This window comes from Podarcis raffonei, chromosome 6 (genome assembly GCF_027172205.1).
Source record: "Podarcis raffonei isolate rPodRaf1 chromosome 6, rPodRaf1.pri, whole genome shotgun sequence".
Classification (NCBI taxonomy): Eukaryota; Metazoa; Chordata; class Lepidosauria; order Squamata; family Lacertidae; genus Podarcis; species Podarcis raffonei.
Window position 1 is genome coordinate 8760808 of NC_070607.1, and position 287166 is coordinate 9047973.

General features: G+C 45.9%; 6 protein-coding genes and 1 non-coding gene across 12 annotated transcripts; 3 read left to right on the forward strand and 4 right to left on the reverse strand.

Moving 5' to 3' along the window:
• Positions 1 to 70691: 70691 nt before the first annotated feature.
• On the reverse strand, positions 70692 to 94724 carry TEDC1 (tubulin epsilon and delta complex 1). Of its 3 annotated transcripts, none has more exons than XM_053391345.1 (8): positions 94546 to 94722; positions 93161 to 93239; positions 92360 to 92562; positions 89684 to 89851; positions 89223 to 89321; positions 79020 to 79106; positions 71568 to 71771; positions 70692 to 71306 (listed from the first exon to the last, which is right to left on the reverse strand). In XM_053391345.1, the coding sequence occupies exons 1-8, from the start codon at positions 94669 to 94671 to the stop codon at positions 70914 to 70916; spliced, it is 1359 nt and encodes a 452-aa protein (XP_053247320.1). In that variant the 5' UTR covers positions 94672 to 94722; the 3' UTR covers positions 70692 to 70913. The 3 variants fall into 3 exon arrangements, with proteins under 3 accessions (XP_053247320.1, XP_053247321.1, XP_053247322.1); XM_053391347.1 differs by having other exon boundaries at positions 71035 to 71346; positions 94546 to 94723; XM_053391346.1 differs by lacking the exon at positions 89223 to 89321 and having other exon boundaries at positions 94546 to 94724.
• Positions 94725 to 99659: 4935 nt separating this feature from the next.
• Positions 99660 to 111295, reverse strand: MGST3 (microsomal glutathione S-transferase 3). 3 transcript variants are annotated; one of them, XM_053391351.1, is made up of 6 exons: positions 111208 to 111295; positions 107670 to 107786; positions 104783 to 104856; positions 103295 to 103352; positions 102000 to 102072; positions 99660 to 99873 (listed from the first exon to the last, which is right to left on the reverse strand). In XM_053391351.1, the coding sequence occupies exons 2-6, from the start codon at positions 107784 to 107786 to the stop codon at positions 99764 to 99766; spliced, it is 432 nt and encodes a 143-aa protein (XP_053247326.1). In that variant the 5' UTR covers positions 111208 to 111295; the 3' UTR covers positions 99660 to 99763. The 3 variants fall into 3 exon arrangements, with proteins under 3 accessions (XP_053247326.1, XP_053247324.1, XP_053247327.1); XM_053391349.1 differs by lacking the exon at positions 111208 to 111295 and adding an exon at positions 109565 to 109704 and having other exon boundaries at positions 107670 to 107793; XM_053391352.1 differs by lacking the exons at positions 104783 to 104856; positions 111208 to 111295 and adding an exon at positions 109565 to 109709 and having other exon boundaries at positions 107670 to 107793.
• TRNAL-GAG (transfer RNA leucine (anticodon GAG)) lies at positions 110741 to 110819 on the forward strand. The gene has a single exon. It is a non-coding gene; the product is annotated as a tRNA-Leu (tRNA).
• A 6452-nt stretch (positions 111296 to 117747) lies between the features above and the next one.
• LOC128415093 (leucine-rich repeat-containing protein 52-like) lies at positions 117748 to 121995 on the reverse strand. The gene is made up of 2 exons (XM_053390963.1): positions 121335 to 121995; positions 117748 to 118001 (listed from the first exon to the last, which is right to left on the reverse strand). The coding sequence occupies exons 1-2, from the start codon at positions 121993 to 121995 to the stop codon at positions 117748 to 117750; spliced, it is 915 nt and encodes a 304-aa protein (XP_053246938.1).
• A 3705-nt stretch (positions 121996 to 125700) lies between these two features.
• LOC128415304 (leucine-rich repeat-containing protein 52-like) lies at positions 125701 to 129111 on the reverse strand. The gene is made up of 2 exons (XM_053391348.1): positions 128395 to 129111; positions 125701 to 125958 (listed from the first exon to the last, which is right to left on the reverse strand). Exons 1-2 carry the CDS (start codon positions 129032 to 129034, stop codon positions 125702 to 125704), a joined length of 897 nt encoding a protein of 298 aa, XP_053247323.1. The 5' UTR covers positions 129035 to 129111; the 3' UTR covers position 125701.
• A 3672-nt stretch (positions 129112 to 132783) lies between these two features.
• ADCY10 (adenylate cyclase 10) lies at positions 132784 to 203143 on the forward strand. 2 transcript variants are annotated; one of them, XM_053391342.1, is made up of 35 exons: positions 132784 to 133023; positions 134044 to 134148; positions 137432 to 137470; positions 138412 to 138555; positions 142702 to 142907; positions 145323 to 145419; positions 147980 to 148068; positions 151029 to 151220; positions 153968 to 154089; positions 156328 to 156404; positions 159404 to 159593; positions 159773 to 159828; positions 161187 to 161340; positions 161651 to 161843; positions 162749 to 162835; positions 165648 to 165931; positions 167072 to 167208; positions 168440 to 168556; positions 168913 to 169194; positions 172663 to 173019; positions 175368 to 175448; positions 178359 to 178415; positions 178520 to 178579; positions 178793 to 178832; positions 183059 to 183290; positions 185114 to 185221; positions 187989 to 188164; positions 191205 to 191364; positions 193853 to 194057; positions 194136 to 194232; positions 194822 to 194937; positions 198316 to 198433; positions 200766 to 200961; positions 201688 to 201876; positions 202758 to 203143. In XM_053391342.1, the coding sequence occupies exons 1-35, from the start codon at positions 132873 to 132875 to the stop codon at positions 202950 to 202952; spliced, it is 5109 nt and encodes a 1702-aa protein (XP_053247317.1). In that variant the 5' UTR covers positions 132784 to 132872; the 3' UTR covers positions 202953 to 203143. The 2 variants fall into 2 exon arrangements, with proteins under 2 accessions (XP_053247317.1, XP_053247318.1); XM_053391343.1 differs by lacking the exons at positions 198316 to 198433; positions 201688 to 201876; positions 202758 to 203143 and having other exon boundaries at positions 200766 to 200923.
• Positions 203144 to 205896: 2753 nt separating this feature from the next.
• Positions 205897 to 230943, forward strand: NUF2 (NUF2 component of NDC80 kinetochore complex). The gene is made up of 14 exons (XM_053391344.1): positions 205897 to 205960; positions 207284 to 207424; positions 208456 to 208530; positions 210131 to 210207; positions 210998 to 211059; positions 213265 to 213362; positions 216840 to 216913; positions 218901 to 218997; positions 219761 to 219823; positions 221271 to 221408; positions 221885 to 222025; positions 224456 to 224631; positions 228706 to 228841; positions 230625 to 230943. Exons 2-14 carry the CDS (start codon positions 207302 to 207304, stop codon positions 230742 to 230744), a joined length of 1380 nt encoding a protein of 459 aa, XP_053247319.1. The 5' UTR covers positions 205897 to 205960; positions 207284 to 207301; the 3' UTR covers positions 230745 to 230943.
• The last annotated feature ends 56223 nt before the right edge of the window (positions 230944 to 287166 follow it).

Here is a 287166-nt window from a genome sequence, read left to right on the forward strand (position 1 = left end):
AATCCTAGGGGTTCGTATAGTTTTCTCATGGTCTGCTTCCGCTTTGTTTCCTATCTGGTGTAACAGAAACTTTCCCCCATTTTTTAAAAAGTTGCCTATGGGGGGGTAAAGCCGCCACCGGCTGCCACCACAGCAAACACCTGCAACCCATAAACCAAGAAGTCATGCCAGACTAAACTTATCTCCCTTTTTGATAGCTCTACTAGCCTGATAGATCGGGGGATTTTTGTGGATTTAGTATACCTTCATTTTAGCAAGGCTTTCAACAAGGTGTGCCGTGATGTTATTGTCAGAATGTGGGCTAGACAATGCTGATAGGGGGACAATGCTTGCTGGACCAAACCGTGCTCATCCATAGCTCCTTGTCATTCTGAGAAGAAGTGACAAGCAAAGGGCCAAAGGGCTCTGTCCCGGGTGCAGAGCTGTTCCACACATTTATAAATGACGTGGCAAAAGGAATAGCAGGGATGCTCATCAAATTCTCAGATGACACAAGATGTGAGGGATAGCCAATGCCTTAGGAGACAGAAACAGGATCCAAGAGAATAGGATGGACCCAAACAAACAACATGCATGTCAACAGATAAATATAAAGCTCTTTCTACAGGTAGGGAAAATTGGATCCACAAACAAAGGATGGATAACGTGTGATAAATACCTAGGTGACAAGCTAAAAAAGGGCTAATACAATTCTAAGCTGGATAAAGAAAAGTAGGGAGTTCAGATCATTAGAAATAATGGTACTGTTCTAGTCTGCTTTGATCGGACCTCATGAGGAATACTGTGCCTATTTCTCGGAACCTCAGCAGAAGAAGGTAGAACAAGTTCAGAGGAGGGTGACAAAGATGATGAAGGGCCTGGAAACCCAACTCCTACGAAGGTTGAAAGAGTTAGGGTATGTTTGGTCTGGAAGCAAGACCATTGATAGGTGAGAGGAGAGCCATCATCAAAGATATGAAAGGCTGTCACACAACCAGATTTGTTTTCCGTTCCCCCTACGGATGCAATAGATTCACATTACAAGAAAACAGGTTTAGACTAAACATTAGGAACCTCTTCCTGATTATAAGAGCTGTTGTTGGCCATGGAACAGGTTGCCTCAGAAGGTGGTAGACTCTCTTTAGCTAATGAATTGTAAGTGTTGACCATGTAAAGGTAAAAAAAGAAAAGAAAAGAAAGGTAAAGGACCCCTGAGTGGTTAAGTCCAGTCAAAGGCAACTATGGGCTTGCAGCATTCATCTCGCTTTCAGGCTGAGGGAGCTGTCGTTTGTCCACAGACAGCTTTCCGGGTCATGTAGCCAGCAGGACTAAACCGCTTCTGGTGCAACGGGTAACCATGACAAAAACCAGAGCACACGGAAACGCCATTTACCTTCCCACCACAGCGGTATCTATTTATCTACTTGCACTAGCGTGCTTTTGAACTGCTAGGTTGGCAGGAGCTGGGACAGAGCAACAGGAGTTCACCCCGTCATGAGGATTCAAACCACCAACCTTCTGATCAGCAGGCCCAAGAGGCTCAGTGGTTTAGACGACAGTGCCACCCGTATCTCAAGGATGCTGCAGTATTGGGTTGTCTGGGAGTTGGGCTAGATGACATAGCCCAACTCCACCTTTGTGGCAGTGTGGTCACTCTGTGCTTCCTTGCACAGAAGCTCTTTTGCCCGTTTTGCTCCTCATCTCCTAGTTTGGAGAGATCTTTGTAGAGCTCTTCATAGTATGCATTGGTTTTCATCACCGAGATTTACCATTCTGAGTTCTCTTGTTAACATGCTAGGCATAAGAATGTTATTTTGATGTATTTATATTGATTCGGTTTTTCATGCTTTACCACAAATCACCTTGAGTGTAATGTCCCTGGCAAAGCACTATAAAAGGGAGGCAACCAGATCTCCTCACCATCTTGATCACACTCAGACTTTTCAGACTGAATGTATACTTGCTATATTGAGAATGTCAGTGTGCTGCACGCTTGGAACTGTGGGAAAGCCCCTGTGTATGTTTCTATCTCGGGTTCTATAAACTGTGATCAAGTTCAATTTGTGCAGGACTTGGAAGATAACCTACTTGTCTACAGCTTCCTATAACATCTATCCAACCATTTCATACTGAACATGCGTTATAATTCTGCTTGTCTTGCAACTGTTGGAGAGCCAAAATCGTATCGAGGAAGCTCTGATATACGTACAATTTGATATACAGATGTTGTTTTGCTTTCAGAATAGTTGGTGTTGTCTTGTAATAATAATAATAATAATAATAATAATAATAATAATAATAATAATAATTTATTTATACCCCACCCATCTGGCTGAGTTTCCCCAGCCACTCTGGCCGGCTCCCAATCAAGTGTTAAAAACAGTACAGCTGAAATATACTCAGAGTCGTGAAGTGATTTCATGCTCTTTATTCAGCTCATAGTGGTGAGGAGGAATGAATGAAAGTCCCCTCAAAGTATCTGCTTTATATACATTATTTACACAATGGGCTGCACATGATTGGCTAATTCCGGAATTCTACTGTAAGCCAATCAGGTTGTGGATTCACTTCTATCTGGAGCATGATTGGGTAGTTCCTGCCAACCAATCATGCTGCTGCATTGTTCTAGGACCAATCAGACTGCTGCATTCTGAATCCTATTGTTCTAGGACCAATCAGACTGCTGCCTTTTGGATCCTATTGTTCTAGGACCAATCAGACTGCTGCAGTTTGGATCCTATTCAACTCAGTACATAACACCCCTCCCCTCTAAGTTCCAGTCCTGCCCGGGAGGTCGCATTCATAGTCCTCGAGGTACGCTGGCGGCCTACGTGTGCGTTGCGGCCTGGGGTGTTCCCTGGTCCGGGGTCCAGGTTCTGGCTCGTGTTCCAAGGATGCTGGCTGTGATGGGGCTATTTGGTCTGGCGCAACCGGCTCGCTCAGTCGTGGTTCTGGTTCCGGTGTCCTTTCGGCCTCGCAGGTCCTCTCTGTATTTACTGATTCTGCCTCTCCTGCTGGCCCCTCGTGCTCTATGGGCCTCACTGCCCCTCTGTTCCCTTGGGACTCCTCTGACCTTTCCTCCTCCTGGTTTTCTCCCGGGAATCGTCGCCGTATCTGGTCGCAGTGGCGGCGCCAGCATTGCCCCCCATCTGTTAGCACCTCATACGACACGGGGCCAGTGACCCTGGTGACTGTGGCGGGTACCCATGCTGGGCCTGCCCCAAAATTCTTTGCGTACACTGGGTCCTGGGCCTCGAAGGTCCGGGGGTTCCTGCCTTCCCCCACCACTACCTCATCCTGAGCTCTATCGGGGTGAATGCGGTCCAATCTGATTGCAAGGCGCCGACCCATTAGTAGTTCAGCGGGGCTCCGGCCAGTCGTTGAGCTGGGGGTGCTGTGCTGTGCTAGAAGGAATGTGGCAAGGCGGTACTCCCAATCCCCTTGCGTCATGCGGCGAAGGGTGTCCTTGGTGGTCCGCACCATGCGTTCTGCTTGGCCATTGGTGGCAGGATGGAATGGCGCCGAACGGATGTGGCGGATGGCGTTCTGCGCTGTGAAGGTTTGGAATTCTCCTGACGTAAATGCAGTCCCGTTGTCTGAGACGAGAGTGTCAGGGAGCCCGTGGGTTGCAAACAGCCTGCGTAGTACCCGGATGGCTGCGGACGTAGAAGTGGACGGTACCAGTGCGACTTCCAGCCATTTGGTGTAGGAGTCCACCACTATGAAGAATGTTTTCCCCTGAAAGGGGCCAGCGAAGTCCACATGCAGGCGTGACCATGGTGCTCGGGCGGACTCCCAGGACTGGACTGGGGCCCTTGGGGGATCTGGGCGGGATTCTTGGCAGGCCTGGCAGTGTTTGACCCAGGCCTCTATCTCTCCGTCGATCCCCGGCCACCACACATAACTCCTGGCAAGGGCCTTCATTCTTACTACCCCTGGGTGTGTCTCGTGTAGGGCTGTGAGGACCCTTTTGCGGAGGGGCTGGGGAACAATGACCCTGCTTCCCCATAACAGGCACCCCTTGTGGGCCGACAGTTCATGTTTGCGGGTTGTGTAGCCGGCGAATTCTGGCCCGGGGCTGCTGCTGGGCCATCCCCTCCACACCCAGTCCAGGACCCGGGAGATGACCCTATCTTTCTTGGAATGGTGTGCAACTTCTTGTGCCTGAATGGGGCGGTCGGGAAGCAGCTCCAGGCTCATAACCTCTTGTGCAGGTGCTGGGTCGGGGCCTGTTTCCGGTAGTGGTAGCCTGCTGAGGGCATCCGCATGGCCCATCGCCTTCCCCGGACGGTGAATCAGTGCATACTGGTAGCTGGCAAGGAAAATTGACCACCTGAGGACGCGAGGAGACAGCACTTGGGGGGTCTGCTTTTCAGGGGCAAATAAGCCAAGCAACGGCTTGTGGTCAGTCACCACGGTGAAGGGCCGCCCGTACAAGAAATCATGGAATTTTTTTACTCCCTTCACGATTGCCAGACCCTCCTTGTCGATTTGCGAGTAGTTCCGCTCGGTTGCGTTGAGTGTCTGGGAAAAGTATGCCACCGGTACCTCTCTTCCATCTGGGAGTTGGTGTCCCAGGACAGCGCCAATTCCATAGGGCGAGGCATCGCATGCTAGCACCACCGGCAGCCTCTCGTCGAAGTGTGCCAAGACCGAGTTTGAGACAAGCAAGTCCTTGACTGCCTGGAATGCGGCCTCCTGGCGCTGGCCCCACACCCAAGGGGCCCGCTTGTCCAGGAGTCTGTGTAGGGGCTCTGCTACCGCCGCCTTGTGGGGAAGGAAGGAATGGTAAAAGTTCAATAGTCCCAAGAAGGCCTGAAGTTCAGTCTTGTTCTTGGGCGCTGGGGCATCACAAATGGCCCGTACCTTGTCCCCAGTCGGGTGGACCCCTTCTGCGTCCACCATAAATCCCAGAAAGTCCACCTGAGGCACTCCTAGTAGACATTTTTCCCGCTTCACCTTGAGACCCGCCGTCTGGAAACGGTGCAGAACGGTGCGGAGGCGGTCCTCAAACTCCTCTGGTGTGGGCCCGGCAATCAACACATCATCGAAGAAGGGGGTGACGCCAGGAATCCCTTTAAGTAGAGAGTCCATTAGATTCTGGAATATGCCTGGTGCCACGCTGACACCGAATTGCAGCCGCTTTACCCTGAATGCTCCTCTGTGCGTCACAATCGTCTGTGCCTCTGCTGTGGCCTCATCTACTGGCAGCTGTTGATATGCTTGGGCCAAGTCCAGCTTGCCAAAAATTTTCGACCCAGCCAGGGTGGCAAGAACATGGCTGACCACTGGCACTGGGTATGCATGGGCCGTGAGGGCCTTGTTTATGGTACATTTGTAGTCTGCGCAGATGCGGACTGAACCATTAGGCTTGACGGGCGTGACGATTGGGGTTTCCCAGGGGGCATTAGGCACCGGCTCCAGCACTCCTTGCTCCACGAGCCGGTCCAATTCCTCGTCTATACGGGGTTTCAGGGCGAACGGGACCCGGCGGGCCTTGAGCCTGACCGGTCGTACTGCGGGGTCAAGCTGTAGAGCAATGGGGGGGCCCGTATACTGTCCCAATTTCCCATCGAAAACCCCCGGAAATTCCTTGCATATTGCGTCCACGTCCACTTGTAAGCTAGTGTGGTTCACCCCGGTGACGGCTAGCCCCAGTGGTCCAAACCATGCCAATCCCAGTAAGCTAATGTAGGGGCCCTTGACCACAAGCAAGTCCAGTTGCCGCGTCCGCCCTCGGTATTGTACCCTGAAGGTCCCCACCCCCATTGTGGGGACCTTACGTTTTTGGAAGTCCCGGAGGGTGAATGGGGCCGGCCTGAGTTTGGGACCCCCAGTAGGACACAGTTTCCTTAAGGTCCTTGCCGAGATTATGGATAGAGTTGAACCCGTGTCAAGCTCCATGCGGCATGGGGCCCCCTCTATCTGTACGTCAACATAAATTTTCTCTACGTTGGGGTGGGGCAACTGGTATACCTGGAATTCCGTGAGCTCTGTCGAGTTGCCTTGGTGCGTTGGGCCCCGGGACCTGGGGCTCTTGGATTGGTCATCTGATGCCTGGCGTCGGGTGGGCCGAGCCCGACACACCCGGGCGATGTGTCCCAATTTTCTGCACTGCCTGCACTCTGCGTTGCGGAAACGGCAGGTCCTCCTCTCGTGACTTTCTCCACAGCTTGCGCAGCTCCCTCCTTCTCGTCGAGGCAGCTGTGGTATGTGGGCTGCTTGAGTGCGCTGCTGTACTCGGTGCACCTCCTCCCTGTCGGATCCTGAGTCGTCGGTGAGGTCTTCGTGGTGGACCCTCGGTTGGGACAGCTGGCTCGGCCGTGCCTCTTGCGTCGACCTCTCGGCAGCTTCCGTTGCCAGGGCCTCCTCCAGAGCGACCTGGAACGTTAGGTCCTTCTTAGCGTAGAGGCGTCGTTGCAGCTTCTCATCCTTCAGGCCACCGACGAGGCGGTCACGAAGCATGTTCTCCAGCTCTGAGAAGTTGCAGAACCGGGCGGCTTGGCGGAGAGAGGTCACAAACCCAGTTATGGTTTCCCCAGGGGCTTGCCGCTTTGCGTAGAAGGCATTTCGACGAGCCACCACTGAGGGCTGCGGCGAAAAGTGCCCCTTCAGCTGTTCCATTATTGTTTTGTATGGAACAGTAGCGACGTCTTCAGGCGCAAGGAGAGCCCGGGCGATTTCAAACGTCTCCTCTCCGCAGACGCTGAAGAATATCGCCCTCTTCTTGGCGTCTTCTTCGTCGGTGACCCCTTTGGCTTCTAGGAGGAAGGTGAAACGGGAGGCGTACGCTTCCCAGTCTCCAGATGCTGGGTTGAATGGCGAGAAGCTGTTGTCGGTTGCCATTCTGAGTTCCTTGTGTCCCGGAGCTGAAGCCTGGATACACGGTGCGAGGCAGCGGTGCGGCAGGTGGCGGTGCTGCGGTGCTGTGTGTGGCAGTCAGCTCAGCGGGATCCCACCTTCGTCGCCAGTGAAATATACTCAGAGTCGTGAAGTGATTTCATGCTCTTTATTCAGCTCATAGTGGTGAGGAGGAATGAATGAAAGTCCCCTCAAAGTATCTGCTTTATATACATTATTTACACAATGGGCTGCACATGATTGGCTAATTCCGGAATTCTACTGTAAGCCAATCAGGTTGTGGATTCACTTCTATCTGGAGCATGATTGGGTAGTTCCTGCCAACCAATCATGCTGCTGCATTGTTCTAGGACCAATCAGACTGCTGCATTCTGAATCCTATTGTTCTAGGACCAATCAGACTGCTGCCTTTTGGATCCTATTGTTCTAGGACCAATCAGACTGCTGCAGTTTGGATCCTATTCAACTCAGTACATAACAACAGCATTACATATTAAAAACTTCCCTGAATAGGGCTGCCTTAAGATGTCTTCTGAATGTCAGGTAGTTGTTTATCTCTTTGACATCTGATGGGAGGGCGTTCCACAGGGTGGGTGCCACTACCAAGAAGGCCCTCTGTCTGGTTCCCTGTAGCCTCACTTCTCGCAATGAGGGAACCGCCAGAAGGCCCTCGGCGCTGGATCTCAGTGTCCGGGCAGAACAATGGAGGTGGAGACACTCCTTCAGGTATACAGGACCGAGGCCATTTAGGGCTTTAAAGGTCAGCACCAACAGTTTGAATCGTGCTTGGAAACGTACTGGGAGCCAATGCAGATCTCTCCGGACCGGTGTTATGTGGTCCCGGCGACCACTCCCAGTCACCAGTCTAGCTGCCGCATTCTGGATTAATTGCAGTTTCCGGGTCATCTTCAAAGGTAGCCCCATGTAGAGCGCGTTGTAGTAGTCCAAGCGGGAGATAACTAGAGCATGCACCACTCAGGCGAGACAGTCCGTGGGCAGGTAGGGTCTCAGCCTGTGTACCAGGTGGAGCTGGGAGACAGCTGCCCTGGACAAAGAATTAACCTGTGCCTCCATGGACAGCTGTGAATCCAAAATGACTCCCAGGCTACGCACCTGGTCCTTCAGGGGCACAGTTACCCCATTCAGGACCAGGGAATTCCCCACACCCGCCCGCCCCCTGCCCCCCAAAACAGTACTTCTGTCTTGTCATCTCACTTTGTATGTTCAACAGCTTCCCTGCTATCTTCATGGCTCACACAGCCTGCGAGGAAGTTCATCTCCAGCCTCATGAAGCTCACTCACAATAAATGTAGCGATATCTCATTTGGGACCTGGTGTTACGAAGGAGGGTGGTGCCTTCGGCCGGCAGGAGTTGTGTGCAAGGCAGAATAGGACCATTTACAAAGCAAATATCAAACCCTCCAATTGTCCAACAAATGAAATGATACAAGACGTAAGAGATGTGGCCCTGACCTTTACTGGTGCATCTGAGAAAACATTCCACTATGCATTTGAGAAACACAGGATTCTCTGTTGTTTCTGCCATGACAGACCAATATTGAAACGGTTCTGGAAGAGTGCTGATGTATGAGGATTCTTAGGAGATACAAGATGTTGATTCTATAAAGTCACTTGAGCAAAGGGCTGTTCTTTTTGCAACACTGAGCCTATTGGAGCTAAAGTAATAATAATACTGTAATTTATTATTTATACCTTGCCCATCTGGCTGGGTTTCCCCAGCCACTCTGGGCGGATCCGAACACAATTTTAAAAACATGATAAAACATCAAGCATTGAAAACTTCCCTAAACAGGGTTTCCTTCAGATGTCTTCTAAAAGTCAGATAGTTTATTTCCTTGACATCTGACGGGAGGGCGTTCCACAAGGCGGGCGCCACTACTGAGAAGGCCCTCTGCCTGGTTCCCTGTAACCTCACTTCTCGCAGGGAGGGAACCTCCAGAAGGCCCTCAGAGCTGGACTTCATGGGGGTGGAGATGCTCCTTCAGGTATACTGGGCTGAGGCTGTTTAGGGCTTTAAAGGTCAGCACCAACACTCTGCCAAGTTACATGTAACCCTATTTCAGCTGCCTAGTGATTATGTACATGGATCATGTACATAGTGATTATATACATGTGCAGGCGAACTAATGCCAGTCTACTGGAAGAAGCAAAGATCCCCAGTGTTGAAGCAATGATTCTTCAACATCAACTTCGTTTGAATGGTCAAATTGTGCGGATGCCTGATTATCATCTTCCAAAGCAACTACTCTATTCGGAACTTAAAAATGGAAAGTGTAATGCTGGTAATCAACAAAAGAGGTTCAAAGACTCTCTCAAGGCAAATCTTTAAAAATGTAGTATAAACACCGACAACTGGGAAACACTGGCCTGCGAGTGCTCCAGTTGGAGAACAGCCTTTAGTAAAGGTGTCATGGGCTTTGAAGACACTCGAACTCAGGACAAAAGGGAGAAACGTGCTAAGAGAAAGGCATACTTGGCAAACTCTGTGATCAGCTCCCACCCGGAAACCTATGTCCTCACTGTGGAAGGATGTGTGGATCCAGAATTAGCCTTCACAGTCACTTACGGACTCACTGTTAAAACCGTGTTCATGGAAGACCATCTTTAATCGGCTACGAGGGATCGCCAAAGAAGAAGAAGATTATGTACATGGAAATTTGCTCCATACATGTATGGCCTCTAGAGTAGGGCTGCCATACATCCGGATTTTCCTGGACACATAAGGAATACCACATTTGTCAGTGGCGTCTGGGCAGAAATAGGCTAAATGTCCAGAAAAATCCAGACATATGGCAGCCCATGTTGGCAGTGCCGATTTCCCCTTGAAATAGCTTGAAATAGTTTGAAACGTGGCAACCCTACTGTAGACAATTTAAAGCAGATCAACAGCATACAATATATCATAGAATTTTAGGGCTGGAAGGAACCATAGGATTCAACTCCCTGCAATGCAGGAATCTTTTGCCCAACCGTGGGCTTGAACCCATGGTCCTGCAATTAAGAGCCTCATGCTCTCAAGAGCAAAGCATAATGTACCATGGCTTAACTACAGAAGCCAACCGCAACAGAATCGCCTCTGCAAGCACAGATACACAAATCTACATCAGATTAAACAGCCCCAATAAACAATATTAAAAGGATGGTTGATAAAAGATGCAAAGATTGTTAAAAATGGCTGCAAACCACTGATAGTCCTGGAGGAAAAGAAAGGTATTTTCTTGCCACAGAAAAGATTATCTCAAGCGGGTACCAGGGAAGCCGTTCTCGAAAGAGGTGTTGCCAAAATTCTTGCCAACTGGAAGTACATGCACACGAGAGTTTTTAACCCTGTTTTTGAGAGTCAGAAGGGGGAAACAGAGAGGAGCCTTTTCAGCAGGGTTAAAAACTCTCGTATGCATTTACTTGTACGCTTCATTTCATGTCTGGTGGATTTTTGTAATAATAGCATGTGTTTCTTTATAAGTAATACTTACTCTGTGCTAAAATTCTTGCTAACTGTAAGTCGTAATAGCACTATCTGGAAGGAGCAAGTTCCAGAGACAAGGGGCCACTAAAAAATGTGCCCTGGGCCATGTCACAAGTCGACTAGCATCCGGTACATTAGATGGCAATACATTATGTCCTCACCTTGAAGTAGTTTTATTTATTTTAAAATTCATATTTAAACAAACCAATATACAGTGGTACCTCGGGTTACAGACACTTCAGGTTACATACGCTTCAGACTCTGCTAACCCAGAAATAGTACCTCAGGTTAAGAACTTTGCTTCAGGATGAGAACAGAAATTGTGCTCTGGCGGCGCGGCAGCAGCAGGAGGCCCCATTAGCTAAAGTGGTGCTTCAGGTTAAGAACAGTTTCAGGTTAAGAACAGACCTCTGGAACGAATTAAGTACTTAACCCGAGGTACCACTGTACCTATGCACACTGTTTGTTTGTTTTTAAAGTAGTAAACATATGAGGGGGTTTCTTTCCAGTATTTTCTTCGTTAAAATATTTGTCACACAAGGCAGCAAGAGAATGCTGACTGGCCGGCTGGGTATTAGAATGACACCTCCCACCCGCCCAAAAATGCTAGGAAAATTGAATGCAGTCTCCGGGAAAAGTGCACAGCTGACTGGCTGTAACAGAGCACGCCACGTGGCAACCTTTTCTTGCAGGTCCCATTTATCTTCAAAAAATGTCAAAATAGCCAAAGAGGTTTCAGATTTGATGGTTTCTTAAGCCCTCTTTGGGCGTTCAGTTTGAACTTGGAAAGGGATGAGCAGGAGAGCTCAGGGAGACCCCAGCCCCTTTCTTTAATGCTGTATTGTTTTTAACACTCGATTGGGAGCCGCCCAGAGGGGCTGGGGAAACTCAGCCAGATGGGTGGGGTATAAATAAATAAATAAATAAATAAATAAATAAATAAATAAATAATTTCTTGAGTCTGCATGCAGATTCCCAGCATGTTTGCACTCCTGTCTCGGCGATGCCTATGCTGCCTTGGTCATATCCACAGAACAGAAGATGGCAGGAAGAAGAGGAAGAAGAGAAGAGTTTGGATTTGATATCCCGCTTTATCACTACCCGAAGGGGTCTCAAAGCGGCTAACATTCTCCTTTCCCTTCCTCCCCCACAACAAACACTCTGTGAGGTGAGTGGGGCTGAGAGACTTCAGAGAAGCATGACTGGCCCAAGGTCACCCAGCAGCTGCATGTGGAGGAGTGGGGAAGCGAACCCGGTTCCCCAGATTACAAGTCTACTGCTCTTAACCACTACACCACACTGGCTCTCCACACTGGAACCCCAAGGAGCTGCGGGGAGCTGGCTTCTGGCACCAGGCCTGTTGGCAGGCCCACTCTGCATCGTGAAGATATCTGCAAACAAGTCATGAAGGCTGGCAACATCAGCCCTGCTGTGTGGGAATCCCTTGCAAATGGTGGCAGTGCCAGGAGACTGTCAAGTCATGTGTCCCTAGCAGCGACCGGAAGAGGAATGACCGCGAGGAGGAGCTCAAGGAGAAGAAATGCAGTGGTGCATCTGCAGCAGCACAACTGGATGCCTTCATCTGCCCCGGCTGCAACAAAACATGTCTCTCCTGCACTGGTCTCTGCAGCCACAGCAAGCACCGTAACCTTCCAACAGGTTGACCTCACCCCCAAAGGCACATTCCTCCGTTGCCTCCTGAGATGGACAGGTGCCAACAACAACTCCCCAGCCAAGAGAGGGTCAGTGCCAGCCTGAAGGGGACTGTCTGACTTGTGAAGGGAGCTTGCCAGACAGAGATGGCCACCGTGATCGACCTGCGCTGCTGCCCCCATGCAGGGGCCTCGCAAGGAGTGGGGTGGGTGTAGCCCCTCCCGAGTGTCATGCCTGGGGGGGGGTGACAACCCCCCTCGGGCAGATCGGTGTGGCAGCGCTCACACCCTCAGAGGGCAGATTTTCGTGATTGGCGCAATCTCTGCCGCGAAAATCTGCCCACTGATTGTGCAAATGTGTGGTGCTGGCTGCCAGGGATGCACCCCTGCACGGGCAGCGTTCGCACCCTCCCAGCGGGCAGCGTCACATGCTGGGCATATTTGCGTGATCGGCAGGTTGCGCCGGCACCCCCAGGAGGAGCGATGCACCCCCATGGACAGATCGCCCCGCCCCCGGGTGCACATCATGTTTTCCCCTCCGCCACTGCCTCCATGTTGGAAACCCTGCTCCCCTTAAGACTCCTGCGCAGCCGGCATGCATTGGTGGGTTGGGGGGTGTCTGGAGGATGCTGAGCTGTTGAGAGGGTGAGGCCCACCCCTGGGTGGCTGCTTGCCTCTTTGCACACTCAAGCCGAATGCCTAAAGAGGGCACCAGTCCGGTATGATGTCAGAAGAAGGTAAAGATAAAGGGACCCCTGAATTTTAGGTCCAGTCGTGACCGACTCTGGGGTTGCGACGCTCTTCTTGCTTTATTGGCCGAGGGAGCCGGCATACAGCTTCTGGGTCATGTGGCCAGCATGACAAAGCCGCTTCTGGCAAACCAGAGCAGCACACGGAAACACTGTTTTACCTTCCCGCCAGAGCGGTACCTATTTATCTACTTGCACTTTGATGTGCTTTCGAGCTGCTAGGTTGGCAGGAGCAGGGACCGAGCAACGGGAGCTCACCCCATTGCGGGGATTCGAACCGCCGACCTTCTGATTGGCAAGTCCTAGGCTCTGTGGTTTAACCCACAGCGCCACCCGCGTCCCTTGATGTCAGAATACCATACTGAATAAATTGTTCCAGTTGTTTATGACTTTTGTATTTTGACTTGAATTTACTGATTCCTTTTCCTTGAAAAATGCATCGAAAAGTACTGGGAATAAAGAAGAACAATTCCTAGTCGTGCCCTTGCTTTGAAATTCTTTCGCCACAAATTGGGGCCGATTTCCTTTCAGGGTCAAGTCAAATCCATTTTATTAGCCTAGCACTTTTTTAGATATGTTAACGTTAACTATGTTTTATTGTGAAATATTGCCAGCTTCACTGTCTTATTTTTTGGTATTATTTTACAGTATCGATTTTGTTTATTGAGAATCATTGCGCGCGTTGCTTTGGGCTGCAATCCTGTGCACACTTATCTGGAAGTGAGCCGACTGAATGCAGTGGGACCCGGGCCAGATTATAATGGTGCAATTGGAGCAATTGCACCAGGATCCATGCATACAAGGGCCTCAGGTTCTAAGCTTTCATTTTTTAAAAGGGCAGAATTCAGTGTTGCACAAAGGAGACTGTCCTCCTCTCTCCTTCTCCCGCTCCTCCAAAGCAGATCTGGGGAAGATTTAGTGGGGAGGAGAGGAAAGAAAGCTGTGTTACACTAGCAGCCATCCTTGTGCTGGCTTCTGATAGCAGAAGAGGGGGGTGAGGACTGAATCTGTCCCAAAGTTTTTATCCCTCCTGGAAGCAAAGTTCTAGACCAAAACATGAAGGCAACTTTCTAAATGATTTTTATGAGATGAGCTGCTCATACTTTTCAGTGTTCTTACCAAATGATGGAAGTCATATCTGTGATTTGCAGGCGAATCCCCTGTCTTGTGGGACATCTTCGGGAGAATTACAGGCTCAGGAGTCAACCCTACACAAATCGAAAGTGGAGTTCCTAAGGCAGTTGGAGGGCACTTTGCACGCCTCCTTCTAGAAACCCTTGCAGCCAAGCTGGTGCCCAATTTGTGTATGAATAGGGTGAGCCTGTGACCTGGATTCAGGAACTAAAGTATTAACCATCACCAAAGAATGGCCAGGCTGCCCAGGTATTGTGATCAGTGACCATTATCAGGTATCTTGGCAGACAGGATTTCTGCTGTAGACCCGCCTTCTATGCTGTATGTACGATGATTTTGGGGTGGTCTTTGGCTAAGGGGGTTGGGCAATGTCCAAAGTCTTTAAAGGTTCCTGCACACTTTTGTTCGGGGTCTCTCCCTCCTTGCAAGGAGGGGAGGGAACTCTGTTGCAACAGAACAAATAAATATCTGCCTTGCTTTCTACTGGATCCTGCCTCCATCCATTTTTCTCTGACACATCATAGACTTAGGGGGCTCAGCTGGGCAGCCAAAGCCAAACCCCATTTTTTTACATCAGCACCCAAACCTGAGAGTAGTGGACTCTCCATCTAAAACATGTAATAATCAGGCCAGGTTAAGATTGGTTTGCAGCCTTGGAGCTGTTCTAATTTGCGGGGGTAACATACCCAGAGAAATTGGAACCTTTCCATACAAAAACACATCACCTGGTTAAAGCAATCCAAACTTGATATCTCTGAAAAAAGCACTCATCCCCCTTTTGCAGCAATTCTCTATATTCATTAGAGTTGTGTGAGGTCGCTTAGGTTCAGAATAGGTGATAGGCCTAAGACAGGAAGTCAGCAAAGGCAAGGACGAATTAACTGAACTTAAAATGTTCAGAGTATTTTCTTTATGATTATCAAGGTTCCCGAAATGTTTTTGATGTTGTGAAACACCACACGTTCAGTGAATTTTTTTCAGTTCCCAAGGACTTGTGCCATGGTAAATTTCTTAAGTCTTTAAGGTACCACCATAAGGCTTAACTTAGCGCAATAACTGTCCCATGTGTTCCTTTTGCAGAGTGGGAAGCAACCCCTATTTGGGGACTGCAACAGGACCCCCAACCACCTTGAGTGGCACTTAAAAAGGTAAAGGCGCCCCTGACCATTAGGTCCAGTCGTGACTGACTCTGGGGTTGCGGCGCTCATCTCACTTTATGGCTGAGGGAGCCGGCGTACAGCATCCGGGTCATGTGGCCAGCATGACTAAGCCGCTTCTGGTGGGTGAACCAGAGCAGCACACAGAAACGCCGTTTACGTTCCCACCAGAGTGGTACCTATTTATCTACTTGCAATTGACGTGCTTTCGAACTGCTAGGTGGGCAGGAGCTGGGACTGAACAACGGAAACTCACCCCGCTGCAGGGAGTCGAACCGCCAACCTTCTGATCGGCAAGCCCTAGGCTCTGTGGTTTAGACCACAGCGCCACCCGCGTCCCTGAGTGGCACGTAAAGGGTAAAGGGACCCCTGACCGTTAAGTCCAGTCGCGGATGACTCTGGGGTTGCAGCGCTCATCTCGCTTTACTGGCCAAGGGAGCCGGCGTACAGCTTCCGGGTCATGTGGCCAGCATGACTAAGCCGCTTCTGGAGAACCAGAGCAGCGCATGGAAACGGCGTTTACCCTCCCGCCAGAGTGGTACCTATTTATCTACTTGCACTGACGTGCTTTTGAGCAAATAGGTTGGCAGGAGCGGGGACCAAGCAATGGGAGCTCACCGTGTGGCGGGGATTCGAACCACCGACCTTCTGATCGGCAAGTCCTAGGCTCTGTGGTTTAACCCACAGCCTGAGTAAATAAAATATGTATCTTGTGCTGTTCCTATCCAAACCTAAAGATGGGGAACCTGTGGCGGCCCAACTTCCCTCACCCTTGAAGTGGGGTGTAGCATGGGGAGGGCCAGGAGGCTGAATCCTGGGCACATGATTCTGAGGGGGTACAAGCCAGGCGCCCCATCCAGGGATCCCTGCCCTGCCTGCCGCAGGGTTCTCTGGGCCCCAGAGCCTGGCCTGGCCTTGCCTCCGGTCCTCGCTGAATGTCCGCCTGGCCAGTGTTGGTGTGGATGCACCTGCCAAGGGTCACATCAGCCAGCCTACGTGCCCCATACATGCCTAGTGGTGGTAGTGAGGGTTGGGCTGGTGTGGGTTTTGTTTACCCTCCACACTCAGCCCTTAGTCCTGCTTGGTGTGCATGCCCCGGGCACCAGCAAAGGACGCAACGCCTCTGTCCCTGACCATTGGCCAACAACTTGATAGCCCTATGAACAAATGAAACTACACAGCTGCTTCTTTCTATGTTGCAAGAGTGGAAAGGAAAAGACGCAAGGAAAAGATACACAGATTTCATATCAGCGCTAATTTGTAGTAATCAAGCATCTTCTCCTAGAAATGTGTTAAAAAGCATGCTGTAGCGCAGGCAAGAATCAGCTTGAATTGTGGATTAAGCAGCAGCCTATAGCTCCATGGCAGATCTCCTGCTTTGCATGGGAAAGCTCCCAGTTTCAGTCTCTGGCATGACTGGAAAAGACCCCTGCCTGAATGCCCAAAGAGGTGCTGCCTGGACAATACTGGGCTAGAGGGACTCCCTTGGTTTGAGGTAGCTTGCTATGTTCACCTGGAGTCCGCCAGAGCAGCCCTACGGTCTCTAAAAATGTACAGGCCACTTAGGATACCTCGCTTGGCAGATGAATGTAATATTCATTTCACCACTGCCTCATTTAATGCACTCACAGATGCCAGCACTTAAATACTGGATAAGCAAACAAGCTTAATGTTTCCACAGGCTATCTCAATGCTATAGTATGAAAAGGAAATTGACGTTTTAGCAAGGTGTAACGGTGCTGCTCTACTCTACTTTGTCAGCTCAGTTCTGATGTTCAGTTCTGAGCACTGCAGTTTAAGAAGGAAGCTGTCGAACTAGAAAATGCCCACAGAAGGTTGACAAAAGCAGTGAGGGCCATTGACCAAGTCCTGGGAGGAAAGGTTGAAGGAGAAGCATAGCCTAGAGGCAAGATGAGAGCCATCTTCACATATCTGAAGGGCTATCATAGAGATGATGGAACAGATTCATCTTGCTATTTCAGAGGGAAGGACCTGTAGCCATGGGTTCAAATTGCAAGAAAAAGGGTGTAGAACTAATATGACAGAAAACATGTTGACTGCATGAGCTGTTTGACAGCAAAACAGACCGGGGACTCTCCTAACCAGAGGCCGGGTGGCCAACTATCAGGGATGCTGTCGTGATGGATTTCCTGCATTGGCCATGAGTTGGACAGGATGACCTTTGGATCCCTTCCAGTTCTGTGCTTCTATAGCACATCTGTTTCAGATTAGCGGCATTAGAAACCTCCAAGTCAGTCGATGTCCTAGCAATGTTTGATCCAAAGAGAGGCAATGCACAGAGTGCTCATAAGCACATAGAAAAAGCTCCAGCAGGAACACACAGAGAAAGACACTGGATGGATGGATGGATTGATGGATACATAGATGATAGATAGATAGACAGGAGTTTCTGGGGCTGGTTTACATGGACAAACCTTCACACCCCACCCAGTACATTTCTCAAATGAGTACTGCTGCAGCCTTCTGGAGGCCAGTCCTTTCCCTAAAGGTTCACCCCAACCCTCTCATTCACAGGTTCTTTTTTTGGGGGGGGTGTAAACTGGTTATTCAGTGAGCATATTGACCAGCTTACCAGCAAAGCCCCAGCCTTTTCAAAGGAGAATGAAAATCCATTTGCGGCTAACAAGACCCTACCACGTCTCAATCTAGAAGCATTCAGAAAAGCAACGTTCTCCACACTCGGAACGGCAGCAGCAAAATATCCTGCTGACACCGTCTGCATGCACAACGGCGAGGATGAAATGTATGGAAAAGAAGCTCCCTTTCCTCTCATGACCGGCCGAGTCTCAGCCATCTTAGCCAAGGGATCTTGGGAGCAGGCTGGTCCTGGGAACCAGAGGGTTCTTCTGTTCCAGGGCCTCCCTGACCCAGGCACCATGGAGAGCGACTGGAGAGCATTTGTACTGCCTTTGGCTGCTGGGGCTGGGATTCTCACTTGAATGCTACAAGTAGTGGAGCATTTGGAGAACAGCTCCCGATTCTTAGGATAGCCATAATCCCTCCCCACCCCTGCCCAAAATCCACATCCGCCCAGCAACACCAGCCTGGCGAGCCCTACTTTGTCAAGATGAAGTGGGACTTTGTCCAAGAGTTGGTAAGATGCAAAATTCGCGAGGATGCGAGCCTTGTCTCTGCATCTGGGAGTAGCAGCAGGGGAAATGCGCTCCCTTTGCATGCACACTGTTCCTCTCCGTCTCCACCTCCTCGGAGCAGCTGAGAGCCAAGAGTCGCCTGGAGAAGCTTTGCAAGCCCTGGTCCCATAGCCCCCCACACCCCTGGCTCACCTGCGCTTGCCCTCCGAGCCGTGGGGCTGGCGGAGGGCCTGGCGTGTGTGCTCAAGCCCCCCCTCCAGGGCCGGCTGCCCCCCTTCCCTCTTATCGGGGGCGGCCCAGCAGAGAGGGCCCCCACCCCAAATCCGCCCCCCACCCGTAGGGCCCTGGGGAGGAGAGAGGGACGATTCCGGGGCGCTCGGTCGGAAGAGCATCCAGCTGCGGCCGCCTGGCCCACCTTGCGCGCTCCCCGACGGGCTGCGGGACTGCGGATGGGGCCCGGCAGGCCCGGAGGAAGAGGGCATCGCCGAGGGGGAGGGCGAGGGGCGACCCCTACCCGCCACCAACAACCCCCTGGCGTGCACGCGCCCTGGCATCCTCGACTTCCTGGGCGGGGTGGGGGGCGCCGAGATGCCCTCCTCCCCCGGGGCACCTGGCCCCGATCCCGGCCCACGAGGCACGAAGGGCCTTCTGGCTGGAGCCCCTTTGGCTCCGGGATGGGGGGCGCCCGGCCGGCTCTGCGCTCTCCTTACCTGGCAGCGGCCGAGCGGGCTCCGACGGCCGCTTCCAGCCCCCATCGTGGCCGGGCGCGTCCCCGGCCGCCGACCCGCCTCTCGGCGCGGGCGCCGGGCTGGCCGAGGCGAGCTTGGCCGGCGGGGCTGCTGCGCGACGGGGCGAGCGGAGCGGCGGCGGCGGGAGCGCGCGCGGGCGCGCCGCTTGCGATGACGCGGCCGGGGGCGCGGCTCCGCGGATCGGCCTGCCCCCCCCCCGGCGCAGGAGGACCCCCGTCCCCGCCGCCAGCCAGCCAGCTGCCTCCGATGGGGCGCGCGCGCACGCGGGGATGCCCGGCCTCGGCGCCCCGGAGGAGCCTCGCCGGAATCCCCCGAGGGGCGCCTCGCCGCCTCTGCGCCAGGCGCCCATCTGGCAGGAGGCTGCAGATATGGGGGCGCCCTACTTTCTCCAGGGATGGACGCGCCATAGGATGCCCCGGGTGGCGGAGCCAAGCGCAGGTGCCCATCTGGCAGGAGGAAGCAGCACAGCTGGACGGGGCGCCCGCGGGCGCAGATATGGGGCGCCCAAGGGACCCCGAGCGCCTGCCTGCCGCTGCACGATGCCCTCATTTCCCCGGGGATGGATGCGCTATATTATGCCCCAGGTGGAGGAGCCACATGCGTCCCACCCCCCCTTGGCGTTTCCCTTTTTAAGAAAAAAATATTTTCAGGTTGATACATTTCACTAATTATGCAATCATTTTAACATTTCTAAGCTTGACTTCCTTCCCCCTCTTTCTGCGGTTTCTTAAATTTATTTTTAAAATCTTCTGCATATCCAAATTAACTTAATTTGCTCATTTATTCATCTACTTTAAATATATACTCTTGTAAAACTGCAGGTTATTACAATAATCCTGCCCATGTTCTTATCTGCTTACAGTTTATTTGCAAATATTCAAGGAACCATTTCCATTCTTTTATATAAAGCTTGTTATCTTTATTTCTTATTCTTCCGGTAAGTTTTGCTTCTTCATATCCCGTAAGTTTTTGTATCCATTCTTCCTTTGCTGGGACTTCTTCTTTCCATTTTGCAGCAAGTAACATCCTTGCCACTTTAGTAGCATACATGAATAAGTTTCTATACAATTTAGGTAGTTCTGTACCTATAATTCCCAAAAGAAAAGCTTCTGGGTTTGGTTGTTGTTGTTTTTTAACAAACATTATTTTACACATCCTTTTCGATTCATTATATATCATCCCCCAGTAAGCTTGGTGTTTCTGTTATCCACAAGCGAATGCTGGCAGGTTGCTTCCCCAACGTGCCGCCCCCGCCTCACTTACCTTCAGGGCTTGGGAGGAACTGGGCGCACCACACAAACAGGCCCGTGCGCATTGAGACGGCTGTGCAAATGGAGATGGTGGCTGTCTGACGTCTTCCCATGCTTTGCAATGTGGCCCACAGCTCCTTCAGCAAAGGTGTGTGTGTGTGTGTGTGTGGATTCAAGCCCTGGTTCAAAAGATCTTAGATCCCTGAAACAATGTCCCTAACTCAGAGCTCCTCCCACCGACTAGTTCATTTCACTTTTAATTTGCATACGGCCTTTCTGTTTTCTAAGATCACCCAGGACAGTCCCATCCAGCTCTCCCCACGAAAGCCCACCCTAGCCCCACAGTCACTATGTGGAGCCTTTGTACGGGGGGCGGGGGGCGTATATCTCTGAATACAGCAGGGAGCCTGGAATACATAATTCTCTTTTTTAAATACAGTGGTACCTCGGGTTACATACGCTTCAGGTTACATACGCTTCAGGTTACAGACTCCGCTAACCCAGAAATAGTACCTCGGGTTAAGAACTTTGCTTCAGGATGAGAACAGAAATTGTGTTCCGGTGGCGCAGCGGCAGCAGGAGGCCCCATTAGCTAAAGTGGTGCTTCAGGTTAAGAACAGTTTCAGGTTAAGAATGGACCTCCGGAACGAATTAAGTACTTAACCCGAGGTACCAGTGTACAGTGGACGCTCGGGTTACGAACATGATCCATGCGGGATGCACATTTGCAGCCTGCAGCGTCCGCAACCCACAGCGGTGTGTCTGTGTCTGTGGGTTGCAATTCAGCACTTCTGCGCATGCGCAACCACCGAAACCCAGAAGTAACCCATCCCGGTACTTCTGGGTTTCAGTGGTCCGTAACCTGAAAAAACACAACCTGAAGCATCTGTAACCCGAGTTAATTTTTATTAATTTTTCTATTTTACAATTTAAAGTACTCATATTTCCATCCTTAAAATATCAACAACTTCCCTTCTTCTCTTTCCATGGTTCATTTTACATATCATAAAACCCTGCATATTTTGCAGAAACTAAACCATTCACTATTCCATTATTATATCCATCATAATTTATTTACACTGTTGAATTTATCTTAATGCAGCCAGCGTTTTCAGCTGTATGGAATACATAATTCACCGGAACGCCTGTCCTGAGTCTTATGTATGGGCTCAGGCGTCCCAAAGGATTTCTTTTCGCCAGCGATCCTTCAGGGACAGAATTCCCTTCTCAGTTCCCTGTGGCCACAGTCAGTGGAATGAAGCTTCCCAGCAACACACATGCCTCATGAGTAAACAAAAGGGACTCATTTAAGGTTGAGTCCTAATGGCTAGGGATGCGGGTGGCGCTGTGGGTTAAACCACAGAGCCTAGGACTTGCTAATCAGAAGGTTGGCGGTTCGAATCCCCGTGATGGGGTGAGCTCCCGTTGCTCGGTCCCTGCTCCTGCCAACCTAGCAGTTTGAAAGCGCAACAAAGTGCAAGTAGGTAAATAGGTACCGCTCCGGCAGGAAGGTAAACGGTGTTTCCGTGCGCTGCTCTGGTTCGCCAGAAGCGGCTTAGTCATGCTGGCCACATGACCCGGAAGCTGTACGCCGGCTCCCTCGGCCAATAAAGCGAGATGAGCGCAGCAACCTCAGTCGGTCACGACTGGACCTAATGGTCAGGGGTCCCTTTACCTTTACCTAATGGCTAGCAAGACTGGTTTGCTGGCAGGATTAAGCCTCTCTCTCCCCCCCCCCCAAAGAAAACATGCACCCCCTGACTAAGCCAAATCAGATGCAAAAGCCAAAAATAATGGCACAGCATCCCAGTTTCAAATGCAGTAACAAAAACCCATTTCCACACACAGTTATGTATAAAAATGTTACTTAAATACAAAGTACTAATTTATATAGATCAATAACAATTCATTTTCCTTCGGAACCCCACCCCCCACCCAAACAGACCTTTCCGGGTTGAAACTCTGCTTGCTTTTTCATCCTGCCTGACACTCTAAATTTGGTGAGGCTTATTTCAGAACAAACAGACCTAGGTTTGGATTGTGTAATCCTCCGCTTCTGATAAACCGAACGGCGAGCTCTCTGTTCTGCACTGTTTGTCAAGCATGGAGAGGAAAGATGAAGTATTTCTGCAGACACCCGGGAACTATGTGGCGGAGCATAAAAAAATCAAAAAAAAATCAGTGGAGATCATGAGAGATGGAAGCATCTTGACAGTGGCAGCAGCACTGGAACAGAGGGAAAAAATAAGGAGGTCACCTCAGTGGCGTAGCGTGGGGGGTGCAGGGGGGGCCCGCCGCACCGGGCGCAACATCTGGGATTAGGGCAAATCCACGGGTTAGGGGGCGCAAATTACTTGCCTTGCCCCGGGTGCTGACAACCCACGCTACGCCACTGGGTCACCTAGTGACTGTGCCCTAGGAGAGAGCTCCTGAGAGAGAGCACAAATGTGAGAATTTTGCCCATCCTTAAGGTTCTCCTGTGGAAAAACGAGAAGCTCCCCTGTTAATTAATCATTTTAAAGAGGCTCTAATTAACCACCATATGCTCAGCCTCACTGAGTAGGGAGCATAACACATGATGCTATCACTAATCATGCTCCTCATCATTGAAGGAACGGGTAGGTAGCCGTGTTGGTCTGCCGTGGTTGAAACAAAATAATTTTCTTCTTCTTCCAGTAGCACCTTAGAGATCAACTGAATTGGCCTCTAAGGTGCTACTGGAAGAATTTTTTTAAAATCATTGAAGGAAACGCCTTTACAGAAACATTGGAAAGTGTGGCCGTGCGACAGGAGAGGAACAATACAGTGGTACCTCAGGTTAAGAACTTAATTCGTTCTGGAGGTCCATTCTTAACCTGAAACTGTTCTTAACCTGAGGTACCACTTTAGCTAATGGGGCCTCCTGCTGCTGCCACCCCCCCCCACCGCTGTGTGATTTCTGTTCTCATCCTGAACCAAAGTTCTTAACCTGAGGTACTATTTCTGGGTTAGCGGAGTTTCAGGTTAAGAACGGACCTCCAGAACAAATTAAATTCTTAATCCAAGGTACCACTGTATTTCACTTGCCCTTGATCATCGTTTAGGCAGATTATGCTCATGTCCAATTAATTCCATTGCCAATCGCTTGTAGAGTTTATTTTTCTACAGTTGTTCAGAATAGCCAGGACAGAGCCCCCGAGATGACTATGGCCACATTGCAATAATGCAGGAAGACCAAGTGCCTTCCAAGTCCCAGGAAAATTTGTTGTTGTTGTTTAGTCGTTTAGTCGTGTCCGACTCTTTGTGACCCCATGGACCAGAGCACGCCAGGCACTCCTGTCTTCCACTGCCTCCTGCAGTTTGGCCAAACTCATGTTGGTAACTTCGAGAACACTGTCCCACCATCTCGTCCTCTGTCGTCCCCTTCTCCTTGTGCCCTCCATCTTTCCCAGCATCAGGGTCTTTTCCAGGGAGTCTTCTCTTCTCATGAGCAAAATAAGCAAGTATGGGAGGGGGATGAAAGCCCCCACTCTCCTCACCTTACTCTCTTTGGGTAGCTTAAGGCCCTTCCTCAAGACTAGTTCAGATACCAGAAATGGGCTTATCAACGCATCTTTGCCCCAATTGTGCTGGCTCCCACTAGTGCAGTGGTGGCGAACCTATGGCACGCGTGCCAGAGGGGGCACTCAGAGCCCTCTCTGTGGGCGCATGCGCCGCCGCCCCAGCAGGGCCGTAGTTCCGTGCCGGGGGTGGGGGAGAAAGAGGAGGAGGGCTCGCGCCGTCCAAAGCCTGCGGCACCAGGGCCTGGCGAGCGAGCGAGGGGCTGAGCGGGCATTGACTTTTGATGCTCCAGGGGCTTCCGCCTTGAGTTCAGCAGGGCTTAACTCCCAGGTCAGTAAGCATACAAAGATGGCAACCTAAGAAGGGGCTGCTGGGTTTACATGTTCGCTGGGCTTTCCTGTGGAAGCCAACAGAGAAGTTCATTCCGTGGAGGCTGTGATCTGACGGCAGCCGAAGAAATGGCAAAATATAATAATATATTTATTATTAACCCACCTGACTGGGTTTATTTATTTATTTATATTCATCTGTATGTGCGCATGCAGACAATCATTATTATCTCATATTAAAAACTGGAAGCCCTCCAGAGTACACTATTGGCCAAAATTGTGGACCTTTCTGGGAAAAATGTATTTCCGAGGTTTGATGGCTCATAACAGCACTTTGTTTTGGAGTATTACCAGTGCTTTTTTTCCTGTGGGGACGCAGGGGGACGCATACCCCTAAACATTTTGTGAATTTAACGAGAGAAGAAATTCAATGTATTTTTCCTGATTTGAACTGTATTTATTTTTCCCTGGTGGTGATTTTCTTTCATCAAAATGAGAGTACCCCAAACATTTTTATTTATTTTTTTTAGAAAAAAAGCATTGAGTTATACCATAAAATTATATAACAATGGAAAGATAATTTAATGAAGAATGTAATGCAATAACTTTTACGAAGCATTCTTTATTACAACAGCAGTTGTAAAGAAGAAATGTGAAACACACAGAAAAAATGAGATACAGTGGTACCTCTGGATGCGAACGTGATCCGTTCCGGAGCCCCGTTCGCATCCTGAGTAGAACGTAACACGTGTCTGTGGGTCATGTTTCGCCACTTCTGCACATGCATGTGATGTCATTTTGAGTATCTGCGCATGCGCGAGCAGTGAAACCCAGAAGTAACATCTGCCGTTACTTCCGGGTTGCCGTGGAGCGTAACCTGAAAACGCTCTACCTGAAGCATATTTAACCCGAGGTATGACTGTATACGCTTGGGACCCGGGTGGCGCTGTGGGTTAAACCACGGAGCCTAGGACTTGCCAGTCAGAAGGTTGGCGGTTCGAATCCTTGCGACGGGGTGAGCCTCCGTTGCTCGGTCCCTGCTCCTGCCAGCCTAGCAGTTCGAAAGCACATCAAAGTGCAAGTAGATAAATAGGTACCGCTCCGGCGGGAAGGTAAACGGCATTTCCGTGCGCTGCTCTGGTTCGCCAGAAGCGGCTTAGTCATGCTGGCCACATGACCCGGGAAGCTGTACGCCGGCTCCCTCAGCCAATAAAGCGAGATGAGCGCCACAACCCCAGAGTCGGCCACGACTGGACCTAATGGTCAGGGATCCCTTTACCTTTTTATGATTGTATACAGGTTAAATTGCTGTGTTGGCACTTTGCGATGAATAAGTGGTTTTTGGGTTGCGGTTTGGGCACTCGGTCTCTAAAAGGTTTACCATCACTGCACTGGTGCAACTGTTCAGTTCAAAAAGGCCCAAATTTTTGCTTTCTCTGCTGTGCTTGCACAAATCCTTGCAGAGGGAACCTGAAGACGCCCAAGGGTGTGCTTGGAGTGCCAGCCAGATTGTGCACCCTCATGCCCCGAAAAACACAGCACAACTGACAATCGCCATAAAGAGCTCAGTTGGCGATGCGACCTTTCCGTTACAAAGGGCGTCTTTTTCCTCTTTTTTTATAATGCTTATAGCTGAAAATGTATCGCCTCGCAGGCTCTTTTGGTTCCCCGAGTCATGTGCTATGCTCATGTCACCGCTTATTTGCATGTTAATTAAAATTGCCTAGTTGCCTTTCATGATGCTTGGCTACAAGGGGAGAAAAAAAAAACCCTAACAGATTGGCACCGCTGAGTGTTTTGCGCTTGGCCAATCAGTGTCTGGTTCGCAAGTATCACTTTCCTTAATTAGCGAGCTCTTCGGAGACTTCATCTCGTCCATCTGAGAAGCAGTCGAGTTTGTCGCTGGACCAGGGCTGTGCCATTTCAAGCTGCGCATAAGTGCGCCTGGCCAGGCAGAGATGCGATGGTTAAGAGCTCTGCTCCACTGGCCTTTTCCTCAGCAATAAACTCCTTTCTGCAGTTAATTAAGGACTGCATGCCAGTTCCCCAGAGCAGCTGTAGCCACACTTCAGTTTAGCATTGGCCTGGATGACCACTCCAGGGCTTATTTTCACTCGGTAATTGCTCCTTTTGTTTTCCTGTGCTAGATGTGAAGTTGTGGCCAGGAGGGAGAAGTCTTATTCCAAGTGCCTAATTTCATTTCATTACATTTTATTTATGCTTTTCAGGTTTATACATTTCACTAATTTTACCATCCTTTTAACATTTCAAAACTTGACTTCCTTCCCCCTCTTTCTGTGGTTCCTCAAACTTATTTTTAATATCTTCTGCATATCCTAATTAACTTAATTTGCTCATTTATTCATCTACTTTAAATATATACTCTTACAAAACTGCACGTTATTACAATAATAATCCTGCCAATGTTCTTATCTGTTTACAATTTATCTGTAAATCTTCAGTAAATCATTTCCATTCTTTTATAAAAAGTTTGTTATCTTGATTTCCTATTCTCCCAGTAAGTTTCGCCATTTCTACATATTCCTTAAGTTTTTGCATCCATTCTTCCTTCTGCTTCTGGGACTTCTGCTTCTTTCCATTTTGGGGCAAGTAACATTCTTGCCACTATAATTGGCATACATGAATAAATTTCTATACAATTTTTGGTAGTTCTGTCCCTATAATTCCCAAAAGAAAAGCTTCTGGGTTTGTTTGTTTTTTTGTTTGTTTTTACTCAAGACATTGATTCCATAAAACATATTTTGTTGCACTATGCAAAATATGAGCAAGCCAGGGCTGAACTGATACTGTCCTTGCTGGTACCTTTCCCGGGAAAATCAAAGGCTCACTATGTCAGGTTCCTATTGGAAGACCGGACAAATGCTAGAACATTAACAGTGTCAAAGTTTTTATCGGTGGTTGCAAGAACCAATGATCCCTATATTCTGAACAAAATGCTTGTTTAACCTGGAGGTAGGCTGTATGAATTGTGTATTGCTTTGTAACAATTTGTTGGGTCTCTGGGCTGTAATAAAGATTGTTGCTGTTGTTGCTGTTGTTTTTTACAAAGGTTATTTTGAACATCCTTTCCATTTCATTATATATCATTTCCCAGTAAGCTTTAACCTTACTACAAGACCGCCACATATGATAAAAAGACCTCTCTTTCTCTTTACATTTCCAACACTTATTTGATTTAGATTTATACATTTTTGCCAGTTTACTCGGTGTTAGGTACAATCGATATATCATTTCTGTATACGTACAGTCATACCATGGAAGTTGAACGGAATCCGTTCCGGAAGTCCGTTCAACTTCCAAAACATTAGAAAACCAAATTGTTGTTTTTTTAATGATATTTATTAGAAATTTAAAAATTACAAAAAAAGGAGAAAAGAAAACAACAAAAAATTCAACACGACATACATTACAATACATAAAAAAATAAAAAATAAAAACCAATACAACAATACAACAGTAAAAACACACACCCAATATTCCATTTCTTTATCTTTCATTTGCTTGTTTCATCGACCTCCTCACACCTCCCTTTTTGTATTCTAGTTTAGTTAATTATTTCAGCAAATTCTTTCCATCTTTCTCAATTTTTGTTTAATTTATCTTAACGATCTAACATATTAATTCACTCAGCAAATCCTGCTATCTTTCACTATGTTCTGTCATTCAATTTACCTTAATCTATTTTAACCTTATCTTACCATAAAATACCTTAAAGCTTAAAACTTAATACTTATTTATACATAACTCCTTATATCGTTTCTACTAAAGCCAAATAGTTTCATTCCAACATTTTCCTAATACTCATTAATTTTACACTAATTCTCAAAATAAATTTTTTTTTATAAAAAACTTTCTTCCAATCTTCATCCAACGTCTCTTCTTCCTGGTCTCGGGTTATGTCAGTCCTTACTGTCCATTCCATCTAGTCCATCAACCTGGTGCTCTTGTGTCCGAGGCTCTTAAGTCTCTTCCATGTCCCTTCTGCAGATCTTCTTCTTTCTCACTGAGGAATAGGTCTCGGGGAGACTCCAACCCAAACATATCTCCATCTCCCCTCAGCAGATCAGCCCATTCCCCACAGTCCCATTCCCCACAGTCAACACTATAGTCCAGAAAGTATTTAAATGCATGTTTCAAAGACCCTCCAAAATTAAAAGCCCCCACAACTCCAGACCCCCCCCCTGGCCCACTCCAGATTCAGTCTTCAAGAACAGCGGCTTATGCTCCTGCAGGGCCTCGGGTCTCTCCATTTGTATTACTTGAGGTTCAGCAGCAACCTCCTCCATTATCTTCTGCACTTGCACTTGCCCTGTCAAAACAGGTTCCTGAGTTGGTTCCTGAATGGTTTCTATATGAGTATTCGCCATTTGTCCAAAGTTTTTAACTGCAACAGTCAACAAATCCATCTTCTCATGCATCTGCTCCAACAAAGCGCTTGTCTTGCAAAGAGCAAGGACCAAAACTTCTTCTAAACACATTTTTATACAAGGTCAGAGTCTTCTCACGATCTTAATCTCGCAGCTGTGAAATCCCCAGATCAGTTTCAGCAACAATTTAACAAGCTCCCTCTAGAGGAGACAATTTCTATCTGTATCCATCTTTTGTAAGCTGGTCCAACAACAACAACAAAAAGTTACTTTCGTTTTTCAAATATTTTGTATCTTTTGAGTGCAAAAGGCAACATTGGAATCAATTTGTTTCTCTTTTTAATTATCTGTCAAAAGACGTTCCATTCACAGTTAATGAACTTCCCCAAAGATTTCTGTCTCTGACACCCCGTTCCCAGGTTTGAGACGGTGGAAATTTATCTTTCTTTACTCTCTCTCCTGTAGGCTTGAACAATCAAAATCCCCCCCCCCTTTTTCTCCTGCTTCCAAGAGGGGTTTTGATGGTTATAACTGAAGGAAATTTAGTCCTTTATATACAACTTTCCAGACTTTAGCTTGCAAATTTTTGCTTCATTCTATTTACAAAAACGGGAGGCGGACTTCCTGTTTAGAGCCTTCCCGCTTCAGTGTCAAATTAAAATGTTTCTTAATCCAATTTTCCGTTTTACTCACGGGTACTTGTTTAGAGTCCAATTGTCCACAGGAAAAAGTCAGCGCTCTCCGGCAACGGCTGTGCGGCTTCACTCCGTAAAAGTAGCAGTCGATTCAAAACACCGCGCCGCTCACCCCACGTCGCTTCGGATCCCCGAAAAAGGGTTTCCCCGTGAGTAGGGGAGGCGCTCCTGGTGTCAGCTGAATCCCACGTTCCCAGGCTTCCTCCGCCTGGGATTTTTGAAGGGTCTCCGCCTTCGCCGCGGCGGCAAGACCCGATTTTCACGGAGCGGGTTCCTCCCGGTCAGAGGAACTTGGCCATTGCCGATGGCACTAACCCGGAAGTCTATTAGAAAACCAAATTGCGGCTTCTGATTGGCTGCAGGAACTTCCTGCAGCCAATCAGAATACGCGGAAGCCCCATCAGATGTTTGGCTTCCAAAAGTAGTTCGCAAACTGGAACAGTCACTTCCGGGTTTGCGACGTTCGGGAGCCAAAAAGTCCGGGAACTAAGCTGTTCGAAAACCAAGGTCTGACAGTAATTTTGTCTTAAACCATAGCAAACTGTGAATTTTATATCCCTATTCCACAATTGTTCCCATGCTTCCATGTCTATATTATGACCAATATCTTTTGCCCAATGTATCATTGAGGATTTTACTTGCTCATCCTTTGTCTCCCTTTCCAATAATATTTTATACATTTTAGACAGCACTTTTACATTATATTCCAACAGGTCCCTCTCCAGTTGTGTCACCGTCATGATTTAGCCCCTCCACATTCAATCCAGACTAAGGCAAAAAGCCACTGAGAACTGGACGAAGTCCCAAAACCAATGGCGGAAGGGCGATTGGCCTATTGTGGACTCAGACTTGTTATGATAAAGTTCCTTATGATGTCATAGTTATTACATCTCATGTTCATATTTATTTCACTAAATTATATATTAGGTGCCCTTAGAAAATCTGTTTATAAAAAGCTAGAATTGCATTCCCCAGAGCTGGTTTATTCCATGGAAATAACACCGGTGAGTCTTTACACAATGAAGGGGGTCCTTTCGCGTTCCTTTTCATCACCTGAGCATAAGAAAATAAGGAGCACATCTAAATGTTGAATGTTGGCTTCCCTTAATCTCCCTAAAGGGCCTGAAGCATCTGAAATGCGTTGGGTCAATAAATATCTCCTTGGCCTACCCTTGTCGCTTTTTGCTCTTACTTCCAGTTCCTTCTGAAGGTTCCTCCTTTTGTTTCATTTAATCACCGAAAAGCCCTAGAATTGCAGAGTTGGAGGAGGCAGTCCAGTCGAACCTGCAGCTCAGTGCAGGATCAGCAGGGCAAAATCAGCTACTACGGCGTCTCTGGCAGCTGCCTGCCTGGCCTCTGCTTAAATGCTTACAGTGATGGAGAGCTCCCACCTCCCAGGGCAGTCTATCTGTCCCACTGGCTTACAAAGTCAGGCCTGTGAATTGGGCAGGGGCAGCTGGGCACACATGAGACGCGGGTGGCGCTGTGGGTTAAACCACAGAGCCTAGGACTTGGCGATCAGAAGGTCGGCAGTTCGAATGCCCACGACGGGGTGAGCTCCCGTTTGCTCGGTCCCTGCTCCTGCCAACCTAGCAGTTCGAAAGCAGTCAAAGTGCAAGTAGATCAATAGGTACCGCTCCGGCAGGAAGGTAAACGGCGTTTCCGTGCGCTGCTCTGGATCGCCAGAAGCGGCTTAGTCATGCTGGCCACATGACCCAGAAGCTGTACGCCGGCTCCCTTGGCCAATAAAGCAAGATGAGCGCCGCAACCCCAGAGTCGGTCACAACTGGACCTAATGGTCAGGGGTCCCTTTACCTTTAGCTGGGCACACTTGCCCCAGGTCAGGGGTCAGCAACCTTTTCCAGCCATGGGCCAGTCCACCGTTCATCAGACCACGTGGTGGGCCGGACTATATTTTTTTTGGGGGGGAGGAATGAACGAATTCCTATCCCCCACAAATAACCAAGAGATGCATTTTAAATAAAAGGACGCATTCTACTCATGTAAAAACACGCTGATTCCCGGACCGTCCGCGGCCAGACTGAGAAGGCAATTTAGGTTACCTACCCCTGGATTAACCCCTACATTGCTCCATGGGACAGCTCAACCAGACATGCCATGGGATAGCTGTGTTCAGGATCTTGTGTGTGTGTGTGTGTGTGTGCATGCTTGTTTTTAAAAACTAGCCCCACGAGGCTGCTTCTTTGAGCTGGATAAAGACAATCCTCCCCCAAGCTGCTATTTTCCCTCCTCACCCTCCCCAAAGCTGCTATTTTTCCTACAGAGGAAAGCATATAATACAGTGGACGCTTGGGTTGCGAACGTGATCCGTGCGGGGTGCACATTCGCAACCCGCAGCGGCGCGGATCTGCACACACGCAGGTTGCGATTCGGCGTTTCTGCGCATGTGCAAAGCGCGATTTAGAGCTTCTGCGCATGCGTGACAGCTGAAACCCGGAAGTAACCTGTTCCAGTACTTCCAGGTTTCAGTGGTCCGTAACCCAAAAAAACACAACCTGAAGCATCTGTAACCCGAGGTATGACTATACAGTGGTACCTCGGGTTACATACGCTTCAGGTTACATGCACTTCAGGTTACAGACTCCGCTAACCCAGAAATATTACCTCAGGTTAAGAACAGAAATCGTGCTCCGGCGGCGCAGCAGCAGCAGGAGGCCCCCATTAGCTAAAGTGGTGCTTCACGTTAAGAACAGTTTCAGGTTAAGAACAGACCTCCGGAACGAATTAAGTACTTAACCTGAGGTACCACTGTAATTCAATGGCTGCTGTCTGTTTTCCCAAGCAGAGAACATATATTTAATTTGTAAGGGAAAGAACAGCCCACTCCCTAAGTGTAGCATCACAGGTCAAATTAACAGATTTATGCAGCTGCTTGAAAATGGGTAATCTGGACCACTGGTCAGCCCGTGACATCTAGTCTGTCCCTAGGATGCAGCATCAAATGTTTTTCCAGGATATGTTCTGCGGAGTGATGCTTGGAGGCTGCAGCCTGCCAGGAGGTTGGCAGGAATCTCCATGGGCTCTGTAATTTGTCTACCTCTTCCGTGGTTCCGCAGCTGGGCTGCTCTCCTTTGTGCCTGTCATCTGGCAGGCCTCAGACACACCCAGACCGCATTATTACAAAGGAAATTAGAGGCCTGCTCACAGCTGACTTGTGCCTGCTTTATTCTGAGCCTCATTTTCAGCTGTAAGTAAAGGTTTGCAGCAGTTGTAATCACTAGGTTTTCATTTATTGTCTTTAGTTTCCAAAGCAGAGGGTGGGAAGGGAGTGGGGTTTTGTTGTTGCTTTTAAAGGTTATGGGGAGCAAATATATATATTTGTGTGTACTGTATGTGTGTTTAAAACAAAAAAATTTTTCCCTTCCAGTAGCACCTTAAAGACCAACTAAGTTAGTTCTTGGTATGAGCTTTCGTGTGCATGCACACTTCTTCAGATACCAGTATGTGTGTATGTATGTATATATACATACATATACATATATATATATGTGTGTATGTATGTATATATATACATAATACCAGTATGTATTCTTCTTCAGTATGTGTGTTTGTGTGTGTGTGTGTGTGTGTGTAAGTAAATTACTGTCTTGCATTCTATACTTTCAGCAAATTCCAAGGGGCTGCTCCTCCATATATATATATATATATATATATATATATATATATATATGAGACATTTATATTTATTTTCTATTTTATAATATACGTTCACATCAAACACTCCACTTTACATCCCTGGACTCTAGGGTTGTGCGCTCATCTCACTCTAGAGGCCAGGAGCCAGCGCTGTCCGCAGACACTTCCGGGTCACGTGGCCAGCGTGACAAGCTGCATCTGGTGAGCCAGCGCAGCACACGGAACGCCGTTTACCTTCCCGCTATAAAGCGGTGCCTATTTATCTACTTGCACTTAGGGGTGCTTTCGATCTGCTAGGTTGGCAGGCGCTGGGACCAAACGACGGGAGTGCACCCCGCCGCAGGGATTCGAACTGCCGACCTTCTGATCGGCAAGCCCTAGGCGCTGAGGTTTTACCCACAGCGCCACCCGCGTTGGCAAGTTTAGCTGGTGTTAAATACCATCTATACATCATTTTCATAACATTTTCTTTAAGGGCACTGCATGCAGTAAAATTAATACCTTCCTCCCATAACCTTTCCCATGATTCTAATTGAATATTATATCCAAAATCTTTAGTTCAGTGTATTGGGGCTGCTGCTCCCTCATCCCTTCTCAAATTTATCTCAAACCTCTCTCTCTTCACCCCTTGCCTGCCTGCCTGCTTTAGAGCAACACATTGCTCTTACATTTGCTAACGGGAGTAGGACAATTTCTGTGCTCAAGGCAGCATGAGCACAATCTCTGCTTTTTGTTTTTGAATCAAACCAGTTTCTGACAGCGAAAATTGACCAGTCTGTTCACCGTCCCAGAACATTTCATTTCCTGAAAGCACCCTTGCACCCAGTGCACCCAGACAGAGAGAGGTGCTTGTGCACATAACATACTCCTTTCCCCTCTGAAGAAGCCGTGTTATATGGCAGTATAGGGTTTGCACAAATGGGACGCAAGTGGCGCTGTGGGTTAAACCACAGAGCCTAGGATTTGCTGATCAGAAGGTCGGCAGTTCGAATCCCCGCAACGGGGTGAGCTCCCGTTGCTCAGTCCCTGCTCCTGTCAACCTAGCAGTTTGAAAGCACGTCACAGTGCAAGTAGACAAATAGGTTAGCGGAGTCTGTAACCTGAAGCGTCTGTAACCTGAAGCGTCTGTGATCCGAAGTACCACTGTATTTGCAAAGTCTACCTCTCTGCCGATACACGCTGCTTTTATCAACTCACAGAACATCTGCTTGCAGAGTGAGGAGCTATAGTTGCACACTTTGTACATCGACACCCTTTTCCCTCTCAGATGCTCCCTGGTAAGTGTCAGGTGCTCAGCCTACACTCGAGTAGGGCCCTGGCAGAGACACGTGCCCGACTGCCATGTTCTCTCCCTCCTGGTCGATCGTTCAGGAGCTTCAAAAGCTTTCTTCAGCCCAAACATCACAACGATCGATGCCAACCGACATCGGCACACTTAGGGTTCTGCAGAGTTTGCGCAGTTGCGTAACAGATCTCAGCCTCTCAGCATTTTGGCTAATCTACTTTATTTACATATAAACACACACACACTGCAACATGGCTCCCTCTCTCTCTAGCATCAGACAGCAAAGAGAAAAAGAACAAAGGACAATAGTCCCACTTCACAGAACACAGTAACACAAACATCCTGTCTCCATCACTTCCCACTCTGTGGAGTCAAAACATATACCGTCATGTGATAGGCAGCAATCCCATGACTGCAATCACGGAGCAGGAATTCTAACAGTGAGCCGGAGGGTACCCAGAAGTGCCAACAACTATAGCTTGCATCTGGGTGGGGTGGGGTGGGGTGGAGAGGTAACCACGGTCCCACACCCTGCTCAAAAGGCAAAATAGGGGCCTGGTTCAGATGTTACCTTTATCCTAGCCCATAGCACCGAGTGCAACAAGGAGTTGTTATGCGTCCTCTAAATTTGCCACCCTTTGCAGGTGGCCCATTTTGGGAGGACAGAGTTGATTTTGGAGGGGGTGAGCATTTAGGAGGCTATCTGTATTGCACACACACACATTTTATTGGCCCTGCTTTTGTCTGCCAGGCCATGGCCAGAACTCTGCATTTGCCCCTACCTAGGTATCCTTGCATCCATAAAACGTCCGTGAGTTTGGGCTCACCTCGGTGGATGATCACAAGGTGGGTCGAGCTTGCCACAGTGCTTTCGGATTTTAAAATAAAATTGTGCAGATAAATCCCATGAAGTTCCTTTTTCAGGAGAGAGACTTCATACCAGAGGAGGAATCACAGATCTTCGAGGTGCCCCCACACAAGCAGGGAAAGCTGTTTGACAAGTTTGCTTTTAACCCAACCAGTGCATGCTGGGTTATTTTATGCCTGTGCCATTTTAGTGCATTGAAATTCTACGGAGCTGTTCCTAGCTCTTCAAAGGCAGCTTTTGGAAAACCTTGAGGGGAAGAAGAGATGGCTGAGCAGCATTTCTTTCTTTCTTTCTTTCTTTCTTTCTTTCTTTCAGAGATTATTTAGTTCACTTTTGCTCTATAAGACAATTTTCACTCCTAAAAAGTAAGGGGAAATGTGTGTGCGTCTTATGGAGTGAATGCAAGCTGCGCAGCTATCCCAGAAGCTAGAACAGCGAGCGCGAGCGCTGCGCAGCGCTCCGTCTCGCTGTTCTAGCTTCTGGCTTAGCTGTGCTCTGTCCCTTCCCCCACCTCCCACAAAAGCCCCCAAGAGCTGCGCTCCCTTTAAAGAGCGTGCAGCTCTTACTGCCTGTGTTGGTCCCAGGGCTAACCAAGAGGCGAGGTCCAAGTCCAGTCCGAGGTCGATGGTGCAGTATGGAGGCTGTCCGTCAAAGCTGTAGCTGGGTCCAAGGCGGGGAGTCGGGTGGGGTCAGGAACTCTGGCAGAAGAGCAGGACAGGGTGCAGGCAGGAACAGGCTAGCAACAAAGTTGCTCCCGCAACCTGGAACTGGGGCTGAATGGCTTTTATCTGCCCCAAGGCATAGGGTGGCCCCGATCCTCTGGTGACTTGCCTTTCCTGGCCTGGAGGCGAGCACTCCTCCTGTGGGAACTTAGTTCCCTCCGCCTCTCTGCCCTGAGCCTCTGCAGCTCAGGAGAGGCTGGAGGGTTACCGGACCCAGAGGCAACCTCACCTTCCCCTGATGGGGCTGAGAGTGGAGCACCTGCAGGCAATGGGTCCTCCATCACCTCAGGAGCCAGAGCAGACTCAGCTGGTGCCTGCACCTGAGGATCCAGCACAGGTGAGGACCCTTCAGGCTCAGGCCCCAGCCCCGGCTCAGCTGGTTCTGGAGGCGGGGACTCCTGTGCAGGCTGGGATTCCTCAGGTTCAGCCTCTGAGTCCAAATCCCAGGCCATCACACCGCCTTTGCATGAGGTGGGGGAAGGGACAGAGCGTGCGGCTCCTGCCTCTTCGCTCAAGAGGCTTTGCATTGCTTTCTTGTTTCTTGTTTTCCTCCTCTAAAAACTAGGTGTGTCTTATGGTCGGGTGCGTCTTATAGAGCAAAAAATACGGTATATGTGCCAACTTCCAGGGGTCAAATTGTCATTGGCCATTTTCTCTTGAGCAAAACTAGATGCAGCAGTTTGCTATCGCTTCATTCTCCTCCTCCCAGAATAAATCAGAGAACTTATGCATATCATAGCAAATACAGTGGTACCTCGGGTTACATACGCTTCAGGTTACAGACGCTTCAGGTTACAGACTCCGTTAACCCATAAATAGTACCTCAGGTTAAGAACTTTGCTTCAGGATGAGAATAGAAATCATGCTCTGGCAGCACAGCAGCAGCAGGAGGCCCCATTAGCTAAAGTGGTGCTTCAGGTTAAGAACAGTTTCAGGTTAAGTACGGACCACTGGAACGAATTAAGTACTTAACCCGAGGTACCACTGTAAAGTATTTGCAAATGTGTGTACGTAACCTGTTTATCGTCTACATCTGTATCTTGTGCTGTTTTCTGGCGCAGTGGTTAGAGCTCTGGACAAGGACCTGGAAGAGCAGGGTTCAAATGCCCACTCAGCCAAGGAGCTGACCTCAGACCAATCACTGCCTCTCAGCCTACCCTATCCTACAGGGCTGTTGTTGGGATCTAATGCAGGGAGGGAGAATGGTGTACACTCTGAGAGTACCTGGGCTGGGGATTGCCAGCAAATATTGGCTTTTTTGGGGGTTGCCATATTTCAAAAAGTAAAAACCAGGACACTTCGAAAGTTGTTGAGCTTTACTGATTAATTCTGGCTTGGGTCCATGCTGTCTATATTATGTTGTATTACGTATGTCAACCTATGTATATTGTGTGTGTTTGTGTGTGTATTTGTGTGTTTATATTGTATTATGTTGTACTATGTACAGAATGCCAGCCTAGCAGTTCAAAAGCACATCAGAATACAAGAAGATAAATAGGTACCACTCCAGCGAGAAAGTAAACGGCGTTTCCATGCGCTGCTCTGGTTCGCCAGAAGCGGCTTAGTCATGCTGGCCACATGACCCGGAAGCTGTACGCCGGCTCCCTCGGCCAGTAAAAGGAGATGAGCGCCACAACCCCAGAGTCGTCCGCGACTGGACCTAATGGTCAGGGGTCCCTTTACCTTTAGGTCCATGCTGTCTGTATTATGTTGTTTTGATGCTGCAATATTTACATTGTAATGTATGGATCTGATTTCAACTGATTGTAGCTTATAGATGATATTATTTTACAAACATTGTGCACCTTTTTTGAAAAGTGTGTTATAAATTCTATGAATTAAAGAAAATAAAACATGCTGGCTTCTAGTTCATTTCCCAACCTAACCAAGTGCTGTTTGTGACTTTTAGGGCTCTCCACAGCTTAGGCGTGGGATCCTTACGGTTGTAGAAAAGCAAATCCATTTCCTTCTCTTGAGCGTCTACCAATGCATATGTAACTTTAAACCGCATGAGAGCACTTGCTTGTAGCCTATCTGTCTAAGTTAATTCCACCTCTAAAAGTTGAGCCATTTTTGTTTCTCTCTCTCTCCTGACATGTTGAGACAAGATGTCTGCTGCTTACTCTCTCTTATTCCCACTCATCCCTGTACATAGTTCCTTCATGAATAAAGCCTTTGAACTCCAGAAACTGTAAGAGATCGTTTCAATCTAATTCACCCAAGCGACAAGCTTTCCTATCACTTGTCAAGATACCTGTCTTCATATTGTTTAAGTTAGAGAGCCTTCTGTGGGTTCCCTGTTGAGGCTACCAGAGAAAGAGCTCTTGTTAATATCCTAGTTGTGGAATTAGTCTCTCCACAGAGATTCGCCTAGCGCCTATTTTATTGTCTTTTGGGTTTCAGGCAAACACTTTTTAATTTTCCCAATCTTACTGTGTTTACGCTGCTTGTGTGAATTTATGATCTAGAAATTATTACGGGCTTTCTTTCGTACTTACATTTAAGTTATTTCTTGTAACCTGTCTATGGATATGATTGAAGGGGGGCATAAAGATACTTAGAGAAGCTTTTTAAAAATAGCAAGATTCTGTGAGTTCAAGTATTATTATCCCAGGGGAAGGGCATGAGCCCACAGGCTTCTGACTGTCTCCCGGGAGTCAAGGCTAAGAGGGTTGCAAATGTTTACACGCTACATGCTACAGAGATTATCATGAACCTTCCTTCCCTTTATAGAGCATCTCCATGGCAACTACATGGAGATTTATTAGTCCTCTATTGACATGCTCACTGGGTCACTTTCTGCTTCAGCTCACTTTCTATCTCTAGTCCTCCACTGCATTCATAGAATCATAGAATAATATAATGGTGCAGCTGGAAGGGACCCCAGGGGTCATCTAGTCCAACCCCTTGCAACGCAGGAATCTCAACTAAAGCAACCATGACATAGGACCATCCAACTGCTGCTTGAAAACCTCCAAGGAAGGAGAGTCTACCACAGGCTTCCTCAACCTCGGCCCTCCAGATCTTCTGAGACTACAATTCCCATCATCTCTCACCACTGGTCCTGCTAGCTAGGGATCATGGGAGTTGTAGGCCAAAAACATCTGGAGGGACGAGGTTGAGGAAGCCTGGTCTACCACCTCCCAGAGGAGTCCGTTCCGTTGCCAAACAGCTTTTACTATCAGAAAGTTTTCCCCAATCTTTATTCAGAATCTCCTTTCTCACAACTTCAATTCATTGGTTTGGAACCTACCCTCCGGAGAAGGAGAAAATAGACTTTCTCCATCTTCCATGTGGCAACCCTTTTGATATGTGAAGATGGCTATCAGATCTCCTCTCAATCTCCTCTTTTCCAGGCTAAACATACCCAGCTCCTTCAAGCGTTCCTCATAAGGCTTAGTTTCCAGACCCTTGATCATCTTGGTTGCCCTCCTCTGCACACATTCTGGCTCGTCAACATCCTTCTTAAATTGTGGTGCCCAGAACTGGACACAGGATTCCAGATGTGGTCTGACCATGGCAGAATAGAATGGTACTGTTACTTCCATTGACCTGAACACTATACTTCTGTTAATGCAGCCTAGAATAGCATTAGCTTTTTTTGCTGCTGCATCACACTGTTGACTCATGTTAAGCTTGTGATCTACTAAGACCCCTAAATCTCATAATCTCTCTCTCTCTCTCTCTCTCTCTCTCTCTCTCTCTCTCTCTCTCTCTCTCACACACACACACACACACACACACACACACACACTTCTGGCAAGCCAGGTCTCCCCTGTCTTATATTCATGCAGCTAGTTATTCCTGCTTAATACATTTTGCCTCTACTGAAGAAATAATAATAATAATAATAATAATAATAATAATAATAATAATAATAATTTATTTATTATTTATACCCCGCCCATCTGGCTGAGTTTCCCCAGCCACTCTGGGTGGCTCCCAATCAAGTGTTAAAAACAGTACAGCATTAAATATTAAAAACTTCCCTGAACAGGTATGCCTTCAGATGTCTTTTAAAGATAGGATAGCTGCTTATTTCCTTCACATCTGAAGGGAGGGTGTTCCACAGGGTGGGTGCCACTACCGAGAAGGACCTCTGTCTGGTTCCCTGTAACCTCACTTCTCGCAATGAGGGAACCGCCAGAAGGCCCTCAGTGCTGGATCTCAGTGTCCGGGCTGAACAATGGGGTGGAGACGCTCCTTCAGGTATACTGGACCGAGGCCGTTTAGGGCTTTAAAGGTCAGCATCAACACTTTGAATTGTGCTTGGAAACGTACTGGGAGCCAATGCAGATCTCTCCGGACCGGTGTTATGTGGTCCCGGCGACCACTCCCAGTCACCAGTCTAGCTGCCGCATTCTGGATTAATTGCAGTTACCGGGTCACCTTCAAAGGTAGCCCCACATAGAGTGCATTGCAGAAGTCCAAGCGAGAGTTAACTAGAGCATGCACCACTCAGGCGAGACAGTCTGCGGGCAGGTAGGGTCTCAGCCTGCGTACCAGATGGAGCTGGTAGACAGCTGCCCTGGACACAGAATTGACCTGCGTCTCCATGGACAGCTGTGAGTCCAGAATGACTCCCAGGCTGCGCACCTGGTCCTTCAGGGGCACAGTTACCCCATTCAGGACCAGGGAATACATTCTTCTAGTTCTGAATTTCAATAGGGACAAATGTATGGTTACCACAATCGATAAAGCAGGGCTTGTCCTCACACCCAGAAATGTTTGGACCTCGTAACATGCAGACACACTCACACCTTGCTGTTTTCTCTCATGGCCTTATGGGTAAATTGGCATTTTTCTACAGCTATGTTCAAATATGGGGCAACATTTGAAGTGATATAGCTGGCAGCTAAGGAGCCCTGATTTATTTTTTTTATTTTGTTAGGGTCTTCCACCCTAAACATACAAATCTTGAAAGTTTAACGAGCCAAATGTTTTCCTTTACACAGTTATGTCCTCTGCTCTGAGATCGCAAGATATTAGGTCTTGGCTGTGTACAGGAAAACCTTGGGTCAGCTGCACTTTTAAGATTAGAATGTTAGATATTGTTAACGGGTTCCCTTAAATTTTGCCATAAATTATGATTAGAAATTGTTTTCTATTTAGCAAATGGTTGTTTGGTTCGATTTCATGATGTATCATCATCATTAGCTTTCAAAATGTTATTATAATTAAATTTCTTGAATTTGTGAATCCTTCTGTTTATGGAATCACTTCTACAATCATGATTAAATCTAATACTAGTACTTTTTTCTGTTGGGGTATCGAGTCATGCAAATATAAAGTAGATGAATAAATGAACAAATTAAGTTTCTTTTGGATATGCAGGAAATATTTAAAATAAATTTAAGGAAGCGCAGAAAGAGGGGGAAGGAAGTCAAGTTCTGAAATGTTAAAATGACTGTAAAATTATTGAAATGTATAAACCTGAAAATTATAAATTATATATATATATATATATATATATATATATATATATATATAGTTATGCAAATACGCAAGTAGCAGCTTTAATTGTGTTTATGGTAACTCAGGCTCTTAATACAGGAGTTTTAGCTACCCCCTTCCAAAACCACAGAATCCTACCATATGCAAACAGCATCTGCTTATAATACAACACGTCTTCAATCTAAATGCCTCCCAGAATTATATGTTTACTTATTTTTAAAGGACTCAGATACCAGTTAAAATGATTTCTGATCAATGCTGTCGAACGGAAAAATTCATTCACAAATATTGTTCTGTACTGTTTACAGGTTTTCATTCATCTCTGTCTCACCATCATTTTGTGTTCAAGAAGTGAACTTCCTCCATCAAGCCCTAAATAGCATCCTTTGAGTGTCTTGTAATTGTGCTAACATTTTTTTCAAAACATAGCTCCACATGCAGCACATTTAAAGTTGAACCAATTTAACAACCATGGCTTTCTCCAAAGAATTCCCAAAAGAACTGGGGGATTTTAGGAGATTCCCTGTTCCCCTCACTGAGCTAAAGTTCCCAGTGTGGCTTAGCGTCTAATCCCTCTTCCTGGGGAACTCTGGGAATTGTAGTTCTGCCAGAGGAATTAGGGCCTCCTAACAACTCCCAGGATCCTTAGCAAACTACAGCTCCCAGGATTCTCGGGAGCCACGACTGTTTAAAGCGGTATAAAAATGCTTTATGGTGTGGATGTGGTCCAAGTTGAATTCTGGTGTAGTAAATTGTTTCATAAATAGAACATAATAAATAAATAAGGAGGAATTTCATGCAGTCCTGTGACAATTGTTCAGCCAGTGCATGCAATAACGTGTGACCTTGAAAATGACCTGGCAATTCACTTTCCAAAGGACTCCCTGGTACGTTAAAATACATGAATAAAAAGAAAACATGAATGCAAGTACCGGTAAATCAGACTCCGCACATCAGATATATATATATAAATAGATGATAGATAGATAGATAGATAGAATTGCATAGTTGTACTTGCATACTGAACTGTATTCCTGTATTGAAGCGACAGCATATTATCTATCTCAGGCAGTGTTTTTAACATAAATGTCACCAATTCAAGGTGGACCTTATAGCAATATATTTCATACAGAAATGCTGGCAGATCAAATTTCTCATTCAAGTCACTAGGTGTAACTCTAAAATCTCACATAAGGTAAAGGTAAAGGTACCCCTGCCCGTACGGGCCAGTCTTGACAGACTCTAGGGTTGTGCGCCCATCTCACTTAAGAGGCCGGGGGCCAGCGCTGTCCGGAGACACTTCCAGGTCACATGGCCAGCGTGACAAAGCTGCATCTGGTGAGCCAGCGCAGCACACGGAAACGCCGTTTACCTTCCCACCAGTAAGCGGTCCCTATTTATCTACTTGCACCCGGGGGTGCTTTCGAACTGCTAGGTTGGCAGGCGCTGGGACCGAGCAACGGGAGCGCACCCCGTCGTGGGGATTCGAACCGCCGACCTTTCGCTCGGCAAGCCCTAGGCGCTGAGGCTTTTACCCACAGCGCCACCCGCGTCCCCTAAAATCTCACATACTTCCCCTTAAGAAAGTCAAGTAATCGGGGGCCACCAGGTGGCGCATTGGAAGATGGCCGACAATAACATCTCTCTGACCCATACGAGGTAATTAAGAGGCTGCTATGGGAAGTATGCAGTCTTCCTACCCCCCCAGGAGGTGGGGGGCTGCCTTGCCAGCGGTGTCCACAATGCACCCCCGGATTCGTGAGATGGGGTGCCGGTCACTTGGCACTAGCCCTCGATGGGTCAGCTCTTCCTGACGCCGATTCCAATCAGCGAGTGCTGGTTAGCTTCAGCTCGGAATTATAATTGGAAACATATGATTGGAATGAAGCTGAAGCACATACATCAAGCAACGCTCGAGAGATAAGACTGCTGATTAATGGATCTCTGTGACCGGGAGTGACGGATGGATAAGTAAATCTTCTGATGAACCACCATTATGAGACTGTATGTTTGGAATGAAGGGGGGGTGGAGGAAAAAACTTTTTTTTGTACTATGTGATATTAATAACCCTTCACCCCAGAAAGAAACAAGATCGTTGCGTTTTACTAATCACAAGCAGGAATTCAAGAACTGTGTGGGATGGATTTTAGCTAAAGAAAGGATTGGTAAACAATGAGAACGGAGGAAAATTTTATGTCGCAGTTAAAAAATGGCTCCACCAAGACAGGCTTGCTGGAGAAAGAAGGACAGGGGGAGGAGAATCAGGACCATTGGAATGAGAAGGATTGTTGGAATGTAATCTTGACCTGACAGAGCCTCCTGATATACTTGGCAAGTCTGAGAAAAGTAAAGGACAGACCGAAGATTTATTATTTTATGGAAGCGTGGAACAGCGGCTGTCCCTGAGCGATATGATCTTTGGAGAGTACAAAACCCACACAGAGGATACCTGTTTCCAATCTGCTTGTGAAAATTATCAGAGATCGCAAAGAAAGGAATATACGATAACAACAACAAGATGAAGAAAGTAATAAAAGACTATCTGGATTGAACTGGATAGAACTGTTTAATTAAGGCAGCAATATAAGTGATGTTTGAACTCTTTCGAAGCTTGATGTATGAGTACCCCCAACAAAATTTAAAATTCGGCTGTATAATTTGGAACTAATGTGATTTGGATAATGTGATGTGATTGGCCTGTTAATAAAAATTATTTTTTTAAAAAAAAAAAGGAAGTCAAGTAATCAGTATATACTGTATTTTCCCGTGTATAGAACACGCCCCCTATTTTGTTGAGCTTTTTTGGGGGGGGGAGAAGATCGCCACAGTATGCCAAAAATAGCTCACCCGCCTGAACTACGCTCCCACTCGCATGTGTCAAAAATGCCACCAATCCACTGTCCACCCGCCTTATTGCTGCACCAATGGCCAATCAAGCTCAGCCCTTGCTGCAGCCACCAATAACACACCCAATAGCAAAGGACAGTCTCTGGCTCCCGAAAGCAACATATAACATGTCCCCCTGATGCACTAAGGGTAAAGGGTAAAGGGACCCCTGGCCATTAGGTCCAGTCATGGACAACTCTGGGGTTGCAGCGCTCATCTTGCTTTATTGGCTGAGGGAGCCGGCGTACAGCTTCCGGGTCATGTGGCCAGCATGACTAAGCCGCTTCTGGAGAACCAGAGCAGCGCACGGAAACGCCGTTTACCTTCCCACTGGAGCGGTACCTATTTATCTACTTGCACTTTGAGGTGCTTTTGAACTGCTAGGTTGGCAGGAGCTGGGACTGAGCAACGGGAGCTCATCCCTTCGTGGGGATTTGAACTGCCAACCTTCTGCTTGGCAAGCACTAGGCTCTGTGGTTTAGACCACAGTGCCACCCGCGTGTATAAAACGAGCCCCAAAATTTAACATGCTATTTTAATTTTTAAAAACCTCATCTTACACACAGAAAAATACGGTATTTGATATCGTTTTGAATTGTGCAGGCAGCACCACCAAAGCATGCATTTGTGCCTGTGTTTATAAGTAACTTTACCATAGATTAAGCTGTCTGTCAGGATTAGCTAGGTCACAACCCCTCGCCTTGCGAAGAAGGACCACCAAACTCCTTGTTGTCTCTTTTCCCACCATGTGAACTGACTAGTAAGGATGTCTAAGCTGGATGCTCCAGGCTTAGACTGTGTGGCTTTAGCAAGCCATCTCCGTGTTTCTATACAAATAGTTTAGAAACACCAATTTTGAAGACAAAGTTGTACTGCTTGTCTTTTTTTGTTGTTGCTGCTGTATGGAGAAGCACATGAATCTGACCTTTGAAGCGTTTGTAAGTAAATCATCTTTAACTTACCAAACATGTGGCATCTTTCTATGCTAAAGGAAGCTTTGTAAAAAAAAAAACAACTTAGAAGGGGATATATTAAAGTTCTTACAGCCCATATTTCCACGTTTTGTTTTGTGATTTAAAATGTTTGTTGGGGCTCCCTCACCAACACAGTACTGTACTTGCTTAAAACCTGAATCTAGGCATTCAGGAAATTCTGCTTTTATTCTTTATAACTATGACCATTCTGAATATGCCTGTGTACTTGGTGCAGGCGGCAGTAAAAAGTTTTTTTTAAATAAGTGGCAGTGTCCCCAGCTAGCCGAGGATGGGAGAGCAAATCAACTATTCATTGTGGAGCATCCTGCACCATTCTAGTTTCCTGTCAATTTCCCCAAGTAATAAAGAAGTAATTAAATTTGTCAGGCTATTCGGCATGAAAGCCCACCCAGTGTCAACAGTGCCTTGAGTATCCGAAGCTCCTGAGAGCAAGCACAGGTCCCCTAATTAAAGATGTTTACTGGTTTCATGCACTCTCATTTACTACAAGGGCCATAATGAATTTCGGAATTAATTGTCTGCCCATATAAAGTGGGGATCCTTCTGAATTCCACCTCGGTCCCCAAGGCCTCGGAGTAATTTAATATTCTAGTGAGAAAGATAATTGATAGTAATTGGAAAATCAATTTTTCATTGTTTAATTCTCCTTTCCACAGGGTATGTGGAAAACAAATCACCTCCTGGACTGGGTATTCCTGTGACCATCAAAGCATCGCTTTGCCTGTCACGGTAAAAGCTCAATTGCCAGGTTGCCGCTGTGGGTTTTTCTGGAGGGTTTGAAAACATGTGGTAAGAAGCACTCGCCATATCCTTCCTGAGCGATGTGAATCCTTTTCAAACGTCGCAGAAAAAGATGCTGTTAAACCACAGTGGACACATAGGGCTCTTTGTGGTTTACCCCTGTGATGGCCTGGGACTCGGGCTTGGACTCAGAACCAGAGGAGACTCGGTCTGCACTGGATCCTTTGCCTCAGGCATCATCTGAACCAAGCCTCTATTGGCAAAACCTATTTGGTGTTTCGCAACTTACTGACTAGTTGCAGGACCTTAGCCAGACCTAGCAGAGTAAACGCAGAATCCACGGAAGCAATTGGCAACTTGGCTGCAGACAGGATAGACGAAGCAGGAACCAGGAACTTGGAGTTAGGTGTTTATTACATACAGTGGAGCAGAACACGGATCTTTTGCTAGCTCTCTCTGACACAACTCTCAACACCCACACTGACACAGAACTCTGAACTCAAACACTGAACTACCAGTTAGTAGGCTATATCACTCCTTTGAGAGAGCTTGGCCAATCAGGGAGTGGTCTCCATGTCTCTGTTATCACCAGGCAGACTTACTCCTTCAGGTTGCCTTCTGGCTGTCTGCCAAACCTTAATTGACTCTGTGTGAGTAGCTGCACGTACACAGTTTCCCAACAGTCTGGGGCCTGATCCTGAAGAGTCCCAGTCTGCACAGGTTCCCCTGCAACAAACACCAGCTGGGCTGAGTCAGGGGCCTGAGCCTGCCCTGGCTCCAGATGCGGGGATTACCTCGTTGCCTTCAGCTGGGCCATCACTTACAGTAACCCACCGACGTCTCCCGACTGCAGAGACTAAGGTCTGAGAGAAGGAGAGACCTGAGTATTTGCAGGAGGAGTGCTTGCCTTCAGGCAAAACAGGGAGGTGAGTCACCGGGGGATCAGCACTGGCCCTTACCCCGACAAAAACCCTGCTGTCGGACCCTGCCCCAGGTTGCGGGAGCAATGTTGCTGTATGCTAGATGCTGCCCCTGTCCCTGCCTGGTTTCACGGCAAGATATAATTGAAAAGCAAATATATATGGCAGTCAGGAGGTGATGGAATTCCCAGGCAGCTATGCTGAGTATAACCAACACAGGACTTTGCCGATTCTTCCAAACCTTGATGGTCTGAAGGCTTCTTCGCTTACAAAAACAATGAAGCCATCAGGAAAAGTCTGATCCATTCCTGGAAGTTGCTCGTAAGACTGCAGGGAGAGAACCGTTTGCGTGTTCAGACCCAGAAACCTCCCCCCTAAATAAATTCACACTTGACTCAAAATTTTGGTTTGGTTTTTGGCAGAATTTAGGCCACAACTTTATTGATTACAGAAAGTGACTGGTTGCATAGGCTCTGGTTCGACTAGCTCCCTGCCATGCAGGTAGCGCTGACCCAGGGTTCCAGCATAGGTCAGCCAAGGGTGAACACCTGGGGAAGCGGAAACCGGGGAACGGGCTAACTCCACCACCCAAATGTCCCATCCAGGGACTCAGGCATGGGCACAGCCCCCTCTCAGGGGTTGACCAAACCATCGAGTCCCTGGATTCCTTTAATGGAATACCCTTCTCATAGGGAAGGTGAGAGTGTTCTCCCATCCCTATCACCTGAACCAGAGCCTATCCGCAACCTTACAAGCTGTGACGATTTACTATGCGGCAGGCGAAACCCAAATGGCAACAGCCAATCAGCCAAGTGGGGAAAGTTCCTGCCTTGTCCCTGTCCCAATGACAGATGACACACGACGGCATAGCAAGGTCAAGCCTGCAAGCCCTAAATATAGGGAGAGGTGGGCAGGTGTTCCGAATGCACGTGCTGAAAGAAGAAGCTCTGGTTCCCTCGAACCGTTTGGACTGCGTCCCATTGGCCAGATTGCACCCTGATACGAGGGACCTACCAATCTGGTGTTGTGGCTGACCAATCGTACCCACCCACAACACAGGGTGTTGGTTCTCCAGGTCTCACTGCAATACATGCCCTCTTTAAAGGAGGATCCGATTTACCAACAGAGAAGCCTTCTCCAGCTGGACCATTGTCTTAAAGTAGGTCTCTTGTCTGGGATTGCTTGGGGCATGGGCACCATTACAGACCTTTCTTGGACTAGTTTTCTAAAGACATGTAGTGAACATCCTCTTCTTATCACAGAGATAGATCATGCGCACTGATTGTACTGATGGTTTTAGTGATGGGTGCCTGCAGCTGAGTTGAGAACCTCTTGAAAATTACTGTGCAACCCTATGTTAGTAAATACCAGTTCTCAAGATGTGTCCTAAGCATTCAGAATAGAGTAATCCCAAATGAGCCCTGGGTTTTTTCTATTCTGACTTGGTGGAAACAACTGGGCAAGTGAGGAGGGAGGCAGAGTTGAGCAAAACACTAATACTCAAATATGCAAAAACAATAATACAAACACATTTGTGCTATTTATGTTCACTTACAACCTATCAAAGAATGTGGCAATCTTTTACTCACTTACCTGGGAGCAAGCCCTATTGAACTCAATGAGACTTCCTTCTGAGGAGATATGTACAGTGGTGCCCTGAAAGACGAATGCCTCGCAAGACGAAAAACCCGCAAGACGAAAGGGTTTTCCATCGCGGAGGCGCTTCGCAAGACGAATTTCCCTATGGGCTTGCTTCGCAAGACGAAAACGTCTTGCGAGTCTTGCCATTTCCCCCCCACTTTCCCCCCCTTTTTCAAAGCCGCTAAGCCGTTAATAGCCTTTTAACAGCTGAGCCGCTAAGCCCGCTAAGCCGCTAATAGCGCTAAATCCCTAATAGCGCTAATCCGCTTAGCCGCCAATGGGGTTGCTTCGCAAGACGAAAAAACCGCTAGGCGAAGAGAATCGCGGAACGGATTCTTTTCGTCTTGCGAGGCACAACTGTATAGGGCTGGGCTGTTAATTTCCTTAGAAATATGTTCAGCCGCATCAATAATCAATAAAGGTTGAAATAATAATAGAAACAGGTCACTATCTTTAGATGTGCTTATCCACTTATCCAAATGGATCGGTGCTACATATATAGTGTGTGTTTTATTGTTTTGTTACATTTTGATAATTTAAATGCATTTTGATAATGTTGCCATTTTTATTTTTTTAAAGTGAGCATGGACTCTAAGTGCAAACCTATACTCAGAAGTAAGTCCTAGTTAAGTAGGTACAGGGGTCAAGCCAGAAACAAAAATTTCCACAAGATGACATCAATGAATCAGGCCTTCGTCTCACGGCCAGTGTGCTGCTTTCGTGTTCATTTTGATGGGCCTATATTTTTTGCCTATTGAATCCGAATAAGTGAAGTCACCTGAACTTTAATGGAAAAAACTTTGTTTCCTGGCACACATTTCCTAAAGATGGCACAACAGCTAGAAGGTATAATTACCTACAAGGCTGCACATTAATCTAAATACAGCCTCCTATCCCATTCCTTACCCTTCCCATTATTTATATTGATTTAGTACTCTCCTCACCGCCTTCAATGTTTCGCTTGGTCTTGGTGTAAATCTGCTCCAAATTTAGGAACTGGTGCAGTAAATAAATACTAGAATAGCAACTGTGAAGTTTTGTAATAGATCCTCTGCTTCACTAGTTCCTCCTCCTCCTCCTCCTTTCACGATCACTCGTAGCCAAGTAAGATTGTCTTCCATAAACACAGTTTTAACAATGAGTCCATAAGTGCCTGTGGAGGCTAATTCTGGATCCACATGTCCTTCCACAGTGGGGACATAGGTTTCTGGGTGGGAGATGATCACAGTGTCAATTTGCCAAGCGTGCCTTCCTCTTGGCACGTTTCTCCATTTCATCTTGACTTTGAGCTTCTTCAAAGTCCATGACACCTTTGGTAAAGGCTGTTCCCCAGTTGGAGCGCTCGCAGGCCAGTGTTTCCCAATTGTTGGTGTTTATACTGCATTTTTTTAGATTTGCCTTGAGACAGTCTTTAAACCTTTTGTGTTGACCACTAGTTCCACCTCCTGGCTGACACCAACCACCACCCAAACCATATTGCGTGGACAGGCGGAGTCCCCTAAACCCTGGGCAGCCCCTTTGTGGACTAATAAGACAACGTGCTTGTGGGATGTAAACACAGGAGCAGTCAATGACAACATTCCTAGAGTGTACATGTTAGAACATGGGGAGGGATGTCTGTCTAGCAAGCAGGTAAACTTCCTGGGGACGGACTTCCTCTGCATGTGACCAGAGGTGGGTGTGGCCTCACCTGTGCAGGTAATGACAAAAGCACAGGGCAGGCAGTCTCTCTCTCTGCCATTTTCCTTCCATGAGGAAACATCTAAGGATGCTCTCTTGGCTCCCAGCCAAGAGAGGAGATAAGGACTATCTTGCTACAAGATAGATTCTAAATGTATTTTACCTTTTTAAGCCTGTGTGCCTTCTGGGATCATATTGTGAACAGAACGTGAGTAAACTCTTTTATACTTTTATAAAGACTGTGTTGTGTCTTGTATTTTAAGAGGGAACAAAGGGGAAATTACCAGAGTAATTATTATAGAGGTTCTAGCGAACCTGTGCACACGTTACCGTTGCGAACTTAAAGGGGAATGTCTATAAACTCTGCTGATATTTTGGGAACTTGTTAGCACAAGTTGGATAAGGATATAATTAGTCAATATATCCTCTCCTGCACCTCTGAACATTCCCACAGTGCTATGGGATTAAATTTGGCCACAACTTTATTATGTTTCAGATGTGAGTAGACCTTGGCTCAGGCATTGGGCATTTATCCCTCCCAGTCCCCCGCCGCGGATCTGGGGAACATCAGGGCTATCCAGAATGTGGGGGTGGGCTGGCTCTGGAAAACATCTGTTCAAGGAGAGAGAGCCCGCCCACGTTACGCCGCCGTCGCAGGGGAGAGCAATGTCAACCTCTTGGTGTACGGCCAAAGCCTCCCCTCAAAACAACCCCTTTAACGGGGAACCCTGGTATCGCCGCCACAAAGAGGAGGGGGGTGTGGGTCACCGCTACATGCCCGCCCCTATTTAGGGAAGATAGACTAAAAGATTTTGCCCAAGGTCTGATGCCGCCAAAGTTGTGACGGCAAACCTGCCAATGCAGGAGAATTCCTTTCCGGCCCTTCAACAGCGACCTTGACATAGCAGCGCCTGCATACCTGTGGAGAAAAGGTTAACCTGCAAAAGAAGTCTTAACTGAGGGTGGGTAGGGTGGGAGAAGCTCTGGAGCCAACTGACGATGCCCAGGTAAGATCCTCCCCCTATTGTGTGGGCAGGTGGTCCCTCCCCCTACCTGGTCTGATCACCTTGGCAACGCCTCCCCAGGAGGGATTGGGCAACTGGCTGAGGTAGGCGGAGACCTCCAGGTATCCCACCTGGGGAAGGTGAAGCCAAGCCTGTGCTAATGGTGCCGCATAGGGTCCCGGGGGCTGCGCACGACCACGCAAAGGGCGTCTCCCATTTAATGTGGTGAGCGGTCATTCTGTAACCCCTGTTGAATAGCAGAATTGAACAGGAGGAGTTCACAGCCACGGTCACTCTGCAATGCAGCACACAGCACACCCTGAAGTCAGGTGGGTCAGTGTTATGCACGCTAGAAGCAAGGAGAGGCATGTGGAGGTCAGGTTCAAGATTGATTGGCGCAGCTACTTTGGACACTTCTGGGAGTTCTCGATCCACATACTGCTTGAGCCTTCCTTGTAGAATTTTAAGCATAACCTTGCTAGCGTGTGAAATGAGTGCAATTGTGCGGTAGTTGGAACATTCTTTGGCACTGCCCTTCTTTGGGATTGGGATGTAGACTGATCTTCTCCAATCTTCTGGCCACTGCTGAGTTTTCCAAATTTGCTGGCATATTGAGTGTAGCACCTTAACAGCATCATCTTTTAAAATTTTAAATAGTTCAGCTGGAATACCATCACTTCCACTGGCCTTGTTATTTGCAGTGCTTTCTAAGGCCCATTTGACTTCACTCTCCAGGATGTCTGGCTCAAGGTCAGCAACCACACTACCTGGGGTGCACGAGACATCCATATCTTTCTGGTATAATTCCTCTGTGTATTCTTGCCACCTCTTCTTGATGTCTTCTGCTTCTGTTAGGTCCTTACCACTTTTGTCCTTTATTATGGTGCTGAGGCTCCAGTACTTTGGCCACCTCATGAGAAGAGAAGACTCCCTGGAGAAGACACTGATGCTGGGAAAGATGGAGGGCACAAGGAAAAGGGGGCGACAGAGGACGAGATGGTTGGATAGTGTTTTCGAGGTTACCAGCATGAGTTTGACCAAACTGCGGGAGGTAGTGGAGGACAGAGGTGCCTGGCGTGCTCTGGTCCAGGGGGTCACGAAGAGTCGGACACGACTAAACGACTAAACAACAACACTTTGGACACAGGGAGTTTCACATCTTCCAAGCACAGCAATGTCTTCCGAGTCCGGCGCTCACGGCTAGGCTTGTCATCATCTATCAGAGAGTCACAGGCCACCCTGACAGCTTCATCTGCATTCTCCACAAGGCAAATTCTTGTAAAATGGAGATTAAGACACTCTTTCCCCACTTAACCTGCTGCCCACCCACTGAGCGAGGCTCTGCTTTGGGTCCCACTAATCATCAGAAGCGAGGCTGGCTGGGACAGAGAACAAGCCCTTTTCGGTTATTCTGACCCTTGCTCTCTCCAGAGACCCATTAGCCCCCACTTTACAGGCATTTTTAACTGCACTGTCCTGTCATGTACTCAGTTGTGAAGTTTTGCAGTTTTGCCTTTCCTTGGGTCTACTCTTTCCATGCTTCTTATTTTCTGCGGCTAGCTTGATTTTACACTGGTCGGATTTTGAAATTATTATTTTTTCATATTTATTAGTGTTTGTTATTTTTGTTTATTTTATATTCTTTGTTTCAATAACATCTATACAGTGGTACCTCAGGTTAAGTACTTAATTTGTTCCGGAGGTCCGTACTTAACCTGAAACTGTTCTTAACCTGAAGCACCACTTTAGCTAATGGGGCCTCCTGCTGCTGCTGCTGTGCCGCTGCTGCATGATTTCTGTTCTCATCCTGAAACAAAGTTCTGGGAACAAGCACAATTTCTGGGTTAGCGGAGTCTGTAACCTGAAGCATAGGTAACCTGAGGTACCACTGTAATAACATTATTATTTCCATTTTCCATGCTCGAATCCTAAGCTAAATGAATGGGAGGGTGTTTCCCATCCCGCGCCCCAAAGGGTCAGGAATCATCCTGAACAGTGTGGCAGACTGGTCAAAATTGAGCCAAGGCCCACTTGATCAGGGGTGAATCCCCTCCCTCCAGCAGCCCCCCCACCCCAAACTCTTCCAGAGGGCCCTCAACTCCCTGTAGAGGATTTTCAGGCAGGCTCAGGAACTAGGGAGGGAAACTTTCCTCCCATGAACTTCTTTCAGTTCTCTTACCTTAGTATGCAAGGGACGCGGGTGGCGCTCTGGTCTAAACCACTGAGCCTCTTGGGCTTGCCGATCAGAAGGTCGGCGATTCAAATCCCATGACGGAGTGAGCTCCTGTTGCTCTGTCCCAGTTCCTGCCAACCTAGCAGTTTGAAAGCATGCCAGTGCAAGTAGATAAATGGGTATTACTGCGGTGGGAAGGTAAATGGCATTTCTGGGCGCTCTGGCTTCCATCACAGTGTCCCGTTGCGACAGAAGCTGTTTAGTCCTGCTGGCCACATGACCCAGAAAGCTGTCTGTGGACAAACGCCGGCTCCCTCAGCCTGAAAGCGAGATGAGCGCTGCAACCCCATAGTCACCTTTGACTGGACTTAACCGTCCAGGGGTCCTTTAACTCTTAGTCTTAAGCAGGATGCCTAGTTAGGGAAGTTGCCCAAGAAGAAAGCAATTCGTTACCAGGCGGAACAGGTAACAACAAGGCAAGACTTGGAACAAGCCTGCCTGCTGATTCTTGCCTCACAGGTACATGTGGAGGCCCAGATCTGAACCTAATGGGGACCACCTTCATCCCAGTGTGGGCTTCTCGATTTGTGTTTATGAAAGGCTCTTCACTGAAAACCAATCTACTTAATTTCTTTCTTCTTTCTTTTTTTCCCTTGCAACTCTCTCTGACCACTGAGATACCTTCTTGCCAATTTAGCTTAAAATGGTACCTTTACCTTTTCAGTATTCAAGCCAATAGGTTTAAATCTAAATATGAACTGGTACCAGCCAGCAAAAGATTATCCTTGAAGCCCATGACCCCCCCCCCCCAGAGTATGAAATCTTCCCCAACAGGCTCAGAAGCAGCAGGTCTGAGCAGCAAGGAGGACCAGCGCAGGCTGGTTAACCATAGCTTATCAAAACCAACACAATACGGAGATCCGTTTCCCATTATGCCAGCTCTGCGAAATATTTATTTTGTGCAAATTAAATTCAGAAGAACTTCAGGTCCTGCCTCTTTTGCAATAGTCTGCTCTCCATCCGACCTCCACGCTCCCTGTAGGATTTGGAGAGTCATTTGTTCCTCCCTGTTTTCTTAGGTTAGCAAAAGATGCCCTCCTGAAAAAATGCAAGAGGGGCGTATTTCAGTTGTGGGGCTCACTTTAGGCAATGCACGCTTGGAAAGTCACTTGGCTCCATCTTTGTTTTTTTGTTTTATTAATTATTATTATTCTTTATAATCACACTTTCCTCCAGGGACGTTGAATAACTTACAAAAAAACCATTCAGTCGAAAATCTAACTATAACATACATCAAAATCCTCCTCCTATTAGTTATGCATAACAGTATATTCTTTTGTCCCTACTCATTTATCCTAATTCCCCCCCCTTTCTCCCTCCCCTTTAACCCAAAATTGTTCTCTCTTCAAATTTTTAACCATGTGCACAGATTATTCATTCTAATTTGGGTGCTTGGGTTGGCTCCCTTCCCCCGTGCTATCCAATTCCTATAACTTGTCCATTTATTCAAAATCTTTTGACATTTGTTTTCCCATGTATCTTCCATCATTACCTGTTCAAATATATCAGATTGTACATATTCAAAAACATAGTCATTCCATTTTTCCTTTTCTTTCCATCCTGATGCAATAACAAGCATACCAGCTAAGATCATAATTTGATACCAATCTTGCTCTTTTCTTTCTATTTTACTATTCCCCAGTATTCCTGAGATAAGCCTTTCTCTATTGCCTTCTATCTTAACCTGAAATACATCAGAAATAACCTTTATAACCTTTTGCCAATATTCCTTTACACAAATACACTCCCACCACATATGTGCATATACCCCTAACTCTTGACCGCAGTGCCAGCACGTAGGACACCATCTTTGTTGTCAGTCTGTCAGCAAGCTCTTCAAAACCTGTTTCCTTTTGACTGGCATATTTTGTAATTGTAACTCCAGCTGGCTTTTCAATTTTGGGGGGTTTTTAAGGGTTAATTTTACACATTAACGTTCTATGAACTTTGTTTGCTACCCTGTGTTTGGGAGGAATGATTCATAAATGCCTGGAGTGAGTAAGGGAATGAATGACAGGAGTTGCGCAGAGAACCTCAGCAAAACGAATGAATGAAAAGGAATTTAAATAATGCGTATCAACTTTTTAAAATACTGTAGAATGACAGAAAGCAAAGCAAAATGAATATAAGGCAGCTTAACTAAATCTTCACTTAGCATTATGTTATTTGCTTAAGCCAGATGCAGAATGTCGGAGACATCCCATTTAGGACAGCAAAGATGAGCTGCTTCTCCCATTTTAAACAAAGACTATTCAGCGTCAGTAAGGACCAGTTGGGGTAACATTTCTATTCTAACCAGTTTCAACCTTAGAAAAGGAAGAACTGTGGACACATTGCCAAAGAAAGAGAAATCTCACAGCCAACATCTTTACCGCTATAGCTTCGAATGGTGAGAGCCAAAATTGTGTTTTTACCTCTAATAGATTTTTGTATTCATCCCATAATCTATACACTTTTTTCCTAATTATATGATTTGCAAATCCTTGGTGTACTTTCACCTTTTCATACCATAATTAAGCATGCCAACTGAAAATATTACCCTGACCTTCTAAGTCTAGAATATGTGAATTCTCTCATGCCATCCATTCCTTCAACCAACAATGACAAGATGCTTCATAGTATAGTCTCATACCAGGGAGGGGGAAACCTTCTTTCTCTTTTGCATCTATCAATATTTTATATTTTATTCTTGGTTTTATTCCCCTTGCCAAATATATTTAGAAGTATCTTTTTGCCATGGGTTGAAACAATCTGTCTTGCCAATCACCGGAATCAATTGAAACAGAAATAACATCCTAGGTAATACATTCATGTTTATAGTTGACACTTTGCCTAATAGTTAAAGATTCATTCTGTTCCAAATTTGCAAATTTCTTTTAATATATTCCCAGGCTTTAAAATAATTATCTTTATACAAATTTATATTGTTTGTTTTTTACCCATACACCTAAATACTTAACCTTTCTTTCGATCTTTAATCCAGATACATCTTGTGATTTGTTCTTACTCTCATCATTCATATTTTTAAGCAAGAGTTTGGTTTTATCTTTATGAATCTTAAGACCTGCTACCTCACCAATAAATAAATAAATAAATAAATAAATAAATAAATAAATAAATTCTCTGTTGTAATACTGCCAGGATTGACTCTATTGGTTCTTCTACAGACCAAGTAAAGGTAAAGGTAAAGGGACCCCTGACCATTAGGTCCAGTTGTGGCTGACTCTGGGGTTGCGGCGCTCATCTCGCTTTATTGCCCGAGGGAGCTGGCGTACAGCTTCCGGGTCATATGGCCAGCATGACTAAGCCGCTTCTGGTGAACCAGAGCAGCGCATGGAAACGCCATTTACCTTCCTGCCAGAGCGGTACCTATTTATCTACTTGCACTTGGATGTGCTTTCGAACTGCTAGGTTGGCAGGAGCAGGGACAGAGCAACAGGAGCTCACCCCGCCACGAGGATTCAAACCGCCGACCTTTTGATCAGCAAGTCCTAGGCTCTGTGGTTTAACCCACAGCGCCACCCGCGTCCTTGTACAGACCAACTCAAAGGCTTTTCTTAATGTGTTGAGGAGAGATTTGAGCCCTTTCCAAAGTGTTTGCAACTTGGCAAATTTGCCAAGTAAGGTGGCGGGGGGGGGGGCAGTCCAGTGGAAGGCAACTGTGTGAAGCAGGAGGCCTGTTTTATTCGTGGAGCACAGAACACTCGTCCCCACTGGCCTCCCTCAGGTGATAACCCCTTTTTAGACGCTCACCATCTGGTGAATTCTTTTATTTATTTATTTTTAATATAATATTTTATTAGGTTTAACAATAGAAAAATAGAACAATAAAAACACAGAGAAACACAGAGAAAATATAAAACACAACAATACAAACTTTCACAATACATAAAATACAAACATTTAACAAAGGGGGGAAAAGAACAATCGACACACAAAAAATCAAATAAGAAAAACACAAATCACTCTTTTCTAATTATTCATCTTCAATTAACTTATTTTCCTGACTTCCTCACGCCTCCCTTTTTTATACCCCTTTTTAACAATTAGTTCAGCAAATTCGTATCCTACTACTTTATCCTTATATATTTTACCTCCCAAATTTATAATTTCAAATTTTTATCTCTTATTACTAGAACCCCTTCATTTTATTTCAATGTCATCAGCGTTCATACATTTTACAATACTTCTGTAAATAAATTTTAAATTTCCTCCAATCTTCTTCCACCAACTCTTCTCCCTGGTCTCGGATTCTGCCAGTCATCTCAGCCATTTCCATATAGTCAATTACTTGCATCTGCCATTCTTCCAAGGTGGGTAATTCTTGTGTCTTCCAATACTTTGCGATGAGTATTCTTGCTGCTGCTGTAGCATACATAAAGAAAGTTCTATCCTTCTTTGGCACCAATTGGCCAACTATGCCCAGGAGAAAGGCCTCTGGTTTCTTCACAAAAGTGTATTTAAGTACCTTTTTTATTTCATTATAAATCGTCTCCTAGAAAGCCTTAATCCTTGGGCACGTCCACCAAAGGTGAAAGAATGTACCTTCAATTTCTTTACATTTCCAACATTTATTATCGAGCAAATGGTATATTTTTGCTAGCTTGACTGGGGTCATGTACCACCCTGGTGAATTCTTTTATAGTACATGGTCCCCTCAGATGTACCTTGTGCGATTCGCTTTTACTTGCTCCTTATTTTAGAAAAAGACTTGCCTTTGCTCCTTTCAGACTCAAAAGTGACCTGATTTTACTTAGCACTGGGAATCTTAACACTGGGCAGAGATGGTGAGGCTAGCTGGGAACGGTTGTTATAAGAATTTTAAGGTCTCAAATACAGAATAAATATTCACGAATGCACACGCATCTAACTATATAAACCATGTGTTTGAAATTGTACAGGAGAGCAATCCCGAAGCCATTTTGACTCTCCCAATGACCTCCAATATTCCTCTGCCCTCCCATTGCATTTTTGCTTACAAATACTGTTTTAAGGGTTTATTTGTGTATGAATAGGGTGAGTCTGTGACCTTGATTCAAAACTAAAGTATTAACCATCACAAAATAATGGCCAGGCTGCCCAGGTAATGCAATCAGTGACCATGATCAGGTATCCTGGCAGACAGGATTTCTGCTGTAGACCTGCCTCCAATGATGTGTGTATGATGATTTTGGGGTGGTCTTTGGCTAAGGGAGGACGCGGGTGGCGCTGTGGGTTAAACCACAGAGCCTAGGACTTGCTGATCAGAGGGTTGGCAGTTCGAATCCCCAAGGCAGGGTGAGCTCCCGTTGCTTCGGTCCCTGCTCCTGCCAACCTAGCAGTTCGAAAGCACGTCAGAGTGCAAGTAGATAAATAGGTACCGCTCCAGCGGGAAGGTAAACGGCGTTTCCATGCGCTGCTCTGGCTCGCCAGAAGCGGCTTAGTCATGCTGGTCACATGACCCGGAAGCTGTACCCCGGCTCCCTCGGCCAATAAAGCGAGATGAGCGCCGCAACCCCAGAGTCAGACACGACTGGACCTAATGGTCAGGGGTCCAAGACCTTACCTTGGCTAAGGGGGTTGGGCAATGTCCAAAGTCTTTAAAGGTTCCTGCACACTTTTGTCCGGGGTCTCTCCCTCCTTGCAAGGAGGGGAGGGAACTCTGCTGCAACAAAAAAATAAAGATCTGCCTTGCTTTCCGCCGGATCCTGCCTCCATCCATTCTTCTCTGACCGATCATGGACTTAGCAGACTCAGAGCCCCATGGGGAGTTGGGCAGCAAAAACCAAATCCCAATTTTTACACCACGGCCAACAGGCGCTCTAAGACAGGTGGTTCAGAGCGGTGACATTCCCTTGAGCTGATCCTGGGTTTTTGATTCAGGTTCCCACTATGCTTGCTGCAGCTTTCAATTCCACTCATATACAAAGGTCCGTATAGTTAAAGCCATGGTTTTCCCAGTAGTGATGTATGGAAGTGAGAGCTGGACCATAAAGAAGGCTGATCGCCGAAGAATTGATGCTTTTGAATTATGGTGCTGGAGGAGACTCTTGAGAATCCCATTGACAGCCAGAAGATCAAACCTATCCATTCTGAAGGAAATCAGCCCTGAGTGCTCACTGGAAGGACGGATCCTGAAGCTGAGGCTCCAGTACTTTGACCACCTCATGAGAAGAGAAGACTCCCTGGAAAAGACCCTGATGTTGGGAAAGATGGAGGGCACAAGGAGAAGGGGACGACAGAGATGGTTGGACAGTGTTCTCGAAGCTACCAGCATGAGTTTGACCAAACTGCGGGAGGCAGTGGAAGACAGGAGTGCCTGGCGTGCTCTGGTCCATGGGGTCACGAAGAATCGGACACAACTAAACGACTAAACAACAACAACAATGTATGTGTGGGCACAAACTCTTGGAAGCCAGGATTCTGCCTTCTGGCCCCTGCCCCAGCCTCCATTCATATGGAGAAGACCCTGATGTTGGGAAAGATGGAGGGCACAAGGAGAAGGGGGCAACAGAGGACGAGATGGTTGGATAGTGTTTTCGAGGTTACCAGCATGAGTTTGACCAAACTGCGGGAGGCAGTGGAGGACAGAGGTGCCTGGCGTTCTCTGGTCCATGGGGTCACGAAGAGTCAGACACAACTAAACGACTAAACAACAACAACAACAGGCTGCATTCAGAGCCCCAGGTGAACCTGCGCTAAGGTTAGGATAGGGCTAGGAGTCATGGTCTCACGTATCCTTGGATCTGTTGCACGAACAGAGATTCCTTGTGGCCTTAACAGAGTAGCTGCTCTCATCCTCTCTTCTCCAGCTGCAAAGCAAGAGTGAATTTCAAGCAGGGACACTGTCCGGGTAAATAAGCAAAGGACTGCAGAGCAGTTTGGAACTCAAAGGGCTAAATGACTATCAAACAGAAGAGGTGCCTACTTTTGAGGGTGTGGCAGCCTCGCAATCTACTAGCCCATTCTGGGGATGCTCAAAAGCGTCAGGACTCTCATTTTCCTCTCTGCACTTCCTCTCCTCGGCTTCTGCAGGCTGTTGCCATGGCGATGGCTATAACGTTGCAGATGTGCTACAGCCATTTATAAATGACTAATTGTTCTAGGTTTTAAATGGCAGGCTAAATGCCCAAGAAGCCCAAAATAGACTATTATATCCAACAAATAAAAAGCAGCTGGATTTTTTTTTTATTTTTTAAAAAATCTCATTTCACACTTTTCAGTATTTATTGCCGAAGGGGCGGACTGGCTCTGCATCTACTGGGGCATTGGTGCTGTTGATCTTTGCTGTTTCCCAGCAAAGGCTGCTGCCAGCATCTGCCCCCCTGCTTGGCTGGGCAGCCACATTGACCAGCAAAGAAAGGGGCAACAGGAAGAAAAGGGAAGAGAAAGGACATGGGGAGGCTTGCAAGATCTAGACATTCCTTTGTGAGGAACTGGTTTTTAAAGAATTGCTTTCCCTAGCAACAAATACAGTGGTACCTCAGGTTACATATGCTTCAGGTTACAGACTCCGCTAACCCAGAAATAGTGCTTCAGCTTAAGAACTTTGCTTCAGGATGAGAACAGAAATCGTGCTCCGGCAGCGCGGCGGCAGCAGGAGGCCCCATTAGCTAAAGTGGTGCTTCAGGTTAAGAACAGTTTCAGGTTAAGAACGGACCTCCAGAACGAATTAAGTACTTAACCCGAGGTACCACTGTACATGTTTCCATGTCATTGTATATCTCAGTCCAACGAAGTTGAGGTCATGTTGTGTGGATGCCTGATGATCGTCTTCCAAAGCAACTACTCTATTCCGAACTTAAAAATGGAAAGCGTAATGCTGGTGGTCAACAAAAGAGGTTTAAAGACTCTCTCAAGGCAAATCTTAAAAAATGTAGTATAGAATGTATCTCTTTGCCTGACTGAGTGAATACAAAGTTGGAAATACAACCCAAAGAAATTAAAGAAATATTCGGAAAAAGAACTTTTTCTAACTTCCCCTAACTTTGGGAACTTATCGACGTTTCTGGGACTTATTTTACGACTGTTTATTTGAACTTTAATCTGAAGAATCCTAGGACCCCTTGAACTCTGTAATTTACTACGGAAGATTTATGTCCTGCTCATAAACCTCTGGCTTCTTTTCTCTTCCCACTCTCTCTCTTTCCTCCCATGTTCCCCTTATGTTAACTTAAAAGGAATAAAATTGAGAAGGCTTTGAAAAACAAGAACTATGATGTGATCTGTTTTCAAGAGACACATGTAGCCAAAAAACATAAACATATTTTGATAAATAAAAGGTTGGGGGTGGAATTTATTAACTCAGATGTAAATAAAAAAAGAGGAGTAGTTGTTTACGTTAAGGAAAAATGGGACCCCGTATTAACTTGTAAAGACGATGAGGGAAGAATACTGGGAATACAACTTAATCATCAAGGGGAAAAAATCAATGTGGTAACAGTTTATGCCCCAAATACAAACAAAGCAGAGTTTTTTGAAAAATTGGAACAAATATTACTAGATTTGGAAAATTACAAATTAATTCTACTTGGAGACATGAACGGTGTACCAATACCAGAACTTGACAGAAGTGGAGAAAAGGGGAAATCGAATCAAGGGAAGCTCCCAAGATCATTTAGTAATCTTGAGGAAAATTTAGATTTAATAGATATATGGAGGCATAAAAACCCAATAACGAAGCAGTTCACACATTTTTCAGAACCCCACCAGAGTTGGGGTAGAATTGATCAGATTTGGGTGTCACGTGCATTATCGACAAGAATAACGAAATGTGAGATCCAGCCTAGAACCCTTTCTGATCATTGTCCAATAGTTTTGGAAATAAAACGTGAAATATCAGGAGTGTACAGGTGGAGAATGAATGAATATCTATTCGAAATTGACGAGGTGAACGAAAAGGCTAAAAGTACTCTGAAAAATTATTTTGACTTAAATCTGAATAAAGAAACCCCAATTAATATAGTTTGGGATGCGAGTAAGGCAGTGTTAAGGGGTTTTTTAATACAACAAAACAATTACAGAAGGAAACTTAGAGAACAAAAGAAAGAAGAAATTATTACCCAACTGAGAGACTGTGAGAAAAAATTAACAATAAACTCAGGAGATGAAAGGACTAAACAAATAGTTAAAGTGTCACAATCACAATATTCAGCATTACTAAACCAAGAAGTAGGAGAATTAAATCCATGAAGCAAAAATATTTTGAATCAGCAAATAAAACGGGGAGATTACTGGCGTGGCAATTAAGAAAAAGGAAAAAGCAAAATGTGATTAATAGAATAAAATCGGGAGATATGATAATAGAAGATCCAGATGAAATAAAAAAAAAGTTTCTCCAATTCTATGAAAAGTTGTATGAAAAAGGAGAGGAAGATAATGTAGAAATAGGAAAATACTTGGAAGAGTATAGAGGGGAATATTTAACTGATGAAGAAAGAGCTCAATTAAACAAGAAGATTACAATGGAAGAGATTAATGAGGCTATTAAGAAGATGAAACCCGGAAAAGCACCCGGACCGGATGGACTGTCAGCAAAGTATTATAAGGTTTTAAGGGAATATCTTGCTCCGGTGCTTAGTGAAGTGATTAATGATGTTCTACAAGGAGGGAAGATTCCAGATTCATGGAGAGAGGCACACATCACATTAATACCAAAAGCGGATGCTGAAAAGATGGACGTAAGTAACTACAGGCCGATATCGTTACTTAACTGCGATTAGCATGCTTATTTGTGGCATGATAAAGGAAAGATCCACAGAGGCTTCTCTAATCATATCATTAGAGGCTCGTTATTAGAAGTTTGGAACAGGAACAAAAAGCTGATTGAAAGAGACACCCCTTGGTGGCTTTCACCAATTGATATCTTAACAACAAAAAAGTTAAATCTGGAATGTGAAAGATGGACATACGAAGATCTCCTAGTTAAATCAGAAAGAGGGTGGAAAATTAGACCGTACGAAGAGCTAAAGGATAAATTAACTGGATGGATACAATTTCACCAAATTAATGCGTTATGGTACGATCATAAAAAAATAGGAATGAGTGAAAAAAAGTCCAGGTACCAGGTGGAAATCTTAGAAAGTAATACTAAACTTTTATCCAAAATGTATAACCAACTGTTAGACTGGGATACTAAAGATGAAGAGGTGAAAGGAGTCATGGTCAAATGGGCCAGAGACCTTGGATATAATCTGGAGTTTGACAGATGGGTAAAACTTTGGAAGAAAGGTATGAAGTTCACAGCATGTGCTGCTCTCCGAGAAAATATGGAGAAAATGATGTATCGTTGGTACATCACCCCGGCAAAACTGGGGAAGATGTATAAGACCGGAGACAGCACATGCTGGAAATGTAAAACTAAAGAGGGTAATTTCTTTCACATGTGGTGGACCTGTGACGAAGTGAAAAGATTTTGGGGACAAATTTACGATGAATTAAAAAGAATACTGAAATACACCTTCCCCAAAAAACCTGAAGCGTTCCTTTTAGGTATGATCGGAGAGGAGATCAAAAATGAAGACCAAACATTCTTTCAATATGCAATGGTGGCCGCCAGGATTTTGTTAGCGCAAAACTGGAAAACTTCCAATATCCCCACCATTAGAGAATGGCAAATGAAATTATATGAGTATATAGAATTAGCTAGAATGTCACAAAAAATTAGGCATCAAAAAATCGTTAAGTTTACGAACGACTGGAGTAAATTTGTAAGTTACATTGAAATCAATCTAGGTATTACCAAAATCACAGTGGGCGGAATCTAAAACCTGCAATGTAAAGAGCTGATATAATACAATCTGCAGATAAGCTATGAGTTTATTTTGCCTAAACTGAGATGGAAGGAAGTCAATTGAGTGATGTTATGTTGGTTTGTTTGTCTTATGTTTATAGGCGTTGTTGTTGTTGTTGTTTGTTTGTTTGTTTGCTTTTCTTCTTTTCAGTCTTTTTTCTTTTTTGTATTGTTTGATGTCGTTTCCAAAATATCAATAAAAAGATTAGTTAAAAAAAAAAAATGTAGTATAAACACTGACAACTGGGAAACACTGGCCTGAGAGCGCCCCAGTTGGAGAACAGTCTTTACCAAAGGTGTCATGGGCTTTGAAGTCATTCGAACTCAGGACACAAGGGAGAAACATGCTAAGAGGAAGGCACGCTTGGCAAACCCTCACCGTGATCAACTCTCACCCCGGACACCTATGTCCCCACTGTGGAAGGATGTGTGCATCCAGAATTGGCTTCCACAGTCACTCATGGACTCACTGTTAAATCCGTGTTCATGGAAGACAATCTTACTTGGCTACGAGGGATCGCCGAAGAAGAAGGTATCTCAGTGGTGAGAGAGAGTTGCAAGGGGAAAAAAGAAAGGAAAGAAATTAAGCAGATTGATTTTCAGTGAGGAGCCTTTCATAAACACAAATCAAGAAGCCCACATTGGGATGAAGGTGGTCCCCATTAGGTTCAGATCTGGGCCTCCACATGTACCTGTGAAGCAAGAATCAGCTGGCAAGGTTGTTCCAAGTCTTGCCTTGTTGTTACCTGTTCCACCTGGTAACGAATTGCTTTCTTCTTGGGCAACTTCCCTAACTGGGCATCCTGCTTAAGACTAAGAGTTAAAGGACCCCTGGATGGTTAAGTCCAGTTAAAGGTGACTATGGGGTTGCGCCACTCATCTTGCTTTCAGGCTGAGGGAGCCGGCGTTTGTCCAGTTCTCTGGGTCATGTGGCCAGCATGGCTAAACCACATCTGGTGCAACGAGACACCGTGGCGGAAACTAGAGCGCATGGAAACGCTGTTTACCTTCCCGCCACAGTGGTACCTATTTATCTACTTGCATTGGCATGCTTTTGAACTGTTAGGTTTGCAGGAGCTGGGACGAGGAGCTCACCCCGTTGTGGGGATTCGAACCGCCAACCTTCTGATCGGCAAGCCCAAGAGGCTCAGTGGCTTAGACCACAGCGCCATCACATCCCATTAGGGATGGTTAGGACTACAACCCCCATCCGGCCCAGTCAGCACAGGCAGTCTAAAACATCAAATGGTCAGCAGGTTGGGCAAGGCTGAGTTCCATGATAGAAAAGGCAGCATGAGTTCTGTGTTTGTTCTTGTCAAATTTCTTGAAAACAAAACACTGAACACAAATATAGGATATTCTTCCTCCCTGCTAAGCTGCTTGTTATTTCTATGCCGGCTCCTAACTGCAAGCTCCAGTGCTGACTTCTCATCTTCTTATCTGATTTGACATCTTTCTGCAGGGCCTACAAGATGGAGCTGTTCTGCCTGGCCTTTGGGTTGACTCAGTCTACCCCGCCCCCCATTTATTTTTTGATGGAACCCCTCATATGGGATTTTGTATATAAATTTGACGTTTTCTCCCCTTACGGCTTTGATCTATAGGCTACCACTAAAATGAGGCTGCATTTTAAACTGTATTCTAACTTATATTTTAATCAACTGTTTGGGGTTTTTTTGTTTTTACTGTATTTATATTCGGTTAGGTGCCCTGAGCCCAGTTTTGCCCAGGGTATAAATAAAATTTTATTATTATTATAGTTTAATAAACATTCACAAATTTATTAGTAGAACATAGGATAGATAAAGTATAACATGTATAACATGCAGAGAATAATATGTGCAAACAAATCAGAGAGGGGAGCTGAGGGAAGTCTCTGGGAGGGTGGGAGAGGGAGGGATGGTTATATTGATTGATAATTTGTTAAAATAGTTCAATTATATATATATAAAATAAATATTATTATTACAAAAGTTAAAGGGACCCCTGACCATTAGGTCCAGTCGTGGCCGACTCTGGGGTTGTGGCGCTCATCTCGCTTTATTGGCCGAGGGAGCCAGCGTACAGCTTCCAGGCCACGTGGCCAGCATGACTAAGCAGCTTCTGGCGAACCAGAGCAGCGCACGGAAACGCCGTTTACCTTCCCGCCAGAGCGGTACCTATTTATCTACTTGCACTTTGAGGTGCTTTCGAACTGCTAGGTTGGCAGGAGCAGGGACTGAGCAACGGGAGCTCACCCCGTCGCGGGGATTCGAACCGCCGACCTTCTGATCGGCAAGTCCTAGGCTCTGTGGTTTAACCCACAGCGCCACCCGTGTCCCTTTTATTATTATAGTTTGACCTTACAGTGGTGCCCCGCAAGACGACCGCCTCGCAAGACGGAAAACCCGCTAGACGAAAGGGTTTTCAGTTTTGAAGGCGCTTCGCAAAACGAATTTCCCTATGGGCTTCCTTCGCAAGACGAAAGCCCATAGGGAAATCTCCGGGACAGCGGGGAAGCGCAGCGCGTCTTCCCCACTGTCCTCGGACCTCCTCCGAAGGCTGGCGGTGGGGCGGAGAGACCTCCTGCCGCCGCCAGCCTTCGGAAGGCTCCTCCGAAGGCTGGCGGTGGGGCGGAGAGACCTTCTCCCCGCGCCAGCCTTCGGATGGCTGTCCTGAAGACTTGCGGTGGGAGGAGGGTTTTCCTTCCCACCGCCAACTTTCAGAATGCTGTTCTGAATGTTGGCGGTGGGGAGGAAAAACCCTCCTCCCACCGCAAGCCCCGGGAACAGAGGAGAAGCGCTGCGCGCCTTCCCCTCTGTTCCCGTACCTGTCCTGAAGGCTTGCGGTGGGGAGAAAAGCCCTTCTCCGCACCGCCAGCCTGGCAAGCGGTCTCCATAGGAACGCATTAATTGATTTTCAATGCATTCCTATGGGAAACCGTGCTTCGCAAGACGAAAAACTCGCAAGACGAAAAAACTTGCGGAACGAATTAATTTCGTCTTGCGAGGCACCACTGTATTGTTCGGTTCCGCAGCTGGTAGTGGCTTGGGGGGGGGGGGGATGTGGGAAGAGCTACAATTCACCCACTGGAAGCTCCAAGGAAGGAAACCAAAGACTGTAACATGCAGGCTAAGGCAGGGTCACCACTTTCCAATTGCCAAGCTGAGGGTGGCGAGGTTCAGATGCCTCTGCCGATTGCTTGCCAGGGAACTGTCAAACGTAAACGGGTGCATTACTCTTTAAAGTAAAAACCAGGATGTCATTGGAACATAAAGTTCTCCTTCTGCCCCAAATACCAGCAGTTGTACACTACTTAGATGGCGGCATTATTTTGGAGGCATACTTCTGGGAGCTGGGTTGTTTAAATGTTTAAAATGCCAAACGGCAGACAGATGACTTTACTTTGCCTGTAACAGCAACCACAATAATTTTATTATTTATTTGGCATCCATCTGACTGGGCTGCCCCAGCCACTCTGGGTAGCTCCTGACAGAATATTAAAACCACACTAAAACATCAACCATTAAAAACTTCCCCGAACAGGGCTGCCTCCAGATGTCTTCGAAAAGTCAGATTGTTTTATCTGTTTGACATTTGATGGGAGGGCGTTCCACAGGGCGGAACCCGTGTTGAAAGAAGAGACTGACAGTGCCAAAAGCACCCAGGGTTTAGATGGTCTCCCACTTTTTTGCCTTGGAGAGCAGCTTTTAAAGGGATGGCATAAATTGGATAAATGTGTGTCTGGGAGCAGGAGGGAGAGTATCCCTGCCTGGATAGGGACCAAGGCAAAGGGACAGGCAGATTTAACTTTTTCATCTCTGCACTATTTTCCCACTGAAAACCATCCTGTCATCATAATTTGCCTCCAAGGTGCTATTTGCTGGATACAGCATCTTTGGATGCTAATAGTAGTGATTTTTTTGGGGGGGGGAGAGGTAATACAGCTCAGGAAGGATTAACCCCCCCTTCTCCTCACACCAGTTCCAATCTACACAGAACACCCCCTGAACTGCTTTTTGTAAGTGAACAGACAGAAAGTCTCAGATCTTTCTTTCTTTCTTTTCTTTCGCACTAGGGTGGAGGGCATCAGATTCCAAAACATGTATTATTCCACCCACCATTTTGAACTTAGCAACTTATTTTTATAAATCTATTTGCACTTACTGCTGGTTTTGTAAGCTACCTTGAGGGTTTTTATTCTAAAACATAGGATATAAAAAGATTAAAACAATCAAATAATTATGCCAGATTCAACCAAGGGGGGCAGTCGGTCAAGCTCTTCCATTTCACCAGTGCCAGGAGATGGGGAATTCACATACAGGTGAAAGTTCAGAAGTCCTTAGTAGGGCAAGACAGCACCACTCAAACTAATTAAGCTTTTTGCGGGGTATTTATATCACATTACATCACATATGTCTTCTTCCAGAAATGGAGGTGGCGGTCTCATTGCAGACACGAGATTCAGTGATCACTCAGCAGGGGCTGGATTTCACCACATGGGCCCTGAATGCTGATGACAAAAGACTGTCCCATAAATTTTGCTGAATCCAGATGTAGACATTATTCCCCCTCATTCTTATTGTGAGCTGCAAGGATAATATAGAACCATATGCTTGATTCTTGGTACAAAGCGAAGTGGCAAGCATGATTTGTGCAGTCTTATGGGTGATTCTGGAGTGCTTAAGATGTTTACCCTCATCCCACGAGGCTGGTGCTTTCTGGTGTGGCATTCATACCACATTAACAGGATATTGAAGCAACACATTTTGCAAATACAAGTACGGTGGAATCTTGGTTCTCAAATGGCTTAAGGATAAACAAATCGGCTCCTGAATGCTGAAAACCTGGAAGTGTTCTGGTTTTAGAACGTTTTTTGGAACCTCAACGTCTGATGCGGCTGTCAGCTATTGTTTCTGAGGCGCTGGCGCCAATCGGAAGCCACACCTTGATTTTCGAACGTTTCGGGAGTCAAAGGGACTTCTGCAACAGGTTAAGTTTGAGAACCAAGGTACTACTGTATCTGTTATCTTTGTTCACTTCTAAGGCATTTTAAGCTTCTTTTGTTTTTAAGGAGCTTTCATTTTAATGTTATATTTACAACTGCTCCAGTCTACAAACAGTAGCATAATATCTCATTGGTGTGTATGGGTGGGTGTGTGCATAACAGTTTGGGACCACATTTTGCAGAGTAGTTCACAATACTGGATGAACTACTAAGAGAATGAATTCCATCTTCCCAGTAGAAAAAAATATCAGTCTACATTTCCCCAACATTCAGTGCTACTGCAAGGAAAGTGCTATCTTGAGGACACCCACAGAACCAACGCAAATAAAACAGCCTATTTATATGATCTTAAACATGATCACACTCTGCTGGCTGACATGCCACTTCCACAGTTGGGATAAAGGTCTTCTTCCTGAACTTAGAAGCAACGGATGTCGTCCAACCAAGTCATACTCAGAATGGATCCACTGAAACCAATGGATCACAGCCATGCTCATTGTTGCCAGTACTTCCCATCTTCATGCTGTTTCTTAGGTGCCACTGTGGTCTAAAGGATAGAGCTGAAAGAAAGCCCAGCTTTTGTCTAATACAGGGATGAAAGAGATGTATTTTGTGACACCCTTTAAACAGATTTCACAAAGGGTACTTTACATTAGTATCTTAAAAAGCAGAGACATCACCTTGCCAATAAAGGTCCATATAGTTAAAGATATGGTTTTCCCAGTAGTGATGTATGGAAGTGAGAGCTGGACCATAAAGAAGGCTGATCACCGAAGAATTGATGCTTTTGAATTATGGTGCTGGAGGAGACTCTTGAGAGTCCCATGGCCTGCAAGAAGATGAACCTATTCATTCTTAAGGAAATCAGCCCTGAGTGCTCACTGGAAGGACATATCCTAAAGCTGAGGCTCCAATACTTTGGGCACCTCATGAGAAGAGAAGACTCCCTGGAAAAGACCCTGATGTTGGGAGACATGGAGGGCACAAGGAGAAGTGGACGACAAAGGACAAGATGGATGGACAGTGTTCTTGAAGCTACCAGCATGAGTTTGACCAAACTGCGAGAGGCAGTGGAAGGCAGGAGCGCCTGGTGTACTCTGGTCCATGGGGTCACAAAGAGTCGGACACGACTAAACGACAACAAAACTTTACATTAGTTTAAGCAAAGCTGCTTATGTTACACCCCCTTTTTTTACAACTAACACCTCTTGTCTGTATATTTAGCATGGCAATTTAGTGCTCTCTGCCTGGTTGAGGACTGCTTTATCTCCACTGAAACCGAGCACTGACTGACAGATACACACACGAGAAAGTAAAGGGATTGGGGAGGGAGTCTTGTAACTCCTGCCTGCAGACCGCTGCTAACATTAATTCAGTCATTATATCAATTAAGTAGTTAATTAAATGTAATATTAATTTTCTGCTTAAGATTAAGTTGATGGATTATGCCAAAATGGCAAAAATGACCGGAAGAATCAGAAATCAGGAAGACCAAAATTTAAATAAAGAATGGGGAAAATTTATAATAAAAACCATTGTAAGCAGTTAAAATTGTTAGTAGGATTGGAATAATTGTAGTTTAATGGTGAGTTTTGGATGTAATGGAGCTGTAAAAGATTTGGATTATTATAAAAGTTGTAGGAGGAAATGACTAACAAGAAGATCCACAAAGGGGATGAGGGAAGTCCAGGAGATTCTTTGGAATCTTGTATTTATGCTGGATATGTGATTGTAAAACTGTAATTTGAAAAACCACATATATCTATATTTAAAAATGTAATATTGATTTTATTCTCTCTCTCTCTCTCTAACACACACACACACACACACACACTCATTCTACAGCAAAACCCAAGATGCACAAAATCACAGTAATCATAGACAACATAGTTGCTCCTGGAAGATAGGAGCAGGCATGGACAACAGCCTCATGGAAGGCCCAAGACTGTCCCTTCAAAGCTAATGAACAGCACCAACTTCTACGTTCAGTTGGCATCTTTGGTTTGTGCTCTTTTCATGGGTGGGATGCAAAGCACCTGGCCAAGTCCTTGGGCAGCTTCATAAACCTTCTGCCTGCCTTCTTCCTGTCTCCGCTTCAGCTCTACCTTCAGCCTTGCTTCTTTTTTTCTCAGATCCCTGATCACATCTGTTGCTGTTGCACCTTCTGCGATGGATTTCTGGGGTTTTGCTGACCTGACTGTTTTGCTGGTCTTTAAACACTTGCCTTTAAATACAAGTCTGTATGGTCCATGCATTGCACCAATTCTATTGCCACTACTGTGGCATTTCAGATCAGACAGCTTCAGCTCCACGACGTCTTGTGTTTTTTTGACAGCCGTGCAAAACTCGCTCTCTCCTAGCTGCTCTCTTGCTCGGACCTGCGAAGAGGAAAGGACAACTCAGCTGATAATATGTGCTCTTAAAGAGCAATGAGAGAATAGAGTTTTATTTTGTCAGTCTTAGTTAATTAACAGAGCTCATTGAAACCCTTGTTGTCTTTATAAACAGGACCCCAGGCATATTGTTACGATTTCTATTAACAGGCTAAAAACATAAATACAGAGTTCTGAAATCAATCAGTCTAGTTTTATGATATCAATCTGTCTAGATTTCTAACAGGCCCCCAAATCAACCCTTACCGTTCCACAGCAGCTCAGTTTCCTGTAGGCTATAAGCTCACCCAGCCCATCATATAGAGTCAACAGATCTTTCCTGTATCTGTCCAGTTCTTGAATTGTTCTCTTAATGCCATAACAATACAGATCAGCACCTGGCAAAATAGTGTCCTTGTTAAACGTGTTGTGGGGTTTTGCGTCTTCTGTTTCAGGACTGAAAAGGGTCTCCTGGAAGGTGGAAGGAGTTGTATTAATTTTTCTTAATGAGGAACTTCTTGCCACATTTGTCTAGAGACTGGTGCAACAGATAAACAAGCCAGGTTAACTTTATATCCAACCTCTGTTTGTGAAATGGTATGCAGTTCTTGAGCAACATAATTCTATTCTCAGAGAATACAGAAAAGTTGCTTATTCCTAGCAAAAGGATTTCTTTAGGCACTTGCAAATGGAAACTGGTACCTCATAAGAGCAAAAAACTGTGAGTGTCGGGAGAGACTTTGCAAGAAAAGCAGATGCAAGACTTCTTAAATCTCTGTCACAACCACTAAAACCACACCGCCTTCTGATCCTTTTGTTAATGGCTGTGTTGGAAGGAAACACAGACACATCACTTTAAAAAGAATTGCCCAAAATTAAAATTCCTAACCTTGCTAAATTTAAAAAGAGGGAGAAAAACCTTAGAATATTACATCATTTCTGCATTAAGGGATTATATTGCTGATTAACTGTCAGGGAACTGCCATCTGAGACGCAGGAGGTGAAAGGGCTCACGGAGGGTGAGAAAGACCATTCAGCTGAGGAGGGAACCAGCAGGGGGAGAAGTGGAGTTCCATGGGAAAGTGAGTCGGAGGGAGGGCTCAGAGACACTTCAAGCGAGAACAGTGGGGAGGTTTCAGGACCTCCTGTAGGGACACCCACTCCTCGCCGGAAACTGTCACGCCGAGAGTCCAGAAGACGCGTTTCCGTTAAGGAGCTTTTATGCTGGAAGAAGTTCCGTAAACGCCCACTGTCCGATTCAACGAGCGACTGATGGAGCCATGCTTAAGGAGCTCCGTCACAGACAGAGGTTTGTGGACTTAGCCAAACTCTGAGGGACTAGGATTTTACGCACAAGCAGCTCACCATCCCATCACAGCAATCGGACAGTCCCTGAAAGCAGCTTGTGCAGAGAGGCATCATGAGCAACCCAGCCGGAGCCGGGGGAGCAGGAGGAGCTGGAGAGGGTCCAAGCCTGGAAGAAAGGTACAGGGTGTTGGAAGTCCAGCTAGCACTGCAAACGGCGAGGCTAGAAGAAAGGAGGGCGCAGGATGCAGAAAAGGCAAAAGGCGCTACACTAGCAAGAAAGATGCCAGGATTGGTGCAGAAGTTTGGGGGGGACCCCAGGAACTACCAAGCCTTTAGGACAGAGATGCAGTATGCTCTCGAACTGCAGTTTAACGACTTTCCCGACGAGGCATCGCGAGTGGCGTTTGTGATTGGCCATCTCGAAGGGGGGGCGAGAGACTGGGTTAGACCCCTGATGGCAGGGAATAGTGAAATGCTGAAGGACACGAGGAAGTTTTTTCGCGCCATGGATTTGATGTTTTCCAGCGAGATTGAACAGGGACTGGTGCGCAGACAATTGATGGCTTGCAAACAGGGGAGCCGATCGGTTCGTGAGTACTGGACTGAGTTTACAATGTTGATACATAAATTGGGATGGGACCTATCGGCGGAACCCATTCAAATGCTCTTTGAAGAGGGGCTTTCTTCGGCGGTGAAAGACGAACTTTCCCGGGCGCCCAGGGCGGAGTCTATGGACCAGCTGACCAAATCAGCGCTGACCATTGGAGCGCGCCAGGAGGCAAGAGCCTTGGAGAAGCGGGAGGGGAAAGGAGAGCGTTGGAGGGATTTCCGCATTCCAGAGATTCCAGAGCCAAGTTTCCCGCCAGGAGAGCCGATGGAAGTTGGAACAGCGCGCGCGCGCGGTTTCAAATCCCAGTGAAGGGAGGAAGAAGGAGGGAAAGAGCGCCAAGAAATGTTATCTCTGCCAGCAGCCAGGTCACTTTGCCAGAGTCTGCCCGCAAAGAAAGGAATGGCAAGGGATGGCGGGAGCTGTTGGGGGGAAGGAGGAGGGAGTCCAGGAGCCAGTAAAAGCCAACGTCTGGCTGCCACCGTCAGGGCACTGCAGCCAGGCCAAGGAGCAGTAAAAGTGCCCACTCCGGAACCTCCAAGACCAGCCCTAGTAATAGAGGTGTTGCTAGAGCTGGCAAACGGATACCCACTAAAGACAAAGGCGCTGTTGGACTCAGGCAGCTCCTGTAATTTTATGAGTAAGGAGTTTGCAGCTGAACACCAGATACAGACACTCCCTTTAAGCAACCCCCTGCAGGTGACCACGATCGATGGGAGGGAGCTGTTGGGAGGAGAAGTTAGCCTACAGACCGTCCCAATGGTTATGAGGGTGGCCAGGCACACCGAAAGGATAGCGTTCAATGTGGCCACCCTGGGAGGGGCTCCCGTCATTTTGGGAATGAGCTGGCTAGCGTTGCATGACCCGCTAGTGGGCTGGCATCAGAGAGTGGTCTCCTTTGGGTCAGCACATTGCCTGGAACACTGCAGAGAGGGAAAGGTGCCAGAAGGGGCAAAAGCCTTTCTAGCAGGGACGGAAGTGGCGGACAAAGGGAAGGTGCCCAAACAATACGCTGACCTGAGCAAGGTCTTCAGCGAAAGGGAAGCAGATAAACTACCACCGCATAGAGACTTTGACTGCCAAATTAACCTGGTCCCTGGGGCCCAGCTCCCCGTGGGCAAGCTGTACGCCATGTCAGACAGGGAAATGCAGGAGTTAAGGGAGTTTATTGATAAAAACCTGAAGAGGGGCTTCATCAGAGAGTCCAGAGCGGTGGGGGGGAGCCCAGTGTTTTTTGTGGACAAAAAACACACGGATAAACCCAGGCTTGTAGTGGACTACCGGCGGCTAAATGCCGTGTCAGAACCAGTGACTTTCCCCATGCCCAGGATTGATGACATTTTGACCAGGGTGAGGAAGGGAAAGATATTCACGAAACTGGACCTGAGAGGGGCATACAACCTGATACGAATAAAGAAAGGGGATGAATGGAAAACCACCATGTTCACCCCTTTGGGGGCTTTTGAATATTTAGTTATGCCATTCGGATTGCAATCAGGCTCCGCCTGTTTTCAATCGCTCATGAACCATGTCCTGGGACCTTTGCTCTACAAGAATTGCGTGGCCTTCCTCGATGACGTGCTGATATATTCAGAGAATGAGGAGCAGCATGTAAAGGATGTCAGGGAAGTGCTGAGCCAGCTGCAAGCAAACCAGCTGTGGGTGAAATTGGAGAAGTGTCAGTTTCACACCAAGGAGGTGGAATTCCTGGGGTACCGCTTATCAGACAAGGGATTAGCCATGGATCCAGGCAAGGTCCAGGCGGTGCTGGAATGGAAGACACCGAAAACGAAAAAGGATGTGCAAAGGTTCTTAGGGTTTGGGAACTTTTACCGTAAATTCATCAAGAACTTTGCCCACTTAACGGCTCCCATCACGGACTGTCTAAGCAGCAAGAAGAAATTCGTTTGGACGGCGGAGGCGGAGCAAGTATTTGAGGAATTGAAAAGGGCATTCGCTTCGGAAGAACAGCTCCTGCATGTGGATTTACAAAAACCCATGAGAGTGGAAACTGATGCCTCAGACCGGGCGGTGGGGGCGGTGCTGCTTCAGCCAGGGAGCAATAAGTCGGAATGGAGACCGTGTGCCTTCTTTTCGCGTAAGCTGAACAAATCCGAGAGGAACTACACCGTATATGACCGAGAACTACTCGCCATTCACGAAGCGTTCCGGAGATGGAGACACTTACTAATTGGCGCACAGCATAAGGTGCAAGTGTGTACGGACCACAAGAATTTGGAGTATTGGAGAACCGCACGAGTGCTCAACCAACGACAAGTGAGATGGGCCCAGGAGTTCTCCAAATTCCATTTTGAAATCTGCTATGTGCCAGGTCCAGAAAACATCAGAGCGGACGCTCTCTCTCGCAAACCTGAATATTTGGAGGGGGAGGGAGCGCCTGAAGAGAGACATATTATCCCAGAGGACCACTGGGTGTGTGGGGCGGCCTGGGTGGGGCAAAGAGAACTGGTAGAGGGAACGGTAAATGATGAATACGCCCAGGATAAGCTCAGAGGTTTAAGGAGAGAGGGAGAAGACCCCGGAGGTTTTGAAGAAAGAAACGGGGCATTGTATTACAAAGGGGCACTATATATACCCGAAGGGGAATTGAGGGGGAGAGTACTCAAACAGCTGCACGACAATCCCACAGCGGGGCATTTTGGGCAACACAAGACCATGTGGTTGGTGACCAGGGAGTTTTGGTGGCCCAAGGTGAGGGAGGATGTACGGGAGTATGTGAGAAGGTGTGACCAATGCCAGAGAGCCAAAGGAGAAAGGCGGGCACCAGCGGGGTTATTAGAACCGTTACCCACACCAGAACGACCGTGGGAGGCGGTATCGATAGATTTTATGACTGATCTGCCTAAATCCCAGGGGAAAACCGCCATACTAGTCGTAGTAGACCTGTTAACTAAGATGGGTCACTTTGTAGCTTGCTCACATGCAGTCACGGCGGAAGAGACAGCGAAATTGTTTGTAGAACATATTTTTAGGCTGCATGGCGCCCCCTTGAGGGTGGTCTCCGACAGAGGGAAACAGTTCACGTCCAGATTCTGGAGGAAACTTATGAGCTTGTTGCACGTAGAGGTCAACTTTTCGACTGCCAGGCACCCTGAGACCAATGGGCAGGCGGAGAGGGCAAACGGTATCCTCCAACAATACCTGAGGTGTTATGTCAATGACAGAGAGAACGATTGGGTCGAAAAGTTGGCGCTAGCGGAATTTGCTTACAATAATGCAGAGAATGTGTCCACCGGGATGAGCCCCTTTTTGGCTAATTATGGGTGCCACCCCAGGGCGTTTCCAGGGGGAGGAGGGGAGAGATGGAGTGTCCCGGCCGCTGAACATTTTGTAGAAGAAATGGAAGCGATCCATCGTCAACTCCAACTCAACTTAGAAAGGGCCAAAGAAGAATATAAGAGGCAGGCAGACAAGAGCAGAAGGGAAGGTGAAACCATTAGGGTGGGGAGTCAGGTCTGGCTATCAACCCAAGGGTTGCCGTTCAAGGGGGGTTGCAAGAAATTGAGACCCAAAAGATTGGGACCATTTGAGGTCATCCAACAGGTCAACCCAGTGGCTTTCAGACTCCGGTTACCGAACCACATGAAACTGCACCCAGTATTCCACAGGTCATTACTGTCACCATATAGGGGGGAAGGTGAAGGGGTATCCACACGGGGGCCAGCCATAGAAGAAAGGGAAAGCAGCAACCATGTGGCGGAAATCATCGACTCCAGGTGGAAGGGTAATCAGGTGGAGTATTTGGTCGCGTGGGAAGGGGAACCGGAGTCGGAAAACACCTGGGTGATGGCAGAGGAGGTCCGTGACGAGATCTTGATCGAAACGTTCCACCAAAGGTTCCCCAGGAAACCTCAGCCAGTAGCGAGGTTCCGGAGGGAGTACTTTGGCACCACCGACGATGAGGAGGAACTGGAAGGATTCAGGGAATCGGAGTTGGAAGAAGGAACAGACTCCGATGAGGAGGAGTACTTGGAAACCGGAAACAGCAACAGGTGGAGGGAAGTGTTCGAAACTTCGGAAGATGAGGGAGGTTCCTTCAGGGGTTTTGCTCCCTCGCCTCCCGCAGAGGAGGGGAGGGAAGGGGGTGAAGGGGGCCCTGGAGGGGAGGTGGATGTCAGGGAACTGCCATCTGAGACGCAGGAGGTGAAAGGGCTCACGGAGGGTGAGAGAGACCATTCAGCTGAGGAGGGGACCAGCAGGGGGAGAAGTGGAGTTCCAAGGGAAAGTGAGTCGGAGGGAGGGCTCAGAGACACTTCAAGCGAGAACAGTGGGGAGGTTTCAGGACCTCCTGTAGGGACACCCACTCCTCGCCGGAAACTGTCACGCCGAGAGTCCAGAAGACACGTTTCCGTTAAGGAGCTTTTATGCTGGAAGAAGTTCCGTAAACGCCCACTGTCCGATTCAACGAGCGACTGATGGAGCCATGCTTAAGGAGCTCCGTCACAGACAGAGGTTTGTGGACTTAGCCAAACTCTGAGGGACTAGGATTTTACGCACAAGCAGCTCACCATCCCATCACATTAACATATTGCAAAAACAGCTGCTTGCTATAGAGCTTGTCTACCTGAATTTACTGCAAATATTTAAAAGATTCGAGCAGAGCTGGAAGAGCTCCAGGTCTGGAATCTAGAAAGTGGGTGCTTGCCTCTATGTAGAGCTAGTCCCTTTAAAAAACAAAACAAAACAAACCACCCTCTTTAAGACTTCAAAATGCTTTCCAAATCCAGGTAGTAACCTTAGCGTAAGAGCTATTTGCTGTTGTTGCATCTGAATATCTGGAAACGTTGCACAATTTCACCAGTGATCAAGTCGGTGTGCAAAAGTGTTATTGGCTCCTATGCAAGTCAGTGCAAATGCATTTGTGGGTTTTGAACTACTTTACAGAAAGATTCCTAACCTCTTTGCTATATGGGAACAGAATCCAAATACTCATTCTGTCAACTCATTGTCTTTAAGGAATATTTTCAGCAGCTGTAAATGTGCTGAATGGTTATATTATATATGTACTTGCTCTTGAAGCCTTCATCAGATGCAAAGAGGATTTTATTGATTCTTAAAATCATTCAACACTGTCCAGGGAAATCTGCAATTCCACAATGCTACCTGACTGCAATTCTAGTGGCTCACAAAATTTAGTGCCCTGCAGTTTGTAATGAAGGCATTTTGTTTACAGCAACGTTTATACTGTCATATTTTTAAAAGTACAAAAGGAGAAGAACAGACATTTCTTTCATTTACAATTACTGCAGATTTATGGCATGGCACTTTGCTCCTGTCCTCCGAAGTCCAGCATTGCAACTGAGATGCAATTAAGCAACACAGGGAGTTCTTAGGAAGCACTTTCACTGGTACTCGTAAGTCCACAAAAAATATGGAATACATGTGGTTTGAAGCAAGATCTCCTAATTTGAGAGTTACGTTTCTCATAGCAGGGAAGGAGAGCAGGCATGGTGCCGAATGAGCCAGAGAATGTTTTGGAGTGGAGCAAGTTTACATTACTGCTTTGACATTCTCATCAGCAAAGAGGGCAGCCCATGCACTGTCACAGGCCTCAACATAAGCTCCCACCACAAATACTGTCTTAGATCTAAAGCAAGCATTGTACATTGCCTAGCTTTTAATGAGGTTTTTATTCATAATGATAATCTTCTCCACCTTTTAAGCAGGAACTCTTGCTGGCTATGACCAGCTGGAACAAAAGGCCAGGAATATATACCTGTGTAACATTTTCCCCACCCCCAGAAAAACAATACACAACTTGTCCCTCAAGTATTTAATCATACCATCCAATGCCAGTAGACTGGTTCCAGGAGCTTCCACTTGAGAAAGGCTTCCAGTCGAGAGCTATTCGATTCAACCAACTGCAACAACTGCATGAAAGGGGGGGGGAGGAAACTTTTTCACTATTGCTATGAGAATGAAAGTAATACAGCCACTCAGCACAGATCAGATAGGATTCTGTAACAGATCGATCCAAATTCTGCACACCAACCACCAAGGTTTTGAAGCCAGATTTTTAAAAATTGCTTCCCATCAATACCAATGTTTTGCATTTATGTAAAGGGACCCCTGACCATTAGGTCCAGTCGTGGCCGGCTCTGGGGTTGCAGCGCTCATCTCATTTTACTGGCCGAGGGAGCCGGCATACAGCTTCCGGGTCATGTGGCAAGCATGACTAAGCCGCTTCTGGCGAACCAGAGCAGCGCACGGAAACGCCGTTTACCTTCCCGCCGGAGCGGTACCTATTTATCTACTTGCACTTTGATGTGCTTTTGAACTGCTAGGTTGGCAGGAGCTGGGACCGAGCAACAGGAGCTCACCCCGTCACGGGGATTCGAACCACCGACCTTCTGTTCAGCAAGTCCTAGGCTCTGTGGTTTAACCCACAGCACCACCCGCGTCCCTTGCATTTATGTAGCACTTTACAATTCTTCACGTATATTGGGGGGGTAGATCACATCCGCCTAATGCAGAAGTGGAGGAAGGTAAGAACAGCCAACATGCCAATGGCCTATCTAGCCCAACGTCCTGTTCTCACAGTCAACAACCAGAGGGTCCCAGTGCGGTCCCTCAAGCCCCCACTGATGTCACCAGCTGCAGCAGAAAGGGGAAGAAGACATAGCAGTGGAGCAGGCAGGGGGATACAAATCACACCCTCCCCAGGTGTTTGAGGAGTGGGGAGAACGCACCCCCACCTCGGCTGGTTTGCATGGCAGCTGCGTCCCTGTGTCATTTGTGTATGTCAGCGATACCCACTGCTGGGATGCAGCCCCAGAGTGTTGGCACCTGGGCCAGAAAGGTTAGCCAGCCCTGATCCATAGAACACACAGGAATTACCGTTCTCTAATGCTGAAAACTGCCTTGCATAAAAAATTTCACAGTAGACATTTTGAATGTTTCCAAAAGCATTTCATTCCTTCCAAAGGGAACATATTTCACAGGAGTGTCCTTTTCAGTGTCCTCCAAAATTTCCTTTGCTGTTGGAAAAACGGAAAGAAGTCTTTGGGGGGGAGGGGGAGAAACCCACCAGTTTTATCTCTCCGGGACTTCACATATCTAACTGAACAATACAGATACAGTGGTACCTCAGATTACGTTACCTTTGGGTAACGTAATTTCAAGTTACGAACATGGCAAACCCGGAAGTGTATACTTCTGGGTTTTGCCATGTACACATGTGCAGAAGCGCTCCATCACGCTGCGTGCAGAAGCGGCACCTCCGGATATGGACTTTTCGGGTAAGTATGGACCCCCGGGACAATTTAAGTTCGTATCCGGAGGGTCCATATATAATATATACAACTAACAATGAAACGCCTTATCTTACTGTCAAATGATCAGCTGCAACATGGGGGAAAGTTGGAGGAGCAGCTCTTGGGGAATCTTCTCAAAGCAACACATGCCATCCTCATTTTGCGGCTGCACCCAGCCCCTCCACTGCCCTCCTAGTCATCTGTTTCATTTCAATTTTCATTGGCAATCTCAGCTCTTATTCCGAAGCACGCTGGGCCTCATTGTATCCAAGATAAAACCAAAGTCAGTGACAGTCCTAGCTTTGTTGAAAGTAAAGTTGCATTCCAAGGCAAATAAGAATAAAGCTGGAAGGGGCTTCTAAGGCCACCCAGTCCTGCAAATGCAGGACATCTACACCTACAGCATCCCTAGGAGGAGGACATCCTGCCCTCTGCTTAAAAATGGCTAGCAAAACAGAGCCTAGCCGTTTCCAAGGCAGTCTATTCTGCTGTCAAACAACTCATACGCGAAAGAAGCTCATCCTGCTGTTTAAATGAAATCCTGTTTTGTAACTGGAAGCTGCTGCTTTTGGGCCCGACTGTCTGGAGCCACACATGACAAAACTGCTCAACTCCTTTATCCTTTCCTCCTAGCACTTGGACTTCATGCCACCCACCATCTGCCACCCTCCACTGGGTATTTGCCAATGTTCTTAAACTGTGGTTCTCAGAAATGGACACAGTACTCCAAGTAAGGTCTGACCAAGCCCAACAGAACAATTGGGCTTCTTGTGATCTGGACGCTGCACTTCTGTGGATGCAGCAGAGAACTGCATTAGCCTTTTTTTTTGCTGCATCACAGAGCTGGTTAGTTTGCGTTCTATTGTTGTTGAGCCAGTTGTGCATCTGATTCTTTCTGCCTAAAAGTTTATATATCTCTGAGAGAATTAATTTTGTTTGGCCCAGTTCTCCACCCTCTCAAGACCATATTGGATTCAGTTCCTGTCTTCTGATTCACTAGCTAACCCACCCAGCTTGATGCCATCTGCAAAAAATATGATGGTTTATTCCTTTGTCCAAATCATTTACAAAGAAGTTGAGCCGTGTAGTTCCCACAAGCCACTCCTGGCCAGGTTGATGAGGAACTGTTGCTTGGCACTTTTTTTGGTATGATTGATCAACCAGCTACAAATCCAGCTAATAACAGTATTATCTAGCCCACATATTAGCAGCTTGCCAAAAAGAATATTATGAGGAATCTTGTCAAAGGCTTTACTGAAATCAAAATATACTATGTTGGAGTCATCAAAGCAAAATGGCAAGGATGCCTTCTGGCAGCCATCTGTCGACAAAAGCAAACTGCTGATGTAGGTTTCTGGAGCTAGAAAGGAGTCTCTGTAGGGCTGTACATCTGAGGTTTCCCAGCTGCCCCCGAATTCCTGTTCCTCACTCTCCCTCCATATTATAGTGGCAACAAAGTTTGTTTCAAAACTTATCTCAGCCACAAATGTACCTGTGGTCTGAGGTTAGCCCATATTTCTCTGCCTCAGCCACCCAAAGGCGTGGTTTAAACATACATACCTTAAAAGGTGGTTGTAATAATGACTGTCATAGTTTACATGTGAACACTGTAAATCACTATATAAATGCAAAATAAAAATTCCAAAGACTACAAATATAATATTTAGCATGCAGCCTCAATGCATTATGTTAGTTCAGTGTATTACAATGAAGGGGGGGAAAGGATTTTAGTTAACATTCAACAAGCTTTTAAAAATTGACCAGAACACAAATAAAATTATGCTAAACTATGAATTGCCAAAACCTGAAATAGGGTACAGTGGTACCTCGGGGTTAAGTACTTAATTCGTTCCGGAGGTCCGTTCTTAACCTGAAACTGTTCTTAACCTGAAGCACCACTTTAGCTAATGGGGCCTCCTGCTGCTGCCGCCGTTGCTGCGTGATTTCTGTTCTCATCCTGAAGCAAAGTTCTTAACCCAAGGTATTATTTCTGGGTTAGCAGAGTCTGTAACCTGAAGCGTATGTAACCTGAAGCATATGGAACCTGAGGTACCACTGTATTTACTAATAGATCTGCACTATAAAAGAGGCTATTCTAATGAGGTACATTACATTACTATTCTAATGAGGTACACTGCCTTACTCAGATTTAGTAACTAGCGATTTTACACAGGAGGAGAAATTTTGGGCACTTCTTCATGAGGTGTCCCTCACACTAGGACCGGGCGATGTCAGATTTTCAACATTGCAATGTATCGCCAGGCAAACATTGTGATCTGGTGATCTACTGTGATGTTCAAAACACTGCTTCCCACCACAGCACTGCTAGGCATGGAGGTGAAATCGCTGAGGCCTCATCACACCAGGAAGCAGCTTCACACTTTCCAGCTGAGCAGCCCCATCCTTCTCCGGCTTGCACATGAGCCCGAGAAGCATCAGGACTGTTCAGCTGGGAGGTGCAATCCAATCTCTTTCCTCCCGGTGTATCGCTCTGGAGGAAAAAGACCAGCTGCCCATCCCGCTGGCTCCCACGGTGGCAAACAAGCAGCCAGCCAGGAAGATGGGAGAGGCTCCCTCTGCCTGGCTGTGTGCTTGCCTCCTCAGCTGAGCAATCCCCATGCTCTCATGCAAGCCAGAGGGACCTGGGGCATCGGTGGGAGGAACAAGCTGTACCGGTGCCTCGCCAATTGTTGCCCCCTCTGTCGGTATGAGAGGCAGACCATGATGGTGGTTTCACTCAGCAATATATCGCTGGCGAAACTGCTGTCACTCCTGAGTCCCACTGCCTCCAGCGCCCGGCTGCAGTTTCTTTCTCCCTCATTTGACTCCCCACAGATGTCAGCTATGGACTTGCCTGGTTTTGCTAGTTTGCCTCACAGACCATTCAGAATCTGAATATTTTTGGCTTTAATGCATTCGTTAGAATGCTGCTGAATCTATTAAGAAAAAACTCTGTAGCAAGACTAAAAGAAATCTGCATCAAGTCCGGGGATTGGGGACAGGGTGAGAAAATTGAACAAATAATGATTAGGAAAACTCAACAGGCATAGAGGGGAAGACCACACATCCTTCCTAATTTGTTTGAACGATCACTCAAGTTTGTCAATATTGTATATTGCTTTTCCAGTTCTCCTAAGAAAGGAACGAATATGACAACCAGAAATTCTTTGAATGCTTGCATCAGTTACCTTCCATTAACACCCACATTTTAAATCTGTGCTTGATATATCAAGTGATTAATCCTTGACATCTTTTTTTAATAGGGACACGGGTGGCGCTGTGGGTAAAACCTCAGTGCCTAGGACTTGCCGATCGTCAGGTCGGCGGTTCGAATCCCCGCAGTGGGGTGCGCTCCCGTTGCTCAGTCCCAGCACCTGCCAACCTAGCAGTTCAAAAGCACCCTCAGGTGCAAGTAGATAAATAGGGACCGCTTACTAGCGGGAAGGTAAACGGCGTTTCCGTGTGCTGCGCTGGCTCGCCAGATGCAGCTTGTCACGCTGGCCACGTGACCCGGAAGTGTCTTCGGACAGCGCTGGCCCCCGGCCTCTTAAGCGAGATGGGCGCGCAACCCCAGAGTCGGACATGACTGGCCCGTAGGTACCAGGGCAGGGGTACCTTTACCTTTACCTTAACTGTTTTACAATCTTGTTGTTCCACGTGCTACAAGGTCAGCGTTGGGAGATCATGCAGGGACAAAGGAAAGACAGAGATACTGAAGGTACGGGGGGGGGGGCAAGTTTGTAGGTTAAAGCTATGCAAAGTGTTCTGCTTCTTTCCAACTAGAATAATCAAGAGTAGACAGAAAATTTTGCACAGAAACACCTTTTCATGTCCATTGAAGTGTTCTCAGAGTGGAGCGTATTATAATTATTTCAATTTAGTATCTGCCCTTAACCATCAAGTCCCAGGACAGGTTAAATATCTGGAAAGGGTATCCACAGATTTCCATTTTTTTGGGGGGGGGGAGGGCACCATATACAGTAATCATCAGAAAAAAAGTATGCTTGCTACACAGTCCAGTAATTTATAAAGGCCTTGATAAGTCAGAGTATCATTTTTCAAGAAGCAATAACTCCACGTGCTTGGCCAATAAAACGTGGCAAGCAATGACTCTTTTCTGAAGCTTCCCTTTAAAACGGTGACAGCAACTATAGCACTGCAGCTCTATTAATTCTCTTTCTGGTGTGGAAAATTTTCAACTGAGGGCACATACAGGTGACAGATTACGGCCAAGGGAAAATTTTAGCTCAAGGCAATAATGCCGCCAAGTAGAAATGACCAGCTTGAACATTATTAAACATTACTGGAACGCTGCCAGGGCTTCCCAGTGGGGCACTAATTGCCTAGCTAAAAAAATAATACCTGAAGAAATATGTTGCAGGGGACCTCAGATGCATTCACCCCCACAAGCAGAGCTTCAGGTACTCTGGATCTCAAATATCACACTTGTTCTAATGTGAAGGGCAGATTAATCTATTCCTTGGTATCTCAGCTTTGCTATCTATCATCTATTTTTCCATCCATCCACCCATCCATCTATCATCTGTATTTGCCAGTAGAGAAATTACAGCATTGTCTCTTGTAGCCAGGATGATGCCATATTCTGCCAGTGGTGGAGATAAGGTATATTTCAGCCTTCTTATGCAGGTGTCTCAGTGGCTACCAAACTTGGGGCAGCAGCAGATGAGGCCCTGCCAAAGATTCTTAGTGGAGGCGATGGGAAGGGCAAGGACAACACTTTTTCTACAGGCCAGTCCATTTTGGTGGACTGGGCCTTTCCCCTCCCAGAGGCAATTGGAACCAATGTGAGGAAGAACAGCAGGACCCTCTGCCCTGGCATGCAGGTGTGTCACTTGGACTCCCCTGAACCTTTACTGCTGCAGAATGTGCAATGAGATTACCGGCAGATTCAAGCAAGGCCACACCCTAAACCACAGTCACTTCAAGGAAGCTCAGGATGACAGGCTATTTCTTGAAAGAACATCCAATCCCTTTACCTTTTGAGTCCTTTTTTGATTCAGTCTCTGAGCCAGAGGGGAGAGATGGTTTTACTACTAGTATCTCCACTACTAGTAATTCTGGGGGCCTTTTTTTTTTAGTTTGAAGAGGATGGTAAAAATGCTTTAAATAAATGGAATTTCATTTGTAGGGAACAACCTTTTTTTGCAGACAAGTAAAAATATTGTTGCTTCAGTTGGCCTTTGAGAATTAACAACGGCTCAGCCTTGTTTGTTTTGATTGCTGCATTGTTGCTTTCAGCTCATATTATATACAGTATTTGTTGTTGTTTTGTTATCTTAATTGTAAACCACTATAGGAGCTTATTACAAATATTTCTACAGCACAATAATTGTGTTACATTACAAAATATTGCAATACAGTACCATCAGAATAGGATGATTTGCACACGGTGATCTCAGGAGAATGAATGCGTATTGCAACTGGCCACGTGGCAAAAGTGTCACCACAATGTTCATCATTTGCTCAGCAAGCCAGACAGTTTTCCCATTTGTCTCATTACCCACTGAATGGCAATCCCAGGAAACTGCCATCTACCCTGTCAAGAGGTCAAGCATGAAGCACATTCATCTTCCCTGAGGACACTCCTGGCTCAGGCTTGCATTTTTGTCCATTGTGACTGCCTTGCAAACCTGAAGCAGGTAAGAAAAGGAGCAGTGACAGGTCGTGGGACTAAAGAACAGCAAACAGAAAAGGAGAGGCAGCAGTGACCTGCCAGGGAGCACCATGAAGAGAAGCAAAGGGGGTGGGCTGCCTTCAGTGATCACACAAACTACGTGGCAGAGAAGGAGAACTTGCATTTCTGGGCAAACTGCTTGAACATCTATGATCTATCCCTACATAGTAGCTGATTACCTGGAACCCTCTCAGATTAGCAACCCAGATTACTTGTTATTTCAAGATGTGACCATCATTCTGATATATTATACAAATCTGTTTGAACTGTTTATGTTAATACTAAAAGTGTTGCAAGTCATTCTGAGCCTTTGGAATATGGATGGATGATAGTTTTAAATTAAATACAAAAATAGTGACTGGAAATATCCACAGATAAAACTATGCTGAAGAGAAACTTTGAAAGGCAATTTCTTTACATTTAAAAGCAGGTGCTGAAGTCTGACAGCTGGTGAAATAGCTGTATTTTAATTGGAAACGTCCTGTCATTCCTCTCCCCCCCCCCAAAAAAAATTACACCTTATCTGTCAGAACCAGATTGCTCACTTTATGATAGTTCTCAATGAAAATGAATTATATGCTTCACTAAAAGCAGGCTAACACTTTTAGGATGGCTAGCGGCAGACACAAACACTGAATAGGTCTATCCTTTGAGGGGAAGCTAGAACACAAAGTAATTTGTATCATCATCACCATCAAAAAGCAAAGGGGCTATTTGCAGTAAGATATACTAATATGCCAACCTAGCAGTTTGAAAGCACGTCAAAGTGCAAGTAGTTAAATAGGTACCACTCCGGCGGGAAGGTAAACGGCATTTCCGTGCGCTGCTCTGGTTCGCATGCTGGCCACATGACCTGGAAGCTGTACACCAGCTCCCACGGCCAATAAAGCGAGATGAGCCCTGCAACCCCAGAGTCGGCCACGACTGGACCTAATGGTCAGGGGTCCCTTTACCTTTTATACTAATATGGGGATGCGGGTGGTGCAGTGGTCTAAACCTAGGGCTTGCCGATCAGAAGGTCGGCAGTTCGACTCCCCGCGACGGGGTGAGTTTCCCTTGTTCAGTCCCAGCTCCTGCCTACCTAGTAGTTCGAAAGCAAGTTAAGTGCAAGTAGATAAATAGGTACTGCTCCGGCAGGAAGGTAAAGGGCGTTTCCATGCTCTGGTTCGCCAGAAGCAGCTTAGTCATGCTGGCCACATGACCCAGAAAAACTGTTTGCGGACAAACACCGGCTCCCTCGGCCTATAGAGCGAGATGAGCGCGCAACCCCCAAGTTATCCGTGAATGGACCTAACGGTCAGGGGTACCTTTACCTTTTATACTAATATGCTGGCTTTTTCATTCAACTGTGGTATAATTATTCAAAGAAACTATAACTGAAGTGCGATACAGTTTTGAGAAAGGTCCGTCTCCCTATTATGCCAAGCTATGCCGACACTGAAGAGGAAAAGCAGTAGCAGCTGCCGCCAGGGACCTTCCATCATGTCTGTATCTCACCTGGATTTCTGGTGAGATCCCTGCTCCCTGCAGCTACCGACTGCCACCACTGAGGCTCCTAGAAGGAGAGGAAGAAGCAGGCCTCCCACTGTGCTACATGGCCTGCAGAACCTTGTAACTAAGAACTGGTCCCTGACTTTGTTTTTTACCTATTCCATTCTCATCCCCTTTCCTGTTAAAACTGTAAGCCAGAGGGCAGAGATTGCCTTTTCCTATGGTCTTTGTAAGCTGAAAATTGAAGCAAAATCCTTTAAATAAACAAAGTAACTTATGCCAGAGTGGCATGGTTTGAATTTGCATAAGGCCACTTAGGCTTTAGCTGGATGATTCTGAAAAACATGTCTGTATGTGAATTATTTAAATGTTTTGTTTTTTTCCTCCTTAGCCCCAAACACTTGGATATTTCTCTACTGCCAAGCCAACGTAGAGCCACCCTCAGGTAGTAGATAGCACTCACTGGTGTTTTTGTTTTCCTTGTTTTGTGTCCAAAGAGCAGTGAAAATTAAGCTATGAAGTCCAAAACGTAACAAAATCCTGGCAGCAAGGTCTGAGTAGACTGCGACAATCAGCAAATAAGGACTTAAAAACTTGGGACAGGTATAGGGACAAAGATAAAGGAAAGTCAAAGCCAACAAATGCTTAATACCACCAATTAGAAGCAAAATAGATGTAGATCCTCGCTAGCTGATCAAAAGGATTCTATGGAAGAAGATACTGGAATCTATTAGCATGAAGGGGAGGAGCCCAAAGCTCTATTTCCTGTGCCTCAAGGAAGTTAGAGGCTGCAATCTGACCTTTCTAAGTGTACATACTTTAGAGAATGAAATTTCCTATGAATCCAGGCATATGTGAGAGTGCTATGCTCTTTGGAATGCATGCAACCTACACAACACACAAATTGGCTCTCCATGCTCCCCTGTCAAGTGAGGTCCACAGTGTGTGTGTGTGTGTCTATGGGAAGATTCTCTCTGTGGTGTCTCCATGCTTATGCAATGACCTCCTCTTTAAGGTGCATTATGCTTGGCACAGCTCTCCTTTTGGAGACAGACGAAGGCATACCTCTTTGTCCAGGCTTTTGCGGAGGGCTACGGTGCACTGGGGACTGAGAGTGCTTCTGCCTCATTTTTGCTGCTTTTCAGCTTTCTTAATGGGATTTTACTGCGAACTGTTACTATTAAAGCTTACTGTTAATGATACGGATGTGCATTTTTTAGTTTATATTATCAACTTCTGGTTTTAACAGAGATGTATTCCCCACTCTGGGACCTTTGAGTGAAGGGTGGATTACAAGCACTTGTAACAATTCTCTTGCGAAGGCCTCAAGGTGCTGGCACAGCCCAATGGCATCAGCCTGCATCTAGGCACCCAGCACATCAAGAGACCAGCCAGTCCACTTGGGGAATCACGGAGCTAGGAAGTCTTCCATTTCTGGTGGATTATGGCTTGAGGGCTGAAAATCTAGTCCTCCAATTCTGGCATACGTATTGATTCATAGAATTCTCCATAGTTTCTAACATAGCACTATGCCACAAAAGGATTACCTGTTTGTAATTCTCTGGTTGCCTTACAACATCTGCTTCTGTGATGGAGAAATGGCCAATAATAGGATCAGTATGAGAACCAATTGTGTATGAATGTACCTGGAACAGAGAGATGTGGGTTTAGAAATTATATCTATCTGTATACATGCACACACCACCTATCACATAATCAATACATTAATACTATTGGTACACTTGAGGCTAACAGATTACGAGCACGCATGTCAATTTCTAAAGAAAACTATGAATGAATTTTCATTCTGTTTTGATCTCCATAGTCTTCAAAATTAGAAAAACAGAAAAATTTTCAGGATTTGAATAAGGCAGCTTGCTGTTATTTTTTTCTGCGAAGTGTAGTCTGCAGCAAAATAACGTTAGATGGGTTAACATCTACAACCCAAAACTAGTTTTACTTTAACCTTAATGCAGAAAGATGAAATATCTACAAGCCAAATCATTACCTTATTCAGGAGCTTGCATTGTTCTTCCTGTTCAGTGTGGCATTTTCGCCACTGGAACTGCAGACGGCCATTTAACCACTGCAGGTATCGGACATCCCTTTGGTTTTTCATATGAGATTTTGGAACCAGGCTTTCTCCATCCTGCAGGCTTTTCAAAGGGGTATCACACTAAAATTGGAAGAAAGGAACAAAGTCTTGACAAAAATACTTTCCCCCAATATGTGTATCTTTAGACTAGGAATGGCTAAGCTTTTGGGATCAAAGAGCCACAGTCTGCCACTGCAACTCTTCTGGGGGGTGCAAACCAGCAGTCGGTGTGGCCCCCCACCTACTTTCACATGAATGCTTTCACATGCATGCACACAGGCACAGAGACAATTAGCATCACCACACACAGCTTCTGCTTCTTTCTGTCGAGGCTGGGTGGGCAAATCCACCAACCCCATGAGGCACAGGGCAAATCTGCCACTCCTCCAGCGCCTGCCTGCTTGTGTTAAGGCGGTCGAGGCAGCCCCACAAATGCAAGGCAGCTCTCATCATTGGGCACAGATGCAGAATTAATTCTTATGGATTTAATAGATTTATTGAAAGTAAGTTCATGCTTTCACACGACCGATAATGCTTTATAATTGCAAATATGTTTTTCTGCTATACTGACTTCCATTCTGATATTTTGTGTTAATCAAGTTGCTGTTTTCTGTGAGCCGCTTTAGGTTTCCCTCAGGAAAGACAATTAGAATATAAGAAAGAAACCAATGAAATGAAAATGAATTATTATTCTTGATCATTGCAAGCGGCAGCCTTTTTCTGCTCAAGAGTGGAGTAAAATGTTTTCAATAAATAAATAAATAAATAAAAAGATTCAGGAGATTCAGAAAACTTTCTAAACCCCAGAAGAAAAGGCAGAGAATAGTGATCACAACAAAGCAAAGCAATTCTCACAGCAGCCATATTGCTAGGGAGCATTTTGAATCCATTTAAAGAAGCGGGAAATATGAAAGTCCTCTCCATAAAGTCCACAATCAAGACAACTAAGTTATTGGACTCAGGCAGAGATGGGAGACGAGGAGCAGGGGGGGAAGCCAGCTAAATTGCCCACCAGCACAGTGATCACATGAACAAGGCTGGCACAAAAGCTAATAAATCTTTTGCAAACCTTTTAAAAATCATTCTGAGTTCTTGAGGGTGCAATGAACCAGTAAAACTGAGGAAGGACCTGTGCCCTTGTTCTCTTAGCTACTCCAAACCCCATTGTGTTGCAGAACATATTGCCTGTAGATTCTGTATGATGCTGCAAATTCTCAAAGAGCCCCACTGGAGTCATACCTGTGGCACAATTACACTATCTTGGGGAGCATCAAATATTTATATTTCAATCATTTTTAACATAACCAGCAAGCTGGGGAAATGTGTTCTGCAAGAAAAAGCAAGCTCAAGATGCCTCTGCATTGCTGCAAGTGTAAAACGTTGCTCAATGGAACAATTTTCCTATTGAAAAGACTTTCCACTATAACTGTGCTGCCACCTATTGGCAATTTAAGCAGCACTTACAGAAGTGGGTTGTGGAACAAGGTGCAAAGTTCAAGAAATCCATTTTGCAGGCAACCAAGAGATATATTAATGACTCAATTCTGAGGCTACTACAGCAGTAGTATATTTAAAACCAGGCATTACTATACAACAAGCTCCAGCTTTGGTCTCTGGTGTCTAAATTTTTACAGTTTTATGATCCTCCCCCCTATGTAAACTGCCTCATGAGGGCTTCCTCTAAAACAAGGGTGGGGAACCTCTGGTCCCCAAACCTCTAGATCTGGTCCACGGCCTCCCCTCTTCAGACCTGCTTCCCCATGGCAAACGGAAATGTGCTTGGCCCCAGCTCCCACAAAGTCCAAGTAGACTTTGAAATTAAATATGTTTATTCTGTAATGTTTTTAACTGCTGCTACTTTGGTTTTATTTTTAAGTGGCAGACTGTCCTGAATAAAGTTTCTAAAAAATAGTGGGATACTAATTATTAATAAAACTAGATTTTTGCATAAGTTAACTTATCCAGTATCAGTTCACAATGAATACAACTGTTTCCTTTAACATTACTCTGGCGGTCTGTTGGCAAATCTATCCTACCAATAATCCAAAGTTCGATTAATTACAGAAGACAGACAGAGCACAAACACATACCGTACCTGTCAGCTCCTCCACTACAATGTGACCCCAAAGTCACAGAAGGGACTACTGGACTGACATTGCATGCAAAGAGAAGATTGACAACAGTTGCAGAAAATGCAACAATGAAAAGAACAACTGCGGTGCACAACTAATGTTTCCTGATGTCTTTCAGGAAAGTTTTGATACTTAATGCTTCTTGTTAAAAATGGATCAAGACCTCTTTCGTAATTCAGCTCACCTAAGCAGACTAAAATGTAATGTATCCAACAAGGTATACATCAGATTATTCCTGAACCCAGGAATTAAATATATTCCTCAAAATGCATTGGGAACCACATCTACTGTATGAGAGTCTTTTCTTAAACCAGCACTGTCATTTTCACGAAACAAGCAACAGCAACAAAATTGCAATACACATTCAAGTCCAGCCCCACCCTCCAATATCTTGTTCCTAGTAAAAAAAGAAAAGAAAAAAGGATACCTGAAAATTACTAACAAAAATATTACTCACCATGCAAACAGTTGCTTCATCCCAAAGTTTCACTCTATTTAGGGCCAGTAACTGCTCCATTAAGCTGATTCTGCATAGAAGCCAGGAAAATACCAATAGTAGTTCTCTGCTTCCCTCTGAACCATCAGGAGGAAGCTGATAAAATTCTGGTCTTCTGTAGCCAAGGCTCAACGCTACACTCCTGACGAATCTGACTTGGGTACCTAGGAAGCAGGTGATGATGATTATTATTAATAGTAGTACTCTGCGCATTTAATAACTGGGTTGCCCCAGCCACTCTGGGCGCCTTCCAACATACATAAAAACATTGCAGATTAAAAAGCTTCCCTATACAGGGAAGGCAGATAAGGCAGCAGTTGTCACTTTCCACAATTTCAAAATCAACTGTGTCCTGGAGGAACAAAGCTCCAGAACAAATTCACACTGCAGGTGGGCTATGCAAATAACAGCAATGCAACCTTCCCCTCTATACAGCAAGTTCACTGGTTGCTTTCAAAGCATGGAATACTCTCCCTGAGGGAGTTTCTGTTGATCATGTAAATGCCCTTTGGTTGCCAGGCCAGAAGCCTTTAATTTCCCAAGACATTGCAACAGCTGAGGAGATTGCAGACTTGGTTATAGCTATGAGATATTTTTACTCTCCTGTTTTACTAATTGTGGCTCTTTCCTAATGTGGCTGTTCTACTTTTTTTTAAAATGGAAATATCTATTAAACAAACGAAAAGCTCTGTATTATGCATACACTTATCACTAATTTTTGCCAAAAATTATTATGTTCCCAGATTAATAGTAATTTGCTACCTGTGTCAGCAGGCTCCATCCATCCTCCACCTTGGAATTGCTTCAGAAGAGAATACAGTAGTTTCCAGAATACTACAGTCTATTTAAGGAAGACAACAGCACTAAAAGATTTGCTGTATTGTTTACAATGCAAGTCAAATGGGTGAAAGGAATCCACTAATCCCCCTTCCGCAAAACACACACACACAAAAACCCAAACCCAAGCTTCCCTCTGATGGCTCAGAAGGGAGCAGAGAATACCACAGTGGGTGGTACTCAACTTCAGTTTTAAACCCACTGAAAGCAATGGCATTAACTTATTAATTTCCATGGGTCTGCTCCAAGTGAAAGTTAAGCTGAAAACCACTCAGTGCTTTTAGTCAATTTTAGGTGGTTTCATTTTTCAAAAAGGAACGTGTCAAGAGAAATTGGGATTACAAATTGCAGTGGAACTTGAAGAATGCAGCTTCTGCTCTGCTGTCCCCACTAACGGGGGGGGGGGGCGTACAGCTTCCAGGTCATGTGCCCAGCATGAATAAGCCGCTTCTGGCGAAACCAGAGCAGCGCATGGAAACGCCTTTTACCTTCCCGCCGGAGCGGTACCTATTTATCTACTTGCACTTTGTGCTTTTGAACTGCTAGGTTGGCAGGAGCAGGGACTGAGCAACGGGAGCTCACCCCGTCACGGGGATTCGAACCGCCAACCTTCTGATCGGCAAGCCCTAGGCTCTGTGGTTTAACCCACAGCGCCACACACACACAAATACACGCACACACCAGGGAGATGCTTCCCATCAATACCAATGTTTTGCATTTATGTAAAGGAACCCCTGACCATTAGGTCCAGTCACAGACGACTCTGGGGTTGCGGCGCTCATCTCGCTTTACTGGCCGAGGGAGCCGGCGTACAGCTTCCGGGTCATGTGGCCAGCATGACTAAGCCGCTTCTGGCAAACCAGAGCAGCGCACGGAAACGCCGTTTACCTTCCCGCCGGAGCGGTACCTATTTATCTACTTGCACTTTGTGCTTTTGAACTGCTAGATTGGCAGGAGCAGGGACCGAGCAACAGGAGCTCACCCCGTCGCGGGGATTCGAAATAACCCCCACCTATTTCTCCACGGGCCACCCTGCGGAACTCCCTGCCTCTTGAGAACAGGCCGGCGCCTTCCTTCTGCGGCGCTCGCTTCGGCCCCGGGCGCTCGGAAACGCCATGGGGAACTTAAAACTTTTTGTGAGGCGATGCCTATGCCTCGGTTTTTTTTAAACCTTATCTATTTCCCCCCCTGCCAACCGCTTCGAGGTTCCTGCTGCTTTTCTGGGGTGTTTTGCGAGGCTGAGCGGGGCTGAGGGATCCCGCCAGGCCGCCCGCCCTCACAGACAGGCCGCCCGCGCGCCTTCCACCCACCGCATGGGGCCGGCCGAGCTTGGCGAGGCGGAAGGCCTCCGGGGGGACGCGGGGCCCGGGCAAGGCGGCGCCGAGAGCCCCCACGGCCGCCGGGAGACGCGACGCAGACGCCGCCCGCGCAGCCATCGCCCTCAGCGCCGCTTCCCTTTCGCGCCTCTCGCTCAAAGCCAGGCGCGGAGCTCACTGCGCATGGGCAAGGAGGCGCGGGCGCATGCGCGGCAAGAGCCCTCCGGACTCCTTCCCCGGCGCCCCTTTACCCTCCTCCCTTCCTCCTCCTCGCGCCTGTCACTCAAAGCGAGGAGCGGAGCTCACTGCGCATGACAGGAAGCGCGAGCGCCCACGGCGGGCGCATGCGCAACAGGGGGCCCTCCCGACACCTTCCTTCACGCCCTTCTCCCCTACTCCTCGTCTTCGCGCCTCGAAGCTCACTGCGCATGGCAGGGAGCATGCGCATGCGCGGCGGAGGCCCTCCGACGCTAACCAGCGCTAGGGCCGCGGAAAGAGAGAGCAGGAGTTTACGGGGCGAGTGCGGAGAGTGGGCTGTGGCCTGCAGGGGGCGCTCTTCGGATGGAGGGCGCTACACAAATTTAATAAATATGTATACTGTATACAGTATATGATGATTTATGGGGTGGTCTTTGGCTTAGGGAGTTGGGCAATGTCAAGAGTCTTTAAATTGTTCAAGATATATTGTTAGAAGAAGTATACATGTAAAAATCAATAAAAATTATTTTAAAATAAATAAAAATAAAGGTTCCTGCACACTTTTGTTCAGGATCTGGCCCTCCTTGCAAGGAGGGGAGCGAACTCTGTTGCAACAGAAAAAGAAGTTTCTGCCTTGCTTTCCACTGGATCCTGCCTCCATCCATTCTTCTCTGACCGATCATGAACTTAGGAGGTGCAGAGCCCAATGGGGAGTTGGGCAGCAAAAGCTAAACCCCAATTTTTACATCAGAGGCACACGAAGAAGGGCCTCAGAAGATGATCTCAGGGTCCGGGTAGCTTCATATGGAAAGTGGTGGTCCTTGAGGTATTGCGGTCCTGAGCCATATATAGGTCAAACCCAGCACTTTGAATTGGGCCTGGAAACTAAATGGTAGCCGGTGCAGTCAGACCAGGATAGGTTTAACTGTCTTGCAACCGTGAGCAACCTGGCCACTGAATTCTGCACCAGCTGAAGTTTCCAGTCTTCAAAGACAGTTGCAGATATAATACCACACGTGGAGTCAAACATAGGGTTGTGTTATTGGGTTTTTATATAGTGGTTTTTATATTGATCTTTTCTGTGAACCGCCCTGAGACCTCCAAGTATAGGGCAATATAGAAAGATAGCTGTCAACGTTTCCCTTTTTAAAACGGAAATTCCGAATAGGATTCCTTTCAAGAAAAGGGAAAAGTTGACAGATATATTTAGTAATTGAATAATAATATTAAATATAACAACAATACTTCAATCAAAGTTCAGTGTAGTTGGATAGCCTTCTTACATGGTTTGCTGCTCATTTTCCCTTTGCTCAAAGGAAAACTGCAAGTCCGCCTCAAAGTTGGGCTCCATGTGGAGTGATTGAATCATAGCTAAACCCTAATTCAGATAGCGCTCCCCTAAGTGCCAACTCCCACCACAATGGAAAATATGTAAAATAAAATATGGTGCAGATGCCACTGTCAACAGTCCAGTGTTGCCTGCTGTGTAATAAAAGGCACAGCCTCAATTCTATGCCTTCTTGTTGAGTAGGGCCTTTTGGGTTTCACTGGGCTTACTCTGAAGTATGTGTAGACTATTCTCTCTCTCTCTCTCTCTCTCTCTCTCTCTCACACACACACACACACACACACACCGCCAAGCCTGGGCACGAGGAGGTTTTGGCTGGAGCAACCTAGATTTTGCAAAGCAAACCTGAGGTTCCAAAGTTACTGCCCCCCCATGCACAATTCTGCACACTTCGGCTGTGCCTGGTGAATGTCAGATCCCTAGGTATCAGGGTCTTGTCTGAAAAACACTGAAGTTCCATGTTGAGGGCCCTCAACACAATGGAGGGGAGAAATGCAAGCTCAAAAAGGAGGCAGGGGCAGATGGTTTCTGCTTAGCTTGTGTTAAGTTGTGGGTGAACATATCAGACGACACAGCGATTCTTCAAACAGCTCTTGTTTATTCACCGGCCAGAACTGAACTGAACTGAACTGAAGGGTTCAGCCAGCCTGCTTATATAGAGCTCCACTAGAATGCAACAGTAACCATTTTCTGTAACTATCCAATCACTGAACATCACTTTCAATCCCTTATTTCCATATGTGGACCTGAGTGAAAACTATCTGCAGTATCCCGCCTGCTGGCCCAGGGTGAGAACTTCAGTACATAACAACTTGAAAGGTTTTTCCACCGTATTTATCGCTCTATAAGACGCACCCGACCATAAGACGCACCTAGTTTTAGAGGAGAACAAGAGAAAAAATATTCTCTCCCTCTCTGCTCAGCGCCTCTCCAGCAAAGCGGGAGGAGAAATGGAAGGGGCTCCGTTTCTCCTGCCGCTTTGCTGAAGGGGCGCTGCGCAGAGAGGGAAAGCTGCGCAGCGCCTCTCCAGCGAAGCGAAGCCAGGAGAGCAAGAGGAATCGGTGCACACCGATCCCTCTTGCTCTCCTGGCTTCAGCGAAAGCTGCGCAGCCTGCATTCGCTCCATAAGACGCACACACATTTCCCCTTACTTTTTAGGAGGGGAAAGTGCGTCTTATCGAGCAAAAAATACGGTAGTTGTTTCCCTACTGCAGAACTAACAGGCTGCAAACTCCACGGTGCTGTCTGCAGCCAGGCTCCACATCCTCGCCCAAACCACCTGTCACTACCTGCCTCCATCCCTGTTACAGCAGCTGCACCTTTTATCTCACAGGCACCCCCTTTTAGCTCCTATGCTGTGGCTCCTATGCAGGAGAGCCAATAACCCTAAAACGAATGGCAAGGAGGACAGGTCTAGAGGAACCACCAACTTGGGCCAGTTTAGGAGACAAAAATGCAGCAGGCCAGCTTTGGGGAGGCAAGAGCTCCTCACACTGGGAGCAGTCTCCTGCCCTCTGTCCTCCGTCTCAAGCCAGCAGCGGGCAAAAATGAACTGGCAGTGGGTGAGCCATCTTTTCCTGCGTTTTGGCTCGGCAGGGCAGACATGGACAGAGTCTGCTGTCCACTGATACATGTCTGAAGAACAGAAACGATGTCTATCGCTCTCCAAGATTCGGCATAAAATTTCAAGTTGGATTATGCCGTGTGAGAGCAGCTATGGGGAAACTCAGGTGGGCAGATGCCATGGAGATTCAAGAGGGCAGTACTATGTCAGAGGCAACGTGCATCCGAGAACCAGTTGGGGGGAGAGCGCTGATCTAGTCACGGGGCAGCCAGGATTAAGGCTTTCTGGGAAATGATATATAATGAATTGAAAAAGGTATTTAAATATACCTTCTTGAAGAAACCAGAGGCCTTTCTCTTGGGCATGGTCGGCCAATTGGTGTCAAAGAAGGATAGAACGTTTTTTATGTATGCCACAACAGCAGCAAGAATACTCATTGCAAAGTATTGGAAGACGCAAGATTTACCAACTCTGGAAGAATGGCAGATGAAGCTGATTGACTGTATGGGATTGGCAGAAATGACTGGCAGAATCCGTGACCAGGGAGAAGAGTTGGCAGAAGAAGATTGGAAAAAATTTAAGGACTATTTACAGAAATATTGTAAAATTAAGGAATGTTGAATGATGCTGGATTGAAATTAAGTGGTTTCTAGCTGTAATGGTATAAAGGAATGTGAAAAAATGGTTTTCTATAAGTAAAAATTTAAGGTTATAATAACCTAAGATGTCGGATAGAAAATAAGGTGTTTTTATAAGCTGTAATGCTTTGAGGTAAGGATTTGCTGAACAAATAATTTGAACTGGACTACAAGAAGGGGAGGTATGAGGAGGTCAGGGAAATATGTCATTGAAAATTAAGTATTGTGAACTATATGTGTTTTTAATTTTTTTTTGTTTGTTTTGTGTTTGTATAAAAATTGAAAATTTTAATAAATATCTTTTTTTTAAAAAAAAGATCTAGTCACGGGGCAGTACTATGTCAGAGGCAACGTGCATCCGAGAACCAGTTGGGGGGAGAGCGCTGATCTAGTCACGGGCTCCGTGTGGGCTACACCATGTGGTGTTGTAGTTAAGAGCAGTGGACTCGTAATCTGGTGAACTGGGTTCGCTTCCCCGCTCCTCCGCATTCAGCTGCTGGGTGACCTTGGGCCAGTCACACTTCTCTGAAGTCTCTCAGCCCCACTCACCTCACAGAGTGTTTGTTGTGGGGGAGGAAGGGAAAGGAGAATGTTAGCCGCTTTGAGACTCCTTCAGGTAGTGATAAAGCGGGATATCAAATCCAAACTCTTCTTCTTCTTCTCAGAAGCATTGGGTTGGCCACTCTGAGAACAGAATTTGCTGGACTAGATCTGCTCGTCTTATGTCCTTAAGCATACAATTCCACGGGGCATGTTCACCCTGGCAGGTCTTCCACACCCGTCTGCCAAGCATCACCAACTTGTGTGCCTCCTCCTCGAGAGGTCCGGAGGGTGGCAGCACAAAAACGGGGCCTGCTCTGCAGTGGCCCCCATGCGTGGAATGCTCTCCCCAGGGAAGTTTGCCAGGCGCCTTCATTATACACCTTTAGGTGCCAGGCAAAAGTGTGCCTTTTTAACCAGGCCTTTGGTTGACCTGATCCTATGCCCTTTTAAAATGTGGATCGTTTTTTTTTGGGGGGGGGGCTGTTATTGGGTTATTGTTTTTATTTTGAATTTATATATTGTGATCTTTTCTGTGAACCGCCCTGAGAACTCTGGATATAGGGCGGTATATTAATTCAATAATTGAACTGAAATATTTCATTGTCACTTGTACAACTTGTATACAGTGAGATTACGAGCACCCCCCACTCATTTTTTCAAATTATTATTTAATTTAATAATAATTAGAAAATAACCACAGTTTTTACCATGCGCTGCCTGTGCAGGGCTAGAGCTCTTGGCCACAGGAAAGTGTCTGTTGTAGAGAGGAATAAGGCTTACAAACAGATCATACCAAGAATGAAGGGAAAGAGAGCAGTTATGGTTAGTGTTGGCTTTTATTTGATTTTTTTAATAATTAAAATATAATTGCATTATTGAAAGATTTAAAGGCTTCCCAGGAAGCCATAGAGGAGGTGTCATCTAGTGATCGCACACCCAGCCAAGATGCACCAAAGCAGAGTAAACGGTGGTCCCTGCCAATCCGAGAAGCGCCAAAGAGCCGAGGACTCCTCGGTTTCGTTTCTTGGGATCTGTAAGGAAAAGGTGAGGTTCACAGGACTCACTCTCAGTATGAGAAGCAAGGTGAACAGCTAATATCCCAGCTTCACTTGTTGCAAGAAGCCTGTCTTTTCAGCTACCCAGCCAGAGTGCCAAAACTTTCAAAGTGTGCAGGATGGAGAAAGGGCAGTTGGTGTGCACAGTATACAGTCATACCTCGGGTTACAGCCGCTTCAGATTGCGTTTTTTCGGGTTGCGGACCGCCGAAACCCGGAAGTACTGGAACCGGTTACTTCCGGGTTTCGGCGGTCGCGCACGTGCAGAAGTGCTAAATCACGCTTTGCGCAGAAGCACCAAATCGCAACCCGTGCGTGCGCAGATGCGGGTTGCGAATGTGCATCCCGCACGGATCACGTTCGCAACCTGAGCGTCCACTGTACTGCAATCTACCTAGGATAAACGTCTCAGTGGTTGTTTTGTACCTCTGAAACAGACACAGGCAAACTCAGCCCTCCAGATGTTTTGGGACTACAACTCCCATCATCCCTAGCCAACAGGACCAGTGGTCAGGGATGATGGGAATTGTAGTCTCAAAAAACATCTAGAGGGCCAAGTTTGCCTATGCCTGCTCTAAAACATGAGGTTTTAATTTTTTACCGTCCCCTTCAAGATATCCTATCAAAGGCAAGACACAGGCTTCAATACAAAAAGTTAGAGGCTTTGGCGGCCAAATGTCAGCAGGACACACGTTCATGAACTACTATTTCTGCTTTCCTAGACTGCTCCTTCTCACACCTTCCAGAGAGGACCTCCCTGCACACTGCCCAGGCTTGCACCCCAGAGAGGTCACTTTGGTCCTGCTAATGAAGGAAAAACAATGCAGGAGGCAGCAGTTACGAGTTACCAGTCTCTGCAGCCACAGCAGGCGCTGTGATTCTCTAGCTGTTTGAATTCACTCTGGAAGGTGCACTCCACTGTCTCTCAAGACAGGTGGATGACAACCAACCACAACAATGTATTTGTAAAATAATGTTGCACACTGCCTTGATGTTATGCATGAGAAGGTGGTCTATAAGCATTTTACAAATAAATAAATTTGATAACGAAAACCAGCAACCTTGCTGATTCTAAGCAGGGAGAAGTCTGGTAGTTTTGAGATTTCGGGGTGTGTTTGGAGGGGGGGTATGTGTGCAACCTTGAGACCCCCTGTGTACATCATCTACTGTTCCATATGTGAAATATTTATTTTATTGATTTCCCAAAATTTATATGCTGCTTGATTGTAAAACCACCACCACCACCCCAAAGCGGTTTGCAAAAAAAAAAGCAAAAAGAAAAGAAATGAAATTATCAGTGTGCTTCTCTACTCTTGAGTCAACACTTCAGTACAGTGGTACCTCGGGTTAAGTACTTAATTCGCTCTGGAGGTCCGTACTTAACCTGAAACTGTTCTTAACTTGAAGCACGACTTTAGCTAATGGGGCCTCCAGCTGCTGCTGCGCCACCGGAGCACAATTTCTGTTCTCATCCTGAAGCAAAGTTCTTAACCTGAAGCACTATTTCTGGGTTAGCAGAGTCTGTAACCTGAAGCGTATGTAACCCGAGGTACCACTGTATGTGCTCCAGAGAATGTATAGGGCTTTCTCTTTTTCTGGCAAAGGAGGATGGAGTTAAGGCACTGCGTAAGCAGGGGTCAGCAAACTTTTTCAGCAGGGGGCCAGTCCACTGTCCCTCAGACCTTGTGGGGAGCCGGACTATATTTTGGAGGGGGAAAAATGAACGAATTCCTATGCCCCACAAATAACCCAGAGATGCATTTTAAATAAAAGGGCACATTCTACTCATGTAAAAACACACTGATTCCCGGACAGTCTGCCAGCTGGATTAGGAAGGCGATTGGGCCGGATCCGGCCCCTGGGCCTTAGTTTGCCTACCCATGGCATAATGGGATAAAATCCCACTATTTTCATTCTAAACATTGCTTCCTACCCTTAGGGGGGGGGGAGCATAAGATAGACCGTTCCTGGTTTCCAAGCTCTTGCACACTGCATGGAAGAGTTTGGCAACAGATCCAATTGGGAATCCAAGGGAAACTGTCCAATCGGAGCAGCTCTGCAGGCGGCGAATGGATTGCGTTTAACCAGCCCCATAAACCCACCTCCTGTGTAGTAGCCGTAAGCATAAAGCAGTCTTCCGATGATCCAAGATGCACCGAGTCCTGTAGCGACCCGCTGGGGGAAAAAGCAGAAACAGTCACTGCTCACTGAGGGGTCTGGTGCTGATATGAATGTGCAACAGGGAAGAGGACATCAGCTTCCATTTTGTCCCCAGTTTTGTTTTAACATCTGTATGACTTTTAGAAGACATCTGAAGGCAGCCCTGTTTAGGGAAGCTTTTAATGTTTGATACATTACTGTATTTTAATATTTTGTTGGAAGCCACCAAAAGTGGCTGGGGAAGCCCAACCAGATGGACAGGGTATAAATAATAATATATTATTATTATTATTATTATTATTATTATTATTATTATTATTATTATTAATAATAAACAGGGGGAGTCACTAGAGGTTTTGGAGGGAGTGGTCATCAGTATGATGACACTGAGAGCTGTTCCGACGGTGGAACGGACTCTCCTCGGATGGCAGTGGGTTCTCCTCCCTTAGACGTTTTTAGGCAGAGGTTGGGTGGCCATCTGTCATGGATGCTTTAGTTTGAGATCTCTGCATTGCAGGGGGTTGGACTGGATGACCCTTGGGGTCCCTTGCAACAATTCTATGGCAACGTTTGAATCAGGAGCAGCTGCCTGGACACAGTGGAGTGCAGAATGGGAACCAATAAGAGGCGTTTCAGTCCTGAGAAGGCAGAGACCCAGTTGAGCGGTGGTTCCTGTGTCCAGGAAACTGGTCAACTGCCTTTTCTGGACTTGATTACACTCTCCTGTAAACAAGTTTTGGAGTCCTCCTGGGATTTGATATCCCGCTTTATCACTACCCTAAGGAGTCTCAAAGCGGCTAACAATCTCGTTTCCCTTCCTCCCCCACAACAAACACTCTGTGAGGTGAGTGAGGCAGAGAGATAATAATATAATAATTTTTTATTATTTATACCTCACCCATCTGGCTGGGTTTCCCCAGCCACTCTGGGTGGCCTCCAACAGAAGACTAAAATACAATAACCTATTAAACATTAAAATCTTCAGAGAGAAGTGTGACTAGCCCAAGGTCACCCAGCAGTTGCATGTGGAGGAGCGGGGAATCAAACCCAGTTCACCAGATTACGAGTCTGCCGCTCTTAACCACTACACCACACTGTATGGATGTTGCTGAGCTCTGTTCCAGAGAAACTTCAGCAGGGAATCAAGTACCTTGGGCTTCGCAGTCACACACGGCTTTGCTCCCACTGAGCAGGCTGGGGGAAAACAAACCCCAAAGTCTCTCATCTTGGTACTTACCGGGAAGTAGACTCCGCTCACTCCAAGAAAGAATAAGAAGGAGGAATACACTTCTAACCTGCAAGAACAGAGACAGGTGTGTGCATTGTGGCTTTGTATCTGTTTTTAAATGGCCTGGAATGAGCTCCCTCATTCGTGCCAGCTGGTGTCAGAGACCAGGACATCATTCTTAACAAGAGACTGCAAGGAAGAAGGCAGATTTCACAGCTGTCCCTGAATAATTTGCACGCTTGCAATGATTCCTTCCTGTTACGGGAAAAGTCAGGCCTCTGCAGCTCTGTCAGGGCACCATGGAGTGTATCCCTTATTGCACAGTATATTCCTTATTGCATCTTCCCCATTCCAACCTCTGGGATGTGCACACATGAATTACTGTATTTTTCGCTCCATAAGACACACTTTTTTCCTCCTAAAAAGTAAGGGGAAATGTCTGTGCGTCTTATGGAGTGAATGCGTGGTACCTGGAGCCAAATTGCCCAGGGGCGAAAAGCAGATCATGCTTCTTCTTTTTTTAGAAAGAGGGAAGGGGGTGTTGAAATAAAGCTGCTGAGCAGCAAGTGATCGGGAGGGGAGATAAGGGACTCTAGCGATAAAGGAGGCTGCCACAGCATAAACCACAAAAATTATACACCCACTGTTTCATTCAGAGTGTTATTTTTCTTGTTTTCCTCCTCTAAAAACTAGGTGCGTCTTATGGTCAGGTGCGTCTTATGGAGTGAAAAATACGGTAAGAGGAGGTTCAGAGCAGAATATCAAGGATTGGTATATAAAGGGGAGAATACGAAGGCCGAGGCAGGTACACAGTTGATGTGCAAAGGTCCAAAGACAGGGACTCCCAACATATATTGATGTAGGAATCGCATGCTCTCTCTCGGCAGGAAAGGTCAGCAAAATTTCGCTTCCACAAGCTGGAAATTTCCCCGGGATTCGGTAACTCACCTTCCTGGCTGTTGCATGAGCTCTCTGCTCCAGCAATGCAGACTCCTGAACCACCTGCCTCCGACAAGCCTTTTGCTGACAAGCCACTGGCCGCAGCAAGACACTCGACAGTCAAAAGGCAATCTCAAGGGCTGACACACGGAAGAGGGAACAGGCTTGTTTCTCCTGCTCTGGAGGGTAAGACTCGAACCCATGGCTTCAGGTTACAAGAAAGGAGATTCCAGCTAAACACCAGGAAGAACTTTCTGATGGTAAGGGCCATTCAACTCCCTTGGAAGATGTTGGATTCTCCTTCCTTGGAGGTTTTTAAGCAGAGGTTTGATGGCCATCTCTCAGGGATGCTTTTGCTGAGATTCCTGCATTGCAGGGGGGGCGGACAGGCGTTTAGAATATGGATTTCCTCAAGTGTTTTTATCACGGCTGCTACAGGCAGCACGGCAGGGATTGCTGCACTGAGAATGGTTTCCCAAAGCAGCAGCAGCTGCACCAGTCGAGGGATTAAACACTTAAGAAACCAAAATTAAACTCCTTGTGCCAAGGGCTACTCACGTGTTCTGGTGTGCCCTCTGGATACAGTTGAAGAGATGTCCATTTTCAGGGTCTGTGCTGTACATGTTTGGGTACTTTTGAGGGAGGTTAGTGAGGGAAGGGGGAGAGAGAAAGAGAGAGAGAGAGAGAGAGAGAGAGAGAGAAAGAAAGAAAGAAAGAAAGAAAGAAAGAAAGAAAGAAAGAAAGAAAGAACATAAATGTCCACACCTCATCAACTGTGGAGTTGGAGGAGAAAAATGTTGTTGTTGTTGTTATTGTTGTAATTTATATACCGCCCTATACCTGGGGGTCTCAGGGTGGTTCACAGAATAAAATAATAATTATAAATATTATGTAATATTATTATATAATAATAAATAAATGTCAAAATATAAAACCACAAAATACATAATAAAAATAAAAACAACAACCCAATAGCCCCCCACAAAAAAGCCACATTTTAAAAGGGCATAGGATGTCAATCAGATCAACCAAAGGCCTGGTTAAAACGGAACATTTCTGCCTGGCACCTAAAGGTGTATAATGAAGGCGTCAGGCGAACCTCCCTGGGGAGAGCATTCCACAGGCAGGGGCCACTGCAGAGAAGGCCCCGTTCTTTTGTTGCCACCCTTCGGGCCTCTCAAGGAGGAGGCACACGAAGGAGGGCCTCAGAAGATGATCTCAGGGTCCGGGTAGGTTCATATGGAAAGAGGCGGTCCTTGAGGTATTGCGGTCCTGAGCCGTTTAAGTGTTCCACGTGCTACCTAGTGACCAATGTGTTACTCTATTCCCACACCCAATGGGCACACACAGAATGGAGCTATAGTAGCTACTGACTGATTGGGCTTCTGTTTTGCACTTTGCCGGAAACACACATTCATAGACATACCATGTCAGGCGGGTGAATTAAAACTTTGTGTCTGTGTGAGACTTTCCTGCTGTTTCCTTCCATCTTTCCCTTGCCTTCTGCTACAAGCCTTCCCACCGTGGCAGCAGAGGAAGAAACTCTCTTTTTCCCCAGACCCAGAAGCAGCCATGGTATCTCAAGCAAAAGTCAACGAAGGGTTCAGCAAACAGTAGCAGGTGAGACAAGCCAGGTCACTCGCCACAAGGGGGAATAAGAGCCCAAACACAACAGGAGCAACCCTCCCCTCCCAAGTTGCTTCTTCTCCCTTTATGTTTGCCTGCAAAGCTCATTTCAAAGGCTCTTTGCAGGAGTTAACTAACCCAGTCTTGTGGCTGAAGTCCCCCACCCATCCCTGAGCCACGAGAAACCATTCACAAAGCCCGGCTCCAGTTGTTTTCAGAGGGGCTTATGACTCACCGATGGAGAGCAGAGCAGACACACCCTCTGGCCTCCTTCCTAACTGCGGCACCAAAGCCTTCCAGGAAGAGGAGAGGAAGTTTTTTCTGTGCACAAATTGGAGCGGAGGGTCTCTAACAAGACTCCTCTGTTTCGGAGACCCCTGCAAAGCGGCTCATCTTCTCCCCAAGCGATGCTAGCAGCTGAGAATCACACTAGCAAGAGCGGCGATACAGCTCGTTCCCCCTGCGGCAGCTTTCAGATTAGAAACATTTGTGCAGCGCTGCCAGCTGCGGGCGTTTGCAAAAGCCAACTCCCAAATTCCTTGCCCAAGTCCTCACAGATTGAAAAACCAGAGAGAGCTATGATGTGAAGATCAAATCTATTGTCAAGGATGCCCCGAGCCACCTTTAATAATAATAATAATAATAATAATAATAATAATAATAATAATAATTTTTTATTTATACCCCACCCTCCCTAGCCAAGGCTGGGCTCAGGGCGGCTAACAACCAATAATAAAAACAAGTCGAATGAATACAACTTAAAAACAAAATTAAAATACAACATTAAAATATTAAAATGCAGCCTTATCACAGGAGGAGAAAGGAAAAAAAGAGGGGGAGGGAATCAAATTGGCTCCAAGCCAAAGGCCAGGCAGAACAACTCTGTCTTACAGGCCCTGCGGAAAGAAGAAATCAGATCCTGCAGGGCCCTGGTCTCATGAGACAGAGCGTTCCACCAGGCCGGAGCCAGTGTTGAAAAGGCCCTGGCTCTGGTTGAGGCTAATCTGACTTCCTTAGGTCCCGGGACCACTAGGGTGTCGCTATTCATGGACCTTGAGGCTCTCCGTGGGGGATTTAAGGCCTGCCTACATAATGCGTGCAAACAGTAGAACTGGAACAGATTCAAGGTCTATCTAGGCCGTTTCCACCAACGGCCATCCAGATGCTATTTGGGCTTTTGCAAGCAGGACATGAAGGGAAGAGCCATCTCAGCGGTACACTGCCTTTGACTATGGAGGTTCCACGGAGGCTGCATGTCACCTAGCAGAAAGTAGCAATAGCTGCCTGCATTGTTCCATTTGCACATGGCTTACTCAAGAGCGCAGCAAAGGAAAGGGTGGGGGGGAAAACCCACCCACATTCCAGCCAGCAAAGGGGGAAATCCCACGCCACTGGCCATGAGGTCTGAAAAAACATGGTTCTTTGAATCCCCGTGGCGGGGTGCGCTCCCGTCTTTCGGTCCCAGCGCCTGCCAACCTAGCAGTTCGAAAGCACCTCCGGGTGCAAGTAGATAAATAGGGACCGCTTACCAGCGGGAAGGTAAATGGCGTTCCGTGTGCCAGATGCAGCTTGTCACGCTGGCCACGTGACCCAGAAGTGTCTGCGGACAGCGCTGGCTCCCGGCCTATAGAGTGAGATGAGTGCACAACCCTAGAGTCTGGCAAGACTGGCCCGTACGGGCAGGGGTACCTTTACCTTTGAAAAAAGGAAGTACAGACCCCACAGGAAATAAGCAGAATGATCAGATTATATTGGATATGCTGGGCCCGTACTCTTGTCTTCCCAGAGTCTTGATGCAGCAACCCCCCCCCCAACTCACCTGAACATTGTATTTCTTGCGGGCTTTCCCCACATTGATGGCAAGGTGTGTTACCAAGATGAAACTGGCAGCACCGGTGAGAATCACATAGCCGTATTCCTTCGAGAGAACCACCATCTTGGCACTGAGGAGAGGGGGAAAGGGGAAGGTTAGCCCAAGCCCAAGAATCAGAATCGCGCCCGCCCCGCCAAGAGACAAGCACCCATCACTTTGGTAGCAAGAGACAGACAACAGGTCACAGCAAGAAGCCTCCTGGCCCTGAGCACAATAGGAAAGGGATCTGTGAGAAATACAAAGGAGCAGCACAAACCCAGCAGAAGCCGCTCTCTGCAGTCCGGCAACTCGGAAGCCGGCTTCCAGTTCCATTGCTACCCTAACTCCAAGTAGAGAAATGATGCCAAAAGCCCTTGATATGTTGGCACTGGGTGTAAGGGGTCAGAAGAACATACTGAAATGTACAGTGGTACCTCGGGTTACATATGCTTCAGGTTAGACGCTTCAAGTTACAGACTCCGCTAACCCAGAAATAGTACCTCGGGTTAAGAACTTTGCTTCAGGATGAGAACAGAAATCGCGTGGCGGCGGCAGCAGCGGGAGGCCCCATTAGCTAAAGTGGTGCTTCAGGTTAAGAACAGTTTCAGGTTAAGAACAGACCTCTGGAATGAATTAAGTTTCCTGCTTGGCAGGGGGTTGGACTCGATGGCCCTTGTGGTCTCTTCCAACTCTATGATTCTATGATTCTAAGTTCTTAACCCGAGGTACCACTGTATTGTAAGCAGAACTATCTGTGCCTTTAATTAACTTCTACTCAACCTGCATTTCTGCTGCCTTCCTCCCGAATTCGCTGACCTCCAATCTTAATTTCAGAACGGGGGTGAGTTGCGTTCATCCACCTGGCAGTCTTATTTGCGTTTGGTGCAACCACCAAAGGGGTTAAGGGACGGAGTGGAGTTGAGGGATGAGCCTTGCTGATATTCTGGAGAGGGCAGAGCACAGTCTGCATTGCAGCCTACATTCTTTGTTTTCTCCTCCATTAAAATGCACAAAGTTTTGGTGCGGATCAGCTGCATGTTCCTCCCAGGACATATTCTGCTCTTTCGCTCTCCCTACCCTGCTTGACTTCCATGTTTGCTTGGAAGTAAGACCTGAAAAATTCAGTGGAATTTTCCCTCAGTAAGTAATCTGTAACCTGAGGTACCACTGTATAGGGTTGTAGCCCCAGGCAGTTCATATCAATTACTTTTTCTCATAGTAATTTCACTTCCTTCTTTCAGCTGTAAAATGGCTTATAGTTTAAGAATAATTAAAGCAACGCAATAAGCAATGCAAATATAATGAAACAGCAAGAAACAACATGGCCTTTTCTGTGGTGGTGCCTCTGCTACTGAGCTCCCTCCTTCCTGAGATTTATCGATGCTGCTGTTGGTCATTTTTCTGACCTCCATGAAAAACATGTTTATTTCTCTACTATTATAGCTAGAGCCATCAACATGCCTGTTGAGGAGTCAGAAATGAGAGCCAGCACTATCTTTCCAGAGGCCAACAATCTTATCTCTCCTCCATAAACAAGCCCCATGAGGGCAATGTCTGATTTTAGTGGCTGTTAATAAAATTAATGTGCCCCAAAATGCTCCTGACTCTAGATTATTGTGTCAATCTGCGCATGTTCAGATCAGACAGACAGACGATGCCTTTGCAACAAGTCCTTGCAGGATCAAAGGAATGAAGAGCTGCTGTTGCAGCACATACATGCGCCAGGGTGCAAGCACAGTTACAAACTACTGGCATGTTTCCCCCTGGCATTCTCTATCTCCAAATGCCTGCATCAAACATGCCAGATACTCCACTCTGTCTTAACCAACCACCCCAGATCTCCGTGTATCTGCCAAACTTGCCTATGAAGTTGAAATCTATACGCTCAAGGGAGGCTTTTCGCAAGCAACACCCCCTTCCACAAGAGCAAAAATCCTAGGCTGAAAACCCCAGCAATGCACCCAGAGGAACCGCCTGAGCTTGAAGTACTGGAAAGGAGGAAGACAAAGATCAAAGGATGCCAGGAGGCAGCTATAAAGTGCTCTGGGGCAGAGGCTGGCTTTTTGCAGGATTTTCCCTCTACTGTGTCTCAGTGACAAAGGAAATTGCACATTGCGCGGCAGCCAAGTCTGGGCAAAGTTGAGGGCCCAGGGACTTGAAGGCCTGGCCTGGAAGAAAAAGCAACAGCGAGCGGGTTCACCTTGTGTAAAGTTGCCCCACCAAGAGCCGTTAAGGTGCAAAGTCCAAACACACAGGAGCGGCTTATCTGCAACCTGATGTCCTTTCACCCCAGCAAGTTAAACTGTAGAACTTCCGTGCCCACCTCCCTTGCAAGGCTCAGTCCTCTGGAGCAGGTGGCAGCCGGTGTGATTTGCCCCAGATATATCAGGTCATCCATTCTTAAGGAAATCAGCCCCGAGTGCTCACTGGAAGGACAGATCCTGAAGCTGAGGCTCCAATACTTTGGCCACCTTATGAGAAGAGAAGACTCCCTGGAAAAGACCCTGATGTTGGGAAAGATGGAGGGCACAAGGAGAAGGGGGCGACAGAGGACGAGATGGTGGGACAGTGTTCCCGAAGCTACCAGCATGTGTTTGACCAAACTGTGGGAGGCAGTGGAAGACAGGAGTGCCTGGCGTGCTCTGGTCCATGGGGTCACGAAGAGTCGGACACGACTAAACAGCAGCAACAACAACATATCAGGTCAAGCCCACACTTCATTCCAGAGGTGTCCGCTTGCCACAAAGGGGAGAAAGCCCCTCCACTGAGTCAACTGCTTGTGTGAAAAGCCTAGCATGTGGTTTCGGAGGATGGGAACAGCACTAGGAAATCGCAAACCAGTTGCTGCCCAACATGCTTCATATGGGGCAAAATTATGCAAGGGAACTGACTTGCCGCCAATGCGCTACTCTAACAGCCCTTGCTCATTCCACAAGGCTGAAAGTCAGACACCCCCTGCTGAAGGACGCCCCCCCCCCCGCAAGGGGCTGGTCCTGCCCTCCAGCATCCTGCCAGCCCCAGACAAAAGCCCATCTTCTGGCATGTTGAGCTCAGTTGGTGAGAGCGTGGCGCTGAGAACGCCAAGGTTGCAGGTTCGATCCCCGCATGGGGGAGCTGCATATTCCTGCCATTGCAGGGGGGCTGGACTAGATGATGCCCAGAACCCCCTTGCACCCCTATGATCTCTATGCTATTTGATCACAAGCCCTGCCGTTTTCAAGCCTCGCCACAATCTCAGCCCAACCGGCAGCTGCTTGCAGCCGGCAGGATTCGCACTCGAGATCCGGGAGCCACCAGCAGCCGCTTCGCCGCCCCGCCGGGGTAGGGAGCCGCCCGCGAAGGGCAAAAGCGCCCCGGCGGACGGGGCGGGAGGAACTTGGACCGCGACGCCCGAGCTCAGCCAGGGGCCACCGGGCCCAAGAGCCGGGGAAAAGGCCGAGCAGGGCGCACGGCTGCGGGAAGCTCTGCCCGGCTCCGAAGACCCCCGTCCGCCCGCCCCGTCGACCCGGACTCACCGCCGCCGCCGCCGCCGCCCAGCGAGTGCACGCCGAGAAACGCAGCGCCGTCCCGGGCCAAGAGCGAAGGGTTGCCCGGGAAGCCCGGCCCACGTCGGGGCGGATCCACCCGAGGGCGCGGCTGCTCCGAAACGCGGAGCGCACAAGAGCGCCCTCTCCGATGGAGAAAGGGAAGTTTTAGTACATCTCTCTCTCTCTCTCTCTCTCTCTCTGTGAACATTAGCATTGCCTAGTTAGGTCTAGTTAGGCCTAGTATAAATAAAATTTAATAATGGTTTTTAAAAAAGCATTGCCTAGTTAGCCTTTTTTTTAAAAAAAAATATTATGTTTTTCAGGTTTATGTTGTTGTTTAGTCGTTTAGTCGTGTCCGACTCTTCGTGACCCCCTGAACCAGAGCACGCCAGGCACTCCTGTCCTCCACTGCCTCCCGCAGTTTGGTCAGACTCATATTGGTAGCTTCGAGAACACTGTCCCACCATCTCGTCCTCTGTCGTCCCCTTCTCCTTGTGCCCTCCATCTTTCCCAACATCAGGGTCTTTTCCAGGGAGTCTTCTCTTCTCATGAGGTGGCCAAAGTATTGGCGCCTCAGCTTCAGGATCTGTCCTTCCAGTGAGCGCTCAGGGCTGATTTCCTTAAGAACGGATGCGTTTGATCTTCTTGCAGTCCATGGGACTCTCAAGAGTCTCCTCCAGCACCATAATTCAAAAGCATCAATTCTTCGGCGATCAGCCTTCTTTATGGTCCAGCTCTCACTTCCATACATCACTACTGGGAAAAGCAGAGCTTTAACTATACGGACCTTTGTTGGCAAGGTGATGTCTCTGCTTTTTAAGATGCTGTCTAGGTTTGTCATTGCTTTTCTCCCAAGAAGCAGGCGTCTTTTAATTTCGTGGCTGCTGTCACCATCTGCAGTGATCATGGAGCCCAAGAAAGTAAAATCTCTCACTGCCTCCATTTCTTCCCCTTCTGTTTGCCAGGAGGTGATGGGACCAGTGGCCATGATCTTTGTTTCTCTAACTTTCATAGCTGTCAACTTTCAGATTTGAAAATAAGGGATCAGCAGCCTCACCTGTCCTGGGGACAGTCTATGGGATAGCTAATAATCTGGGATAGCAGCGGGAAACGGCACTGGAATAAGGGAATTTCCCGCAAAAAAAGGGAAGGTTGACAGCTATGCTATGCTAACTTTACAATCCTTTTGACATTTAAAACTCAACTTCCTTCCCCCTCTTTCTGCGGTTCCTTAAATTTACAGTGGTACCTCTGGTTGCAAACAGGATCCGTTCCGGAGGCCCGTTCACAACCTGAAAAGAACACAACCCTCGCCTGTGTGTCTGTGCACGCGCGGGTCACAATTCGCTGCTTCTGCGCATGCATGTGACGTCATTTTGCGCGTGTGCGCGAGCGGCGGAACCTGGAAGTACCGTAACCTGTTCCATTACTTCTAGGTCGCCGCGGGACGCAACCTGAAAACGTGCAACGTGAGGCAAACGTAACATGAGGTATGACTGTATCTTCTTTTGCACATCCAAATTAACTTAATTTGCTCATTCATCTATTTTAAATAGATACTGTTATGAAACTGCAGGTTATTACAATAATCCTGCCAATGTTCTTATCTGTTTACATTTTGTAAATATTCAAGGAACCATTTCCATTCTTTTATAAAAAGTTTGTTATCCTGATTTCTTATTCTTCCGGTAAGTTTCACCATTTCTGCATATTCCATATGTTTTTGTATCCATTCTTCCTTTGCTGGGACTTCCACTGGCGTTCTTCCGAACTCTGTCACTCAAACTGCCAACCTTCTGATTGGTAAAACCCAGAGGCTCAGTGGTTTTAGACCACAGCGCCACTTGCATCCCTTATGTATCCTGCACTTCAGGGCGGCCCAACGTCTCATACCAAAAAGTGAGCTGCAAGAGTATTTCAACACACAACCTACAGTAGGGTTGCCAGATTTGCAAATTTGTTCCCGGACAAATTCCGTCCCCAGAATGTCCCCAGATTTGCAAATCTTTCCCTGGGAAACGTGGCAACGGCAGCCTCAGCAGCCCAGAGCCAGCCTGGTAGCGCAGTGGGCTCTGGCTGGCTTCAGGAGCTGCTTGCTGCCGTGGCGCCCGCCCATTTTTCCTCGCCAGTACTCCCCATTATGATGTGTCTTGTGCAATCTCCTGCCCCCTTCCTCCTTTGTTTTGACTGATCGGGGGAGGCTCGGGAGTTTTAAAAAACTCTGTGCATTTGTGTTTCACAGGGTGCGAAAGAAGGGCTTTGCACCTTTATACAATATGCATGTATGCTTGGGCCCAGGGTGTTTTGCCTCACCATCCCCACTATGGGCTCCCTGTTGCTACTCAGCTTCAAAAAAAAGAAAAAAAGAAAAATGGCCCCAGATTCATTGAAAAAAAATATCTGGTAACCATAACCTACAGGCTGCACACTGCTTTGTTGAATGGGCGGAGGGACAGGGAGCAAGCCCAAAATGTGATACCCCTCCTTCCCCAGCCCTCACACTAAAGACGCACCAACACACTCCACATAACAGATTCAAAGCTCTGAGAAGTACTAAGGCAATACTGAGGCCTCACGTGCTTTGCAGCGACCCTGATATATACTCAGAGTTGAGTAATAATTTTATGCTCATTATTTCAGCTCATAGAAAAAGTGATTGAATTCAACCCCGCAAACCTCAGGCTTTATATACATTATTTACACAATGAGTCCCGTCTGATTGGCTGATTATGTTTCCCTCCCGGAGCCTGATTGGGCTGCTGCTGCCCAGTGGCGTAGCGTGGGGGGTGCCAGGGGTGCCGTCCGCACCGGGCACAACATCTGGGGGGGGCGCGAGTCCAGAGGGAAGGGACAAGCAATCGAGGCTTGGTTGGGGTGGGGGGTCATCGTCTCCGCCACTGCTTCTGTTTCCCGCTCGCTGCGCTGAGGCGAGCTGGGCGCGGCCAGCCATGCAAGCGCGGCGCCTGGCCAAGCGCTCCAGCCTGGGGAGCCGGCGCCTTAGCGGCTCGCCGTCGGCCACGCAGCCGTTGCCCAAGCTCGACAACTCGTGGAGGCCGCCCCGGCGGGAGGGCTCGGCGGCCGCCCTCGAGGAGGACGCCGATGAGGCGGAGGCGGGCAGCGGAGGAGCAGGAGGCAGCGGCAGCCCGCCACCGCCAGCGGAGCACGCCGGGCCGGGCAAGGGCCACACGGCCGCCCGGGGGAGCCTCAAGGTGCGTCGGCGTCGCTGGGCGGGAAAAGCGCCGTCGAAGCCGCCGCCTGCCTGCCTGGGCCGGCGGGGTCGTTGTTCGTTGCTCTAGTCTCCGGGCTGCGTTCCGGAGGGGCTTCGTAGGGCGACCTCTTGGAAGTTGCGCGGGAGGCGGGCCTCGCTTGCGCCCCCACTTGCTTGCAACCCCGAATTCCAGCTCTGCGTAGGAAGAGAATGGGCGGTTAAGAAAGGGGAAGGGGGCATTGGGGCATACGCAGAGTGCCTTCCCAGCACGAGGCTGGAGGGACGGGGCACCGACTCCATTGCAAGGCAGGCTTGCACATCTGACTGCCCTGCCAAACTGGACGGGAGAACCGCCGCATACCACCCCCACTGCATAACTGTCCCACCCACCCACCCACGTTTATTGCGAGGGAAATCTAGCTGTCTGCAGGGAAGGGGTTGGGTGCATGTAATGTGTGACAAAGGCATCAGGTGTACGTCTACCGTATTGGGTGGAAAGGGTATAAGGGTGAGGAGGTAGAGTGCATTTTAAAAAACCAAAACATTGTGGATTTAAACAAGGAAAATGTAGCATAATCTACTGTTTGTAAGGGCCCTTTGGGATTGGTTTTACCCATCTCAGACAGTTAGCTCAAAGATGGCTGTTGTTTACATTTTTTTAATAAAAGCATCAACAACGATCCTTTTGCACGGTCTGTTGTGCTGTGTTGCAGAACTTTTTGCAGTTGCAGGATTAGGGATGGTGTTCTGTGCTACAGTGGCATAGCGTGGGGGGTGCAGGGGGGGCCGGCCACACCGGGCGCAACATCTGGGGGGGCGCACTCCACGGGTTAGGGGGTGCAAAATCCACGGGTTAGGGGGCGCAAATTAATTGCCTTTCCCCGGGTGCTGACAACCCACGCTACGCCACTGCTGCTGCCTGCCAATCAGTTGTTGCATCCTAGTATCCTACCAGCCTAATAGGCTGATTAACTTCCTCCTGGGGTCTGATTGGGCTGCTCCTGCAGGCCAATCAGGTTGTTGCATTCTAGGATCCTACCTGCCTATTGTTCTAGGTCTAGGATCCAAGATTAGTACATAACAGAGCCTGGGGGTAAAGACCTTTGTATCGCTTGGAGATGGGTAGAAGAGAGGAGATTCTGGATTTCTGTTAAAAACCCTGATCCAGTTTATTCTGGTTGTGGCATGGCGAGCAATTCCTCAAGGCCGGGCAGATGCTCTGACCTTCACACTGGACGTTGGTTCAAAAAGACTTTGTGTATCACTGCCCTAGAAAAAACTGACCCACAAACTCAACGTTGCCAGTGGTAAGGCTGCATCTGCTGCAGAATAGAGGCCCTTTGTAACATATATGAACAAACACTCAATATACCGTTCACTCCGTGCCAATGTAAGGGACACGGGTGGCGCTGTGGGTTAAACCACAGAGCCTAGGACTTGCCGATCAGAAGGTCAGCGGTTCGAATCCCCACAACGGGGTGAGCTCCCATTGCTCGGTCCCTGCTCCTGCCAACCTAGCAGTTCAAAAGCACGTCAAAGTGCAAGTAGATAAATAGGTACCGCTCCGGCAGGAAGGTAAACGGCATTTCCGTGCCCTGCTCTGGTTCACCAGAAGTGGCTTAGTCATGCTGGCCATATGACCCGGAAGCTGTACGCCGGCTCCCTCAGCCAGTAAAGCGAGATGAGTGCTGCAACCCCAGAGTCGGCCACAACTGGACCTAATGGTCAGGGGTCCCTTTACCTTTATCTTTTACCATACCAGTGTTGGCTCTATTTGGAAGAGTTATTACTGAACCTGATTTCAGATCTAGTCGGGGTCTTTCGACTGTACTTATATTACCACTTATATTTCTCTTCTTTGAATCTGTATGGAGGTTCTGCCTTGACTATCTGTTGTACCTGTGAAGAAAATCACTATGTTGCTTGTTTGTGGTACTTCCGACAGCTCGGCTGAGCAAGTGACGTCTTCCATCTTCTCCCAGCCATGTGGACTAGATGGCAAAAAATGTGGGAGGTTATGTCATACACTCACATATCAGATTAGGGAGGCCAAAACACCAAAGACTTGGCAATTCTTTTATGACACACAGTTTCTGAAGAAAAAGGCGATACATCAACCAAGGCTATATACAAGCACAAGTCTTTATTGGTACATCAAGTTTGTGCAACTCCTCAAAAAGGGAGGAAGCTGAATGGCAGTGGGTTTGAGAGAGGGTAAGTAAGAGAGGTTAATACTTCATTGATTTGTGAAATTTCTCCACTCACAGCTACCTCTGATTTATTGCATGCCAAAGTAAGTTTCACTTCATCAATTTGTGAATAATAATAATAATAATAATAATAATAATAATAATAATAATAATATATTGTTTATACCCCACCCATCTGGCTGGGTTTCCCCAGCCACTCTGGGCAGCTCCCAACAGAATATTAAAAACACAATAAAACATCAAAAATTAAAACAGGATTGCCTTCAGATGTCTTCTGAAAGTCAAGTAGTGGTTTATTTCCTTGACATCTGATGGGAGGGCGTTCCACAGGGCGGGCGCCACTACCGAGAAGGCCCTCTGCCTGGTTCCTTGTAACCTTGCTTCTCGCAGTGAGGGAACCACCAGAAGGCCCTCGGAGCTGGACCATAGTGTCCGGGCTGAACGATGGGGGTGGAGATGCTGCTTCAGGTATACTGGGCCAAAGCCGTTTAGGGCTTCAAAGGTCAGCCATATCAGGCTGAGGAGGAAAGCCAGTGAAAAATTGCTTCAACCTGAGATATACAGTAGTTACACTCAATTAATTGGGGGTGGGGGCGGTATTTCCTTGGCAGTCAGCAGTGTTCGTGCTGGAAAGGAGCTAATTTTATGTGCTTCACATCTCATGTTTTCAGTAAGCATCTGAAAGGGTTGCTATCGCATTGCATCTCGCTAATAATATTTCTATTGCAAGTAAAGAGCAATTCTGAGCCATTACCAAATATGAGGAAAGCTGTACTCCAATCTAGCGCCAGGCATAGCAGCAACATCTTAACAGAATAATATCACTCTCCAAAGCCAAACTATTCCAGTAAGGTAATTTGCTGGCATTTACTGTCATAGAGTTTCAAATACCATTCTGAGGATGTCTTTATTTTCAGGCATTTTACGCTTATTTACTCTGAAGTATGCCCCACTGTTTTCAAAAAGGATCGCTTCCTAAGACATGCATGGTGGACTGCAGTCTTAGTCACATTGTGATCAGCAGGGCTTACTTCCAAGTAAAGATGCATAGGACGACGCTCTCAATATATCACCAAGTCCGTTTTCAGAGTCTACTAGGCTCATTCGTCCCAGTCCTCTTCATCTTCATCGTCTCCTGTCGCAGTTAAGAATTCATATACAACCGCGCAAACTCCCAAGAGCCAGGCAAACACTGTACCAGCAGAGAAGATGCAGAACCCAACCAGACCCAGGAAAAGATAGTCTTGGTCATCAAAATGGATGAAGCATTTATAATTCAGTTGCTCCTGTGCCTCTTCCAGCATCTTCAAGTCATGCACAAAAGCTGGGCTGTAGCAGGTGACGTTGTCAGAGTCTGCAGAGGAAACGCAAGAGGGACAACAAGTCTCGACTTGTGCATAAAAAACATGTCAATTAAGGTCATGTCTAGAGGCCTGTGGCCTTGATCTTCTCCAGACCCAGTAAGACACCCTCCCCTTCAAACTCAGACCTAACTTGCTTTCATGTTTGTTCCAGTCAAGTGGTATATATATTTCAGGAAACAAAATAAATCAGCATTTTTGTTTGTTATCTTTCTACTAAGCATCTAAAATGGCTTACTGGAGTGCTTAGTGCCCAATAGACTGATTACTGGACCCATTCTCAGGGGACAGATATTCTTAGAGGGGGAGGCAGAATTCTCCATCACTTTGGGGGGAAAGATTTTTGCAGCTGAGGTGGGTTTTCTTGGTAATCCTTCTGAAATTATTGTCTTGGTGAATACTGAATGAAAAGCTATTATTAGTCCATGTTAGTGGGTGAATTCAAGGGTGATTTGGCTATGACAGGGGTCCCCAAACTAAGGCCCGTGGCCGGATAAGGCCCGAGGGACTTGTTTATCCGGCCTGTGGCGACTCCCGCCGCCCGCTGCCGCTGCCCGCTCTTATTGGCGCTGCGCTGCGCGGCTGCCCACTTCCGGGTCGAAGCAGCACTGGAAATAGCTTGTGCGCATGCACAAGCATTATTTCCTTCTCCCCTGGCAGCAGCAAGCCCGCCATTTTGTGGTTTGCCTCGGGTGCCAAAATGTCTTGGGCCAGCCCTGCAGATGGTTCACATTCACCTGGTTTTGGGCCTAGTAAAGTCCGGTAAAGTCCAGTCAAAGGCGACTATGGGGTTGCGGCGCTCATCTCACTTTCAGGCCGAGGGAGCAGGCGTTTGTCCACAGACAGCTTTCTGGGTCATGTGGCCAGCAGGACTAAACCACTTCTGGTGCAACGGGACACCGTGACGGAAACCACAACGCACGGAAACGCTGTTTACCTTCCTGCTGCAGCAGTACCTATTTATCTACTTGCACTGGCGTGCTTTTGAACTGCTAGGTTGGCAGGAGCTGGGACAGAGCAACGGGAGCTCACTCCGTCACAGGGATTCAAACCTCTAGCCTTCTGATTGGCAAGCCCAAGAGGCTCAGTGGTTTAGACCACAGCGCCACCCGCATCCCCCATGTCCCAAGGATGCTGTAGCATTTGGTTGGCTGGCAGTTGGGCAAGATGACCTAGCCCAACTCCATCTTTGTGACAGTGTGGTCCCTCTGTGCTTCCTTACACAGAACCTCATTTGCCCATTTTGCTACCCATCTCCTAGTTTGGAGAGATCTTTGGGGAGCCATTGGCAGGAGCTGGGACAGAATAATGGGAAATCACCCTGTTGCGGGGATTCGAACCGCCGACCTTCTGACTGGCAAGTCCAAGAGGCTCAGTGCTTTAGAGCACAGTGCCAGCTGTTTCCCAACTTCCCCAAACGGTGTGGATGCCATTGGCAGAACTCATGCAGTGTTGGACCACCCAACTCTGGCATCAGAACCACCTAGTTTTATTGGACTTCCACCATTCGCCTAGTGCAGCTCTCAAAGACTGGGAGGGAGACAGGTTGCCTGTCGTGAGCTCACTTTCATACTGTAGAAGACAGCGGTCAAGTGGAGCCACAAAGTCATCATGATGTGTCATCTTGTGCCACTAGCTGGCATGGAGGAGGGTGTGTCTTATTTCATTTCCAGAAGGAAAGAGGAGCTCTCGTTGCCAGATAAGCTTGCAGCCAGCATTAAAGTTTAACCGCTGCTCTCAAACAAGGCGCAGAGGAATGCAAAGGGACGTGTCTGTTTCACACACCAACAGTGATGCTCGCTATTTGAAACAGCCGTGGCAAGGCTATAAGGTGAGTTGTGTGACATAAGTGGGAAACAGAACTGCCTTCCCTGACACATAAGCAGCCTCCTTCTTCCCCCTTCCCCTTCTCTGAGAGTTACGAAGCAGGAATAGAAATATTCTGCTGGGAGCGTAGCTTTGTCTCTGCTTGGAATATGGGAAGGGAGGGAAGGATCCAGAAAGGGAGTTGTGTATTGGAATTAATGAGAAAGGGCTTCCGCTTTGGTAAATGCGTGAGGGAAGGATTGAAACTCCGTATTAGCAGAAATTGAGTGATATTTGTAAAGACAAAGATCAAAGGGATGTATACAAAGCAGAAAGAAATGATATTATACAATGTAAACCTGTGTAAAAAAGAATGTTATATCAAACAGTATGATGAGAAGGATTGTGCTGATGAATACTTTTACTATGTAAATAACTCTGTCTCTTTCTTTCTTTTTAAAAATTTGATTTCTTTGTTTCTTATCTTTGTTACTTCTTTATTTCTTTATAAATTTTCTATTTTATATAATTTTCTTTTTTTTTTACCTGTTAAGAGATAGTACATAATGTTTGTATAGACATGCAAACCTTTTAATCAATAAATAATTGATAATAATAATAAGAAGAAGAAGAAGAAATATTGTAATGTAAAAAAAAAAAACCTTTGTGAATTGTATGGGCTGCCCCCCCCCCCAAAAAAAACTACCATGATAATACGGCAAGCCTTTTAGGTGGTTCCTCAACGATAAGAAGCAACAGCAGCTGAAATGAATGGCATCAGCAAAACCGCACATAATAAAGCAAGAAACACTCAGCTCAGAATAGTGGAGAAGCTTGCACACAATATTTTGACTCTGGAATCACAAAAAATTCAGGATAAACAGCACCAGGGCTCTCTGTTGCCTTGATGGCTGATGAGGGGAGAAGGGGGCAAGACAAAATATTTGTGTGTGTTTGCTTGACATTTTCAAAGAGCTTCTTATTCTCCCCTTAACTTCGGCAAGAAAGTACCTTCCTGGTGCAATAGTTATACAGTGGTACCTCGGGTTAAGAACTTGATTTGTTCTGGAGGTCTGTTCTTAACCTGAAACTGTTCTTAACCTGAGGTAACACTTTAGCTAATGGGGCCTCCCGCTGCCGCCACGCGATTTCTGTTCTCATCCTGAAGCAAAGTTCTTAACCTCAAGCACTATTTCTGGGTTAGTGGAGTCTGTAACCTGAAGCGTATGTAACCTGAAGCGTCTATAACCTGAGGTACCACTGTACTGCCACTTCATTGAAAAGTAAATTATTGCTTTCCCTCCTTGGCTTTGACTCTTTTGAGGCAGAGGAGCAAAGTAGTGGTACATGCCTTTGCTCTAAGCAGAGGAATGCAGAGGACTTATTTTTAAAGGCCAAGCGCCATAGTTGTCCTGAGTCCACAGACTGCTCACCCTCTCAGCCCAGCAGCTGAGTGAGCACCCTGCAGCTCACCTGGAGATGGGAAACCGTCCCCTAGATGTTCAGCATTTCCCACTTACCTGGGATAGTTATGCCACTCTCTTTTATGAAGCTGCACAGTTCCATGAAGGAGCAGTTGCAGAACCAGGGATTCCCGCTTAAGCCCAGGCTTCTCAGGTTGGGCAGGTCCCTGAGGGTAATTGCATCAATGAACGTCAGGCTACAGCGGCTCACATCCAGGTGCCTCAGCCAGGTATTGTTGGCAAAGGAGTCCTTCTCAATCTCCACCAGGCCGGGGTTGTCGGAGAGCTTGAGCACAACCAGGCTGCCGAGCTGGGAAAAGGTCCCAAACGTGATCAAGGTGAGGTTGTTGAAACTGAGGTCCAAGTAGACAAGCTTGATGATGCTCACGAAGGTGAAGTCCAGGTCCTGGCCCAAAGCATTGCCACTGCAGTCTAGATAGATCAAGTCGCTGAGGAAGTTCAGCTCCACGGATGGCAAGTAGCTGAGCTGGTTTTGAGCCAGGATCAGCTGCCTGGTGTCCAGAGGGATGGTTGCCGGGAACTCTGCAAGCCCCTTCCCTGTGCAGTTCACGGCCAGATACTCGCAAGTGCACCCCTGGGGACACGACACACCTTCTGCCGTCCCGCCAATTCCTAGGAGCAGCACCACCCACCGCAAGCAGCACCCGGCTCCCTTTGCACCCTGATGTTCTCCACTCCATTCTGGGCGGGGAGCCATTTCTTCTCTGCACCGATCCTGCGGAGAGCTCAAGGTGCTCTGCTTTCTGCAAACTCTTCGCTCGTCAACATCTCGGGCAAACTGCCAACTGAAGCACCTGGGGCAGAGAGCTCACTTTCTTGAATGTGCAAAACGGCCACTTGCTGTTCTGTATCGTGTTGACTGCCAGTTGACACCTTTATGTCATCCAAGGTTCATCTCTACACAGGTTTTGGGCATGCTTTGTGTGTATACACAAGAGAGAGTGTACGTCTTCTGTACCTGAGAGTGGCTGGCAATCGCCAAGAAAATTCTAGAGAGTCCAAGACTGAGAAGGCAGGCAGGCCTTGTGTGATGGAGCTTAATTCAGACTTGTAAACCCCCCTCCCATCTTTTAGAGTGCATTACATAAATAAATAGAGGGACGCGGGTGGCACTGTGGGTTAAACCACAGAGCCTAGGACTTGCTGATCAGAAGGTCGGCAGTTCGAATCCCTGCGACGAGGTGAGCTCCCGTTGCTCGGTCCCTGCTTCTGCCAACCTAGCAGTTCAAAAACACGTCAAAGTGCAAGTAGATAAATAGGTACCGCTCCAGCGGGAAGGTAAACGGTGTTTCCGTGTGCTGCTCTGGTTCACCAGAAGCAGCTTAGTCATGCTGGCCACATGACGTGGAAGCTGTATGCCGGCTCCCTCAGCCAATAAAGCGAGATGAGCGCTGCAACCCCAGAGTCGGTCACGACTGGACCTAATGGTCAGGGGTCCCTTTACCTTTACCTTACATAAATAAATACAACCCAGGTGCATAGCTTTCAACTTTTTTGAAAGGGAAATTCCCTTATTCCGAATAGGATTCCTCGCAAGAAAAGGGATAATTTGACAGCTATGCCCAGGTGGTTAAGAAAGCCCAACAGAGACTCCATCTCCTCAGAGTATTGTGGAAGAACGATGTCAATCAACATTTGATGATATCCTTCTACCGGTCAACAATAGAAAATGTCCTTTCATACTGCATCACGGTGTGGTACGCTGGTTTGACATCATCTGATAGGAAGTGCCTACAGAGGGTGGTGAATACAGCACAATATATTATGGGCTGTCCCGTGAATCTGCTGGATGAAATAGCAGAAGAACGTTGCCTCAGGAGAGTGAGGAAAATTCTCAGGGATGATTCACACCCTGGCCGGCACTTTCTTGATCTCCTGCCCTCAGGCAGAAGATATAGAAGGATGATTAGTTGCACCAACAGGGTAAAGAACAGCTTCTGTCCGTGGGCTGTTAGGCTGCTGAATGAAAAGATAACAACAGGGCAACTGACTTTGGGGTTTGGTGGGTGGGCGTCAGTAAACGAGGGGAATTAAGACTAAGAGAGCTGAGTGGGGGGTGCTCGTGTAATCTCACTGTATACAAATTGTACAAGTGACAATAAAGTATTTCAATTACTGTACGTTCTTCATTAAATTATCTTTCCATTGATATATAATTTTATGATGTTACTCCCAAAAAGTGGTGTTGTGAGCCATCAAACCTCGGAAACACACTTTCCCCAAAAGGTTTCCACAATTTTGGCCAGTAGTGTACAATGGAATGGTCTCGGTGGTGGGGAGAACATTTTTATTCTGATTATGACTTTGTCAAAATAAAATAATACTTAATAAAACACACACACACACACACACACACGGATTTACAACCTGTTTATATCTGCAAGAGCTCTTCTAAGCACCGAATAGGTAACTTCCAACCTTTCTCTATTTTGGGGAGTTTCTTGTTGAATGGACAGGCTCCCACCCCTTTTGCACCGTTATTGTTAGTATGAGTAATTCTCTTTTAGGAATTAATTGTTTAGTTTAGGAGTGTGAATGTAGCACGTATTAGGGGAAAGGCACTCGTGATTTGGTTTCAATGCTGCACCCCATTGATTAACAGAATCCTCCCCTCTCCCTCCCCTGTAAGGAACCCCATTTAAATTTGTGCTCTTGTCGTGGGTATGAATTTCAGACTTTGGAGCTCTTTTTGACATTTTTTTCCAGCATGGTGGGCATGATTCCCTTCCTGCAAGCATATTTGAAGGTCATGTGTGAAGGGCACACAGGCTCCCAGAGACAAATACAACATCTGACCCCACTCCTCTAAATCAATGGCCGCAATTGTCCTTTGCTTGGGGGCCCTTTCAGAAATGTCCTCAGCTCTTATGGAGCAGGTAGTGCACCAGTTATTGGCTATCACACTCGCCCCCCCCCCAGGAACCTCCTTCCCACTTGACTCCTTTGACGCCTCGGGGAGCGAGACTTGGACTTGCACCCCGGTGTGATGGTCTGGGACTCAGGGTCGGACTCAGAACCAGAGGAGTCTGAGTCCACACCGGATCCTTTGCCTCAGGCGACATCTGAACCACGTCTGGGGCCTGATCCTGAAGAGCCCCAGTCTGCACAGGTTCCCCCGCAACAAGCACCAGCTGGGCTGAGTCAGGGGCCTGAGCCTGCCCTGGCTCCAGATGTGGGGATTACCGCGTTGCCTTCAGCTGGGCCATCACTTACAGCTGCTCCACTACTGGTTGGGTCAGGAGAGGCTGAGGCGGCCCCTGGGTCTAGTAACCCACCGACATCTCCCAAGCTGCAGAGACTGAGGTCTGAGAGAAGGAGAGACCTGAGTACTCACAGGAGGAGTGCTCGCCTTTAGGCGAAACTGGGAGGTGAGTCGCTGGGGGATCAGGACCGCCCGTTCCCCCGACAGCGATGAAAGGCTGTCGGACCCCGCCCCAGGTTGCGGGAGCAACATTGCTGTTTGCTATAATAATAATAATTTATTATTTATTTATTTTTATATATTATATACTTTTATTTATATATTAATTATATATTATTTATTATTATTTATGGGACGCGGGTGGCGCTGTGGGTTAAACCACAGAGCCTAGGACTTGCCAGTCAGAAGGTTGGCAGTTCAAATCCCCGCGACGGGGTGAGCTCCCATTGCTCGGTCCCAGCTCCTGCCAACCTAGCAGTTCGAAAGCATGTCAAAGTGCAAGTAGATAAATAGCGGGAAGGTAAATGGCATTTCTGTGTGCTGCTCTGGTTTGCCAGAAGCGGCTTAGTCATGCTGGTCACATGACCCGGAAGCTGTATGCCGGTTCCCTTGGCCAATAAAGCGAGATGAGCGCCGCAACCCCAGAGTCAGTCACGACTGGACCTAATGGTCAGGGGTCCCTTTACCTTTACCTTTATCATTTATACCCCACCCATCTGGCTGGGCTTCCCCAGCCACTCTGGGCGGCTTCCAACCAAATATTAAAATACAGTAATGCATCAAACAAATTCCCAGACATCAACCTTGCATAGGACGATGTCAGGATCCTTCAGCACCAAATTCCTTGCTAGAACCTGCCTGAGACCCTGTGCCTGACCTTGCCTGGTTTCCTGCCTCGTGTCTTGCCTGACTGACTCCTCGTGGAACCCTTGGATTTGGGACCGGGCCTGGACCACCTTGCTTGGATTAACCCCTGGGCCCAGCACACCAGGAAGCACCCAGTCTCCCATGTCCTCTACCCTGGTGCTGACACCTGGCAGAGTCAGGCCCCGTTCTATACTGCAAGGTTATACTTGTGCACACACAGGAGGGGGAAGTGAGGCCATCCTCAAAAGGTGGGGAAATGCCAGCAAATGGATTTTGCAATGAAACAGAAGGGCTACAAGTCATAGACACTCCTCAGAGCTCCAAAACAGCAGGTCTAAATCATTCTGTATTCCTCCTCCTCCAATTCTTCGTCCACCTTCATTACGGGGTGATAATAGATCACTGTGGCTAGGCCAACCAGCCAGGCCACCAGAGTTCCTCCAAAAAAGATGCAGATGGCCATCAGACCCAAGAAGACGAAATCTTGGAAGTCTAAATGGACAAGGCAGAGGTAGTGGAGCTTCGTTTCGGCCACATGGACTGTCAGACCCTTGAGAAGTTCTGGTTTGTTGCAAGTAATTTCGTCAGAGTCTGGGGGAGAGGGAAAAACAAACAAATTTAAGAGGAGTTACAGTCAGCATTTTAATTTGTGGCTGGTAAATCTAAAATAGGAATGCACCTTAACAGACCAAGGACAAGCAAAAAATGAGTAAGGAACCCTGGAGAGATCATGGAAGGGAGGAAACTACTCTGGCTCACAGAAGTCCAGGGCATCTTCATGCTCTAGAGCAGACCTCTTTCACCACCACAGCATATTATGAACAATCTCCACCTTCTCTGACCTTCCTCCACATAAGCTAGATTTAAAGTTTAATATAAAGTGGTACCTTGGTGTTACGAAAAAGGAGCAATGCAGCAGCGAGCTCCAGGTGGCTGGAAAGCCAAACAGGATGTTGATGTTTGGGACTGTTCCGTGGGAACAAAGGAACAGTCTATTCACACCACTGAGCACCGGATGTTAGCTCAGAGTGTCATCTGACCTGTACTGGAAGTATAGGGGAGGAGTTTTTCTCTCTCTGCTGATGGTGTTAAGAGAGTGCAGACACGTTTCTCTGTACTGCTAGAAAGACAGAAATAAAGGCATGTAAATACATTTCTGTCTGTCTCCTTCCCCTCCCTGGGGATGGCAGGGGAGGAGTGGTGTGTTCTTCTCACGTTAGAGGAGGATCGCCGATTGAGATCTCGCCTGATCTTGCCGGGAGTCGCAGATGGGGAGGTCAACAAGGAACTCAAGCCGGATGCCTGGAGAGTGGCCAATTCCTCTGACTAGGCTTGATTCCTACACTTGGATCTCAAATGTCTTGGTACTCAAACAACTTGGAACCCAAACACTGCAAACCCAGAAATAAGTGTCCCAGTTTGAGAACTTTTTTTAGAAGCTGAACGTGCTCCATTCTGAGTGTTACGCTTCCGATTTGAGTGTTACGCTGAGGTCTGTCTGTTTTTGCTGTTTATTTTGCGTTTTTGCTTTTGCGGCTCTTTTTTGTGTGTGACTGTGTGGAACCCAGTTCAGCTATTGATTGATTGTGTGACTGCAGTACGTTGTTTATTGTTTTCATTTTATGGATCAATGGTCTCATTAGATAGTAAAGTTCATATTAAATTGCTGTTTTAGGGGTTGTTTTTAAAAGTCTGGAATGGATTAATCCATTTTGCCTTACTTTCTAGGGGAAAGTGTGCCTTGGTTTTGGAATGCTTTGGTTTTGGAACGGACTTCCGGAACGGTTTAAGTTTGAGAACCAAGGTACCACTGTATTCTTTGCCTTCTTCATCATCAGTAGCAGCATATCATCATCGTGACTTACCTGCCCTTCACCCTAAGGTCCCAAGATGAGTTACAACATTAAAACACAATATTTAAAAATCTACACTTCAAGTGTCAAAAGGGGGCGGTGAAGGAAATAGAGCAATATTTGTGGCAAGAATGTTACTCGCCCTAAAATGGAAAGAAGAAGTCCCAGCAAAGGAAGAAGGATACAAAAACTTATAGAACTGCAGAAAGAGGGGGAAGGAAGTCAAGTTTTAAAATGTCAAAAAGATTGTAAAATCAGTGAAATGTATAATGCGGTTCCTTAAATTTATTTTTAATATTTTCTGCATATCCAAAATAATTTAATTTGCTCATTTATTCATCTGCTTTAAATATATACTCTTATGAAACGGCAGGTTATTACAATAATCCTGCCAATGTTCTTATCTGTTTACAATTTAGCTGTAAATCTTCAATAAACCATTTCCATTCTTTTATAAAAAGTTTGTTATCTTGATTTCTTATTCTTCCAGTAAGTTTTGCCATTTCTGCATGTTCCATAAGGTTTTGCATTCATTGTTCCTTTGCTGGGCCTTCTGCTTCATTCCATTTTGGGGAGAGAAACATTCTTGCCACTGTAGTTGCATACATTAATAAATTTCTATACAGTTTAGGTAGTTCTGTCCCTATAATTCCCAAAAGAAAAGCATCCGGGTTTTTTTTTGTTTGGTTTTTTTTACAAACATTATTTTAAGCATCCTTTCCAATTCATTATATATCATTTCCCGGTAAGCTTTAACCTTCCTACAAGACCACCACATATGATAAAAAGAACCTTCTTTCTCTTTACATTTCCAACACTTGTTTGATTTAGATTTACACATTTTGGCCAATTTACTCGGTGTTAGATACCATCGATATATCATTTCCATATCATTTTTCTCTTAGATTATAACATGCTGTAAATTTTATATCCCTATTCCACAATTGTTCCCATGCTTCCGTGTCTATATTATGAGCAATATCTATTGTCCAATGTATCATTGAGGATTTTACTTGCTCATCCTTTGTCTCCCATTTCCCCATGCTTATCTTCCTCTTCTTCCTTGGTACCACTTCTTGGGGTGCTCATCCTGCATCCTCGGTGGGCTGTCCCCGAGTGCCTGCGAACAGGAGAAGGCGCCCCCACAGAATTCACACCTGGGAAAAGGCCTCACCTGGATACACAACATCAGCTTTCTTCATCCAGTTGCAAAACTCCAAGAAACTGCAGTCACAATTCCAGGGGTTCCCCTTCAGTCTCAAACTATGAAGGTTGTGCAGATCTTTGAATAATTCACCGCCAACGTACGTCAAGCCGCAGTCGCTCATATCCACAAATCTCAGAAGGGGGTTGCTGTCAAAGGCTTTGTCCTTCACTTCCACCAACAGCGGGTTGCTTGAGAGATTCAGCAGCAGCAGCTTGTTGAGTTGCGAGAAAGTGTAAGGCGTTACGAAGGAGAGCCTATTGAAACTGAGGTCTAGGTACGTCAACTTGACTATACCGGGAAAGGTGAAATCCAGGCCCATTTCTAACAGGTTGTGGCTGCAGTCCAGATAGACCAGTTCGTTCAGATAGCTCATCTCTAATACTGGCAACGTGACGAGTTTGTTGTCGGACAGAATCAACTCCCTGGTGGTCAGCGGAATTGAGCCCGGAACTTTGTCTAAAGCCTTCCTGCTGCAATTCACTGTCTTTTGTTCACAGCTGCACTTTGCCGGACAGCTAAGGCCCTTTCCTGTCCATTTGATTACAATGAGAACGGCTATCCACAAGGGTGTGGAAGTACGGAAAGAGGGCGGAATAAGATAGCCCATCCTATACACCTTAAACGGAAGAAGAAGGGTTTCCCTTCAGCACTAAAGGAGAAGTGTTTCCTGTTGCTGGACCAGCTCCCATGTTACCCCAGTTGGTACCAGTTGCCTTTATGACATCACCAGTTTGGCCCACAAATCTGGAGTGATGATGTATCAAGGAGTTACTGCCTAGGTCATATATTCTGGGATTTTTAAAAATTTTTTAAAAAATTGCATTTTCATAAACAGGAACAAAGAGCATATTTAACCCCCTCCCCTCCTCCTGTCCCACTTACAACTTCATACCAAATACAGCATGTATACATATACCATATGACTTCCCTTCCATCCTTTTCCTGGTTCATTTTGCTTTTCTACTGCTCCACGTAATCCACGTCTTTTTAATCATCCAGTTTGTTATCTATTAAAAACTCTATCTGCTGGATTCAGGTAGGTAGCCGTGTTGGTCTGACGCAGTCAAAATATATTTAAAAATTGTCCATTAGCACCTTAGAGACCAACCAAGTTTGTTCTGGGTATGTGCTGGTCCCAGGGGCTAACCAAGAGGCAAGGTCCGAGTTTAGTCCGAGGTCAATGGTGCGGTATGGAGGCTGTCCGTCAAAACTGTAGCTGGGTCCAAGGCAGGGAGTTGGGTGAGGTCAGGAACTCTGGCAGAAGAGCAGGACAGGGTGCAGGCAGGAACAGGCCAGCAACAACATTGCTCCCGCAACCTGGGACTGGGGCTGAATGGCTTTTATCTGCCCCAAGGCATAGGGCGGCCCCGGTCCACAGGTGACTCGCCTCTCCTGGCCTGGAGGCGAGCACTCCTCCTGTGGGAACTTAGTTCCCTCCGCCTCTCTGCCCTGAGCCTCCACAGCTCAGGAGAGGCTGGAGGGTTACCGGACCCAGAGGCAACTTCCTCTTCCCCTGACGGGGCTGAGAGTGGAGCACCTGCAGGCAATGGGTCCTCCATCACCTCAGGGGCCAGAGCAGACTCAGCTGGTGCCTGCACCTGAGGATCCAGCACAGGTGAGGACCCTTCAGGCTCAGGCCCCAGCCCCGGCTCAGCTGGTTCTGGAGGCGGGGACTCCTGTGCAGGCTGGGATTCCTCAGGTTCAGCCTCCGAGTCCGAATACCAGGCCATCACAGGGTATAAGCTTTCATGCGCATGCACACTTCTTTCTCAGGAGTGTAGTAGGAGATGGGTGATTGACTCAATGGGTATGGTAGACCTGTTGACGACTGTTAATGACTGCAGTTTATCACTAAACTGAAAACTATGGAGAGACCTGGTCTTAATAGAGATATTGGATTCCCGCCTTATTATATATGTTAATCATCTGCATACCATCCCTTGTTTTTTCCTATAGGACTATTGCAGTCATTAACAGTCGTCAATAGGTTTACCATACCCATTGAGTCAATCACCCATCTCCTACTACCCTTCTGAGAAATACCCCACCCCACCCTCCTACTATACATAAGGGTCTGGTGTCTTCCATTTCAGTGTATCTGAAGAAGTGTGCATGCACACGAAAGCTTATATACCCGGAACAAACTTAGTTGGTCTCTAAGGTGCTACTGGACATTTTATATATATAATCTGCTGGATTTAATCGAGACCTGCTAAGCTATGTACAGTGGTACCTCAAGTTAAGAACTTAATTTGTTCTGGAGGTCCGTTCTTAACCTGAAACTGTTCTTAACCTGAGATACCACTTTAGCTAATTGGGCCTCCTGCTGCCACTGTGCCGCCGTGGCGCAATTTCTGTTCTCATCCTGAAGCAAAGTTCTTAACCTGAGGTACTATTTCTGGGTTAGGGGAGTCTGTAACCTGAAGCGTCTGTAACCTGAGGTACCACTGTATTTGTCTATACTGGTTCTTAAAGTATTCAATAAACATTATTCATTCTTCCTTATATTCCTCATCTTCATTTTCTCTTATCCTGTTCACCAGACCAGCTGGTTCAGCGTATTTGAACATTTTATGGTGACATTCTTCCGTGGTGGGTACGAGACTTGTCCTTCACCTTTGTGCCAATAAGGCTCTAGGATACGGGTAAAACTGGCTTTATTTCCCTTTGGACATGTCTACACCATAAGCCAATATTGGTCTTATGCAAGTTTACCTAACAAGGCTTCCCACCAAATATCCCAGGAATTCTAACTGGGGTGGGGGGCATGAGGCATCCCTTCAGAGCGCCAGCTCCCAAAGTTCCCTGGGGAGAAGCAAGGACAGTAAAGCTATTTTAAGTCTGTGCTATAGATTTGCCCTTGGAAGGGTAAAAGGGTAGAAGAGTATTGGGAAATGATCTATAATGAATTGAAAAAAATGTTTAAAATGCTCCCCCCCCCAAAAAAAAACCAACAACCCCAGAGTCCTTTCTGTTGGGGATAATTCGGACTGAAATTCCCAGGTGTCAAAAAAGGTTGTTTATGTATGCCACTACTGTGGCCCGTTGGACATAACATTATGTTTGCTGACTGGGAACAGTTGTGGACCACTGGGATGAAATTTACAGCATGTAATGCCTTAAGAGAAAATATTATGAAAATGATATACAGGTGGTACATGACCCCAGTCAAGCTTGCAAAAATTTACCATTTGCCCGACAATAAATGTTGGAAATGCAAAGAAAATGAAGGTACATTCTTTCACCTTTGGTGGACATGCCCTAAGATTAAGGCTTTCTGGGAAATGATCTATAACGAACTGAAAAAGGTATTTAAATATACCTTCTTGAAGAAACCAGAGGCCTTTCTCTTGGGCATGGTTGGCCAGTTGGTGTCAAAAAAGGATAGAACTTTCTTTATGTATGCTACAACAGCAGCAAGAATACTTATTGCAAAGCATTGGAAGACGCAAGATTTACCCACTCTGGAAGAATGGCAGATGAAGATGATTGACTGCATGGGATTGGCAGAAATGAGTGGCAGAATCCGTGACCAGGGAGAAGAGTCGGCGGAAGAAGATTGGAAGAAATTTAAGGACTATTTACAGAAACATTGTAAAATTAATGAGTGTTGAATGATGTTGGATAGAAATTAAGGGGTTTTTAGCTGTAATGCTTTGAGATAAGGATTTGCTGAATAAATAATTTGAATTGGAATACAAGAAGGGGAGGTATGAGGAGGTCAGGGAAATATGTCATTTAACTAAGTATTGTGAATTGTACGTGTTTTTAAACTTTTTTGCTTTTTTCTTTTTGTTTGTATAAAAATTGGAAACTTTAATAAATATCTTTTTTTAAAAAAAAGAAAAGGTAAAGGGACCCCCGACCATTAGGTCCCGTTGTAGCCGACTCTGGAGTTGTGGTGCTCACCTCGCTTTATTGGCCGAGGGAGCCGGCGTACAGCTTCCGGGTCATGTGGCCAGCATGACTAAGCCGCTTCTGGCGAACCAGAGCAGCGCACAGAAACACCGTTTACCTTCTCGCCAGAGTGGTACCTATTTATCTACTTGCACTTTGACATGCTTTCGAACTGCTATGTTGGCAGGAGCAGGGACTGAGCAACGGGAGCTCACCCCGTTGCGGGGATTCGAACCGCCAACCTTCTGAGTGGCAAGTCCTAGGCTCTGTGGTTTAACCCACAGCGCCACCCGCGTCCCAGTAGGTTATTTGGCAAAATGAGTACGTTTAGCCTAGCAACCGTTGTTAGGGAGGAAACAACTTTAAGTAACTGCTATTGGAGAAGAGCCCTCTGTCACTTCATTGTGACATGGGGCTGACAAAAGAGATGCTGCTGACACAGGTGCGGGAAGGAGCCCTCCCCTCCCGGTCCCTAGGCACCAGGTAAGAAGTCCCAATGCCTCTCTCCGGCAGCTCTGAGACAGCGTCTCCATAAACGCTCAGCAGGAATGACGAGTGAGGACAAGAAGCAGTTTGAGATCTCGAACCTCGGCAAAGTAGCCGCTCATGTCCCCGATCTCATAGTTTATGGCGATTTCTCCCAAGAAGTGCCTTTCATTGAGAGCTTTGATGGCGTGTTGCTCTTTGTGGACATTTCAGGTAGGCAAAGGGAGATCGGCGTTGGGAGGGAGGGACGGGAGCGGATTTCGGAGGCACCTCAAAGAAAGAAAGGAAGAGAGTTGAGGGACTTCAAATTGTTGTCCTGATGGGTGAAGGAGGCGCAAGTCCCTCCATACTGAAAATAAACCCAGCTTCTCAGGCGTTCATATTGCTTCATGCCACCCCAAACTCCTCAGCAGGGTGAGAATCCAGGGGTCCCAGTGCTTACGCAGTAATAATAATAATAATAATAATAATAATAATAATAATAATAATTTATTATTTATACCCCGCCCATCTGGCTGAGTTTCCCCAGCCACTCTGGGCGGCTCCCAATCAGTGTTAAAAACAGTACAGCGTTACATATTAAAAACTTCCCTGAACAGGGCTGCCTTAAGATGTCTTTGGAATGTCAGGTAATTATTTATCTCTTTGACATCTGATGGGAGGGCGTTCCACAGGGCGGGCGCCACTACCGAGAAGGCCCTCTGCCTGGTTCCCTGTAGCCTCACTTCTCGCAATGAGGGAACCGCCAGAAGGCCCTCGGCGCTGGATCTCAGTGTCCGGGCTGAACGATGGGGGTGGAGACGCTCCTTCAGGTATACAGGACCGAGGCCGTTTAGGGCTTTAAAGGTCAGCACCAACACTTTGAATCGTGCTCGGAAACGTACTGGGAGCCAATGCAGAGTTTGGAAATGCAGCAAAGTGGAGACTGTGGTGTCTTTATGACATATGGGTTATTTACACAGATATACAACCTGAGCATGATGGGGAGGAGCTCAAAGCGTTGCACCCCGAGAAGGCCTCTCGCTTCTCTCATAGGCTTGTATCCAAAACAGAAGCCAGCCATGCATAAAAGCAGTCAGCCCCCAATAATAAAATATTGGGGGGGTGGGGGGGAAGGGAAGAAAAGGTCTCCCAAAGTGATGTGAAACCTTCCGCTTGCCTTTCCCACTTCCATCCTCTTGGCTGTAACTCAAGCTGTGTTTCACTAATAGCAAGTGCTTACATATCTTAAAGGTTTCACGGCACTGACCGAAAAGTTCAGCATGACCACCAACCTCGACCGCGGTGCTGATGAGCTAACGCTGGCCCTTAATAACTATGTGGGAGACATCGTGGAAGGTAAGTAGAGCAACCTGAATGCCAAGACCCTGTGACCCCGCAGTTTTCTCGTAGATAATGAGCACACGTACACAAGTATTTTGGTTTTTTATATATTTTTTATTTTTACCAACCACCAAAACACAAACAGTGAACCCACCCCCCAGGCGGCTGATACATTGGGTATACAATATTCAGTAATATACATATTCAGTAATATACATGTTAAATAATGTTCAATAATAACATATTCAAATTAACCATATGTACACTTCCATATACCTTAACACTCCTCCCTCCACAAGGTTTATTTAACTTTTAACGTTTTAATAAGCCCCAAATTGTTCAAACCTACTCAAATAATTCAATATCTTCTCAAACCAACCCTCCTCTTTCTCACTGACCTCAAACCCTTTCATTCTATGTATTTCACAGTCAAGTATTCTAAAATTATAATATTATTCAGTTTTTTCCTCCATTGGTTCACCCCTAGCTCTTCTGCATTTTTCCAATTACTCGCTATAACCTGTCTGGCTGCAATTACCATCAATTTTACCTATTTGCATTCCTCTTTTGTTTTTAACTCGGTACTACTCAGTGTAATTAAGAACCATTAATTTATTTTCATGTTCCTTCCCACAATTCCCGATATTTCTATACCAATCTGTTTCCAAAATTCATTGACTAACAGACAATCCCACCACATATGACTGTACATTCCCATCACTCCACATTTTGGTTTATGGGTTCAAATAGGCCACAACTTTATTGGTTACAGATGTAAGCGGTTTGGCTTATGCATTGGGGTGAAGCCAGGCTATATCTTGACTCCTGCCCATCTGCAGGGCGTCCAACTAAGGGTAAAACACCAATAGAGCCCTATGATTTACATCATAGGGATGTCCCAAGCCCACGTCCAGGCACTGGACAGGATCCACACCCCCAGATCCCTTGAACAGTATACCCTTGATGAGGAGGGTATCATGGTACTGCCAGAGAATGCTGAGCAGGAGCAGGAACAGGCAGAGGAAGGTGGGCAGGAAGCGGCGATGGAGGAAAGAGGGGAACGCCAGGAGGCGGGAAGGCCCTAAGATGTTGAAGCAGGGCCCCAGCACCACACAGGAAGTTCTAGCACCGATAGTGAGACAATGCCTATTTCCGTCTGCCAAGGAGAGGAGAGCGTTAAAGAGGAGGGGGGAGAGGCATTACATGAAACTTCCCCACTTTTTCTGTTGGAGAAGAAGCCGGCGTAGGCCACTCCCAGAATCTGAACTGGAGGATTCAGATGCATGAGTGTAATACACTGCTTCTACATATGTAAAATAAAGAACTGTATGTATCTCTGAGTGAGCAGAGGTACTTCTTGCGAAGAGCATTCACAAGCCATCACAGAGGGGCAGGCGGAGGCTACAGCCTCCCCTCGCAACCCTCACTTTGGTTCCAGAGATATTCTATCGTCCCAGCACTCAGACAGTGCTGGGAAGTGCCACGCAATCCTACAAGGGCTAAAATATGGCCAGGACCAATTCTGAGCTGACCTAAGTCCTAAGTAAGGGACGCGGGTGGCGCTGTGGGTTAAACCACAGAGCCTAGGACTTGCCGATCAGAAGGTCGGCGGTTCGAATCCCCACGACAGGGTGAGCTCCCGTTGCTCCTGCCAACCTAGCAGTTCGAAAGCACATCAAAGTGCAAGTAGATAAATAGGTATCACTCCAGCAGGAAGGTAAACGGCGTTTCCGTGCGCTGCTCTGGTTTGCCAGAAGCGGCTTAGTCATGCTGGCCACATGACCCGGAAGCTGTACACCGGCTCCCTCGGTCAATAAAGCGAGATGAGCGCCGCAACCCCAGAGTCAGTCACAACTGGACCTAATGGTCAGGGGTCCCTTTACCTTTTTTTAAAGTCCTAAGTCAAAAATGAAAGATCACAGGTTGGAATGGGCTTCAGTCGCTGCCACCTTTGTTCAAAGGTTTTCCAACGGCAGGGCTAGGAGAGACTCCGGCCAAAAAGGTTGGGGCGTTGTTACCACTGCCAGTCATGACAGGCAGTCGAGGGCCAGATGGACCAAAAGCTGGACTCCAGGAGTCCAGAAATGGGGGAGTAAGTGGAGGGCACCCCCTTTTGGCACTGTCCCGTGGCTGAGCCCAAGTTCAGAACACTCTCTTGATTGGATCAAGGTTCAAATCTCAGGTCATCTTGGGATCATTGAACTCTCCTGAGGGCTCGAGCCTGGATTTTAAACTGGGAATTGTGGCCCACCAGCACCCACAGTTGCTATAAGGGCGATTGATACTGGTGGACTAATAACAGCCTCTAATTAATGCCCACAGGGAGGAAAAGCAGCATAAAGTGGCAGTGCCCTTTCTGGGTTTTAATTTTAGTTGTCTTTCTTTTTTCCTCCTGGTAGGGGCTGATGTGGGACGCAGGTGGCACTGTGGGTTAAACCACAGAGCCTAGGACTTGCCGATCAGAAGGTCGGCGGTTCGAATCCCCACGACGGGGTGAGCTCCCGTTGCTTGGTCCCTGCTCCTGCCAACCTAGCAGTTCGAAAGCACATCAAAGTGCAAGTAGATAAATAGGTACCGCTCCGGCGGGAAGGTAAACGGTGTTTCCGTGCGCTGCTCTGGTTCGCCAGAAGCAGCTTAGTCATGCTGGCCACATGATCCGGAAGCTGTACGCCGGCTCCCTCGGCCAATAAAGCGAGATGAGCGCCGCAACCCCAGAGTTGGTCACGACTGGACCTAATGGTCAGGGGTCCCTTTACCTTTACCTTAGGGGCTGAGGTGGTGAAGTAAAGGTAAAGGTAAAGGTACCCCTGCCCGTACGGGCCAGTCTTGACAGACTCTGGGGTTGTGCGCCCATCTCACTTAAGAGGCCAGGGGCCAGCGCTGTCCGGAGACACTTCCGGGTCACGTGGCCAGCGTGACAAAGCTGCATCTGGCGAGCCAGAGCCGCACACGGAAACGTCGTTTACCTTCCCGCCAGTAAGTGGTCCCTATTTATCTACTTGCACCTGGGGGTGCTTTCGAACTGCTAGGTTGGCAGGCGCTGGGACCGAGCGACGGGAGCGCACCCCGCTGCGGGGATTCGAACCGCCGACCTTTCGATCGGCAAGCCCTAGGCGCTGAGGCTTTTACCCACAGCGCCACCCGCGTCCCTGAGGTGGTGAAGTAAACAACCCCAATTTAAAACTTTATACCCTTGTCTGTCTTCTTAAGGTATTAAGAGCACACAGAGAGTTAGAAGAACTGTGAAAGCAATGGAAGCTACTTCTGTAACCCTTCTCCCTTTCTTTTTCCCTTGCAGAGGTGTTGGTGTTTGGAGGTGATGTCTTGAAATTTGCAGGTAGGACCGTTCTGTGGGCAGGTGTCGCACCTGTGTGTGTGTGCTTTCAATTGTATGTTCCATAAAATCCAAGTCTTTCTTCTTTTGTATATAATTTTTATTAATTTTATATTTTACAATTTAAAGTACTCATTTATACATCCTTAAGATATCAATGACCTCCTTTCTTCTCTTTCCATGGTTCGTTTGACATATCATAAAACCCTGCATATTTTACCATTCGGTATTCCATTACTGCATCCACCCAAACTTATTTACACTGTTGAATTCATCTTAGTGCTGCTAGCGTTTTCAACTGTACACAATTCAATATATTCAACAGATGTTTTCCAGTCTTCTCTAAACGTATGTTCTTCTTCTTCGCTTATTTTATATAAGTCTGCAAGCTGCGTACATTCTGTCAACTTAAGTTGCCTTTCTTCGTTGGTTGGGACCTCAATCATTTTCCATTTTTGAGCTAACGAAACACGGGCCGCAGTAGTGGCATGCATAAATAACCTTTCCTGACCCCTGGGAATTTCAGTCACAAATCCAAGTCTTTCTGAAGGAGGGTCTCCACCTTCATCGTTCAGCCCAGACACTGATGTCCAACGCTGAGGGCCTTCTGGTGGTTCCCTCACTGTGAGAAGTGAGGTCACAGGGAACCAGGCAGAGGGCCTTCTCAGTATTGGCGCCTACCCTGTGGAATGCCCTCCCATCAGATGTCAAGGAAATAAACAACTATCTGACTTTTAGAAGACATCTGAAGGCAGCCCTGTTTAAGAAAGTTTTTAATGTTTGATGGTTCTTCTTCTTCTTCTTCTTCTTCTTCTTCTTCTTCTTCTTCTTAATGTTTTTTTGGGAGCCACCCAGAGTAGCTGAGGAAACCTAGCCAGATGGGTGGGGTATAAATAAATTATTATTATTATAATTATTATTGTTATTCTCTCTGGCTTCTGTAGGGGATGCATTGCTGGCACTCTGGAAGGTGGAGCGATGCCATATAAATGATATCATCACTCTGGCACTGAAATGTAGCTTCAGCATCCAGCAAGAGTACGGGGTTCGCGATACGGAGGTGGGACTGGAGCTGCGTGTTAAGATAGGTACTGCATCCTCCCCTACATGGAGCTCAGAGTCTGTGGTGCTTGGAAAGTCGAAATGTGTGCCTCTGCCTGAGAGAGACAGGAGCACAGACTGGCACAGGGGTCCTTGCTATAATTTCCCCCTGGTTCTTCTTCTTCTTTAGCGATCACTCGTAGCCGAGTAAGATTGCCTTCCATGAACACGGTTTTAACAGTGAGTCCGTAAGTGACTGTGGAGGCCAATTCTGGATCCACATGTCCTTCCACAGTGGGGACATAGGTTTCCGGGTGGGAGTTGATCACGGTGAGGGTTTGTCCAACGTGCCTTCCTCTTAGCACATTTCTCCATTTCATCCGAAGTTTGAGTGTCTTCATGGTCCATGGCACCTTTAGTGAAGGCTGTTGCGTGTTCAGACCCAGGGATCTCCCCCCTAAATAAATTTCACACTTGACTCAAATGTTAGTTTTGGTTTTTGGCAGAATTTAGGCCACAACTTTATTGATTACAGAAGGTGAGTGGTTGCATAGGCTCTGATTCGACTAGCTCCCTGCACCCTTGCAGGTAGCACTGACCCAGGGCACCAGCATAGGTCAGCCAAGGCTGAACACCTGGGTAGGCAAAAAGCCGAGAACAGACTATGTTCACCACCCAGATGCCCCCCTGGCCTCAGGCACGGGCACAACCCCCTCTCAGGGGTTGACCAAACCAAGTATTAATGGAATACCCTTCACATAGGGATGGCGAGAGCGTTCTCCCATCCCTATCACCTGAACCAGAGCCTATCTGCAACCTTACAAGTTGCGACGATTTGCTGTGTGGCAGGTGAAACCCAAACAGCAACAGCCGATCAGCCAAGTGGGGAAAATTCCTGCCGTGCCCCTGTCCCAAGGACAGACGACACACGACGGCATAGCAAGGTCAAGCATAAAGCCCTAAAAGTAGGGAGAGGTAGGCAGGTGATCTGAATGCACGGGCCGAAAGAAGAAGCTCTGGGTGACGTACATGGGCATAAATAGGTCCCTCGAACCGTTTGGACTGCGTCCCATTGGCCAGATTGAACCAAACATCGAGGGACCTACCAATCGGGTGTTGTGGCTGAAAAATCTTACCCACCAACAACACAGGTGCTCAGTCTCCAGGTCTCACCGCAACGCATACCCTCTTTTAGGGAGGACATGATTTCTCCAATTGGAGCACTCGCAGGCCAGTGTTTCCCAGTTGTCGGTGTTTATACTACATTTTTTTTTAGATTTGCTTTGAGACAGTCTTTAAACCCCTTCTGTTGACCACCAGCATTACACTTTCCATTTTTAAGTTCGGAATAGAGTAGCTGCTTTGGAAGGCGATAAGCAGGCAGTCGCACAACATGACCAGTCCAACGAAGTTGATTTTGAAGAATCATCGCTTTGACACTGGTGGTCTTTGCTTCTTCCAGTACCCTGGCATTAGTGTGCCTGTCTTCCCAAGTGATGGGTAAAATTTTTCGGAGACACCATTGATGGAATCAACCCCTGGTTCTAGCCAGCAGGCAATCCCTCTCACTTAACAGCCATGCACAGAGGTTACCTAAATCTCATCTATTCTGCCAGGACTCATCCACAGTCCCACTTGTCCTTCTGCCTGCCCCCAGGAAAACCAGCTCTTTACTGCGGAATCAGAGCAAACATCCGTCAGGTTTCCCACACATTGGTGTGGGCTCCAATTCAGTGCTAAGAAGCGGCTTTCCCCGGGGAAAGAAGCAGGGCAAAGTCAAAACCGCTAGAAAGCATGGGGCATGTGGAAAACCTCATGGACTCCTGCAAGGTGTCGACGAGCCCTTGCTCAACTGTTCCTTTCACAGAGTCTTCTTTCTTTCTTTGGCGATCACTCGTAGCCAAGTAAGATTGTTTTCCATAAACATGGTTTTAACAATGAGTCCATAAGTGACTGTGGAGGCCAATTCTGGATCCACATGTCCTTCCACAGTGGGGACATTGGTTTCCGGGCGGGAGTTAATCACGGTGTGGATTTGTCAAGCGCGCCTTCCTCTTAGCACGTTTCTCCCTTGCGCCCTGAGTTCGAGTGTCTTCAAAGCCCATGACACCTTTGGTAAACGCTGTTCTCCAACTGGAGCGCTCACAGGCCAGTGTTTCCCAGTTGTCAGTATTTATGCTACATTTTTAAAGATTTGCCTTGAGACAGAGTAGCTCCTTGTTCTCCAAAGGAGCCATAAGGAGGAAACGTCAGGCTGCCATTTGTTTGGAATTTCCCAGACATACCTGGGAACTGGCCGTCGGAAACAGTGTCCGGGCAGTAATCTCTGAAATGTCTAGGAAACTCCCATGTCAGGAGTGTAGATTCTGGGGTGAATGTCCTTAAAGTAGCTCAACAACTTTTATTTCCGGATTTTCACTTTTTGAAATATGGCAACCCTAAGGGAAGGGCCATGTCAGAAAAGCAGACAATAGTTTGATAGACCTAAATCCCCCTTACCCTTAAGACCATTAAGGGAGAAATTGGAAGAACAAAACTGTTCCCACAATAGTAGAGTGGCAAGCTCTAATGACAGAACACTTTCAGTTGGTAAAGTTATCAGGAAGAGTAAAAAAACGACACAAAACAGAGAGTCGATAAGGAATGGAGAATATTTAAAGAATACTTAAAAAATCAGGACGCGGGTGGCGCTGTGGGTAAAACCTCAGTGTCTAGGACTTGCTGATCGCATGGTTGGCGGTTTGAATCCCCGCGGCGGGGTGAGCTCCTGCCGTTCGGTCCCAGCTCCTGCCCACCTAGCAGTTCGAAAGCACCCTTAAGTGCAAGTAGATAAATAGGTACCCCTTTATAGCGGGAAGGTAAACGGCATTTCCGTGTGCTGCGCTGGTGCTGGCTTGCCAGAGCAGCGATGTCATGCTGGCCACGTGACCCGGAAGTGTCTCCGGACAGCGCTGGCCCCCAGCCTCTTAAGTGAGATGGCCGCACAACCCTAGAGTCAGACACGACTGGCCCATATGGGCAGGGGTACCTTACTTAAAAAATCATTATAAGAATGAAATTCTCTTGGCAGAGCTAGACTGATTCTTGCAAAACAAAAAGTGTAAATAATATTATGTTAGGACATATGAAGATAACTGAATGTAATATGGGGCTGCGCGTTATAAAGGAAAGAATAGACATAGTAAATAAGAATTTTTGGAAGTCTTTTTAAAGTTTATTTATAGAAATCTTTTTTCTTTTTTCTTTCTTTTTATGAAATTGTATTTGTATGAACATAAAGGACAATTTGATATTATATTCGTACAGAAGAATTGTATAAAATTATGTACTTGTTTCTCCTTATCTTCTTTTTCTTTTTTCTTCTTTGTTCCAGCTTTTGTATTGAATATTGTTGTGTATATATAGACTTCTCTTTTTCTAACTGAAACTAATAAAGATTATTTTTTAAAAAGACCATTAAGTCCCAGCTGCACCCCTGACTAGAGGATATGCTATGGCCCTGGATATGGTGGGAATTAGGTAAAGGTACCCCTGCCCATACGGGCCAGTCGTGTCCGACTCCAGGGTTGTGCGCCCATCTCACTTAAGAGGCTGGGGGCCAGCGCTGTCCGGAGAAACTTCCGGGTCACGTGGCCAGCGTGACGAAGCTGCTCTGGCGAGCCGGCACCAGCGCAGCACACGAAAACGCCGTTTACCTTCCCGCTATAAAGCGGTACCTATTTATCTACTTGCACTTAGGGGTGCTTTCGAACTGCTAGGTGGGCAGGAGCTGGGACCGAAAGACGGGAGCTCACCCCGCCGCGGGGATTCGAACCGCCGACCATGCGATCGGCAAGCCCTAGGTGCTGAGGTTTTACCCACAGCGCCACCTGCGTCCCTATGGTGGGAATTATTTCCATGCAAAATGAGAACTATTGAATTAATTTCCATTGCCACGTATGATTTCGTGTTATACCTGGGATGCTTAGCAAACGTCTTTTGCTGCAGCAAATATTATTTCAATCCCCAACTACTAAATAAATGCTCTTGGACAATTAATCAGCAATTAATCAACCTGCTTTTTGTCCGTGTTGTATGCTGTCCCTTTAGATTTTGTTTTGTTTATATGTTTTCATTCATGCATTCTCTCCATTGTTAATCTAGCCATTTCTGCGAGGTGTTCAAATGGATTGCGATGTTGTACCTTTCTCCAGGACTATCTGCAGGTCACATCTCAAAAGTTGTCGTCGGAGACAACAGGCACCAGTATTTCCTGGTAATCGGCCGGGCAGTGGATGAAGTGCGGTTGGCCCAGAACTTGGCGAAAGCAAGTGAAATTATCCTGTCGCCAAATTGCTGGGAGCTCTGCGACCGGAAACTAATTGAGGTGGAAAAAATCAAAGATGAGCGAGCTGTTAAGGTGGGTGGGTTCCGGCGGTGGACGATACGCTTGCCGCTGCCTGTTGTGGCATGCTTTCTCTCTACCTAAAGTTTAAACTTCTAATAACTTAATTAGAAATACTTGCAAGTACCAGATTGGCTTAGGATTTAAATATGCGATGTTATAGAATAATATGTTTAAAGTTATTATGAAAAGAAAGAAAGATGTTACTTGATTAAGTAAATTTTATGAGAAATTAGTTTTGGAAAACCATCACAATGATATACCGTATTTTTTGCTCTATAAGACTCACTTTTTCCCTCCTAAAAAGTTAGGGGAAATGTGTGTGTGTCTTATGGAGCAACAGCAAGAGGGATTGCTGCTTTCACTGCACACTGATCCCTCTTGCTGTTCTGGCTTCTGAGACTCAGAATATTTTTTTTCTGTTTTCCTCCTCCAAAAACTAGGTGCGTCTTGTGGTCTGGTGCGTCTTATAGAGCGAAAAATACAGTACATTGAAACTCAGCCAGGGGGACTCGAAGAAGTCACTTAATAATGTCAACAAAAGTGGAATTATTACAGTTAGGATTTATGTTTGTTTGTTTGTTTATAAATTTGGAAAATCAATAATTTTTTTTGGAAAAAAAGAAAAACAAAGTTTAAACTTCTGGTGGAGGAAATAGAACATGGCTGAGTTCAAGATCCTTGGCCCTCCCAGGTTAGTGCTGTTTGTTAGAAAAGGCAGCTACTCTCTGTGATCTTAGGGTTTATCCACACTTACTTTTGGCTCCATGCTTTCCAGGTAGAGGTCCACACTTTAATACTCTGTGACCAAGCATGTGTTGTTGTTGCTGCTGCTGCTGTTTGCCCTGAGCTTTCCCTGCAAAAGCCCACTCTTTAAAGCTGAATCAGAACAAAAGTCAATTCGGGTTTCCCACAGATTGCTGTTTGTTCCAATTGTGCTTTAAAGAGCAGATTATCACGGGGGAAGATCCAGAGCGGAAAAAAGGACACAGAGCTTTAAACCACAGAGCATGCCTGGAAAGAGCGGAGGAAAGGTTAGTGTGAGTAAGCCCTTCGTCTAGGGTCTTTCCCACACCAATGAAGCTGGAGAGTGAACCCGGAACCTTCCGCATTCAGGGCATTGTGCTCTTCTACATATATGGGGAATGGCTTCTCTGTTGAAGGCAACTCTTGAAAAATGGAGGATTCCACGCACAGAATCAGAAGGAGAATTTTTCACTAGCAGTAGCAATTCCTCCCATCACAGTGTAATGTTTTATTTCTTTGTGCAACTGGGGGAGGAGAATGTATTCTCCAGGGAGGGATGGAATCAGGTCAGGATTAATGGCACCACCCTGGTCAGCCTTGCAAGGCCACCCAGAGGGTTGATGGTCCTGGCGCAGGTGTGTTGTTGAAGCTCTGCAATTCCTCACCTGCTCATCCTCCTAGCCCTGGGATCAAGGAGAGTGATAGAGGGTGCTTCATACAGGAACAGGGATTGTGTTGTCCTTCTCCCAATCCCAACCACCTCCTGGCAGAGCTTCTTTCTGTTCCCCAGGGCTCAGCCTCGCCGGTGTTCTGGTTGTAGCTTTCCCCACTAACTCAGAAGGGAAGTATTCCTCCCTTAGCTAGGGTTGCCACCTTTGGTCAGGCAAGATAAAGGACAGGTTGGGCAAAATACGGGACAGGGACAGGGACAGGGACAGGTCTGTGGTGGAAATTGGGGGGCTGAAATTACTTTACGTGGTGCAGAAATGACTTCAAAGCAATGCATTGCAGTGACATACAAGGTTTACAGTGGGGGAAAAACAACCAAAAGCATTTATGATTTGCAACTGTAAGAAAAATACTGCCTATTACATGTGTAAGGGTAAAGGTACCCCTGACTGTTAGGTCCAGTCGAGGCTGACTCTGGGGTTGCGGCGCTCATCTTGCTCTATAGGCCGAGGGAGCCGGCATTTGTCCACAGACAGCTTCCGGGTCATGTGGCCAGCATGACTAAGCTGCTCCTGGCGAAACCAGAGCAGCACACAGAAACGCCGTTTACCTTCCTGCCGGAGTGGTGCCTATTTATCTACTTGCACTTCGTGCTTTCAAACTGCTAGGTTGGCAGGAGCTGGGACCGAGCAACAGGAGCTCACTCCATCGCGGGGATTCGAACCGCCGACCTTCTGATTGGCAAGCCCTAGGCTCTGTGGTTTAACCCACAGCGCCACCCACGTCCCTCCTATTACATGTATAGCTGGACTTAAAAATCATACTGGTGCTGAACAGGGTAGGGACATGCGGAGACAGATAAGGGGGGAATGTGATGGTAATTTGCATCCAAGGAAATGTGCTTGGGGTCTCGTGGTGCGGGGAGAGATTACTGTTGGGAAGTTGACTGACAAAGGTCATATCTGGCAGAAACAGGGGTGAAGATGGTTAAACAGCTGTAATTCTGTTTGCCAGGTTCGATACATTAGAAATACCCTGGATTTTGACACGGAGGAGTTCTTTGATAGATGCACACAGTACCTGTACCAAAACCGCATCTGTGACAATTTTGGTGAGTTCTTTGGCTATTCTAAGATGTCTAGAAAGAGGTCCATAGATGTCCCTTGAATGGGCGCTGGGCTGGAGCAAGTCATATGGTGGGGGCTCCCATTCTCATTTTCTGCAGGCAAAATCTGCCTCCCAATGTGAACCAGAAGGCAAAGGCACCAAAAATAGGGAAGAGCCCTAAAATACATTAAATAAGTGCTACGGAGTGAACCTGAAACTATATGCATACAAAGCACATGTCATATCATTGCTAAGTACTTTTAAAATCTGCATACATTACAAAAACAACACATTAGGATATTTGGGATTGAATTATACCCATCGTTTCTAAGGGTTTACTCACCCTTTGGGATTATCCACACCTCTTTCCCCCAGGGAAAACTGCTCTTTTAGTGCTCAATCGAAGCAAATAGCAATCGGGTTTTCTGCAGATTGAGGTTTGTTCTGATTTAAAGAGTGGGGCTTTCCCAAGGGGCAAGGGGGAAACTGCTTGGACGCATGTCTAGAAAGTGTGAGCCAAGCTGAAAACTGCTTGAAACTGTGCTTTCTAGGCATGGAAACAGAAGCGGAAGTGTAGACAAGCCTTAAGACAACACAAATTTTTCCTGCCTATTACACAGCTCTGGGTAAGGCCTTCCTTATCTATGTGTTCATAAATCCTCTGCAGTACCAAACAGTACTATTCACACATGGTAAAACTCAGACCGGGCTATATAAAGGAGTAAAGGGACACCTGACCATTAGGTCCAGTCGTGACCGACTCTGGGGTTGCAGCGCTCATCTCGCTTTATTGGCCGAGGGAGCCGGCATACAGCTTCCGGGTCATGTGGCCAGCATGACTAAGCCGCTGCTGGCGAACCAGAGCAGCGCACAGAAACGCCGTTTACCTTCCCGCCGGAGTGGTACCTATTTATCTACTTGCACTTTGACGTGCTTTCGAAGTGCTAGGTTGGTAGGAGCAGGGACCGAGCAACGGGAGCTCACCCCGTCACGGGGATTCGAACTGCCGACCTTCTGATTAGCAAGTCCTAGGCTCTGTGGTTTAACCCACTGCACCTGCACTACAAATATCGAAGGCAGCAAATTGCCTTCGTAAAGAGCAGAACTTTCAAGAAAGGAGCCAAGCCACAGGTTCAAGTCATACCATACATCAAATGCCTCATGCAATAAATTGCAAATGTAGAAGATTTCCTAGGAAACATATGCCCAGTTTTGAGATGGGGCACAAAGCACCAGTGCTTGAAAGGTGGCAACACAGAGAGACTGTTTCTTTCACGTGCACAGACAGCGCTCATGCAATCATTTTTTGCCCTTGTCAAGGAAAGGAAAGGGCCTCTCGCTATAAGGAAGCTCTAAGGCATTATCCTAGGGACGCGGGTGGCGCTGTGGGTAAAACCTCAGCGCCTAGGGCTTGCCGATTGTATGGTCGGCGGTTCGAATCCCCGGAACGGGGTGAGCTTCCGTCGTTCGGTCCCAGCTCCTGCCCACCTAGCAGTTCGAAAGCACGTCAAAGTGCAAGTAGATAAATAGGTACCGCTTTATAGCGGGAAGGTAAACGGCATTTCCATGTGCTGCGCTGGTGCTGGCTCGCCAGAGCAGCTTCGTCATGCTGGCCACGTGACCCAGAAGTGTCTGCGGACAGCGCTGGCTCCCGGCCTCTTAAGTGAGATGGGCGCACAACCCTAGAGTTGGACACGACTGGCCCGTACGGGCAGGGGTACCTTTACCTTTTAAGGCATTATCCTAAAAAATTAAATCTCCTCCTCAAACACACTCAGATAGACCAAGAAACATTCACTTATTCCCTGTGTTCACAGAACAACTCATTTAGTCCAAGATATTGCAGAGGGTTAGTGCCTGTTGCAGCAAAAACGCCTGAGTCTTTTTACATTTTAAACATTGGTTGGGCATTTTGTTAGTTGTTAATAATAATAATAATAATAATAATAATAATAATAATAATAATAATAATAAAAAAAAACAACAATTATTATTTATACTCCGCCCATCTGGCTGGGTTTCTTCAGCCACTCTGGGCGGCTTCCAACAGAATATTAAAATACAATAATCTATTAAACATTAAAAGCTTCCCTAAACAGGGCTGCCTTCAGATGTCTTCTAAAAGTCTGGTAGTTGTTCTTCTCTTTAACATCTGGTGGGAGGGCCTTCCACAGGGCGGGTGCCACTACCGAGAAGGCCCTCTGCCTGGTTCCCAGTAACTTGGCTTCTCACAGGGAAGGAACCTCCAGAAGGCCCTCAGCGCTGGACCTCAGTGTAATAGCTGCCTAACATAAATACGTGTGATGTCTAGTGACATATATACATAATGGCTCAAGCAAATGGCACCAGACCCTCCACCACCCCAAAATTACTTAGCGCAGGGATAATCAACTGGCAATTTGTGGGGTTGTAACTGGCCCCCATACATTTTGCGCAGCCCTGCACAAATACGCAGGTGGGTGCATGGGTGCTGCGCATATCGGGAGAAGCTTCCATCCTGTTCTAAACTTTCCTAATCACGTCTTTCTTTCTTACATGAAAATGCTCTCACCTTTCCTCCCTAGAGATTTTGAGAAATGCCTCTGTGTTGCCTCCAAATGACAAACTTGAGAAGTGTTTGAGAAAATACGTGATGAGGAATATCCTAAAGAAGGTACTTCAGTGCTTGACAGTTGCTTTCTTACTATTACGTGGCGTGTTGGAAACAGGTAGTGCTATTGTCATTCTGTGTGTATTATTTCCTCTCCACAAGACAGACACGACATATATACCGGCCAAGTTCTTTTATTTTCTTATTTTTAAATGCTTTATTAACCGTAGTTACATCCATACATCAAAGACATTTTACATACATACAAAGACATTTACATAGTTTGTAAATCAAACTCATCAAAATAAAAATTCCATCAAAGAAGTATATATCTTCATAAATTTGAGTTCCCGTCCTTCTCAACATCTTTTCACTCTCATAAACTTTATGTATTGATTGTAAACATCGAAGGAACGATAATAAACAGTAGTGACACCTGAATTGAATTTTAAAACCTTAAAAGTCGAAACCTGGTCATAAATATAAGCACCAATTCTGTGAATTGGCCATATTTCTACTGTTATTTGTAGCACAATACTACTTTTAATGCCATATTTTTTATAAATTGCTTTCTGGTCACTGACCGTATTAAAGATATTTGATTTATGTATTGAAGTTCTCACCCTGGCCACCAGAAGTATCATGTATATAGTTTTCACTCAGGTCCACGTCAGTTAATTTAGGCGGGAAGCCCTGGGTGGTTGTTACCAGCCGGCTGCCTATAAAAGCTGTTCAGTTCCAGCTTACTATAAAGAACCACTTGGAGAAATCTCTGTGTCGTCTGCTATGTCCACCTACTATTTAATATAAACCTATTACCTAAATTTGTCAGCAAAATCATAATAAAATATGAATATACATCTATGTATATATATCTGTTTTAACCCATTTAACCTTTATTTACAGAGCTTATTCAAAAAGCTGCTACCGAATTCAGATTGCGACGCTTACTTTTTAAGTAACTCTTTAGAGGTTTCCAGTTATCAATGAACTCTTTTCACTCGGGGTCCCAAATTTCAGCTGTGACACCAAAATCCAGCACCTCCAGCGCTCCATTCTAAATCATAGTTGTGGCGTCCCCCATGGCGCCACACCCAGACCAACCCAACCCAACTGGTCTTGTAGCACCCTGCTTGTGGTTAACGCTTAGCTGGAATGAAATATTCAACACAGCAATAGAGAAATTAAAATAATAATTTATTTGTCAGACAAATAAATGAGAGACACAGTGGTATATGGTTACCAAAGCTCTGGCCTTCCAGCCCTGATGGCCAGCACTTATATTCCCTCAGCCCAGCCCCCTTGCTCCTCCTTTGGCTGCCTCTGTCCAATCAGCCTGGTTGAAATTCCTATTGGCTGTTTGCTAGAACCAATCATAAAAGATACACCCATTTCCTATTGCCTTTTATGGGAGACAAAGAGCTACATTTCCTTCTATCTATAAATGGCAAATAAGTAGTCATATATCTTACATTTACCTCGACCAGGCACCTTAATTATCAGATAACCTTTGGCCCCTGTTGCCCTATTCCCTGCAAAACAGATGGCTAATGGTTCTAATTTTATCTTAAACAGAGATCTTGGGTTCACCTTCTCACACACCATCTATGAAAGATCTCCTTCTTTCGAGGTCTTTAAGCAGAGGCTCGACAACCATATGTCAGGAGTGCTCTGATGGTGTTTCCTGCTCGGCAGGGGGTTGGACTCGATGGCCCTTGTGGTCTCTTCCAACTCTATGATTCTATGATTCTATGAAATAAGAATCTAACATAAGAATCTAACATTTCTTACTTTCTAAATCCTTTGCATAATTACATTTAAGCCAATATATTTCATACACAACATATATAGTTTTTTAGAAGAAAGGGAACTTAGTAAAAACTAAGCTAAATTCTAAGTTCTCTAAAGCTTCAAAGCAGTTTCAGAGAGCTGCTTTGCCTAGTCCAGCTGCTGTTTCTATTTGCCCTTTTAACCTTATGAAAATGTGGCTCAAGTCTCTAATGGGAGGCACAATAATTCTTACTATTTACCAACTTAATTGTGTTTTGCAACTTGATTATTCTGTAATTTGTATGGTCAGTGTGACCTTTTGCTCCTAGCCTGTAATTTCCTTTTACAACCCTGAGGCACTGCTATAGATCAGGTGGGCCCTTGATCAAGAAGATAAACAGCTGCCAGAGTATGGTTTCTGCCTGGCATGAGAGATACAAACATTTACAAATATATTTTTTTAAGCTCATTTTAAAATACAAATCTTGATCAGATGCCTCATTCTTGCTCCCCTAGATCTGCTTCTGCCTCCCCATATCACTTACACCTTCATGGAAAAGTCATCGCAGTCCATCCTGTTTTTCAGATTTTTTTTAATGCTTTTTATTGGCATTTCGTTTAATACAAACAAACAAAATACAGTAAATTTCAACAATCATTTACCCACCTTCTTTCCCCACACTCTGCTGAGCATTGACTTCCTTCCCTCCCTTTAACAGGTTTTCTTATGTCAGTTACTTTTCCACAGTTTCTTATTGTATCTAATCCTATCTACATCGTAAGATTTATTTCAGTCCTGCCAAAGTCTTCAGATTTCTACAGTTATTATTTATGTACTCCATAAATTTACTCCAATCTTTTTGGAATTTTGCTTCCTCCTGATTTCAGATTCTACAGGTCAGTTTTGCTAGTTCTGCATAATCAACAATCTTCGTCTTCTGCTCCTCTATTGTTGGTAATTCTGGTACTTTCCATTTTTGCGCTAACAAAGTTCTGGCAGCAGTCGTAGCATACAAAAATAACCTTTGATCTGCTTTCTCTATTTCCTCTCCCATCAAGCCTAGCAAGAAAGCGTCTGGCTTTTTTTGGGAAAGTGTATTTAAATATCTTTTTCAATTCGTTATAAATCTGTTCCCAAAACTGTTTCATTTTCTCACATGTCCACCACATGTGATAAAAATCTCCATCTTTATCTTTGCATTTCCAACATGTCTTACTACTCATACTGTACATTCTCCTGTCCTGTTTTTCAGATCGATGACAACCAGCCCCTGGAATATTTATCAGAGCTTCGACCTGTGACGATCGTCTTTGTGAATCTGCAGTTTGACGAAAGCGCCAACACTCACCATCTCTGTAAGGCCATCCAGGATGCCAACACGAAGATCGCGACGATCATATACCCGCTCAGTGGCAAGATTAACAAGGTCTTCATGTTTGACAAAGTGAGTCTCCTGCAGGCATGGTCCTTATCGGCAAAGCATGGCAAGAGTTGGGGTTGGCACAGATCACTGCAGGATGGAGGGTCCTATAGACATTCTTTATATGATGTACTCATGTCATTCGGGTAGTTGTGGGCACTTTTGAGCGGTGCCCTCAGATAATAATAATAATTTATACCCCACCCATCTGGCCAGGCCTCCCCAGCCACTCTGGGTGGCTCCCAATAGAATATTAAAAGCACGATAAAACATCAAACAACAACTTCTCTAAACAGGACTGCCTTCAGATGTCTTCTAAAAGTCAGATAGTTGTTTATTTCCTTGACATCTGATGGAATGACATTCCACAGGGTGGGCGCGAATGCTGAGAAGGCCCTCTGCCTGGTTCCCTGTAACCTCAATTCTCGCAGTGAGGGACATAGCTGTCAACTGTTCCCTTTTTTAAAAGGGAAATTCCCTTATTCCGAATAGGATTCCTCGCAAGAAAAGGGAAAAGTTGACAGCTATGGTGAGGGAACCGCCAGGAGGCCCTTGGAGCTGGACCTCAGGAGCTGAATGATGGAGGTGGAGACGCTCCTTCGGGTATACTGGGCCGACGCCGTTTAGGGCTTTAAAGGTCGGCACCAACACTTTGAATTGTGATTGGAAACGTACTGAGCACCAAAGTAGGTCTTTGAGAAATTTTGTTGCAGTCATGTGGTGTGAGTAGCAGGTGATGAAAGCCCCCGAGGCGGCAGCCCGGTGGGTGCACCTCCTGCCCCCACCGCGGACACAGTAACGTCACTGGTAGGGGCACAGTTTTCGGCTAAATTGCACCCAGAATTATGAGACATCTCACGAGCACACGAGATTGTGTGTAATTTGGACATGCGGCAATATTGGCAGCACTCCTCTGCCAGCGGCAAAGGTGGCAGAGCAGGAGGAGAAGTGGGGCTGGTGGCAACAGATATGGTGGCAGCGGCCGGGGGAAGTGGTACTTCCTGTATCGCCCAAGCAGTGAAACAGGATGCACCAACCTTGCTTCTGGGGATGGCAAAGGTGTCAGTGGCAATGCCAACCAAACATGCCTCACATTCCCTCCCTGCTCCACATTCTGCAACTGTTAACAGTGCAGTATTATTAGTATATTTTATTTATGATTTTCAGTTGTATACATTTCAATAATTTTACAATCATTTTAACATTTCAAAACTTGACTTCCTTCCCCCTCTTTCTGCGGTTCCTTAAATTTATTTTTAATATCTTCTTAACTTGCTCATTTATCCATCTACTTTAAATATATATTATAAGAGTATGTTTTTAAAGTAGATGAATAAATTAGCAAATTAAGTTAGTTTTTATAAAACTGCAGGTTATTACAATAATCCTGCCAATGTTTTTATCTATTTACAGTTTGTTTGTAAACATTCAATAAACCATTATCATTTTTTTAATAAAAAGTTTACTATCTTGATTTCTTATTTTTCCGGTAAGTTTTGCCATTTCTGCATATTCCATAAGTTTTTGTATCTGTTCTTCCTTTGCTGGAACTTCTTCTTCTTTCCATTTTTGGGCAAGTCACATTCTTGCCACTGTAGTCGCATATGTGAATAAATTTCTATACAGTTTGGGTAGTTCTGTCCCTATAATTCCCAAAAGGAATTAATACAGTGCAGTATTAATTAACACGTTTACTAACCCACCTTTCTTCCTCCCTCTCAGTTTACCCTCCCCAAAAGTCTACAAGGTAGGCTGAGATGCAGCGATTGGCCAACATGAGCTCCACGATTGGCCAGTGAGCTCCACGAATGAGCCAGGATTTGAATCATGGCAACATCTCCCTCAGAGCTGGTCGATGGCCAGTTGGCGTTAAGACATCCTCACTGCAAACCCTCTCTGTCAGAACTAACCGCCAGTGCTGAAAACATAGTGTTCTTCTATTTTATTGTATGGTTTACTTGACATTAGGGTTTCCTACTACAGTGGTGAGACGCGGGTGGCGCTGTGGGTTAAACCACAGAGCCTAGGACTTGCTGATCAGAAGGTCGGCAGTTCGAATCCCCATGATGGGGTGAGCTCCCGTTGCTCGGTCCCTGCTCCTGCCCACCTAGCAGTTCGAAAGCACATCAAAGTGCAAGTAGGTAAATAGGTACCGCTCCGGTGGGAACGTAAACGGCGTTTCCATGCGCTGCTCTGGTTCACCAGAAGCGGCTTAGTCATGCTGGCCACATGACCCGGAAGCTGTATGTCGGCTCCCTCAGCCAATAAAGCGAGATGAGTGCCGCAACCCCAGAGTCGGCCACGACTGGACCTAGTGGTCAGGGGTCCCTTTACCTTTACTACAGTGGTACCTCGGGTTAAGAACTTAATTCGTTCTGGAGGTCTGTTCTTAACCTGAAACTGTTCTTAACCTGAAGCACCACTTTAGCTAATGTGGCCTCCCGCTGCCGCCGCGCCATTGCTGCGTGATTTCTGTTCTCATCCTGAAGCAAAGTTCTTAACCCAAAGAACTATTTCTGGGTTAGCGGAGTCTGTAACCTGAAGCGTCTGTAACCTGAAGCATCTGCAACCCGAGGTACCACTGTATTTAGCTTTGTTTCATGTATTATTTTTATGGGACAATTTTAGAATTTTATATGGCTGCTTTGGGAGACCATAGCCTGAAAATCTGCACACAGAAACCCTACATGCATAAATATCTGCATTTTGCAAATGGCAATAAGCTGCTCTTACAACATCTTCTCCGTTGTTCTTGCCCCTGCCCTCATAAGGGTTGCACGTTGCTTTGCATCTTTGGCCTCCCTGGGGATAAACAGTCTGACGAAGGTGCAAATGCTCTGGACAGTGCCAATAAAATCCATGCTTTCTGTTCCACGGCTCTCATGAAAGTAAGGTAAGTGACTGAGTGCGCCGGGGATATATTTTTGGCAGGGTTACGGGTGCCGCCCACACCAGAATCACCAACCCCGGCTTGCCACCCAACGGGACTGTCGACAACTCCACCCTCTTACTGCTTCCTGGCAATGCTTGTGCCGCAGCCCTAGTTGAGCATCGTAAGAAACATGGCAGCTGGGATGTGGGTTCAATGCAACAGAGCAAGGTACTGGGGAATTAGGGCTCATCCAGTTTTGTGGAGGTGTCTGGCATGACCTAGATTGCAGCAGGCGGTGGGTGGCCCTTGTCTCCCACTCCTCTATCGCAGTACTGTTTGCTTCGAGTGGAAAGAGGTGGAAGGGTAGATGTGGGTGAAGAGGAGAGGCCTCAGCCCAGACATGTCACTCAGTGCTGAAGGGAAAGGACTGTGCTAGGGGAAGGAAAGCAAACCAGAATGGCTGAGCAGCCCTGAGGAGTTTCGGCGGTTGGGTGTGGTTGGCTGGTCTCTTTCTGCTCCAAAGGGGAGGAGACTGTTTTCTGTTTTCCAACAGGCATTCCAACGAGGAACACGGCAGCATTGCTGGATCCTGGTGAAAGCTTAGTTGGATATAATAGGAAGCCAGTATAATAAGTGAGTGGACGCGGGTGGCGCTGTGGGTAAAAGCCTCAGCACCTAGGGCTTGCCGATCGAAAGGTCGGCGGTTCGAATCCCCGCAGCGGGGTGCGCTCCCGCTGCTCGGTCCCAGCGCCTGCCAACCTAGCAGTTCGAAAGCACCCCCAGGTGCAAGTAGATAAATAGGGACCGCTTACTGGCGGGAAGGTAAACGGCGTTTCCGTGTGCTGCGCTGGCTCGCCAGATGCAGCTTTGTCACGCTGGCCACGTGACCCGGAAGTGTCTCCGGACAGCGCTGGCCCCCGGCCTCTTAAGTGAGATGGGCGCACAACCCCAGAGTCTGTCAAGACTGGCCCGTACGGGCAGGGGTACCTTTACCTTTTATAATAAGTGAAATATACTTGGAGTCAAGTGTGAATTTCGTGCTCTTTATTCAGCTCATAGTAGCAATGAATGAAACTTCCCCCAAAATGTATAGCTATATATACATTATTTACACAACTGGCTAATTCTGGGCTGCTCCTGTAGGCCAATCAGGTTGCGGATTCGCCTTCTCCAGGAGCCTGATTGGCTGCTCCTGCAGGCCAATCAGGCCGCTGATTCACTTCCACCTGGAACTGGATTGAGTGACTCCTGTGGACCAATCAGGCTGCTGCATTCTGGATCCTATTGTTCTAGGATTCAGCTCAGTACATAACAATAAGGCATACAGCCAAAATCGCCAGTTGATCCAGAACTCTTGAAACCAATTTTTGCCAATTCCCCCTGCCCACCCCAACGATGCTTGTAATTGCTGAACCAGTTCCAAACTGAGTTTCCGTTATGGTTTAAGAAAAAGTGGGCCTCAGAGGTCCAGGAAAGGTGTTGGCTATCTGACACCTTGGCCCGCAGGGTCAACTCTAATCCTGTCCTTAGAATTTGAAAAACCTAAAGGCAGGAGTCAACATCACACTTTTACGAATGTTTCATCTACGTAATTGTATTCCTTTGCCCAGATAGCAAGGCAGAGGGTGAGACCTGCTCTGGACAGGTAGAGATGGTTTCATTGGGGGAGGTTCTTGGGGTTCCCGGCTTTACGCAGTTTTGCATTTCTGTGTGGACCCCCCAGAACTGAACCCTCGCATAAGCTGCAAGTTCCCTGTAGGTGCAATATTGCATACCGCGGGAATGAAAAGCACTCGCCAGAGACAAAAAGTTCACACGATGCTATAGAACTGGGCTGGGGAGCACATCAACACAGGTGGACGTGGGTGGCACTGTGGTCTAAACCACTGAGCCTCTTGGGCTTGCCAATCAGAAGGTCAGTGGTTCAAATCCCGCAACGGGGAGAGCTCCTGTTGCTCTGTCCCAGCTCCTGCCAACCCAGCAGTTTGAAAGCACGCCAATGCAAGTAGATAAATAGGTACCACTGTGGTGGGAAGGTAAACAACATTTCTGTGCGCTCTGGTTTCCGTCACGGTGTCCTGTTGCGCCAGAAGCAGTTTAGTCCTGCTGGCCACATGACCCGGAAAGCTGTCTGCGGACAAACGCCAGCTCCCTCAGCCTGAAAGTGAGATGAACGGCGCAACCCCATAGTCGCCTTTGACTGGACTTAACCGTCCAAGGGTCCTTTACCTTTACCTTTGCCCTCTCTTGTGCTTTCAGACTTGTCTCCATTGGAGTCACCAGTGGGCCAGTTTTCTGTGGAGTAGTTGGCCATCGTTTGAGACATGAATACACAGGTATCGTGACTGTAGCCTCTTGTACCTTCCCTGTGTTCAAGGCCAGTTTTATGAATGTTCGTGCAGTAAGTGAAAGATTTGCTCCCACCTCAGTGCTTCCCTGCACTGCTTCCTTGTTCGCCCCCTCATGGCCTGTGCTTTGGCAAACTCCCAGCACTGGCTTCCCTCACCTGCAGACTCCTGCTCCTGTTACCGCTGGCTGGAGCCTTTGCCTTGCTGCTCAACCCAACTAGTGTTTCATCAGTGTGGTGTAGTGGTTAAGAGCGGTGGACTCGTAATCTGGTGAACCGGGTTCACGTCTCCGCTCCTCCACATGCAGCTGCTGGGTGACCTTGGGCCAGTCACACTTCTCTGAAGTCTCTCAGCCCCACTCACCTCACAGAGTGTTTATTGTGGGGGAGGAAGGGAAAGGAGAATGTTAGCCGCTTTGAGACTCCTTAAAGGGAGTGAAAGGTGGGATATCAAATCTAAACTCTTCTTCTTTATCATCATCTCTTGGTGGGTTGCCTTCTCTAGGTTGTTGCGTCTAAGGATTCTCCCGTACCGCACAACTGGGCAGAAATCTTGCTGCTTACAATGGGGTGGAAAGTTTGCATTGCTCACAAATTTATTGACAGTTGCATGAATTATGATAGCTAGGAAGTGGAAGGCGCAAGCAGAATATAAAATGCAAAAATGGTATAAAGATGTGTGGGATATAGTTATTAATGATAAATTAACATGTGCCGCTAAGGTAAAACGGTGATTATGCAGGAGAAATGATTTTGAAGGGTATTTGTAGAATTTGTACTGTTAAAATGGAAAGGGGTCAAGCCATCGCAAGAGGTGTTGAAATTTTGGGAGGTTGGTTAGTTACAATGGAATGGTCTTGGGGGTGGGGTGCACATCTGATTCTTATTTATGTATGGATATTACTTTGTCAAAACAATATAATAAATTAAAAATAATAATAATTAAAAAGCAAAATTTATATACCAAAAAAAGGGGAGGAATCTTGCTGCTGAAATCCTTTTGGCTTATAGCATTGGCTTTTCCCGTGTCCTCTATTTATTTATTTTCCCATGTCCTCTATTTATGCAAATGTTTAAGCCTCCAAAGTAGCTTACATTAAACGAAACATGTCGTAGCAACAAAATAGTTCAATAATAAAAAAAACCAAATAAAGTGTGGAACACCCTCCCACAGGATGTCAAGGAAATAAGCAGCTATCCTATCTTTAAAAGACATCTGAAGACATCTGTTTAGGGAAGTTTTTAATATTTAATGCTGTATTGTTTTTAACACTTGATTGGAAGCCGCCCAGAGTGGCTGGGGAAACTCAGCCAGATGGGTGGGGTATATTATTATTATTATTATTATTATTATTATTATTATTATTATTATTATTATTATTAACACGAATTGCCATTTGCTCCGATTTAGTGCTAAAGAGCGGTGGGTTTACTCTGGGGAAGCTGTGCAGCAAAGACAAAACCACTACAGTGGTACTTCGGGTTACATACACTTCAGGTTACAGACTCCGCTAACCCAGAAATAGTGCTTCAGGTTAAGAACTTTGCTTCAGGATGAGAACAGAAATTGTGCTCTGGGGCACGGCGGCAGCAGGAGGCCCCATTAGCTGAAGTGGTGCTTCAGGTTAAGAACAGTTTCAGGTTAAGAACGTACCTCCAGAATGAATTAAGTACTTAACTCGAGGTACCACTGTACTGGAAAAGCAGAAAACACTTGGCCCCTGTGCTTTCTAAGCAAGGGACACACAGAAGTATGGGCAAGCCCTGAGACATTCTGAGTAGGCGGCCACAAGGAAAGAGACCTAACAGCCAGACCACACCCCTAAGTCGCCCTGCTGCGGACGCTCCCTCCCAGAGCGAGTCCCCCATCAGGTCTTGTTGACACCTGGTGCTGTGAACAGAGGGAATCAATCAGGTTTCCATGAGATGGGCCTGTGGGACTTCTGTCATTTATTTGCCCGCTGCTGCTGTGCCACAGGAAGTTCCATCTTTTGGTCTGGCAGAATAATAATAATAATAATAATAATAATAATAATAATAATAATAATTTATTATTTGTACCCCGCCCATCTGGCTGGGTTTCCCCAGCCACTCTGGGCGGCTTCCACAGAGACCAAAAATACATTAAAATGTCACACATTAAAAACTTCCCTGAACAGCGCTGCCTTAAGATGTCTTTGGAATGTCAGGTAGTTGTTTATCGCTTTGACAACTGATGGGAGGGCATTCCACAGGGCAGGCGCCACTACCGAGAAGGCCCTCTGCCTGGTTCCCTGTAGCTTTGCTTCTCGCAATGAGGGAACCGCCAGAAGGCCCTCGGCGCTGGACCTCAGCGTCCGGGCAGAACGATGGGGGTGGAGACGCTCCTTCAGGTATACAGGACCAAGGCCGTTTAGGGCTTTAAAGGTCAACACCCACACTTTGAATTGTGCTCGGAAACGTACTGGGAGCCAATGTAGGTCTTTCAAGACTGGTGTTATGTGGTCTCGGCGGCTGCCCCCAGTCCCCAGTCTAGCTGTCGCATTCTGGATTAGTTGTAGTTTCTGGGTCACCTTCAAAGGTAGCCCCATGTAGAGCGCATTGCAGTAGTCCAAGCGGGAGATAACTAGAACATGCACCACTCTGGCAAGACAGTCCATGGGCAGGTAGGGTCTCAGCCTGCGTACCAGATGGAGCTGATAAACAGCTGCCCTGGATACAGAATTGACCTGCGCCTCCATGGACAGCTGTGAGTCCAAAATGACTCCCAGGCTCTGCACGTGGTCCTTCAGGGGCACAGTTACCCCATTCAGGACCAGGGAGTCATCCACACCAGCCCGCTCCCTGTCCTCCAAAAACAGTACTTCTGTCTTGTCAGAAGTGTTGTCAGGCACAAGGCGGTGCTTGAGGTGGCCCAGACGTAAAGCCGCTCCTGTTTCTCTGTGCTAAGAGGCCAGCTAGAAGAATGACAAAGTATGTTTTGTCGTTGTTGTTTCTCCCATGACATAGTCATCGGCCGGAAAGTGAACCTTGCGGCCCGAATGATGATGTATTATCCCGGGGTAGTGACCTGCGATGCTGTCACTTGCGTCAAATCCAAGTTGCCATCCTATTTCTTTGAAGAGCTCCCGTTAATTGAGATGAAAGGTGTTCTGAACCCTGGGACAGTCTATAAATTCCTTGGGGTCACGGAGAAAACGTAAGTATTACCTTCGCGTACAGCCGGGCAATAAAAGGGTTTTTTTCCTGTCACGATGGGTTACTAAAACCCTGGCGTGGGACACTTTTGAATGAAGAATGGGATCAGGCAATGAAAGCAGCTGCCAATTTGAGTTGAAGAACTTACGAGGTCTCCTTTTCTTGTCCTTAATCTTTTAGAATGATTTACAAAGCATATTTGAGCCGAGAGAGATGCGAATATTACCCTTTGCTGGGTAGGTGACATATCCTTCATTCAGCGACATTGTTGATGATCGTTTATTGGAGCAAGAGAGAGAAAATGCTATGGATCTGTGATATTCAAATGGTTACGTATTATTATCAGCTCTGTTACTGATGTTAAGGTGCAATTGCTGTTGCCTTTGTAGCCCAAACAGCACCAGCCATGTTGAAAGAGGTACCAGTAGGGTTGGGGTGAGGGCAAGGTTTGCAGACATAACCCCCACCCTCCCTCCTCCCCAAAAGTAATCTTAAGAGGGGAACTTTCAAAAGCTGCAATGCCCTAGGGCAGTGATGGCCAAACTTGGCCCTCCAGCTGTTTTGGGACTAATAATAAATTAATAATAATAATAATAAATTTTATTTATATCCCGCCCTCCCCAGCCAAAGCCAGGCTCAGGGCGGCTAACAACAATAAAATAATCCAACATTCTAAAAACATTTCCTTATAAAAATTAATTAAAATCAAATTGATGGCAACCATTAAGCAAAACAGGACCAGTGGTCAGGGATGATGGGAATTGTAGTCCCAAAACAGCTGGAGGGCCAAGTTTGGCCATCACTGCCCTAGAGGATCAAATGATATCATTAAGTACCAGGAATACAATCCAGCCAGATTTCAGAGAGGGAGCCATGCTAACCTGTAGAAACAAAACAAAACAACAAAACAAAACAAAGCAAAACAAAACCAAACCAGACCAGACCAGACCAGACCAGACCAGACCAGACCAGACCAGTGACATCTTAATCAAGTGAGAGTTAAAAGATGTTGAAACCCCACTAGGCTTAACTCTCCCACTGAGAGCAATGGGGCTGCTGCATGCTTAAGCTTAGAATTGATTATGTCTTTCATGTAAAATGGCTTATTTTTAAAATCTGGCAGCGTTTTTTATATACACTATGTTCGCATCTTACGCGGGGCTTTCGTTCTGGGGAGAGCATGTAGAAATAGTGCGTCGACAGCAAAAACCAGGAAATGGTCCATAAAGAACACACTTCATAATATCCTGCCACATCTTCAGCATATTATCTCTGCCTCTTTGCTCTCCATCCTCCCACCTCCTTTCTCAACTCCTGGTTCCTTCCCAACACAAGCTTCTTAAAGCGTAGACTTGCAGCTAACAGCACGTAAGAAGTGGGTTATGAGTTTAACAAACAAACAAAAACAAATAAGCACTCAAAAACTCAGGTGTAGGACAGCACTGAAATGTTAGCACCAGTGGAAGTTTTTTGCATGCAGAACGCAAATGTAAATTTTGAATTCAAAATCTGAACAATTTCATGAATATTTGTTTGAGTTATGCGAGGCTTCCTCTTTTGAAGACGTCTCACTGGCTTTATTTGCTTCCCCTAGGCCGCAAGAAGGAGACGGACCTCTTTGAAAACTTGCTGAGTGATTTTAAAGCCGACCGAAAAAGCCGCATTATCATCTACGAAGGCCTCATGGGATATGGAAAAAGCCAGCTGTTGGCTGAGATTGCCTTCTTAGGACAAGACACAGGACACAGGTTAATGCTTTTAACCGTACTTTGCTGTGTATTCCAAACTCTCTTGGCTGAGGGCTTGGCAGCAAGAGTCTTTCACCCACCCCAGAAACACTTCCCTGTCCCTCGTGTAAGCAGGATCCGTTCCCGAAGCCCTTCCCAGCTGTTACTTTCTGGTGGGCAACAGCCATCTGTGCCCTTGTACGTTCGAGCGGAGAAGGCTAACCACCCAGTTCAAGGGTCTGATCTTCCCCCACGCAGCAGCAAATGTTTCTCCAACAGTTGTGGAAGAGGCAGTGAAACCTTTTCACCAATAGTTCTTGTCATCGTGCAGGGTGGTGGCGATGGAGCTCACAAAGATCAATGTGTGGCAGAACTTCTTTGTCATCCGGACCCTCATGGCTATGTTTCTGGGGATTGATACTTGCAAGACCTACGATGCAAGACAGTATATCCTTGTGACCCGAATCCGAGGAGTAGTTCAGGAAGAGTATTTCTGCCTTCTCAACAATCTCTATCATGTTAAGGTAACGATGCAAGCAGGCAAGACCTTTCTCTTCTGAATTCATTTTCCTGGTGCTTGGTGGTTGGTTTGTGAAATGTACTCGGAGTCCTGTAGTGATTTCATGCTCTTTATTGCAGCTTGTAAAACAGTGATTGAATTGCCCCCCAAACCTCAGGCTTTTATATACATTATTTACACAATGAGTCCCGTCTGATTGGCTGATTCTGCTTCCCTCCTGGAGCCTGATTGGTCTTCTCCTGCAGGCCAATCAGTTGTTGCATTCTACGATCCTACCAGCTTAATAGGCTGATTAACTTCCTCCTGGAGCCTGATTAGTTTTTTCCTGCAGGCCAATCAGTTGTTGCATTCTAGGATCCTAGGGACACAGGTGGTGCTGTGGGTTAAGCCACAGAGCCTAGGACTTGCCGATCAGAAGGTCGGCGGTTCTAATCCCCGCGACGGGGTGAGCTCCCGTTACTCGGTCCCAGCGCCTGCTCACCTAGCAGTTCAAAAGCACGTCAAAGTGCAAGTAAATAAATAGGTACCACTCCGGCGGGAAGGTAAATGGCGTTTCCTTGCACTGCTCTAGTTCGCCAGAAGCAGCTTAGTCATGCTGGCCACATGACCCGGAAGCTGTACGCCGGCTCCCTCAGCCAATAAAGCGAGGTGAGCGCCACAACCCCAGAGTCGTCCACGACTGGACCTAATGGTCAGGGGTGCCTTTACCTTTATAATGCATATACAACACATATAAAACACTTTTTCCTTATCAGTCTGGCTGAGTCCCAAGTTCACAGGGTGAGAAACCAATACCTTGAGGCTTCAAATGGATTTCTTCTTAACATATGCACTTCTGACAAGGAATGTAGAACTCTCTGTTGCTAACAAAAGCACTGTGTGATTTCTTGGTTTGGTTTCTCTGGTCAGTTCCCCACATCAGAAGAGGTTTCCAAAATGAGTAATGAAGCAAAGAATGAAAAGCTGGAGAACATTCTCGTCAATATTCTAAAGAATGTAAGTGATACTTTTCATGCACGGTGGGTAGCAGTTATTATGTTCTTGGCAGCTCCCAATAAACTGGCTGGGTGATATACAACTAGGTCCTACTCAGAGAAGGCTCAATGAAATCAATGGACCTAAGTATGTCCATTGATTTCATTGGGTCTGCTCCAAGGAAGGCTAACACCCATTGCAGGGTTTCCCCAACTTGGGTATCCAGCTGTTTTGGGACTACAGTTCCCATCATCCCTGACCACTGGTCCTGCTAGCTAGGGATCATGGGAGTTGTAGTCCCAAAACACCTGGCGACCCAAGTTCAGGAGAGACTGAAGTCCCAACCAAAGAAGAGTGGAAACTTAAGTTGACAGACTATGCACAACTTGCAGACTTAACATATAGAATAAGAGAACAAGAAGAACATACACTTAGAGAAGATTGGAAAACGTCTATTGAATATATGGGAAATAACTGTGTACAGCTGAAAATGCTGGCAGCATTAAGATAAATTCAACAGTGTGAACAAGTTTTGATGGCTGTAATAATGGAATACTGAATGGTTTAGTTTTTGTAAAATATGCAGGGATTCTATGATATGTGAAATGAACCATGGAAAGAGAAGAAGGGAAGTCACTGATATCTTAAGGATGTAAAACGAGTATTTGAAATTGTAAAATAGAAAATTTAATAAAAATTATATATAAAATTATATATAAAAAGGAAAGACTGACCCACTGGTCTCTATCACATTTAATACCCCACGACAACGTCAGAACCATCTGCATTCAGTTGATGCTGTAATCTTTCTGGTTTGAAGTTGATTTTGTAGAACCAGACCATGGTATATGGGAATCTATCTCTAGGCAAACCCATAGATCCTAACCTCTGAACATGGCTGATCAACTGGGTCCCTATGACTTGGATCTGATTTTCAATACAATCTTTATCTCACCCCTGACAGCCACACAATTTTTTAAAAGAATATTTATTGAATTTTATAACAAATAAAAATACAAATCTCAATCATATTATATACATTTATTCTCCCTCCCTTCCCCCGGACTTCCCTCAACTCCCCCTCTACTGTGTTGTCTGATTTTATTTATTGTCTCCTGCATTTTTTATATAAAAGTAACTTCCCTTATCATTTCTCTAAATTACAGTGGTACCTCGGGTTAAGAACTTAATTTGTTCCAGAGGTCTGTTCTTAACCTGAAACTGTTCTTAACCTGAAGCACCACTTTAGCTAATGGGGCCTCCTGCTGTTGCTGCGCCGCCGTTGCACAATTTCTGTTCTCATCCTGAAGCAAAGTTCTTAACCTGAGCAAATATTTCTGGGTTAGCGGAGTCTGTAAGCTGAAGTGTATGTAACCTGAAGCATATGTAACCCGAGGTACCACTGTATATGTTACTGTAATAAAGTTGTGAACGTTCATTCAAAACCTGCCAATGAATCCAGCCCGTTTTGTTGTTTCTGCAAATAGACTGTAAATGGTTCCCAGACTCTTTTAAAGTCCTTTTTGTCCTCTTGTAGTTTATCTGTTAGCTTTGCCAATTCTGCATAGTTCATCAGTTTTTCTTGCCATTGTTCCTTTGATGGTATCTCTTCTGTCTTCCAATGTTGTGTAATTAAGATTCTAGCCGCTGTTGTAGCATACATAAACAGTGTCCATTTTTCTTTTGGCAACTCTTGATTTGAAATACCCAACACGAAGGCTTCAGGATGTTTAACAAAATTCATTTTAAACATTTTTTTCCAATTCATTATGTATTATTTCCCAATATTTTTAATACATTTACACTCCCACCACATATGATAAAAAGTTCCTTCCTTTTCCTTACATCTCCAACATCTATTATTTTCTTTCCTAAACATCTTAGCCATTTTCACTGGTGTAATATACCATCTATACATCATTTTCATGTAATTCTCTCTTAACAGCCACACACATTTTAATCATGGTGTGGAAACTGCTTTGGTCATGGTTTCAGCTGTAAGGAGGGGGGAAGATTTTTTTTAGTTTTACAATGACTAGTACAGTATTAGGAAAAATAGTAGTAACTGCAGGAAAGAGAGGGGACCATCAGGTTGCACCGTGGTTTTGAAAATATTGCAGTTGCTTTTTTAAAAACACCAGCAGCATCATGCAGACTGGATTAAGGAAGTTCAGTTTTCTGCCTCTAGGTACATTCTTTGGAAGAGTGGGCTATAAATTCGATAAGTAATAAAATAAGAACAACAACAACAAATATATGTAGTGACTAAATCAAAGGCTAAACAGTGAGTTTATTTATTAGAACTCTTCTATAATGCGGGTGGCGCTGTGGGTTAAACCACAGAGCCTAGGACTTGCCGATCAGAAGGTCGGCGGTTCGAATACCCGTGACGGGGTGAGCTCCCGTTGCTCAGTCCCTGCTCCTGCCAACCTAGCAGTTCGAAAGCGCGTCAAAGTGCAAGTGGATAAATAGGTACCGCTCTGGCGGGAAGGTAAACAGTGTTTCCGTGTGCTGCTCTGGTTTGCCAGAAGCGGCTTAGTCATGCTGGCCACATGACCCGGAAGCTGTATGCTGGCTCCCTCAGCCAGTAAAGCGAGATGAGCGCCGCAACCCCAGAGTCAGCCACGACTGGACCTAATGGGCAGGGGTCCCTTTACCTTTACCTTTATAATGCCTTCCAGGCAGTGTAAAGAAAAAATGAAACAATTTAAAATGCGTACCAGACACGAACCATCTAAGATAAAAGCTCCTGGTAACGCAGGGAAGACTTAAAAGGTACAGCTCCCTGAAGGAGTTATCACTTCATTTTTTGTGGGGTTTGTTGTCATTTTAGGCAGTGATGAAAGAAGTTCTCATTTTTGTCATTGATGAAGCTCAGTTCATGGATCCGGCCTCGTGGGACTTCCTGGAGAACTTGCTAAGCGATATCGGCATCTTTGTGGTCATGTCGTTGTCTCCATCGCCCCGCAAGGGGAGACTGCCTTGCGCCGCCGCAGCGCGGCTCATGAGCAGTGAAGACACCACCTACGTTCAGCTAAGGGAGTTGACCCCTTCAGTCATCGTTCAGAAGGCCTGCCAAGATCTTGGGGTGGTCAGCATTGCCAGGGAGCTTGAGACGTAAGTGGGAAGTGCTTGTCCAGTGGACCTTTTAAATTTTTCTCTTGAACCATTTTGTTGTTGTTTAGTCGTTTAGTCGTGTCCGACTCTTCGTGACCCCATGGACCAGAACACGCCAGGCACTCCTGTCTTCCACTGCCTCCCGCAGTTTGGTCAAACTCATGCTGGTAGCTTCGAGAACACTGTCCAACCATCTCATCCTCTGTCATCCCCTTCTCCTTGTGCCCTCCATCTTTCCCAGCATCAGGGTCTTTTCCAGGGAGTCTTCTCTTCTCATGAAGTGGCCAAAGTATTAGAGTCTCAGCTTCAGGATCTGTCCTTCCAGTGAGCACTCAGGGCTGATTTCCTTCAGAATGGATGCGTTTGATCTTCTTGCAGTCCATGGGACTCTCAAGAGGCTCCTCCAGCACCATAATTCAAAAGCATCAATTCTTTGGCGATCAGCCTTCTTTATGGTCCAGCTCTCACTTCCATACATCACTACAGTGGTACCTAGGGTTAAGTACTTAATTCGTTCTGGAGGTCCGTTCTTAACCTAAAACTGTTCTTAACCTGAAGCACCACTTTAGCTAATGGGGCCTCCTGCTGCCGCCACGCCGCTAAAGCACGATTTCTGTTCTCATCCTGAAACAAAGTTCTTAACCTGAAGCACTATTTCTGGGTTAGCGGAGTCTGTAACCTGAAGCGTATGTAACCTGAAGCATATGTAACCTGAGACTAAGAGCACATATTGATATAGGTATGTATTAGATAATATGCAAAGAAATATACAATAATAAGAGTACATTCATTTGTAAAAAAGGAATATAGAACAGGAAAGACAGGAAGTCTAGTGTGTTGATATGTATATGATTTTTGGGGGAAAATTGTTTTTGTTTTTTCTCTTTGTTCTTTCTTTCTTTTTTGTTTCATTTTCTTTCTAGGTATATAAAATTTGTATATAATTTTTGTATCCATGTTGGAAATTATATTATAGTAAGTCCTGTAATGTAATATGACAACATTTACTGATTTAATATAAGAAAGTTAACAAATAAATAAAATGCAAATTAAAAAAATAATAATTAAAGTGTCCCTGGATTTATTCAAAAAAATCTGGTAACCTTATCCTATAACTCACTTGTGACTCTCTGCCCCCAGGTTCTTAATACAACGAAGCCATGGGAACCCATTGTACTGCGAGGAACTCCTGCGGAATCTCCACTTAAACAACGTTCTTCAGTTCCACATGCTAGAGGAAGACGAAGAGAGAGAAGACGAATGGGACAACCTTTTCAGTAAGCGGCCGCTTATTAACTGGCGTGGATTTCTGTGCCAATTCTCCTGTAGAATGGCCGGCGCTCAGTGCTAGTGATGGCTCTCCCATTTTGGCAGCATCCTAACATCTCCTTTAGGAAAGGCTCAATGACACACAGCTGACCTGCAACGGCCGCAGGAGCCGGCCGTGCAACAAGACGCAGACCAGCAGATTTTGCAGGGAAATCCAAGAGGAGTCACTGCTTACCGGGGAGCAGGGGAGTCACAAGGGGTACCCGCAGGAACACCAGGTCCTCAGAATGCTCAATCTGAGGTTTTTTGGGGGGTTCTGCAACGCTCTCGCAGTCACCCCAATCTTCAAAGTGCTGGGGTTCTTTCAACCGAAAGAACCCCCATCTGCCATTAATCACGCGGCCAACCGGAAGTCTGGTCTAGCTTCCCATTTTAGGGAAGTTTTTAACGTTTGATGTTTTATCGTGTTTTTAATATTCTGCTGGGAGCCGCCCAGAGTGGCTGGGGAAACCCAGCCAGATGGGTGGGTATAAATAATAAAATTATTATTGTTATTGTTATTGTTATTATTTTATTACACTGCTTAGTCATGACTAAGCTTTTATATCCATTCTTCCTTTGCTGGGACTTCTGCTTCTTTCTTTCTGGGAGAGTAACATTCTTGCTGCTGTAGTCTCATACATGAATAAGTTTCTATACAGTTTAGGTACTGTAGTTCTGTCCCTATAATTCCCAATAGAAAAGCTTCTGGTTTTTTTTACAAACGTTATTTTAAACATCCTTTTCAATTCATTATATATCATTTCCTGGTAAGCTTTAACCTTACTACAAGACCACCCCATATGATAAAAAGAACCTTCTTTCTCTTTACATTTCCAACACTTATTTGATTGAGATTTATACATTTTTGACAATTTACTTGGTGTTAGATACCATCGGTATATCATTTTCATATCATTTTCTCTTTGATTATAATATGCTGTAAATTTTATATCCCTATTCCACAATCGTTCCCACGCTTCCATGTCTATATTATGACCAATATCTATTGCCCAATGTTTCATTGAGGATTTTACTTGCTCATCCTTTGTCCCCCATTCCAATAATATTTTACACATTTTAGATAGCACTTTTACATTACATTCCAACAGGTCTCTCTCCAGTTGTGATATTTGTTCCCCAAACCCTTGAAAACACAGTATTTAAACCCTGTTATCTCGTTGTTCTTTCTCCGTGCAGCCGTTACTGCTCTCAAGACTCAAACCTCCAGGACCTCCAGTGAGTCGGATTCATACATTTGCACCATCACACAGAACGTGAAGATGCACAACATAATGCTCCCTCCGACATTAAAAGGTGAGGCATTGGGCCCGTCTCTGTGAAATCCTTTCTCCTGAAGTATGTACAGCATGGGACGTTTGGCTTTTTATTAAAGTTATATTTTAAAACCTTTTTCAGTTTGTTATATATTGTGTCCCAGAAAGCTTTCACTTTAGAACACGTCCACCACATATGGAGGAAATTCCCTGAGAGGGGTTTTTTAGCCAGCTGAGTATCTTTGTACAAATTATAGAAGTCAAGGATTTTAGACAGAATATCCAGCTTTCCTCTCTGATAAAGCTGACATTTGATTGTGCTATTCATCCTTCGGCGGCATTTTTAATGTTGGCCTGCTTTCTCACTTCATGACTTAATTTTTCCCCCCTGTCTAGGGATTGCTCTGGCTGAGTTGGACAACATGAACCCTTCTGAGCAGATGGTGGTGAAATGTGCAGCTATTATTGGTGTGACCTTCTCTACAGAGTTGCTGTTCCACATCCTCCCTGAATGGACCAAGATGAAGATGAACCAGACCTTGGCAGCCCTGGTGGAATCTCACATCTTCAAGTGTTTTAGGGAAAGGAAAGAAATGAACACCAACCAAATTCAGGATGAACTTTCTAATGAGCTCTGCTTCTCCCCCAAAGCTGTGAAATCAATGGGACAAGAGTCCGGTAAGCACATTCTTGGAAACTGATGCTTTCCAGAATATTCCAAATTGGTTACTCAAAAGGAAAAGGGTGATTTCACAAGATCTTGGGTGTTTCTATATGTGCATTTCATGTCGAACTGGTAATGTATATGTACTGTATTTTTCGCTCTATAGGACGTACTTTCCCCCTCCAAAAATTAAGGGGAAATGTGTGTGTGTCCTATAGAGCGAATGCAGGCTCCTTGGCTTCAGCAATAGCAACGCGAAGCCTCCGAAGCGCAGAGGGAGCACTCCCTCCGCGCTCCGGAGGCTTTGCGTTGCTTTTGCTGAAGCCTGGAGAAGGAGAGGGGTCAGTGCGCACCGACCCCTCTCGCTCTCCAGGCTTCAGGGATAGACTCTCCTGGCTTCAGCGAAAGGAACCTGAAGCCTCCGGAGTGCAGTGGGAACTTGCACTGCGCTCCGAAGGCTTCAGGGATAGCTGCCTGAAACCTCTGGAGCACAGTGGGAGGTCCCACTGCGCTCCGGAGGCTTCGGGTTGCTTTCGCTGAAGCCAGGAGAGCAAGACTCTCCTAGCTTCAGCAGAGAGGGAGAGCTGCGCAGCGCCCCTTCAGCTAAGCGGGAGGAGAACTGGAAGGGGCTCCATTTCTCCTGCAGCTTCGCTGAAGGGGCGCTGAACAGAGAGGGTGGAGAATTTTTTTTCTTGTTCTCCCCCTCTAAAACAAGGTGTGTCCTATGGTTGGGTGTGTCCTATAGAGCGAAAAATACGGTATTTAAGGAGTCCTAAGCTCTGTATGTATTAGTGGCTTAAGACACAGTGAGGCTGCTTTCCCTTGCTGTGTTTCATGATGCATTTTCCTGTTGCAGAACACACCAGAGAGGGAGCAGAAATGAGAGCAGGGATGTCTTCGCAATACCCGATTCTCTGAGCGTGAAACACATACTCACACAGACAATTCCTATTCCATGGAGCTGCCACATGCTTATTTAATTTAGATTTATACATTATTATTTTTTTGCCAGTTTACTCGGTGTTAGATACCAGCTTTTAATTATCTTAATCAATCATGAGTTTAGCTGGTCCTACTGCTTAAGAAGGGACATGGGTGATGCTGTGGTCTAAAAACCACAGAGCCTAGGGCTTGCCGATCAGAAGGTCGGCGGTTCGAATCCCTGTGACAAGTTGAGCTCCCATTGCTCGGTCCCTGCTCCTGCCAACCTAGCAGTTCAAAAGCACGTCAAAGTGCAAGTAGATACCGTATTTTTCGCTCTATAGGACGCACCGGACCATAGGACGCACTAAACTATAGGAGGGGGAGAACAGGAAAAAAAAATCTCCCACTCTCTGCTCAGCGCCCCTTCAGCGAAGCGACAGGAGAAACGGAGCCCCTTCCATTTCTCCTCCCGCTTGGCTGAAGGGGCGCTGCGCAGCTCTCCCTCTCTGCTGAAGCCAGGAAAGTCTTGCTCTCCCGGCTTCAGCAAAAGGAACCCGAAGCTTTTGGAATGCAGCGCGAGGTTCTGCTGCACTCCGAAGGCTTCAGGCGGCTATCCCTGAAGCCTAGAGAGCGAGAGGGGTCAGTGCGCACCGACCCCTCTCGCTCTCCATGCTTCAGCGAAAGCAACACGAAGCCTCCGGATCGCGGAGAGAGCGCTCCCTCTGCGCTTCAGAGGCTTCACGTTGCTATTGCTGAAGCCAAGGAGCCTATATTCACTCCATAGGACGCACACACATTTCCCCTTAATTTTTGGAGGGGGAAAAGTGCGTCCTATAGAGCGAAAAATACGGTAAACAGGTACCACTCTGCCGGGAAGGTAAATGGCGTTTTCGTGCACTGCTCTGGTTCTCCAGAAGCGGCTTAGTCATGCTGGCCACATGACCCGGAAGCTGCACGTCGGCTCCCTCGGCCAGTAAAGCAAGATGAGCGCCGCAACCCCAGAGTCGTCTGTGACTGGACGTAAGTCAGGGGTTCCTTTACCTTTTACTGTTTAAGAACCATTGAAATTCTAGCCGCTGCAGTTTTGTGTGGGAGGGATTCTGTGCTTTGATAAGAGCTGAGAGCACATGGAACCTTACGAAAGGACAATACAAGTGGACTCTCCATGCTCTTACCACGGGCAAAAAGACTGATACTGATGAATGGGGAAAATAAAAGTGCGACTCCCTTCTACGATTGGATTGAAGACTTAAACAAACTCGCAACATATGAACCTAATCCTGTGGAGCCGATTCCCTCCGCAGCTCGGAGGGAATCCGCCATTAGCCGCTGGCGCTAACCCGGAAGTCTCTGAACAACTTGCATATAAACGCAGACTTGCCAAGGACAAATTTAATGATATTTGGAACCCATTCTTACAAAAACTGTAATAGGTTAAGATCTGGTGAAGTACAATAATAACCTTGTAAAATATACAGTTTTGGGTTTTTTTCAACTCCCGCCTTTATTTCCTCTTCTACATAGGTTCTGTTTCTCTTTTCCTGTCTTTTATTTACGTCTCACAATGTATAATATAATTATGTACTTTTGAACTTTCAATGAAGACGTTATAATAATAAAAAAAAATTAATTTTGATGGAAAAGTTAACAGCAAGGGTACGTGAAAGAAAGCAACGTGAGAAACTTCATAACTTTTACATAACGTGGTCCTCCTTTATTACATATGCATCAAAGAAAGAGTATGCATTTAAACCACCTAAGACATGTGGAAGCATGTGGAATGATATTTTTTAAACCAGCACCTGTAGAAATAATTTTTCTTTGATTATATTACTAATGTAATTACCTGGAGGTAGTTGGGGCTGTTTTGGGAGGGGGGTGGTTAGGGGGAAAACTGTATTTGATTGCTTGTATTTGATTATATGTTGTTCTTCTATTCAACTAATATTCAAAATAATAATAATAATAATAATAATACAGTGGTACCTCTGGTTGCAAACGGGATCTGTTCCGGAGTGTGCGTGCGTGCGTTGCGATTCGCCGCATCTGTGCATGCACATGACGTCATTTTGCGTGTCTGCGCATGTGCAAGTGGTGAAACCTGGAAGTAACCCATTCTGGTACTTCCGGGTCGCCGCGGGACGTAACCTGAAAGAACGTAACATGAAGCAGACGTAACATGAGGTATGACTGTACAGTGGTACCTCGGGTTAAGAACTTAATTCGTTCTGGAGGTCTGTTCTGAACCTGAAACTGTTCTTAACCTGAAGCACCACTTTAGCTAATGGGGCCTCCTGCTGCTGCCACACCACTGGAGCACGATTTCTGTTCTCATCCCGAAGCAAAGTTCTTAACCTGAGGTAATATTTTTGGGTTAGCAGAGTCTGTAACCTGAAGCGTATGTAACCTGAAGCGTATGTAACCTGAGGTACCACTGTATTTGATTATTTGTTGTTCTTATATTCAACTAATAAAATAATAATAATAATAATAATAATAATAATAATAATAATAATAATAATAATAGAGCTGAGAGCAAACCCCGCCTTGGCTTTCAGATCTTGGAATGGTCGTTGCCAACAGGCTGAAGCAAGAGGAGTCCGTGATGCAGTGTAAGGTGATGGCATTTTGCACACCCCTGCTGCAAGAAGCAGCCTACGAGCTGTGGCTTAAGAGCCAGAAGAGAGCCCTGCATCTCAAATGCGCCAGTTACCTGGAGAGCCAGGCTCACCGATGCCTGTGCTGTGGAGGAGGAGACTTCATCCCCTTCCACCGCTACGCCGTGGATGGCATGCTGCACAACATAGACCCGCAGGGAACGAAAGCGACCAGAAGCAAGGAAAGCATCCTGAACGAGGCTGCCTCGATCATCGTTTCCGTAACGCTGAAAAAACTGGAGCAAACAGATCAAGGAGGTAAAAGCCATGGCCTTAGCAGGTGCGAAACGCGTGAATGATGGGAGTGTTTGGGTGCGAGCGTCGTCACTTTGCAGAGAGCCCAGAGGGCAGGAAGTAATCTGTAACGGACGGAAACTCTGTCGTGAATTCTCGGCGGTGCTTTAGCAGAAATGCTCAGAGTTCCAGGTTCCAGTATATTTATTGTGAGCTATATATACACATAAGGGATGCAGGTGGCACAGTGGGTTAAACCACAGAGCCTAGGACTTGCCGATCAGAAGGTCGGCGGTTCGAATCCCCGCGACAGGGTGAGCTCCCGTTGCTCAATCCCTGCTCCTGGCAACCTAGCAGTTCGAAAGCATCTCAAAGTGCAAGTAGATAAATAGGTACCACTCCGGCGGGAAGGTAAACAGTGTTTCTGTGCGCTGCTCTGGTTCGCCAGAAGCGGCTTAGTCATGCTAGCCACATGACCCAGAAGCTGTACGCCGGCTCCCTCGGCCAATAAAGCGAGATGAGCGCCGCAACCCCAGAGTCGGCCACGACTGGACCTAATGGTCAGGGGTCCCTTTACCTTTATATATACAGATATCTACAGGCTATAATAGACAAGAGCAGTTCATACAGTCCAACAGAGTAGCTGGCTGCACCTTAAGGCAAATAGGAAGACCTCTCTCTCTCTCTCTCTCTCTGACCACACTCCTCTACACCACATCCTTACTGCTGGACAGGTTTGGCTTTTAAACCGATGACAGCCAATTACTGCTGAGTCATTCTGACCCAGCACTTCCATAGAAAGTATTGCAGTCTGATTGCATCAGCCAGTTGCATCAGCTAGCAAACTCAAGCCTGCAGACTTACTATCCCACACAGCATTCTGTGAATCCCAACAAACTCAAGAGATCAGTTGAAGTCACAGAGAGCACTGTTGTCAGGGACTGGGCAGAGGAGGAATGGTGGAGACAGCCTCCCCATCCTGACCCTCCCAGGGAAGAGGAAGAGGAAGAAGACAGTACAGTAGTACCTCGGGTTAAGTACTTAATTCATTCCAGAGGTCCGTTCTAAACCTGAAACTGTTCTTAACCTGTAGTACCACTTTAGCTAATGGGTCCTCCTGCTGCTGCCATGCCGCCGGAGCACGATTTCTGTTCTCATCCTGAATCAAAGTTCTTAACCTGAAGCACTGTTTCTGGGTTAGCGGAGTCTGTAACCTGAAGTGTATGTAACCGAGGTACCACTGTATAGATTTACAACAGGGGTTTGAGGGAGGTTGCAGCTCCGAGGCAGATGAGGGGGGAAGCTAGGAAATCATGGGGCAGCCGGGACAACACTTGGCTGACACGTTGTCATTAGAAAGCATCCCAGACCCTCCATCTCCCAGAACCCGGCGAGCCTTAAAAGTAGGAGAGCAAAAAGCTCAAAGGCAGAGGGCACGTAGCAGGAACCCTAGAGGACAGGATGAGAATGACGAACGAGGAAGTGAGAGAGACCGGGGCAGGGTGTGTGTGGAGATTCACTTGGGACAACACCATTATCCAAGAGGTTGGGTTCTATAGCCTCTCTCTGTAACATTGAAATAAAAAAGGACGGTAAGAAACGTTCCCTTGTCTTTATACTTTCCTGGGCAACCAGCCGGGGGCCGCTGACAGAATCCTGACAACTGTAGATGAAAGGTAAAGATGGAAACAAAAATTGAAAACAGGATGGCCTTCAAAGGCATCTAGTCCAACTCCATTAACTATGATATGTTGTTTATAAACTGCTTAATATGTTAAATAGGGATGTGGGTGGCGCTGTGGGTTAAACCACAGAGCCTAGGACTTGCCGATCAGAAGGTCGGCGGTTCGAATCCCCGTGACGGGGTGAGCTCCCGTTGCTCGGTCCCTGCTCCTGCCAACCTAGCAGTTTGAAAGCACAAAGTGCAAGTAGATAAATAGGTACCACTCCGGCGGGAAGGTAAACGGCATTTCCGTGCGCTGCTCTGGTTCACCAGAAGCGGCTTAGTCATGCTGGCTACATGACCCGGAAGCTGTATGCTGGCTCCCTTGGCCAGTAAAGCGAGATGAGCGCCGCAACCTCAGGGTCTGCCACAACTGGACCTAATGGTCAGGGGTCCCTTTACCTTTAATATGTTAAACATATCTATGTGCTGTGTGAGATATATGCCTATTATCTGCGCTTTGGGTCGACCAGCTTTGTGCTGTGGCCCTGCTTCACCCACCACCGGTATGCAGCCCCCTCATGGGGACATGGCCACCCAAGGAGCAAAAGGTTCTCCATCCCTCCGTAGTGCAGCCCAGAGTTTGTACTGATGCTAAATACAAATGCAATAAGTATTCACCTCAGCTCCTGTCTCCCTTTAACTGCAGGTCTGAATGAAGATGCCTCAATGTTTGTTCCGTTCCAATCTTCAGGCAGCATTGTAGGATCTTCTCCAACATCAGAAACAGGTAAAACTCCTTCTGGAAGTTTTATATTGATTGGAGGACGAATGGGATAGCATGATGTAGAAATTTGGGGTTTGTCTTTTGCTGCCCAACTTCCCCTAAGCCCAACAGCTTTTGCTGCCCAACTTCCCCTAAGTCCATGATCGGTCAGAGAAGAATGGATGGAGGCAGGATCCAGTGGAAAGTTGTTCTGTTCATAGCTGTCAACTTTCAGATTTGAAAATAAGGGATCGTCAGCCTCGAAAACAAGGGATCAGCAGCCTCACCTGTCCCGGGACAGTCTACGGGATATCTAACAATCCGGGATAGCAGCAGGAAGCAGCGGGAAACGGCACTGGAATAAGGGAATTTCCCGCAAAAAAAGGGAAGGTTGACAGCTATGGTTCTGTTGCAACAGAGTTTCCTCCCCTCCTTGCAAGGAGGGAGAGACCCTGAACAAAACTGTGCAGGGACCTTTAAAGACTTTGGACGTTGCCCAACCCCCTTAGCCAAAGACCACCCCAAAGTCATCATACATACAGGATAGGAGTCACTCTACAGCAAAAATCCTGTCTGCCAGGATACCTGATAAAGGTCGCTGATTGCATTACCTGGGCAGCCTGGCCATTCTTTGGTGATGGTTAATACTTTAGCTCCTAAATCCAGGTCACAGGCTCACCTTATTCATACACAAATATGCCCTTAAGACAGGATTTGTAAGCGAAAAGACAATGAGAAGGCTTTCTCCATTTGCCTCCCTTACTGCAGAGGAATATTTGAGGTTACTGGGAGAGACAAAATGGCTTCAGGATTGCTCTCCCGTACTATTTCAGACACTTGGTTCATATATTTAGATATGTGTGCATCTATGGATATTTCTTCTATATTTGAGACCTTAAAATTATTGCAACAGCAGATGGAATGCAGGCTGATGGGAACATAAAAGATAACTGATCTTAAACAGTGGGCTCACACAACCTATCGAGTATAGTAATGTCACTATTTTGAATCTCTCCCTTACGGAGAAGAGTCCAAGATTCTTGGTCCCTCTGCTGAGCAACTTGAGAATTTTCAACAGCTCAGAACATGTCAGCTGCCCCAACCAGCGTCCCTGATACTGGCACAGACTAAATGTCTAAGATGACCACGTTCTTACTAAACTCTGCTGGACAGAGCAACTAAGGACAGGTGGCTGGGCACAAAAGTGTCATGATAAGCTTAGGGTTTATAATCTCTAAATGGAGAAATAGTGATGATGATGATGATGATGATGATGATGATGATGATGATGATGTATTTATATCCTGCCCATCTGGCTGGGCTTCTCCAGCCACTCTGGCTGGCTTCCAACAAAATATTAAAATACAGTAATCCATCAGACATTAAAAGCTTCCCCAAACAGGGCTGCCTTCAGATGTCTTCTAAAAGTCTGGTAGTTGTTTTTCCCTTTGACATCTGGTGGGAGGGCATTCCACTGGGCGGAGCCACTACCAAGAAGGCCCTCTGCCTGGTTCCCAGTAACTTGACTTAGCCCTGAGTTAGCCCTCAGTCCATGCAAAATTGGATCTTTGATCAGGATGGCCACCAAGAAAGAGCATTCATTATGGCTGCCCGTTATTCTGTTTGGTACCCTCAAATCAAGCTTAACCACTTAAAGCCTCATTACCTTGAGACATTGACTTCCCGCAGCTGCGTAGGGTGTTTGTTGAATTAAGGTTCCAACAGATGCCCTCGGTGTATTTAGAGGGGAAATACCTGGGAATTGCCCATATGGAACGCAAGTGCATTTATGGATGCAATCAGGTTAAGGGTGTCATGTATTACCTGCTGCTTTGCCCCTTATATTCAATCCCCAGAGAATTTTTTTTATCCCCTGTTCTTCACTGTCTCTCTTGACTTTTGCACAACTTCGGAAAGCTTTTACAGAATTACGACTAAATACAATAAACTCTGCTTATAGAGATGGGAGACACAGAAGCATACCAAAAAAACTAACGTGTTTGCATTAGGGGATGTTCTGAAGTAGAGGACCTTATGCATTATATCTTGCACTGTCCCTTATATAATGATGCAAGAAAAAGATTTTTAGTGCCTATAATGACAAGGTCCCCTGGCCAGAACCCCTTTGACATGATTTTATATCTCCTTGCAGACACAGATAAGTATGTGACTTGGCATGTAGCACTTTTTGCAACTGCTGCTAGGAAAATTAGAGCAAATTATATAGCTAAGGTAGCCATTAACTGTAAAGGAGATGAATTCATTTGATCCTATCTATCTACTTCAGGCTGTGCTCTATCTTTGTCACCAAACTCTGAGTATAAATTGCACACTGTATTAATTGACATTGTTTTTAACATTAGTGGCCATGTCATGATTTTAGCTTATGAATTTTATTGTTTAATGTCTTGATTTGTACATTGGGGTACTTTTATAGCTCTGTTTAGAGTACGTAATGTTTTGATAATATAAATGTCTTAAGTCTTTTGTATCAATTCAGTATATTTTCTTTTAATTGTCAAATAATTCTGTGTACATTGCGGCAGCCTTTGGCTATGTGCAATAAAACTGACTGACTGACTGTCTCTCAGAATGATACCCCAGGAGGGGATGCTTGAGCTCCTAGCTGATAAAGACCTACAGATTATGCAGCTGGTAGCCAAATTTGCTCTGACACCTAAGAAGCTCTGTTCTGGATATGTTAATTTTAAAGTTTTATGCTGTAAACTTTTTATAGGGTATATCTATCATGCAATTTCAGAGGGAAACCTTGCCTTGCCCTCTGCTATGCATTGTAGCGGCCTTTGGTTACGCACAATAAACTGATTGAAAACCAGTGTCCCATAACCAAGAAACAGTGATGTTAATGCAGGTACTGAGAGATGCTAGTAGGCTTAACACTGGACTTATTCTTGAATTTTGTTTGCTTTACAGTATACCTATCCAGCGTTAAACAGTGTGCTTCAGAGCGTTTTCTAGGATCAAGTAACGGTAAACGGATTTCACCGAAACCCCAGATGTACACAATTAACCGCTTTCTTGAATGATGGAATCTTATCAGATGCATCTTCCTTTGTTTTCTTTTCCTCCCTCAGAAATTCTTGTTTCTAACACCTGGATGGAAAATAGAATCACAAGACGCAATCTTAGCAAAGGTAGGCTCAACCGTATTTAACAGCTCACGACTGAAAAATCTGCATATGATGCTTCCATGTTCACACACACACACACACACACACACACATCCAAATGAATGCTTGGTTTAGTCTCATTTATACCTATGAATTCCATTCCTTTTCTTACTTAACAAGAAACCATAATGTCTGCAGCAATGCATTTATCATTCTTCCCTTCCCTTCCTTTTCTAGATGAGCTTCAGGGGAGACCCAGCTTGCAAGAGTCCTTTAGGTTTGATGAAAAGAACTTCTATATTCTTTGGCATTCTGCTATGACTGGGGTACTTTAAGGGCCTAAGAATCTCTCTTATATGAAATCAGAGTAATAGTTCATCTTACCCAGTACTAAAAACGTTGGCTGGTATTTGTTATTACAGTGGTACCTCAGGTTACATACGCTTCAGGTTACATACACTTCAGGTTACAGACTCCGCTAACGCAGAAATAGTGCTTCAGGTTAAGAACTTTGCTTCAGGATGAGAACAGAAATCGTGCTCCGGCGGCGTGGCAGCAGCAGGAGGCCCCATTAGCTAAAGTGGTGCTTCAGGTTAAGAGCAGTTTCAGGTTAAGTATGGACCTCCGGAACGAATTAAGTACTTAACCCGAGGTACCACTGTATACCCAGTTGATCAACTGGGGGTCTTTTTCAGCTCTGTTCACCTGAGAGCCCTTAGCTTAGAGATAATGTAGGGGATTAAATAAGAAGCCCACTGATAGTTGTCACTATCAGAAGACTACCAGAGGTTGTCTACTGAGAGTCAGAAAATAGAGAGCTTACAGGCAGGGCTTTTTGCCATCCGTGAATCCATATCTGATGTATTTTGGCAGATTCAGTGTTCATTTTTCTTGACTGCATTTCACCACTCTTTCTCCAAAGAGTGCAAAGTAGCTTAAAGGGTAAAGGTACCCCTGACCGTTAGGTCCAGTCGCGGATGACTCTGGGGTTGCGGTGCTCATCTCACTTTATTGGCCGAGGGAGCCGGCGTACAGCTTCCGGGTCATGTGGCCAGCATGTCTAAGCCGCTTCTGGCGAACCAGAGAAGCGCACAGAAATACAATTTACCTTCCCACCAGAGTGGTACCTATTTATCTACTTGCACTTTGACGTTCTTTCGAACTGCTAGTTTGGCAGGAGCTGGGACTGAGCAACGGGAGCTCACCCCATCGCGGGGATTCGAACCGCCAACCTTCTGATCGGCAAGCCCTAGGCTCTGTGGTTTAACCCACAATGCCACCAGCATAGGGCAGTAGCTTAGAACAGAACTAAAGATCTGGGAGACACAGGACAGTCTGCTTCCCATAATTTGGTGCAACTCATCACTTGATGTGACATTGCTACTCCCTGTTTCCCCTCCAAGTTGTAATTACGTGCAGCAGAAATGGGGAAACTCGTGATATGATTACGTCATCATAAATATGGCACAGTGAGCTTCCTTAGAGGTTAGAACTGGGGACTCAGCTCTTTTCAACTGAAATTGTTCTGAGGTCCAGTTTTATAGGGACACGGGTGGCGCTGTGGTCTAAACCACTGAGCCTAGGGCTTGTCGATCAGAAGGTCGGCAGTTCGAATCCCCGCGATGGGGTGAGCTCCCATTGCTCGGTCCCTGCTCCTGCCAACCTAGCAGTTCGAAAGCACATCAAAGTGCAAGTAAATAAATAGGTATCACTCAGGCGGGAAGGTAAATGGTGTTTCCGTGTGCTGCTCTGGTTCGCCAGAAGCGGCTTAGTCATGCTGGCCACATTTCTCAGGCTGTTTCTCATTTTCTCTGTATCTGCGACAGTTAATTAACTTCCTGCTCTGCTCCAAAGCAGTCGTGTGGATTGGGGTGTCACAGGGTTTTATCCTGAGCCTGTTGTTTTTTCAACGCCTTTATAAATGACTTGGATGAAGGAATTGTGGGGACGGTCATCGAATTTGCAGATGACACCCAACTGGGAGGGGTAGCTAATGACGCAGAAGACACAATCGGGATTCAAAAGGACTTTAACAGACTAGAGTAGGGGTCAGCAACCTTTTTCAGTGGGGTCCGGTCCACTGTTCCTCAGACCATGTGGTGGGCCGGACAATATTTTGAAAAAAAAATATGAACGAATTCCTATGCCCCACAAATAACCGAGAGATGCATTTTAAATAAAAGGACACATTCTACCCATGTAAAAACACACTGATTCCTGGACCGTCTGCGGGCTGGATTGAGAAGGCAATTGGGCCACATCTGGCCCCCAGGCCTTAGATTGCCTACTGCTGGACTAGAGAACTGGGCCGCAACGAATTTCAGTAGGGACAAATATATAGGATGGGAGACACCTGGCTTACTAGCGGTACATGTGAAAAGGATCTAGGGGTCTTGGTGGACCACAAACTTAAAATGAATCAACAGTGTGCTGCAGCAGCAAAAAAGCTAATGCTATTCTATTCTGCATCAACAGAAGTCTAGTGTCCAGGTCAAGGGAAGGAATAGTGCTCTTCTGCCTTGGTCAGACCACACTTGGGAGTTCTGTGTCCAAATCTGGGCATCACGGTTTAAGAAGGACGTTGACCAGCTGGGATGTGTGCTGAGGAGGGCTGCTAAGATGATCAGGGGTCTGGAAACTAAGCCTTATGAGGAAGGATTGAAGGAGCTGTCTATATTAGTGCAAATATCATACAGAAATGTGTGTATTAGGCAAAAGCGCAAATAAGAATGTTGATTAGGAGAAATTTGCGCATGAAGGCTGATGAATTTTCACGAGATTCTTTTAACTGGAGGAAACAGCAACTTGGAATTTCCACGGATTGCTGTTTGTTCCAATTCAGCTGTAAAGAGATGATTTTTGCAGGGAAAGTATTGGGGAGGGGGAGTCTTGGATCTGGACCTGAAAAGCCTGGACTTGTGCCTAGAAATGAGGAGCAAAGGTTGTATTTATTTATTTAATTTTCAAAAAGTTCAAAAAGTAGATAATTATATGTGCTAATAAACATGGTGAGACGTAAATAAAAGGGGGGGCAGCACCTGTGTAGAAGGGGAAATAAGGGGGGCAGGGAAATCCCCCCCCAAACTGTATACTTTACAAGTGGCTATTGTACTTCACCAGATCTCAACCTATTACAGTATTTGTAAGAGTGGTGTCAGGAGCTGGCCAGCTGCCAGCTTCAGAAAACAAGACACAAGCGGTAATTTACAGAAGATTTATTGCATACAAGCAATTAGCCTCTGGCCGCTCTCTCTCAGAGCGTCCATCAATCACAATCAAGTTGAGTCTTCTGAAGAATACTTCCGGCTACTGCAGAATATCCTGAACTTTCTCCCCTTACGTTTATTGGTTTTCCTTCTGTCTTTGACCATTTCCATTCGCCTAGTTTTTGGACTGACAGGTTCAACAAACTCCTCTTCGAGTGAGAAATTCCTCTTCCCCCCCTGTGCCGTGAGAGAGTGAGATTCTTCAGAGAGCTGGCTCTCATCCAGCCCACTTTCGCTTTGCTGATAAGCCGCATTCCTTACCGCTTCAGAAAGGGGAGGTATTCGCCCACTGTCTCTAGCTGCCTGAGAAATCTGCCAGTCTCCTGTCCTTCCTCTGCCTGCCCGCTTTCTAGCTCCGGCTACTCTTCACGATTTTCTGTCGTGTCCATGACAAGTGGATTCTGAATATCATTGAATTTGTCCTTGGCAAGTCTGCATTTATATGCAAGTTGTTCATACATTGCGAGTTTGTAGAAGTCTTCAATCGTAGAAGGGGAGCTGCACTTTTATTTTTCCGATTCATCAGCATTAGTCTTTTTGCTGTGGTAAGGGCACAGAGAGTCCACTCACATTGTCCTTTTGTAAGGTTGCAAGGTCTGGGCATATAATTCAAAAGGATGTTTTGCTCTGTAAAGGTAAGGTTGTTCCGTACAGTTCTGTTGATGGTTTCAGTTACCTTCTGCCAAAAATCTTTCCATATAGGACAATCAAAAGACATACATTTTAGAGAAGCATTATCCCTACTGCATCTCCAACAGTTAGATACCTTAGATCAGTGGTGTCCAAACTTTTTTCAAAGAGGGCCAGATTTGATGAAGTGAAGGGCCGTGAGGGCCGACCAAAGGGCCAACCAAGGTTGTTGACCTTTTTTAAGGATTGAAGTTGTTGAGCTGTTTTATGATTTTACCACAAAATTTTCTTTTAGATTGGGGTTGTTGAGCTTCTTTTAGGGTTGAAGTTGTGGAGGGTTTTTTTTAAGGATCTTACCCCAGGAAATAAACTGCCACAGGGGCCAGATTATACCGACCAGCGGGCCGGATTAGGCCCCCAAAACAGACTGCTTTAGGTAGTCCTTTTTTACACAAACGTAATGGGGTCCAGTATATTCTAAATATCAGAAATGCGTAGCAAAGGTAAGGGTGGACAAGCTTTAAGTCCTTCTGTCCTGGGTTGAGGAGCCAAGCATATGTTAGAAGTTGCTGAGATCCCCCCCCTCCCACTGTCCCCATTTGGTCAGAGCGGAAGATATAGAAATGAAGTTTTTAGAGAGGATGGATGAAATCATCATGCTTACTGAGATGGGCAAGAAAAGAATCAAGAACCTGAGCTCCTGTGAATGTGAAGAGATTGTGGAGTACATCATCATACCTTTGTCTCAACACTGCGTGGCTGTGGAAGATACCCCTCGGGCCTTTTATTACTTGTTGGAATCTGCATGTGGTTATGTCCACCTTTCCAACAATTATATGGTGAGTAAGACTTACTCAATCTTCCCCACTCCAGCTGCCCATGTCCTTCATCCCTCTCTCCTTCTCCACAGTCAGAGGCTACCCTAAACGCGCACAACATTGCATGTGTCAAGTTTTGTGAAAGTCCAAGCCGCAGGATAGTGGTAGGGCAAAACTGTGTATGGTAGAAGTTTGTCCTCTTATTTGTAGTTCCACGTGGGGAACAGAACCGTTGCTAGTTTTATTTTACTCTACTGCAGGCTAGTTTCCCCTGCTCGGTGAGTTTGCTCCCGCTCTTCTGTTGGTTGAGCGGGTGGGAGGGTCAGTTTTGTCAATGGACAAAAATGGCTTGGGCTTGGGCAACTATTCGAGCTTTGCAGGACCAGACACTGGGCTCCCCATACCCCAACCCATATAAATAAGAGTCCAGTAAGACTGGTTTTGGGTCAAAACAGGCCACAACATTATTGAATACAGGTGAAAGAGTTTTGGCATGGGCATGGGGCAATCTAAATACCGTATTTTTCACTCCATAAGACACACTTTTTTCCTCCTAAAAAGGAGGGGGAAATGTCTGTGCGTCTTATGGAGCGAATGCGTGGTCCCTGGAGCTAAATTGCCCAGGGGCAAAAAGCAGATCGTGCTTTTTTTTTTCCAGAAAGAGGGGAGGGGGTGTTGAAACAAAGCCGCTGAGCAGCTGATCAGCAAGTGATCGGGAGGGAGATAAAGGACTCTGGCGATAAAGGAAGCTGCCCGGGAGGGGGGAGGTAAAGACAGCGAACTTGCAAAGAGAGGAGACAGGAATACTAAAGCAAGCAGTGAGGAGAGAAACTCACCGTCAAATCACATATCATGTCTGTGGCCACAGCATGAACCACAAAAATCATGCATCCACTGTTTCGTTCAGAATATTTTTTTTCTTGTTTTCCTCCTCTAAAAACTAGGTGGGTCTTATGGTCAGGTGCGTTTTATGGAGCGAAAAATACAGTACTTCTGGTCCGCTCACCGTGGTCAATCCAGGCAGGGGTTCCTAAGACTTACATCCAATAGGGTGACCCCCGCAGGGACCGCTGTCTGGGGAGTGCCTTCAGCCCTGGCCCCCCCAGGGCACGTGGACATGGCCACTCCCCCCAGATCCCTGTAACGGGATACCCCAGCATTTGGAGGGGCAGGCGGAGACTACAACCACCCCTCCATCCAAAACAAAGGATTGCCCCAGTGCCCAATCAGTTGTGACAATTGCTATGAGGTAGGCAAAACCACCGGGTCACAGTGCCAATTAGCTCAGTGGGCAAATTCCTACCCGGCCCTATAAAGTGGTGATGACTGTAACGACAGCAAAATCATTGACTATCACCTTAAACCTAGGGTGGGTGGGGAACCTGGTGAAGGAACAAACAGGTAGTGCCCCAGGTGTGGGCTGATTAAATGGGCAAGGGGCAGACCCGAGGGAAGCCCACTCGCTCCGTCGGCTCTGCCCCCTGGCACAGCCCAAATCTCAGCCTTCAGCCCCATTTGCCAAAGCAGGATGCAGGCTAGGATCTGGTTTCCGATAGGCGACAGGGGCTTATGCTCCCACCGCCTATCAGGAAGGGCCCTGAAGTTCCAGTTCCCTCTTTGAAGCCTCTGCCGTCCCGCAATGCCATGGCGCTAAGAGGGGTGGGCTGACTTGCCAGAAAGGCAAAGAGGAAATCTTGTCCCCTCGCCCGTTTCCCTGTACTCCTCTGATGAGTGGAGAGTGTGCACGCTGAGCTCAACCCCAGATGCACCGGAATATGGGCAAGGGAATGGGAGTAAATGGATCAAGGAACTAAATATTCTGTTCTGTGTTGTCCTTCTTTGAGGCTTTTACGTATCTGAACACAGCTGAGCTCATGCTGAAATCTGTGAGTCCCAAGCAAAGAAACATTAGCTTGTTTGAGGAGTCAGTATTGCACAGCCTCAAGGGAGAGGTAAGAGGGCCTGCTGGATTTGGTTGATACGGGGAGGGTGGAGATTTCAAAGTACGAAGCCCTACATGGATTGAGTCCAAGCTTTCTGGAAGACTGTATTCCTTCATAGGAACCTCCCTGGGCTCTGCGATCTTCAGGGGAGACCTGTCTCTTGGTCCTGCCACCCTCACAAGCACCATGGGGCGGGGGCCCTCTCGGTGGCTACTCCCAGACTCTTGAACTGCCTCCCTAGAGATGCCCGACTTGTTCCTTCCTTGTTGTCGCATCACCAGCCGGTGAAGACCTCCTTCTTCCAACAGTCTTTTGGGAGCTGACTACTTTTAATGAGGTGGCTGATGCTGTGCTTTCTAAATTGCATTTATTTGTATGGCTTTCATAGATCTTACACACATGCACAAACACTTAATTCTATTCTATTAGTTTTTAATAGTTGGTCTGCATGCAGAACGAACAATGTGCACCTTATCACTTGGTGCACACATGCCCATAGAGATGGCCTGAGGGCTAGAGCTATGGGGCTTCCCTTTCTTCTCAAGTATGACCCCTTTCCCCACATTTCTATTTTTAAATCAATCCATCATTTCCTACCCAGTTGCTCTGTCAGAAGTCTTGTGCAGGCTGAGATGCTAATTCCACTCAAGTTATTTGTTAAAATTGAAATTACTATTCATTAAGCAGTGAAGGGTTTTCAAAATAGCAACCTTCTCAATTCTTAAAAATCAAGTTGGTTAATACTGGACAGTATGGGCAGAAAGCCACCGCCCTGTGGATGGCCGGTGAGGGTGGCTTAACCTTTTTGCTCCTCCCACAAGCTGTTTCTCCACCCCCATAGGAACTAATGGAGCCACTAATTCACATGGAGGCAGGAAAAAGACCCTGCAATGGCAAAATCAGATAATAGAATCATAGAATTGTAGAATTGCAAGGGGCCATGCAGGGCCGTCTTTAGCATATGTGGTGCCAGGGTGCAAAGATCTGCCCAGCGCCCCCAAATGTTCATCTTGCTGCTGCCGCCACTTCCTCCCAAGTAGTAATAAATGCTACTTTCACAGAGGGAAGACTGGGGGTGTGGGGTGAGGGAGGGAGGGAGGCTTGGGAAGGAAGCTGCACACCAGCCCACCAGCCATATAGTTGGCGGGGTGCAGCTTCCATCCTAAGCCTCTGCAGGGATCGCTCTCCTCCCGCGGAGGCTTGGGAGGCAAGCTGCATGCCCGCCAGCCTTATGCAGTGGCGTAGCGTGGGGGGTGCAGGGGGGGCCGGATGCACCGGGCGCAACCTCTGGGGGTTAGGGTTAGGGGGCGCAAATCCACGGGTTAGGGGGCGCAAATTACTTGCCTTGCCCTGGGTGCTGACAACCCACGCTACGCCACTGGCCATATGGTTGGGCATGCAGGGAAAGGGGAGGCCACCGGCAAGGTGTGCAGCTCCCCCACTCACTGGGGCACCCCTGAGAGGCCGGCGCCCTGGTGCAACGAACCACTAAGCCCTATGGGAAAGACGGCTCTGGGGCCATGAGGATCATCTAGTCCAACTCTCTGCAGTGCAGGAATATTTTGTCCCATGCAAGGCTCAAACCCACGACCCAGAGATTAAGAGTCTTGTGCTCCACCAACTGATCTGTCCCTCGTGGTGTGGTTGAGGGTAACCCATCTCTTGGGCATTCCACACTGGGATAACCTTCAGCTCCCACCCCTTGAGTAAGTTCCTTCTTTTTCTCACCCCCTCTGGGAAAACTGGCTACGATAGTTCCTACAGAAGTCGCTGCTGCTGTGTGGTGAGCAGAGCTGGTGCACACCCCACGATTTTCTTTGCAAACATTAAGTAGTGGTGTTCACTTTTATGAGCAACTTCACTCTGCTTCTTGCAGCAGCCCCTCTTGTAGGCACATACTCGCAATTGCTGCGTAAGCAACATGGATGATCATGGCCAAACGTTACTTCTGTTGGAGTCTTGCTACACAAATGCAATACTCCTTGCCCCATATCAACCCACCCCCACGCAAAGATGTGCCCAAGAGGCTCTCTTGCAGGTCCATGCGTTAAACAAGGTGTCCGGGATTCAGGGAGAGGCCAGTGAAGGCAGTCAAGGTCCTGTGTGAGCGTCTGGAGGCGGCTGGAGGATGGATGGCAGCTATCAGATTGAAGTTGAAGCCTGACAAGACAGAAGTGCTGTTTTGGGGGGATAGGGGGTAGGTGGGGTGGGGGACTCCCTGGTCCAGAACAGGGTAACCATGCCCAGGAAAGACCAGGTGTGCAGCCTGGGAGTCATTTTGGACTCACAGCTGTCCAGAGCAGCTGTCTACCAGTTCCATCTGGTACGCTGGCTGAGACCCTCCCTGCCCGCAGACTGTCTCACAAGAATGGTGCATGCTCTGGTTATCTCCCGCTTGGACTACTGCAACGTGCCCTACGTGGGGCTACCTTTGAAGGTCATCCAGAAACTTCAACTAATCCAGACTCCGGCAGCTAGACAAGTGACTGGGAGCAACCACCAGGACTATATAACACTGGTCCTGAAAGACCTACATTGGCTCCCAGTACGTTTCCGAGCACAGTTCAAAGTGCTGGTGCTGACCTTTAAAGCCCTAAATGGCCTCGGCCCAGTATACCTGAAGGAGCATCCCCACCCACATTGTTTAGCCCGGACACTGAGGTCTAGCTCTGAGGGCCTTCTGGTGGTTTCCTCACTGCGAGAAGCGAAGTTATCAGGTGATACTAAAGAACTCGCCAATAACCATTGCATTGTTGTCTCCCGCACGTCTCTGTAGGTCTCTTACAACATGGGTCAAATCAATCTGGCAAAAAAACTGGTGAAGAAGGCTTTGCGTTTATTGAAGAGAAGATTCCCAATGACCATTATAGGAGCCTTTTTCATGTCCATGGTGGAAACTTCCAAACACTTGTCTCATCAGAAGAAGCAGGTTCCTTGGCAAATGTCCAGTGGGTATGGTGATTCTGGCAAATTGTTTTTAGAAGGTGGAGTGGATGTGCTGCTGAGTTATAGAACTGAAAGGGGTGTTGTGGATCAACAGGTCCACTGCCGAGATCTCAAGTAACCTACAGTTGGGTGCCTGCCAAGCCTCTAGTAGGAAGCTTCTCAAGTCGAGGAATTGTTCCAACTCTGTCCCCCTCTAGGCAGCATATTGTTCTGCTCAACTGCTGTTTGGGCCATAAACTTTTCTCATAATATACTTAGCTGAAACCTACCTTAGAGTAAGGTGTTGGATTGGATTTTATCCCAGTCACTGTGCATAGGATGGACAATTGTTCCTCATCTTCTTAGAGAGGATGAGAAATACAGTAGCTCCTCGGATTATGCTACCCTCGGGTAATAATAATATTAATAATAATAATAATAATAATAATAATAATAATAATAATAATAAAATAATAATAATAATTTATACCTTGCCCATCTGGCTTGGCTTCCCCAGCCACTCTGGGCGGCTTCCAAAAATATATATTAAAATACTGTAACATATCATACATTAAAAGCTTCCCTAAACAGGGCTGCCTTCAGATGTCTTCTAAAAGTCTGGTAGTTGTTCTCTTTGACATCTGGTGGGAGGGCATTCCACAGGGAGGGCGCCACTACGGAGAAGGCCCTCTGCCTGGTTCCCTGTAACTTGGCTTCTTGCTGTGAGGGAACCGCCAGAAGGCCCTCGGTGCTGGACCTCAGTGTCCGGGCAGAATGATGGGAGTGGAGATGCTCCTTCAGGGTAACGTAAACTTTGGGTTGCAAAAGCGGCAAACCTGGAAGTGTTTCACTGCATGCGTATGAGCAGAAGCGCTCTACCATGCCGCGTGCATGTGCAGAAGCGGTCCCTCTGGGATCTCCGGAACAGATCCCGTCAGCAACCAGAGGTACCACTGTACATTTTTCTCTGCATCTGCACCTATGTTTGTGCTCCCACATCACCTGGTGCAAGACAGGTCAGTTTGCAGCCTTGTAACTCCAACCTGTCCCATCAGCTATGACGCATAGGTCAATCCAGGTGGGGATTCCTAAGACTTACATCAAATAATGTGACCCCCAGAAGGACCGCCTTCTGGGGGAATGCCTTCGGCCCTGGCCCCGCCTGGGCAGGAGGACATGTCTACTCCCCCTGGATCCCTTTAACAGGATACCCCAGCGTCTGGAGGGGCAGGCGGAGACTACAATCTCCCCTCCATCCAAAACAAAGGATTGTCTCAATGCACAATCAGTTGTGACGGTTGCTATAAGGTAGCCAAAACCACTGGGTCAGAACCAATTAACCTGGTGGACAAATTCCTGTTGTTGTTGTTGTTTAGTCGTGTCCGACTCTTCGTGACACATGGACCAGAACACACCAGGCACTCCTGTCTTCCACTGCCTCCCGCAGTTTGGTCAAACTCATGCTGGTAGCTTCGAGAACACTGTCCAACCATCTCGTCCTCTGTCGTCCCCTTCTCCTTGTGCCCTCCATCTTTCCCAACATCAGGGTCTTTTCCAGGGAGTCTTCTCTTCTCATGAGGTCGCCAAAGTATTGGAGCCTCAGCTTCAGGATCTGTCCTTCCAGTGAGCACTCAGGGCTGATTTCCTTCAGAATGGATAATAATAATAATAATAATAATAATAATAATAATAATAATTTATTATTTATACCCCGCCCATCTGGCTGGGTTTCCCCAGCCACTCTGGGCAGCTTCCAAAAGAATATTAAAATACTGTGATACATCAAACATTAAAAGCTTTCCTAAACAGGGCTGCCTTCAGATGTCTTCTAAAAGTCTGGTAATTGTTGTTCTCTTTGACATCTGATGGGAGGGTGTTCCACAGGGAGGGCGCCACTACCGAGAAGGCCCTCTGTCTGGTTCCCTGTAACTTGGCTTCTTGCAGTGAGGGAACCGCCAGAAGGCCCTCGGTGCTGGACCTCAGTGTCCAGGTAGAACGATGGGGGTGGAGACGCTCCTTCAGGTATACTGGACCGAGGCCATTTAGGGTTTTAAAGGTCAGCACCAACACTTTGAATTGGGCTCGGAAACGTACTAGGTTTGACCTTCTTGCAGTCCATGGGACTCTCCTCCAGCACCATAATTCCATAATTCAAAAGTATAAATTCTTTGGCGATCAGTTCTTCAGTGATCAGACAAATTCCTAACCGGCCCCATAAAACGGCGACCGCTGTAGCCACAGCAAAGTCCTTGACTAACAGCTTAAACCAAGGGTGGGCAGGCAGGGGAACCCGACAAAGGAAAGTAGGCAGGGCCCTGGGTGAGGGCTATTTAAATGGCCAGGGGGCGGACCCGAGGGAAGCCTTCCTGCTCCACAGCTCTGCCCCCTGGCACAGCCCGTGTCCGAGCCTGCATCCCCATTCGCCAAAGTGGGGTGCAGGCTAGGATTCGGCTCCTGATAGGTGGTGGAGTAAGGTTACCAGATTTTTTCCAGTGAATCCAGGGACACTTTTCAACTTCAATCGATTTTGTATGGGGGCTGATTTGTAAATCTGGGGACTGTCCCCAGGAAATGGGGATGTCTGGTGACCTTACGGCCATCCAGAAGGGGCACTGAGGCCATACCTCTCTCATTGGGGTCCCAGGTGAGTCTCTGCCACCCTGCGACCAAAAGAGGTACCGTATTTTTCGCTCTATAAGACGCACCAGACCACAAGACGCACCTAGTTTTTGGAGGAGGAAAACAAGAAAAAAAATATTCTGAATCTCAGAAGCCAGAACAGCAAGAGGGATCGCTGCGCAGTGAAAGCAGCAATCCCTTTTGCTGTTCTGGCTTCTGGGATAGCTGTGCAGCCTGCATTCGCTCCATAAGATGCACACACATTTCCCCTTACTTTTTAGGAGGGGAAAAAAGTGAGTCTTATAGAGCAAAAAATACGGTAAGCGGTCTTATTGCACCAGTAAATTGGAACTTCCTGGATTATCTCAAAGATAGCAAGGGGGAATGTGAGGAGAGCGGGTAGCCTGAGGCTTTCTGATCCCTTGCACTCCTATGGTATCTTTTATAGCAGGGAGAAGAAACTAGCTTTTCTGTACCAGCAAGGGCACTGCCTTTCCCTGCTGTGGCAGCTCTTCAGCCTGGATCTTGCCAGCAGCAGCAAAAAGTTCTCCCGCTTAGCAGCTCTCATGAATGTGAACTGTGCAGAAGAATCTCAAGACGAGTCCCAGGTACAGAAAGCTTTTGCTCCCGCCTTTTTGCTGGCTGCTCCTTCATGGGAAAATTTGCCCGTGAGGTGTGCAGCAGCACTTGGCACCGACTGCATCTTCCAAATCATATTCGTTGGCAGCTCTCTTTAGATGGCATTGCAATGATCAAACCTGGTTGATATGGAAGTAAGGACCAGCATAGCAAAATCTAAGCTGTCTAAAAGAGGGGGAAGCCTCCTGGACTATTAGGTAAAGGTAAATGGACCCCTGACCATTAGGTCCAGTCGTGACCGACTCTGGGGTTGCGGCACTCATCTCGCTTTATTGGCCGAGGGAGCCAGCGTTCAGCTTCTGGGTCATGTGGCCAGCATGACTAAGCCGCTTCTGGCGAACCAGAGCAGCGCACAGAAACGCCGTTTACCTTCCCGCTGGAGCGGTACCTATTTATCTACTTGCACTTTTGGGTGTGCTTTTGAACTGCTAGGTTGGCAGGAGCTGGGACAGAGCAACGGGAGCTCACCCCGTTGTGGGGATTTGAACCGCCAACCTTCTGATTGGCAAGCCCTAGGCTCTGGGGTTTAACCCACAGTGACAATTAGAGACTCCTAAAAAGGACACACCTAGCTCTATATTTCTCCGAAAGCAAAGCAAAAGGTCACACCGACCACATCATTCAGAAGTAGGCTTATCACCTCTAAATGTCAGGGAATAGCAGGGCTCTGAGGACTGGCAGGATTAGCTGAGGGGGGGGCAGGAGGCCGATGCAGGGGAAGGGAGTAGAGATTTATGGGGTTTTGTGCCAGAGCTGGAAGATGGTGAGGGGTCTGTGCTAGACCGTCAGACGAGGGTACTGGATTTTGTAGTGTAGACATTGCCATCCATTGCTCCAACAGTCCTGGCACAGCTGGCGCTAAACCACTGAGCCTCTTGGGCTTGCCGATCAGAAGGTCAGCGGTTCGAATCCCCGCGACAGGGTGAGCTCCTGTTGCTCTGTCCCAGCTCCTGCCAACCTAGCAGTTCGAAAGCACGCCAGTGCAAGTAGATAAATAGGTACCGCTGTGGTGGGAAGGTAGATGGCATTTCTGTGAGCTCTGGTTTCCGTCACGGTCTCCTGTTGTGTCAGAAGGTTTAGTCCTCCTGGCCACATGACCTGGAAAGCTGTGAACAAACGCCAGCTCCCTTGGCCTGAAAGCGAGATGAGCGCCGCAACCCCATAGTTGCCTTTGACTGGACTTAACCGTCCAGGGGTCCTTTACCTTATCAACAGTCAAGCTCAGAGAACAAGTCCAGGGAGGCGTACCAGCTGCCCAGCCATCAGAAGCATGTGTGTATGTGTTTGCATTAGTGCACCTCAGGAGCTTCCTGAGGTTCATGTTTTGTCACTGGCCCTTTATTCTTCCTGGGCTGAGTGTGCACAGGATCCTAAACTTGGGTCATCTCCAGACAAATGTTACCCACCCACCAGAGTCACTGACTCCCCCCTTGGCCCTCTCACTGGGGTGGAAGTCAGAATGAAAAGGGTCCTATTCCCCTAGTACCAGGAAGTCTAAAGGAAGAAGACAAGACATTATATTTATACGCAACAGTAGTTGCAAGGCTATTGATTGCGAAAAATTGGAAAAGTGGTAGTATACCGACAAAAACAGAGTGGCTTGCCAAATTATTGGAGTATTGCAATATATCCAAAACAATGGGAGAAATTGGAAGGATCTCAAAAGAGAAGATAGAGAAGAAGAGAAGGATTGAAATTAAGGGGTTTTCAGCTGTAATGTTTTGAGATAAGGATTTGCTGAGTAAATAATTTGAATTGGAATACAAGAAGGGGAGGTATGAGGAGGTCAGGGAAATATGTCATTGAAAATTAAGTATTGAGAACTGTATGTGGTTTTTTTTTGGTTTTTTCTTTTTGTTTGTATAAAATTGGAAACTTAATAAATATCTTTATAAAAAAAAATCAAAAGAGAAGATAGACAAGGACTGGAAGGTGTTTAAAGGATACTTGCAAAATTATATCGGAAAATCAGAACTCCTATTAGAATAAACAAGTTCCATTATAAATACTGAAATACTAAATAAGATGGATAACAATGTGTAACAGAAAAAGAAGCAGAAAATTGGTTTAAAAGTATGTGAAAGAAAGTAATAGAAGTGGAAAGGAATTGCAATTGAGTAGACTGGAAGTTTATCACAAGGGTGGGGTGAGGGGTGAGGGATGGTGGTGGGGAAATGAAGTATTTGTGGGATTGAGTGTGGGTATGTATGAATGTTCTTAAGGATTGTATGAAATGTATGTTTGTATATTCGTAACATGTATGTATTAATGTTGAATTATTTTAATAATAAAAAATTATTTATTTTTTTAAATGAAAAGGATCAAGGGAAGAACAGCATCAATTCAGAGGGCTTCTGATCTATCAAGCTGCTACCTAAATCCATTTTGAGTGCTGTCTGATCGAGAGCTCTCAATAGGTGACAAAGTTCACTTGTCTTATTGTTTGCATCGCCATAGATAATCTCCTCCTACATGGAATTCTCACTCTGCTGTCAGCTGATGGGCTACCAGCATGAATGGATGAAATATGAGTTAATGGCTATCCAACGTAGCGCGCACCTTCGAGTTGTTGGAGAAGAGCTCTTAATCATAGCTAAGCTGGCAACGTCACTAGCCTACATGAAGCTCTGCTTGGGGAACTTGCCTTTAGCTGTCCAGCTTGGTAAGTGAGCTGGCCGGCTCCCAAATACGACTTTTGGGATCAAAAGAGTGGCAATGTTATGCATTGCTTTCTTTTCAGGTTACCGGGCACACGAGCTGTGTGTGCAACTGAAGAAGCCCAAACTCGACTGCATTGTTCTCAACGACCTTTTCAACGCTCTTTTTCTCAGGACAAGGTACTTTGCCTCGTGCATCTCCCATTGTTGACTAAATGTCTTGCCAAATGAAGGTGGTTCTTTTAAAATGAGACTCAGAAGTAATATAAAACACAAGTGAGTGAGAAGATTAAAGATTTTATTCCAAACAGCAAGCAATATACAGTCGTACCTTGGAAGTTGAACGGAATCCGTTCCGGAAGTCCGTTCAACTTCCAAATTGTTCGAAAACCAAAGTGTGGCATCTGATTGGCTGCAGGAGCCTCCTGCAGCCAAATGGAAGCCCTGTCGGATGTTTGGCTTCTAAAAATAGTTTGCAAACCAGAACACTCACTCCCAGGTTTGTGGTGTTGGGGAGCCAAAACATTCGAGAACTAAGCTGTTCGAAAACCAAGCAAGCACTTCAACTTGGAAGATCTCAAAAAACGGTAAAGTGACTCCCCCAGATAGCCTCAGTTTACATGGCCGCCCTGCACACATTCCCATGACTGCAATCAGGGAGCAGGAATTCTAACAGTTTTGACAACAAACCAAGCCAGCCTTGGGAAGAACTGCAGTACCTTACCAGAACTGCCTGGAGAGACTTTTTTTTGCTTGTGCTTCTCTCTAGATACCAGGACTCTGTGCATGTGCTGAGCTGGCTGGAGGACTTATCCATGCGAGATGATAATGTCATTGGGCAGGCCTGCTTTGTGACCGGCTGTCTTGATCTCATGCTTTATGCTGGTAAGAACTGTGCGCTTATCACAATGTGGATGAAAGCCAGGGCTTTTTTTTCAGCCAGAACTCACTGGAACTCATTTCTGACACCTCTCAGGTGGGCGCCATTCTAAGAGAACAAGGGAGGTGTTCGTGGTGAGTTCCGGCACCTCTTTTTCTAGAAAAATAGCACTGTGTGTGACCTCCGAGAAACAAGCAGCTATCGGAAACATTGATAGCCCACCTTGTAGCAAAACATTCTCAAGGCACCTTGAGAAGAAGAAAACAGAGAGGAATGCCAAAGAAAAGAAGCAAGTATAGTGGTACCTCGGGTTAAGTACTTAATTTGTTCTGGAGGTCCATTCTTAACCTGAAATTGTTCTTAACCTGAGGTACCACTTTAGCTAATGGGGCCTCCTGCTGCCGTTGCGCCGCCGTTGCATGATTTCTGTTCTCATCCTGAAGCAAAGTTCTTAATCCGAGGTAATATTTCTGGGTTATTTCTGAGTCCGTAACCTGAAGCGTATGTACCCTGAAGTGTCTGTAACCCGAGGTACCACTGTAACTGGAAAGCATGGTCTCAAAATGTACAGCTATTAAGGCTGGTAAGGAGTTGGTTAAAGGAAAAGAAGGATGAGGTTTGTACCAAAGGGTATGTTTTCAAGTTGGAAAAGCATTTTCTGTAGGCAACACCTCCCTCGGGACTACGGAGGCAGTGGGGCAGACAGAGTGCTGCCTCTTGGACTGTCAGGAGTGCGTGCAGGAGCCGGGCCCTGTGACCAGTAGGGCTTTGCAGGACTGGGGCCTTCCTAAGTTTGTTCTAGAGAGGCAAGGCGTGGCCTCACAGGTGAGGCTGAATGGTAACTCACAGCACCTGGTGACAAGAGCCAGGAAGGGATATAAGGTCAGCATTTCCCTTCGGCTCTTTGCCACAGCAATACAGTTCCTGCCTTGCTGTGTTTGGCTTCGTGAATCCTTGCTTTTCAACCCTCGGACCCTTGACTTTGTGACTCCTTACTTCCTGACCCTCAGACTCCTGGTTTCTGCACTCTCGTTCTTGCTCCCACCCTGCCATCTTGCCCCCAGTCCCAACGTCCTCAGCCGGGACTTCAATCACCCGTGACATGGACTTCCGCTGCCTGAGGTGGGTGCATGACCCTGCCTCATGAGTGGGCCGGCTCTCTGCATTGGGGAATACTTGGAATGTCCCAACTGAATTTCACGATGGAATTTCATAATGCAGAGGATGTACAGTATTTTTCGCTCTATAAGACGCACCAGACCACAAGACGCACCTAGTTTTGGGAGGAGGAAAACAAGAAAAAATCATATTCTGAATCCCAGAAGCCAGAACAGCGAGAGGGAGCGCTGCGCAGCGAAAGCACACACATTTCCCCTTACTTTTTAGGAGGGAAAAAGTGAGTCGTATAGAGCAAAAAATACGGTAATTTCAGAATTGAAATCCATACGTTCAGTGCTTTTTTCTATTAAAAAAAAAACGTTAGGGGTACTCTCATTTTCCTACTCATATTGAAATACTGCCCCTCAATGAGGCCAAACTTAAATTCACAGAATGTTTAGGGTATGCGGACCCCTGCATACCCCCAGAAAAAAAGCACTCCATACATTTATTTCATTCCTCGTGAGACTGTATGTATAGGAGGGGCCCTGTGTTACCCGTTGCTGTTGGTTTTTTTAGATTTTATTTATGATTTTCAGGTTTATACATTTCAATAATTTTACAGTCATTTTAACATTTCAAAACTTGACCTCCTTCCCCCTCTTTCTGCGGTCCCTTAAATTTATTTTCTGCATATCCAACTTAACCTTAATTTGTTCATTTATTTATCTGCTTTAAATATATACCCTTATGAAACTGCAGGTTATTACAATAATCTTGCCGGTGTTCTTATCTGTTTACAATTTGTTTGTCAATATTCAATAAACCATTTCCATTCTTTTACAAAAAGTTTGTTATCTTGATTTCTTATTTTTCTGGTAGGTTTTGCCATTTCTGCATGTTCCATATTTTTTTGTGTGACCCAAAAATGTGTGTGTCCTCCCATTAAACCAGAAGACTGCACACCCTGCAATATACAATTTAGCCATTGTGGATTGGAATAATACTTGTAGTTTAATGGTGGGTTTTGGATATAATGGAGATGTAAAAGATTTGGATTATAATAAAAGATGCAGGAGGAAAGTGACTAACAATAGGACCCACAAAGGGGAGGAGGAAAGTCCAGGAGATTCTTTGGAATCTAATTTTATGATGTATGTTGGATATGTGATTGTAAAACTTTAATTTGAAAAACCAAATAAACATTTTCTTTTCTTTTTAAATATACAATTTAGCCAGTGCAACAAACACACGCAAACACACACACCTGTGAGAAGGGGCCACAGGTCAGCAGGCAGGCATGCTCCAAACATGTGTTGCAATTACTGTGGGAATGTTCAGGGAGGCTGGAGAGGATATATTGTTTAAGAATATCCTTCCTAACTTAGCAAGTCCCTTTACTTAGCAGAGTGCATTCCCCTTTTAAACATACAGTGGTTAGCTTGTTGCGAGCTTATTTAAGCTTCTCAATATAGGATTCCTGGTAATCCCCTTAGGTAAAGGTAAAGGTACCCCTGCCCGTACGGGCCAGTCTTGCCAGACTCTAGGGTTGTGCGCCCATCTCACTCAAGAGGCCGGGGGCCAGCGCTGTCCGGAGACACTTCCGGGTCACGTGGCCAGCGTGACATCGCTGTTTACCTTCCCGCTTGTAAGCGGTCCCTATTTATCTACTTGCATCCGGGGGTGCTTTCGAACTGCTAGGTTGGCAGGCGCTGGGACCGAGCAACGGGAGCGCACCCCGCCGCGGGGATTCGAACCGCCGACCTTTCGATCGGCAACACAATCTTGTGTAAAGTATTATAAAAGAAGTTTACTCACACATTCAGTTCACAGATGGATCCCTGATGGCAGACTTAGGTTACAAAGTATATACACGCGGAACTACAGTCATACCTCATGTTACGGATGCTTCGGGTTATGTGTTTTTGGGTTGTGGACTGTGGAAAACCTGGAAGTACCGGAACAGGTTACATCCGGGTTTCACCGCTTGCGCATGCGCAGAAGCGCCAGATTGCACCAGCGCCTGCGCAGATGCGGTGCTTCAGGTTTCGAGCGCTGCATGTTGTACTCTATCTATGTATCACATCCCACAATTACTGATAATCAATACATATTGTTAGCTCCCATGGGAAGCCATCAACAATCAGTGAGCAGTCCAGCTGAGTCCTTCTCCAAACTAGTTGTCTTCCAATTATTTTGCCATAGCTTTTGGGCATTTGGTAATCTCAGACTTGGGCTCTGATCAGAGGCAGGCTGCCTGTTTACAGGTGTCTTTCCTTTTGCAGGTTTTTCATTTAAGTCATTTGACTTCTGCCTGGACTTTGTTTTGAACCAACAAATGAACTGCATCCTTATGTCTCAAAACAGCATCATGCTTGGCCTGTATTCTTCTCTGGCGATTTGGTAAAGTTTAGCACTTGGTGTTTCTCATCTCAACCTTAAGACTGCATGTGGTGGACTTGTAAACGGGTAAAAGAGTATTGGGAGATAATCCACAATGAATTGAAAAAAAATGTTTAAAAGTACTTTTCAACGCCCCCCTCAAAAAAAAACTAGAGTCCTTTTTGTTGGGGATAATTTGGACTGAAATTCCCAGGTGTCAGAAAAGCTTATTTATGTATGCTACTACTGTGGCCCATGTTTTGTTAACCCCAAAATGGAAAATGAGCAAAGAAGAATGGCAACTTAAACTGATGGAATATGTGCAGCTTGCAGACCTAACATATAGAATAAGAGAACAAGAAGAACATACGTTTTGAGAAGATTGGAAAACGTTTATGGAATATATGGGAGGAAACTGTGTACACTTGAAAATGTTGACAGCATTAAGATAAATTCAACAGTGTAAATAAGTTTTGATGGATGCAATGACGAAATACTGAATGGTATAGTTTATGTAAAATATGCGGGGATTTATGATATGCAAAATACCATGGAAAGAGAAGAAGGGAAGTCATTGATATTTTAAGGATGTAAAACGAGTTTTTTAAATTGCATAACAGAAAATCTAATAAAAATTAGAGAGAGAGAGAGAGAAAGAATTGGGGGGGGGGCTGCCCCATAGATGGCGTCCCTGCAATACTTGCCTTGTTTCTTAGAAAGAAACAAAATGTCGTGGGTGAAAAAGACTGAAAAATATTTAAGCAACGTACACTAATTTCCATGTTTCTAGCCACTTATTCTAGGAGCAATACAGTACTACGTTTATTTGCCACTCTGTTTGGAGGGGCAGTGTTTGAGGTTGCCCTTTTCGGTTGCACAGCTCTACCTCTCTTTCAAATCAGAACCAGTGAAGGCGGTGAAGGTCCTATGTGAGTGCTTGGAGGCGGTTGGAGGATGGATGGCGGCTAACAAATTGAGGTTGAATCTTGACAAGACAGAAGTACTGTTTTTGGGGGACAGGAGATGGGCGGATGTAGAGGACTCCCTGGTCCTGAATGGGGTAACTGTGCCCCTGAAGGACCAGGTGCGGAGCCTGGGAGTCATTTTGGACTCACAGCTGTCCATGGAGGCGTAGGTCAACTCTGTTTCCAGGGCAGCTGTTTACCAGCTCCATCTGGTACGCAGGCTGAGACCCTACCTGCCTGCAGACTGTCTCGCCAGAGTGGTGCATGCTCTAGTTATCTCTCGCTTGGACTACTGCAATGCGCTCTATGTGGGGCTACCTTTGAAGGTGACCCAGAAACTACAACTAAGCAGAATGCGGCAGCTAGACTGGTGACTGGGAGCAGCCGCCGAGATCATATAACACCGGTCTTGAAATACCTACACTGGCTCCCAGTATGTTTCCGAGCACAATTAAAAGTGTTGGTGCTGACCTTTAAAGCCCTAAATGGCCTTGGTCCAGTATACCTGAAGGAGCATCTCCACCTCCATCATTCTGCCCGGACACTGAGGTCCAGCGCCGAGGGCCTTCTGGTGGTTCCCTCACTGCGAGAAGCCAAGTTACAGGGAACCAGGCAGAGGGCCTTCTTGGTAGTGGCGCCCGCCCTGTGGAACGCCCTCCCATCAGATGTCAAAGAGAAAAATAACTACCAAACTTTTAGAAGACATCTGAAGGCAGCCCTGTTTAGGGAAGCTTTTAATGTTTAATAGGTTACTGTATTTTAGTGTTTTGTTGGGAGCCGCCCAGAGTGGCTGGGGAAACCCAGCCAGATGGGCGGGGTATAAATAATAAATAATAATAATAATAATTATTATTATTATTATTATTATTATTATTATTATTATTATATAATGCAAGGCACTTGCAGCCTTAGAAATATCACAGCATCAAGGGTGGACCTTGGTAATAGGGCACCCTCTGCAAGGCCATAATCTGATGTGCCCCTTATTAAATGCCTCCCCAAAGCATAGTAAGCAGGGCGCTGGGCTTTGGGTAGGAGGTGCAGCGGCTCTAGGAGGTTCTTAGAGCCCTCCCAGCTCCTTCCCTAAGCTGGGCAGGCACATACTGGACTTTGGGAAGCAGGAGGGAGGATTCTAAGACATGTCAGCACCCTCGCGCTGTAGCCCCCTTCTCAAAGCAAGTGCTTACTGGCCTTTGGGAATATGGCGGAAAGGCGTCCACTTGGCCCCTGAACTCTTTGTGGGGAATCTGGTCGCGTTGCCCTAAATCCACCTCTGACAGTATTTTAGATCTATTGTCCTTTTGTGCTGGAAATTGGAGCTTAGAGTCTACAGCTTTAGAAAGAGGACTCTCCTCTTGACCTATAACTGACATCGCTCCGTCTTACAGGTGTGGCAGACTTCAAGAGTGGGATGACTTTATGGAGCTGTTTGAACAGGCCAGAAGGTTGGTGAGGAGAACGAGCGCGTCGCTTTATGCTAACCATGGATTCTGCAAGTTTGTGGAGTGTGAGGCTCTGCTGCTGAGAAAATATATCGAGGAAAGGCCTGGGAAGGCTCGTGAGATGCGCAACAAGATCACAAAAGTAAGGGCTTGGAGGTGGGCTCTGGAAATTTCCTCTGTCTCAAGTGTCCCTGCTCCTGCCAACCTAGCAGTTTGAAAGCATGTCAAAGTGCAAGTAGATAAACAGGTACCTCTCCGGCGGGAAGGTAAACAGTTTTTCCGTGCGCTGCTCTGGTTCGCCAGAAGCGGCTTAGTCATGCTGGCCACATGACCCAGAAGCTCCCTCGGCCAATAAAGCGAGATGAGCGTCGCAACCCCAGAGTCGGCCACAACTGGACCTAATGGTCAGGGGTCCCTTTACCTTTACAGTACGCCAAAAGATAGGAGTCACAGCACGTATTGTCTCCCTTAGCCTTTTGAGACTACACTTTTGCAACACATTAAATACAAGATAATAGCCACCAAATAGCTGATTCTGGGATGGGCTATATTGCTTCTCCTTGGGTCTTTTTGCTCCTTGCCATACTGATCTAAGCCAAGGTTTATTGCCTGAGCTGTGACCTGCGGTTACGCTATCTCCTCGCTAACCCTGGGCTGCATCCAAGAACAAACCTTGGCTACAGTTTGTCTTTAGTGAGGTGAGGGCTTCATCGCAAGCCATGGTTTGGACAGCAGTTTGGCTCCCTATCTTGTGCGAACTAAAAAGGGAGAAGTCGTGTTTTGTCTTCGCTTCCCAACCTCCTTCTTCTATTCAACCTTGCCGTCCTTCTGACTCTGCCTGGCATGATTCTCCTATTGCTCCCATTAGAATTTGGAACAAGCAATTACGCAGTGCTCCACAAGCCCCGTCTACTATTCCAGGGTTTACCATATGAAGGCCTACGTCCAACTCATGCTTGGGCAGGACGAAAACAGCCAAAGCTTCCTTGAGAAGGCATTTGAGGACAGTGAGATGTATGGAAACCATTTGGAGAAATCCTGGCTGGAAATTACCAAGGTAAAGTCTTGAGATCGCCAGTCAGTAAAAAATATTTCTCCAGGGACAATGGACAGTGGACCAGGCAGAGGGCCTTCTCGGTAGTGGCGCCCGCCCTGTGGAATGCCCTCCCATCAGATGTCAAGGAAATAAACAACTATCTGACTTTTAGAAGACATCTGAAGGCAGCCCTGTTTAGGGTCGTTTTAAAGGATGTTTTCATTATGTTTTTAGACATGTTGTAAGCCGCCCAAAGTGGCCGGGAAAGCCAGCCAGATGGGCGGGGTATAAATAATAAAATTATTATTATTATTATTATTATTATTATTATTATTATTATTAATGCCCAAGAATAACATGGTGGTATGTAACAGATTGGGAGTAAATGAAATAGGGGATATAGATATAGATATAAATGGGACAATCCTGAGATTGGACCAATATTCCTGGGAGACGACTAGATACAGAATGGCATGGCTGGTGTGGAATTTTGACTGATCTGTATTTCTTAATAAAAAGGCAACAACTTTAAAAAACCTCAATTGCACACGATTAAACATCAGAGTGGCTTCATATCTTGCACAGCCTGCTCTTTTCCATGTGGTATGCTCGGAACCTTTTTTTCAGCCAGAACTCAGTCCCAGCAAGGAAGAAGTTCATGGTGAGTTCTGACACCTCTTTCCCTGGAAAAATAGCACTGGCTATGTTCCTTGTCAATTCCCACCTAGCGGAGTGGTGTGCTGGCCAGAAAGTGGCTCTTTCACAACTGTGTCACGATTCTAGGGTGCAGAGATGGTACCAGGCAAAAGATGAATGGATTCCTCTCCGCTCCTCTCTCTCTATCCCAAATGGACTCTCTCAAGTAACATTCTGAGCAGTTCCTGTTTCCTTATTTCTCCTAGGAGTGGTGGTTCACTGGAAAAAGTCCCATGGAAGACTACTGGTTAAAGACGGCTCCTGATTTTCCCATATGGGAAGTAGGAATGGCAGAGAAAGACGTGGGAGCCTTCCATAAAAACAAGTATCTGTTGAATGTGCCAGAACTGGACATAGACAATCCATTCCCAGACTCAGTGAGTGAGGATGAGATAAGCTGAGATAATTCTCAAGTGCACCAACTCTCTTCAGCAAATCCTTTCTTCCTTTGCTAAACTCTAATATTTAGCCTGTCCGTCCCATTTCCTCGTCACTTTATCTTTTCAAATAGATAGCATCCCATAAAACCTTGCAACAGAACACTGAAATTCAGCTTCTTCAATGTGGATTTCAGTAAAGCTTTGAAATGAGACGATGATATCTATTTAAGCATATTTTCATGCTTTCATTCCACAAAACCCAAAACCTACATGTACTGCTTGCCCTTGTCGGAGGGTGCTTCTGAACAAACTGATTGTTCAGATTCATTTTTTTCCAATCCTGTAGATTTTTTCAGGTATACAGGGCTGAGGTCCATTTAGGGCTTTAAAGGTCAGCACCAACACTTCACCCCCTCTCAGCCTAATCTACATTGTGCTCAGAATCGTACTGGAAGCCAATGTAAGTCTTTCAGGACTGGTGTTATATGGTCCTGGCAGCTGCTCCTAGTCACCAGTCTAGCTGCCGCATTTTGGATTAGTTGCAGTTTCCAAGTCACCTTCAAAGGTAGCCCCACGTAGAGCGCATTGCAGTAGTCCAAGCAGGAGATAACCAAAGCATGTACCACTCTGGCGAGACAGTCTGCGGGCAGGCAGGGTCTCAGCCTGCGTACCAGAAGGAGCTGGTAGACAGCTGCCCTGGACACAGAATGGACCTGCACCTCCATGGACAACTGTGAGTCCAAAATGACTCCCAGGCGGTGCACCTGGTATTTCAGGGACACAGTTACCCCATTCAGGATCAGGGAGTCCCCCACACCCTGTCCCCCAAGAAAAGTACTTCTGTCTTGTCAGGATTCAACCTTAATTTGTTCGCCGCCATCCATCCTCCAACTGCCTCCTGACAAGACATACGCAACAGGGTGTTGTTCCCTGTGGCTCCAAATCTTATATTGGAGTGGCACCAGAAGAAGTCGTAGAGATTCCCCCAAGACAAACTGGCTCTGAGTGGATTCTTTGGCGATCACTCGTAGCTGAGTAAGATCATCTTCCATGAACATGGTCTTAACAACGAGTCTGTAAGTGACTGTGGAGGCCAATTCTGGATCCACACATCCTTCCACAGTGGGGACATAGGTTTCTGGGCGGGAGTTGATCACGGTGAGGATTTGCCAAGCGTGCCTTCCTCTTAGCACATTTGTCCTTTTGAGTGTCTTCAAAGCCCATGACACCTTTGGTATAGGCTGTTCTCCAACTGGAGCGCTCGCAGGTCAGTGTTTCCCAGTTGTCGGTGTTTATACTACTTTTTTTAAGATTTGCCCTGAGAGAGTCTTTGAACCTCTTTTGTTGACCACCAGCATTACACTTTCCATTTTTTAGTTCAGAATAGAGTAATTGCTTTGGAAGATGATAACCAGGCATCCACACAACATGACCAGTCCAAAGACGTTGATGTTGAAGAATCATTGCTTCAGCACTGGGGATCTTTGCTTCTTCCAGAACACTGGCATTAGTTTGCTTGTCATCCCAAATGCCAAGTGGATAGACACTGAAAAAATACAACAGTGACACCCTGTGGCTGTAGCATCTTAAATCTAGCCTTGTTTTGGAATATTTTCCCCAGGTAAATAGACAGGAAGTCAGCGTAGTGTGGTGCTCAGTGTGTTGGACTGGGACTTGGGGAAACCAGGGCTCAAATCAACTGCCATGAAGCTCACTTGGCGACTTTGGGCCAGTCACCCCCTCTCAGCCTAATCTACATCTCAGGGCTGTTGTGGGAATTAAATAAGGAAGGGGAGAAAGCCCCCCCCCCAAAAAAAACCCAGACAGGAGGTGGGAAAGGCATTCCCAGGGTTAACAGTCACAGTTACAGCAACTATTATATTCACATAAAAATCAGAGGAGATCACAAGAGACTAGGGCCCTGCGGAACTTGACATCTTTCCGCAGGGCCTGCAAGACAGAGCTGTTCCACCAGGCCTTTGGCCAAGGCACAGTCTGACCCCCTCCTTTGGCAATCCTCACAGAACTCTAGCCCAATAGTTGCCATTAATTTGATTTGAACTGATTTTATAATGTAATGATTTTAGAATGTTGTATTATTTTACTGTTGTTACCCACTCTGAGCCCGGCTTCGGCTGGGGAGGGCGGGATATAAATAAATTTTTATTTTTATTATTATTATTACTCCCCTATCTGACTTACAGAAGACATCAGACGGCAACCCTGTATGGGGAATTTTTTAATGTCTAATGTTTTACAATTTATGTGCTGTAAGCTCCCAAGTTTGCTCAGCAGGGTATAAATAATAAAATTATTATTAATTTATGTTGTTGTTGTTGTTGTTCCCCGCGAGGTGGAAGATAAAATAAATGAAAACAGGAAGGGAATTCAGTGTTCAGAGCACTGCTCTCTCCCCTTTGACCTTTTCGTCACTCTACTCCGTGAATTCCCGCCGCCATGACACCAGAGGCAAGAGAGGCAGAAACCCTCCTGGCAGCTGAGTAGAATAAACACAGCTCCGTCAGGAGAATAAAGAGCGGAGCAATTTCCCCACCTCCTTTTCCCCATTTGTCTCGTAATCTCCACTCTTTTTAACTTGTGCTTTTTAAAAAACTTTTTAAATCTGAGGGCGGCCAACAGAAATCCTGACACGTATTACCTTCAAGGACCGAATAGCGGGGAGGGGGGGCGTGGAGGAGAGAAGGTGAGCAAGAAAACAAAAGGCTTCTCAGCAGCCGATTGGGCGTGACGCAAACGCGCGAGCGAGGGAAGGAGCGGGACGACGCGAGCCGGGCCGCTGATTGGGCGTGACGTCATCGGAGACGCCAGGCTGGTGTTTGTGCGCGCGTGCGCGAGGCGTTACCCGCCAAATTCAAACGGCCGAAGAGGAGGCGTCGGCTCGTCCGGGCTTGAAGAAGAAGGGAGGCTTCAGCGCCGGGGAGGCCGCGCTTCCCGAGAGAGGAACTTCCGCTGCTCGGTTGCGGCAAACGGAGAGGCGAGGATAAAACGGCGACTTCATAGGCCTCTGGGTAGGAATGTTTTTCGGCAGGAGCCAGAAAGAGCCCCCCTCCCCCCAAAAGATGGATTATTATTCTTCTTATTATTATTATTAGTATTATTGTTATAGCTCCCCACCGCGAACATAGTTTATTGCTGCTGTTGTTGTTGTTATATTGGGTTGTTTATTATTATTATTATTATTATTATTATTATTATTATTATTATTATTATTATTATAGCTCCCCACCGCGAACATAGTTTATTGCTGCTGCTGTTGTTGTTGTTATATTGGGTTGTTTATTATTATTATTCTTATTCTTATTATTAGTATTATTGTTATAGCTCCCCACCGCGAACATAGTTTATTGCTGCTGTTGTTGTTGTTATATTGGGTTGTTTTATTATTATTATTATTATTATTATTATTATTATTATTATTATTTATTAATATTATTATTTTATTTTGCTTCTTATTATTCCAGTGAAGCTCTTTTTTCTTTTTTAAGTGTTTAATGGTGTTACAGTGCTGCTATGAAGAAGAACCATAGGATAACATTTAAACACAATTCCACTGCACTGCTTAAATGACGCTACCTTGCTTTTCCTTTTTGTTGAACAAGGTTTATTATTATTATTCCGGTGGAACTTTTCTTTTTTAGGTGTTTAATGGTGTTACAGTGCTGCTATGAAGCAGAACCGTAGGCTAACATTTAAACACAATTCCACTGCACTGCTTAAATGACGCTACCTTGTTTTTTGCTTTTTGTTGAACAAAGTTTATTATTATTATTATTCCAGTGAAACTTTTCTTTTTCTTTTTTAAGTGTTTAATGGTGTTAAAGTGCTGCTATGAAGCAGAACCATACGCTAACATTTAAGCACAATTCCATGACACTGCTAAATGAGGTTGCCTTGTTTTTGTTGCCCAGCCTTATCTAAACAAGTGGTGCTTCAGATTAAGAACAATTTCAGGTTAAGTACGGACCTCCGGAACGAATTAAGTACTTAACCTGAGGTACCACTGTATTAGTTAAATTCACAGGCAGCTCTCGGTCCCAACATCGCAGCATAAAAATTCAAGAAAAGAAAAGTAAAGAAACACACAACATGGGCGAAATAAGCAGGCGGGAGGGGAACCTTTAACCGCGCCCTCCCCAATAGCTCCCACTTCCAAGAACCCCTGAAATTAAAAATAAGCAATCACCTGTTCGGTATCAACCCCTTTGCACGCATACATTTCACAAAGGTTGGATGAGAGAATTGGGGCAGGGACTGCAGAAATTGGTCGTTGATTCCTCCCACCTCCCCACCGGGCAGCGGTTTAAAAGTTGTACTTGACTTTTTCTTTTTAGGGCAGACTGCCTTACGAAATGGATAACTGCACCTTTCCGAGGTACAGTGAGAATGACATCATCACGCACATCCGCAGCTGTTTGCTCACAGCAAACGAGGCCAAAACCTTCTCCAAGGGTGACTTATTTCCAAACGTCAAGGTAAGTGCTGTAAGAGAGTGGATTTATGGCACAGAATCAAAGTGCAGCACTGCGGTGGGTAAAATATGCATTTGATTTTTCCCTGTGTACAGAGCCAGAATGAGTGAATTTAGCCAAAGTAGCTGTTTGCATGTAAATATGTCGCTTTAACTCAGCGCTATGGTAGCGTAGCATATGACTGTATGGCAAAACAGACCCAGCTCAGGGGGTGGAATCATAGAATTGTAGAGTTGGAAGGGATCGCGAGAGTCATCTTGTCCAACCCCCTGCAATGCAGGAATCTCAACTAAAGTAGCCGTGGCAGGTGGCCATCCACCCTCTGCTTAAGAGCCTCCAAGGAAGGAGTTAAGCAACTTCTTAAAGAGTCCATTCCTCTGTTGAATAGCTCTTATTCTCTGAAAGACCTCCCTTATGTTCAGTTGGAATCTCCTTTCTTGTTACTTGAATCTCTTTGTGTTCTAGCCTCTGGATCAGGAAAAAAATAAGCTTGCTCCATCTTCCATATGGCTAGTGTAATATCAATGAGATGCAGCAAGTATTGGACTGGCACCCACAAACCCGTTTCCCACGCTTCAGGGAGGAGTTTCGAAGCATTTTGTTCTGTGTTTGTTTAACCATAGCTTGTTGCATCATCTGGACCAACAAACTGGTTAAAGTTAATACTTGCTACTTGAAAACCAACCAGCATCAGACTGTGGATTACCAAGCTGACTTTCAACTAGCCGTAGTTAAGATCTGTGGCTGTTTTTAAAATTTCTTATGTTCTATTTTTGTACTGGTCATGAGGGTGAAGTGTGAACCTGAGGCTTCCTGTAGCTCATTCCCCATGGTTTAGTGTGGCATTCAAATGTTGCTATTGTGCAGAAACATACTATTATTAATTATTAAACATATTATTAATAATAATTATTAATGCATTATTAAATATATGCATTTGTTAAAAAAATTGCCTCTGGCAGTGGAAAGTGAAATAAATAAAATCTAAACTTAGTCTGGTTTGCCATGGCAAATAAAATTTCGCCTCTTCTTAGCCTGAAGTGCTGCAGATGATCTTCATGAGAGCCTTGCAAGTTGTGTATGGAATCCGCCTGGAACACTTTTATATGGTAAGTATATAAACAGGACATGGGGAAAAGTGCAATGAATCCAGAGTATAATGGAACTGTGGTTATTTTTAGTGAAGAGTTTGGGGCACCTTAAAAAACAACAAATTTATTTGCTATATTTTCCAGTCGTGGTAAACTATAAATCATTGTTCAGCACTCACAAGCAAATTATGCCCATTTAGCCTCTCCTTTTTCACGTTGGAGGAAAAGCAAGCCACAATCTGTGACATAGTGTTGCATCCAAACCAGGGATCATTGTTTATTGGGATCCACACTAGGGCTTTCTGTGGTGTGTGAATGCAGCCGTTGTTTGGCTTAGGCTGCAAGAAATAACATTAGGCCTTAAGGAGTTTTCAACATTCTTAGCCTATTACAGCAAACATGGCTTCCCCACTCGGAACAGTCAGTCATTTTCATAACGCAGGAGATAATGCTAATTTGAAGCTCTTGTGTATTTATGCAGAGTTATAGCAGACACGGGTTGCGCTGTGGTCTAAACCACTGAGCCTAGGGCTTGCCGCTTGGAAGGTTGGCAGTTCAAATCCCTGCGACGGGGTAAGCTCCCATCTCCTGCCAACCTATCAGTTTGAAAGCACATCAAAGTGCAAGTAGATAAATAGGTACTGCTCCAGCGGGAAGGTAAACGGCGTTTCCGTGCGCTGCTCTGGTTTCGCCAGAAGCGGCTTAGTTTTGTGCGCCTTGGTGCCATGAACATTAGGACACCTCAGTAAACCAAAAACCACAGGCTACATTTTATAGGTTAAAATTGGTCCACGACTTTATTGAAAACAAATGTCAGTGAGTTTGGCATGGCACTGGGTCGGTCACCATCCAGCAGGTGGGCTAGAAGGATACCAGGAGTCAAAGCTGAATCTAGGATTGACCCATGGCATACATCAAATGGATGCAACCCCCACAGTCTTGCTGCGTTGTGTAGTGCTGTGGCCCTCAGCCCCTGCCTGGGCTTATGGACAGAAGCCCCTTCCCTGGGATTCCTTTAATGGGATACCACACCACCCCAGAGGGGGAAGCAGAGGCTCCCAGTTCCCCCTTTGCCAACAACTAGGAACCAACCCAAATGCCATATCTTCCAGTGTTGTGATGATGGCTGTAAGGAAGGCAAAACCCAATTTGTCTGATGGGAGAAATTCCTGCCTGGACCCAAACACGGTGACAGTAATGACCGCAGCAAAGTCCATAAAGGTAACAAGGCAATTGAAAAACAGAACATTATAAACCATGAATATAGGTCTTGAGCGAAGGCCATTCTGGCTTTTAAATGCTGGGAGTCCTGAAGACTCCTGAGAATCAGCCTCAGGCCCACATGCTCTGTCTGCACATGATTGGACAAATCACAGGCAGGAATTCTGAATTCCAGCAGCCGCCAGGAGAGGGGAATTTGTCTCCTGTTGGTCACCGGAAGCAAGACCCACAGCAGTATGGCAGATGGTGGCAGTAAAGGCACTGAGCTGCAAATGCTGTGTTACCCCTGGAGGGGGTGAGCAGATAATAATACTACGAAAAGAAATTTTTCAGATTTGTCTGAAGAATTAAGTAAAGAAATTGCATCTCTTTACTGATTCTGTTTACTGATTCCTAGATGCCAGTGTCCTTTGAAACTCCATATCCCCAGATTTTTGATGGCTTCCTGCCAATAGCGAATCTCTTTACTAACATGTGAGTATGCTGAAATCACATTCTGTACACTCATTTTTATCCTTTGAAATGGATCTGTGAATGTATTTTGTATGGTTTGATTCAATTTTTTTCATTGTGTTCATCTTTTATTCTAGTAAGACATTAAATTTGTTGCAGGTTTTGTGAGTTCAGGTATAGATATTGTGGCTTTGCCTGGGTTATGGAGCTGCCTGGCTCAGGAGATCTATCTAGCCCCTCCTGATGCTTTAAAAAAACCTTTTCTTTGTTCCAGCAGGCTGGGGCTGTTGAGTTTTTAATAGCTTAATGATCCTTCGTCCTCAGTGTGTTTTTAATATGTTGTGCCCATCTCTTGCTTTTATTGCACTGTTTTCATGACTCATTTTTGTAATTTTAAATTTTCTTGAAGCTATATTGGGTGTTGTAATAGTGAGGGAAGAGCATTTTCTCAAATACATGAATCTTGTGTAATGGCTGATCTTGTTCTGCTAAATTTGCAAGCCGAGTTCAAAGTTCTACTCAGCCGGGCTTTGCACCACAGCTTTTTCAAAGTGCTGTGCCACATGCAGTGTGTTTCATAGAGTTAAGCCCATGCTTCTGCTAGATATCTTTATTTTAAAAACAACAACAAATTTTATTTCTTCGGATTCAGAGCAGAGCGCTAAGATAAAATCTGCAATCCTAAACATGTTTACTAGGGAGTAACCCCATGAAAAGATCTGTCAGGTTCTAATCGTTTGCCCTAATAATAAGTTTATAAGTATATGTAGAGTCTATTTTAAAAATGCTTAATGTTTTGTACAATTGACAGGGAACGCTTTTTCCCGCTCTGCCGTGTCAACGACTTCCAGATTGCTGACCTTCTAAATCCAAGTAAGCTTTTAATGTCTCTTGTGTGTTCTAATGTGTTGTGTCTTGGACAATTCTCGGTTTCATCTTGAGGGAATTGCCACCGAGGGCTCACTGGTTGCAGTTTGGTTGGGATTCTGTTTTGCAGTTGCAGTGTTCCCCACAGCAAGGGTTCGTCTGGGGGAATTTCCGCACTAGCACTACCCAGGATGTGTTGTGCAGTCATGGATTTTTATTGCACGACTGCCTGTCCTACAGTTTGTTAGGACTGCTGAGGCCCAGGTTCAAATTAGTGCAGGATAGTGCGCGCCCCGGAAATTATCTCTTTCAGCTTTGGCCTTCTGGAAGAAGGTACAGGGTTATAAAGACTAGGACTAGCCGGCTGAGAAACAGTTTCTATTCAAATGCGATTTTGGTTTTAAACGCAGTGTAAGGTAGTCTCTAGGGACGTGGGTGGCACTCTCGGTTAAACCACAGAGCCTAGGATTTGCCGATCAGGAGGTTGGCGGTTCGAATCCCCACAATGGGGTGAGCTCCTGTTGCTCGGTCCCTGCTTCTGCCAACCTAGCAGCTCAAAAGCATGTCAAAGTGCAAGTAGATAAATAGGTACCGCTCTGGGGGGAAGGTAAACGGCATTTCTGTGCGCTGCTCTGGTTTGCCAGAAGCAGCTTAGTCATGCTGGCCACATGACCCGGAAGCTGTACGCCGGCTCCCTCGGCCAGTAAAGCGAGATGAGCACCACAGCCCCAGAGTCGGTCACGACTGGACCTAATGGTCAGGAGTCCCTTTACCTTTAAAGGTAATCTCTATGGGAGTATATTGTATTTAATTATGGGGTATCAGAGTTTTTAGGGGGCTAACCAGGCTGGGATAGCAGGCTTGTTGGTTTCTGAATGTCTGGTGTAGATTTTCAGTTTCGTCGTTCTGTATGGGACAATGACAATAAAGATTATTGTATCGCTGGTTAAGCTGTAAAGATCACGGGGGGAACCTTGGGCCAGTCAGGTCTTCCGGTTACAATTGTTGCCGTCACAGGGTAGAATTGCAGCCAAGCAGAAGGCGCATCGTGCTACAGGAGGAGGAAACAAGTCCTGAACTTTATTACATTAACATTTTATCATCAAAAACGGATAAGAGACATACCTTAGAGTCCAAGGCAACCTGTCTGCCAACAATAATACCAATTTCCATAGCAACCAACTTCTAGAAATTGTGTACATGTACGGCATATATACATCCCCCCATGTATGCCAATATGTTCCTCTCATCTTACGACCCCGCCAGCGTGAAAACTGAGGTTTTAATTAATTCATTTTCCTGGTGGATCTTTACGACAGCCCTGTAAATATTGTTTTGTTAGTTACTGTGTTATGTGTTTTTGTGTTCATATTGCAAACCACCCTGTGATCCTCATGAAAAGCAGTACAGATATTTAATACATAAATGAGCCCATAAGAGTCACTAGCTTGCACATTTTTTTAGTAATTTAGCTGTAATTAAGGTTCGTTCTTGGTTTACAATTCATGATTTGTCTGGAGGGGGCAAACTATGAATCCAGGTTTGGGTGACACACTGAGCCAAACCGTGGCATAGCTCTAGTAGCATGGCAGCAGGAGATGGCGGGGGCAGAATGCATAGGTGCCGTTCTTATTTCTGGGAACTTGTGCATTTGTGTAAAGCCCTGGTTTTGGCTTGGTGTTAAGTGCAAAAAGAGCCATATTGTTTATTGCAGAGATTGATCAGGATCTACTAGGGTTGATCTCTGGGTGATATTCAGTAAGGTTAGTAAGATTGCATGATAATAGTTAAAACTCACCCACCCCACCTCCCACAATTTTAGGCTGTTGAATTGGGATACTGGGAGCGGCGGGAGTTGTGATGAATTTTTGTGTGAAAGTTCAGTTTTCCGGTTCTTATTGCAGTTTCCAACAACAGCATTAGGATCAAGTCTGCAAAAACAATAGCAGAACTACATGTACAGTTCCTGAAAATATTCCATTAGACATGCTGTGGCCAGCTCAAAGGGGATCTCTTTTCTGAAACTTTACGATTAACTCCCTTGATTGTACCCCGCACACGATATTCATGGCTTCCAGAGTTTCTACGTATCATTTGTATGTGGTAGATTCCATCTATTGTGGGTTTAAACTTCAGGCGGCTTTTTGAATTTGAAAAATTGTATGCCCCATATGTCTTACAAAAGCATTTCCTTTTATGTTGCTCTTCCAGAAGCCAAGAGGACAGCTCGTTTTTTGAGTGGCCTCATTAACTTCCTTTTCTTCCGGGACTCGCGTCGTGAGGTCTACCTGGAAATCCAGAGCACGTTTGTAAGATTAATTGCAGGGTTTGGGGTTTCTAGACTTTGCATGTCACAACACAAAGATCACTCCATAGTATCATTTCATAGAATCATAGACTAGTACTGACAAAATGAAGCTGTGGGCAATAGGATATATGCAGTATTTCAGTTTCTTTTGAATAAAGGTCAGTTTGGCAGAAAGTGGGACAGCAGGAGGCAAGATAAAAATATCCCAGTTTAGAAAGTTGATCCTACTTCCTTTAGTTTGCCTAACTCCCTACCAGCTCTTTGTTCTACAGGACACCTCAAATCTTCCTTTCAACAGCAACTATGAGAAATAGTGGGTGGTGGAGGGGAAGAAGATTCCGACAGAGATAGGAGGGGTAATAGGTGACAGCAGAAAGGGACTTCAGAGGCAAAGTTTAGGGACTTGGTGGTTATGGTGTAGGAAGCCAAGGGAGATACAGTGGTGCCTCGCAAGACGAAATTAATTCGTTCCGCAAGTTTTTTCTTCTTGCGAGTTTTTCGTCTTGCGAAGCACAGTTTCCCATAGGAATGCATTGAAAATCAATTAATGCGTTCCTATGGAGACTGCCTTCAGACCAGGTCCGGGGACAGTCTGTCCCCGGACCTCTTCTGAAGGCTGGCGGGGGGGAGAAGGACTTTTCTCCCCACCGCCAGCCTTCAGAACAGCCTTCTGAAGGCTGGCGGTGGGAAGAAAAGCCCTTCTCCCGCCGCCAGCCTTCAGAAGAGTTCCCCAGGGCTGCCTAGGCTGAGGATAGCAGCCTGCTGCCCGGCGCGAGGGGCGCTCTGCTTCAGAGCGCCCCTCGCGCGGGGCAGACATTCGCAGCTTGGGGAGCCCTGCAGCACTTCCCCGCAGGGCTCTCCAAGCTGCGGATAGCAGCCTGCTGCCCCGCACGAGGGGCACTCTTAAGCAGAGCGCCCCTCGCGCGGGGCAGACATCTGCAGCTTGGGGAGCCCTGCAGGAGTTCCCCGCAGGGCTCTCCAAGCTGCGGATAGCAGCCTGCTGCCCCGCACGAGGGGCGCTCTTAAGCAGAGCGCCCCTCGCGCGCGGTAGACACTCGCAGCTTGGGGAGCCCTGCAGGACTTCCCCGCAGGGCTCTCCAAGCTGCGGATAGGGGTAGCTGTTCTGAATGTTGGCGATGGGGAGGAAAAACCCTCCTCCCACCGCAAGCCCCGGGAACAGAGGAGAAGCGCTGCGCGCCTTCTCCTCTGTTCCCGGACCTCCCACCAAGCCTTCAGGACAGGTCCGGGAACAGAGGAGAAGGCGCGCTGCGCTTCCCCGCTGTCCCCGGAGATTTCCCTATGGGCTTTCGTCTTGCGAAGCAAGCCCATAGGGAAATTCGTCTTGCGAAGCCGCTAAAAATCGGAAAACCCTTTCGTCTTGCGGGTTTTTCGTTTAGCGAGGCATTCGTCTTGCGGGGCACCACTGTACAGGATTGCCAGGTGGGTTCTTGTTCTTTTGGAATGCCACCTATTTATTTATTTATTTATTTATTTATTGCCAGAACTAAGAGAAAAATCCACACCTAATGAAATTATTCCCTTTTAAACAACCTTTTAGTTAAGATACAGGACTCTGGATATAAAGACTAACAAGTGTGGCAAAACCCAAAAGGCAGTGAGGGAAGGATATGGGGATCTGAATTTCACAGGATGATGATTACCCAGTTGGTTCTCTCTCAGAACAGGAGGAGGAGATGCAATGTGAGTTCTCACATCAGTCACTGGAAACAGGGCTTAGTAGAATTGGTAGCAGGTCTCGGCGGTGTAACGGCGCATCGTCCAGGACCGGTATAAGGTGAAACTGACGCTGCTCCTGAGTCCCTCTGCTACCAGCGCTGCTTTCAGCATCGGGCTGCTGGTAGCAGAGGGACTCGGCAGTGGTTTCACCTGCAATGTACCGCTGGGGGTACAATGTACATGCAAGCTGAAGAGGTACAGGGCTTGCTCAGCTGGGGGGCGGGAACCTCCCTCTCCCCAGTTGTGCCTTGCAAACAAGCTGTGTTGTTCCAGCGGTGAGGCACCGGGGTGAAAAGTGCCTTGGCTTCCATGGTGAGAGCTGAGGCAGTTTCACCCCGCACCTCGCAAGCTGGGGCCAATGCGGCTCGTTGTTTCAACATGGCAACGTATTGCCAGACCACAATGTTTGGCTGGTGATGCATCGCGATGTTGAAAACCAGACACCCCCCAGCCCTATTTGGCAGCAGAAGTTTCTCCCCAGTTCTTGTACCTAGAGGTACCGCACTGCAGGGCCTTTCCTTTACTTCTTCCTCCGTGTGCTTCTGCTAAATATGCCTACCAGGATGTGGTCTGATGGGGCTGAAGGGCCACTTTGCTGAAGCGAAGTGGGTCTGGGTGCAGTTGGTGCCCGTGTACATGAATGTCTGGGAACTCCTTGCAGGGCACCTTGGGTCCCGTGGTGGAAGAAAGGCAGTGTATATAAATGTAAGAAAGTGAATAAATCTTTCCCCCACTTGCCTTGCCTTCAGTCCTCTTACCATCAGGGTGAAGGAATAACGTGTGGTAAAGTTTGGAATTCCAATCTACTCTGGGGGCTGGAACACCTTACTTTTGTAAGGTGTAAGGTGATCAGGTTTAAGGTGCTGGTTTTAACCTTTAAAGCCCTATACGGCCTAGGACCCTCGTACCTACGGGACCGCCTCTCCTGGTATGCCCCACAGAGAAACTTAAGGTCTTCAAATAAAAACATCTTAAAGGTCCCAGGCCACAGAGAAGTTAGGCTGGCCTCAACTAGAGCCAGGGCTTTTTCGGCTGTGGCTCCGATCTGGTGGAACACTCTGTCACAAGAGATCAGGGCCCTGCAGGACTTGACATCTTTCCGCAGGGCCTGCAAGACAGAGCTGTTCCGCCAGGCCTTTGGCCAGGGCACAGCCTGACTCCCTCCCTCGGCAATCTTCGCGGAGCTCTGGCCCAATGGTGGCCAGTGGCTTGAATTTAATTAATTTTATAATGAATGATTTTAGAGTGTTGTTTGTGTTGTACTTTTGTATTGTTTTATTGTTGTTAGCCGCCCTGAGCCCGGCTTCGGCTGGGGAGGGCGGGATATAAATAAAATTTATTATTGTTGTTGTTGTTGTTGTTGTTGTTGTTGTTGTTGTTGTTGTAGCAGCAGCGGCAGCGATTCTCCCTGTATGGAAAGTTCTCCTATTTCCACTGTGGGAGTTAGGAAGAGCCACTCATGGTTTTGACTTCCCCAGCATGATAGGCGTCTAGGTTAATGAACCTTGCAGACAGTCATCACTCTATATGACATTCAACTGTCTTCAGAAAGTCGTGGAATCTTGAGTCTATAAAGTACAGTACTATAGGCTAAAAACAGTCCCTGCTTCAGTGGGACCTAAGCACAGGCCCAGGTAATATGCAAGTTCTCTGGCCTGTAAGATCAAACTGTTTTGTAGACCCAAGTGTACATTTTGAGTTGCATGCAATGTAAACCGTGTTTTTTTTTTTTTTTTTGCAGAAATCAGCTGTGGAAAAAGAGCAGCGACTTCAAACAGCAATTCAGGAGGCAACATTGAAGTTGGAGAAACTTGAGTAAGTCAACTAAGGGTTGGATACCTCACTTTAAAGCAGGGGTCAGCCAACTTTTTCAGCAGGGGGGCGGTCCACTGTCCCTCAAACCTTGTGTGGGGCCGGACTATATTTTGAAAAAAAGAATGAACGAATTCCTATGCCCCGCAAATAACCCAGAGATGCATTTTAAATAAAAGCACACATTCTACTCATGTAAAAACACCAGGCAGGCCCCACAAATAACCCAGAGATGCATTTTAAATAAAAGGACACAATCCAGTCATGTAAAAACACACTGATTCCCGGATGGTCCGTGGGCCGGATTTAGAAGGCGATTGGGCCAGATCTGGCCCTCGGGCCTTAGTTTGCCTACCCATGCTTTAAAGCAACCTTTGGAATTTAAGGGACAGTTCCTAGGGCTCCAGAGTATGGAAATACATGAATTGCGCCTTAAGACATGCATGCCTTTCCATACAATCTGTAGTCTTACTTGGAACTGGCAAGAATAAACAGTGCTTACCTGTCCTCTGTGCAATCCCTTCCTGCATTCTACTAGGGCTGGGCGCTACCAGGTTCCAACTTTGTGATGTATCCCCAGCCAAACATTGCAATATTGTGATGTTGAAAAGCAGAGGGAGGAATGAGCCGCATTGGCCAAGGCGCCGGAGGGAAACCACCTCATCTCCCTAGGCAGGAACGGTAGCTAAAGGAGGAACAAATTGCATCGGTCCCGATGCCTCACAGGGCCAGGGCCAATGCAGCTTGTTCCTCCCCCCGCATTTTAACATCCTGCTGCATATAAAGCCATGCTAGTTTGATGCGCATACTAACCTTAGATGGAATTGTTCAGTGCTGAACATTAACTCCAGCATGCCAATGCATTCTTGAACCTACAAACTTTAAGGAAGTTTGTAACTGTCTTTTTCTCTGGTAGGGAGTAACAGACAGCAAGTTCAGGGGGTGCTGTCAGATTGAATCATTTTACCTTTCTCCCACAGAAGTCAGCCCCTGCCTACATGAGAGTAAAGTAAAGCCTGTGATCTCCAGCTCACTTTTGGACTGTTCTGTTTTCTCCTTGCCCATAAATACTTCTGTCTTGTAAGTGGGAGGGAATTTATATGCAATATCAGAGGAATCTGCAGGCAGAGGTCGGCTGACCATGCTAATAGGTTACCGTGCTATTAAGCACTGGGACCTATGCTTTTAAACTTGTTTATAAATGACCTAGAGTTACGAGTGAACAGTGACATGACCAAGTTTGCTGATGATACTAAATTGGTCAGCGTCATTAAAAAGAAGATTTTGAAGAGCTTCAAAACCTCCTCTCTAAACTGAGTGAATGGGTGGTGGCGGTGATAATAGTAATAAAACTAATAATATTTTATTATTTATACCCTGCCCATCTCACTGGTTTCCCCCAGCTACTCTGGGCGGCTTACAGCATATATAAAGCACAATAAAATAACAAACATTAAAAACTTCCCTAGAGAGGGCTGCCTTCAGATATCTGCTAAAAGTTGGGTAGTTCTTTATCTCCTTGACATCTGACGGGAGAGAGTTCCACAGGGAGGGCGCCACTACCGAGAAGACTGGACAGCTCCTATGCAGTAGGACTACATTTGGTTCAGACAAGTCTTTTAAGCAAATCTATCTGAGAGATGGTAGTTGAGAGAATGCTTCACATTTATACACTTAAAAATAAATAAATCGTAAATTTAGCAGCATCCTGTATGTTGTGAAAATTGGGGGTGGATCCAGTGAAGTCATTGCACTTGTGAACTTCAGCTCACCCACCAGAACTTCCCCTGTCTTCTCCTACATTGCTCTCCCTGCCACCAGACGGGGAATGGGCAAGGGAAATCTCAGCTGCCTGCAGAGCCTTTGGTGGGATACCACCCCTAAGATTGTAAGGCAAATGCATTAAGGTGAGCTTTTGAACTAAGTGAAAACAAGTAGGTCTTTGTGAACATACACGGCAAGTACAAATACCCTTTCTCTGTATGTGCAGTACTGTTCCTGCAGATCAAGAGGCAGAGTTCAAGGAGCTCTCTCAGGATATTCAAGAGCTGGAGCAAAAACTGAACCATGAATATCGGCAGAAGACGGTGTGTGTTCTTTCTTACGGAAGTCAGCTGGGGATACAAAGTTGCTTTGCCATTAAAATTTGCTATTAAATAATTTTTGTTTTGTTTTCATCTTTGCTAGAGAGTGTTGAACACTTTGTCCTTTAAATTTCTCTTGTTGCCATTTGCAGAACATTAAAGCCAATGGCATGAGTGGTTGCCTCTCTTTTTTGGGGGTGCATTTGGAATTTTAAGATGATGGGCACCAGTCCCAAAATGGTTGTTGCTAGGGGTGCGGCTGAGCAAAATGGTTGCCACCTCCAAAATAACTGAAAAGGAGATGGGAACATAAAATGGTTCAAATATGGAAAAATCTATTCACTTTTTTTATTAACAAAATATGTTTGGAAAATCTTGCTTCTTTTCCATGTTCTTGCTCATTATGCTGTGCTGCTGTAGATAAGAGCAAGAAAATAAAAGGTAACTGATTCCAGGAATAATTCTGAATTACTAGAGCCAGCCATAGAAACATGCTGGTATCTCTCTCATTTGAGTGGGGGCTTAGGGAAGCAGGAGCAATATGAGAGAGAGAAAGAGACCAGCTTACTTGCATTGGGCATCTATCTACTGCCATTATTTCATCTATGGTCCTGTGGGTATGTTATTCCCCTAGCTTTCTACAAAACGGCTCTATAATCTGAAGGACGACGTGTGAGGTAAAAGTCTTAGATTCTTTTAGAGTTCAGAGTGAGCCCCTTTGAATTTCATTTCTTAACTAGCAAAAGTGATTGTTCTTTCGTACTAGGCTATTTTGCAAGAAGAGATCTCCCAGAAGAAAACAGAAGTTGCAGAAAAAGCACAGAAGCTGGTAAGTGGAGCTCACTGGGGAGCTGGAATGGTAGTCTTGAAGAAATAGCAGCATATGTTTATCTCCAACTAACTATATTTGATATGGGAATCCTTAGTTTTAGAATAGTCTTAAGAAATGCCTGTCACTGAAATTTTCATTTGAGAGGTTTTTGTTATTGGTTACCATCAGCCACTTACGACAACAAATTTGCTGAAAAATGGAGTAAATTCTGTCCTAAGCATTTACAAATTTTCATCCCCCCCCCAAAAAAAAGATTCATGTGATTCTTGTGATAGAGCAGTAACAAAACAACAACAAACCTATGGTTACGTGAAACGTACTCGATAAACACACAAGACGTAATTGGCTGTACTTTTGAATAAATAAAGTATACTATTCATTGTCTCAAATTGTAAATTTCAACGGAAGTCTCATAACGTTCAATGAAAAAAGCAGAAGACCCAGTGGATCAGTTCATTCTGTAATCAGTTCATGCATAAGGTCCATACATGTATAAGCGTCTATTTCACTTGTCTGCTCATAGAGTCCAATTATCCATCAAGCCCACATCATTTACCTTTTCTTGATCTAGAAATTTTTGTGGATGGATCAAGAATTAAAGCGCTTCCTTATAAGAAAAGCAGAGACAGAAATTCTTTGTTAGAGAATGAACTGATCCACTGGGTCTTCTGCTTTTTTCGTTGAACTTTGAGACTTCCGTTGAAATTTACAGTTTGATACAATGAATAGTATACTTTATTTATTCAAAAGTACGGCCAGTTACGTCTTGTGTGTTTATTGTGACAGAGCAGTAACATGGCTCACCCCCCAGACAAAGCGTAGCAGCAAAGAGAAATTTCTGTATTTGGCATTAAGCCACACGTTTCATCTCTAGACAATGTGCTCTCAACATTCCACAAGTCCTGAAATATCTCATGGTTTTGGTTTCTACTTTTGTTCTTCTGAGTGACCCAGGTTCACATGAGGTATTTTTGTGCCTGATTTACAGCAACAGCCATTTTAATCTAGGAGGTTATATTTTAAACTAGCATGTGATCATGAACACTGCAATGCCAATACCTTTTATTAGTTTGTAAAGTAAGACTTTGATAAACTCTGTATTCAGCTGTTTACAATTCTTTATAGTGTTGAATAAGGCATCTCCTCTACTTTAAGGCAGAATTACCGGCATACAGCTCCTTGTAGAACAGGTTCCAGAGTTTGGAAATTCAGAAATGGCTGCATGTTGCACTCCTTGTGCTGCTCTCCAAAGTATGCACATGGAAATAAAAGCCTTGACTACTTTAATTAAGTGAAATGGCTTTGTTTTGCTTTGTTTTGAAAGCAGAAAAAGTCTAATCGTAACTATCTTCAGTCCAGTAAAAGATGTGCTTAAAAACAGTTGTTCAATATCTAATTTAAACTTGTGGTAACATTAAGAATATTTATATTCTTTGTTAATTAGAATGAGCAAAAACTAACCCTATGTAATCTAAAAGAAGAACAAAAACAACTAAAGTCCAAAATCGCAGATGATCCAGAGGAACTGGCTACCCGTAAAGAACAACTCCAGCAGACTGTGCAAAAACTCAAGAAAGACAAGGTGAGTCATCTTTTCCCCCTTTGTATTTTATATATCAGCAGCAATTAAACCTGCCGGACAAGTGAGCAAAAACAACTTTCCTCTTGCTTGTTGTATGCTTCACATGCAGAAAACCTTCCTTTTCTGCCTTATGATTGCTTATCTGTATGATTGCATCAGAGAAGGAATTGAATGCTTCGGAAAAAGTATAATAGAATATCTACCTAGAATATCTAGAATGCTGATGTGTTTTTATAGCTTATTGCTGTTTTAATTTTTTGAATCTTTTAATGGCGTTTGCTAATAATTTCATTTTGTTCTTTTCCCTTATATATATATAAATTTTATTAAATAAATAATAAATGCATACAAATCCTTCAGAAAATTTTGCTAAGTTCTTGAAAGTGGCCAGGTATGGTAGGTTTTCTGAAAAATGTTGCTATACATAGTGCATGGGATGCTAAAATTCTGCTCAATTTTTCAAAAAAATTATAAAGCAAGAAGTGATTAAGAAGTATGAAAGTTACAGAGACCTGGTAGAAATCTTACCACCGTGCCAGCAGGAGATCCAGTTGTACCAGAAAAAAATGGAAACCCAAGTAGCCAATGTGGCTAAACTGTCAAATATAATTGCAGAGGTATGTATTACGAATTTCTCTCCCTTACATTTTAGCTATGGAACTGTTGCTAAATCTATTTTTTTGGCATTAGCACAACTCTGAGGTTAATTCCTGGTAGGTTCCTGGTATCAAGATGGAAGACTGGATGGGGAAATGAGAAAAATAAGACCCATCATGTGGCAGTCCCTGTGAGTGTGCAGAGGAAGGGGAAAGTCAGAAAGGGGCTATGGACTTGAGGCAATCTTTGCAGCACACAACCATCTAATTCTGACGTAAGGAAATAAGGAGAACCTGCTGGGCCGGCAACCTTCTCACAGTGGCTAACCCTGTGATTATAAAATGTCCTCAAGCAGAACCAGAGTGCAGCAGTGCTCTCCTCTCTTGTGCTTCTCTAGTATTCAGATGTAGAATGCAGGTGGCTTGCCTATCAGGAGGTCAGCAATTCGAATCCCCGCAATAGGGTGAGCTCCCGTTGTTCTGTCCCAGCTCCTGCCAACCTAGCAATTCGAAAGCATGCCGGTGCAAGTAGATAAATAGGTACCACTGTAGCGGGAAGGTAAACGGTGTTTCTGTATGCTCTGGTTTCCGTGACGATGTGCCGTTGCGCCAGAAGCGGTTTGTTCATGCTGGCCACATGACCCAGAAAGCTGTCTGTTGACAAACGCCAGCTCCCTTGGTGAAAGCTAGATGAGTGCCGCAACCCCATAGCCCCCTTTGACTGGACTTAAGTGGCCTGGGGTCCTTTGCTTTTGCCTTATTCATATGCCTTTGAGACTGGAGGTAGAACTTGTCATTGTAGCTAGTAGCCATTGATAGTCTTGTCCTCTGTGATTTTGTCTTTTAAAGCCATCCAGGTTAGTGGCCATCACTACATATTGTGGGAGCAAATGTAGTTTTTATGAAGCGTTGTGAAAAAGTACTTCTTTATGACTTTCTTGAATCTTCCAACATTCAGTTTAATTAATGCCCCCAGAATTCTAGTATTATGTCGGGATTCAACCTCAATCTGTTGACCGCCATCCCTCCTCCAGCCACATCCAGAAACTCACACAGGGCATTCATTGCCTGTGTGCCTGGTTCCAATTTAAATGAGAGGTTGAGCTGGGTATCATCTGCATACTGGTCCAGCCCATAATGGTCCCTCATCACCCTGTGACAAATGAGGTGCTTTGGGTTCTGTCCTGGGCCTGTTGTTATACAACGTGTTGATAAACGACTTGGACAAAGGAATTATGCACGTGGGGCGCTCAAATTTGCAGATGACACCAAACTGAGAAGGGTAGCTAATGCCACAGAAGACCTTAACAGACTGGAGAACTAGGCCTAAACTAGCAAAATGAATTTCAATTGGGATAAAGCTTCTACAGTTAGGCAGGAAGAACCAGATGCACAATTGTAAGAGGGGGGACATAGGGCTTGCCATATGAAAAGGATCTAGGGGTATTAGTAGATCACAAGCTTAACATGAGTCAACAATGTGATGTAGCAGCAAAAAAGGCTGGCGCTATTGCAGGCTGCATCAACAGAAGTATAGCGTCCAGATCAAGAGGAGCAAATTCCACTCTGTTCTTCCTTGATCAGACCACACCTGGAGTACTGCGTCCAGTTCTGGGCATCACAATTTAAGAAGGATATTGACAAGCATGTGGAAAGGAGGACGGAGATGATCAAGGCTCTGGAAATCCAGGCTTTTGAGTGACGGTTGAGGGAATTGGGTATGTTCAGCCTTGCATAATAGGAGATATGATAGCCATCTTCAAATATCTCAAGGGCTGTCACATGGAAGATGGAAAAGACTTGTTTTCCCCTGCTCCAGAGGGTAGGACCAGAACTAATGGGTTCAGGTTACAAGGAAGAAGATTCCAACTAAACCTCAGTGAGAACTTCCTGACAATAAGAGCTATTCAACAGTGGAATGGTCTGAGGAGGTCGTGGACTCCTTCCTTGCAGGTTTTAAAGCAGAGGTTGGACAGCCATCATTCTTGGATGGTTTAGTTGAGATTCCTGCATTGCAGGGGGTTGGTCTAGATGACCCTTGCGTCCCCTTCCAGCTCTACTGTTCTCTGATCAGAGCGTCTACTTTAGCTAAGCTTATTACTATAGAGGCATTTTTCCTCTGCCTGAGAATAAGAAACGTTAATGTAGTTGGGAACTAACATTTCTACTGTGGCTCTCCACCAAAGTCAGTTTAATTTGGGTTAATATCTAAACTGGGGAAGAATTATTCCCCTCTTACCCCCAGCAAGACAAGAAACATTTCTGCGCAATGAACTGACCTATTTGCTGATTTGACCATAAATAGCTTGGCTTATATCTTAGCAAATCTGATGTGAGTGGGGGCAGGTATGCTCATTTCTAAAAAAACAAGAACCCCAAACATAATTCAGTAGCTCAACAATACTGTGAAGTGACTTTATATAACCGCTGTTTGTATTTTTTGCATATCAGATCCGAACCCTAGAGGACCAGATAGAGAGCAACAAAAGTGAATTAAAGAATGCCAAGATGGAGGAAATAACCTTGAGGAGACTAGTGACTGTGAAGCGGGAGAAACTCACCACTGCCGAAATCAAACTTAAAAAGACATGTGAGGATATTGAACAGCGCAAGCAAGCAATAACTCAGTAAGAATGAGTTAATATTTCTGTTCTTATTTTGCTCGGTATCTTAAAACATCATAATACAGCTTCAAAATTTGCATTCTGACAAAAGCATACATGTTTATGACACCCTTTGGGAAGGGGTTGTGCTGCTTTGTGAAGACAGTTTTGCTTCTGGCAGGTGGTTTGTCGCAATGCAAGTTGACTTTGAGCACATTCCTCATTTAAGGCTTTCATTCTCTTGAAAAAAGCCACAAAGGCTTGAATCTTTCATAATTTTCTGCCTCTTCTGGTTATCAAGAATCTTGAGACCTGTAGGGAATTTTTGTGCTTGTTTCCGAAAGAGATGCAACACATCTCTTGTTCGTTGGTTTGTTTCTTCTTTCTGCTGCAGCAGATTCATACGGCAACACTTGCCGCATCACAGTTCCAATCCCCTCCAAGGAATTAGGTATTTGACGCAGCTTAGCTCCTGAGTTACTTAGAATGCAAGGCCCATTCTTATTTCTCCACCTCAGCCCTCAGGGCAGAAAGGCGATTGGAGGCTCAAGGTGAGCAGCAGGTCTTTGAGTAAATAAGCAAAGGTCTGTGGGACGTGGGTGGCACTGTGGGTTAAACCACAGAGCCTAGGACTTGCCGATCAGAAGGTCGTCGGTTCGAATCCCCACAACGGGGTGAGCTCCCGTTGCTCAGTCCCTGCTCCTGCCAACCTAGCAGTTCGAAAGCATGTCAAAGTGCAAGTAGATAAATAGGTACCGCTCCAACGGGAAGGTAAACGGCGTTTCCGTGCGCTGCTCTGGTTCGCCAGAATCTGCTTAGTCATGCTAGCCACATGACCCGGAAGCTGTACGCTGGCTCCCTTGGCCTATAGAGCGAGATGAGCGCCGCAACCCCAGAGTCGGTCACGACCGGACCTATGTACAGTGGCACCTCTGGTTAAATACTTAATTCGTTCCGGAGGTCCGTTCTTAACCTGAAACTGTTCTTAACCTGAAGCAACACTTTAGCTAATAGGGCCTCGCGCTGCTGGAGCACGATTTCTGTTCTCATCCTGAAGCATTATTTCTCGGTTAGCGGAGTCTGTAACCTGAAGCGTATGTAACCTGAAGTGTATGTAACCTGAGGTACCACTGTAATTGGTAAATTTGGGCAGTAGTGACAGGGAGAGCTCATGTAGGGACGGAATAGGAGAAGCAAGAATGATCCTTAGAACTGCTCTCCTTTGGAAAAAGGAGCTTTTTTAGAAAGATAGCTATGATAAAAAAATAAGGTAGCTGTATTGCCATGCCAATAGAACTGAATTCAAGCAAAACTTCTCCCAAAGTTATTTTGAAAACTTCTGAAACAATTGACATCGTTAGTAAACTCAGCTATATGTTTCATATTCTAAAATCCTGGTGCAACTGGACTTCTCTGCGACACATCCCCTCTGCAGGGAGGTGGGACCAATTCGGATGGTCCGCCCCCACCACTTAATGGATCCAAATGGTTTCCAGAGAGTGGTAGGGGATGCTTTATCCCATGTTGATGGCCTTTCAGCTGATTCCCTGGTGGCCCGCTGGAATGTGGAGTTAACCAGGGCTATTGACCGTTTGGCTCCGAAGCGCCCTCTCCGATTGCATGGAGCCCGGACAGCCCCGTGGTTTTCCACAGATCTGAGGGCAATGAAACAATCGTTGAGACGGCTAGAGCTCCGGTGGCGGATAACTCATTCTGAATCTGACCGGACACAGGTTAGAACTCAACGTCGAGCCTACCAAGTGGCGATAGCGACGGCGAAGAAGAATTTCTTCACCGCCTCTATTACATCTGCAGAAAACTGCAGCAGAAGACTTTTTCAGGTGGTTCACAATTTAGCGGAACCACCTGCAACATCGGGGCCCAGTACGGGCCACATGTTCTCCTGCAATGATTTTGCAAAGTTTTTTGCAGATAAAATCACTCTGATTCGGGAAGAAGTAGACTCCACTGTGGGAGCAGGGCCGGGGCGGGAGAGTGCTAGAGTTCTGTCTAGTCAAGTTGAGTGGGATCAATTCCAATTTGTTACCTCCGAGGATGTGGACAGGCTGCTTGGACGAGTGAAACCAACCACCTGTCTCCTGGATCCTTGCCCATCCTGGCTTATAAAAGCTAGCCGGGAAGGACTGGGCGATGGGCTTCGTGGGGTGGTGAATGCTTCCCTCCGTGAGGGAGCCTTCCCAGACCCGCTGAAAGAGGCGGTTATTAAACCGCTTCTTAAAAAACCATCTTTAGATGCGGCCACGATGGCCAACTATCGCCCAGTCTCAAATCTTCCATTCTTGGGCAAGGTGATTGAGCGAGCGGTTGCCGAACAACTCCAGGCACGCCTGGAAGAAGCGAACCATTTGGATCCCTTCCAGTCGGGATTCAAACCTCATCATGGGACTGAAACTGCCTTGGTCGCACTGGTTGATGATCTCCGGCGGGCTAGGGACAAAGGTGAGAGCTGTTTCCTAGTTCTGCTGGATCTCTCAGTGGTGTTTGATACCATCGACCATAACATCCTTCTGGACCGTCTTGAGGGGCTGGGAGCTGGGGGCACTGTCATACAGTGGTTCCGCTCCTTCCTCCTGGGCCGTGTTCAGAAAGTGGTGGTGGGGGATGAGTGTTCAGACCCCTGGGCTCTCACTTGTGGGGTGCCTCAGGGTTCTGTCCTCTCCCCCATGCTTTTCAACATTTACATGCAGGCGCTGGGAGAGATCATCAGGAGGTTTGGGCTGGGTGTTCATCAGTATGCGGATGATACCCAGCTCTACCTCTCTTTTAAATCAGAACCAGTGAAGGCGGTGAAGGTCCTGTGTGAGTGTCTGGAGGCGGTTGGAGGATGGATGGCGGCTAACAGATTGAGGTTGAATCCTGACAAGACAGAAGTACTGTTTTTGGGGGACAGGAGGCGGGCAGGTGTGGAGGATTCCCTGGTCCTGAATGGGGTAACTGTGCCCCTGAAGGACCAGGTGCGCAGCCTGGGAGTCATTTTGGACTAACAGCTGTCCATGGAGGCACAGGTCAAATCTGTGTCCAGGGCAGCTGTTTACCAGCTCCATCTGGTACGTAGGCTGAGACCCTATCTGCCTGCGGACTGTCTATCCAGAGTGGTGCATGCTCTGGTTATCTCCCGCTTGGACTACTGCAATGCACTCTACGTGGGGCTACCTTTGAAGGTGACTCGGAAACTACAACTAATCCAGAATGCAGCAGCTAGACTGGTGACTGGGGGCGGCCGCCGAGACCATATAACACCGGTCTTGAAAGACCTACATTGGGTCCCAGTACGTTTCCGAGCACAATTCAAAGTGTTGGTGCTGACCTTTAAAGCCCTAAACGGCCTCGGTCCAGTATACCTGAAGGAGCGTCTCCACCCCCATCATTCTGCCCGGACGCTGAGGTCCAGCGCTGAGGGCCTTCTGGCGGTTTCCTCATTGCGAGAAGCAAAGCTACAGGGAACCAGGCAGAGGGCCTTCTCGGTAGTGGCGCCCGCCCTGTGGAACGCCCTTTCAGCAGATGTCAAAGCAATAAACAACTACCTGACATTCTGAAGACATCTTTAGGCAGCCCTGTTCAGGGAAGTTTTTAACGTGTGATATTTTACTGTATTTTTGGTTTCTGTGGAAGCCGCCCAGAGTGGCTGGGGAGGCCCAGCCAGATGGGCGGGGTATAAATAATAAATTATTATTATTATTATTATTATTATTATTATTATTATTATTAAAAACCTCATTCCACTGTATTTTTTTGTGAATAGAGTAATATTAATCTACACCACGGTTCTCCAAACTTGAGAAACTGCTCCAGCTGTTTTTGGAATACAATTCCCATCATTACTACCTAATAGAACTAGGAATAATGGGAATTGTAGTCCCAAAACAGCTGGAGAACCAAGTCTGGGAAACTGGTCTAAACATTCACGAGTAGAGAAACCCAGTTCTGCTTTTGTCTTATTTCAAGATAAAGCATGAAAAAAACCCCAGATGTAGTGAATCGCCAGTATGTGAACTGACATTTGCTGCTAGTACAATTTTTAATCTATGTGGTTTTATTTGGGATTAGTGCTACAATAACTAGTTAATTATTTTCTAGGTACTGCAACAAATTTCAGGAGAAGAGAGGGGCTGTCTGTGAGAAGTTAACAGCAACTCATGCAGAAATCAAGCAGCTCAAAAGTGCTATTCGGCAGCTAAATAACAATGCGGAGAAAGAGAAGTTGAAAGCTCAGGTGAGTGCAAAGATTAGACATGACGCCGACACATGCATAAGTGGAATAGGTCAAACTTCACAGAAGCCAAGTGGGTAGTAATAATAATAATAATAATAATAATAATAATAATAATAATAATAATTTTATTATTTATACCCCGCCCATCTGGCTGGGCCTCCCCAGCCACTCTGGGCGGCTTCCCAAAAAATATTAAAATACTATAATACATCAAACATTAAAAGCTTCCCTAAACAGGGCTGCCTTCAGATGTCTTCTAAAAGTCGTTTCTCTTTGACATCTGGTGGGAGGGCATTCCACAGGGTGGGTGCCACTACCAAGAAGGCCCTCTGCCTGGTTCCCTGTAACTTGGCTTCTCGCAGTGAGGGAACCGCCAGAAGGCCCTCGGAGCTGGACCTCAGTGTGTGGGTAGAACAGTGGGGGTGGAGACGCTCCTTCAGATATACTGGACCGAGGCTGTTTAGGGCTTTAAAGGTCAGCACCAACACTTTGAATTGTGCTCGGAAACGTGCTGCGAGCCAATGTAGATCATGCTGATGGGGCTTCTGCTGGTGAGAAGAGATACACACTAGTACTTAACGTGCGTGGACCCAGAGAGGAACCTGTGGAACATTTTTATAGAGGTTTCTTTCTGCTTGAAATCAACACATCCTCCTACACACACAACACATGCCAATGGCCCTGAATATATTTAGGTTCCCAATATAAAACATGTTCTCATTGCCTGTAAAGTTACAGGGAACCAGGCAGAGGGCCTTCTTGGTAGTGGCACCCGCCCTGTGGAATGCCTTCCAACCAGATGTCAAAGGGAAAAAACAACCCACCAGACGTTTAGAAGACATCTGAAGGCAGCCCTGTTTAGGGAAGCTTTTAATGTTTGACGCATTGTTGTATTTTAATATTTTGTTGGAAGCCGCCCAGATGGGCGGGGTATAAATAATAAATTATTATTATTATTATTATTACTAATCCAAGATGGTAAAATGGTGGGTATGCTGGTAAAGCCTTTGCCAAGAAAAATGACCGAGTTATGCGCTTAAAATTTTGCGAAATATCATTGAAGCACTAGGACCCAGCTCAGAAAGCGTGGTGCAGTTTGTATCGAATTCCATAATAAAGGTGAAGGTAAAGGACCCCTGACAGTTAAGTCCAATCATGAGCAACTCTGGGGTTGCAGTGCTCATCTCATTTACTGGCCAAGGGAGCCAACATTTGCCCTCAGTTTTTCCGGGTCATGTGGCCAGCATGACCAAGCAACTTCTGGAGAAACCAGAGCAGTGCACGGAAACGCCATTTACCTTCCTGCCGGAGCAGTACCTATCTACTTGCACTGGCGTGCTTTTGAACTGCTAGGTTGACAGGAGCTGGGATCGAGCAATGGGAGCTCACCCGTCACACGGGGATTCGAACTGCCTTCTGATTGGCAAGCCCTAGGCTCAGTGGTTAAGACCACAGCGCCACCTGCGGCCCAGAATTCCATAATTGCCAGCAACAAAACACCGGCTGTCATTTATAGAGCTTCACTATGCATCATGTGATAAGTCATATAAAGTCCTTGCATGACCCTCGAATGGATGTGGCAGAGATGAGATGAGCATTATATGTAATGCTTTGAAGACAGCGGTCCAGTTTTGTCCTGCTCTGATGAGCATATGTCAGAAGTATTCTGAGCTATATAGATTATAGCAGAGGGATATTGACACCTATAGGTTTGTCCAGCATGTTTTTTCCTCACTTGTAACAAGTAACTCTACCTTTCTCTCCCCCACCCTGACCCCAAAAGGAGATTTGCCTTAGCCTGAGGGTTGGCTTGGATAAATACCATGAACTTCTGGCAAGTATAGTGGAAAAGACGACATCTGGAAGAGAAGAGAAGATCGCCGAGTTAACTAAACTGCTTTGAGTTCATATTTCTGCAACTGATTTGTATATATTTTCTTCTGTCTCGTTCATCTTTAAGGTTGTATTTCAGCTGCGCGTGAACAATGGTAAAATAAGCATTCTTTTGGCCTTGATTGGCGTGGGAGGGGAGCAAAACTAGACCTAGCTGTACCAACTAATAAATCCTGCTGGAGTGCTTTGTTCAGGCCATCTGTACTTTATTTCTGTTTGCTATTTCATTTTGTTCCTATGCTACAACCGTTCTAGCATTTGCAGATCTTTAGTGGTAGGCTTTGTCTTCTCTAAGGAATGGCTGTGCTGAACAAACAAGCCATGTCCTTGATGTCAGAAAATGCAAGCTCCAGTTCATGTCAATTTCAGCTAGTAAGCTTTGGAGGCTTCCCACAACTTGAAAATAGAAGCATGTGATTTTGTCGCTACGACTGGGAACCATTATTTTTTTTAAAAAAATTAATGTATGCAATAAAGCTTAATACACATGGAGATAATCAGTTTTCTTTATTACAGTACAGTAAATCTGAAACCATTTCCCCCAATATTTTCTTGACACACGCACATGTTCACTATATCTGGTATAAGCCACGTCTTCCAAAGCAACTGCTCTACTCCAAACTTAAAAATGGAAAGTGTAATGCTGGTGGTCAACGAAGGAGGTTTAAAGACTCTCTCAAGGCAAATCTTTAAAAAATGTAGTATAAACACTGACAATTGGGAAACACTGGCTCGCGAGTGCTCCAGTTGGAGAACAGCCTTTACCAAAGGTGTCATGGGCTTTGAAGACGCTTGAACTCCGGATGAAAGGGAGAAACGTGCTAAGAGGAAGGCATGCTTGGCAAACCCTCATGAACTCCCGCCTGGAAACCTGTGTTCCCCACTGTGGAAGGATGTGTGGATCCAGAATTTGCCTCCTTGGTCACATATGGACTCACTGTTAAGACTGCGTTCATGGAAGACAATCTTACTCAGCTATGAGTGATCGCCAAAGAAGAAGAAAGCTGAGGTGGAGGAGGGCTTGCCTGTGTGTGGCAACGGGTGTGCCTTCTCACTGTTTGGAGGACACTGTTCGCTGCTTTGGGGAGAGAGATGGGTTAGGCCAGCACACTTTCACAGCATTCACATGTAACACAGGGATGGGGTTGAGGGAATATAGGAGAGGGGTTGCAGTGGCTATCCTATAAGGCTTGTGTTCCCCCTTAACTGTAGAGTGCTCTGTCCTAGCATTCCCAGGGGTTTGGGTGTGTTGGAGTCGACAAACGAGGTACCTGTTAGGATTCTAGGTTTCTCTCTGTTGTGACTGAGATCGGGCTATTCTGTGCAAGCTGCCCTTTCCCCAGACTACTTTCTCACCAGCCTTTTCCTTTGTTGTTTAGTCGTTTAGTCATGTCTGACTCTTCATGACCCCCTGGACCAGAGCTCGCCAGGCACTTCTGTCTTCCACTGCCTCCCACAGTTTGGTCAAACTCATGCTGGTAGCTTCAAGAACACTGTCTTAACCACCTCGTCCTGTCGTCCCCTTCTTGTGCCCTCCATCTTTCCCAACATCAAGGTCTTTTCCAGGGAGTCTTCTCTTCTCATGAGGTGGCTAAAGTATTGGAGCCTCAGCTTCAGGATCTGTCCTTCCAGTGAGCACTCAAGGCTGATTTCCTTAAGAATGGGTAGGTTTGATCTTCTTGCAGTCCATGGGACTCTCAAGAGTCTCCTCCAGCACCATAATTCAAAAGCATCAATTCTTCGGCGATCAGCCTTCTTGATGGTCCAGCTCTCACTTCCATACATCACTACTGGGAAAACCATAGCTTTAAGTATGAGGCCTTTTCCTATTGATGTAGAAAAATAGGGGTGTTAGGCTTTTGCTGACCAACTCCCCGTGGGACACAGTCCCCTAAGTCGATGATTGGTCAGAGAGGATTGGATGGAGGCAGGATGCAGTGAAAGCAAGGCAGATCTTTGTTTTTCTGCTGCAACAGAGTTCCCTCCCCTCCTAGCAAGCAGGCAAGAGAGACCCAGAACCAAGAAGAAACATCTCTGAAGGGTTTGCCTTATGGCGTGGAGAAGGAGGACATCCCCTCTACAGTCAGAAACCTCACACATAAAGTGGGGTTACTGTGGCTCAGGCAGGCCGAGGTCTGATATTCCTGAGGATTTAGCAAATTTCAAATAGTTCCAGACACAGTTTACACAAAACATTAGTGTTTGATAAGACAATTGGGATGACCGCCAGACATCCCTCAGTGCAGAGCATCTGGGAAACAATGACAATACTAAGGAGGTTCATAGATAAAGCAGTGCAATCCCTTCTGGAACTTCCCCTGACTGCTATCTGCCTGTGGTGTTCTCAGGCAAGGGGGATTAAGAAGGCAGAGAAAATATTGAGAGTCTTTAGAAGAACCAAGATGGCTTTTGGGTTGCTCTCCTGTACTATTTCAGACATGTGGTTTATATACTTATGTATATAAACAGCGGGTGGTGCTGTGGGTTAAATCACAGAGCCTAGGGCTTGCCGATCAGAAAGTCGGCGGTTCAAATCCCCGCAATGGGGTGAGCTCCTGTTGCTCGGTCCCTGCTCCTGCCAACCTAGCAGTTCGAAAGCACGTCACAGTGCAAGTAGATAAATAGGTACCGCTCCGGCGGAAAGGTAAACGGCGTTTCCGTGCGCTGCTCTGGTTCGCCAGAAGCGGCTTAGTCATGCTGGTCACATGACCCGGAAGCTGTACGCCGGCTCCCTCGGTCAATAAAGCGAGATGAGTGTCACAACTTCAGAGTTGTCTGTGACTGGACCTAATGTTCAAGGGTCCCTTTACCCTTTATGTGTGTTTACCTTGTGCAATTATCAACATTTATTCTGTATTTGAGACCTTAGAATTCCTATAACATCATAAAAGAGAGCCTAAGTCCCTCATCTGCAAGAGAGAGGCTGATGTAGGATTACTGTGATGTGTGTTTGTGGAGTGCATGTAATTCACAAAAAATACTATGTAGTTGCTATATATTATTTCCTCTAAATCTATTCAGTGGTGAAGATAGAATTTGGATCTTGGAATTAATTTATTTGCTGTGAAGTAGGCCACTTGTGCTCCTAAGAATGTTGCATTATCATATTTTGTTGGGATGCCCAAGTTTTTATGTTTGTGATATCCCACCTCCCTTTGCATTCTCTAGAATAGATAGAATAAGGAAGTGTGCCTGTACAAATAAGTTCCATGTGTGTCCACTGGGTGACACTGTTGCACCCTGAAATTTATATTTGGCTGAACAAATCTTTATTTCCAGCCTCCAAGACAAAGGTGAATCCTCTTGCCAGGCCCTCAAATGGAAGCTTTGAACACCACTAGACCTGCACGTCACCGTGATTGCTCCAAAAAGCCTGCATGCTTCCGTTGCCCATTTATATGCTCTTGCGGTTGATCCAGAGGGGTTTAGTCAAAATGGCTGTGACCAATTTCTTACATCAACATGCAGAAGCAGAGCAAAAAGTATGCTGGGTTATAGTTGATGCAAACTTTGAATTGGTACCTGGGTTTTTTAAAAACTGAAAAAAGAGTCCTGAGTTTGGGGTGCGGTGAGGATAAAGAGGACAAGAGACAAACAGCCTTGGGGAATAGCCTGAGAGTTTATAGGAGGCGCTGATTTCTTACAGCCAGGAAGAGGCAGGTGCATTTAAAAAAATCTTTTTTATTTGATTTTACAAATATAAATTTATAACAAAACCAAATACATTTATTTTACTCATTCATTCCCTGCCCATCTGGTTGGGTTTCCCTAGCCACTCTGGGCAGCTTCCAACAAAATATTAAAATACAGTAGTCCATCAAACAAAAGCTTCCCTAAACAGGGCTGCCTTCAGATGTCTTCTAAAAGTCTGGTAGTTGTTGTTCTCTTTGACATCTGGTGGGAGGACGTTCCACAGGGCGGGTGCCACTACCGAGAAGGCCCTCTGCCTGATTCCCTGGAACTTGGCTTCTTGCAGCGAGGGAACCACCAGAAGGCCCTTGGTGCTGGACCTCAGTGTCTGGGCTAAACGATGGGGGTGGAGATGCTCCTTCAGGTATACTGGGCTGAGGCTTTTTAGGGCTTTAAAGGTCAGCACCCACACTTTGAATTGTGCTCAGAAACGTACTGGGAGCCAATGTAGGTCTTTCAAGACTGGTGTTATGTGGTCTCGGTGGCCGCTCCCAGTCACCAGTCTAGCTGCTGCATTCTGGATTAGTTGTAGTTTCTGGGTCACCTTCAAAGGTAGCCCCACGTAGAGCACATTGCAGTAGTCCAAGCGGGAGATAACCAAAGCATGCACCACTCTGGTGAGACAGTCTGCGGGCTCTTTATATTCCCATATGAAGAGATTTCTCCGAATCTCGAGACCTCGCTCCCTCCAATCCCCTCCATGGTTCCTATTGTCAAAATTTTCAACTGCATATTATATCATCTATATTTTATATCTATCTATATTATCCATAGTATTTGTTACATTACAAGTGAGATTAAAATCCTGCTAATGTTTTCATCTGCTTACAGTGGTCTCCTAAATAAATTATAAACTTTTCCCATTCTTCCTTGAAGTTTTTGTCCTCTTGCTTCCTGCATTTTCCAGTCAGATTTGCCATTTCGGCATAGTCCAACAGCTTGGTTTGCCATTTTCTCTGGTAGGGACTCGTTCTTCTTTCCATCTTTGGGCTAGTAGCATCCGTGTGGCTGTCATCATATAAAAAGTCTTTTCTGCTCCTTTGGGATATCAGCACCTAGGATTCCTAATAAAAAGGCTTCTGGGTTTTGTTTTGTTTTTGCAAAAGTTATTTTAAACATTTTTTTCAGTTTGTGATATATCATTTCCCAGAAAGCTTTTATTACCTTACACGACCACCACATACGGTAAAAGGTACCTTTTTTTCCTTTACATTTCCAGCAGATATTTGTACTTGTTGTAGGACAGGGATGTCCAAAGTCTGGCTGGGGGGCCAATTGCGGCCCGAGGCCCAGTTTAAAATGGCCCCACAGGCAATTTGGAAAAATCTGTTGCTGCCCCCGAGAGCCTGCTGCTCTGCTCTGCTCTCCACTGGAGCCAACGCTCAGCCAAGAAAGGTTAGAGGCAGGCAGGGCGGGCTGCAATTGGTGCACTTTCGGCGGCGGCACTGTGTGATCGGTTGGTGCTGCTCTTGCTGCACCGTTCGTCGGGAGCTCAGCGAGCAGGCGCGGTGCGGACGAAGCAGGCAAGGCGAAGTGAGAGGGGAATTCTGCAGCAGCAGTTTCCCACCTGTGATGATCAGAAGCTGAAGCCCCTGGAGCAGGGGTCCCCAAGCTAAGGCCTGCAGGCAGGATAAGGCCCGAGGGACTCGTTTATCCGGCTCGTGGCGACCCCTGCTGCCCACTCTTACCGGCGCTGTGTGGCTGACCACGTCCGGGTCAGAGGAAATAGCTTGTGCACATATGCAAGCGTTATTTGTGCCTGCGCAAGCGTTATATCCAGTGCACATGCGCACAAGCTATTTCCAGTGCTCCTCCAACCGGGAAGTGTGGCGGAAATAGCATGTGTGCATGTGCATGAGCACATGCTCCCCCACCCTCTGGCCCGCCGTGTGAATGGTGCTGGGGACTCTGGCCCTAAGCGCAGTAAGTTTGTGACCCCTGCCTGGAGCCCCGTTCCCCTTCCCGTGTGCAGCCATTCACCTTAGATCACTGCCTGCTCACTCTCCTGCCCGCCACTAGGCTCGCGTTGCCACCCGCTGTTCATCATCTCTCCCGCCTGCTGTTCAGCTCTCTGTTCTGCATGTGAACCTAGTTTCCGCTATTCCAAAAGGTATTTCCTAAGAATTGTGAGACCCTGCACAATCCTAAAAAAATGCCAACAACTTTGGGGGAACAATCCTTTAAAAAGGCCAACTTTGGGGGAACAATCAAATAATGACGGGCAAAATGGTTGGCCCTCACGCATGTGCACTTCATCAAATCTGGCCCTCTTTGAAAAAAGCTTGGAAGAAGAAGAGTTTGGATTTGATATCCACTTTATAACTACCCTAAGAAGTCTCAAGGGACAAGGGTGGCGCTGTGGGTTAAACCAAACAGCCTAGGACTTGCCGATCGGAAGGTCGGCGGTTCGAATCCCCGCTACGGGATGAGCTCCCGTTGCTCAGTCCCTGCTCCTGCCAACCTAGCAGTTCGAAAGCATGTCAAAGTGCAAGTAGATAAATAGGTACCGCTCCAGCGAGAAGGTAAACGGCGTTTCCGTGCGCTGCTCTGGTTCGCCAGAAGTGGCTTAGTCATGCTGGCCACATGACCCGGAAGCTGTACCCCGGCTCCCTCGGCCAATAAAGCGAGATGAGCGCCGCAACCCCAGAGTCGTCTGCGACTGGACCTAATGGTCAGGGGTCCCTTTACCCTTTAAGGAGTCTTAAAGCAGCTAACAATCTCCTTTTCTCTTCCTCCCCCACAACAAACACTCTGTGAGGTGAGTGAGGCTGAGAGACTTCAGAGAAGTGTGACTGGCCCAAGGTCACCCAGCAGCTGCATGTGGAGGAGCAGAGACGTGAACCTGGTTCACCAGATTATGAGTCCACCGCTCTTAACCACTACACCACGTAGGTGAGATGATTCTATTGAAGCCAAGGAGAACAGGTTTTAGCAGAAGTATCCTGAACTGACTCCGGAGATATGGCAGAAGAAAATACCACTCAGAAAAGGGTTGTGTTAGCCAAGGCCATCTTAAACATATCTGGCGCCATGGTGCAAAGATGCCTCTTGCACCCCCCTTTCCCAGAGTTGACCTTTTTTTAGAGCTGGAGGAGGCGGGCCACGGCTGGAGGGCAGCTCCTCCGGCAGGGAAGAGGCGGAGAAGTGTGAGTAGCCCAAGGTCACCCAGCAGCTGCATGTTCAGGAGCGGGGAATCAAACCCGGATCACCAGATTACGAGTCCACCACTCCTAACCACTACACCACACTGGCTCTCTGGACACTGCTGTTCGTAGGAAGCCTCTCAGAACTTCCAGCAAAGTGTCTAGCAAGATGTGAAATTCTGCTGAATACCCCACCTGAAAAGGCAACTTTTAAAAACGAAGTGTATTGCACCCAGCGTGTCTCAAATGAGAAGAGCCTTTAAGTCAATTAATTTTCTTTTAAACTAGGAGTTCCTGTGTCACGTAGTTCTTTCCAAGTGAAACTTAATTTGTCCTAGCCAAAGGCCATCCAGAGTCTTAAGGTTCCCACAACAGTTCAATTTATTTTTATTATAATTTCTAAGCAATTATGGGTATAATTGATATTGCACCATTGATATGCATGGTGCTCTATAGGAGTAACAAGCTACAGGCAGAGGGAGTTTGCAGAATAAATTCCTAAAGGAGGAGGAAACAGGACCGGGTGGGCAGGAAGGAAGTAGAAGCAATTGGGCCGTCAACAGATTCTGATGAAAACCACACTCAGTTAATTTTTTTACTTTGAAATTGTACAAGCAGCTAAGGTTAAAAACAAAAAACAGCCACCTACTAAAAGTCGGTGCAAACACCTATTGTGCAATTCATATCACAGGCTTGGAGATGTATCAGTTTCTTTCAGGGGAGTCTTCTGTGATGTTGGATGGTTTTTGCTTTTTTCAGCAAGTTAATAAATTGGTACCCTTTTAACTAGGGACGCGGGTGGCGCTGTGGGTTAAACCACAGAGCCTGGGACTGCCGATCAGAAGGTCGGTGGTTCGAATCCCCACGACGGGGTGAGCTCCCGTTGCTCGGTCCCTGCTCCTGCCAACCTAGCAGTTCAAAAGCACACCAGTGCAAGTAGATAAATAGGTACCGCTCTGCTGGGAAGGTATACAGTGTTTCCGTGCGCTGCTTTGGTTCGCCAGAAGCGGCTTAGTCATGCTGGCCACATGACCCGGAAGCTGTACGCCGGCTCCCTCAGCCAATAAAGCGAGATGAGCGCCGCAACCCCAGAGTCGTTCACGAATAGGCCTAATGGTCAGGGGTCCCTTTACCTTTTTACCCTTTTAACTGCTGCCATATTAGAAGCAATCTCTGCATTCTCTGTTTTAGCATCTCCTCCCCATTAGCTATTTCTTCGTCCTCACCCGAAGCCCAGAGGCCTCTTAGGACTCTCAGGGGGCTACTTTATATGGGGTTCTGGTGTAATGCCATCTAGATGGGCATTTTTAAAAAAGCACAGGAGGCTGAGAAGCTGGTGCACTGCTGTTTTGATTTCTGTTTTGACACCTTGTGATTTTAAAGCAAGATCAAGAGTATACAAACCTTCAAAGCACACTCCCTGCGCCAGAAATGTGCACACAAACGTCTGAACTCGCACCTTTTTGTGAACAGCCTCTTTGCATCCCTTTCCCACGGCAAATGGTGAAACTCACACAGCCCAAACCAGCCGAAATTATCAGCGCAGCAGAAGTGTTTGCTTTGAAAGGGCTTCTTGGCCGCATTTTGAAGACATTTTGCTTTCTTTGGCATTCTGGGAAGATTTTGAATTCTTGACTGTCCCTTTCAGCTTTGTTAAATAATAATAATAATAATAATAATAATAATAATAATAAGAAGAAGAAGAAGAAGAAGAAGAAGAAGAAGAAGAAGAAGAAGAAGAAGCAGCAGCAGCAGCAGCAGCAGCAGCAGCCACTCTGGGCGGCTTCCAATCAAGTATTAAAAACAATACAGCGTTAAATATTAAAAACTTCCCTGAACAGGGCTGCCTTCAGATGTCTTTTAAAGATAGGATAGCTACTTATTTCCTTCACATCTGGTGGGAGGGCGTTCCACAGGGCGGGTGCCACTACTGAGAAGGCCCTCTATCTGGTTCCCTGTAACCTTACTTCTCGCAATGAGGGAACCGCCAGAAGGCCCTCAGCGCTGGACCTCAGTGCCTTGTTTTACCAATCCCCTCATTTTTAGATGTTTCCTCATTTGAAGTCAAATGTTGACTGTTGGGTTTTCTTTTTGTATGTAATTTTTATTAATTTTTCTGTTTTACAATTTAAAATATTCATTTTACATCCTTAAGATATCAATGACTCCCCTTCTTCTCTTTCCATGGTTCATTTTACAGATCATCAATCCCTGCATATTTTACAAAAACTATACCATTCCGTATTCCGTTTTTCCATCCATCAAAACTTATTTACACTGTTGAATTTATCTTAATGCTGCCAGCATTTTCAGCTGTACACAGTTATTTCCCATATATTCAATAAACGTTTTCCAATCTTCTTTAAACGTATGTTCTTCTTGTTCTCTTATTCTATAGAGTGGTACCTTGGGTTAAGTACTTAATTCGCTCTGGAGGTCCGTTCTTAACCTGAAACTGTTCTTAACCTGAAGCACCACTTTAGCTAATGGGGCCTCCAGCTGCTGCCGCGCTGCCGGAGCATGATTTCTGTTCTCATCCTGAAGCAAAGTTCTTAATCTGAGGTAATATTTCTGGGTTAGCGGAGTCTGTAACCTGAAGCGTATGTAACCTGAGGTACCACTGTATGTTAAACTGACTGTTGGGATTTTTTGTCCACTTTGACACGTTGCAATGGAAACTTGCAGAGCCAGACCTCTGCAAAAGTGCTTGTGAATGCTACAGTCTCTTGTTTCCATGGAGGAAGTAGAAGACCATAGCTAAAAATAGAGTGAAAGTGGTTTTAATTTTAGTGTTTTGTTTAGCACACATGCTGCTTTTAGTTCAAGAGCCTAGTATTAAAGTAATAACATTAACATTAGAAGATACGAAAGGTCTGGCTATCTAGATATCCGACACAAATTATGGCATTTCCAAAACCGCCAGTCTTATGCGTACCGTATTTTTCACTCCATAAGATGCACTTTTCCCCTCTTAAAAAGTAAGGGGAAATGTGTGTGTGTCTTATGGAGCGAATGCGGGGGGGGGGGGGCAGGCAGGAAAAGCCCCCAAGAGCTGCACACAAGCTTTGCGCGTCTCTTGCGGGCTTTTCCCCAGGAGGGAGAAGGGACTGACGCGGCCAGTTAGTCCCTTCTCCCTCCTTGTAGAAAAGCCCGCAGGAGCCACATGCTCCTTAAAGGGTGTGCGGCTCCTGTGGGCTTTTGCGGGAGGTGGGGGAATTGCCATAGTCGCACGCAGACTCTCCAGCCAGGAGAGGCTGCGCAAGGCTAAAGAGGAAGCCAAGGCAGCGAGCAGGATGGATCACGCTCGCTACCTTGGCTTCTTTAGCCGCGCTGGAGAGGTTTAGCTCCCGGCTGGAGAGGTTGCGCGGCTATGGCAGAAGCCAAGACAGCCAGCAGGATGGATCCCGCTCGCTGTCTTGGCTTCTTTGCTCTTTGGGGCTGGGGGGGGGGAAAACCCGGGCTTCCCCCGCAGCCCCGAGAAACTTGATTTCTTGATTTTCCCCTCTAAAAACTGGGTGCATCTTGTGGTCCGGTACATCCTATAGAGCGAAAAATACGGTAACTGCCGACATGCCTAGTAAGCTCTCATGCTTTTTATGGAGATTCTGGTAACAACAGTTACATCATAGGTGTTATAAGAAAAATACTGCTCCCTTTCCCTTATGGGGTAGCTAAGAGCCCATATAGAGTCCTTAAATAGGTTCTCTATTGGTAGGAGAAAATAACAGAGGCCAACCAGAGAATATTGAGAAGCAAAGCAGCTAGTAAGCCTGATCTTTATTAAACTGTTGCAACAGGATCCCCGCTCCCCACATGCAGGAGGAAGAAGGGACTCTGAACATTGGTGTGCAAGCTCTTATATAGACTTTTGAAATTGCCCACCCTGTAACTCAAGACCACCCCCCAAAACATCACAGAAAGAGGTGGTCCCCAGCAGAAATTTGAGTGTGTTGCTTCTCTCCTGTCTGCCAGGATACCTGATAATGCCTTATCTGATCGCCTCTTCTGGGTAGCCTGGCCATTCCTTTGAGATGGTAAATACTTAAGTTCCTGAATCTCTTACCCATATTGATAGTGTACTCAGCTTAACAGATACTTGGCAGAATGTATTTACAGGGAGGTATAAGCCTCCTTATATGGGATGCGGGTGGCGCTGTGGGTAAAAGCCTCAGCGCCTAGGGCTTGCCGATCGAAAGGTCGGCGGTTCGAATCCCCGCGGCGGGGTGCGCTCCCGTTGCTCAGTCCCAGCGCCTGCCAACCTAGCAGTTCGAAAGCACTCCCGGGTGCAAGTAGATAAATAGGGACCGCTTACTAGCAGGAAGGTAAACGGCGTTCCGTGAGCGGCTCTGGCTCACCAGAGCAGCTTCATCACGCTGGCCACGTGACCCGGAAGTGTCTGCGGACAGCGCTGGCCCCCGGCCTCTTGAGTGAGATGGGCGCACAACCCTAGAGTCTGGCAAGACTGGCTCGTACGGGCAAGGGTACCTTTACCTTTACCTATAAGCCCCTCCAGTCCAAAGACAATCAGAAAGCTTTTCCCATTTCCTTCCTCCTTGCAGAGAAATATTTGAGGTCAATTTGGGAGAGTCAACATGGCTTCAGGATTGTTCTCCTGTACTATTTCAGACACATGGTTTATATACTTATGTATGTGGTTGCCTTGTACATTTATGAACATTTATTTTTTATATATAAGACCTTAGAATTCCTATAACATAGGGTACATGGCTAAACTTTTACTACTTTGTGGAAGCCACGTTGCTGCATTGTAAGATAACCAGCCGGTCTTGTTTGGGACCAACACCCAATCTGGGCCATTTAATATAATACAAACCCCAACTTACTGTCCTAAACTGGAACTATGTACATCATTTCTGAAATTATGAACTGCCATAAAATAAAGTAAAATATTGAGGATGGTTTTTTCTTTTCTTTTGGCAGTGTGAAAATATTTATTTTAATATGTATTTTTACTTATTTATACTTTTCAGATTTATGCATTTCACTGATTTTACAACCGTTTTAGCATTTCAAAGCCTGACTTCCTTCCCCTTTTTTCTGCGGTTCCTTAAATTTATCTTCAATATCTTCTGCATATCCTAATTAACTTAATTTGCTCAATTATTCATGCTCTTTAAATATATACTCTTCTCAAACTGCAGGTTCTTACAATGCTCCTGCCAGTGTTCTTATTTGATTACAAATTATCTGCAAATATTCAATAAACCATTTCCATTCTTTTATAAAAAGTTTGTTGTCTTGATTTCTTATTCTTCTGGTAAGTTTCTGCATGTTCCATAAGCTTTTGAATCCATTCTTCCTTTGCTTGGGCTCCTGCTTCTTTCCATTTTGGGGTGAGAAACATTCTTGCCATTATATTGGCATACATGAATAAGTTTCCAAACAATTTGGGTAGTTCTGTCCCTATAATTCCCAAGAGAAAAGCTTCTGACTGTTGTTTTTTTACAAACATTATTTTAAACATTTTCATTTCATTATATATCATTTCCCAGTAAGCTTTAACCTTACTGCAAGACCACCACATATGATTAAAAAGAACCTTCTTTCTCTTTACATTTCCAACACTTATTTAATTTAGATTTATACATTTTTGTGTATCTGAAGAAGTGTGCATGCACACGAAAGCTTATACCCAGAACAAACTTAGTTGGTCTCTAAGGTGCTACTGGACAATTTTTTTATTTTTATTTTTATTTTTATTTCGACATTTTTGCCCGTTCACTCGGTGTTAGATACCATTGATATATCATTTTCATATAATTTTCTCTGACATATCTTCTTTTTAAAATATTTTTATTGGGTTTTGCATTTTTATCACAATCACATCATAACAAATAATAAAAAATCGAATCTGCTCCTCACCCCAAAATTCCCCTTCTGGATTTTTTTACGTATGAATTTGTCCTGCTTGCGATACTATACTTCAAAATTATGTTCTTTGAATCAGATATTGTTGTATTCTTATCACTTTAACCTCATCTTTATAGCTTCTATGTTGGTTTTGTTCGTTGTAAGTGTTTACTGAAACCCTACTAGTGAGTCCATTTCTTTACATTGATTCCGTAAATACAACCTACCGTATTTTTTGCTCCATAAGACACACTTTTTTCCTCCTAAAAAGTAAGGGGAAATGTCTGTGCGTCTTATGGAGCGAATGTGTGGTCGATCGCTGGCTCCCTTTCTGGCCCCGCCTCCTTGCCCAGGCCTCCATTGTTGAATGTTCTGCAGACGGAGGCTGTTTGTTTCCCCAGTGACATGTGACTGGCTGATTAGATTATCTGTCTGGAAACTGTAGAAACGGCTCCCTTTCCTTTCCTAAAGAAGTTGCAGAACTGTGAGTTGAACCCCATAAAAACAGGATTTTCCCCCTTTGCAACGTAAGCTCAACAACTTTGAGCTGATCCTCAAAAAACCGGGGCTTTTCCCCTTTGCAAAAGAAGCTGCACAACTGTGCGCTGATCCCTCAAAAACCGGGGCTTTCCCCCTTTCCTCCTCTAAAAACTAGGTGCGTCTTATGGTCAGGTGCATCTTATGGAGCGAAAAATACGGTACATGGTTCCCGGTCTTTTTTAAAGTCTCTGTTGTCTTTATCTCTAAGTCTTTCAGTTAACTTTGCCATTTCAGCACAATTCCATCAATTTCTCTTGCCGTTGTTCTTTAGCTGGTATTTCGTCGCTTCTCTCTGACCCATCTTCCATTTTAATCTGTTAAATCTTTGGAGATCCTCCAAACGCTTTGGATCACGATTTCTTAGCCAGTTGAAATGAAAAGTTGATGCAGCAAAACCACCGCTCGTTGAGTCAGATGGTCCAAACAGTCGCATGGAGATGGAGGAGTTGTAACTTGCAAACCCCGCTAAAACATCAGCAAAGATTTTGTAATCCACATTTAGTAAGGAGATGGGTCGGTAGTTCTTAAGTTGGGTCTTTTCAGTCTCTGTCTTTGGTATAAGTGTAATGTAGGCCTCTCTCCACGTATCGGGTGCCCTTTTCCCCTTCATAATCTCATTACAGACTTCCTTCAAAGGTTGTATAAGTCCTTCCTTCAAAACTCTGTAATATTTGGAAGTCAGTCCATCTGGTCCAGGTGATTTGCCCAACGTCATGTTTTGAATGGCATCTTCTATTTCCTGTATTGATATCTCCTGATTCAAAATTGTCTTACTTTCCTGCGAAATCTTTTTCAGCCCATTTTTCTCGAGGAATTGTTGTATATCTGTTTCATTCTGCGGCCCTTGTGTATACAATTGTCTAAAGTAGTTCTGAAAACAATTCCTAATTTCCACTGGGTTACATATGTTCTTTCCTTCCACTTCTAAGTTTGTTACCGTGTTGAGTTTTTGTCTCTTCTTTATTTGCCAAGCCAATAACTTGCCACATTTGTCTGCAGATTCAAAAGACTTCTGTCTCATTTGTTTAATTTTCCATTCTATTTCTTGATTCATCAGTTCCATATATTGTGTTTGGTACAATTTAATTTCTCTTAGAATCTCTTGCGATTTTGGCTTCAATCTTAATTTCCTTTCCCCTTCTTTTATCTTATCCAAAATTTTCTCCTTCCTCTCATTTTGCTTTCTTCTCTTTAATGTATTTTGTTGTATCAAAAACCCTCTCATCACGGCTTTGCTTGCGTCCCATACTATTCTTTTTTCTACTTTAGTCCTTAGATTAATTTCAAAATAATCTTTCAGGGTTTTTTGGGCCTTTTTACAGATCTCCTCGTCTCTAAATAAAGTGTCATTCATTCTCCATCTGAAAGAGCCAGTTGTTGTTTGCTTCATCACCATCTTTACTGCATTATGGTCGGAGAGAGTTTTTGGGCAGATTTCCACTTTCTTTATATTCGACGCCATACCGCTAGTCACCCAAATTTGGTCGATCCTAGTCCATGTCATTTTGGCTTCAGAAAAGAAGGTTCCCTCTCTCTCTAATGGGTGTTTTGTTCTCCAAATGTCAATCAAATCCATATTGTCAGTCATTTCAAAAAAGGTTTTTGGTAGTCTTCCATCTTTTGTGACTACCTGTCTTTGTGCTTTGTCCATATTTGTTGAAACTACTCCATTCATGTCTCCCATCATAATCAGTTTATAGTCCATATAGTCCATTAAAGTCTCATGCAACTTCTTAAAGAATTCTGATTTCCCTTCATTTGGTGCATATACCCCCACTATCAGAAATTTTTCTCCTTGAAATTGAATTTCAATTGCCAAATATCTTCCTTGGTCATCTTTAAAGATTTGTTTCGGCTGCAAATTTTCCTTTACGTAGATCACCACTCCTCTCTTTTTTACTTTATCTGAAGATATAAATTCTTGTCCCAGTCTCTTATTTGTTAACAATTTTCTATGTGCTCTTGTCACATGGGTCTCTTGTAAACAAATCAAGTCCAAATGATCTTTCTTTAAAGCATGAAATATATTTTTTCTTTTTCGGGGGTTGTTTAGACCATTACAATTCCAAGTTAGAAGTTGCAAAGCCATGATGGGGTTATTTAATTCCTCCTACAGCTCCCAATTGTTGTTCGTCCTTTGTCGGTGATTCTGTGTCTTTGTCTAATCTTAAAGGATGTCCTTCTCCTGGATGGGTCTCTTTCTGTAGGTCTTCTTCGTGTTCTCCCAAGAACTTGTCTTTATCACTCACTGTTTTTATTCTTCTTTTCTTTCCTTTGTATTTAAAAGACAAGCCTTGGGGAAACTCCCACCTGAATAGTATGTAGTTCCTCTTCAGTAGTGTCACCAAATCCTTATAAGGACCTCTTGCATCCAAGATACTTTTAGGGATGTCTTTAAAAATCTCAATATAAGAGTCCTCAATCCGAAGGGTTGTTTGATAATGCAGGTTCAATATTTTATCCCTCTCTTCTTTGGATCTTAGAGTTATCAAGCAGTCTCTGGGTCTATTCTTCTTCTGCCTTGTTCCCAACCTAAATGCACTCTCTATTTTGAACTCTTCTTCTTTCAAATCTTGCTTCCAAAAATCAGAAAACTCTTTTGTCAATCCACCAAGTTGTCTCCTTCTTTTTCCGGCACAAGTCTAATCCTTAGGTTTTTCTCCTTGCGTTGCATATCCTGCATGGAAAGTGTCAGTTCATACTCATCCAATTTCCTGTACACCGGTGGAAGTTTCCCTTCAACAGCAGTAGCAATTTCCTTAGCTTCTTCGGCTATCTTTCGCGTTGTAGATGAATCTTCCAATAGTTTCCCAATTGCTTCTGCATTAGAGTTCACTTTATTTCCAAGGTCAGTTATACTTTTTGTATTCAGATCAATTTTCCCAGAGATTTCTTCAATTTTCTTATTTGTTTCAGCACCTTGCTTCTTTAATTCCTCTAAAGAATCACTTATTTTTCCCAAGGCCTTTGTAAACGCATCTTCTGAAGACATTGTTTTCACTCTTGCCTTTGTTGCAGCTGCAGTTCCCGGGGCCCCTGATACAGAGGCCCTTCTTTGCATAGAAGAGTCCACTTTGTATTGTCTACCAGATCTCAAAGTTGTTTCTTGTGGATCTTCTTTCTGTTTACCATCTGCCATAACAAAGTCTTTCGTTCAAGGTCATTCCCACACTCTTAAACTGTCAACAATAAAGAGTTCTCAGGTTTTAAATTCCACTTAGTTACTGAAGCTGACCAAATCCTCTAGAGGGCGCAAAATCAGTTTCTGAACTTTAAATTGTTCCCACACTTCCAAAAAACAAAAGCCCTCCAAGTCCCTTACTTTGTAAAAGATCCAAATTAAAAGTGTCCTGCAAATGACTTACTATGTAACCAAATACGATGTTTCAAGTTGAGAGTAACCAAAGTCTATATGTCAGTTACTTTCTAACCTTATTTGTAGCAACCGTCCTTAACCGGTGTCTTTCCTCCGGCAGTCCGACCCCCAGGTAGATAAGCAGCGGTAATCAGTTCAATCTCCTTTAAATTAGGCAGGAAATCCCTTTAAAATCTTCTTCCCCCCCTCCCCTGCCTTTTGGGGGGGAGTTCTTTGCTTGGTGTTGGGTTTCTTAGCTCATAAAAGCTCCTGTCAGAAGTTACAGCTTCACTGTCTTTCGCTTTAATCTTGCTGCAGGACGGTAAGCAGACTTCCTTTTTAGTACTTATCCGTCTCGGTGTCCAAATTCATTAATTTTGACGTCCAATTTGTAATGCAAACTCAATCCTACTCACGGAAAGTTGCTCTCTTTTAGTCCAAAATCTTCGGAAGAAGTCAGCGCTCTCCGCTGATGGCGACGCGGCTTCGCTTCGCAGGCTGGGTGAAAGCGACTCTCAGCACCGCTCCACGCACCCCTCCGCTGATCTATAGCCTTTAAAAAGGCTATTTCACAACGTCGGGGGGGGGGGCGAAGGTGCCCGCCGAGTCTCCGGTTCACAGGCTACGCGCCTGTGACTTTTAAGGGTCTTTGCTCCGCCGTGAGCAACAAGACCCGAACCCGCGAAGCAGATCTCTCCCGGAGCTCCGGGAGAAATCCGCCATTCAGCGCTGGCGCTAACCCGGAAGTCTGAGACTGAAAAGAGTTTTGATGGAGGAGATTCATGGGGACCAAGCGGGCTTTCTCCCGAAAAGGCATTTGTCGGACAATGTAAGGAATATAATTGACATTTTGGAGAAGCTGGAAGTGAATATAAACACTAAGGCTGTTTTGATATTTGTGGATGCCGAGAAAGCCTTTGACAACATTTCTTGGAGTTTTATGTTGAAGAACCTCCGGGGGATGGGGGTAGGCCAAGGGTTTGAAAATGGTATAGGTGCAATATATTCTGAACAGAAAGCAAAATTAATTGTAAATAATGTTGTAACAGAAGAGTTTAAGATTGAAAAAGGGACACGACAGGGGTACCCTATTTCCCCATTACTTTTTATATCGGTCCTTGAGGTTTTGCTTAATATGATCAGGAGGGACCAGTTGGTTAAAGGGATTCAGGTTGGAGTCAAACAATACAAATTGAGAGCATTTGCAGATGACCTGGTACTTACACTACAGGAGCCAGAAGCTAGCACGAAAAGAGTTTTGGAAATAATCCAAGAGTTTGGTCAATTGGCAGGATTTAAATTGAATAAGTTAAAGACTAAGGTATTGGAGAAAAATCTAACACAGATTGAAAAAGAAAGGTTTCAGAATGAAACGGGGTTGACTGTGGCTAAAAAAGTGAAATATTTGGGTGTGAATATGACAGCTAAGAATGTGAATTTATTTAAAGACAATTATGAAAAAACTTGGACAGAAGTGAAAAAAGATCTAGAGATATGGTCAAACTTGAAGCTTTCCTTGTTAGGTCGAATTGCAGTTATAAAAATGAATGTTTTGCCAAGAATGTTGTTTTTGTTTCAAGCATTACAAATAATGGATAAAATGGACTGTTTCAAGAAGTGGCAGAAAGATATATCTAAATTTGTCTGGCAGGGCAAGAAGCCCAGAATAAAATTTAAGATATTAACGGATTTAAAGGAAAGAGGGGGGTTTGCCCTGCCAGACTTTAAATTGTACTATGAAGCGGCAGCTTTCTGCTGGCTAAAAGAATGGCTGCTTCTTGAAAACACAGACATTTTGGATTTGGAAGGATTTAACAATATTTTTGGGTGGCATGCATATTTGTGGTATGACAAGGTTAAAGCGCATAAAAGTTTCAAAAACCATATTGTCAGAAAAGCACTGCTGAATGTCTGGGTTAAATATAAGGACTTGCTGGAAAATAAGACTCCAAGATGGTTATCACCAATGGAAGCTAAGGCAGTTAAAAAGCTAAATATGGAGTCGAAATGGCCAAGATATTGGGAAATCTTGGAAAAGGAAGGGGACAAACTGAGATTGCAGAGTTTTGAAAAATTAAAAGGGAAGGTGAGAGATTGGTTACATTATCACCAAATAAATGAAGTGTTTAAACTAGACAGAAAAATAGGCTTCCAGGTGGAAAAGTCAAAATTAGAGACTGAACTGTTAGAATCCAGTACTAAGAATTTGTCAAAAATGTATAATCTGCTGCTGAAATGGAACACACAAGATGAAACGGTTAAATCAACTATGATTACATGGGCCCAGGACATTGGTCATAACATCATGTTTGCTGACTGGGAAAAGTTGTGGACCACCGGGTTGAAGTTTACGGCGTGTAACGCCTTAAGAGAAAATATAATGAAAATGATTTATAGGTGGTACATAACTCCAGTCAAGCTGGCAAAGATCTACCATTTGCCTGACAATAAATGTTGGAAATGTAAGGAAAAGGAAGGCACATTTTTTCACCTCTGGTGGACATGCCCGAAGATTAAGGCATTCTGGGAAATGATTTATAATGAACTGAAAAAGGTATTTAAATATACTTTCCCCAAGAAACCAGAGGCCTTTCTCTTGGGTATTGTCGGCCAGGGGGTGCTAAAGACAGATACAACCTTCTTTATGTATGCTACAACAGCAGCTAGAATACTCATTGCAAAGTACTGGAAGACACAGGATCTACCCACACTGGAAGAATGGCAGATGAAGGTGATGGACTATATGAGCTTGGCAGAGATGACGAGCAGAATCCGAGACCAGGGAAGAGAAGCGGCGGAAGAAGAATGGAAAAAGTTCAAGGACTATTTAAAGAAACATTATAAAATTGGAGACAGTTAGAATGATGTTGGATTAAAACAAATGGTTACTATCAGTAATGGTTATGACAAAGAGAATAAGGGTGATTAGCATAAATTTATAATAAAATAAGGCAAGATTTCGCTGAATAACTGTAAGAATTTGGAATACAGAAACGGGAAGTAAGAGGAGGTCGAGGAAGTAAGGTTTAGAAATTGGGTTATGAAATGGTACTTGTTTTATGTTTTATTATTGTTGAATGTTTGTTTATGTATGTTTTGTTTCTGTTATGTAAAAAATGGTTCAATAAAAATATTATTTAAAAAAAAAAAAAGTAACTTTCAAACCCCGAAGGGCAGTTGCTACTTAGCAGAGCCGATGGACCATTGGTCTCATTTAGGGCAAGGCAGCTCCTGTCTGCTGCTTCCTCCCCTGGTTACCATCATATTAATTTGTGCTTCCTTGCATTTCCCTTGACATCTACCAGTTAGACTTCCTAACCTGTTTGTAGAAATCAGAACACCTTCTGTCCAAAGGGTACGCACACATTTGCAAACTTCAGTTCAGTAGGTATTAAGTAAATTATTTCTTTAAGATCATATGGCATATCTATAATTAATTAAACCTCTCCACAATATTGGCACAAGATGGTGTAGCCTTTCTGAAAAGGTGTGTGTAATTTGCCAATGTGGTATTCGGGAACGCGTGCCCCAGAATCAATTCCTTTAGTTTCCAGAGAATAGAAATGAGAAGCAATCTCATTTTAATTATATCTCTTTATTGCTAACAAAGGAATGATTTATGCAATTAAATTAACTGGCTAGAAAATTTTCCTCAGCTGGGCTGTCCTAATTCTTTGCTTTTTGAATTGCAGGCTCTCGTGCTTTTCTATGGAGATTAATTTTTCTGATAATGCAAACAATGTTCCTTGTGTGCAGTTTGAACACTTTTAATTCAGCTCCCCTTTTCTTCACGCAAATGACATGAGTAATATTTGTGAACTGCTGGGTTGCGAGTCGGGTTTTTTTTTAATGTAGGAAGTAGAAGGGTGAAAGAGGAGAAGCATTTTCTCTTCAATCTCATTATTGCGAGCACAGAGAATGGCATTCAAGTAATTTTATCTATTGCAAAGGAACATGAATAAATTGCAGATATACAAAAGATGCAGACTTCTAAGCAAAACACATTAAAGAGTGGAAGGAAAGGGCAGCCTTCTGGAGCCAGAGTCAAAACACACCCAACTTTACTCTGCCCTCTTATCATGGTCAAGGGATGTGTGGACCTTGCCCCAGGAATCTCACTGGTCGTAACAAATCATTTTTCTTTTTGCATTGCTCAAAATTCCTTGGAATTCCTTTCAAACAAAAACCTCTAAATTCATCTAAAAATTCTGCTTTAACAGAAATTCAGCTGCAAATTCAGTGCCTGCCTGCCAACCGCCTAACTTTCCCACCTGATCTAATACCCTGCTTGTCTTCGCAGAAGCTTACGAAAAACTTGGCCTGTTGCTCAACATCCAAAAAACCAAAGCGCTGCACCAACAAGCACAAAATAACCCCTCTGCAGTGCCACAAATCTAACTCAGTGGTGTAACGTCGGAAAGTGGTTGATCACTTCTCCTACCTGGGCAGTTATTTTTCCACAAGGTCCAACATTCATGCCAAAATCCAGCATCGCCTGAGATCTACAAGTGCAGCTTTCTCCCGATTGAAGTGCAGAGTGTTTGAGAACCAGGACATTTGCAGGGAAACCAAAATGCTTGTTTACATTGTAATGCCAACCTTACTGTATGCTTGTGAAACATGGACCACTTATAAACACTATCTCCAACTCCTCGAAAGATTCCATCAACAGTGTCTCCGTAAAATTATACACATCACTTGGGAAGACAGGCGAACTAATGCCAGTGTACTGGAAGAAGCAAAGATCCCCAGTGTCAAAGCAATGATTCTTCAACACCGACTTTGTTGGACTGGTCATGTTGTGTAGATGCCTGATTATCCTCTTCCAAAACAACTACTCTATTCCCAACTTAAAAATGGAAAGTGTAATGCTGGTGGTCAACAAAAGTGTTTCAAAGACTCTCTCAAGGCAAATCTAAAAAAAATGTAGTATAAACATTGACAACTGGGAAACACTGGCTCGTGAGCGCTCCAATTGGAGAACAGACTTTACCAAAGGTGTCATGGGCTTTGAAGACACTTGAATTCGGACGAAAGGGAGCTAAGAAGAAGGCACATTTGGCAAACTCTCACCATGACCAACTCCCGCCCGGAAACCTATGTCCCCACTGTGGAAGGACGTGTGGATCCAGAATTGGTCTCCACAGTCACTTATGGACTCACTGTTAAGACCGTGTAAGACAATTTTATTTGGCTATGAGGGATTGCCAAAGCAGAAGGGTCTGTTTTGCCATCTTTGTCTGGTTCTTTAAAAAACATGCCTACAGGCAGATCTTTCCAAAGTAGCCTCACTCTTCTTCCCCTAAACCTTTGTATTGCGAATACCATGATATTTGAAATCTTAAGCATTCTACAAATGGTTTTAAACAGGTGTTTAAAAAATAATGATTGGGAAGGATCTAAACCATTCTCTATCTAAAATGAACTCTTGTAATGCTAGTCCCAAACCACAGAGGAACAAAGCAGGGGTTGGGCCAGATGATTGTCTGGGTGCCTTCCAACTCTTCAATCTTACGATTTTATGAACCCGTTACGCACCTCCATTTTCCCACACCTGCCCACATTCCTTTAGCAAATCTCTCACAGAACATAGGCTGACCCTAAGCTCGGCAAGCCGTTGCCGTACATTTCTAACACATCATTGATACTAAATGTGTTGAAAAGAAGTAGTTGAATTTTGGGAAATGATTTATAATGCGTTGAAAAAAATGTTTAAAATAACTTTTTCTAAAAAACCCAAAGCTTTCCTTTTAGGAATCTTAGGTGCCGAAATCCCAAGGGAGCAGAAAAGACTGCGTATGAGACCACGGCTGCGCGGTTGTTACTGGCCCAGAGATGTAAAGAATATAAAGTCCCTACTAGAGAAGAATGGGAGATCAAGTTGATGGATTATGCTGAATTGGCCAAAATGACCAGAAGAATCAGGAAGACCAAAATTTCAATAAGGAATGGGGAAATTTACAACTTATCTTAAAAACCATTGTAAACAGTTAAAACTGTTAGCAGGACTGGAATATCACTTGTAGTTTAATGGTGAATTTTGGATATAATGGAGATGTAAAATATTTGGTTTATTATAAAAGATGTAGAAGGAAATGATTAACAATAGGACCCACAAAGGGGAAGTCCAGAAGATTCCTTGGAATTTTGTTTCTATGTTATATATTTGGATATGTTATTGTAAAATTTTGATTTGAAAACCAAATAAACAAATTTTAAAAAGAAAAAAAAAGTAGTAGTTGCCAATATTTGCTATGATATAATGCTGACACTGTAAATCTAGTGCCGGAACATATTCGCGCTTCTGACAGTCCTTTCCCCAAAACTTTCTTGCGAACTGGCGAAACCACCTTTAAAAACGGTAATTGCAACTCTTTGTTTGGACAGGGCAATTGTTCAAACTGCTCTGAGCTCTTCTTCCCTTTCACACATATCCAAACACATTTACAGCCTTGTGCAAATTAATTGACACAAAGCATGTTTTCTATCTTACTCATAATCCTGTACTCAAAACAAACACGAAAAGTCAGTTGATCATTATGGCGTCGGAAGCCTGCAGCCAATAGAAGGAATGATGTGCTCGCCACAATATATTGAGGTTCTACGAAAGAGATTAATTCCAGAGCTGGAAAAGAGGTATCCTGACGGTGCTGGGATATTGCAGCAGGACCTTTCCCCCTGTCACACATCAAAAGTGGTGTAGAAATTCATGACAGAGCAGCAACTACAGGTACTTGATTGGCCAGGGAATTCCCCGGACGTAAATCCCATTGAGAATTTGTGAGCTATATGCAAAAGTCGCCTCCGTGCTGTAGACTGTACGACTATGGAGAAGCTCATTCAGGCGCTGATTCAAGTGTGTTAAAGGTAAAGGTACCCCTGCCCGTACGGGCCAGTCGTGTCCGACTCTAGGGTTGTGCGCTCATCTCACTTAAGAGGCCGGGAGCCAGCGCTGTCCGCAGACAGTTCCGGGTCACGTGGCCAGCGTGACGAAGCTGCTCTGGCGAGCCAGCACCAGCGCAGCACACGGAAACGCCGTTTACATTCCCGCTATAAAGCGGTACCTATTTATCTATTTGCACTTAGGGGTGCTTTCAAACTGCTAGGTGGGCAGGAGATGGGACCGAAAGACGGGAGCGCACCCCGCCGCGGGGATTCGAACGGCCGACCATACAATCAGCAAGTCCTAGGCACTGAGGTTTTACCCACAGCGCTACCCGCGTCAAGTGTGTTACAGGGATCCAAAAATCAACAGTGACTGTTCAAAACTAGTAGACTCCATGCCAAACTGTGTTCAAATGCTGCTTAAAAATAGCAGAGGTCGTAGCCATTACTAATGCACGTATATGTGAGTTTTGTATATGTATATGTGAGTTTTGTACAATAACCTACATTGTTTATTTTAATTAATTTGCACATGGGTGTAAGTCGTTCAGATTTTTAGCCACCCTCGTTGTGAAAGCTTGGCGGGGATATACAAGCAAGGCTGCAAGCTTCACCATGTCTAACCAGAAGTCTCATTGAATTCAGAGGGTCTTTCTTCTAGGTAATTGGGGTTAGGATTGCAGCTTAAAAGGTTTAATAATTCTGTGACATCAAGGAGCAGCGGAACATTAATTCCAATGGGTGACATCTGACTTAGTCATATTTTGAGTAGATGTGTTGAAATCAATAGAAATCATCATCATGACTAACTCCGCCTATTTCTTTTGGGGGTCCACTTTGAGAATGACTTAGTCAGATTCCACTGCAAGATTTCTGCTTTCGGAAACACCCCAAGTTTCACGGCCCCCAAACCCAAAGGGTCACAATTTCACTGAAAACCCAACGTTGTAGGATTCAGTCAAAAGCGGTGCCAAATACTCGCAAAAGACCCCCTAAAATGTTTGGCAGTGAAAACCTCACGTTTCACAGCACCCCAGAAAATTAGACTTTGGGTCTAATTTGGGTCACGTTTTTGCCAAAACAAATCCCGATGTCGTCTGTTTCGCTCCTGATGGCAGCCCTGTTTAGAGAAGTTTTTAATGTTTGATGTTGTATCGTGTTTTTAATATTCTGTTGGGAGCCGCCCAGAGTGGCTGGGGAAACCCAGCCAGGGGGGTGGGGTATAAATCATCTTCTTCTTCTTCTTCTTCTTCTTCTTCTTCTTCTTCTTCTTCTTCATATTCCCCCACCATGGTCCCTCCAAACCGGCCGGACTCTCGGTCCTTCCAGGGCTTAATTTGAGCCAAGCATTAACCTTGGCACCAACTTTCATACTCAGATCCATTAGCATCTCCTGTAAAGCCCTAGTGCCCTCAGCAAAGACCAAGCGCTTCATCATCAGGTAACCAGAACTGGTCTCCATTCCACATATTTGGGACAAGACAGTCAGGAGCTGGTGGTGCAACTCTGAGACTGCCCTGAGCTTTGGGGTTCTTGTTTGGAAATGGCATTATGCCATATATTAGCAGGGGCAAGAGGAATGAAAGCCTGTTGATCATTAATCCATATAGGTCTGGATCAGCCTACAAAGCAAACACTCTAATTGGTCAATGTCTAAAAGATATTGAGCATCAGAACAACCTGGCCACTATAAGGAAATTCTGCCCTTGGTATGTTCATTTTCCACCTCTCCATTTTGATTCTCTGGCCCCACATCTGCACAAACTTATTATCCCAAAATACAGACGTGCTTTTACACTTGCAAGACTGGATGTTTTGCCATCTGCGGTATTTGAGGGTCGATTCCAAAAGATCCCGCCTGAGAAATGTCTTTGCCCCTATGGAGATGGTAGCACTGAAACAGCGGCTCACGTCCTCCTGTCTTGCACTCTCTACAAAGACCTGAGGAACGAGATCATCACCCCACTCGTACTAACCACCCCAGGGTGCTCAACCACTGCCACAATATCCTGTCTTCTATCAGATCAAAATGAGCAGATAACAGCAAAGGTTGCTAGGTTCATAGCAGGGGCAATCAGAATAAGGGCCACTAACTGACGGCTGATTCAGGGCTTTAAATTGTGCTCTTATATCAAATTTCCTTTTCTGCGTATACTGGAATGCTTTACTGTTGCTATGGCCATTGGCTAATGCGAATAAAGTTTTATCTATCTATCATATAGGTCTGGCATAAGAATTATTGATTAGTGTGTTTGCATTAATGGGGTGAGTCTTCCAAGCGCTTGTTTTGAGGAACAGTTCAGCTTTCCTGGCTGGGATCTGACACCATCTGAGATCCATCAGAAGCAATTCCTCTACGTCGTATTGATTCCAAACACTTGAAACCATGCTATAATGAGGAAGCAGCTTGGGGAATGCAGGTTCTTTTGGGCTTCTTTTGGCCTCTGTAGACCTCCCTTTATGCAAACCAAACTTTGCTAGATTGTGTTACTCATTGAAAGGTAGTTTCAATTAAAAATTCAATTACACTGTCTTGGGGAGACGGGGCTGACAGTTTTCTTTGAATTTGGCACATTATAGAAAGTTCCAAAGAACCATAAATCTGCTAATTGATTTCTGTACCTGTAATGTTTGATTAGGTGTATTTTATTGTCTTCTTGGTTTTAATTAACCCCAGGCTTGTCAAAGTGCTTCCACTGACAAAGGATGTATGATGAACTGTGATAAACTATTAACGGAGGCTGGCTCTTGTCAGTAATTGCTATCATGCCTAAGAGTTATTAGAAATTAGCATATACACAAAGGGGAAGAGAGAGAGAGAGAGAGAGAGAGAGAGAGAGAGAGAGAGAGAGAGAGACTCTACTTTTGGAAGCAACCTTTAGTGGCTGCTATAAATCTCTGGTTTGCCCCGTTGTGTGAAAGATACGCCAATGCGAATGACCAGCAGCTCCCACCAAAGATCAATTACTTGCCAGATGTCTTATAAGTATAAAGAATGACAACGTGGGAAGAGTTATGAAGTCTAAGTGTTGAATGTTAAATGGATACTAATATACCTAATCAGTTTACAACCAGCCGCTGGTTGCTGTGTCAAGAGGGGAAGAACAGGTGGGGAACAAGGCAGAATAACAAGCGACCTCACCTGTGAGGAAAATGCATAGTTGTGATGGCCTGGGAATCTGATTCAGAGGCTGAACGTGAGGAATCCAAGCCTGCACAGGAGTCCCCGCCTCCAGGGCCGGCTGAGCTGGGGCAGGGGCTTGAATCTGAAGGGCCTGCACCTGTGCCGGGTCCTCAGGACCAGACACCAGATGTATCCACTCTGGCTCCAGAGGTGATTGAGGACCCATTGCCTGCAGGTGCACCTCTCCCAGCCCTGTCAGGGGAAGGTGAAGCTGCCCCTGGGTCCAGTAACCCTCCAGCCTCTCCTGAGCTGCAGAGGCTCAGGGCAGAGAGGCGGAGGGAACTGGGTTCTCTCAGGAGGAGTGCTCGCCTTAAGGCCAGGAGAGGCGAGTCACCTGGGGGCCGGGACCGCCCCAGGCCTCAGAGGAGATAAAGGCCAGTCAGCCCAGTCCCAGGTTGCGGGACAACGTCGTTGGAAACCTGTTTCTGCCAGCACCCAGACCTGTTCTTCCGGAGTTCCTGACCACGCCCGGCTTCTTGCTTTGGACCCCACTTCGCCCTTGGTGGACAGTCTCCAGACCCTCGACTCAGGACCGGACTCTGACCACGCCTCTCGGTAACCCCCCCCCCAGGTCCAGCACAATAGTAAAGGGAAGAAGAGAAGAAAGAAGAGCTCACACTGAATGAGTATTGGTCTTGATAGTTTTTGGAATCTCATTCTCTGGTCCTGAATGGGGTAACTGTGCCCCTGAAGGACCAGATGTGCAGCCTGGGAGTCATTTTGGACTCGCAGCTGTCCATGGAGGCGCAGGTCAATTCCGTGTCCAGGGCAGCTGTCTACCAGCTCCGTCTGGTACACCGGCTGAGACCCTACCTGCCCGCAGACTGTCTTGCCGGAGTGGTGCATGCTCTGGTTATCTCCCGCTTGGACTACTGCAATGCGCTCTATGTGGGGCTGCCTTTGAAGGTGACGCGGAAACTACAATTAATCCAGAATGCGACAGCTAGACTGGTGACTGGGAGTGGCCGCCGAGACCATATAACACCTGAAAGACCTACACTGGCTCCCAGTATGTTTCTGAGTGCAATTCAAATTGCTGGTGCTTGACTGATGGCAGCAATTAACCAAGTTACTTTGTCTAGTAAATGTGAACTTGCAAAGGAGATCGACTTTGAGGGCTAATTCATTATTTTTACCCGACCATCTTTTTACTGAAGAACAAGCGGAAAGAAATGAAATGAAAAAGACCAGAAAAGCTATGAAGTGGTCTGTTTCTAAGTAGTTTGCAGTCATGTCTGTCTATAATGAGGATATTTTTAAAAATCAAAACACCAACAGGACAAGACCTTTATTAGTGTAAGTGAAAATGTTACCAAACAGTCAAACAGACTGTTATATTTTACAAAAATAGCAAAAAAAAAAAAAAAGAAACGGGGGAGGGGGCGTAGCAGAAAACCCCATGTATGGTATGATTTCAGACATGTGGAAAATGGCATTTCAGATTTAAAGCAGAAACGTCTACTTTGTGACACATGAGAGGGTGGAGTTTTGGAATAGGGGTTGTGAAAGGGGACCCAAATTACATGTTTGTACTGGGCTCCAAAATGAAATTTGGACCACGGTGACAACTTGATCAATGGCACTTTACTGCAACTTACATACTTCCCAGAGATCCTAATTTAGCAAGTTTTCTTCCCACCTGAAGCAATGGGGGGGGATCACAAAAAGCTGTTTTTTCAGCTATTTTTATGGAAAAACGGCACTGCCAGCATGGGGTGCCATATGTCCAGATTTCCCCAGACATTCTCCTGATTTCAGCCCAGCCTGCTGTACGGCAACCCTAATATATGTGCAGCTATAGTCATGCATATTCACTGAACATAATATTCAAAGAGAGGTCATTTTGTTAAGATTTAAGGACCTGCAGAAATGACAGCATCAAGTATCAGCTGATGCACAGCAGTTTGCATTTCTTGGTACAGAAAGTATTGATCAGGTGTGCAGAGAGATCTTTCCTATTCTACTTAATTCAAGAGGGTTCTGGAAGCTTCTCTGTGTGAAAGAAGCAAGTAGAAGGTTAATGATGTTTGGGTTATTCCTTCAGAGAAGCTGAGTACAGCTGGCTTAAACTGCCTCTGTTATCTCTTTAGTCAAGGTCATGCTGACTACAGTCAAACCTCGGTTGTCGAACGTCATCTGTTCCAGAAGCCTGTTCAGCTTCCAAAATGTTTGACAACCAAAGCATGGCTTCCGATTGGTGGCAGGAGCTGCCTGCACTCAAGCGGAAGCCGGGGTGAATGTTCGGCTTCCGAAAAATGTTTGAAAACCGGAGCATTTACTTCCAGGTTTTTGTTGTTCGGGAGCCGAGGTTTGACTGTACAGTGGTACCTCGGGTTAAGTACTTAATTTGTTCCGGAGGTCTGTTCTTAACCTGAAACTGTTCTTAACCTGAAGCATCACTTTAGCTAATGGGGCCTCCTGCTGCCACCGCACCGCCAGAGCATGATTTCTGTTTTCATCCTGAAGCAAAGTTCTTAACCTGAAGCACTATTTCTGGGTTAGCAGAGTCTGTAACCTGAAGCGTATGTAACCTGAAGCATATGTAACCCGAGGTTGTTGTTGTTTAGTCGTTTAGTCGTTTAGTCGTGTCCGACTCTTCGTGACCCCATGGACCAGAGCACGCCAGGCACCTCTGTCCTCCACTACCTCCCGCAGTTTGGTCAAACTCATGCTGGTAACCTCGAAAACACTATCCAACCATCTCATCCTCTGTCGCCCCCTTCTCCTTGTGCCCTCCATCTTTCCCAGCATCAGTGTCTTCTCCAGGGAGTCTTCTCTTCTCATGAGGTGGCCAAAGTACTGGAGCCTCAGCTTCACGATCTGTCCTTCCAGTGAGCACTCAGGGCTGATTTCATTAAGAATGGATGCATTTGATCTTCTTGCAGTCCATGGGACTCTCAAGAGTCTTCTCCAGCACCATAATTCAAAAGCATCAATTCTTCAGCGATCAGCCTTCTTTATGGTCCAGCTCTCACTTCCATACATCACTACTGGGAAAACCATGGCTTTAACTATACGGACCTTTGTTGGCGAGGTGACGTCTCTACTTCTCAAGATGCTGTCTAGGCCTGTCATTGCCCTTCTCCCAAGAAGCAGGCGTCTTTTAATTTCGTGGCTGCTGTCACCATCTGCAGTGATCATGGAGCCCAAGAAAGTAAAATCTCTCACTGCCTCCATTTCTTCCCCTTCTATTTGCCAGGAGGTGATGGGACCAGTGGCCATGATCTTCGTTTTTTTGATGTTGAGCTTCAGACCATATTTTGCACTCTCCTCTTTCACCCTCATTAAAAGGTTCTTTAATTCCTCCTCACTTTCTGCCATCAAGGTTGTGTCATCTGCATATCTGAGGTTGTTGATATTTCTTCCGGCAATCTTAATTCCAGCTTGGGATTCATCCAGCCCAGCCTTTCGCATGATGTATTCTGCGTATAAATTAAATAAGCAGGGAGACAAAATACAGCCTTGTCGTACGCCTTTCCCAATTTTGAACCAATCAGTTGTTCCATATCCAGTTCTAACTGTAGCTTCTTGTCCCACATAGAGATTTCTCAGGAGACAGATGAGGTGATCAGGCACTCCCATTTCTTTAAGAACTTGCCATAGTTTGCTGTGGTCGACACAGTCAAAGGCTTTTGCATAGTCAATGAAGCAGAAGTAGATGTCTTTCTGGAACTCTCTAGCTTTCTCCATAATCCAGCGCATGTTTGCAATTTGGTCTCTGGTTCCTCTGCCTCTTCTAAATCCAGCTTGCACTTCTGGGAGTTCTCGATCCACATACTGTTTGAGCCTTCCTTGTAGAATTTTAAGCATAACCTTGCTAGCGTGTGAAATGAGTGCAATTGTGCGGTAGTTGGAGCATTCTTTAGCACTGCCCTTCTTTGGGATTGGGATGTAGACTGATCTTCTCCAATCTTCTGGCCACTGCTGAGTTTTCCAAATTTGCTGGCATATTGAGTGTAGCACCTTAACAGCATCATCTTTTAAAATTTTAAATAGTTCAGCTGGAATACCATCACTTCCACTGGCCTTGTTATTTGCAGTGCTTTCTAAGGCCCATTTGACTTCACTTTCCAGGATGTCTGGCTCAAGGTCAGCAACCACACTACCTGGGGTGTACGAGACATCCATATCTTTCTGGTATAATTCCTCTGTGTATTCTTGCCACCTCTTCTTGATGTCTTCTGCTTCTGTTAGGTCCTTACCACTTTTGTCCTTTATTATGGTAATCTTTGTACGAAATGTTCCTTTCATATCTCCAATTTTCTTGAACAGATCTCTGGTTCTTCCCATTCTGTTGTTTTCCTCTATTTGTTTGCACTGCTCGTTTAAGAAGGCCTTCTTGTCTCTCCTTGCTATTCTTTGGAAATCTGCATTCAATTTCCTGTATCTTTCACTATCTCCCTCGCATTTTGCTTGCCTTCTCTCCTCCGCTATTTGTAAGGCCTCGTTGGACAGCCACTTTGCTTTCTTGCATTTCCTTTTCATTGGGATGGTTTTCGTTGCTGCCTCCTGTACAATGTTACGAGCCTCCATCCATAGTTCTTCAGGCACTCTGTCCAGCAAATCTAAATCCTTAAACCTGTTCCTCACTTCCACTGTGTATTCATAAGGGATTTGACTTAGATTGTATCTTACCGGCCCAGTGGTTTTTCCTACTTTCTTCAGTTTAAGCTTGAATTTTGCTATAAGAAGCTGATGATCTGAGCCACAGTCAGCTCCAGGTCTTGTTTTTGCTGACTGTATAGAGCTTCTCCATCTTTGGCTGCAGAGAATATAATCAATCTGATTTCGATACTGCCCATCTGGTGATGTCCATGTGTAGAGTCGTCTCTTGTGTTGTTGGAAAAGCGTGTTTGTGATGACCAGCTTGTTCTCTTGACAGAACTCTATTAGCCTTTGCCCTGCTTCGTTTTGATCTCCAAGGCCAAACTTGCCAGTTGTTCCTTTTATCTCTTGATTCCCTACTTTAGCATTCCAATCCCCTATAATGAGAAGAACATCCTTCTTTGGTGTCACTTCTATAAGGTCTTGTAAGTCTTCATAGAATTGGTCTGTTTCAGTTTCTTCAGCACCAGTGGTTGGTGCATAAACTTGGATTACTGTGATGTTAAAAGGTCTGCCTTGGATTCGTATCGAGATCATTCTATCATTTTTGAGATTGCATCCCAGTACAGCTTTCGCCACTCTTTTGTTGACTATGAGGGCCACTCCATTTCTTTTACGGGTTTCTTGCCCACAGTAGTAGATGTGATGGTCATCCGAACTGAATTCGCCCATTCCCGTCCATTTTAGTTCACTGATGCCCAGGATGTCAATATTTATTCTTGCCATCTCATTTTTGACCACCTCCAACTTACCTAGGTTCATGGTTCTTACATTCCAGGTTCCTATGCAATATTTTTCTTTACAGCATTGGACTTTCCTTTCGCTTCCAGGCATATCCGCAACTGAGCGTCCTTTCGGCTTTGGCCCAGCCGCTTCATCAGCTCTGGATCTACTTGTACTTGCCCTCCGCTCTTCCCCAGTAGCATGTTGGATGCCTTCCAACCTGAGGGGCTCATCTTCCAGCGTCATAACTTTTATATGCCTGTTGTCTTTGTCCATGGAGTTTTCTTGGCAAGGATACTGGAGTGGCTTGCCGGTTCCTCCTCCAGGTGGATCACGTTTGGTCAAAACTCTCCACTATGACCTGTTCATCTTGTGTGCCCTGCTCGGTGTAGTTCATAGCTTCTCTGAGTTCTTCAAGCCCCTTCGCCACGGCAAGGCAGTGATCCATGAAGGGGCAACCCGAGGTACCACTGTATAATAATAAGGCCAGAAGGAGCCTGGATTTCACTTTCTCTTTCTATCCCTTCTAGTGTAGTGTTCTGTACATAGTATGCTTAGTGTTCAGGTTTAAACTTATTATAAGTTATTGTTAAGTTTAAGTCAAGTCTGCTGCAACTGGATTTCTTATGGACAGGACCAATCCAGAACGTTTTGGATTTGCGACCATGCTGCTCATTTGCCTTCAGGAGCAGTAAAGCTCTGCAGGATGAAATACAATTGCCTCTGGTCTATTTTTCGGGGGGAATCCCGCAGTGTGTTTAAGTTTTTACTTTGCTAACTATACACTGGAGTTCTGCTCTGGATCCTATTGAGTAGAATTCCATGACAGCCCTTTGACCGTTCTGCCTGGGGAGACTATTTGGTTGAGCTTGCAAAGGATGTTGGTGAGAGGAGAATGCTAATGCGGTGGGATTTGGATAGAGCCCAGGGTATTCCTGGCCAGACTTGCTTGCCTTTGCCTTTGCCTTTGCCTCCCCCCCCCCCCGGGGATGTCTACTAATAGCTCAGCTGCCTGCCTCTCCTTTTTGTTTATTTAATGAACAAGCTGATGAGTTATGGGCAGCACAAACTGCATCTAAAGCAGGACACTCCGAGTTTATTATATTCACATAACTCAAAACACAGCCACATTGATTTCATTTCCACATTCTGTAAATCTTGCAAGTGGATTTAGTGCTGTTGGACGGAAGCTGATCTGACAATATGGAGAATGAAGTTCTGGGGAGGCAAACAAGCAACACAAGGAACTGTATGTCGGGGCAACCTCTGTGCGTAATTATTTCCTTAGGTTTCCTGCGGGGAGCCATGGAGAGAGAAAAAACAAAGGGGTAGAAAAGCATTCTTAAAGGAAGTCCTGCTTCGTCGTTTGACTTAGTTAGGAGTGTGAGCCAACAACAATTCCTTATTTGTACTTCCCCAAAACTCCCGACAAACTATCTCCCCCAAAGTGCCTAAGGAACCTTAAACTGTCGTGGAATAGAAGGACAAATCCCTGTAGCAACTTAAAAGAACTGGAAGCAGAGAGTAGGAGTAAATAAATTAGAGCTGAGTTGAAATTCCTGGCAATAGGTTTTTGTGATTTTTATTTTTCTCATCCCGCCTGGAAGAATTTTCTCTGAATACTCTCAACTGTTTTGTTTTGTTTAACTTTAGAGGCAGCTACCACCTCTCCATGACAATACCCCAGAACCACAAGCCCAGGGCACCATGGGACAGGCAAAACAGCGGGCAAGAATAGCAACACATTTGCAGCAGCAGAGCATGCTAAGAAACAGACCTCAGGAAAAGAGAAAGCTGTGCTATTGCCCCTGCTAACAGTGTGCCCTGCTCCTGAAGAAAAATGGGAAATTTCTTCTCCCCGTGGAGAAATTTGTTTAAACGACTCTCCCCATCCATGCCAGTGAACGTCTCTGTCCCACAAAGAGTGTGGAGAATTTTGAGAGTCCATTTGTGCACAGCTTAAAATAAATTACGGGTAGGTGAGAGTAGCTGTTCTTGCTCTGAAAATCAATGGCACCCCCAAGTGTTATTGACAAACTCAGGCAAACCCTCAAGGGGGTCTGATAAGTGCTCACGAAACTAAACTTAAAAGGGTTGCATTCAACAGAGCACTAAAGCAAATGTTCCATCAGCACTGGGATTTTTCCTTTCACAACAGAACATTCTCCCCATCTCTTAGCCCTGTATCTGTTCTGGAGCACAGGGAAGAGAGAGGGGAGAAATCCCCTTGGGCCAGTATCAATCCTTGCACAACATGTTACTCTAATGACATCCAAACAAACACAAAGCCACACCCACACCGCCATTCTCTGAGCATGGGGAAGGGAAGAAAACTACAAGATCTACCACTGTGGTGATACCTCCATTGAGAATTCAGACCCACCAGGTACTTTGCAAAATTCAAGCCAGCTTATCGGTGGTGACTCAAAAATCTGGAGTAAAAAGTGCCATAAAGTGCCCAGTTTATGATTTTTACAGTGGACATGAGTTTATGGAGGCGCACAGGATCTACTGATAACAGTTGGGAGAAGAGCTGTTGAAAAACTAAGCAAGTACAAATACCTGCTGGAAATGTAAAGAAGGTACCTTTTATCATATGTGGGGGTCATGTAAGGCAATAAAGGCTTTCTGGGAAATGATATATCATGAACTGAAAAAAAATGTTTAAAATAAGTTTTGGGGGGGAAAACCCAGAAGCCTTTTTATTAGGAATTTTCGGTACCAACATCCCAAAGGATCAGAAAAGACTATGTTTGCGACAACAGCAGCATGGATGCTACTAGCTCCCAGTACGTTTCCGAGCACAATTCAAAGTGTTGGTGCTGACCTTTAAAGCACAAAATGGCCTTGGTCCAGTATATCTGAAGGAGCGTCTCCACCCCCATCGTTCTGCCTGGACACTGAGGTCCAGCAGCGAGGGCCTTCTGGCGGTTCCCTCACTGCGAGAAGCCAAGTTACAGGGAACCAGGCAGAGGGCCTTCTCGGTAGTGGCGCCCTCCCTGTGGAATGCCCTCCCACCAGATGTCAAAGAGAACAACAACTACCAGACTTTTAGAAGACATCTGAAGGCAACCCTGTTTAGGGAAGCTTTTAATGTTTGATGTACTACAGTATTTTAATATTTTTTTGGAAGCCGCCCAGAGTGGCTGGGGAAGCCCAGCCAGATGGGCGGGGTATAAATAATAAATTATTATTATTATTATTATTATTATTATTATTATTATTATTAGTCCAGAGATGGAAAGAAGAAAAAGTCGCTATCAGAGAGGAACGGCAAACCAAGCTGATGGACTATGCCAAACTGACCGGAAAGCTCAAGGACCAAGAAGACAAAAACTTCAAGAAAGAAAGGAAAATTTTTGCAATTTATTTAGGGGACCACTGTACGCAGATGAAAACATTAGCAAGATGAAAACATTACACTTGTAATGTAACAAATACTATGGACAATATGGATAGATAGAAAATATAGATTATGATATAATATGCAGTTGAAAATGCTGACAATAGGGAAGCCTGGAGATTCAGAGAAATCTCTTTGTATGGATATGTATTTGTTATTGTTATAAATTTAGATTTGTAAAATCAAATAAAAATGGTTTCAGTGAAAAGAAAAGAAAAATGAAGCAATTTCAAGAGGGTCCAATTTACTGGATATACTGTATTTTTTATATGCCTGTTGTCTTTGTCCATGGAGTTTTCTTGGCAAGGATACTGGAGTGGCTTGCCGGTTCCTCCTCCAGGTGGATCACGTTTGGTCAAAACTCTCCACTATGACCTATTCATCTTGTGTGCATGCTCGGCATAGTTCATAGCTTCTCTGAGTTCTTCAAGCCCCTTCGCCACGGCAAGGCAGTGATCCATGAAGGGGTCTGAAGCTCAACATCAAAAAAACAAAGATCATGGCCACTGGTCCCATCACCTCCTGGCAAATAGAAGGGGAAGAAATGGAGGCAGTGAGAGATTTTACTTTCTTGGGCTCCATGATCACTGCAGATGGTGACAGCAGCCATGAAATTAAAAGACGCCTGCTTCTTGGGAGAAGGGCAATGACAGGCCTAGATAGCATCTTGAGAAGTAGAGACGTCACCTTGACAACAAAGGTCCGTATAGTTAAAGCCATGGTTTTCCCAGTAGTGATGTATGGAAGTGAGAGCTGGACCATAAAGAAGGCTGATCGCCGAAGAATTGATGCTTTTGAATTATGGTGCTGGAGAAGACTCTTGAGAGTCCCATGGACTGCAAGAAGATCAAACGCATCCATTCTTAAGGAAATCAGCCTTGAGTGCTCACTGGAAGGACAGATCGTGAAGCTGAGGCTCCAATACTTTGGCCACCTCATGAGAAGAGAAGACTCCCTGGAGAAGACACTGATGCTGGGAAAGATGGAGGGCACAAGGAGAAGGGGGCGACAGAGGATGAGATGGTTGGATAGTGTTTTCGAGGTTACCAGCATGAGTTTGACCAAACTGCGGGAGGTAGTGGAGGACAGAGGTGCCTGGCGTGCTCTGCTCCATGGGGTCACGAAGAGTCGGACACGACTAAACGACTAAACAACAACAACAACACTGTATTTTTTGCTCTATAAGACTCACTTTTTCCCTCCTAAAAAGTAAGGGGAAATGTGTGTGCATCTTATGGAGCGAATGCAGGCTGCACAGCTATCCCAGAAGCCAGAACAGCAAGAGGGATTGCTGCTTTCACTGCACAGCAATCCCTCTTGCTGTTCGGGCTTCTGAGATTTAGAATATTTTTTTCTTGTTTTCCTCCTCCAAAAACTAGGTGCGTCTTGTGGTCTGATGCGTCTTATAGAGCGATAAATACGGTATTTTTCAGGAGGGGAAAGTAACCACAGCCCCATCTCGTGGCAAAGGGGTGTGCGAAGAGGCTTCATGCCTGGAGAAACCCTTAAGGGTGCCACGTTCGGTACACCAGCTATATTTGCTTATCTCAGGGTGCAAGTCCCATTGAACTTATTCCATCGTCAGCTGAAAGGCACAGTCTGAATTGCCGGGTGTCTGCCTGGGCCACAGAAAGCACCCAAGCCCTGGCACAAGAAGAACTAGGAGAAATGTCTTAAGCAGCATGAGAGGCGCTGAATATGTATGGCCTGGGCCTCTGTGTTTTGCCAAGATCTAATGCTATTTATTCTCCTTGATTACACATTCCGGCTCTGACACAAAGGGCTGGAAAGAGCTGCTCTCTTGTGCTAAATAATTTGAACAAATTTCCATTTCAATGCAGCCCGTGATACGTTCTTTCCTCCCCCCCCCCCGTAAGGAGCTGCACGGAAAGAACTGCGGATCCTTACTCTGGGGAGCAGAGCCCTGGTTGTGCTCCCGAAAGACTTACTGCTGCTCTTTTCTGAATTTATGCCTTCAGAGCGCTGCGGTTTAGCTTCGCTTTGTCTATAAATCACAGGTGAACAGGGAGGAAAGGTACAAGACCCAAGCAGCATCCAGGAGCTAAGGAGTTGAATTGGTGCCGGCAGGTTCAGGATGAAGCCCCATATTTGTTATGGGTCCTTGACAGATCCTTCCCCTCAGCCTCGGTTTCCTATGCGTAAAATAGGAATAGCAGCGTCTTGGTTGTTGCTAAAGCATCATAAATTTAAAAAAACAAACAAAACAAAACAGTCTTCTTGCGGTGCTTCTTTGTGTGGCCCTCTCAAGTCTGTATGCTTTAGTTTTGAGAGGTCTGACCTACAAATGGTCCTACCTTGGAGGCAAGAGACTGGGTTCAGTATAACCTCAGTGGCCCAGAGCGCCTTCCATCAGCTTCGGCTGGTGGCCCAGCTATGCCCCTATCTGGACAGGGATAGCCTAACTACTGTTGTCTATGCTCTGGTAACCTCAAGGTTAGACTACTGCAATGCGTTATACGTAGGGCTACCTTTGAAGACGGTTTGGAAACTTCAGCTGGTGCAGAATTCAGCGGCCAGGTTGCTCACTGGAGCAAGATGGTTTGAGCATATTACACTGTTCCTGGTCCAACTGCACTGGCTACTCAAAGTGCTGGTTTTGGCCTATCAAGCCTTAAACGGCTCTGGACTGCAATACCTCAAGGACCGTCTCTTCCCATATGAACCTACCCGGACCCTGAGATCATCTTCTGAGGCCCTCCTTCGTGTGCCTCCTCCTTGAGAGGTCCAGAGGGTGGCAACACGAGAACGGGGCCTTCTCTGCAGTGGCTCCCCGTCTGTGGAATGCTCTCCGCAGGGAAGTTCGCCTGGCACCTTCATTATACACCTTTAGGCGCCAGGCAAAAACGTTCCTTTTTAACCAGGTTGATCTGATTGACATCCTATGCCTTTTTAAAATGTGGATCTTTTGTGGGGGGCTTTGGGGTTGCTGTTTTTATTTTCATTATGTATTTTGTGATTTTATATCTTGATGATGATGATGATGATTTATTCTTTATACCCCGCCCATCTGGCTGGGCTTCCCCAGCCACTCTGGGCAGCTTTCAACAAAATATTAAAATACAGTAATGCATCAAACATTAAAAGCTTCCCTAAACAGGGCTGCCTTTTATTCTGTCAACTGCCCTGAGACTTCTAGTATAGGGCAGTGTATAAATTCACATAATAATAATAATAATAATAATAATAATAATAATAATAATAATTAGTCTCCTTCAACCAAGTGATCCCAGCCACGCTCCCGCATCTCTCTTTAACTCCTTTGCTTCTGTGCTGACTTCTGTGCTGAGTTTAGTGGAGCTCCTGCCAGCTTTCCCAGGATCCCTTGGCCCTCGCCACCAGCGGGCAGTGATTTGATGCCTGCCTTGAATTCCTCCTCCTGCGCCAGCTGCTCCATGGCTCTGGCTTTGCTACTACATTCTTCTGCTCATGTTACCCAAAGGAGGCTCAAGGAAAGGATGTTCTGAGCAGGAAGGAGAATTCCAGGACGGAGTGTGTACCCAAGTTTCAGTTTCTGTGGAACGAGCCTGCTGGAGAGTGGCTGGCGGTTTGTGCACATAAGGATCGCAAAACAACAACAACCAATAATTAATGGACATTTCATGGCAACAGCCTTGGGATAGATGGATCAGTCTGTTTTCTGGTTCATATCAATTCTGCATGCGTTCTTTCTTAATTCTGTTCTCCTCCAGTGCTCTTCCATTTCCACACCAATCTGAAATTATCTTTTGAAACCTCACGAAAATGAATTATTTTTCATTCATAAAATCGGCATTTTGGTGTGCATTTTGTCTTAAAATACACATTTTGGTTTGCAACGACGGAAGGATAACCGTGCTCCTTCTTTTAACTGTATTCCAGTCTGCTTTAGATCAAAGCTCAATTTCTTCTATGTGGATGTCTCTCTCCTCTTCCTTTCTGCCTTTCTCTCCCTGCCATAGGAAATGCTACCTTAAGAAATACTCTTTCGCAGAGCTTGGAAGACTGCTAATGCTACATTTTCCCCTATCAACTTGAGGTGCTTCTGCAGAATGATTGGCTTACGCTTTAGATCAGGCTGCGATCAATAGCAAGCCTTTGCCAGCTTCTTATTAATTGAGTCTTATGCTTAGAGTCCTGGCAATATTGATTTGAACAGTAAGTTCAGCTGAAATTTGGGAAGCATTTATTTGAAGTCTGAAAAATAAGAGAAGAGAACATTGCCTTATTGGGTCGACTTCATTTCCAGCAGATTACACGCTAGTAATTGCATGTGTCCAGTCACTTTCATTGCTTGTAGTCCTAATAAAAATGCTTTGAAGCCTTTGAGATTTCCCTTTGTGGGGTGAGTTTGCTCTCACCTTAGAACACAGCCAGAGGGACGCATATTCAGCATAAAGGCATGGTCACTTCTCTTCAGGTTAGGGTGCCATTTAAATTCCATTCCTTAAATAATAATAAAAATACTGACCCGAGAAATACCAACCCCTCATAGGGTCCATTAATATCTCATGGGCTTATCCAAAAACCGGGACATTTTCTGCAGAACAAGGGGTGCTTCGTTAAGGAACAAGAAAGAAGCAACAAAAGGAGTGGAGCCCTGGGAAGCAAGCACTACTTAGTTTTACTGATAAGTGGGGGCCCTGCAATAAAATGTTGCAGTGTGGAGAGCTTCTGTTCAGGGTTCTAGTCACTCCTGGTTTTGTGCCAGGGTAAAAAGATGCCTGCTTCTTGGGAGAAAAGCAATGACAAACCTAGACAGCATCTTAAAAAGTAGAGACATCACCTTGCCAACAAAGGTCCGTATAGTTAAAGCTGTGGTTTTCCCAGTAGTGATGTATGGAAGTGAGAGCTGGACCACGAAGAAGGCTGATCGCCGAAGAATTGATGCTTTTGAATTATTGTGCTGGAGGAGCCTCTTGAGAGTCCCATGGACTGCAAGAAGATCAAACCTATCCATTCTGAAGTAAATCAGCCCTGAGTGCTCACTGGAAGGACAGATCCTGAAGCTGAGGCTCCAATACTTTGGCCACCTCCTGAGAAGAGAAGACTCCCTGGAAAAGACCCTGATGTTGGGAAAGATGGAGGGCACAAGAAGAAGGGGATGACAGAGGACGAGATGGTTGGACAGTGTTCTCGAAGCACCAGCATGAGTCTGACCAAACTGCGGGAGGCAGTGGAAGACAGGAGTGCCTGGCGTGCTCTGGTCCATGGGGTCACGAAGAGTTGGACATGACTAAATGACTAAACAACAACACGTTTCTTTAAGACACCCAAGCTCTGCAGTCACAAAGCCTTCTGAGCAATCAAATCATGTAACTCCCATCACTTTTGCGTTAACAATCTGAGTCCTTCCTTGAGATACCCTGTCTGCCAGGCAGCGGCGGATCAAGCCGATCAGGCACCTGCAGTGGCACGAGTGCCCTGCGCCCTGGGGCAGCCACCCGCCGGGCGGGGCGAGCTGTGTCGACATGCAGAGGGCTGGGAGGCCAGTTGGCAAGCTCCAGCTGGGCTGTTTCCTTCCATCCATCCTGCTGCGAAGACCATCACCTCTGCTCCGACGTACATCAGCAACCCGGGCTTCAAAGCCAGGGCACACTATCAGCAGAGCGAACTGTGCACACAGAATAGGCGTGAGGCTTGTGGAAGCATACTACAACTACAGATTTATTAATCATAAATCAGGACAAAGAAACATGTCGTCTCTCTCTCTCTCTCGTCTTCTCAGAGAGAACAGGAAAAGGAAAAGCTATACACAACGGAAGTTCCCAGCAAGCTGTGCTGGAGTGTAAACAGACATGTGACACGCAACAGTTCCACACGTCTGCTCCTTAAGGTGGAATGGAAATCTCAACAAGCTGGGGCAGGATGCTCTGCAGGGCCTCTGAGCATAGCTGTCAACCGTCCCTTATTTGGCCAGAAACTCCCTTATCCCAGCGCTGTGTCCCACTGCTGTCCCTTATTGATGATGTCCCTTAAATTTCCCGGGTTTCAAAGGAAGCAGCTCCTCTCGCTCCCTCCCTGCCGGCCAGGGAGGAGGGAGGCTCCAACTGTGTTGTTTGGCTGCGTTGCTCACCCAATAAGGAGTCTAAGAACGACTGGGGGTGGAGCTTGCATGCCTTGTGCCGATCAAATCGGCCGTGTTGCCTGGGGACTTGCCTTTGCTCAGCGCTTCCCAGCGGAGAGGTGACGGTGGTTTTCCTTGCTGCATCCCCTTTGCCAGGTTGCTGCGCTGTGGGAACCACCGCTTGAGGCTTCGTTTGGCTGCTGGCTGGGCTTTCTGCCTTTGGCTCAGAGGGGCTCAGAAGTTGAACCTAGCTGTGCCCTGAAAATCCCTTATTTTGGCTGCTGATCCCTTATTTTCGAGGCTGCTGGTCCCTTATTTTCAAATCTGTAAGTTGACAGCTATGCCTCTGAGGTGTCTGCCTGCCTCCTCCCATTCAGCTGCCCTACAGCTGAGGGGGAGGCGGCAGGTGGACCGTTTGGGGCAGTGTGGAGCCTGAGAGCGCCCAAGCCACTGCATCACTCCCAGGAGAGACACGTGGCTCGGGCACGCTGCAGGCCCCACAGTGAGTGCCACCTGGTATTTTGTCATCCCCCTCAGTGGTGACAACCGGGGTGGACCACCCCCACCGCACCCCCCTTCTTCCACCCCTACTGCCAGGAAAAGACAGGGTGCTCTTCCCATCTCTGCATTGCCTTCCTGGCCATGTTTGACTTTTGCCCATTGGTTGTGCCAGGCACTCAAGGCCACCTGGGGTCAAACACCTTAAATATGGAGGATGCTGCCAATATTCTTTTGATGCATCTACACTTAGTGACTTGACCTGCATGAATGAGACTCTTACTAATTGGTTAGCTAGTTCTTCAGTATTTGATTGAAGACAGCACCAGTCAGGAAACCCAGAATATAGCCGATCCAAGCAGGGCTTGAAGTCAGCTCCAATCGACTGGTTGACAGTGGCTTCAAGCCCCACTTGGGTTTGCTGGGACCTTCCTCTGCAGCAGACCCTTCACTCAATGTGCCCCATTCAGCGGTTGAAGTGTCCCTCTGGGGGTGAAGGATCTCAGGATTGGGCTGCCAGGCTGAAAAGATTCCCCGCTCCTGGCACATCAGGGAGATCCAGGAAATTACAAGCAGGATGGTGCAACGTCTGTTTTGCGTAAGAAGCATTACTAAAGAAAATTATCGAGCATATAGAAGAAAAAGCCCTGCTGAAGGAGAATCAACATGGCTTCTGTTAGTGTTCATCCAGTCTCATTAATCCTTTAAAGTTTGAGAGTATCAATGACCATAGGGGTAGGGGACTATATGTGTGCCAAGACTGGTTAAACTGCATTTCCTGTTTTCCTCCTCCACACCCACTATAGCAAATTCTCTTTACTTAAAGCAAACTGAAGACAATTTATTGTGATTGCTGGGAAATGCATAGTAACTTCTGATTAAAGGTAAAGGTACCACTGACAGTTAGGTCCAGTCGCGGACAACTCTGGGGTTGCACGCTCATCTCGCTCTATAGGCCGAGGGAGCTGGCGTTTGTCCGCAGACAGTTTCTATGTCATGTGGCCAGCATAACTAAGCTGCTTCTGGTGAACCAGAGCAGCGCACGGAAACGCTGTTTACCTCCCCCCCGGAGCGGTACCTATTTATCTACTTGCACTTTGACGTGCTTTCGAACTGCTAGGTGGGCAGGAGCTGGGACCGAACAACGGGAGCTCAGCCCGTCACGGGGATTTGAACCGCCAACCTTCTGATCAGCAAGTCCTAGGCTCTGTGGTTTAACCCACAGCGCCACCCACATCCCCACAACTTCTGATTAGGCTGCTGTTAAGCATGTGGACTAGCAATTGGGCCCTCTCACTCAGAAAGCTGAGCTGCTGCAAAGCCAGTGCTGTTTGGAGTGAGAAGGCCCTTTCGCAGTGGACTCCCACCAAGTGGCGCTGTGGTCTAAACCACTGAGCCTCTTGGGCTTGCCGATGGGAAGGTCGGCGGTTCAAATCCCCGCAATGGAGTGAGCTCCCATTGCTCTGTCCTGTCTCCTGCCAACCTAGCAGTTTGAAAGCACACCAGTACAAGTAGATAAATAGGTATCAAGGTATCACATGGGGGGAAGTGGAATGAATTTTATCCAGAATAGTGGTTTAGTTTGGATCAGCCCTAGAAAGCCCCACCATACATTAACTCATATGCAGCGAGCATATTGTTATGAATTTTGGGGAGTGGTGCAGGAAGCAGTCTGTGTGTGAGACCCTTCTAAGCCCTGGATCGAGCAAGTGTTAAATATAAGCCGGGCTAGCTTCCTGTGTTGTGGCGATCGCCTGGGCGATGGGCCATTAAGGGGAACAAAGGAAGGGGGCTCTGTGCGAGACAGCAAATGAGTGGAGCCCCTCCTTCGAATCCTGGATAGTTAGGGGCTCTGTGCGAGACAGCAAATGAGTGGAGCCCCTCCTTCGAATCCTGGATAGTTAGGACAAAGCCTGAGTTTATAGTTGCTGTGAGGTGAGCTAGAAGAAAAGAAGCAAGCTGGAGAGAGAGCCATGCCTGATTTCTGCTGGTATCCAAGGCAAGAAGCAAGACCCTCTTGGGGGGTTAATGCTGTGGACCTCTCCATCGTAGGCTCAGGTTGAATATGTGTGTAAATAAACTACGTATCCTGAAGACACCGCACTCTCCTCTGTGCCTCATTGCAAAAGGAATCTCACGCTGCTAGGAGATTGGGATATATTGCTTTTTGAAAATGTGGCATTTGAGGAATGCAATGGACACCCAAAAAAGGAGGGAAAAAAGGAGGCTCTTGCACTGACACTCCTAGACAGGGAACGGCAGCGGCGGTGGCAGGCAGCGGCAGCAGCAGGAGCAAGAGTTGAATTCCCATTTAAATAAAATGCCAAAAGGCCGTCAGTGGAAGTGACATTTATGGTGTTACTACAAATGCATTCAGTGGGAAAGCTGAGTAGCAGGAGCAGGAGCAGGGGGGAGAACAAGCTGTAGTGAAAACTGCCATCTGTATATTGTGCCCCGTTTTTAATATTCTGTATTCTCATAAAAAGTGTTGTTTCTGTCACCATTCAATCTCACAAACTCACACGGAACACTGTTAAAAGTCAGCAGTGTGTGAAATGGTATTTTAAAATAAATGAAACCGGCTCGCAGAGCTGCGGAGGAATATTGCAATGCTGGGGTGCTGACAGACAGGCACTGAAAAGTAACAACCGTTATCATCTTAAAGCAAAGCGGATTAAATAAAACCCACAGCTACTGGTGCATTACCAAGTCTGATATTGACACAGCTGCTGGGGTGGTTATTTTTCATTGTCTCATCAAGACAAAGCATCACAGGATATCAATCTTCCCTCTGTCAGGCCAAGCCTGGTATAAAGTTATTTTCCCCCCCACCCTTGTTGTTGTTTACATTTTCATTATATTCCTTTTATCTCAGCAGCCAGCAATTTAGGGAGGGTGGGAGGGTGTCTGGGGGCAGCTCCAAATTGTGCACCGGCCGCCCGGACCGCTCTGCCGGGGGTGCAACATTCGTGTGTGTGTGTTGTGTTTTTTCCCCCTCGTCCACCCCTGGCAATTCTTCAGAGAATGTTGGTCGTTATTCTTGTGTTTTGGTGAGAGATTAAAATCTGTGCGAGGATGAGCTGAGAGGTGGGATGGAAGGTACAAATTGCTTCTTTTGCATCTATCCGCTAGAGATGAGGTTGGGCGCACGTTGGAAAATTCTTGCTCCCTCGAGGCTAAAAACAGCTGAGAAATATGATTAATGGACACCCCCCCACCCTCCCGGACGACATATTCTGTAGCGGACTTGCCTTTTCCCGTAACCAGCTTCGGTTTCCAATGAGCTTGGCTGGCCTAGGAAATGTAATTCAGCTTGTAGTGAATTATTTCTTAGGTTGCATTTGTTTGCTGTCGCACATTTTCCGTTCTTCTGCACATGTGAGGTGTCTTGACGGGTTGATTACAGCTGAGGTGGGGGGCCTCTCCTCCCCATTTAACCATACGTGAAATTCACAAGGCCTTGCTTAAATGGGCAGAGGCCAGCGGGTCTCAAACTTTCCACTTGGGATGGCGAAAGAACGATGTGGACCCACCAGAGACAAAGTGGTGGTGCCAAAGCAGAGCCGGTCACAAAGCGGTCCAAGAGTTTGGCATAATTGTCTTCTGACATCTCATCCATCCTTAGATAAAGGTACCCCTGACCGTTAGGTCCAGTCGCAGATGACTCTGGAGTTGCGCACTCATCTAGCTCTATAGGCCTAGGGAGACGGCGTTTGTCCACAGACAGCTTCCGGGTCATGTGGCCAGCAGGACTAAGCCGCTTCTGGCAAAACCAGAGCAGTGCACGGAAATGCCGTCTACCTTCCCGCTGGAGCGGTACCTATTTATCTACTTGCACTTTGACGTGCTTTCGAACTGCTAGGTTGGCAGGAGCTGAGACAGAACAATGGGAGCTCACCCCATCGCGCGGTTTCAAACCGCTGACCTTCAGATCAGCAAGCCCTAGGCTCAGTGGTTTAGACCACAGTGCCACCCGCGTCCCTGCATCCTTAGAAATTGCTAAATTCTTTGCCCATCCATTTCTCTTGTGGCAAGGAGTGCTGCTGCACTGCTTTCCTCAAACTAACTGCAGACATTTGCTCTGGATGTCTTGTGGCAGCCTCCCTGGTTTAGGCAGAATCACGGAAGGGCAGATGTCAGTCATCTGCAGAGCTCCATCTGACTGAGATGATTCAGAGAGACGGGGGTAGACCATGGTTGTCATCCACATACTGGTCGCATTGTGCTCCAATCCCTGAAACGCTCATACAGGCTACCTCATAGACCCGATTCCACAGCGGCTTAAAGGTAAAGGTAAAGGTACCCCTGACCATTAGGTCCAGTCGTGATCGACTCTGGGGTTGCGCGCTCACCTCGCTCTATAGGCCAAGGGAGCCAGTGTTTGTCCACAGACAGCTTCTGGGTCATGTGGCCAGCATGACTAAGCCGCTTCTGGCGAACCAGAGCAGCACACGGAAACGCCGTTTACCTTCCCGCCGGAGCGGTACCTATTTATCTACTTGCACTTTGACGTGCTTTTGAACTGCTAGGTTGGCAGGAGCTGGGACCGAGCAATGGGAGCTCACCCCGTTCCGGGGATCGGGGGGCGGGACAAACCAGGGCTGGATTTAGGTTTGATGATGCCCTGAGCTACTGAAGGTAATGGGACCCTTTATATGTCCAGCTGTCCTCTGTCAACAACAAATCGTCACTGGTTTTTGAGTTAAATATATGCTATATGGTAATTTATGGACCTAATAGGTATGTAAAGCCATTTGCACATGCAGAATGTAGGCACCCTATATATAGAAATGAGCAAACCAGTGATATTTTAGGGAGCAGGCAGGCCCATGACTTACATCACAGGAGCCTACACAACACAAAACACCGTTGCTGTACGTAGGTTTTATTTTATTTGTTCTTTATCTTATATTTTGGAAATGTACATTGGGTTTTTTCCCCTTAAATTTTTTGAGGGGCCCTAAGCTATAGCTTGTTTAGCTTATACGTAAATCCGGCATGCTATAAATCCATATGCTATATGGCAGGGATGTCCAATAGGTAGATCTCCTGGTAGATTGTGAGGGGTCTGTGGTAGATTGTGGGGAACCCCTCCTCACCCCCCAAAAAAGCTCAAAAACTTTGGTAGATCACTGCCAGTTTTTTTATAGTGGGAGTAGATGTCAGTGTCTTGAAAGTTGGACATGCCTGCTATATAGTAATTTATGGACCTAACAGGTATCTAAAGCCATTTACACATAACAAAATATGTATTTTATCAAAGTCATTGTTGAACTTATCTTATATTTTGGAAATGTACATCCATTTTTTCCCATTTAAATTTTTTTTGGGTCCCCAAGAGAGTGGGGCCCTAAGCTATTGCTTGTTTAGCTTCTAGGTAAATCCGGCACTGGGACAACCTGAAACCCTGCAATACCTCCCAGCACAACTGCCAAGAAGTCGGACAGCTGTTCTCCAATTTCTCACTCTGATAACAGTCATACCAGTCAAGTGTATCTACTTGCATTGACATGCTTTCGAACTGCTAGGTTGGCAGGAGCTGGGACCGAGCAATGGGAGCTCACCCCGTTGAGGGGATTCGAACCATTGACCTTCTGCAAGCCCAGGAGGCTCAGTGGTTTAGACCACAGCGCCACCCGCATCCTATCTGATACTACAGCTATAGGGGAGTCTACCCATCTGCTCACTTTGTGTAAGAAAGCCAGAATTGTCTGTCTGGATCAAAGGAAAGGCTCAGTTACCTTTTGCTTTCCCACCAGCCAGGAAGCTGATATGTAGACGCTAATCTCCTCTGAATCACTTAGCTTTCATTATACACCTTTTTAAAATTTTCTGCTTTGCAATTTAAAATACTCATTTTACATCTTTAAGATATCCATGGCTTCCCTTCTTCTCTTTCCGTGGTTCATTTTACATATCATAAATCCCTGCATATTTTACAAAAACTATACCAATCACTAATCCATTATTACATCCATCTAAACTTATTAACGATGTGGGTGGCGCTGTGGGTTAAACCACAGAGCCTAGGACTTGCCGATCAGAAGGTCGGCGGTTCAAATCCCCGCAACGGGGTGAGCTCCCGTTGCTCGGTCTGTGCTCCTGCCCACCTAGCAGTTCGAAAGCACGTCAAAGTGCAAGTAGATAAATAGGTACTGCTCCGGCGGGAAGGTAAACGGTGTTACCATGCGCTGCTCTGGTTCGCCAGAAGCGGCTTAAGTCATGCTGGCCACATGACCCGGAAGCTGTACGCCGGCTCCCTCAGCCAGTAAAGTGAGATGAGTGCTGCAATCCCAGAGTCGGTCACAACTGGAACTAATGGTCAGGGGTCCCTTTACCTTTAAACTTATTAACACTGTTGAATTTATCTTAATGCTGCCAACGTTTTCAGCTGTACACAGTTATTTCCCATATATTCAACAAACGTTTTCCAATCTTCTCTAAACGTATGTTCCTCTTGTTCTATTATTCTATATGTTAAGTTTGCAAGCTGCGCATATTCTCTCAACTTAAGTTGCCACTCTTCTTTAGTTGTGGCATAAATAAATAACCTTTTTTGACACCTGGGAATTTCAGTCTGAACAGAAAGGACTCTGGTTTGTCTGAATCACTTAGCTTTCATAGCTGCCCCCTACTGATAGGCCTATGCCTTGATAAACTACTACTACTACTACTACTACTACTAATAAATTTTATTTATATCCCGCCCTCCCCAGCCGAAACCGGGCTCAGGGCGGCTAACAACAATCAAATAATCAAACAATCAAATAATCCAACATTCTAAAAATATTTCATTGTAAAAATTAATTAAAATCAAGTTGATGGCAACCATTAGGCAAAATTCTGTGCAGGTTGCCAGAGGAGGGAGTCAGGCTGCGCCCTGACCAAAGGCCTGGTGGAACAACTCTGTCTTGCAGGCCCTGCGGAAAGATGTCAAGTCCCGCAGGGCCCTAGTCTCTTGTGACAGAGCGTTCCACCAGATTGGAGCCACAGCCGAGAAGGCCCTGGCTCTAGTTGAGGCCAGCCTAACCTCTCTGAGGCCTGGGACCTTCAGGATGTTTTTATTTGCAGACCGTAGGTTTCTCTGTGGGGCATACCAGGAGAGGCGGTCCCGTAGGTACGAGGGTCCTAGGCCGTATAGGTCTTTAAAGGTTAAAACCAGCACCTTAAACCTGATCCTGTACTCCACCGGGAGCCAGTGCAGCTGGTATAGTACCGGATGAATGTGGTCTCGCAGCGAAGACCCCATAAGGAGTCTCGCCGCGGCATTCTGCACCCGCTGGAGTTTCTGGGTCAGTCTCAAGGGCAGCCCCACGTAGAGCGAGTTACAATAATCCAGTCTGGAGGTGACCGTTGCATGGATCACAGTGGCTAGGTCAGGGCGAGAGAGATAAGGGGCCAACTGCTTAGCTTGGCGGAGATGAAAAAATGCCACCTTTGTTATAGCTGTAATCTGCACCTCCATAGAGAGGGAGGTATTTAACCCTTTCTTAAAGCCATCTAAGTTTGTGATCATCACATCTTTGGTGCATTCTGCTAGCAGGAGATGGCTTGGAAGAAAAGCACCTAGGGTAATGTGAAGTATGGCAGGAGGGGGTGGTCCAGCTTCTCTCACCAGTTTTGATCCGAAAAGCACCCTGCAATACTCTTTGCTTGATATAACGATGGGGTAGACGAGTGTACAGCTTCCATGGCGTTTGGCCTCTTTACTGGAAAATCTAGAATATTTCATCCTCCATATGCACAAATTCACTGCAGATGGTGACAGCAGCCACGAAATTAAAAGATGCCTGCTTCTTGGGAGAAAAGCAATGACAAACCTAGACAGCATCTTAAAAAGCAGAGACATCACCTTGCCAACAAAGGCCCGTATTGTTAAAGCTATGGTTTTCCCAGTAGTGATGTATGGAAGTGAGAGCTGGACCATGAAGAAGGCTGATCGCCGAAGAACGGATGCTTTTGAATTATGGTGCTGGAGGAGACTCTTGAGAGTCCCATGGACTGCAAGAAGATCAAACCTCTCCATTCTTAAGGAAATCAGCCCTGAGTGCTCACTGGAAGGACAGATCCTGAAGCTGAGGCTCCAATACTTTGGCCACCTCATGAGAAGAGAAGACTCCCTGGAAAAGACCCTGATGTTGGGAAAGATGGAGGGCACAAGGAGAAGGGGACGACAGAGGATGAGATGCCTGGACAGTCTTCTCGAAGCTACCAACATGAGTTTGACCAAACTGCGGGAGGCAGTGGAAGACAGGAGTGCCTGGCGTGCTCTGGTCCATGGGGTCACGAAGAGTCGGACATGACTAAACGACTAAACAACTGCATGCACAAATTAATAGTGGCTGCAGGCACAAGGCAGCGGTAAGGATTCCTTGCAGAAGTACCGTTTGTTGTCTCCGCACACAAACTTCTCCTTGTCTGTAAAACTCTTAAGATTCCTCTGAAGACGAGTGAGCTGAATACCCAGAAGAGGTGGATGTGTTTGCTGAAATCCCAGTCCAAATTGTTAAGGAGGGAGTGGCTGTGCCTTGATTTCTCCAGCTGACAACTGCAGTCCCTGTGGGGGGGCTGGCTCCCAATCTGCACTCTTCCTTTCCCTTCCATGCTTATATGCCTGGCAGTGTCCCCCTCTTTCTCTGTGGGGTTGCCAGATGCGGAGCACAGGGTACAGCGGTTGCATACAATATACTGACACGATGTTCGCATTCGATCAGGGCTGCTTTTGCCCCAATGCTTCTTTCCCACTGAAAGTTTCACAATTATCCCCCTCCCCCAAAAAGTTTATTAGTTTTCTCTTATAACACACAGACAAAAACACAAAAGAAAAACATTACATTTAACACAACATAAAAACTTAACAACAATAAAAACGCACGAAATAAAAGAAGATTTTTCTCTTCATATTCCCTGGTGTATTTACATTGCTAAAAGACTTTCTCGACACCCTCCAATCTGAATTTCATCATATCACATATTTAGCAGTTCCCAATTTCATATTTATATCATCCATATCTTCTTTCATTACATACTTCTTAACCTTAATTCCAATTGTAATCCATAATAATCTTTATTATTAATCTTTTTCTATCCCTTAGCCTAATCTGTTACTTCTAGGGATTTCTTAATTATCTTATATTACAATATCTCACTAAATATTCTTTAAATTTCTTCCAGTCTTCTTGTGTTTCCTCCTTTTTCTGGTCGCGGATTCTTCCAGTCAGGTCAGCCAGCTCCGAAAAATCCATCATCTTCATCTGCCATTCTTCTATTGTCGATATTTCTTGCGATTTCCAATTTTTGGCTAATAAAAGTCTTGCTGCTGTAGTGGCATACATTTTTAATCGCAATGGGCAACAGGGCAAGCAAACACTGTGTATTGCGGTATTTTTCGCTCTATAGGACGCACTTTTTCCCTCCTAAAAAGCAAGGGAAAATGTGTGTGCATCCTATGGAGCGAATGCAGGGGGGAGGCAGGCGGGAAAAGCCCCCAAGAGCCGCACACAAGGTCCGTGCACTCTTGCAGGCTTTTCCCCAGGAGGGAGAAAGGACTGACTGGCTGCATCAGTCCCTTCCCCCACCTCGTAGAAAAGCCCGCAGGAGCTGCACACCCTTTAAAGAGCGCACCGCTCTTGGGGGCTTTTCCTCGGGGTGTGTGGCTCCTGTGGGCTTTTGCGGGAGATGGGGGAATTCCCCCACCTCCCGCAAAAGCAGGGAGAAGGTCTGGGAGCAGTGGGGGGGGGAATCATATTTTTTCCTTGATTTCCCCCTCTGAAAACTAGGTGCACCCTATGGTCAGGTGCGCCCTATGGAGCGAAAAATATGGTATTTGGCAAGGTTATTATTTGGCAAGGTTCCCTCTCCCCTGGCCTGCAATCTAAGCCCTGGAGAGAGAGAGAGAGAGAGAGAGAGAGAGAGAGAGAGAGAGAGAGAGAGACAGAGAGAGATATCCAAGTTCACTTTATCTCTGAAGAGGGATTTGAATCTGGGTCTCCCCATTTGCAGGCCAGTATTGTCACACTGGCTCCGTTCTGCCTGGTCTCAAAAAGAAGAAGCTTAGCAGTCGCAACTCACATTAACTAGGGGAAAGTCTACAGTGTTCATTCTATAAGGTAAAAAGGTAAAGGTAACCTGGATGGTTATGTCCAGTCAAAAGTGACTATGGGGTTGCGGCACTAATCTTGCAGCACTAATCTCTCACTCTGTCATCCTCCCCCACCCCAGCAAAACTCTGAGGGGCAGGCCCAGCCCATCTCTCCTGTAGCAAGGATGTGCAAAACTGGGGGGGGGGGGAGAGGAGCTGCTGCTTTGTTTCCACTATAAAAGTAAAGGTAAAGGGACCCCTGACCATTAGGTCCAGTCATGACCGACTCTGGGGTTGCGGTGCTCATCTCGCTTTACTGGCTGAGGGAGCCGGCATACAGCTTCCGGGTCATGTGGCCAGCATGACTAGGCCGCTTCTGGCAAACCAGAGCAGCGCACGGAAACGCCGTTTACCTTCCCGCCAGTGTGGTACCTATTTATCTACTTAATGCTTTCGAACTGCTAGGTTGGCAGGAGCAGGGACCGAGCAATCGGAGCTCACCCCGTTGCGGGGATTCAAACCGCTGACCTTTTGATCGGCAAGCCCTAGGCTCTGTGGTTTAACCCACAGCATCACTCGCGTCCCTTTATGTTTCCACTATGCTTTGCTTTATTTGCAAATAAAAGAAGTATTAAAAAGAAATTACGAGTTTCCAGGGCTCCTTCTCTCACCCAAAGTAGGAAAGGATCAAAGAACTAAATTAAGCAAAAGGTTTCTTTCTTTCTTTCTTTCTTTCTTTCTTTCTTTCTTTCTTTCTTTCTTTCTTTCTTCTGTTCACCCCCCCCCATGAAAGCAGCTGGGAGGAGTCTGCTACTGACTAAATTGTTAGCCACCTTCAGAGTGTCCCTCCCTTGCTCCCACGCTCTCCTCTCTCCAACATATCAGAGATGTTTATTAAGAGATGACAAGTCTATCAGGCCTCATAAGCAGCCTTCACAAGGAGGAGATCTTACACCCAGAGAGGATCATCAATCTTCTCCTTGCTCTGCTCTCCTGAACAACGGAGAGACTACCAGTCTCCCCCCTCCGCCCTCGCCCCTCGCTGCACACACGGCAAGAGATGTTGTTTGCAGGAAGAAACACTTGGAGAAAATGAGGGTGCTTGGTGCAGAGCAGAGACCCCCCCCCCGAGTTTTGATTCTCAATGCCAAAATGTGCTTATTTGCATCTGCTAAGGCAAAAATCTTTTGTTTCTGTGTTGTTCATCCAAGGCCTGGACCCCTTTCTGTGTTACCCTTCCTCCTAGTCCACAACATCAGAGCCAACTCCTAGGGGCTGAGGTCTCTTTGTCCCCCCATAAAATATTTATCCGGGGTGGGGCTTACCTCCCCCCACCAATATTTTATTTAAGTTGTCACCCCTGGTACAGAGGATAAGCTAAGATCTCTCTCTCTCTCTCTCTCTCTCTCTCATTTTTTATTTAAGATTTTCAATTTTATACATTCCAACAATAGTTTTACAATCATTTTAACATTTCAAAACTTGACTTCCTTTCTCCCTTTTCTGCGGTTCCTTAAATTTATTTTTAATATTTTCTGCATATTCAAATTAACTCCATTCATTCATTTATTCATCTACTTTAAATATATACTCTTATAAAACTGCAGGTTATTACAATAATCCTGCCAATGTTCTTACCTGTTTACAGTTTGTTTGTAAATATTCCACAAACCATTTCCATTCTTCTACAAAAAGTTTGTTATCTTGATTTCATATTTTTCCTCTAAGTTTCACCATTTCTGCATAAGTTTTTGTATCCATTCTTCTTTGGCTGGAACGTTTTCTTCTTTCTATTTTTGGGCAAGTAACATTCTTGCCGCTGTATTTGCATACATGAATAAATTTCTATACAGTTTGGGTAGTTCTCAACCAAAGGATGCAGTGCAAACTTAGCTGCTTAGAAACCAAAAAGTAGGTTTGGTCTTCAGCTGACTTTTAAGTTCAGCTGAACCCTGCGGTCTAGTTATAGAAAACTGTAGATTTGGTCAGGCTTCAATTTAGTGAGACTGTTGTCTTCCCAAAGGGAAGAACTCCGCTTCAGTCTTAACACCCTTTGAGCATCACTCACTGTTCAGTCACTCCCATTGTAAAATAAAGTACTGTACAAGACTTCATGGAGTGTTGTAAACTTCATGGAGCGTAGTAAAACTTCATGGAGAAATGCGACCGGCCTCTTGCCCTATTCTCTTTGGCTGGTGACAGGTAGGAAGAAACCTCAGAAGTCAAAGAACATTTATATAGGACTGGAAACAGCTTACGGACTTTTTGCGTGAAAGAGAAAATGAACTTGTAATATCTGGATTTGAAGATTGAAAAAATACTTGTTGATAGAAGATAGAATGGTTGGATGTTAATGACTGGATACAGTGGTACCTCTGGTTACGTACTTAATTCATTCCGGAGGTCCGTTCTTAACCTGAAACTATTCTTAACCTGAAGCACCACTTTAGCTAATGGGGCCTCCTGCCGCACTGTTGCTGCGTGATTTCTGTTCTCATCCTGAAGCCAAGTTCTTAACCCAAGGTACTTTTTCTGGGTTAGCAGAGTCTGTAACCTGAAGCATATGCAACCTGAAGCGTCTGTAACCCGAGGTACCACTGTAGTATGTCTTCTTCTTTTGCGATCACTCGTAGCCGAGTAAGATTGTGATGATCCAGGCAGTGAGATACTATGTATGGCTGCAGGACAGAGAACCAGAAGTCTTAGATTTCTTTATTCTTTTCTCTCTTCTCCTTCCTTCCTTCCTTCCTTCCTTCCTTCCTTCCTTCCTTCCTATCTATTCTTTTTGCCTTTGTTCTTCTTTAGTTTAAGTACAGTGGACGCTCAGGTTGCAAACGTGATCCATGCGGGAGACACGTTCGCAACCCGCAGCGCCGTGTCTGTGCAGGTCACAATTTGGCACTTCTGTGCATGCGCAAAGCGTGATTTAGTGTTCTTGCGCATGTGCGAGCACCAAAACCCAGAAGTAACCTGTTCTGGTACTTCCGGGTTCGGCACTGTGCGCAACCCGAAATCGCGTAACCTGAAGTGTCTGTAACCCGAGGTATGACTGTATTAAGTATTTCAGTGTACAGTGATACCTCGGGTTAAGTACTTAATTTGTTCCGGAGGTCCGTTCTTAACCTGAAACTGTTCTTAACCTGAAGCAGCACTTTAGCTAATGGGGCCTCCTGCTGCTGCTGCCGCGCCGCTGGAGCACAATTTCTGTTCTCATCCTGAAGCAAAGTTCTTAACCTGAGGTAATATTTCTGGGTTAGCGGAGTCTGTAACCTGAAGCGTATGTAACCTGAAGCGTATGTAACCTGAGGCACCACTGCATTGAAAAGATACTTTGTGAGTATGAATTTTTGTATATCTTTGGACAAATATCAATAAAAATACCATTTGAGAGAGAGAGAGAGAGAGAAAAAAGAGAGGGAGGGGGCTCCTCAGGTCTTGGCTAATTTTCCAGCTTGTGTTCCAGTTATCCAATTCGGGTAACAGAGGTGATTTCTTGAGGTTCAGGGGATATGATGTGAGCTCTGGTGGCAGCAGATCAATGTGGGAAGTATTATGGGTCAGGTTGTACTGTAGGTGAGAATTCCTGGTCCAAGATCATTCCAAAGAAGAATAAACTCCACGGAATCTCTGGTGGTGGAAATTTAAGATACAAAAAAAGCATTGGGAGCATATTACTACTACCTTGAACAATCTTCTGAGGATAATCTTGGGATGGAGAAAGGGATCAGGGAAATGGTGTAATAACAGGTGGTTTCAACTGTCCTATTGAATGGAGAAGGGCACATTCCAATCTTGACAAGAGGCACCGTTTCACGCGGTGACAGAAAAACGGGTCATGAAATCAAAAAGGGGGGATCTCGTGCACCGTCAAGAGTTGTTAAATGACTCCGGAACAGTGACAATGCACGCTGCTGTCAAACTCAACATTTATCTGAGAGTTAAGAAGATCCAGCACTGTCACCTACAACTTCGAAAGAGGAAACTTCTCAAAGATAAGGGGATTAGTTAAAAGGCAATTGAAAGGGAGGGTCAATAGGATTGTGTGTCTTCAAGGAGGCTTGGAGGTTGCGGCCACAGTAATAGAAGCTCAAGTAGAATGTATGAATTAGATTATGGAAGATACAAAGAGGAAGAAGAAAGTCTAAGAGGATGCTGGCAGAATCGAGGAAGCATTAAAAAGTGAGGAGGCTTCCTTTAAAACACAGAAGGCCTGGCCACGTGAGAAAAATACAAAAGAGCAAAAAGTTATGGAAGAACTGATGAAAACCAGCAATACAGGAACCATCAGGCAAGGTTAATTTCATTGTACACAGGTCGTACATTGACAATAAAGGTATTATTATTATTATTTATTTACTCAGCCCATTGCTGAAAATACAAATACAAAGAA

Coding starts and splice junctions, on each gene's coding strand:
- TEDC1 (XM_053391345.1), bottom strand. CDS start 94,671: ATGGCTGCGCGGGCGGCGTCTGCGTCGCGTCTCCCGGCGGCCGTGGGG. Junction 89,322..89,683: donor AATGCAAGCTCCTGAATAAG/GTAATGATTTGG, acceptor TCTCTGTTCCAG/GTACATTCATACACAATTGG. Junction 71,772..79,019: donor CAGTCTACTGGCATTGGATG/GTATGATTAAAT, acceptor TCCACCTTCCAG/GAGACCCTTTTCAGTCCTGA.
- MGST3 (XM_053391351.1), bottom strand. CDS start 107,786: ATGGTGGTTCTCTCGAAGGAATACGGCTATGTGATTCTCACCGGTGCT. Junction 103,353..104,782: donor CAGAGGGCACACCAGAACAC/GTGAGTAGCCCT, acceptor CTGTTCTTGCAG/GTTAGAAGTGTATTCCTCCT. Junction 102,073..103,294: donor TGAGCGGAGTCTACTTCCCG/GTAAGTACCAAG, acceptor TTTTTCCCCCAG/CGGGTCGCTACAGGACTCGG.
- LOC128415093 (XM_053390963.1), bottom strand. CDS start 121,995: ATGGCTCCCCGCCCAGAATGGAGTGGAGAACATCAGGGTGCAAAGGGA. Junction 118,002..121,334: donor GAGTGGCATAACTATCCCAG/GTAAGTGGGAAA, acceptor TTTCCTCTGCAG/ACTCTGACAACGTCACCTGC.
- LOC128415304 (XM_053391348.1), bottom strand. CDS start 129,034: ATGGGCTATCTTATTCCGCCCTCTTTCCGTACTTCCACACCCTTGTGG. Junction 125,959..128,394: donor AGCTGATGTTGTGTATCCAG/GTGAGGCCTTTT, acceptor CCTCTCCCCCAG/ACTCTGACGAAATTACTTGC.
- ADCY10 (XM_053391342.1), top strand. CDS start 132,873: ATGACGAGTGAGGACAAGAAGCAGTTTGAGATCTCGAACCTCGGCAAA. Junction 168,557..168,912: donor GCTCCCTCCGACATTAAAAG/GTGAGGCATTGG, acceptor CCCCCTGTCTAG/GGATTGCTCTGGCTGAGTTG. Junction 178,416..178,519: donor TTTTCTAGGATCAAGTAACG/GTAAACGGATTT, acceptor TTCCTCCCTCAG/AAATTCTTGTTTCTAACACC.
- NUF2 (XM_053391344.1), top strand. CDS start 207,302: ATGGATAACTGCACCTTTCCGAGGTACAGTGAGAATGACATCATCACG. Junction 216,914..218,900: donor TTGAAGTTGGAGAAACTTGA/GTAAGTCAACTA, acceptor CTGTATGTGCAG/TACTGTTCCTGCAGATCAAG. Junction 219,824..221,270: donor CAGAAAAAGCACAGAAGCTG/GTAAGTGGAGCT, acceptor TTTGTTAATTAG/AATGAGCAAAAACTAACCCT.